This window comes from Phalangium opilio, unplaced genomic scaffold (assembly GCF_054372755.1).
Source record: "Phalangium opilio isolate 3A_F unplaced genomic scaffold, DU_Popi_V2 ptg000003l_1, whole genome shotgun sequence".
Taxonomy (NCBI): Eukaryota; Metazoa; Arthropoda; class Arachnida; order Opiliones; family Phalangiidae; genus Phalangium; species Phalangium opilio.
In genome coordinates, this window is record NW_028324145.1 from 3,874,529 (window position 1) to 4,102,325 (window position 227,797).

A 227,797-nucleotide genomic window follows, 5' to 3' on the forward strand; every position below is an offset into this window, starting at 1 on the left:
ACTCAATGTACTGTCAAAGATGAACTGTGAGTTCCGAAGGCTTTGAACTCAATGCACTGTCAAAGCTAAACTCTCTTGAACTCAGGTGTACACAGAGATCCAGAGCGTTTACCTCCTTGTACTTCAGTTATGTAACATGACTCTTCCCAGGTTTCACCTTTTTTGTTTGCTGTCCCGCTTATCAAACTTCAGATGCGCATCGCAACGTGGGGTGATTTCTATAACTGTTTGGTACTAAATCCCCAGCAATCAACCCACAAACCTTGATTGTCTTGACGTGAGACAAAAAATCCACAGGCGCATGCACCTTGGCAAATACTTAAACGCTAATAGAGTAATGGTGAGGGAACCATTTATTGCGTATGTGATTCGGTTTAGTAACCTTGCTCCAAATGTAAAATGATCTTGGGAAGAATCATCTTACAATTACAACGCTTGGTGTTACACTTCTCTCGAAGTGAAGTATTATATACTTCTGGTTATAGATTTTACGACAAAATAACACATTTTCAATTTTTAATTGAGTAAAGATTTTTTAGTCACAATTGACTACGTGCGTTAAGATTATTTGTTCAAACATGATTTAATTCAGCGTTTTTAGGCTTAACAGCGCTCGTCAATATCGTTCGTAATCTTATACCGTTTTCCATGGAGTAATTGCACTGGAGTGATAATTAAAATTTCCTTAAAAGTGCAGCTGTCTCCTTAAATATTGATTGCTCCATGGTGCTAGTTTGCTTGCAGTAAATGGAAAACGGCATTAGTTGTAAAATAATCTACGCTGTAGGCTGCATTTGCGTTAGGCCTTGAGAATCGGACGTTGTTCTTCGATTGGATATGGATGGCTCAGGGAACGGCAGGTCATTCAGACTCGTGTCGATTGTCGTTCCGGTTCTAGCCTTCTTGTTTCGTAAAACGCGAATAATTAATATTGGTAACGATGCCAACCAACAAACGAAATGGACCCAGTAAAAAACCTAATCAGGTAAGTTATAGATTTAAATCTTTCATATTCTTGACCACTTGACGCACGTGGCATTTGACAAGGCTTAGCTAGTATTTCGATAGACCCTTTTCATAAAGGCGAGCAGCAGTATCGTCTGCTTGGTATTGTGTTTACGTGGACCATTAGGTATGTGGATCACAAGACATCAGATAAGGCTTCAAAGTTATCAGTTCATTATAGTCTCTTAGTTTGAAGCCATTACTAACGTCATTGGAATCACGCATCGGATGTGGTGGTCAAACACAGTGTCTATTTTACCCCCCCCCCTCCCGACTTTTGAAAATGATCTATATACTGTTAGTTAAAATAATCACGATAAGCCTTGCCACCTGCATCATGAGGTTAAGATTAGTGACAACCTCGTGATTACTTTTTGGTTTCTTACTGACCTGCGATTGGTTTAAAAGTGTTTTAACTTCACTGCCATCGAATTTTAAATAGGCTTTCATGGCACCACTGCAAGTATATTTAGCGTCGTTATTGCCCTGTTTGTAGTCAGTCAGTTCGTTACACGTAGACAGTACTCCAACAGTCAAGATGCAAGCTCCGATGACGGTAAATACAGAGACCAAGGCGCCAATGAGCAAGAATGGCATTACCCACAAAGATCGTCTGCATACAGAGTGAGTAAAGTTAGTTGATATTGCGCTGTTTTTACTGGGCAGGGGAATTTCTTGGAGGAACCGTGTGTACAATCCGGCCATGACTTTCACTGAGGTACCAAAAGTCATTCGAGGGATAACACGGCAACCTGACCACCAGTATTCATATGTGTTATTGTTAGGCCCGCTTAGGTTTATTTAGGCTTAGAGTTCGGTTAGGCTCTATGGGGTCAAGTTGCCGTCTTTGAGCCCTCATTCCATATAGATCTCGACTTTAAATTGGATAATAATAATCTAGGCTTTGTCTACGAAGGGATTTCCACACTAAGCCTGTGGCTTGTTTACAGGTGGGTCCCTTTACATTGCATAGAGGGGTGGTGGCTAGCCCCTATGCCACAGCTAACCTACAGCGCCCTATATTAACTATTACCGCTAACCTCTGCAAGTTTTGATGGATAAACTAGGGACAAGTGTACACAACGATTCGTTGTATCTGAAACTAGGACTAGAAAGCGCGCTACAATACGAGTTATATACCCAACATGTTGTTCCGCGGTGGTAGCGACTTTGGCACCATATCCATAGTATACCAATAAAACCAGGGCGTATATGGAAGTAGCACACGGCAAAAATGACTCAAAATCGCAAATATGGTGCGGTCCATCATTAAATGGACTTGCAGGCCTAATTTCGTGGTTTAGTGTCATGTAAAGCAGGCATCTTTGATTCGCTTTACTCTGTGAATAAACCAGTTCAAATTAGTGATCCAAATTCTCTGGGAGGACAAGAACTTCGGCTGTTGATTTTTGACGCGGACATAAGCCTTAAAATCTCACTCCCATGAAAAATTTTAAAATTAACAAACCTTGGCAAAGAAAAGTGTTGACATAGATCCTAATCCCGTGATGAACGCTGCTAAATGAATGACAGCCGTTAGTAGTAATTGAACGTGAACATAAACTCCCATTTTACGTGTTTCTTCTCAGAGTTTTAAAGCCTAATTTGAGAGAAATTTCGAAACAATTAGAACGCCCCTTTGGAGTTCCTCATTTTGTTTCTCTTCTCTCGAATTTCGATACCGTTGCATTGTAATGTAGAATTTTCAAAAAAGTTCCTTAGTTATTGTGGTTTTTATCTGTATGTCGTCTTTATCTAGCAAAGTAAGTGTAAATAAAAGTATATAGTTATAAAAACGAAAAGTACACTTCGATGACAATGGCTGGTGCCCTCCTTTATCCCAGAATAATGTTGATCCCCCCTGCGTATGATTACCTTCCTGACCGTGGCACAGGGAACAAACCGTGAATAGTCTCATAAAGTAGCAGATGCTAGCTCTAATACCAAGAATTAACGTTTGAAAGCAGCGTGGGAAATAAGGCGGTGGCACAGGGAAAATGACCAGTTTAAAAATTGTCTGGTCCAGTTTAAAAATTAAATCGGAGGGGGTCAGTGGTTCACTGGACCCCTAAGAAAACTCAAGGGTCACCAAAGTCCAGACATAAAATCAAATACTTTAATTATCCACTTCTTTAGTTTAGCAGACGACGTGCCCTGGTCAATGGTCATGGACCAGTTTATCTATTCCAGGCTAGGGTGGTCGCTGGTCTAATGTCCAGTTTAAAAATTCCTTATTTCCCTCCCTGTTTGGAACGCCTGCATCATGTACTACTACTACTTTCTATGAACCTATGACGTCAAAAAGCTCTTCTTTGATTGGTTAGTTTGTTTAGGGGGTTGAGAAAAGGGTAGTTTGCTTCTCAGTTTACATGTCTTCTACGGCCAAAGCCGGGGCAATTGATAATGAAGTGTACTTTTTATTTTTATATCTATATATTTTTGGTGTAAGCAATCTCTTTCTTGATTAGTTAAGCACAATAAGGTCTGCTAATAATTTGGTTTTATCGTAATCTTATCTTACTTATGCATGGATTCTGCTTAAATATCTTTGTTTAAGGTTTGAAAGGTTCATTATATAAAATAATACATACTTATTGACATTATAAAATTGACAAGGGTTAATTAAGTAATCATTTCAATAGTAAACCAACCTTATTTGGTTTCTATGTCTGATAGACTTTTTCGATGTAAAAAAGGGGTAGACAACACTAAGTGTCGGGACATACAAGGGGGTTGATACATTGCCGTCTCTGCGCACTCTCATGAAACGAAGCTACTACAGCGCAGGCGCCAAAAAGCGAGATGGAAGGTTTAAGTTTTACCCCCGTGTCTTTCCCTCTCATTTACCTCGAAATGGTCCTTTTGATGCAAGTCCAAATATATGGTACCTTTGGATAGAGGAAAAGTTATCAATCACAACCTAAATCAACATTGTTTAAATTAGTCGAGTTATGGCATTTCAAACTTATATTTGAGGAACTTATTTTGTTTTCTTCGAATGTTTTGTTATTCATGCACAGTCACAATTTGTAAATTTCTGGAATTTACCAAACTGCATGCTTGATATCGGTAACATGAACATCATAAGAAAATATATTATCTTCTTATGGTAACACCATAACTTTATAAGATAATGTTCCATAAGTATGACACTTCGTAATGCTAGAGTCTTACTGAGAACTAGTTCCACTACACTCGGTTTTGGAGCCCATCTTCCCAATTAACCTTTGACCCCGCCTCACCAGGCTTCTCTTTACGAGAATCTATGACGTTTCATCAAGGTCCTTCATGACAAGCTCTAAATAACCAGTGGCAAATTTATGGAACATATTTTGTGAACTTATGGTAACACTAGGGGAAGATTTTTAGAAGTTCCGGGTTGAGTCCGCCAACCCCGAGCCATTCAGACTGATAAGAACGCCATATTCTGGGTACCTGTAAGTTTAACCCCTAATTAAGCACCCTTTTGAAAGTTTCAAAATAACTGGGTTTCCAAAAAAAAAAAAAAAATTCACCATGCAGTTATTTCAAACTGGTGGCCCCAAAGACTATTTTGTGTTTAGTGTCTACATAGACGGGAAACTATTACCCCCAGAAACGTAGGGTAGCTAAATTAGGTAGTATTGAGTAATATTTGCTGAGGGGGGTGAGACGTCATTGGTTTATCAGCCAATGAAATTAACAAGCCAACAGATGGAGTCACCTTCTGGTGGCTATAGAGCTCATGTTAAATTCTGCCGCCAAAATGGCGAATGGGCGGAGTTTAATGTCACCCTCCCCGTAACCGTTATAACTAAAATGATGCTAAAAATGATTAAAGACAAAAATGTTTACAACCATATCTCTTTAATTGTTTTTCCCGATTGGACAAAATAGATTACGCGCATTATATGACTATGACGTCATAGCCAATCAAAAAATGGTAACTATTTGGGGGCGGGGAAGAGAGCGCCATTTTGGTTTTTAGTTTATTAATCTCTTTAATACATAAACCATTCTTAATGGTTTCTTCTTTTTATGTAATGTTAGTTAGGGATGGCACAATATCACTTTTTTTAATCCATTTAGTTTTATTTCCTCTAAAAAAATTGCGGTTAACTTTTAATTAATCTTCCATTTTGTTTTTAAAAACACTAATCATAATTTATACCCAACTATATTTAATATATTATATATACTTTATTTTTTTTTTGTATTCAACAACACAGCCATGTTTATTTTTAAATGTTTATAGTTACTGGCACCGAATTAAAACGGGTATAGTATTGGTGTCTTTCAAACTAAATTTTAAATTCAGGTATTAAATTAAAGGCCGACTTCCATCGAAAAGAGTTCTAGCGAACTGACAACCGAGCATCGAGATGGCTAACAATGGAGCGACCGTGCCGATTTTCGAATCCCCGCTGGGGTAAAAGATGGAAGGGTTCTAGCTAACTGAAAGCCGTGCAATGTGGTTCTAGCGAACTGAAGATACACAATAGGAAATTTCCTTCAAGGGAAAGCAAAAATTCGAGAGGAAATAAAATGTAAAAGGGTTTCTATTGTTCATCTTCAGTTCGCACGGCTTTCAGTTAGCGAGAACCCTTCCAGCTTTTGACCCAGCGGGAATTCGAAAATCTGCACGGTCGCTTCATTGTTAGTCTCGATGCTCGGTTTTCAGTTCGCTAGAACCCTTTTCACTGCAAGTCGGCCTTTAAAATTAAACTTAAAATATAAAGCTCTTTGGTGGTGAAACTCCTTTTTTTATAAAGCCACACGCAAACCTTTGGCAAAAGCAACCCTATTGGTTGAAATGGAGAAATGTATATTTTTAGGAAGAATGTATAGTTATTTCGGAAGGCTATAGGAGTTGATTTGTTTTAGCTCTTTGAGCTAAAATCAATGTAGATCAAGTCAAGAAGACTGACTGTCTTCTGACCAAGGGGCCAATCACTCTTCGTAAACTTGTACCTTTCACTGTATTAGGACAGGGACTTAGCAATTACTAGTATCAACAGTTCATAGATAAAATCAAAAAGTATACTTCATTGAAGCTTGCCGTGTAATATGAGAAACGCCCCTTTTACCCTCAGGATAGTTGTCGACCCCCTTTACACTAAGAATAGTGTCAAATAGTATGATTACCTACACGGCCGTAGCGCAGGGAACATGCGTTAATAGGCTCCTAGTACCAAGATTAACGTTTGGATCGCCAACATGCGGTACTATTTTCTATAAACCCTTGCGTCGGGTTTGAGATAAGGGTCGTTTGTTCCTCATTTTACATGGCGTCTGGGAACTGTGAAAGGGGTACACTTTTTGTTGTTATCTATGAACTTTTGGTAGTATGAGCTTCAACTTATGGTAGGAAAGATACCAGGAAGGGTCGGAAGAGGGGCCAAAATAGCTTCCATTCTGTACAAACAAAAAAATACAGAATAGCAGAATTGCTACAGGGGGCGGCGCTACATCCGAATTACCAAGTCCCAATTATATAAATTACGTATAATCATCCAAAAATTTACCATTGACAGAGCTAAAATGATTTAGCATAATCAGTGTACATACAGTGTACGTACAGGGAATTTAAGAGTGGTTTGCCCCTCGCGCTTTCTAAATTTGAATTGTCTACAGAAATTATGTTGTTGAAAAGCAGAAGACTCGTTTTTTGATATCTCTGAGGGCGTGACCAAAGTAATCTCTAAGTCAATGAATGAAGTTTGAAGTACCCTTAAAATATTGGTTTTTAATTGGACTATTTATTGAAATCAATTAGTTGTAGAGGGTCGGGTTTCTACTGGAAAAATACACCAGTTTTCAATTCAAGTTTAAATCTTCTAAAACTAAGAAATATCCCAAATTAAGTCTAGAATTTAGTCGTAAGGGATTTGTAACAACTTATTTATGGTACAGTCGTCTTGACAAGATCAATAACAACTTTAAAATAGTTTAGAAATTAAATTTAGTGCAGTTTTCTATCTTTTCATTTTTGCGTGTGACTTTTATAAAAATTTTATTTAAAATCTCAATGTTTGGTTGAAGGGGAACTGGTATGATTACGTCACAGATAGGAAGATAAGGGGAAGGAGGGATGGTAGAGAAACAACATCGCGTCGCCTAGCGAGTCAATCACGAACTAGAACGATCGCGGTTTTTTTTTAAATATCTTCCTAGAACATTTTTGTATTGTTTGGTTTTTTTTTTACGAAAAGCATTTATATGTCCATTTTTGTAAAAATTTATTTCAGATTCTATGGAAGTAAATATCCATTATATTTTTTGTTTATCCTTAAATATTTATCTATCAGCTTTATTTATTTTGACAGTTGCACTTTAATTAATTATAATTAAATATTTCTTTTAAGATTGTTATACTGCAGCCTAATAAGTATAATTTAGAAGTCATTGCATTGTTTAAATTTAAATTTTCCTTTTATTTTGGTTTGTATTTTGATGGTTTCAGTTTTGTTTTTCTTTTATTTCACAAACGTTTTCGTTTCATAGTATCTTCAAGTAGTTCATAGAATTTTATAAGTCTTGTTTTCTTTTCAATGTTTAACACATGGGGATTTGTGACAATTTTGACACAGGGTCGTTTAACGCTCTCCGAGATCTATTTATAATTTTTTAATGACGTCACGGCGTTCAACATTAACCACTAGGGCGCAGCGCTTACGTATATGTTTTTTTTATTTCTTTTTAAATTTATAGATGTCTTCTGTTTTTATTTTATTTTTTTTTAATTTAGGATTGTCCAAAAATTTTCAGATCATTTCTGTCTCATTTTATAGTATTTTTTTTTGTTTACTTCCTCATAGGTCAAAGGGTTAACGCTACGATCCGGCCGTGCTGTTGCTTTTGGCCGGTTGTTGAGGGTCGGAGGATTCCTCGTAACCTTGCGCGATCGTTTCTAAAATGTACTTGATGGTCATTTCATATATCGTGGCCATGTTGTCCGTGTAACGATCACCTAACGTTTCTTGGACGGCCTGCAAAAACGGTTGCTCGATTCGCTGAAACGAAAACAAGCCATTAAAGAAAGTCATAAAATAATTGCGCAACAACAACCTCGAAGTACAAAGCACCCGCAATTTAGTAGGTAATTATAAAATAGAGTACATTTGAAGATATTGTAAGCTTTGTGAATTTTTGAAAAACCCAGCGATTCCAACATAATAAGCTTTGGACCTTAGCCATCTTGTTTAAACAAGTTGCAACCGTCATTCAGTCAGGGAGAAATTAGGTGAGATGGAGTGGTAATGATGGGCGGAATGCGGCACCGAAAGTCTCGCAACAAGCCCCAAATTGTTAAGTGCTGCCGCCTAGCCTCACTGTATTTGTATGAGAACTAGGGTACGTTCAGTAACGAAAATCTCAATGAAATCGCTGTTTTCTTGATGTTTTGGTTGATGGGCTCGAGACGTCACAGTGACGTAAAAGGTTGTTGAACGGAAAAGTTGAATTTTGAAGCTAGCGCTGTTTTCGAAAATGGAGTTGGGGAAACGTCTTACTGGACCTCAAAACGTTACGAAGCGCAAATGGCTCTTTTCAATTATTAACGAGCTCGCAAATAATGAAATTGTTTAAGAATATATATCCGTTTGAATGGTAGAAGTAGTTTTGTGATGAAAACTAATACAATTACTGTAAGAATAGCATTATTGGATTTTAATTTTTAAATCCCGCGCCAACTTTTCGTCTGTCAAGTGATCAACAGTAAAGTGCTACGTCACGCCATCAAAAAAACCATATCGATTATATGGTTTTTTTTATGGACAAGCGCTGAGCATGACGTCAAAATCGGAAACGCGAAAAGCGTACATTAGGCAAAATCTGTGATCGCTTAGTAAGCGCTGTCATCAAAGAGGGTCACTGAACGTACCCTTAGCTTCTATTTTTAAGACAGGGGGGGAGTATTTACGATTCCGTTCTGAACGACCCCACCTAAACCCTGAGGATGCTGGGGAACTTTGGTGCTGTTTGGGGGGGGGGGTTACAGAGGCAACGTTATAGTTAAGGGGGTTACCACTCCATCCCTCTCTCCTTCAAGATGGGTTTCTTTCCCTCTTAAGAAACGCCGCCCACGTGATCAGTCTGAGAACTAAAAAGGAGGAGGGGCTCGGGAGCAAAGGTCGTCTGTTTTGCGGCTTTTTGTTAGTCGCGAGACTGAATGCTTAGAAAAACGCACATGAATTTGATTAGAATGAAATTGAAATTGCGAGCTAATCTAATAAAATGTTCAAACGCTTCTTAATTCAAAGCCCCGAGGTATTAATAATTTGTTTGAATATTATTTTTATGTATCGTTTTTGATAAGCCTTGGCTCAAGCTTAAGAAGAGGAGTCAGTTTTTTTTTCCTGAAAGGAAGTTGCGTGGCGCGATCTCTAGGAACTATATCTATGGGTTAGGGTACACGCGTTTATTTCCTGTTCTTGGTAGTGATAATAATTGTGTTCTTATGTTGTTTTTCTCACCCAGAAATATTCTTTCTTGAAACCGGGAACCCTTCTGTGCATTTTGCCGACTTGTTTGAGGTAGTCGATGAAATAATCGACATTGTCCAAGGAGCTGATACTCTCGTCCAAAGTGTTCATGACTACGTTAGCGTGTTCTGCCAATTCCATGCTCTCCCTTTGCGCCTCTTGCGTCTTCAACTCTTGAAACTTTTCGAACAATCTCAACAGTTCGGCGTTTTCCCTAAATAACCTAGAAGAAACCGGAAGTAGGGGTAAGTACCACTTTCTTAATATTCAAGACTGCTAGGAAATGTCAGTCATCAAAGAGTAACGCGTTTGGGTGTGTTACGAAATTGTGATATCACTGAATTATTATCCAATACTACCAATCCATAAAGCCATAATTTCACCTGGTATGATATAATATTAGCAGACCATTAATGGAGTAATTTCGGTAGAGAGGGGGAATGAACTGTGTATCCTTAACGTTGGGGGCAACTTCGTCAGAGAGAATACTATTTGCCCCCGGAAGAGGTAATATCACTAAGGTAAGAGATAAAGGGTTATGACGTTGCCATGTATGGGAAAGAAATCTTTTTGGGGCTGTGGAGAAGGCATTGGTGGGTGGGTAAAAATTCTTTGAAATACGTCAAATCAAGTGACCGAGGAAAGCCTTAATTTGTTCAAAGAAACTTAGTTTGCGTTCGAAAACTACCGCTCCGGGGAATTGGCGCTGTAATCTCGTGAAAAACAAGGACTAAGTGTCCAGTCCCACACCATGTGGAGTCTTTGTATCTTGGCGTCACGTGGTGCCTGGCGACGTATTTCAAGTATTTTTACCCACCCACCGATGCCTACTTTACAGTTACTTTGAAATCACTACAAACTGGGAATAATTACTGTCTCAAAACTATCTGGACAAACCTGTTCTGAACCATTTCTAGTGTAAGTGTGAACATAGCTTAAGATTGGTGTTGGTTTTAGGTCAATAAACTCGACAAAATGTTGAATTACGAACGTATCAAATAATTCCCTGATAGTTCCGAAAGTTATTCCAAACTTGGAAGACTTGGATTAAAATATTCAATTGGAATTTCTCTCAGCTAAGCCTTATACCTTCTCTTGCTTGAACCCTTTATCGGGATTCCCAGCTCCGAAATCAACAGAGAAGGGGGGGAGGGGGAAAACGGTGGTTATCGGTTCTTAATTTGATGTAAGAGTACACTGTTTATTGATTGATTTTAACCCAGCGGGCAAGGCAAGCTTAATAGATAAATGCGAGCGTAGATGCATTGTCGGATGGTATAGTAAATAAGAGGACATGACAAGTACAATTTACCTGACAAACATATCAACTCCCGTGGGTTCCATAGCGCGGGCGATGCCCTTCCACGATTTAGTGATACTGAATTTTTGTCTGGCATTTAACGGTAGCCGAGGGTCCGTGGCAGCGGGTGCCGGCGGGTCGTTTAATGGCGCGCTGTTGGAAGCTCCGTTCTTCTTGTTTTTAGAATGACTTTTACCCATTTTGATGGTGTGTTGTACTAGCAGCAACTTGATAGCGAAACCCTGATGAACGAGAAAAACTCATTTTTAATTATATTTTTAATTCTTAGTATGGTTAACGAACACAATGCAATATAATACTTTATTATAGCGAAGGGTTTAGCAATTTCACGCTATTTCCGGTGGTTGACTATACATATCAACTTATAAGTAAATAATAACTCCGAATAAGTGTAAACATACTCATTGCGTAAGCAGCGGCTATATTCTTTCAAGTCGTCTCAAGTTTATATCTTCTGACTGACTGATAATCAACGCTTAGCCCGAACCATAAGTTCATAAAGTATGTTCCATAAGTTTGTCACTGGTTACTGAGAGCTTGTTATGAAGTGACGCGTGTCAATCGTCATAGATTATCTTAAAGCGACGCCTGGTGAGGCACTGTTAAAGGCTTAGTGTAGATATAGAATAAATATTAAGATGGACTGCAGTTTTTACCGAGTGTAGTCAATTCTCGCGTCCTTTTCGAACTGGCTCTCAGTAAGTCCCTAGCATTACGAAGTATAGGTAGTGTCATGCTTATGGAACATAAAATCATACAAACTTATGCCCGAAAAAATTTACCTATAGTTTGCAAGGACGTTACTTATAAGTAGAAGATACAACCTAAGAAATGTTTTTAAAATCAGTAGCCATCTTGAAAAATGGCGGCATCAAATGTAATAAAAAAGCCTTTATGCGCTAACACTTGCGCTATTCAACTGATTTCACTATAACATTTAGTACACGGATACTACATGCTCTATAGAAGGATTTTATGGCTTTTGGGGTTAAACATGCCGCAATATTTTAAAATTGCAACCCGAAGATTATCAAAAATATTCGACGGGCTGATGTCCCCCTTTGCTACTAGTTAATTAAACTCGGCTAACTTATTGGGTTTGATTATTCACTTATGTAAGGGAGCACGTGCTGTTGAAGTTTCCCTCAATTATTTTAAGTTTTAGATACGCGGTCGGGGAATGCGATTAACCGGATATTACCGTTTCTAGGCATTTTTAATTTCCTTTCGTTTCTAAACATGTAGCTCCCACGGGTCTTCTAAAGGAATTGTGGGTGTGAGTCAACTTACAATGTCTAGTTTCGCTTTTATTATCTCAAAGAAAAGTAATTTTGAAAGGGTGGGAAACATGATATGGTTAAACGATTGTGGTTTGTCTAGCGATAGCAGAATTCGGTATTATCTATTCATTAATTATGCAAAAATTATAGGATAATCGGATAAACATTGTTGTTGATAATCGATTAATCATGAACGTTGTTGTGGATTAGCGATTAAATATAAATGAAAAGATTTCCCAGTTGTATCAAGTGAAGTGAGAGATTGAGGGTGTGGCTTGCATTTATGTTTAAAACTTTAATTGGTGTTTAAGAGTTGGATGCTAGTTTGGCGCTAACCAAGAAGCGATATCTAGTTTATTAGGAAGAAGTGATAATTATCGCCACATTTCCAGCTTTATCTCCAGTCCAAAACGTAGTTCCGGAGTTAATCCCCGCCTCTAAATTACAACCAGCATCTCATTGGTTCTTGAACACGTATTTTCCCACTGAGGAGAGGCGAAATAGCCCGGACTCCTTTTATTTTGAAAGGGGGACTGGGACTATGGCGCGTGAATACATAGGCATCTTATACCTTCTCTCTAGTAAACTAGATATCGCTTCTTGGCTAACGTTGATCCTCCTTCATGTAGTTTTATAATATTAATTCGTAGTTCCTAATTAGACCGTGGTTAGGGTTTATTTTACTATCTTTTACATATACATTTTCTGCTTCCTATACCCTTCACTGCTAGAAATCCAACAAGTGCACTAGTCGTTATGGTATATTGGTCTTATGAGGTTTTACGTAAATCAGGTCGAGTAAAACTTAACTACGAGAAAAATAATTTACAAATACTACTCCTCGAAGTGTCATTTGGGGATAAGACGACAACTTGACCCACCTTTGTGTTTATGGTGTGATGGTTTAGGTTTAAGTTAGGGTTAGGCTTAGATTTGGTTCAATGTGGGTCAGGTTGCCGTTTTCTAGATTGTCATACTCATGGAGAATATCTGAAATTATTCAATTCCTCATTAAATATTAAATACTTATTTCGTTAAAGGGAGGGTGAAATGGAAAATAAAGTGATTTTTTTTTAATCGATTCTTCTACTAATTATAAGACCAATCTGCATAGTGAAACATCCAAGAAATAACACAGAAAGAATTTAAAATTAAAATTGGTTTGAGATTTCTCCGATAATTTTAAATAAGTACCTCAGACCAATCGCGTAAGACTCTGCCTTTTGGTTAACAAAATTCTCGTGGCTTCATGTCGAATGAAATTTATCGCGAGATTTGAAAAAATTTGAGCGCGATGTGACAATCGTGGCGCGAGACATGGAACGTGATACGAGAATTTTGTTAATAAAAAGGCAAGGAGTTACTTATTTAAAATTATCCATGCAGTGTCGAACTAATTTGGTTTTAAAATCATTCGGAGGTATTTTCATTAATGTTTCACTATGCAGATTTGTCTTAGAATTAGAAGAACATCGATAAAAAATCACTTGATTTTCCTTTTCACCCTCCCCTTTAACGCTTTCTTTAATTTCGTGTAACGTTCAAACTTTTGACTGAACGATTTAGAAATTACGAGTGCTAGGCCAAAAACGGTCTATTTTCTTTTTGATGAAGTTTCCCCTTTGCCTTGATTTGTCTCTTGTTAAAGTTTTCTAAGCTCAACAACAGAATAAATAATCCATACGACGATACAGCGTATATATATCAACAATGCATAAAATATTTGAAAGCTTGGCGCCAGTCGTATCGCTTTGTATCGAACCCCTTAACTTTCCAATCCCTTGTAAACGTAACAGTTACAAGATTAATATCAAGAGAAGTAGAAGTTCTATATTCTTCTTCATTACACCAGAAGTAAGATAAGGGACTAGAAGTATCGAGGTAACCAAATTCTTCACTTGGCGAAAGTGAATATTCTTGATAACAAATCAACAGTTGTCCCTCCGGTAGCGGTTTCTGAATTTTCCCTCCAGAACGTGAGACGCTCGCGGTGGTAGACGGCCGAACTAGATTCAAGGAGCCGCGTCCGTGTTCCGCGGCTTTAGGTTGAGGGGAACGGGGGAGGGAAATTTTTTTGGAACTCTACCAACTTTTCTCTCTCTAGTGTAGGCGCGACGGAAGCGGCATAAAATCCTCAAATTGGTTCACTATTGCCAGGATCTATTACCATGAATGTTAGGGATCTTTACTTCTAGTCCCTTATCTTACTTTTGATTACACTCATGCACCCACTGACGAAAGTCGCGTTGCGGTTTTCTCCTCCTCTTGATACGATACTCAATGGTAATTCTTCAATCTTTATGAAAGCACTAGGGCATATAGCAACAACAACATTGTGTTATGGGTAATACCAGTACCTTTTTTTAAACGTCAATATAATCGTTCTTTCTGGGCGATATATTGTCTTTATTTCGTGTCTTGTATCGATGGCGTCTTCTCGATTTTCTGTTCTTCCCTGGCGCTCGTTGGGCCGAACTGCAGTTGGGCCCGTCGACTCATCCCTAACCCTTTGTCTTGCCCGCCTTGCTCGACGGTCAGGTTGACTATAGCAGCTTTACTTCCGGGTTCGAATCTCTCGTCTTTTATTTATTTATCAAGCTTCCCCTTTCTAGCCGCACAAACACGACACGAACCGGCGTTGGACAATAATGTATCCTACGTCAACACCGTCCTCTGTACCCCGAGCCGTTTGTCTTCCGTAACTGCAACAAAACATGGGATAAAAATTGTTAAGCGAAAAATGATTCATGAATAATGGCCTGTACTTTGCTTGTGATATTCCCCGGGATTGCTAGATGGATTTTGGGTTCCAATGCATTTTTTTTAACGTTAGGGTTAGGACGGAGTTTGGGCCTCGGTCATAGATATGAGGAGGATATTTTCTATAGGTTAAATCATAAGTTAATGAGATATTCCATAAGTTTGCCACTGGTTACTGAGAGCTAGTCATGAAGTGACGTAGGTGAAACGTCATAGTTTCCTGTAAGCGACGCCTTGTACGGACTAAAAAAAGATGGATTGCAAAACAGAGTGTAGGCAATTCTGGCGTCGTTCTCGAACTACCTCTCAGTAATTCTCTAGCATTATGCAGTATAAGTAGTGTCATGTTTATGGAACATTTCTTATAAACTTATGATTGAATGGATAACAGTGGCAATGGATTTTTGGGGATTCACGATTTCATTCTGCGCCTGTTCTAGAGAGACTTTTTAGAAGTTAGAAATCCATAGGCACTTTTAGTCATAGAAGTTTCTACTAAACCGAGAAGCTTTTGGAAAATTGCTATTGTTTCTATCAGGATCAGTTCATTTTTTGAAATATACTTTGGGTAACTTTTCATAAACAAACGCCCCAGATGCCATAGGCACGGTTAATTTCTAATTTTGCAGTCCCTATTTTGTGTTTTATCAAAGCCGATCGACTCTTTTTTTTCACGTTAGGTTAAGTTTCTCAGATGGTTCAAGGGAGAGGTAAGGTGAAATAATAGTTTTTGCTCTTTAACAAATCAAGCGTATTTAGTGAGAATAAAATGATTAAAATCAATTTAGACAATGCTCTTAAGAACTGAGCTAATAGCGACAATTCTTCCTTAAGTTAACTGTTGCACGAACGAACGGTCCAGGGTTCGGAAAAATTTCTACTCCCGATTTTAGAACCTCTTAATTCAGGTTTACGCTTTACGAATCAATCACTTCAGTGCAACCAAGGCCCGTTCTTTTTGAACTTTTAACCGTTCATTTTTCCCTGCCAGTTTTCCCGGCTGTGATTAATGTTAATGCCCCGGTGAGGTTTTTAATAAGAAAAATGCCAAAAGTGGTTAAGAAAATCTTCGATCCTTAGAAGTTTCTCTCGTCTCTACAGGGCCAGTCCATTCCCCCTCTTTCCCCATGCAGCTCTAATCATAATTGGTTTTAACGGCTTTTCCACTTTGAAGGTCCGCTGTGAGATTTCAGGGTTCTAGACTTTCTTCTTCAAGGCCTTTCTCAATTCTTCAAAGACTCGTATGCGGTTCGCGCGGATGTTGCTTAGACCATAAGTTTATAAGATATGTTTAATAAGTATGACACTACCTATGCTTCATAATGCTAGAGACTTACAGCTCGAGCCAGTTCGAGAACGATAAGCGAGAATTGACTACACTCGGTTAATTTTGCAGGACTTCCATCTTCCTATTTAGTCTGTGTACAAAGTCTTTGACAGCATCTCACTAGGCGTCGCTTTACGTGAATCTATGGCGTTTCACCTACGCCACTTCATGACAAGCTCTCAGTAACCAGTGACAAACTTACGAAACATATCTTATGAACTTATGCTTAGACTTATAGTGGATGAGCGCAGCTTGCCGGAAAAGTTTAGCTCTGCGGCTTTCAACCATTTTTTTATTTGTATGAACCGTAACAAACCATTGATCCCAATAAGGGACTTGTAAGGTCTGCTTAAAGGGCCTGTAAAGCAGGCATCAATGGGTGGGTAAATATATTTGAAATACGTCAAAGGCAGGTGACCAAGGATAGGCGTGGTTCAAAGAAACTCCGTTCGTTTCATTTCGAAAACTATCAATTTGGAGAATTGGCTCTGCAATCTCTCGAAATGCTAGGAATAGGTATCCCACTCAGTGTGGGGTCTTTGGATCTTGTCGTCACGTGGTTTCTGTGACGTTATTTTAAATAATTTTTACCCACTCGCCAATACCTTTTTACAGTCCATTTAACGTCTTCGAAGACAAAAGGCTTAGGTGTGTTGCAATTTCGATTTTTATCGTTTAAATATTTTCCAGGACGCTTAACTAGAACCTTAAGTAATGCTAGAAGTTAATAACAAGAGAAGGAAGCCATATTGGTCCCGGACAGTAACGTGAGCTTGACCTGAGGATGAAACAACCTCATAAGTACCCTGAAAAGTCGCGCTACTACACAAAAATAGGCCCTAGACTACGCCACTTCAACTTTCCCCTCACTGTGTCTGGTACAATTTCATTTAAAGAAATGCAGAACTATTTTATTTTGCTCTCCACGCGCCACCTCACGACATTAAACATTTCAACGACGACAAAGACTCCTTAACCAATCAGGGAAGGGAAGGTAATTTGAGGTTGTTAAGAGTCTTGTTACAGCCGAAAAGCATTATGGGTATATGAAGTGCCATCCTGGTAATACGGTTTTAAAACTACCATTTACTATACGCTTCTGATTTTATATATTAAAAATCCCCTTTTTTTTGGCTAGTGGTCTATGGCTCCGTAAAGGGAATTTTATTTATTGATTTTCAAATTAATCGAATATTTGAGTACGGTCATTTTTCTTCTTTTTCTAAATCTTTTTAAAGAGATCAGTTTGGCTCCGACCGTTTTGTGCTTCGAGCACCAAATTTTTCAGATTCACTTTTTTTTCTCTCTCTTTCTCAAGGCTCAGTGAACTATTTTTTCTCTGATGGCTTAGTGATTATTCTGGACAAAGAACTCCTCAATTTTTTTTTCGGCCCGTTGGTTTTATGGAGGGGTTTTCTGTTAAGTTCGGGGTACATGATATCGGGGTTATGAAGGATATCAATAAACCACCAGGAGTCCAGGACATAATTTGACATTGATGGATTACGCGTTTGTTGTCAAAAAGAAAAGGGATGTGAAGGAGGTTTAGATGGTTGTTTAGGATATTTATCATTTATGAAATTGGAACTATAACTCTAAATAATTAATGATAATTAAAGCGCAGTCTGAATTAATTGGGGGAAGTTCTTCACCCCTCGTAATTATTTTTATAATATTATATATGTATTTGAGAAAATGGTTTGTTTGTATCTTTGTTATTCTTTATGCACAGTCACAATTGATTAATTTTTGAATTTGACCAAACTGTATGGTTGATATTAGTAACATATGATTAAGGGGAGTTTATATGAAGGGGTTTTTTTGAATTCGTCAAAGTTGGGAAGGCTGCGAGCTCTTGAGCCTGGTAACATTTTAGCTTTATGATTAAACCCTAATTAAGCATCCTTGTATTGAATTTCAAAGTTGTAAAAAAGCTTAATTTCATAAAAATCATTATCCTGCAGATATTTCTTACGGATGGGAACAAAGACTATAGTCTGCTACAACGAAATTTCTCGTGACGTCACACCCTCCTATCTCTCACCTCGGTTTTGACTACCATATTGGAAGTTTTCAGCTCAGGTCATACAATTTAGACTACCAATATTGACGTCATGTCCCCGTAGCTTCTCCTCTCTCAGTACCACTGTATTTATTGTTTAGTGTCTATATAGACAGGGAACTCTTCCAGGTTTCCAGTCCCTTAAAACACCCGGGCAACGCAGAGTAGCTTATCTAGTAGTACTCTTGCATACTTTATGCAGACAACCTGCGCATATGCATTCCGAAACTGAGCTTATAATACAAATAAGGTACTCATGGGAAAATGCTCAACAGGGAATACACCATTTCAATATAACAAATAGGGAAAGACGCGATGGTAAAACCCTGTCTTCTATCTAGAGCTTTGGCGCCTGCTCAATCGGTTTTTTTGGATCCTGAGAGTGCGCAGAGACGGCAATGGATCATCGCCCTTGTACGTTCCAATTCTGAACATTGCCTAGCCCCTTCTTTACGTGGGAAAGGTATAAATAGTTCTGAAACTAGGAGTATTGATACCATTTACACCAGGAAAACCGGCTATTTGATAATGCACTTCGTCCGCCATGTAGCATGACCTCCTGTTGTAAATGGTATCAATACTCCTAGTCTGAAAACTATGGCCTCATATACCTTATAATTTCCACTCCGTTTTTAAATCCTCCTTAACTTACAACCGTAACCGTACTCTACTTTGTTCCAAGTAGTCAAAAAGATGTAATTTTTGAATGAAAGATAAGGAGCGTTCTCTTTCTGGTATAGTCCGCGGGGCATTTAAATGTTAAATTGGGTGCCATTTCTTTTATGATATCGGTTTTAGAAATAGATATAAAAAATGTGATATTTTTTTCCTTGGCATTCCTTGGCATCCCAATCCGTTATGGAAGAAACTTTTTCCATCGTTCCTTTTTTTAAAACTCTTATACTTAGACCTAGTCTATACTTGGATGAAATCGTAGCCCTAGGATATCATTGGCTTTTTCCCATCAAAGTACTGGTAACTTGTTCCGAAATCAAACGAGATAAGCTCCGTCCTCTATAAGCTATCCCTGCAACTCTCATATAAGGGGATCTAGTACTGTAAGATGTACCTCTACATAACTGCACGCTTTCAAACATAGAGAATATATGGTTGAGGAGTCAAAGGAACAGTCATTTTCACGTCGACGCGTGTTAAAAATATGTATTTTCCATCGTAAAGTTTTCGAAGTTTCACCAAAAATAAATAGGGGAAAGTGTCGGACTGCCAAATTTTCCTGCCTTTACCTTAGCTTGACATGCATTTCGAGACGCTCGAGCGCGCGAAATGGTATCAACCAATCAGATTTGTAGTTGATGATGTCATTCTTCCCGAAAATAACGCTCGTACGCCACCAAACGGGAGAATTTGGCATAGGCGTATCTCAAGGAAGAGTCACAACCTGCGCGCTCTGTTCTATTTTCTTTAGTGATTTTTTCGCGTTTGAACGAGGTTAAAGTTTGTTTAAATCGCTAGCACGCCGAAATTAAATTAAAAATGCCCCAGATGTTCTTGAATCATCATTTAATTCAAAAATACTCATCGTTAAAATCCTTTAGAATTTCGTTTAAACTTGGGCCCTGGGTTGTCATTATAAGCTAAAACGTTTTTCTATTAGTAAATAACATCAATATTGTTACGTAGGAATTAGTACCGAGACGGAGTTTCTAACTTTAACTTTACAATTTTATTAACGATAAGCGGAAAATATACAATGACAATAGGCCGTAGGAAACTAAGCCTTGGACGGACGGAGATGTTCCACCCGTGAACGCGACGGTACGCGGAGAGCTCCCGTACGGAGGAGACTTCGCTAGGGGCTAGAGCATTTCGTTCTCGGTACCCTGGCTTAGTCTAAGGGATTAGGAGCTGGCTTTTTCAGCTGGCGATCCTACCCCGTATTGGTAAATAACATCTATATTAACAAACTAAATTAATACAATCATGTACATCATCAAATTAAATTGCGGCGATAAACTGCAGTGGCCACGGTTAGCCTATGTCAAAAGCAGCTAATGTGAAATAAAACCGCACTATTTCTTCACGCGCAATATCACAAATTGTCTTAGGTACGTGGTGAATGGGCGAGGGGGATGAAACAGATTTCGCGAGTATGCATTCACCCCTCCAAATGCATGTCACAGACGAAGGAGAGAGTCCGACACTTTCCCCTATTTATTTTTGGTTTCACCCATTACTTTTGTCTAGTGCTATAAGATGTATCTCTATATAACTACACGCTTTCAAACATAGAGAATATGTGGTTGAGGAGTCAAAGGTACAGTAATTTGCGAGAACTACATGATGACGCACGTTATAAAATGTTTTCTATAGCAAAGGTTTCCAAGTTTCGACAGTAATTTTGTCCGATTATGATCCATGTGATTACTATTGGATTTCAGATAATTATATTTTGAATAATTTCTAAATTCGACCCAAATGTTCGTGAAAATATGATATTATACCCCGCATTAAACAATGACGTCACGAGACCCGACTTTATAGAGACAGTGATATTATTTGTAGGCCAAATGACTTAAAATTACGCAGAAGCACGCATCTCTTCAGTAGTATATTATGTCAATTTTGTCTGTGAACCTTATTTACGTTTCTATCGAAATTTCAAAGTTTAACCGAAAATCTCACGACACAGAGTTGGAAAACACTATCTGTTTATCCCCTCTCTGGTGAAGTTTAGCGTATGCAATTTCACGGTCAATTTGTTAACTAGTTATCCTTGGTGTTGCTGATTCTACTAGCCGATAAAACGTTATGTGACTGTAGCCAGCTCGATAGGTTATCGATATGATCAGGCGGCAGAGTTTGGGCATCTTCTGACTGTTTACTCTATGGGGACCTGGCAGCACTACGTCATGTAACCTCACTCAAGCTTCCACTCATGCTTGATACCAAAAGGAAGTCTGAAAAGGGGCTGAAACAGCTTGAACTCTGCCAAAAACCGAAATACAAAAATGACGACAGGCGGTGGAGCTATGCCCGAATAGACCTTTTCGATGTAAAAATAGAGGCTAGGCAACTCTCAGTATCGGGACATACAAGGGGGCTAATACATTGTCGTTTTTGCGCACTCTCACGATACAAAATGACTACAGCGCAGGCGCCATAAAGCGAGATGGACGGTGGAGTTTTAGCCCCGTGTCTTTACCTCTTAGAAATGGTCTATCTCCAAGTCTCTAAACACCGTTCTTACAACTGAAAAACTTTAGCCAGGGACAAGGGAGCTCAGATGGATTGGAGATGATGATGGGCGACCTGCGGCACCGTAACTGTCCCAGTGTAACTCGCGCACGCCCCTACATTCGGTAGGCGATTGTTAAGTGCTGCCGCGTAGCGCCATTTTATTTGTATGAGAACTAGGCCAAAATTTGTTTCTTCTTTATAGTTCATGTCATAAGATATGTTGCATAAATTTGTCACTGGTTACTGAGAGCTTGTCATGAAGTGAATGAGGTAGGTCATAGATTCTTGTAAAGCGACGCCTGGTGAGGCGCTGTCAAAGGCTTAGTACAGACTAAATAGGAGAAGATAGAAGCCCTGCAAAACCAAGTGCAGTCAATTTTGGTGTCGTTCTCCTTCGAAGCCAGCTCTCAGTAAGTCCTACTAGTAGGCCTAGCTTCTACTTTTAAGATAGAGGGAGCGTCCTTTACAATTTCGTCCATTACGACCCTACCTAACCGCTGAGGATGATGGGAGGACTACGGTGCCGTAGGTGGGGGTACAGAGGCAACGTTATAGGTATTGGGTTTTCCACTCCATTCCTCTCTCCTTCAAGCTTTAGCTATCTGAAATCTATATCAAGACTCGAAGAAATCTTGTTTTTAAGGATAGTTTATATTTATTAAAGGAAAGATTGCGATATCCCAATAGTAGTAATAATGCAATGGCTACAACTTCAGCTCCTTTAAAATGTGTTCTCTCCGTTTGAAGAGATTGAAGCTCTAGAAAAATCGAATCTGGGTGGTTTCCTATACGTCTTTCTATAAGAAAACCCGAAGTTCCTTCCTAATGATGATACTTTTCTTCATATTTTTGAAGGAAAACTTGGATAGGCTTCAATTTGTGCAAACTCAGCGTATTTATTTTGTTATAAATATGTGCATTTTATATTTTTGACAAAAAAAAAAGCATCGAACAAATCGTTATACGCCGAGTATTTGCTGGAAAGATGGCAGGACCGCTCTCTCGCTCGCGTGTCTAGGCATTTTTAAAAGGAACGCAAATATATATTCCCTGTTTGTAATGGAATAAAGTCTTGTCGATAAACCATTCCATTAATAACTTGCAGCGAAACCAGCCCACAGAGGTTATTTACCTCACGCCAAGAGGCAACACTAGACGGAGCTCGCACTCACTACACGCTCCTGGAGGATAGCTGACTTGCACGGCCTCTTGCGGGTGTTCTTGGCGCGATGAAATAGCCTCTGATGGCGGCCCCGCCCCTGTGATGTGTGCTTCTCCTATGGCATTCATGGAATTGTCTATTTAGGCACTGAAATTCTTAGGAGATCATGGACGGTATGGATTTTATTATGGAATCTTTTTGAGTCCATGGACAAGCCCGAGGACATGAGTGTTTTATATTTATATTTGATTTAGAAGACCGTGGATAGGCATTTTAATTCGTGGGATATTTGAACAGTCGTCCTTATGCGTTATTCGTAAATTTTTAAATGTTAAATATATTTGAGAAAGTGGTTTGTTAGGTAGTATCAGAAGGGGATAATAGAAGAAGGATGACACTCTGTATCCTCTTAATATTTTAGTTATGTAACGTCATTCTTCCCAGGCTCACCCTTTTAGTTTGCTTTCCCGCTCATCAAACTTCAGATGGGCATCGCACCGTGGAGTAAATTCTATAGTTGTTTCGCACTAAATCCCTAGAAATCATCCCACAAAACTAACCTCGTCTTTGGGATGGGACAAAAATTCACAGGCGCGTCTTGCCAAATAGTTAAACGCTAATAGAGAAATGATGAGGGAACTATTTATCGCGTATGACGTGATTCGGTTTAGCAACCTTGTTCCAAATGTTCCGATGTTTTGAAGAATGACGTTACTTTTACCCCGCTTTGTGGTACACTTCTCTCGAAGAAAAGCATTACATACTTCTGGTAGTATGTTTCTTTCTTATGCACTGCACTGATAAGTTTCGAATTTGACGAAACACAATGCATTGTTGATATCAGTTACAATAAGGGAATGTTTTAGAAGTACTTTAGTTCAATTCTTATCAAGGTTGAGACGAGTCAACCCCAACTTGTAGACCCGTCACAATTTACCTTTATGAATAACCCCTAATTAAGCATCGTTTCATTGATATTAAATGTTGTAAGAAAGGTTAGTTTCTTAAAAAAAGAAAAAAAAACGTAAGACTCTTTTATGTTTATAGTGTAACTCTTCCCAGGTTACAGTTCTCATCAAAACATTTTGGACAATGCTTACAATTACATAATATTTGTTGTTTGTTAACATAATTCTCACCAGGGATAGATTTAATTTTAGAAGTAGGAATGGAGAACGGTTAGTATTTACTTCAGTCCGACTCAGGGGCGGACTGGCGGCGTTTTCGTGAGGTGGGCATTAAAGGGTCGCGGCCCCTAAAATTTCATATCTTAGCGGCCCCCAATTTCCCAAAAGGACCAGAACCGTTCTCCAGCCACGTTTTAATTTAACATTATTATTATTAATTTATTATATTATTTTACCAAAAAAACCCTGTAAAACGGCTAAAATATTTGTGACTAATTAAAAACTTAAATGTGACTAAATAACATTTAAATTGACAGCAATTAACAATTTAAATTGACAGTAAGTAATTAAAAAAACATTTCAGTAGTAGCAACTTTTTATTTTCACACTGTTTTGATCAAAACAGGAGCAGATGACAAAGGAGTCTCGGACGCTAGCTTCCACAATATAGAGGGAAATGGGGCCCGCGGCGTACGTCAGAGCTGTAGCGGTATCGTTTGCCATAGAGGCGCTATCAGACATTATAGCAGACGATGCTTTTGGTGGATTATATCTGGCACCAAAGTCTGCTGGGAATATTTTGTAATAACAAATTAAGTCCAAACTAGCAGAGAAACCCAGCTAAGCCAAGGCTTATTTAACAATTTGTGCCCACTGGAATGATTGGGCTCGGGTTTTCAAAAGATAAAAGCAAGGTTTTAAAAGATCCCGAAACACAATGATATATATGTGTTTTAGGGCCAAAATATTTCGTATTTCCAGAAGGGAATAAGAGAGAAGGGACACACTTTATATCTCGATAATGCTTTACACTCGTAACAACAGTCTTACTAACCTCAAATCAACTACCCTTCACTGATTGGCTATCTAACTTCTGCCTTAGCTGTGACGTCACATAAGAAGGTGACGTCTCGGTTGACGAATAAAAAGTAGTTTTGTTTACAACTTTACATTGAAGGAGATAAAAATGGCCGAATTTCATGTTGATAAACGAAATCCAGCTGTGCAATTAATTTAGATACACGGGAATTGAGAACATACCAAAATCAGATAATTTGAAGGTAATAAATAGATGAAAACTAATTATTCTGAATTAATATTAAAAAATACAAATTAGTTTCAATAAAATACATACTTGAGGTTATAATTACACAAGAACGGAACATCGACAGCCCTAAGACAAATAGGCCGCCTGATACCGCGGAGAACTTAAAGAACTATATTTGCAGTAAATTGGTTAAAAGCTGTGTACTTGCGCAAAGTTTTCGCGGTTTTCTTGAGGTTGGTCGGACTCTCGTTACCAAAGCAGGCTCTAATGTCTCCCTTCTCTCTTATTCCCTTCTGGTATTTCTTTTGAATTAATTGACTGCTACAAGAGGTTGGAAACGAAATCACTGTCTCTTACTTTTTGGGTTTTAAAAGATCGTGAGTGATTTCTTTTCCCAACCTCTTGTAGCTATCATTTAATTCAAGAAGAAATTTAGAAAAAATTGGCACTGAAACACATTTTAGTTTTTTAATTGTGTACATACGTTACTCGCTGGGTTTTCATTATCAATTTTAGTCTAAAAAAAGTTTAAAAAGCCGTTGAAATCCATTTTTTAACTCTATTACTCGTTAAGCCTAGGCTAATTATAAGCAGACGATACGTATTTTTAAAGAGAGGCTCCAGACGCGATTTCCCAGATCTCCTTTCGAGACTTTGCAGCAACGCTATTGGTTGGAAAATAAAGCTCAAATTTCCTACGAGGTGGCACTGGCGTAATTATTTTTGTTAATAACCGTTACGTTCGCGGATCCCATTGCCCTCTACATTATGGAAGCTAGTGTCCGAGACTCCTTTGTCATCTGCTCCTGTTATGTCTTTGAAAACGAAAACCGAAAGTAAAAATATTTTTGCTTCTCAACTCAGTGCTCATGTCACGTGCACTAACCACTTTCTTCCCCCTTCCCCATAAAGCCTTTCATAATTTTGAAACTTTTCTCTCTGTGGCTATATTGGCGTGGGCCGTGGGACGGTGGGAACCAATTTTTTACGATTGTAAATTTGTAAAGAGCGGTCGTAAAGCTTATCTTTCGTCTAGGCTGCTAATATCATATAGAAAAAAATAGTCCAATGGCTTGCATTGCCTTGCAAGTTCATAACCTTCTTCTTGAGGCTTCTTCTCCTAATTTCCTATCTTTTTGTTTTCAAACTGTTTTTGAATTGTTTCAAAATAAAAAATTACCAAACAATTAGTACTAAGACATTTAGATCAACGCCACGGCCAGTCGGCGTGGCCGACCGACCGGCCCCCAAACCCTTAATTTGCCTCCGGCCCCGTGGGATATTGCCCACCAGCCCCCGTGGCCAGTCCGCCCCTGGTCCGACTCATAGCCCAGTATAGAGCCTATCCCTCCCTCCAACACATAACGAAAATTTTAAATTATCTTATTGGCTCACTTAAACTACGTTTTGATGACGTTGCTGACAGGGACGGCGAAAAATACGTAATTCCTTTTTACCTCTGTCGCTCTGACCCGCCTGTTCTTTCATACCCCCCATCCCAGGGAAGGGGGTCCGGGACTTTGACTAACGCGCGCTCAGATTACCCTGTTCTCCATTCCTACTTTTAAAATTAAATCTATCCCTGTTCTCACATTAATAGCTAAACATATTGTTAAATATCGTAGAAATTATGATCAAATTTCTTATTGACTATAATAAGAAAATCGACTTCACACTGACTTAATAAGAAAACTTGTAGTAGTCTGCCCATTCCCCATGCGAAATACATTTTTTCAATTTTTACCCATTGTGTTAATTTTCAAAGGGACATGCACTGAATATTAATTCTTGGCGTAGATCCGTGATGTGTCTGTAAGGATTAAGATTGAACTGTACCAGACCCTGTAAATGTAAATGCGGTTCTACAAAAACTCTGACCTGTGTATTACGCTTCTAAACCGTATAGCAAAGAGTTTCAGCGAGCTAGTTTTCACTAGGTATGTGATAAGAAGCGAGACAAAGAGGGAACAAGCTAGACTTGGAACTATTAGTAATGATGGTGCACGGTACGCGAATAAAAAATGCAAGATGCAATCTCTGGAACATCTGTTTAATGGGCGAACGCGCGCGTTTACTCGCTGTTTATTATGTTGGATGCGGCGATGTGTTCTTCTTTTCTCACACTATACTCTTTCGGATTCATCTCTACGCGCCCCATTCTATACTCGTATCGCGCCCTTTTTCAACGCCCATTGGTCAGGCCCAATCTTCTGCCCCCTCGCTGCTGTCCATTCGCCCTTTCCCCTTCCATTACAGGCAACGATTTATTATATAACTCCTTTTCTCTGAGCGTTGAAGACCCGAAAAGATTGCCGGAAAAGAGTCAGAAACAGATTAAAGACGGTGGCAGTTTGCTCTTTTTTTTTGGCACAATGCTTCCTTCGAAACGAAACCAATACGCAGGGACCGCAGGGTTAAAGCATGAATTTCATTTTTCTGTATGAACGCTTTGCTTTTTATTCGAAAAGCGGTGGTTAAAATATTGATTGTAATTATTTGTTTATTATTGTAAGAGAGCCAGTTTCCTGTCTGTTAGTAGCGATCTGATATAGTTTACCTAGCAAAACATGATGAGTAACAATAATAACAACTTTGGTAATAGCAACGTCAAACTTCAACCTAACGAACAAAAAACTGACGTTCATTAGACCTTTTCGATGTAAAAACAAGATATGCCCCAAGGCATATTAATGCTTTTTGCAGTGTGATATTGTCTTTCAGGCCCGTAGCCAGAAAAGTTACGCAGAGGGGGCAGTATCTTTCTGTGAGGGGGCATGGCAAATGGAATTTTTTTTATAGAATAACATAAATATCAAAATGTCAGACAAATATTTAAGCAGGTATTTCATTATTGACACTCATTTAACATTTGAAAATCAAACTTTTTTTAAAAAGTTTAAAAATAAATAAATTGTTAATAAACAATTCTAAATCTAAATTTCTAGTCAGATCTTTTTCGTAGGCTAGGGAAGTTAAGTTTCACTTTCTTTCAAGTGACATAGCTCGCCTCGCAACTTCGCAAGTCGCTGTTGAGGCGTCAAATGTAAGTCTGTACCCCGAGGGGTCGGTCATTCATGAACTCCCGTACGCTACCCGTGAAATCCAACTTAAGAAATCCGAAATCAATGCTGATTTCGAAATCAAATAAAAAATCCGAAATCAGCAACGAAATCACAAAACATTAAAGAAATCATAAAATCAGAAAAAAAAAACAAAAAATCAACAAAGAAATCACGAAATCAACATAAAAATCACGAAATCAGAAGCGAAATCACAAAATCAGAAACAAAATCAGTAAAGAAATCGTGAAATCCATTACAAAATTCACGAAATCCAAAATCCAAAGAAATCGCAAATCCGTCGAAATCACGGGAAAAATCTCAAAATTCGATGAAATTCATTGGATTTTATCGAATTCTGAAATCAAACGAAATCCGACGGAATCCGAAGAAATCAAATTGGATTTCAAAATCCCGAACACTTTTTCCAAAACGTCCGACCCCTCACTGTACCCCGACATAATATTTTGGTCCTGGATGACAAAACCAGCGATATATATCAAGGATAACCACAAAAAGCTAAAAATTCCAGTGTATCAGGGATACATATCAAAAGTGAATTTAAAACATACAAATGAATCAGGGATATATCAAGTAAAAAAATCCAAGTGTATCAGGAATATACACAAGTAAAGACAATAAAGTCTAAAATATGTTGATATACATTCTAAATAGCTTGAATATTTGTGTATCAAAATGAAAATATTCATTACAGGGGCAAAGTTAGTTTGATAAGAGGCCATGGGAAAATTTTGAGGGGGCATTTAGGGGCAAACCGAAATCTTATTTGAGGGGGCAGGATATATTTTTGAGGGGGCATTGCCCCCTGGTGCCCCCCCGTGGCTACGGGCCTGTTGTCTTTAACGAAACCCGAAATTAGGGATATTCACACCGGCAACGTCAGTTCGAAGCAAAGGCGTGGAAAAGTATAGGAAAAGTATCGATAGCTTAACAACAATCCGTAGTGGCGCAGACGTAAAATATCCGCATCCCACACCGGCGACGTCAGTTCAGTTCCCGCTACCTCCGAGAGACCGCATTTTCTCGTCGAAAATATGATCAAATTTAGTATAGATGTCGCTAGTGCGGTGGAGAATCAAATTCCGGCGAGCTCTGCCGCGTAATTTAAATTTACGAAAATATACGCGAACGCGAAACAGCCAGCCAGCCAGCTAGCCAGCCGCCTAGCCTGCTAGCCAGCCAGCCAGCCTGCTTCCAGGGGTCTCCGTATAACGCTTTTGCTATGGGCAAAAAGCTTAAAAAGGAAGGTAGGCAACCTTCAGTATCGGGACATACAAGGGGGTTGATATATTGCCGTCTCCGTGCACTTTCATGATCAAAAGACTACGGCGCAGGCGCCAAAAAAGCGAGGTGGAAGGCAAAGTTTTGCCCTCATGTCTTTCCCTTTTTTGTTAAAGAGAAATGATGTTGTGTGTATGTTTGCTCTTTACACACAATCACATTTAATTACCGGATTCGACCAAACTGCATGTTGATATCAGTGAAACACTATAGGGGAAGGTTTATTAGAAGTGGTTTGGTTGTGTTGCTCAAGGTTGTCTTGCGGGCGAACCCCTAGCCTGTAAAGAACGTCCTATTCTAGACCCTTAACATTTTGGCTTTATGAATAACCTCCAATTAATAATCATTTTATTCAGTTTCAAAGTTGTAGCTTAGTTAGTGTGTTTTTAAAGCGTAAAATCAATGCTGATAAAACATGGAATAGAAATATGGTGTATAGATCCAGGAAGGTTCGTCATTATTATTGTAGATGGGCATATAGTTTCAATATTCATTATTTTATACTGTCTTTGTTAATGGAAAATACTGCTTGATAAATAGGCAGTATGTTAAAAGACGAATCTTCCTTCGCAGTACCAAGACCAGGAACAGAGACATCTTGCGAAAAAAAGTAACCACCGCAAAGTTCCATTAAATTCGCTTAATTATATGTCAATACCCCCAACCTCGTCGTTCAAATATATCTATTAAGTATATTGTTCAATTCGGGAGCGGTACGTATATACCCCCCATAAAAGAGTTCCGACGTCCGCAACGTGAGGTATCGGTCGCTTCCACCATTGTCGTTAACGTACTTTAGCCCATAAAAATCCAGGCTTTCTGCCTTACTCCCGAGAAACTAATCATTAAGTTATCGATTCGAAGAGGCCAAGGCTTAGCCTGCACTTGTCCATATCTTACGCAAGAACATAGAGGTCTGTATTTCCACCGTCTTTGGATATAACAAAAGAAATTGGCTTGGCAACCATGAAAGTAACTTCAAAGGGAGAGTGAATGATTCTTCTTGGTGCGCACGTACGGTGGTACCACTAAGGAAAGTTTTTATATCTCGTTCTTCGAGATATAGCGGCCATTACGGATACCAGATTACACGGTTAAAAGTTGTCACCAAAGCCACTTGGCCCCAAATCTGAAAAAGGGGATGGTAATAAATTCCCCTCGTGCAATATGATGGACCTTGCTTTCCAACCAGGGGCTGCTATGAGCTACCGCAAAGGCAAAACCACGTCACGTCACGTCAAAATTGGAGTATTGGGGGGGGGGGGCTCTAAATTGTATTTCCAAAGCTGACGACTACCAATAAGGTCACCATAACCTTTTTCAGAGATAGAATTTCTAGTAGCTCTCTCTGTCTCCAGGTGATGCACCCCTGATTTCAAATTAGTGAATTCCTCCATTATGAACCTTACGAATTCATGATTCTAATAAATTCTGAATTCCTACAGGAAATTGAAAGAATTCATCCTTTTTACAGTAATATGCGCGACTTTTTAAGAATTCACTTGTAATTCGTGTTAATTTTGGAAACGCACTTGAAATATTAGAAATATTCCTGAAAGCAATTAGATTAATTCACTAGATTTGCCGAAGATTTTATTGAGCTCTGGTAAGTCTTCTAAAAGTTCGTGAAACGTTTTGAGAATTCATTTGAATGTATGGCAATATGCTACAATTTATTTGAATTCACTTTAATTTTTGAGATTCATGATATTAATTTGCAAAGTTCAGATATTTTTTGAGCTAATTCGTAATGATTTCACCAAACTCACGAGTCAGAGGCTACTCGCCTTTAACGGGAATATCTTTGATCTAGTAACTTTACTTGCAAAATAAGATGAGTAAATTCGGTTTCACTAAATTAAGCATTCGCTTTAATACAATATTTCACTGACTCGATTATTGTAAATATATTTTTTAAATGAGGAAAGTTTACCCGAATATTTGAGAAAAGGTACTAAAGGCAATTCCGTTCTTTCTTTTTTCAATTGATTTGAAAGCGATATTATTCCATTTCTAAAGGTTAAACGGAACAGCGTATATTCAATTAAATTCCACATATTGTAATTTAATATCGTATTCATAACTGGATATATTGTTTGTGTATGTAAATTTTCCTGTGGCGTGGGAGGGGAGGGGGGGGGGAAGGGCAAGTTGAACTATCTGGTATTATTGATGACGCCAACATCAAGACGAGTTGGAGATCTTACGTAGATTCAACTCGGGGAATTATAGAAGGGAAGGTTTGATTAAATGGAGAAACATATTTTGATCATCCATGGCTGTTTAGAAATACCAGCATGCTTTTCACGGTTGCGCGGCCATGACGCCTCACGATGGAAATATTTTTGTAAGGAAAGCGCTTGTAAATAGAAGTTCTTGAAGGGTACTATGCATGGCTAAATGTTACGCCCACGCCTGGGAATAGCTAGTCGTTTTCAGAGCTGGGCATTTAGCGGAAATTGGGAAATTTTCTGGGTTTTACCAAGCTTAGCTGCACATATTTTTTCCCCCTTTTCCCTCAAATACCCACCTCAGGTCGTTTTAGAGCTAAATGCATAGTTGCTACTCCAGAATCAAACTTTCATCCTCCAATACAGGACCATTTTGTGGGCAGACTTGTAAATAGTGATAATTTCTTCTGGAGCCCTGTGGGCTCCCGACCCCCCAAAGCCCAATTTTCTTGGGTACCCGGGGCTCCCTAGTGGACAACTGAGCCTTGAACTCTTGATCCTAGAAACTGCGTCACACTCGCCTAGAGAAGGGAACAGAGGCTAAGGAGTAAGGGAGCAAGCCCAAAACAAAATGTGAGGGAGGGAAGGATGCATTCCGGCTACAAATTTGAGGGGAAATATTTGCCAATTTATTTTTCCCCTTTTTTGAGCGCTGTTTTGGTCTGAAGTTATGGGGGAGAGTTCTCATCGCACCGAAATTTTCAGGGTACCCGGGTGGTACCCGACCCTCCCCCTAAAATATTTTTTCAGGGTTGTAATGTTAAGAGGAACGGCGAGGTTTATTCAGTTATTGGTAACATCGTTTAATGATCTAATCAAAGTACAATTCGGGGCAGGTTGCCCGTTGTTTATATAGTAAGCTGTTATCAGCTTTAGGGTTGACCTTTGTTCTTATTTACATAAAACTATTATCGATTTATAAGTTAACTATTTACATAACTATTTACATAAGTCTATGTTGTCTATAAGTCTATGTCATATATAACATCTTCCTTTTTTCCATTTTAATTGTATCCGGCTTGATATCGCTGAGGCGGCTTAGTTTCTCTTCGGGGTCTTGCAGTTGTTTGGATGGCCGTTGTGTTCGGGAATGGTGGCGTCGCATTCGGGAATGGTGTCGGCGGTATGTGGTGTGTCGGTGATACGGTCGTTTGAGGTTGAGTTGTCGCGATTCCGGGGGTGTTGCGGTTTTGGTTGTCTCTCATTTCACTTCGGTATATAATTCGTCGCGTTGTTGTGGCTTGACTTGACCTTGCTCTGTCCCGTAATGTGATTTGCGGGATCCTGGGTTTCTTGGGTGACCTCTGGCTGTTTGAATTGGTTCTCGGCATTTGAGGCGTAGTGTGGGCGACTGGGCGAAGGTGATGCCTGGTGCGTCGTAGGACTTGGTTGTCTTCCGTGCGAATGATGTATGACTGTGGTTCCGGTGCTTTGGATTCCACCGTGGCTTTTCCCCAATTCCGCGGCCCTTTGTAATGGAATACTCTGGTCCCTTGAGTTAGGTTCGCAGGTTGTGGTTGACGTGCCACTCTCTGGGATTGAACCATTCTTTGTTGTCTTTCTTGCAAAGCTGACTGGATATTTTTTGTAGGGAAGCGGGGTCGTAAGGCTTCCGTTGTCGATGTTAGCGGGGTTCGGATTCGGCGGCCCATAAGCATTTCCGCCGGCGATGGAAGCAATCCTATCGGAGTCGCCCTGTACTCCATTAGCACCTGCTGGAGGTTTTTACCGTCGTGTTGGGCCTTGATCAGCATGTTCTTTAACGTCTGAACTGTTCGTTCCGCAAGACCATTGGATTGAGGGTGATGCGGGCTTGATGTGACGTGGCGTACGCCCCATTTTCGTAGGAAATCGCTGAATGCACTTGCGTTGTAGGGAGGGCCGTTATCCGATATTAGAGTCTGTGGTGCTCCGTGGCGTGCAAAGTGTGCCATCAGGAACTTGACGACTGCTTCTGTGTTGGTCGTGCTCATTTCTTGCGCCTCTACGAATTTGGAGAAGTAGTCAACTAAGATGATGATTTTAGTTCCGTCCACCTGGCATATATCCGTTGCTACTACTTCCCATGGTCGATGGGGTATGGGATGTGGAGTTAATGGTGACGGAATGTTGGCTCGTTCACGTCGTTGGCAAGTGTCGCACTGCTTTATGTGGTTTATTATGTCCTCTCTCATCTGGGGCCAGTATACGTGCAAGCGGGCTTTCGCTAGGCAGGCAGTTGTCCCTTGATGGACTGAGTGAATTTCTTGCAGGAACTGGTTTCGCTGGCTTGGCGGGATGTAGAGGCACTCGCCCCTGTAGATTAACCCTTGGCTCTCGTGTAGTTCTTCTTTTACAGACCAAAATGGTCGAAGGGCGGGTTGCAATTTGTTATACGCTTGTGGCCATCCCAGGCGGATATGATGGAGGAGTGTTTGCGAGGTTGTGTCCGCCGCGTTTGCCTCCTTGATGGTTCTGATCTTGTCGTCTGAGAGTGCCGTGGTTGTGGAGTGTAACATCACTTCTGGTCCCTCCAGGTAGGGGGTATTGATGTCCGTTTCGCGTCTCGGTGCCCGCGACAGGGCGTCTGCTGCATGTAGTTGGGATCCTGGCGTGTACCTTAGATGCAGGTTGTATCTTGACAGCTTCAAGACTAGGCGCTGGAGCCTTGGGGATAGCAAGTGCAGAGGTTTTTTGATGATGGCTAGTAACGGCCGGTGGTCCGTTTCTACCGTGAAGCTTGTTCCGACCACGTAGTAGTGATATCGCTCGCAGGCGTATACTATTCCCAGTAGTTCCCTTTCGATTGGTGCGTAGTTGCATTGGGTTGGCGTGAATGACGTTGATGCGTATTCGATGGGTTTATTCCTCTGCATTAAAACGGCTCCGACGCCAATCTTGCTGCTGTCCACCGAAATCAGGCTTGGTTCCTTTGGATTATAGAATGCTAGGACCGGGGCTGTCGTGATAAGTCGTTTCAAGTTGTTGAATGTGCCTTCCGCGTTTTCGTCCCATATGAAGGTGGTGTTTTTCTTTAATAATGCGCGTAGTGGTGCAGCCTCGGTTGAGTGTTGCGGTACGAATTTGGCCAAGAAATTTACCATTCCCAGGAATCGCTGGAGTTCGGTTCGATCTGATGGTGATGGTATGGCTTGAATGGCCTGCGTCTTGGTCGGCGCTATTTCTAGTCCTTGGGGCGATATTGTGAGTCCAAGGTATGTGATCTTCGTGACCGCCAGCTGCATTTTTGTTGAACTAAATGTAAGGCCGTTCTGTCGAGCTAAGTGGAGGATTCGTACTAAGGCCCTGTTGTGCTGATTTTTGGTTGTCGCTATGAGGAAATCGTCCGTAGAAATGTGCGTATTTGGATTCTGCGATGGTGGGTATATTGTGTGCATTATGCGCTGGAAGATTGATGAGGAGGTGCATATGCCTAGGGCAAGACGAACGAATCGGAATCTCCCAAATGGTGTCGCAAACGTGCACAAGTATGAACTCGCCTCGTCTAGCTCGACTTGCCAGAATGCACTTTGGGCATCGAGGACGGTGAAGACCTCGGCTCCATGGATGTATGCGAAGATTTCCTGGGCCGTTGGGGTTGGGTATGGTTCCTGCCGGATTGCTGGGTTTAACTTTCTTGGGTCGATGCAGATGCGTACTGGTATTGGTTTGTGGTCTTGCCTTATCACAACCATTGGGTGGACCCAGTCCGTGGGCTCCGTCACTGGTACAATGATGCCCAGTGTCTGGAGGCGTTGTAGTTCCTTTGCAACCGGCTGCTGGAGGGCATGCGGTATCTGGCGAGGAGCGCTGATTGACGGAATTGCGTTTGGTTTCAGCAGGATCTTATGCTTGCCTGGTAGTTTGCCGATTCTATCAAATACGTCGTTGTATCGGTGGACGATCTCGTCGGGGGTCATTTGGTCTATAACATGGGGCGGAGGGATTGGTCCTTGTATGCGTCCATGCGGGAGCTCGGGGTTCGTGGAGTGGACGGTGTCAATACTTGTGATGGTGCGCGACGGTGTTGGTGTGGGACTGGATGAATAGGGCGTCGCTGCTTGCTTTGGTGGCGGCGGTAGATTCGTTACTCGTGTAATCAGTCCGAGGTCGACTGTAGCGTCGGCGCCAAGGATGGGAACCGACGGATGTGGCGTGACGTAGAAACACTGTGTTGACGTTGTTGCGAAGGACGCACATTGTACGTATATTACGCCTATGATGTCGATGCAGTGGCCTGGGTATGCTTTTACGGCGTATGGTGGTTTATGCAATGTCGGTTTGATGGGAAAACGGTTATATATTCCGCGGTGGATGATATTCACTTGAGAGCCCGTGTCTAGTTTCATGCGTACTGGAAAATTCGCTAGGTAGATTGTATCGAACCACTCGTTGGCCTGGGCTGGGGCCGCACTCATGTCGTGGCAATGGAGGGTAAGGGCGTCGCAGTATGGTGAGAAGTTCGTGTCATGCTCGTAATGTATTGGAGACGAGGTGGCATCTTCTAGGTCGTGGGCACTGTAATCTTCTAGTGACTCGCCGTAATATGGTGTTCGGTGCGTATGGAGTGTGACTTCGTTGAGGCCTCTAGATCGGCAGGACGAGGCCCAATGCCCTATGCGTGAGCATTTGTGGCAACGTGCTTCTTGGGCTGGACAGCGGGCGCGGTGACTGTGAGGCGTGCCACAATTTCGACAGCGTGGAGTTTGTTGGGTCTGTGGTCCTGGGAGCTGGCGTGTGTGACGTCGCTGATTGTGTGCTGAGGGACCATCGCGTCGCGTTTGGTAAGTGTCCTGATTAAGCTGGTGCGAAGGAAGACGTTGAGGTACTGTGCTCCGGTGTCGATAGTTGCTGGCTCCGTGTGGTTGTTGGCGCTGTTGACGGTGATTCGCGCTGTAGATGGCGTTGATCGTATTAATCGCGGACTGGTCCCCATTCTGTGAAACCGTTATGGCTGTAGCGTGCTGTGCTGCTGCTTCGGTGGCCTGGCAGACAGCTATGGCTTGGTCGAGCGTGAGGTGTCTATTGGCTAAGAGTTCTTTCCGGAGATCTTCGTTACGTATCCCGATGACTATTTGGGTACAGATTAGTGATGATGTTAGGTCGCCGAATTCGCATGTAGCGGCTTTGGTCTTGATGTCCGTGATGTAGGATCCCAGAGTCTGGTGCTGACTTTGCTTGGTCGTAAAAAAGGTGTACCGGGCCGCTATGAGATTTTTGTAAGGTGCGTAATGGGCGTCAAATGCTGCATAGATCCGATCGAGGGTTATGGCCGGCGGATCTGGTATCTGGAGGGTGTTGTACACGCGTCGTCCGGCGGGACCAAGGATGTGCTGAAAGATCGCTATTTGGACGGCAGGCGCCTCGTCGCTCAATTTGGCTGCTAGGGCGTAGATCTTGAAAGCATCACGGTAGTCTGTCCAGTCCGTTGCGGGATTACTGGAACTTGGGTTAAATGGCTCCGGGCTTTTGAAAGATGTTGACGACATCTTACTTCTGACACCATGTAATGTTAAGAGGAACGGCGAGGTTTATTCAGTTATTGGTAACATCGTTTAATGATCTAATCAAAGTACAATTCGGGGCAGGTTGCCCGTTGTTTATATAGTAAGCTGTTATCAGCTTTAGGGTTGACCTTTGTTCTTATTTACATAAAACTATTATCGATTTATAAGTTAACTATTTACATAACTATTTACATAAGTCTATGTTGTCTATAAGTCTATGTCATATATAACAAGGGTGTCCTGTGAATTTTCTTGGGTGTCACAGGCTCCCTGGTACCCCCTATTTACAAGTCTGTTTGTGGGCTATAATCTTCCTTTAAGCTTACTACACACTCTCTTGAAGGAGAGACTGATGGAGTAGAAACCTTAATACCTATAACGTTGCAGTCTTTACCCCCATTTAGGCAACGAAGTCCTCCCAGCATGCTCAGCGTTTCAGTAGGGTCGTACGGTAAAGAAACGTAGCGGATACCCCCTGTGTCTTAGAAAAGAAATAAAGAAGCTAGCTCTCATTCAAATACGATGGCGCTGCGAGGCAGCACTTAACAATCGCCTACCGAAGGAAAGGGGCGTGCGCAAGGAACACTGGGAGACTTTCATTGCCACGGGTTGCTCATCGTCATTCCACTCCATCTAACCTTTTTCTCCCTGACATTAGCTCTGGACGCCGCTGGTTGAAGCATTGGGTAGGTTATGCATTCGCTCTCGTGAATCGCGTCGCCAGATGTCGCTATGGCTGTAACGCAAGCTCTGGCGCGAAGTTTTTTCAAACGCATACGCTACGCAACCCTTCAAAACGCGCTAGGTAATGTGTAGTGAACTTCAAAGTAATGTGGTAGCAACAGTAACCATGGTGGTACAATGCAGAATAAGCAAGCGGTATAACGCAATCCTTGAAAGCCTAGATGTAAATGTATAGTATACCTAACCTAAATAGATAAAATCATCCAAATATAAAATCAACACGGAAGGTGTGTACAGCCCTCTACAAACATTTACTCGCCTTTTTTACAAATTGGCCTTTAGTGGGGAAAGAGAGGAAAAGAGGAAGGGAGTGACTGACTACTCAGGAAGGAACCCGGGAGAAAGAGAAGGTGTATTTTTTTTACTCCATGTAGCTTTGAAAATCTTTTTAGGGTGGATATAGCGGGCGGGGGAGGGGGTACATCCTACGAGAGAAATTGATTCAAGCGTTGAAATCAACTGAACTACCCAGGCCTGCCGCGTTTTCGGGATCTGACTCGACAGTTTGGTTGTCATGGAAACGCCCAGCGACTTCTCTTCTAAGGATGCTTTTCCACTATTACTATGGAGTCAGTCTTACAAGGAATATGTCGTAACTCATTGAAATGAGAAACTAATGTGGGATAAACAATTGTTGTAGATTCACTGAGGGTGAATTATTACACCCAACTTAAATTACTAGGATATTTGATGCAATTGAATAATCTTATGTACATATTTCGAAGTGGTTTGTTTGCTTGTATGATTTTTCTTTAAGCGCACTAAAAATTCTTTAATTTACCAATTTGATTTGCCAAACTGCATGTTTGATATGAGTGCAATAAGGGGAGGGTTCATTTGAAGTGTTTTAGTTGCGTTGGGGCGGAGGTTTATCCTTACCCATGAACCCTTTTAGGAACGTCTACTCTTATTCTATGGACCAGTTAAAATTTAGTGTTATTATTAGTCCCTAATTAAACATATTGAGATTCAGACTTATAAAAAAGGTTCGTTTCTAAAAAACATCATGCAGATATATTTTATAGATGGGAACAAAGACTATTCAGTGTTTAGTGTATACGTAGACAAAAGGGACCCTCTCCAGTTTCCAGTCCCTTCAAACACCCGGCCAGCGTCACAGGGTATCTGAGTGATTGTACATATTCTATTTTGCCGTAAAAGACATCTTGAGTATTTCATATCTCCTTGTATTCCAGTATAAGAGAGAGTATTCAGTTCCTGCTCTATAACTGTACATATCCTGATAGGTCCATGTCCTCCCATTTCATCTTCTTCCAGCTCCAGAAGTGGACTCGAGGGGTTAGTTACTTGAATAATCAGGTGTACAAAACCGCAGAGATTGATTACTTGATTTTAGAATTCTTAGAAAAACATCAGTAATCAAAATCATTCTTGTGGGTAATCAAAGGTAATCAGAAAGCTCCGATAATCACTGGAAATCACGTGAAATATTGAGAAAATCAGGAATAATCACATGATTTACAAGTAATCTTTTGTAATCACCTCGATAATCACGCCTTTTGTGAAATAAGCACGCGTAATCAATCGAGGAATTAGAAAATCCGAAAGAAAAATCGGAACCAGTTCAAATAGAAATAGTCACTGCATTCATCGAAATTCACGAAGAATCCAGTGGAAATCACGGCATTCACCAAAAAAATCACCTGAATACCGGAATTCATTGGAATTCAAACAGGAATCTCAAGCAATCAGCGGCAATTACGGGAAATCAGCGGCAATAATCGTAATAACAGAAGTCAAGGAATTCATTCAGCAATCAACATAATTCACATAAAAATTTGGAAGTCAGTAATCAGGTGTACAAAATTTGGCGAATGACTAGCCCCTCGCCTCGAGTGAACTGGACTGACTATACACGAGCGATCTTCTTCCAGCAGCGGAAAATCGAGGTCACGAAATAATATCTTCATCAAGCCTGAGCACTCTTTCCTTTTCTGGCGATATCCTACTATCTTTACCATTTCTCCTTACGTCATCTCCCATTTCGCGCCTATTAACTGCTCATACTACCTGCCTGGGTCTATGGGAGTTGTTGCGAGATCAGATTTACATTTCGTACATGTATACTTGAGCTAGTTAAAATATAAAATCAAAACTGCACGGAGCGCCAATCAATTATGTAAAGCTTCGTAATCGGCAAAGCAGTATGCGCGATCTCGAAAAGAATGCGCTGTTTGCTTATATCTCAATCTCATATGTCTTTGAGTGACATGGTAATTGTCATACGCTTAAACTCTATGAAGTTACCAAAGTAGGAGGATCAAACGCTAAAACCACTGCCGTTCAAACTACTCCAGTATTTTTTTGTCACTGGTATTAACAGTTGAAAATAGAAGTAACCAACTATACAGTGTGATGTTGGGATTATGCTAATAGATATGGGTGCGGGCATAAGTTTACAAGGTTTGGTTCATAACTATGACACTCTTATTCGTCGTAATGTTAGAGACTTACTGAGAGCTAGTTCAAGAACGACAAGCGAGAGTTGACTAGACCATACTACACTCGGTTTTGCAGTCCATCTTCCTGTTTAGTCTGTACCAAGCCTTTATTCCTAACGATGGGAGTAGAAGCCAAAAATTGCTTTTTGCGAACACGTTTGCTCCGATTTGCTAACTGCGAACGCGGTGACAGACACACAGACACGTGCAGTGAAATTCCTCCCCGTGACGTCATCGTCACTCGGAGAGGTAAAAAGTTCTGTTCATCAGATTGTGTTCGTATCTTTGATTACAGACAGTATAAAGTCTTTAAATGTTGGGAAGATGACCTAATTACCACTTTTTACCACCATGTTTAACCATAACGTGAGTTTCCGCCCCAAATAGTCTTCTACTTCCATTTTTTAAAGGTATTTTATTTGCCTTCTTCATTGCACTAAAATACAGACAACAGATTATCCTTTTTGCTTCATTACACTGCATGAAGATGAGTCTATTAGGAGAATGTCCGGAATTCCGAGGTGCAGAGAGAAAGAGTGAGAGAGAGCTCTTGTTTTTCGCTCTGCATGCTTCTTTTCGATCCATGGGCTAAATGAAGGGAAGTCCTTCGTTTCCGGGTTATCTGGGGATGGGAAAGGAAGTATAGCTTAGATACCTCACGTTCCTCGTTCCGGTGTATATGTGACTGATGCGAGAGCCCTTAGAGGTTGTGTGTGTGTTTAGCTGATAGAAACCTCTGCTCATTGAACTAATCTACTATACTACTACAACCAAATAGGTACTTAATTTGACAATACGTGGTAATAGATCACGGACGGACTTTACCGAAAAGGATGTAGGGGAAAAATCGTGACTTAGACTGGACGGTGTTTCCCAACGCATCGTTTGCTCGATTTTAATTTTTGGGGAGGGTTTTTTGTATTGGGCTTTGCCCTAAACGGCCAAAACTTTTGGCGTTTAGACTAAGCTTGTAAGAATTTAGGCCTAGCATTGGGCCACCATATATTCCATGTTCATTTCTAATCGGGTTTTGTGGACCGAGCTTGAGTACTTATCCGTCGTGTGTCGTAATTCTAACGTCATGTTATTCACTTGGTAAAATCTTCATACGTTATGATTAGTCATAGCTCTTCCCTCAAAAATGGCAGAAACCAAATGAACTGGTAGCAACGTCTTCAGATTGAAAAGTGTAAGTTCCTAAACCATTACGTTGGTCATCGGACTTCATAACACTTAAATGATCGAAATACCGTCCGTCTATATTAATACATTGCCGACAGCAGTGACCAATGACTTGGGTTTAATTGTTTTCTTCAACTGACCACTCATTTAATTTTTCTATACTAGTGCCTACAAATCCCATACAAATTAGCCATACAAAACACCAATGCTAAACTGGTCGATGCAAATCAATATTTCCACTCTGTGTACCCAAAAATAGTACAATATTCTATAATTTAGCCAAATATCAACAATAATTTTAATAAGAAAAATAATTATTATTTTATGGGATTTTGAAGTATTCGTTCTCAGAAATTAACAAATACACCAAAGTATTGCGGGTAAACACTTCTACAGGCGCTCCCTGATTCAAAAGGGATTTTAGGTCAATAAAACATTCATTCATTCATTCATATAGGAAATACATTAGTAGTTTCATCCTACAAGGTAGCTTCCCCTAAGAAAATAACTAGTGAAGTTAAATCAATAAATATTTTACTAAAAACAAACAGTAAAAATTCGCCAAATAATTATTACTTAATTTAAGAAATTTTAAAGTATTCGAACACCCAAACAGTTTTACAGGCGCCTATAGCAAATACATTGGGTAGTTCTGGTAGTTTCAACCTGCAAGGGGCATAAGAATTCCTATTATCTTTATGTATTCCAAATATATTATAGTGGATAAAATAAAGCTTTCAACCGGAAGTGGGAAAAAAATACCTTCATCTTTTTCACACACACCTGCTTCTTATGGAGGTAAATATCTCTAGAAAGGAGAAGGGATCGGTCGGAGAAATGCAAATATATTTTTATCGTGTATAAAAAAGGGGGATACGAGAAATTCTTTTAAGAGTTGTCACTCTCAAGCGTATGCTATTCGAGAAATCTTAAAATTTTATGGAAATTTATTCCATGTAAACTAGGAGTATTTTCCTCCATTTTACCACCGAGTTTCTCTGGTTTTTTTGGGTCAAAAGCGCATTACGTGACGTAAACCGTAAATAGTCCCTCCATAAGCAACATAACTCTCTTTAAGTATGTCTCTTGAAGAAATTAACTGGACGAATAGTTTTCGTAATGAAACCGCTCAGATAAGAGTCGTAAGTTCATAAGATATGTTCCACAAGTTTGTCATTGGTTACTGAGAGCTTGTCATGAAGTGACGTAATTGAAACGTCATAGGTTCGAGGTAAAGCGACGCCTGGTGAGGCGCTGTGAAAGCCTTAGTACAGACTAAATAGGGAGATGGACTTCTTCAAAACCAAGTGTAGTCAATTCTCGCTTGTCGTTCTCGAACTATGTATTAGGAGTGTAATGACTTACTTTTAAAAATTGTTGATTTTTTTTTCTGACTGTAACCCTTTAAATGCAATTTTGCGGGTCTTCAATAACGTTTAACAGTACAAGTACTATAGTTACAGTAACTGCTAGAAGCAAGCCAACCGAGCCAAGGCTTACAGATGTTTATCCTCGATGATTGAGTTTGATGAATATTGAAATAGCACTTTAAAATAAAATGGTCTAGCTCACAAAATACTTCTTATATTTAAAACATCTTTACGTCTAAAATTAAAAATAATTAGAGTGAAATTACGAAGATGGCGGATGGCCAAACCGATCACCATTAAACGCCAGCGGAACAGTTAATCCATTAGATCTGTTATTTGCTATTTAAATAGTTAAAATGAAATTCCATATAAATCAACGGAAACTGGTATACTTATGGGGATCGTGTTGCTAGTGGTCTCTTTTGTGGAATCTTACTTTGCGTATCTATAAGCCATACAAAAGTGGCTCGCGTAATGATTGAGGATGTAATGGTTACCATGGAAACTTACTATCGTTATAAAATTTGTGCAAATTCTGCGGTCTTATCTTATCAAATATATCACAATAATAAAATAAAAAAAATTACGGTGTTCGAGGAAAAGCTTGGGTGTACAGTTTTTCCGACAAGCTAAGCTCTTTTCGAGAGGGTTCTTGATTAAAACGTTCCAGCTCTCCGGCGGCCTGATGTCCCTGCACTTACTCCCCCGTTTTACAAGAATGGTTCTTCTCAATTGATTTGTCGCCTCCCTCGAAACAGGTGAACTTACCCATGGGTGTCTTACGTTAAAGAATCTACGCTCCTTTCCCAAGATGAATCTTTTAATATTGAGTTTGTGACTCGAGAAAATGTTACTGTTGAGTCTGACATAAGTTAGAAGACTAATCTAATGTTTAAGTTTTGTCTACGAAGGGATGGCCACACTAAGCTTGTGGCTTGTTTACAGGTGGGTCCCTTTAGAATGCATAAGAGGTGGTGGCTAGCCCCTATCTTCTTAGGGTCAAAGTTAGTCGAAAATGTCAATGATCATGGGGTCTACAACATTTAGTTAGGGAGATATGAAGTCCCAAACATTGATTGGCTACTAAAACAACGAAATAGATAGTCGTATATTGACACCAATACCCATGTTTTTATAATCCTGAAAGTGCACTGTCTCAAATAAATTGCTAGAACAGTATTTAACAGCTGTATCTTTACAACCTTGTTTTTCCATCCGTTTTCGGGGGAGAGTTGGGGTGTTGGCGTTTTAGATTGAATCGATTTGGGAAATCTTAATAGGAACTCTGAGGAAGTCTTCTTCCACATTTTTCTTTCTTTTAATACCCAATCCCGCCTTTCTTATTTTTTTCCGTCTCGACTTACGGCAAGGGGAAACTCACTTCGAATTTAAGTTTCTTAAACTGCCCCCCCCCCCACCGTGACATATTCCAAACTTCACAAATTCTCTTAGCATTGATGATAATTGTGATATTTTACATTTCTATTGGTCATAGTTTTGTGTATTAAAACTTGGTCACGTTATTTGCCAAATAGCAAAGTGTTCATCCTGGTATAGCAAGCAGCAATTAACTGGTTTGTTTAGAATTAATTTATAGTTGGAAGTAAGACGAAATACAGGGTGTTTCTGAAAGGTCTAAGTAATGAAAGGGGTGGGTATTCTTTGTACGATTTTGAGTCGAAAATGCTCTATGACCTTTTACCCTAAGGGCCACCATTTTCAAGAGTTATGATTTGAATGACTCCTTAAATTTAGTTAAGAAACTGAAAGACAACACTTATAAAGCTACCTCAGTTGTGACGTCAGTGCCTAGGTAAAACGTCACAGGCTAAGCTTTGGCAGTGGCCGACCATGTTTGGTACCGCTTTGGTTCTATGGGCAAATAGCATGGGTGACGTCACACTAAGGCTTCTGAGAGATAGCTCGATTGTATTTAAGAGGTCATCCGTAAAACGCTCCAATCATAACTTGAAAACCGTGGAGGCAGTGACTATTGGGAACCGTTTGTTGAGATTTTAGTCGAGAAGCTAGAGTGACATACACCTTGGGTAAATTCGTAAGGCTTTTGCAAAAAGAGTCTGCCCAGGATGTACGGAAAATAAATCCGGTAACAAGTCTAATTGGAATTTTCAAATCTAGCTCCATTTGATGTGGAAAGATAGGGCTAGGCCATCTTAAGTCGCATGCATGCTTCTAGAACAAATTCCACCCCAAAAAACCAACCAAATAAGAGAAAAGAACTTCTTTGCAGATTTTTTTGTTTTATTTGATCTCGTGTGGTCGTGTTTCCGTGAAGTATTCATTGTTATAAACGAGCAAACTGTTGGAGTTTCTTTTTTTTTCTTTTTGTTTCAATTTAGATTCAGGGGCTTAGTTTTATGTGGATGGGGGATTAATTTGAACCAAAGGAAGCTCGGGATTTTTGTAAGTAAATCACTCCTTGAAGAAGCTAAAGTTAGGGTCACATTCTTTTTGAAAATTAAGGCTTAAAGAGATACGCCTGGCTAGATTTGTTTCTTCTTTTTAATTGAAACAGAGTTTAAAATAATGAGTAAATCAATTGGAACCGTGTTTCTATCTACAATATTAAAGAAGATGTGAACAATTAAGTTTCCCTAATGGCGCGTAATGGACACTACGCGTTAGGCCTAGTACCACCTGACGGATTCGTCCAATAGGGGTAGTCTCCAGTGCTTCGCGGAGAAGCCTAATGCGTAGTGTCCATTACGGAAACTTAATTGGTCGTATCATCTTTAATATTGTAGATAGAAACATGATATATTGATTCTTTTATACGCTCATTCGATTAAATAAGAAAAAATTCTACCCCGCACCAACCCTTTAACTCATCTTAGTATAAGAAACTTGTAAGCTAAATTTTACACCCCAGAAAACAATTTTTTTCAATAAAATTTTAAATTAAATTCTGGAATGAAAAGTAATTTTCTTCATGAAATATTTATGCCCTTTACATCTACAAATATTTAGATGCTCTATTCCACGCTATTTTTGAAAATTCTAGTCGAATTTGAACTTGGATTTTATAAAAGCTTTTACTAACAATATCGCTTAATTTTATAACTTTAATTCGAGTATGTCGTAGTTTGTAAACGAAACAAGTGGATTTAAAAGATTCGAGAGGCTTGGCAGTGAAAAGTTCCCAATAGAAAATCTTTCGTTTTTGATTTTTGGTGAATTCCAAGTCGCTCAAAGTCAATAAATGTAATTAAGCAGTAACTTTAATTTGAACTGCTTATTTCAGATTTTTCTCGTTATTCTCAAAAATGATATGCATTTTAATACGCCTAATTTGCTTCGTTATGAATACTTAATTTTATGAGTTAATTCGTATAAGCAAATAAGAAACATAAGACCAAAAAGTATGACACTCAATGAAATACTTTGATGGTATGTTTTCGAGGATGGTTTTTAATTTGCTTGTACCTAGTGTGACCTAAGGGTAGAAAGGCTTCAAATGAGCTTTTTTCTTGCGCTTAATATCCCTTCAATTATCAACCCATCTTAGGAACAATATCTTTCGTTATTAGCGGCAATGGTTTCGTCCATGTCTTCCCCGATAGAATATAATTACCCATTACCATATACAGGCCAAGGCTTAACAATCATCCATGTTAGGCTCTAGCATATACACTAGCATAAGCATATGATACGTTCCTTAAGTATGGGTCGAAAGGATACTGGCTATCAAAGGTTATGATGGGGTCTTGAGTCGGCGTATTTTCTCTTAAGGTCGTCTCATTATTTACCTGCTCTGAGGTTGCTCTCGATAAGCTCCACTGCATCAAAAAATCAGTCGGAGAGTGCCAAGACAAGAAGCGATATCTAGTTTACTAGGGAGAAGGTATAACATGCCTAAGTATTCGCGCGCCATAGTCCCAGTCCCCCTTTCAAAATACAAGGAGGGGGACGTAAAAGGAAGCAGGGAAATTTCGCCTCTCCTCAGTCGGAAAATACGTAATTTTCGTCATTCGCGTCGCGCTGACGTGAGTTTCCAAGAACCAATGAGATGCTGGGTGTAATTTAGAGGCGGGGATTAACTCCGTAACTAGGTTTGGACTGGAGATAAAGCTGGAAATATGGCGAATTTATATCTTCTCCGAGTCCCTAGTAACCTAGATATCGCTTCTTGGCCACGATCGTTCACGGATAATAACTTTACATTTTTTCCTACAAAACATCTCTACAAGCAAGCGATCCGGACTGATCTGTCTTTCAATACAGATCAGTTTCGAGCGGATCTTAGGTCAAATGGATAATGGAAATCCGAACGAAAGTTGGTCTAAATCTAGTCTACAAATGGAACAAGCGAATATTTTCTAAGCATCGCAGAGTTGTAAAATAGCTACAGGTTATTTAATTTTGTCTCGCACGAACAATACATTTACCATAGGCTCATACCTCTAACCGCATACTTTTGGGGAGTATTATAGGTTTATGATACTATAGAAATGCACAATTAGCAGTGAATGAATAAAGCGCCTTCATTTGCGTAGGTCGTTTACGGTTTTCCAGCAACTGGGGAAAGTGAAATTCCCGTTAAATGGTTTCCAAGGGAACATTATATATTAATGCGTTCCATCACTACACGGATCCCTTAATTAATTTTAACAGTCCCTCTATTAAATATATAGGAAGAACCTTTTATCTCTTTGCGCGATATTTTAACCTTGATTAAACCCATCAACAAGTACGTATGTTTTAATTGGAAATGTTATACCAAGAAATATCGAAGAAATTCATTGAAATATTCGTCAAATATTCCATGCCCAATCAATGTGTTTGTGAAAGGGATATTTCGGGCTAGAAAGTTTTCTTCTTTAATCGAAAGGGCGTATAAAATAATGGATGAATCAATTGGAACCATGTTTCTATCTTCAAAGATGATACGAGAGATTACGTCTTCGTAATGGCACGTGATGGACACTGCGAGTTAGACTTTTCCGCGACGCAATGGGGACTACTCTTATTGGACGACTAGTACCACCTGACGGATTTGTCCAATAGGGGAAGGCTATCCTTATCGGAAACTTAATTGCTTGTATCGGCTTTAATATTGAAGATAAAACATGGTTCCAATTGATATATTCATAATTTTATACGCGCTTTGATTAAAAATTAAATTCTAGTAAAGTAATTATTGGCTTATTTAGGAATTCGGCCATGTGACATTGTTTAACCTCAGATTAATAACCCCCTGGATATGAAAGGAAATAGGGAGGCATACATGAATAGGGCATCGGCATCTCTAGCGCCCCTATAGTCAAAACTTGGAAAAAAGTTACCCCAAACAGACTCAGTAAGCCCATAACCGCGTTTGCTACTCCATGCTCGGCTACTTTTTATCCGCGTTTCCCGCAAGGATGATAGGGGGTGGATACGAATTCTTAGAGAAATACGCGCCGTAACTTCGGACGCGATTGGGTCTGGTGGGACGCTAAAAATTACGGAGGAATACTCGGGACGAAAGGCAGGTGAGCTACCTCAGAACTAGACCCAAATTTAGCGCCATCGTGTTGGCCTAATTTTGAATGCATATTGCCAAAGTTATTTTAAACCTTTTTCTCATAAATAAAATTTGCAATTGAAACATTAAATTTTATATAGAGTTAATATTTAATAATTATTGTTTCGAAATTGTTGCTAAAATAATAGTGCACATAGATGACGTTGCAATAGGGAAACACCGGTAGGAATTTCTTTGACGGCGCTAAACGCGTCTGAGAGTTCTTTGTTCCGCTTTCAAGGGGGATTGAAAGGGTTATAAGATCAAATATTTCATTAAATAATATTTTTAACTTCTAACTATGGTGTAAAATGATCATTTTTATGCGCGAAAGAAGAAAAGGTTTAATAATCAATGTAAGTTTTTTCATACATAGTAAAATCATGTTTGGTTTCATCACTATGCGTTAGTAGTTAAATTCCATTTTTTTCATCAAATGACTAATCTTTTCAATCGTCCTTGAAATAGGAATTAACAAATCTAGGTGACGCCCAGCGCGTTCAAATAAATCCCTACCGGCGTTTCCATATTGCAGCGTCATCTACGTACACTATTATTTTTGGAACAATTTCGAAGCAATAATTATTAAATATTAAGTCTATATAAAATTTAGTGTATCAATTGCAAATTTTATTTATGAGGGAAAAGTTTAAAATAACTTTGGCATATGTATGCGAAATTAGGCCTACACGATGGCGCTAAATAGGGTCTAGTTCTGAGGTAGCCCACCTGCCTTTCGTCCCGAGTATTCCTCCCCCATTTTTAGCGTCCCACCAGACCCAATCGCGTCCGAAGTTACGGCGCGTATTTCTCTCAGAATTCGTATCCACCCCCTATCATCCTTGGTTCCCGTTTCTTTTTCTCTTCTCATCCCGGTACCTGGTCCGGAGGGACCGTTTTGGTCACTAAATTCGGTAGGTTTTTGGTTTTTTTATTTATGTAAAAATTAGATTAAACTATAAATTTGATAAATCAAATGACAGGAAAGCAATAATGGTCTTCGAAGACACAAAAAAACCGTTTACGTTTGCTAGGCCTTGCCAGAATAACCATACAATTCAAACTGCGTCGTCTGCATGGGGTGACAAAGTTCTACGTTTCGCCGTCTGAGGGCGCCACATGGCGATACTATTTGAAAACGCCCGGTTTTGCTTGCCTTTCATATCCAGGGGTTATTAATCTGAGGTTTAACACAGTCTATGAAATCATGTTTTCAGTGAACATTTTCGTAGTATTATTCAAAGCCAAATGTAGAAATAGACTATTCCATTCATTCCAGAAGAAAAGCAAACACCACAGGGGTGGGGTCGCCTTCTTGGGTTATTTCTCTCGCACTATTAAGCACCGCTAGAGGCAGTGCTTGTCTCCCGCTGCCAGTAATAATAAAAATCTGAAATCCGATTAAAAACATGAGCTACATTTTAAAATCGGTCAAAGATGTTTCGAAGCTTTGAAAACTTTGGCAAACACTACGGTTGTTTTTAACGAAAATGTTAATATTGTGTAAACATTCTCAGTTCTACTTTATCGACTAGGTTAGGCCTAATACGAAATTAGTACTCCTGAATATTCTATCCATTAGTCCCGTTTTTATCATGCATAGGCTCGCCATGTGTTTCTGCTTTCGCGAGGTTTTAAAGATCAATATTTTTGTTATTCATAAAAGGACCGTTTCGTTAAGCCTTTGCATTTGGAGAAATTATTACTTAGTCAATCATCTTTTAGTTAGAAGATCTAAGCTTCCAGAGTGGAGTTTCTAGGGCCACCTTTGGCAGATTATGATTTGACAATGTATCTCATCTTTTTCCTCACAAGTGAATTGAGATTCAGGGAGTCGCCCCCAAAATGGAATTTCTCGGGTATCTTTTTTTTCTTGTCGGTCATACAGGCTAGGCTAGGCGTTAGGCTTAGGGCGTGTGGAAAGAAATAGAACTTGCCTCCGCTCCGCTTAAAGGTCCCATAATCCAATATCTCTCGTATATAGGGTTAGTAATTATTAGGGGAAAGTCTGTCCAAGTAGGGAGTGATCCCCGAACTTATAGGCGAGACCCGAGAAATAGAACCTTGGGATAAAACTTTGAAGATATAGTCTCGTCCTTCTATTTTTTTTTTTTTTTTTTTGCTATAACTAAGCCTCGGACTTTGCCAAAAAAGGGGTTTTCCTCAAGACGAAAATATCAATTTTATTAAAGGGATTATTTTCAGGGTGTACTTTGGAAGAGCAGTTCCCAAGATAGCAAAGATAGCAAACGCTGCTCGGAAAAAAAGCTTCATAGTTCAAATCTGCTGTTTTAGGAAATAGCAGTGTTTGCCTTACCGATTAAGTACAAATAGATCATTATACCCTTAGCTTAACTCAACCTAATTTTTACTATTGTTACACTATTTAGGTCAAAAAACTAAACCAAACCTGACCTAATACTATTGGCGTCCACATAACCAAACATAACCTTCCCTGCCTTAAATCAATTGATCTTCAAATAACCAAACCTGACGTTACCTGACCTAATACTATTCGAGTTCAAATAACCCAATCTAACCTAACTTTAAGTGACCTAATACTTATTGGGGTTCAAACAGCCAAACGTAGCCTGACCTAACAGTATTGGCGTTCAAATAACTTAACTTAACCTTATACCTTACCTGACCTACGGTTCAGATAGGCAAAACTAACCTCGCCTATACTATTGAGGTTCAAATAACCAGACCTGCATCTAAAAATATTGGTGTTCAAATAAACAAACTTAACCTAATCTATCCTGACCTAATGCTATTGGTGTTCTTATAACCAAACTATATCATAAACGACCATCGTTTTTCCCATCCCGGTTGTACTTAGGGAACTGCTGTAACGGGTAAACTGTGTTTTCGGGAAACCGCTATTTAGGGAACAGTGGTTATGAGAACCGCTCTTATTTGGTCCGTTCATACGAGAACCGCGCATCCATTTTTCAATAGACTTGCGTCATCTTTTTTTGCAAAGTCCCCAGCCTAATGTTTAAATTTAAAATTTTTTATTTTCTGTAACAATATTATTTTATGCGTCAAGGGTAATGGAAAATTAGTTAATAGTAGAAATTACAATAGATAGCGTGCAGACAAGTGTTGCCAGTCATTTGTGAGTGCAATTCAACCGCTATATACAACAGACTGAAACGCTAATTTTAGTTCTGTTCGATTCGGTTCCAAACCTGAAACGCTCTTACAAATTACTGACAACGCTGAAGTGCAGATGAAGTTAACTATAACGAAAGCAAGTTTTTATAGCCATATGATCTATTATCAATTGTCACTAATCATAATTTACTGTCAGAGCGTTACTAACAGATAGAAAGATTACACTTTGTCTTTGCATAAGACATATGAAGTTTTGACCTATTTTATAGTCCGTGTAATACTAATTATAACATTAATTGGCACGTAGACATCGTGCCACACCTCTCAAAAATTCGAATCGAAATTAGACGTCGGGGATAGCCGCCTTTAAGGTTAGCGGTCAGTTAAAGAAAATGTAGCCTTTTCTCAAATATTTTAGAACACCTGAAAGGGAGCATGAAGGGTTGAAACAAGTTGATTTTTAGGCGTAATACTTCAAAATTTATTTAAAAAAAACCATTAGTAAAACTCACCAAAACATTACTGTTTACTTTGAATCTAGTTTACAAATTAAAAATATTTGACTAAAAGATCTAAATTTAATTCAACTATTTTTGCTAATATTTTCCGAACGGCGGTCTCATTGCGTTAAGTTCAGCCAAACAAAAAGGTCTCTTTTCAAAAGTCGGAGGTAAAATAGTCTGGTGTGTATCCAACTTGTTTTCTTAAGACGCAACACCCAGTATGTGGACAACAAAGACGTTCGAAATGGCTTTAAACAAACAAACTTTAGTGGACTGGTAGCTTTGAAGCCCTATCTAACGTCTATGGATCCACATACCGGATGTTCCTTCGCAAGCAAACGATACTGCGGCCACAATTTTGAAAAGAGTCTATTAAAATCCTTGCGCCCAAGGCGAATGAGACTAATTTGTTTTACCGCCTTCATGTTCCCTTGAAAGATTGTAATGCCATTATCACTAGGTTGGGGGACACCGAAATCTTGTAAGAAACAGATTAATATTCTTTAAAGGCCAATTTTCCATGACCTCTGGCGCACTACTTTCTTTCCTATGAGAAGTAACGTTAAGTATTCATACGCTTAGACTCTTTCTTTAGATCGGGGGTGTAGACTTTTCTTCGTAGCTATATTGGGATCGTTAAAGGGACCATATAGGCGTTCTCCGATACTAAATAACCTTGTCTGGGTCCCGAGGGGACTAATGGAGACTTAGTGCCCGAGAGAGAGAGAGAAAGGTTTCACGGACTTCCTCAATTTCAAGCACACCCTAATATCGAACGGATACCTCGATTTTTGTAACAGGTCCTATAGGCCTCGGCTCTCCCAAGTCCCCAACACTTATTTAAGTCAATTTCTTCGTGTATCCACCCTAAAGCCTTCCTGTCCTTTCGCGCTCCTCCCTGTCCCAATACGCTGCTGTTCAAAAGTGGCACATATAAGGTGACGGTCCTTGTCTAAAGTCATCTTGTACCTAGGAGGGTGGATGTTAAAATAAACTGGAGTGATATCTATATTAGTGTAAAAGTTCTGACTGACTGACTGGTAATCAACGCCCAGCCCAAATCGCTTTGCCTAGAAGGTATTCACACATTCTGGGATATATGTTCTTGGTTTCAGCAGGAATACATACACCTAATTGGAATCATTGCGCAACCCATTCATCCTATGTTAATCTCTATGTGAGTTTTGTGGGCCGGGCTTGAGAACTTACTATCCGGTTCGCGTCATAATTTTGGACGCCTTTTTAACTGAGATTTCATTGGTTGGTATAACAACGCGAGGTGACTGAGGTCAGTCGCAAGCAAGGTTCAACGTGTAGCGAGATAAATTATTCGTCAGATAAAATTCGTCATACCAAATGTGGATGAGAGGGAAAGTATGACAATGGCCATAGAGCCTGTGTTAAAAAACGCGGACATCAAAGTTTCGCCAATGACTATTTAGTTTACTAGTGACTGATGGATTTGCAAACTCGCAACTGAAAGTAGTTCAGACATTTATGCTCCTTGGTTTAACCATGGCCCACTCGATCACGCGCATCACGACGCAAGCTGCTCTCGCTATATCTAAATTACCGAGATTACACAATAGCAGACGACGGTAACCGCGTAACCGCGAATTAACACAAGATCTATTTTAAGGGAGTGAACAGTCCCAGTATAGCTACGCCAATAAAACGGTCAACTACGGCGAAACTCTGATGACTCGCGACTTTTGGCCATTTTCATACTTTTCCTCTCATCCACTTTTGGTCATACTTAAGTATTAGCTCTTCCCATAAAATCAATGCGCACCATATACATTGATTCCTAAGCTTGTAAGATATATTCCGTAAGTTTGCCACTGGTTACTGAGAGTCTGTCATATAGTGACGTAGATGAAACGTCATAGATTCTCGTAAAGCGACGCCTGCTGGTGAGGCTGTCAAAGGCTTAATTAGTACAGACTAAATAGGAAGACGGACTGCAAAACCGAGTGTAGTCAATTCTAGGTTGTCGTTCTCGGACTAGCTCTCAGTTAGTCTCTAGCATTACGAAGTGTGATACATATGGATCATATCTTATAAACTTATGACTGTGTATATTCCTGGTTTCAGGGAAAGGTTGTCATAAATTAATTTAAACAAACTTTTTACATCGACAGATATAAACAAACAGCCATTTCAAAAATACATCTCATACTTTTTAAAGGTCACGTCTTCTAAAGCCATAGATACCAAAATATCGCGACTCCAAGGGATAAATCCTCCTAGCTTCTTTTTTCTTTTTTAAAGAAAGAAATGTTACCTAGATCCCAGCTCGATCCAATTTAAAAAATAAGAAAAAAAGGGAATAAAGAAAAGTAAGAGAACGAATGTCTATTTTTAGTTGAGGAAAGAAAAAGCAACTTTACAGGTTTCGGAAAATGAGTTTCTCGTGTTAGGCGGTCGTATATCGGAGAAGAGAATTGATAGCCGATATCTTTTTCTCGGCCTTCTTTACCACCCCCCCTCTCTGTCCCCCGAATTGCATCCTTACTCGCGTCGTATATCAAGACATACTCCTCTATCGGAAAGACGAGCGGCTAGAGTCCACCTCGGAGGAGATAATGAAATCCAACGCTAAGTAGACTGTCCCCTTCTTTAAACTATATACTAGCTAAACTACTAGTACCAGAGTTGTCCCTGTGTTTTAAGAGGTACATCGTAAGTTCATAAGATATGTTCACCATAAGTTTGTCACTGGTTACAAACTGGAGCTTGTCATGAAGTGACGTAGGTAAAACGTCATAGATTCTCGTAGAGCGACGCCTGGTGAGGCACTGTCAAACGCTTAGTACAGATTAATTAGGAGACAATGAAATCCAACGCTAAGTAGACTGTCCCCTTCTTTAAACTATACACTAGCTAAACTACCAGTACCAGCGTTGTCCCTGTGTTTAAAGAGGTACATCGTAAGTTCATAAGATATGTTCACCATAAGTTTGTCGCTGGTTACAAACTGGAGCTTGTCATGAAGTGACGTAAGTCATAGATTCTCGTAAAGCGACGCCTGGTGAGGCGCTGTCAAAGGTTTAGTACAGGCTAAATAGGAAGATGGATTGGCTGCAATATTAACCGAGTGTAGTCAATTCTCGCTTGTCGTACTCGAACTAACTCTCAGTAAGTCTCTAGCGTTACGAAGTATACTTAGTGTCATACTCATGGAACTTATCTTATAAACTTATTGTTCATTTCTATGTAGATACTAAATACTGAATAGTGTTTGGTTTCACCAAAAATCTTCATGTTTTCTTTAAGAAACTATTTTCACACTAACTTTCACCATACGACACTTCTCCCATATAGGAGCTCCTGTCACTTATACGCGGGTGGTGACCTGACCCCAACAACTCTTCCGTCACCACCCAAGTAAACCTCATTTCCTTAGCTAACTAGTGACATTCAATTGCACACTGAAAAATTACATCCTGGCCGAGGTAAATGCGGCCTAACAAGATGGCTACTCTCTGCCACAACACGACAGGACAGGTTTGCGGACTCTGTCCCGGTATGACCTAAGAAATAAATATATTCTAGACTAATAACCCCTTCAGCTTCATGAATAACCCCTAATTAAGCATTGCTATATTAAATATGAAAGCTATAAAAATAGTTTTCTAAAAAACCACATCATGCAGATATTTCATGGTGGGTGAGAAGAATGAATATTAATTGTTTATTGTTTCCATTCTCGTTTTCTAGTCCCTTAAAACATCCCGGAAACACCGGGTAGGTCAGATTGTTTTGCTTCATTTTAATGAAGAAGAGATTTTAAACCATGAAAATGTTTTAAATAGAAAAACCCAAGGTTGATGGGTGTCTATTTTTCACCATTAGTGATTGATATCTCGTCTCATTGATGGAGTACATCTAAGAATCTTATATAATCTACTTCCAATGTTACCAAACTCACAATTTGATATATTTCGAGCAGACAATTTGACCAACTTAATTTACTTTTCAGCTTTTGTTCCAACTATCATTTGTCAGACAATATTTGTGTTGTGTAACAAATGGTCAAAACTTGTGTCCATTATAGCGAGTCATCATTAATTCTTTCCTATGAACTAAACCGTGTTCGTGCGGTGTTTCAAAAGATAAAATACAATTACAAATGTTTCTGAACAGTATATTATTCAATTGTTGTAAGGTCTGTTTTTTACGATCCTACTACAAGGATTCTTGGCTATTTATAGTTAGTTCGCTTCAACAGCACTAGAGAGACACTACTTTCTCTTATATGAGGCTTATTATTATGTATTAATACGCTTTAACTTCATCTTGCTCTTCGAGGTGAAAAAAAAAGAAGCGTATACTTTGGTCAGCTGTATGTCGGAGTGTTACTCGATTTTAACCTCGATATACAATGAAGTAGCTGTATATTTTTTCTTTAAATCGCTCAAACTAAAGCCATGTTCACACTTGCATCGAAAATTGGTTTGAGACGATTCAAAACGCTTCCAAAGTCAAGAGTTATTTCACCCGGGACGAGACTGGTTTTCAAGGTTATTTCACCCGGGACGAGACTGGTTTTCAAGGTTATTTCACCCGGGACGAGACTGGTTTTCAAGGTTATTTCACCCGGGACGAGACTGGTTTTCAAGGTTATTTCACCCGGGACGAGACTGGTTTTCAAGGTTATTTCACCCGGGACGAGACTGGTTTTCAAGGTTATTTCACCCGGGACGAGACTGGTTTTCAAGGTTATTTCACCCGGGACGAGACTGGTTTTCAAGGTTATTTCACCCGGGACGAGACTGGTTTTCAAGGTTATTTCACCCGGGACGAGACTGGTTTTCAAGGTTATTTCACCCGGAACGAGACTGGTTTTCAAGGTTATTTCACCCGGGACGAGACTGGTTTTCAAGGTTATTTCACCCGGGACGAGACTGGTTTTCAAGGTTATTTCACCCGGGACGAGACTGGTTTTCAAGGTTATTTCACATGGGACGAGACTGGTTTTCAAGGTTATTTCACATGGGACGAGACTGGTTTTCAAGGTTATTTCACATGGGACGAGACTGGTTTTCAAGGTTATTTCACATGGGACGAGACTGGTTTTCAAGGTTATTTCACATGGGACGAGACTGGTTTTCAAGGTTATTTCACCCGGGACGAGACTGGTTTTCAAGGTTATTTCACCCGGGACGAGACTGGTTTTCAAGGTTATTTCACCCGGGACGAGACTGGTTTTCAAGGTTATTTCACCCGGGACGAGACTGGTTTTCAAGGTTATTTCACCCGGGACGAGACTGGTTTTCAAGGTTATTTCACCCGGGACGAGACTGGTTTTCAAGGTTATTTCACCCGGGACGAGACTGGTTTTCAAGGTTATTTCACCCGGGACGAGACTGGTTTTCAAGGTTATTTCACCCGGGACGAGACTGGTTTTCAAGGTTATTTCACCCGGAACGAGACTGGTTTTCAAGGTTATTTCACCCGGGACGAGACTGGTTTTCAAGGTTATTTCACCCGGGACGAGACTGGTTTTCAAGGTTATTTCACCCGGGACGAGACTGGTTTTCAAGGTTATTTCACATGGGACGAGACTGGTTTTCAAGGTTATTTCACATGGGACGAGACTGGTTTTCAAGGTTATTTCACATGGGACGAGACTGGTTTTCAAGGTTATTTCACATGGGACGAGACTGGTTTTCAAGGTTATTTCACATGGGACGAGACTGGTTTTCAAGGTTATTTCACATGGGACGAGACTGGTTTTCAAGGTTATTTCACATAGGACGAGACTAGTTTTCAAGGTTATTTCACATGGGACGAGACTGGTTTTCAAGGTTATTTCACCTGGGACGAGACTAGTTTTTTTCAAGGTTATTTCACCTGGGACGAGATCAGATTTTTTCAAGGTTATTTCACCTGGGACGAGATCAGATTTTTTCAAGGTTATTTCACCTGGGACGAGATCAGATTTTTTCAAGGTTATTTCACCTGGGACGAGACTAGTTTTTTCAAGGTTATTTCACCTGGGACGAGACTAGTTTTTTTCAAGGTTATTTCACCTGGGACGAGACTAGTTTTTTTCAAGGTTATTTCACCTGGGACGAGACTAGTTTTTTTCAAGGTTATTTCACCTGGGACGAGACTAGTTTTTTTCAAGGTTATTTCACCTGGGACGAGACTAGTTTTTTTCAAGGTTATTTCACCTGGGACGAGACTAGTTTTTTTCAAGGTTATTTCACCTGGGACGAGACTAGTTTTTTTCAAGGTTATTTCACCTGGGACGAGACTAGTTTTTTTCAAGGTTATTTCACCTGGGACGAGACTAGTTTTTTTCAAGGTTATTTCACCTGGGACGAGACTAGTTTTTTTCAAGGTTATTTCACCTGGGACGAGACTAGTTTTTTTCAGGGTTATTTCACCTGGGACGAGACTAGTTTTTTTCAGGGTTATTTCACCTGGGACGAGACTAGTTTTTCTCAAGGTTATTTCACCTGGGACGAGACTAGTTTTTCTCAAGGTTATTTCACCTGGGACGAGACTAGTTTTTCTCAAGGTTATTTCACCTGGGACGAGACTAGTTTTTTTCAAGGTTATTTCAACGATGTTGTTTAAATCGCTTCGAATTGGAAATGAAGAGGGTTTCAAAACTATTTGGGCAAACCACTTCTCAACCAACTCCCCTACAAGTGTGAACATAGCTTAAGTAATTCGTAAATTGACGGAAACAAGTGTTGTGTAACTGATGATTCCATCCATTAGTTAGTATACGGCACGGTCGAAAGAAACAGCAGCTTGCTCCGCTATAATATTATTAAATTGCTTGAAATGATCGACTTGTCACTGAATCAAAGGAAGACCACAAACGTACAAAGGGGTTCTTCACAAATTACGTAACGCAAAAAAAAATGTTGGAGTTAATCCCCGCCTCTAAATTACAACCAGCATCTCATTAACTAGTTCTTGAAAACTCACGTCAGCACGACGCGAATGACGAAAATTATTTTCCGACTGAGGAGAGGCGAAATAGCCCGCTCTCCTTTTACGTCCCCCTTGTATTTTGAAAGGGGGACTGGGACTATGGCGCGCGAATACTTGGGCATCTTATACCGTCTCCCTAGTAAACTAGATATCGCTTCTTGGTTACGCTTTAATGATATACTGAAATATGATTTGTTACGAAAAATGTTCTTTATACACCCGTCTCTGTGTTATGTAATTTTGTGAACAGCCCCCTTAAACGTCCTCGATAGAAAGTTGTGCAAGATAGTTTATAGGAAATCTTCGGGAGATAAATAATTAGGCTTAAGGACATAGTTCAATTCGAAACTACAAGTTAGTTTCTTTGTTCTTTCAAACAGATGCGAATTGAAAATGTTTCGTATATTAAAACTTCTGTTTCTTTCGGGAGAAATTTGTGTGTGTCTGCATGATGTGAAATTATCAAGGTGCTCAAATAGGAGCGTCTAGACGTTTTCTCGAGAGTTTTAACAAATTTCTATACGTAAAACTACATGTTTTTTTTTTTCAAATAAGTACCGCAGTCAACCAAACTTTTTAGTCAAGGGAATTTAAAAGTGAAATAGACTTGGATAGATTTTTTATCTGCTCTGAGATCGCTCGCAATTTGCTCTATTACTTCATAAAATCCAACAGAGAGCAAAAACAAGATTGTTAATTACAGATTGCTTTGTAAATGAAAATACGCGTAATTTCCGAAGCCGCTTCAACATTAGTTTTTTTTATTCGATAAATCGTCTCTACAGATTTAGCGAGCGATATGTATTGATCTGTCTTTTTATACAGATCATATGAGAGTGAATATCTATAAATGGAAAACGGAAATCCGAGTAAGAGCTAAACTCCTACCCAATATTTTTCGGAGAACGCCCCAGAGTACGGCGGTCAACTAAACTCTTCCGTTTAGCGAATAGAAAGTTATATTTGGATAGCTTTTAAGGTATGACGTAACTCTGCTATGACGTCAGCAATCGAAGCTAAGATTTGAATAATATTTTACTCGCTTGCATTCGGCATTTAGAGAGTACCGACCAAGCATTGGCTTAATCTCTTCAAGGCCAGCGCACACCTTCGGTGCTCGCCTGTACCTGTATAGGTGTTCAATCATAAACTCGCGCGCTGATTTGTAAATCTCTTGAAAATACCTTATTATACAATGATAGATAAGCCTTATAAGTTTGAACTGTTTGATAGATACGCCTTACTGGATCTACCACCTGTTTCTACTCAATCCATACAGAGTGGAAATCTTCGCCGGAGACCTGACACGATACTTTCCCTTAACGCGTTGGTGTTACACAGTGAAAAATACAGGGTTGCTACGAAATTTTCAAATTCAAATTCCTAACTGGCTTTTCCGGGTTTCCCCTGACTTATATACGATTTTTGCTGAAATTTTTAGGCCTAATTGATATTGTTCTAAATATGAAGAAGGGTGACATAAGTAAACAATTTGTTTTAAATCGCGATGTAAGCTCCGCGATTTCAGTGTCTGTTCAAACGTGATCTCGCTAAAACGTCATCCAGCTTTAAACCGCAGATATATTAGCGAATTTTAATCAAATACGCTGACTTCTTACAAACATGGAAATTCTTAAAATTCCCTGAGTTTTACATGTTTTCCATGACCTGTGGCAATTACCATGGATAAAGAATGCGCGTGAGGAAATTTGTTTTCACGCTATAGGATCGGCAACTCCCTATCTCGAACGACAGCTTATTCTGTATATACTCTGTTACAACATCGGTTGTCAGCACGCGCAAACCTAGGTCTCTATGTAATCTAGCCTTGCGCGTGCTGACAAGAGACAAAAAACTTCAGGATATTTTAAACGATTTTAAATCCTGAAGATCCTGAAGTTTTTTGTCTCTTGTCAGCACGCGCAAGGCTAGATTACATAGAGACCTAGGTTTGCGCGTACTGACAACCGATGTTGTAACAGAGTATATACAGAATAAGCTGTCGTTCGAGATTGGGAGTTGCCGATCCTATAGCGTGAAAACAAATTTCCGCACGCGCATTCTTTATCCATGCAATTACCCTGGCATACGTGTAAACGGTATACAGGTGCTTGTAAAGTATAACGGTGTTTTCAGGCATAAAGCTAAAATGTTACTAGGCCTAGTCTGGAATAACACACCCGCTTCCACTCAAACCCTGAGAACTACTCAACCAAACCACTTCTAATGAACCTTTCCCCTAATGCTACTGAGTTAACCATGCCGTTTGGCAAATCAAATTGGGAAATTAACGAATTAACAAACAAAGGTTAAACAAACAAACAAACCACTTTCTCAAATATAATTTGAAACAAGCAGTCGCAAATATCTATACTTGACGAAAACAAATGCACCAATCATGTCCTTAATCACCGACCAGGGATAGATTTAATTTAAGAAGTTGGAATGGAGAACGGATAGTGTTTACTTCAGTCCGAGCCCCTATCTCCAACACGTAACGAAAAGTTTAAATTATCTTATTCGCTCACTTAAACTATACGTTTCGATGACGTTGCTGACGGAAACGGCGAAAAATTCGCAATTCCTTTTTACATGTGTCGCTATGACCCGCCTCTTCTTTCATACCCCTCCGTCTCGTGGAAGGGGGTCCGAGACTTTGACTCGCGCCCAGATTACTCTGTTCTCCATTCCTACTTCTAAAATTAAATCTATCCCTGCACCGACCTTACCAAGCATGTATTAGTAACGCGTTACATTATCTGTTTAGTATCTTAAATGTTCGATATTCCCTTGGTCAACCGTAATTAATTGTACGGTTGGATTTTAGCCATTTTTGACTAAATGATATCGCGTACGGTATTGTTACAACCTCCATTGTTCCTGGCGATATTGCATGTAACACAATTGAGTTTGACGCCGGCGAAGGTTTCCACCCTGTATATGGTTGCTTTGGAGACTGCAAAACAACAACTGAAACTATAGTTTCCTCATATTGTAGAATTTCAATGACGTCGCTAAATCAGTTAATCACATTCGTTCGACGCCTCATTTTACGTTTGTCATCGGCTATTGTAATGGTACGATGTAGGTGTAGATAGTTTGAAATGTCCCTGACCTCATTCTCTACTCCTTAACAAAATTAATTCGCTAATAGTGTGAGGGAATAATGAAAAATATGAAACATTTTTACGGTTTTAAATCAACGTTTCTCTTTTCTGCGCCGCGACGCGTCATTGTGTTGTGAGATTTTAAAACTGCAGTGTCACTAGATTTTTAGATCGACATTTAAATTTCGAGACAAAAATTGTTAGTAGGGTTTGTAGGTAAAAATTTACGTAATATTACTGGCCTACGAATAATTATACTCACTGTCTCTAGGTATCCATATTTTAGCATAAGTATATATACTTTTTTTTCGAGAGAAGTGTACCACAAAGCGGGGTAATTGTGTCATGATTTTTCCCAACATCAGAACATTTATAGCAAGGTTACTAAACCAATTCACATACGCGATAAATAGTTCCCGCATCAGTACTCTATTAGCGCTTAAGTATTTGCCAAGGTGCATGCGCCTGTGGATTTTTTGTCTCACGTCAAGACAATCAAGGTTTGTGGGTTGATTGCTGAGGATTTATGTAACACGATTCTTCCCAATATCAAAACATTTGGAGCAAGGGTACTGAACCGAATCACGTACGCGATAAATGGTTCCCTAATCATTACTCTATTTGTCAAGGCTCACGCGCTTGTGGATTTTTGTCCCACGTCAAGACGAGATTTGTGGGTTTATTGCAGAATATTTAGTACCAAACCGTTATATAATTCACCCCAAGGAGAGATGCCCATCTTAATCTTGATGAGCAGGAAGGCAAACAAATATGGTGAGCCTGGGAAGAATCATGTCACATAAGTGTTAAGAGGATACAGAGTGTCATCCTTCTATTATCCCTTTCTGATTCCACTGACCTTGTATATGACATAGGCTATAAAATCATATGTTGACCAAACACATTGGGAAAAACAATGTACAGAAATAGTTCCATATTTTGGAACTATTTCTGTATTTTGCTTTTTCAGTAAAATATATTTTATTTCATTGAAATCCTTAAAAAGATCACATGAAAAGACGTGCCAATATATTTATAATCTTAAAAATTTGTGTCGTAAGTTGGAAAAGTTTAGTTTATAAATGAAGGACAACAAAAGCTTTTATCTGAAATTCCATAAACCATAAATTCATAAAATATGATACATAAGTTTGTCACTGGTTACTGAGAGCTTGTCATGAAGTGACATAAGTGAAACTTCATTGATTCTCGTAAAGCTACGCCTGGAGAGGCACTGTCAAAGGTTAAGATGGACTGCAAAACCGAGTATAGTCGATTCTCGCGTCGTTCTCGAACTAGAGTTATACTTATGGAACATATCTTATAAACTTATGGTATACGTAATGAAACTCATAACGTTTAACAACTGTCCCTCTCTATTAAAGAACGGAGTGGCTCAACTACTTTTATATAACAACTTGCAGGTCGTTTGACACGAGGCCATTTTGAAAAACAAATTATACCAGCCAGCTCCCGGATACATTTACGGCGACAAAGATTGAATCGTGTCATTCTGTAATACAAAAAAGAAAAAAAAAAAAAAAAACACGTTGTCCCACCCTGTATACGAATACTGTTGGAAAGAAAAATGAATCCGAGAGGCAAGGGTCGTTTTATTTTGTCCGTTATTATTATTATTCTTCTTCTTTGCAGCATTGTTGTCGCGTTTAACGAGCCTTACAAATGGTTTCAACGCGTGCTCCGAGTGAATTTCTAGTCGGCGAGACCTTTAGCGCAACAAAGGCTAAGGTATAAGCCTTGGTCCAAAAGAGAAGCGCACGGGCAATACGAAGGAAATAGGGCGTTCTAAGTAGCCCAATTGGAATCCCGTTCTATGATAATCTAATTTAAGAGCTCCTATAGGGTGCCTTAATAGATAATTACCACCTAATAGATCCTAAACGGATTACCCATATACGAATTCACAAATTTTGGCCGCCATAAGGTAGATTGGGATGGTCTATAATTAAAGATGATGCTATAGGAACCGTACTGAGTTCAAGAGAGCTGCGCTTTTTAAAGGGAGCATGAAATAATTATTTATCATCTGTTTTGTTTTCTTGTTTGTTGTGGTTTTTTCTACTTACACGGAAATGTAAGGAGTGTTTTGAATTAGGATCATCTTTACTTTTATCACCAAAAGACTTGCAACGTCTAGAGAGCTTTAGGCGAAATTTTATTCTATATGAAGGTCGCTTCGATTCACCGGGCTAGAATTGTTTTCTTTTTTAATCGAAATAGCGTATAAAATAGTGAATATATCAATTGGAACCAAAGTTTCCGTAATGGACACTACGCGTTAGGCTTTCCCATGAAGCACTGGGAAGTATCCCTATTGGACTCCTAGTACCACCTGAAGGATTCGTTAAATGGAATCGAGGGAAAGCCTAACACGTAGTGTCCATTAAGCGCCATTATGGAAACTTAATTGGTGGTATATTCTTTAATATTGTTGTTAGAAACATGGTTCCAATTGATATAATCATTACTTTATACGCTCTTTTAATTAAATATTCTAGCCTGCGGTTAATCTTTAATGATTTTCACAAATTAGCGTGGTTTACAAGGTACAGTCTTAAATTAATATTAATTCCTAGACATTAAGTTATCCTTTCCAAACATTGAAACCTAACCTAACCTAACCTAACCTAACCAGTCAACTTATCAACTAATTGAATGTACTTAGATTTATTTGTGTGACAAAATGGAGATGTAAGGACGTGATTCGGGGGATCATAGCCTGAGCACTCTTCTTATTTCGAAACTGCAGGCAGCGGGGCTACGCAGTTTTGTAACGTTTGTCAGGTCTTCGCTGCGTGTGGTTGGCTATATACCCTTTTAAACATAGAAACGCAGTTTATATTCGAATAAAATTGGGCAATTTTGAAACAATGGCCCATAGGGGCTGCTCAATTTAGGATTACCGCGCTTATATAAGATCTCCGCTGCGTGTGAATGGGCATTTACCGTCTTATAGAAAATAGTCGATATTGGAATTAAATTAAAGGTAATTCTTACGCACTATAGTTTCAGGTTTCCTTTAATAACGAGGAGTATAGTATATTCGAATTTATAATTAAGACGTGTGTGTGGGGGGGAGGGATAAAGAGTCGGCGAGCTAAACGCTTTGTTAGTTTCTTCCCTTTTCAAGTCACTCTTAATGCTTGACATTAAACTCTTGTTAGGGAACGTTTATGGGTGGGTGGCCATCCTCCTATAGTATTCCTAATGAACTACACATTTCTCCTTCCTATGCTAAAACAAGAGTCAATAAACAAAGGACTATACGATATTCAATCGCCATCCTAGATCAAAAATACATATAGTTAAATAGGAATTATTCTGAAGCCATTAACTCAACGTATCTTGGCGAAAACTGCGGGAAGAGTTAGGCAAATCATTTTATGTATGACGAATTCTAACTCCACGACTAATTTATCTCACTGCCTGTTGCACCTTCCTCGCCATGCTACCAACCAATGAAAGCTCAGTTAGAAAAGACGTCAGAATTATGAGGCGTCACACAATGTATTCAAGCCCCGACTACGAAACCCGCATAGAAATTAACATGTGTTCTATGGGTACAAGGATTCTTATTAGCTATATACAGGATGTTTCTTATAAGTCTGGTTTAAGTTATATTTATATGTTCTTCGAGCGATTTTGAGTCTGAAAAGTTCTATGACATATTGCCGTCCGGGCCACTGTTTAAGAGTTATAATTTGAGTGTTTTAGGGATGACCCCTTAATTAAATTAGCATTATCTCTCAGTTTTTAAAATTAAATTTAAGGCGTCATCCGTAAAATACTCTAATCTTAACTTTGAGAACAACGGCCCGGGCGGCAAAAATTCATAGAACATTCGTGACTCAAAATCACCCAAAAAACATCCTTCTTAATTTATGGCAGCCTTATCAGAAACACCCAGATATGCCTGCTCAAACATAGTCAAACTGCCTGGCAGAAGAACTTTTATTCTTGTCAGATGCTGTCGCAATCTAAGGGGTCATCCGTAAAATACTCCAATCTTAACTTGAAAACAGTCGCCCGGGCGGCAAAAATGTCATAGAACATTTGTGATTCAAAATCGACCAAAGAACATGCCCTTTATTTATGGCACCCTTTTTAGAAACAGCCTGTATATGCCTGCTACAAACGATAGGCAAACCGCAGGGCAGAAAATCTTTTATTCTTGTCAGATGCTGTTCGTTTTATATATACTCCAGGGATTGATTTACTCTTGGCCTGGGCTTTAATAATGGAGTTAGTTCTCTTTTGTGAGCGGGTCAGCGGGTACGTCCATGACTTATTGCTCTGTTTCTCAGTTTTCTCCATTTTCCCCTTTAACCGAAACGTTTTAATGTTTGTTTTAGCGAACTTGGGCATATATTTCGGACAACCAACTAGCGGGGGGTTTCCTTTCCTTTTACGATTTGAGGAGCGGAATTAAAATTTAAAATCGTTCGCGATGTTTGACACTGTTCACGTATTCGTTTATAACCGGCACTAAAAGTTAATCAATAGAAGTAAGTCAAGGTTCTTTATCGATTACAAACCCAGACATAAAATAAATATGGGACAAAGTATCGAATTATTTCATGGGGGTCAGAAGGTTAGAACTCTGGGAATTAAAAGCAACCGTGAAATTATTTGAGTTTGTGAATGCAGGAATACATACAGCTACTAAGAATCATGGTGAACACATATATCCCATGTTAATTTCTATGCGGGTTTTGTGGTAGGTGTGTAGGAGGTCGGGTGCGAGAGCTGGTTCAACGCGCTGCGAGATAAATTGTTCGCGAGGTAAAATTCATCATACATAATGATTAGTCTAGCACCTCCCATAAAACCACCTAGATACGTTGGGAAAAATGACTATACAATGATTATAATTAGCTTTATATTCCTGGTTAATGTTATAAGTAAAATTCTCTAATGAACCTAGGCTAAAAGCAGAGAGAATTTGTAATAGGGAGTGGAAACTGAGGAATATTATGTAGCTCAAAAATCACGTGATCAACAAAACTGGCCAGGTCTCTTTCCGGTATTATTTTTTGTGGCCCCTCCCTCTAGGGTGGGTCTAGAATGTTGCGGGAGGGTCTAAGGGAGATGGACACTACCTTTTTAGGGAAAGGGAAACGTCTGACTTAAAATAACTCCAAATGGTGCTAGTTGCATGCATTCGAAATCGCCAACCCTTATTGGGTAATTGTACAACCAACAGTGATTGAGGACAAAATTTAAAATTAAAGGAGAGTCATGTGACCGGAAATTCACCTGACCAGTTTTAGCGTCGCAGCCTAATTGTTTGAGCTACATTGTATTTAGCACTGTCAAGGGCAAGAGCTTCCACTCCCTGTTATAAATTCTCTCTGCTAAAGGGCTTATACGCTCGAAATAATCAGTTAAAAAAAAAAGTCAAAGAAATCATTTTTTGACTCCATGGGTCACGGTAACTTACTCTGGGACGTCGTAGCTCTGTTAATTTAAACGCTAATGGAAAATGCCTTTAGGGTGTGACAGGTAAAACTGTTACCCATCCAACCAAATACTAATTAATGAACTCTTTATCGACTATAACTCGAATAAATAATGTTTTAATAAACAATTCATTTTGTTAATAGATAATATCAGGGATAAATATAATTTTAGAAGTAGGAATGGAGAACAGAGTAATGTGGGTGCGTCAAAGTTCCGGACCCCCTTTTCTGGGACGGGGGCTTGAAAGAAGAGGCGGATCATAGCAACAGAGGTAATAAGGAATAACGTATTTTTCGCCGTCTCCGTCAGCAACGTCATCATAACGTAGTTTAAGTGAGCCAAAAAGATAATTTGAAATTTTCGTTGCGTGTTGGAGGGAGGGGCTCAATACTGGGCTATGAGTCGGACTGAAGTAAATACTAACCGTTCTCCATTCCTACTTCTAAATTTAAATCTATCCATGTTAATATATTTCCAAAATATTTATAGTTTTCAAGTTGCACATTTATAAGTTTGTACGCTATACCAGAAGTGAGATGAGACCAGAAGTACTGAGCTAACCAAATTCTTCACTCGGCGAAAGTGAAAAATTCTTGATAACACAAGAACGGTTGGCCCTCTAGTAGCGGTTTCTGAATTTCCCCTCCAAAACGTGAGACGGCGGTGGTAGACGGCCGAACTAGATTCAAGGAGCCGCGTCCGTGTTCGGCCGCTTTAGGTTGAGGGGAAGGGGGTAGGAAATGTTTTTGGAACTCGACCAATTTTTTTCTCAGTAGTGTAGGCGCGTGGGAAGCGGCATAAAATCCTCAAATTTGTTCACTAGTGCCAGGATCTACTATCAATGCTAGAGCCTTTCACTTCTAGTCTCATCTCACTTATACTTATGATATACAGAAAGCTCTGGGGGGGGGGAAGATAAAAGGCATTAAATAATAGGGTTTTGAAAGATTAAACTTATGCAATCAAAGAGACACTCTAACTAAAAACAGTAGGTTATTCATTTATCTCAAAAATATTAAAGCGCTGCAGGCATTTGCTTTAAAACCCCAGATAGGTCTTTTAAATTTCTCTCTTTAAAGGGAGGGTAAAGTAGAAAAATCAAGTAATTTTTTTCTAGATTCTTCTACATATTATAAGACCAGTCTGCGTATGGTGAAACATCCAGAAAATATCTCCGAATGATTTTAAAATTCAAATTAAGTCGATATTTTATGGATAATTTTAAATAAGGACCTCTGACCAATCGCGTAACGCCCTGCCTTCTTGTTAACAAAATTCTCGTGGCACGCTCCATGCCAGGTGAAATATATCGCGAGATATGATAAAATTTGCGCGCGATGTGATAATCGTGGCGCAATCAAGATGTAGAGCGTGCAACTGGAATTTAGTTAACAGGATGGCAGGGCGTTACGCGATTGATCAGAGGTCCTTATTTCAAATTATCCTTCAAATCTGAACCTAATTTGAATTTTAAAATCATTCTGAATGTTTCATCAGGGATAGATTTAATTTTAGAAGTAGGAATGGAGAACGGTTAGTATTTACTTCAGTCCAACTCAAAGCCCAGTATAGAGCACCTCCCTCCAACACGTAACGAAAAGTTTAAATTATCTTATTGGCTCACTTAAACTACGTTTTGATGACGTTGCTGACGGGGACGGCGGAAAATACGTAATTCCTTTTTACCTCTGTCGCTATGACCCGCCTCTTCTTTCATACCCCTCTGTCCCGTTCCATTCCAACTTCTAAAATTAAATCTATCCCTGGTTTCAATATGCAGACTGGTCTTATAATTATTGGAAGAGTCGATTTTAAAATCACTTGATTTTCCACTTCACCCTCCCTTTTAACGGTAGAGAAGAAATTTTATTCATGGGTATATTAAATATCTTCACGCGATAACGGAGCGTAGTTTGTTTCTATAGCTAAACGTGAGGTAAAGTTTTATGTCATAGAAGAATACATGGTTAAAATGTAGAGCACGTTTTTAATAAAGGTCAAATGTTACGATACATTAATGTAGTACTGTCACGAAATTAAAGGCCCTAACACGGTCGCACGCACTAGAGCGATTTTTCCCGCTCGTTTTGTTATTGCCACTAATTTTGAAATAGTTAGCTTCTGAAACGCTAACTGTGTATCAATATTAATGTCATTGCAAGATCATCAAATGAAGTTTTAACTTGTGACAAGGTTACGAAGATTTTAACGTCAGTTACAACTTTAGAAGGTACTTATTTCTCCCTTGAAAATCGGTTATTTTATATGTAATCAGGTTCAAAGAAGTTACGGATAATTATATTCCATCAGTTTTTTAATTAGAATCCCAATTAAGGCAAGTAATTACCATGTTTGGGTAATTAATCCATAGTAATTAATGATGTAATTTAACGATATAGCTCAACTCTCCAGTTTCGTCTGAAATCACTTCAAACGCCAGAGTTTTAAATACTCAATAAATTAGGTATGCCCCATTAACGCTAAGCCTAAATCTTAACCCTGACTTTCCCGGAGCAGTAATTACATTAATTAACTTCCAATCCTCTAATTATAGTATCGAATCCGTATCCCAGTCCCTGAAAATGCCAGCAAATTCACGAATCTCAATACAATTTCCCGTTATTCGCTTTAATTCCAGCAGAAATATCCAAGTTAATATCCAATATTTTCTCACGTACATTGGTACCATTGGTGTCGGCCATTTTGGGATTGTTGGAGGCTGAATGGTGGAAGGAAAAGGAGATGTGAGCGGAGAAGGGGGAGTCGCCCCAACCGGAGAGCGGGGGCGTTGGAGATTGTAAAGAGAAAAGGCCCAAAAGGGGGCCAAAGATAGGGTATACGAAAGGAAAGGGCAGATATGGGGGAGAGGGGAGATGTTGACAATGACGTAAACCCCTTCTCAACCACCCTAGAGCCCAAGCCGATCTTGTACAACCAAGGCTTAGCAAGGCTATCTTATTTTCGGGGTCAAAGCTAATCCTTTCAGTTTGATTTTGAGAACGAGGTGATTATAGGAGTTGCTTCTCCTTAAATATACAAAACAAAATGAAGCTCCCTGTAGCCCGGAGGGGATGAAGGTATACAAATACTCCTATACCCTCACCAAGATTGCTTAAATACATTTCTCCTCAGCCCATACCTTACCCAAACAACAAACAAACGGCAAACCTTATTCACTCTCGCCGGCTACCAATATTTCAAGGGTTTGATTGATACAGAAAACTCCCGCCCAATGTAAAACACGGATAGGTACAAGGGGGATTTCAAAATAAACATTTAATTGAGGCATACATGACAAAATCGTATACACTCACCCTTTCGCGTGATATCCCAATCAATGACTTTGTCACCAAAAATCCACGCCACGATATAACTCGTCACTGATGACGAATAACGGGCAGTTTATGTATAATTTCCGTCTTCAGTCGGTCGCGGTTATAACACTAATCAATTTTGGGAAGTCGACATCGGAAAACCCAACCAATTTTTCGCGGCGCTCCAACTAGGAGAATCCGGGATGATTTAGCGGATAGACTTTGCAAGGGGAGTCCTTACGTTAGCACCGTCGCTGACGTTCGCGTTGTACTAACGTAGTTTCGGATCATCTCCGTTAGGGGAGCCGGCGCTCTTTCTCTTCGCGCCCTATCGGGAAGCTACGAGCTTCTTCCTACCATCGTGAGCTCTAGGCCAGGCTTTAGGCCTCTAGCTCTTGTCGTCTGCCCCACCTGGCGGCCCATGGCTTTGCCCACGGTTTCACTCCATTGGAGTAAAGTCTAAGAGCCGCGTTTCTCCTCTCTCTACTCTCTCCTAGAGGAAGGAGTTCTTCGTGAACCTTACGGGAACGAAGGGGAAATATTCAGAACGACGCTCCGCGGTGGTATACTATAGTATACCAAATACCACGGGTCGAAAGGCTCGTTGTTTTGTTCGTCTGTATACCCTATATCTGTGTGTCGATACTTTTTCGTACGAATCAATGCGTACGTTTCGACAGTGATAATTGAAGAAATAGTTATTAAACCTTTTTTCCTTGTATCGCGGATTAGAGATTTATTTCATGAGGGACATGCAGTTAAGTATCGACACTGATGTTTTTTTTAACAAACTTGCCTAAAACAATTAACGACTCTATCATGAGACCCACTAATCAGAGTGGTTTTCTAATGAGTCTAGAGACGTCGGTAATTTATTTTTCAATGCGTATATAGTCTATTAAACAACGGTAAATTGTAAGCACTTAATACCTAGTTTATGCGCTTTCAAGAGCACAATCTAATGAGAAATTGAAGAAAAACTGAATTCCGAAGTAAAATAGGCAAATTTTAATCGTCTCTGGCAGCCTATAGTACACTTAGTTTTACACAAAAAGGTTTTGACTCTGAGTGCCAAAATTTGGAATCTGTTTGGTAATTTACAAAGGTAAAGTACCATTGTAAAATTACGGTAATTTACGCCAGTTTTTGGGAAGTTACCGGTAAGTTACGGACTGTAATTACCGCCTCGCATCTCTATACTCATGACCAATTAGAGAAATCTAATTTTGGTACTATAGGAATATATTTCATAGAACCCAAGGAAATCAGTACATTATCAAAATTAGTAGAAAACTTGAAATGAATTTGGAAGGAAGTTGTAAACCATTTAAGTCGAGTAACTATGACAGGTCGCTTTCGTTGGTTGGATGGGTTGGTCGGAGCGGCTAAGGCTATGCCAGCCAGAAGGGCACGTCCGTGTTCCCTTTCTCTCTCATCTCTCCCCGTTATTTGGAGTCAATATTAATCTGTTCTAGCTTCGTAAGCTCCCTAGAAGTTTCAACAGTCATAGCCAGTAGTTTTTTCTTTCCTTCTTCTTTACTCTGACTTCATCGCGTAAGCCTTAAAGGGAAGATAACCCTTGAACCACTTAAAATTATAAATTATATAGTAAGTTAGGGTAATCCTTGAAATAAAGGAAAATGTACAAGGTGTTTCTGGTAAGTCTGCCATGCCATAAATTAATGGGGGGGGGGAGTTCTGTGGGAAATCGATTTTGAGTCGAAAATGTAACTTCTATGACATGTTGCTTTCCGGGTTGTGATTTAAGTGTTTTAGGGATGATCCCTAATTAAATTAGAAATCATTGTCTTTCAGTTTCTTAATTAAGTTTAAGGGGTCATCCGTACAATACTCCAAACATAACTTGATAACGGTGTCCCGAACGGCAAAATGGAGATAGAAGTAACATTTTCGACTCAAAATCGTGTGAAGAACATCCCCCTTAATTTATAGCAGACTTATCAGAAACACCCTGTATTTAAGGATCACTTATGATAATCCTCGGAAATATATTTCATTTTCATTTTCGAGGGAAAATTCCATGGACTTTCAGGAGATTTTCCAATTAAGCGGAATAACAACGTTTATTTCCGAGAAATTTCCAAATCAAAACACAAATTCTGGTTTAGTAAATTTCCTGGAAGCCGAGATCTCAATAATCTTTGCTTTGAACTCAAATTCTCAAAAGCAAAATAATATTATAATAATATACTTGAACGGATTTGGTTTCATCTCGGAGCATAAAGCGAATGAATCTCGGTTGGCGAGGGTCATTAACTATAGAAACGCGTGTTTCCATAAGCATGTTTTCATATTTTACTGAATTTCCAGCAATGAGGATTTTGAATAGACTTCCGAATATGTAATTTTTTTCTACAAAATCGAAAAACCAAGGGTTTGGTTTGAGATGCTCCTATTCCTTTTTAAATGTGGTGACCCTTTCGTGTTTAATCTCATATTTATTTGAGATAGGTCTTGTGGTTTGTTTGTTTCTATGTTTGCTCTTTATGCACAGTCACCAGGCATTAGTTAATTTTCGAATTTAATTTACCAAATTATGTGGTTGATATCAGTAACACCAAGGGATGGTTCATAAGAGTTTGGAGTTAAGCCTATAACGAAACTTCCTATTCTAGATCCGGGACATTTTAACTTTATGACTAACCCATAATGAAGCATCGTTTTATTGAATTTTAAAGTTGTAAAAAAGATAAACATAAACATGTAGATATTTCAAACGGATGAGAACAAAGATAATTTAGTAATCAGTATCTACATTGGCAGGAAGCTCTTCCCGGTTTCCAGGCCATTAATACACCCGGGAAACGCCGGGTTAGCGTTGTTAGTACATTATAAAGACGCTTGTTTAAATAAAAATAAATATAAAAAAAAACATTTTTAAACTTGCTCAATATACTTAATCCCCTGGAAATGAGCTTCTCCTTGAACACAACTGTGATGCGGGTGAAACATTTCTACAGGCGCTCGTTGAAAATACATGGGCTCTTCATCCCCTGCAGTTCGGCTTCCCTCTAGAACATTTTATGGTACCCTCTCAGTAAAATTTAAAGGGCAAGTCTCATTTAAACGGAAAAAGTTTAAACATGCCATGTCTATTGCTTAGTGCGCATAAAAAATAATTAGTTTTAAATAATTTCAAAATATTACCTTATTAAAACTTTAGATATACCAGGGATAGATTTAATTTTAGGAGTAGGAATGGAGAACGGTTAATATTTACTTCAGTCCGTCTCATAGCCCAGTATAGAGCCCCTCCCTCCATATAGTTTAACGAATAGTTTAAATTATCTTACTGGCTCACCTAAACTGCGTTTTGATAACGTTGCTGAGGGGAACGGCGAAAAATACATAATTCCTTTTTACCTCTGTCGTTATGCCACTCCTCTTCTTTCATACCCCACCGTCCCGCGGAGCGGTGTTCGGGACTTTGACGCGCGCCCAGATTACGCTGTTCTCCATTCCTACTTCTAAAATTAAATCTATCCCTGGTTATACCAAAAATAAATTTTGTCCTCTCAAAACAAAATCTTGCATGCTGGGAGAACTTTGTTGCCGTAAATGGAGGTACACACTGTAACATTATAGGTATGGATGTTTCGGCTCCATTCCTCTCTAATTCAAGCTGTAACAAGACTCTTACGAGCCTCTCTCTTTCCTAATTGGCTAACGAGCTTCTATCGTCACTGTGACGTGCAAATTAATAGTGCAGAGTGTAATCTACATTCTTTAAATGAAAATTGCTAAAATTAATGTAGTGAAAAGTAATCAAGCTTTTGACACTGAAGAAAACAGCTTGATTTGAAAGTTTAAGTGGGGACTATTTTCTATGTAGTTCCGCGAATTTTCGTGGTGTTGGTTGGGCTGACGTTACCATCCTGGACCCATATAGCTCCCTTCTCTCATTATTCCCTTCTGTTTCTAGCATCGATGGTCACTTGAAATCATATTTCTGTGATGACGTCACGGTGGAAGCCTTACAGAGACGGATTTTTAACCACTACGAATAGGGGAAAATATATCTTTTAACCTACAGTGAAACCTTATACATGACCTCAATGTTTTTCTAAGCCAATAAGATCGATAAACTGAAACTATATAGCTACAATCTCTGATGTAGAGGCTATACTGTCAACTTTTTCATTTAAATGCTAAAATCAGTACAGACTCAATCTTGTTTTTCTTTTTTTTATATATAAAAAAGCAGTAACTCTGACCAACTTTACAGAGCATTCAATGGCTTATCGAAAATGGTTGGTCAGATAGTTTCAAGATAGTTCCACTATCGCGGCTTCATCCAGAGTATAGAAAGAAATGTTTTAGTGAAACCGTATAACACTATGCACAGATGTGATTAGTCTATTCCTACTAATTACTATTTGGCTCGGGACTAATTAGTTACAATCAAGCCGAATGCAATTCTAGCAGCGTACTTAGGGCGTGTTCCATTAACCTACGTGCTCTGAGTTCATTCGCGATTTGCTCTTTTGCTTCATAAAGTCTGACAGAGAGGGCCAAAATAGTTCATTTCAGATTGTTTTGGAAATAAAATGACGCATCATTTCCATAGCTTCTTTAACGCTACTTTTTTCCCGCCAAAAAACGTCTCTAGAAATTTAGGAAGAAATCATTCGTACTCATCTGTCTATTTATACAGAACAGATCCGAAGCTGATCTCGTATCGAGTGCTTGGTAAATGAAAAACAGAAATAGACGATTTCGATGTAAAACAAATGAGGTTGGCAACCCTTAGCATCGGTACATACAAGGAGGTTGATCCCTTGCCGTCTCTGCTCACTCTCGTGATCTCCCAAGCCTACAGCGCAGGCGCTAAAAAGCGGCATGAAAGGTTACATTGAAGTATTCTATCGGGAGCGGTAAATGGAACACGCTATTAACTTTCCTAAAATGTCATGTTCTGGTGCTTGTCGTATAATTTTAAAGAGAGCATAAAGGAATTTTTAAAATATGCTCCAAACCGTTGATTTTTCAATTTCGGACCTAAATAATCCGAGACAATTTTTTAGCCTGTATCTCTATTTTCATTGCGAATTTCCCCGCCAAATCGAACCGGTTCCCTCATTAGCAAAATTTTCATCCCACCAATGAATGAAGCGCGAACTGAGGAAAATCATCATCTATGTTTTAGCCACGCTCCTTTCTTTGGTTGGTTTGTTTGTTTAACACTTTGGCCATTAATAGGATGGAACGACTACTTTGAAAATTGTTGTAAAATCAACACAAATATTTTGGTGGGTTTTATTACCGTTCGAGTTTATAATTCTACTAGTTAAGCTACCCGGTAGTTCTAATAGTGTGGAAACCTTGAAGAGTTTTCTAACTATGTACACACTAAATAGTCTTTGGGAACAGCCCTTGGCAAATAACATTTTTTTAAATCTTTAAAATTCAATAAAACGATGCCTAGGACTAGAGATCGCCGATACCAGTCTTAACCCGATACCGATCGATACCGGTGCAAACATGAACCGATACCGATCGATAACGATGATCCAAAATGCGATACTTCAACCGATACCGATATAGTACAGTGCCATTTACATATGTATAAAAAATACTAGGAAATAATTATAGAGTAATTTCATGAATTATACTACCAGGTACAATGTTTAGAGGTACTTTCAAAATAATATCACGGCTTATTAACATTCATAGAAATGTATTATCACTATCAATACATTACTGAGAGGCCTAAAAATGTCATGTAGCGGCATATAAAGCGTTTTAAACGAGTATCGGTTTAGTATCATCAGAAGTAGGATAAGGGACTAGAAGTATCGAGGTAACCAAATTCTTCACTTGGCGAAAGTGAATATTCTTGATAACACAATAACGGTTGGCCCTCTGGTAGCGGTTTCTGAATTTTCCCTCCAAACCGTGAGACGCTCGCGGCGGTAGACGGTCGAACTAGATTCAAGCACCCGCGTCCGTGTTTCGCCGCTTTAGGTTGAGGGGAAGGGGGTTTGAACTCGACCAATTTGTTTCTCTCTAGTGTAGGCGCGATGGAAGGGGCATAAAATCCTCAAATTTGTTCACTAGTGCCTGGATCTATTACCAATGCTAGAGCTCTTTACTTCTAGTCCCTTATCTTACTTCTGGTATCATATTAAGCCAACCGATCCGATGCTATCGGCAAACCCCGAGTATCGGTGCCGATGAAGCTAAAAATGTAAGGAATCTAGGACGTAGCAAACAGGAATTATGGCTAGGTGTTCGCCTCCATCCCAACTTTGAAGAACTCTTCGAAACCACTGCTGAAACTGTCCCCTGGGTTTTCCTGATATCAACGGGGCAGTTCAGTCAAATTCGGTATCGAGGAGAAAACCATAAAAAGAAAAAACCTATATAAGATTTAGTGAACTTGTTTGAACCCTTTATTATCCCATTAAACGATACTTACTTTACTTCTATTTACTCATGATATACTCTTAAAATTTGAAGTCCCATGTAATGTCTCGATTTAGATACACTGTTATTCTACTTTTTTTCATAGTCGTTTCAATTCAACAAGGTTTAGGTGCAATGGTTAGATTTCAATAACTGGGTAAATATTCGACTCCTCTTTCGTTGAATAGATAGAAAAGTTTTCAGTGGGAGTGCGATGAATCTAAAACGAGCACCCATTCCAAGAATTGCCGGGAAAGTATGGGAAAGCTAACAGCAAGGAGGATGTAGATAATGGTGTGGAATCGAATTAACTTTCTCGTCCTTCCAGACGTTATGATAAACAAATGAGAATATGTGGGCTATAAAAAGCCTTCGGAACTCACGGTTCAGCTTTGACAGTACATTGAGTTCAAAGCCCTTATAGCAAGAAGTTTGGTGTAAAACTTGATGGAAACATTTGCCGATTTCCAAGTAGTGGTAATGTGAACAAGACCATTCCCCTTCCACAATGTTTAGAACCGTTCTAAAAGGGGGACTGCATTATCGTCTGATTGAAATCTGGTTAAAAAGGAATATCTGGTATATGAATCCAAAGACGTTAGATATTGCTTCAGAGTTACCTGTCCACCAAACTCCTTTTATTCAGAGCCATATTATCTAGCGACTTTGTTGTCCACATGCCGCCGGATGTTTTGTCGTCTTAAGACAACAAGGTGGTCAAATACCAGACTCTATTTTACCCCCGACTTCTGAAAAGGGTCTCTTTGTGTCTGGTTGCGATAGAGGTTGATATAAGAACGACGAACGACAGCGTAATCTTTTGGCTTATTTCTACTCCTATAAGTACGTCCTCCTTGCTAGTAGCGCCGGAGAAAGCGGCTTCAGGGTGAGGAGAGTGAGAGTAGTGTGAGGGGAAGTTCGCTGTATTTATGTCGGATATTTCCGACGGTCTATGCTCTATCCGGTTGCTTGGCAACGCTCTTTCTGCCCAAGTTTAACCTTCCTACTATCCGCGACGGATCGGAGCGGTCCATTGGAAAAGGGTAAAAAGGCGTTGGACCGCCTATACCATACAGCATACGCGTGCTGTACATGGATCCTCGAAGAAATGGTTAAACACTGCTGCTGCAAAATAACCAAATTTTTTAATATTTATTTTAGTATTTGAAACGGTGAAAAGAAATAAATTCACAATGTTTTCGCATTTAACAAATTAAGAGTATTTATATAGGCTATAAAATAAACCAAGTAAATAAGGTATGGTAACTCTTGGTCCTATGAAACCCATCCAGTATCGTAAATTTATTTAACAATTTGGAAATTTTTTTGTCTGGTTTTTAAGGGGAATTTAAAAACAAACTAATCTTCACAAAATCATGGCAAAACCTGTGCAGATTAAATGCAATTCTACAGTTTATTTACTATTTATAGATACAGAGAAACCAACAGGTTATTTTCCTCGCGCCAAGAAGTACCGCTAGAAATTCTCAGTGAAAGTTGGCTAGCCTCCAGTGTGTAGTGAACTTGGGCGCCATCTGGCGTCGCTTTTAGGTGCTAGGGAGAAAACCCTTATGTCGGCCTTGTCATTGTGTGTTGGTTTATCTGCATATAATAAGCATAACGGTGTATTAAGAGCTTCTTAAACTTGGCTAAAAATAAGTAAAACCAAGAAGGGATATCTAGTTTATTGGGTAGAAGGTATAAGATTCCTAAGTATTCGCGCGCCATAGTCCCAGCCCCCCTTTCAAAATACAAGGGGGACGTAAAAGGAGGCTGGGCTATTTCGCCTCTCCTCAGTCGGAAAATACGTAATTTTCGTCATTCGCATCGCGCTGACGTGAGTTTTCAAGAACCAATGAGATGCTGGTTGTAATTTAGAGGCGGGGATTAACTCCGGACCTACGTTTGGACTGGAGATAAAACTAGAAATGTAGCGAATTTATATCTACTCCCTAGGAAACTAGATATCACTTCTTGGTGAAACATAAAATATTGTTATTTTTCTTATTAATTTTATTTGAGTTTGGAATCAAACCAAACCACCAAACATTATAACCAAATCAGCGTAGATAAAGTCGTTTACTCATTTTATTGAGATCTCCTAAAACTGGGCTAAAATAATATATGGAAAATATCCAGTCATTTCGGGTTTTCCAAAACGTTTTGTTTCTTCTTTTCCAGACTGGCTTCGCGCTCTTACTGATTAATTTGTCAATGGTATATACAGTCAGAGACTTACACGGCAGCACCGAAAAAGGGGATTTTGTAATCTCTTCACGGCCATTCATTGTTGTAAGGAAAAAGGGGAGGCGAGGCTTCTTTTTGCCGTTTTAGAAATTCTTCTTCCCACACATACTGTATCATCGAGGCCCTTTTCCATTCAAATTGAGAGCTAGGACCTACGAGTTCCGCAACGACCGAGCTCGTGTAAGGAAAAATTTCTTTAGTCGTTAGCTTAAGTAGAGTTTTTGGCGGAAAAAGAAAAAAAAAATGTAGGTGGGACCAAAGGAGGAGATCTCTTAATGCGCTTGAAGAGACCAGAGATAAATGACGCTTTTTCTTAGATGATTTTTCAATCTCCATCCTTCCCCCAACTTTATATTCCTTAAAGGACACGTGGAAGCTAAAATATTCATATTGTAGTGTCAATGTATATCATAGGCCTACTTTTCAACTACTGGTAAAGGTTTCCAGGCTGAAAATCTACTTTCAATACACGTCCACGGAGTCCACAGAACGTTTTCTTGGGGTAGGATAGCCTAATCGCTTTATTCAAGTGGTTTTACACAAGCTTCCAGAACAACGTGTACTTATGGGCTTGAAGAGTTCCCTATATTGACCAACTTTAACTAGAACTACGGCGCAGCTACGAGGGTAGTTTTACATTAAACTACAGACTAGACTAGACGTTTTTCTGTTTTATTCGAAAGAGCTTCGTATAGATCATTACATTAATTCCAAAAGAGAGGCCAACACCACAGGGGCCAGGCCGACTTCTTGGGTTTTTTCCCTCGCACCAAGAAGCGCCGCTAGAGGCAGTGCAAGTCGGCTTTCTTCCCGCCTGTAGTGAACTCGGGCTCCGTCTGGTGTTGCTTCTTGACGCCAGAGAAATAACGTAAGAGGGCGACCTCCCACCGCCATAAACCATGCATTAGATGGACATACGTTTACGATTTGAAAGATTCGTTAATTTATATTCCCTAATAAAAAAAGAAGAGAAAATTGCCTGGTTCTTACCTTTAACGAATATTTGAGGCCAGTTTCACCCTACAACTTTCACTGAGTAACACGAGTATACAGTTAACATAAACATCCTTAGCCACGACTGACCAGCTTCGAAGCATGGTCATTCAAACACCCCTTCCCCGTTCCCCCAATACTAAAAATCTTCGAACGATAGACTTATGGCTTTGCAAAAAATTCTGTTAACGTCTCCCCACAGAGTTTTCACTTGGTATTACCAAAGTTTTGGTAGCCATATTGGTGGCCATGTAATCGTAAATGTTAAAAATTTGTTCCATGGTTAAATATTCTATTAAAAACTTGTTTATAAAAAAATCCATGAAGTAGAGTTCTTTTTATAAATAAGTTTTTAATATGGACATGCAAATCTTCCCCCAATGTTTATAGCTTCTTCCCCAACTGAAAACTCTACAGTAACCTGCACCATTGATCATCCAACTTAGTTTTGTGTTTCATTTTGGTAAAAGCATCCATCTGAACTTTAATATTTTATTTTTTCTTGGGAGATCCAAAATTTTCTCGGTGTTTCCCCCATATGATTTTTAGTATAGCAATAATTCTATCGATTTTATCCTGTTTTTGTCGCCTTGGAAGCGCAACGCGTTCGTTGATAATTGCGGGGTCATTATTCGGAGATTTTTACTGGAGAGTAAATAACGTCTGCTCTTCGAGGGAGCTTATTTATTTCTTAGGGGCTTCGCTATTATTTGCCGCTTCATTTAATTTTAAGCTCCTTGGAGCGAGAGCAATAAAAACCAAGACTCACCCAGGTTTCTTACGCTTCTTGGTGCAGCACTACTTTCGTCTCTACGAGCCTTAACATTACGTATTTTATCGCCTTGGCTTTTACCATTTTGTCTAACTCGCTTGAACAAAGCTGTTCTTGAAGAATGATATGTTTAAGCCCACAGTACACGTAAACCAAAACCCAATTACCAAGAGTAAATAAACCCCGGGAGTATTCAGCTCTATATTAAGACGAAGCGCGGTGCAGTATCCTTAAGATGGTATTTTGTAACCAATGAAATTTTATTTGGTCCCGAACGCTGTGCAGTTTTCTCAGTAAACATTAGATTGATTCAAATGTAATTATGAAGATTATTAGAATTAATCATCATTCATGTCATGACGATGCAGGGATATGGCTCGCGTAAAGGTCATTAAACTAAAGGTCATTCAAAATTGCAACCCTAAGCGTGCCTATTGTCAACAAAAACATTCAAAACTGCCACTATAAGCGTACCAAGAGTAAATAAACCCCGGGAGTATTCAGCTCTATATTAAGCCGAAGCGCGGTGCAATATCCTTAAGATGGTATTTTGTAACCAATGAAATTTTATTTGGTCCCGAACGCTGTGCAGTTTTCTCAGTAAACATTAGATTGATTCAAATGTAATTATGAAGATAATTAGAATTAATCATCATTTATATCATGACGATGCCGGGATATGACTCGCGTAAAGGTAACTAAACTAAAGGTCATTCAAAAAAGCGAGCCTATTGTCAACAAAAACATTCAAAACTGCCATTATAAGCGTTCCAAACTGTCAACTAAACCTTTCAATATTGTCACTTTGTGTGCCAAATTTTCAACTATACTGTTCAATATTGCATCCCTGAGGAATACTTCTACCACACAAAGGTGTTCAACAATGCCCATAAAAGAGCTCAGCCTCGCACATTGTTCTAGTGTTCAAATTTGGTACCTGTATTTACTGTTCAAAATGACCATAAGGACTTCTTCATTTATAACTACTTGCGCTATAAATGCAAAATCTATAATTGCAATTCATCTAAATTTTACATGTTTTAATATTAGAAATACGTATATACCACTCGTAAATATTGCTTTTATATGCTAAGTCCGGCATATTTTACAGATTCAACTCTGTGAATTTCATAAACCTAATCTAAGCCGAGATCTAACCTAGCCTAACACAAACCTAACCCTAATCTACCAAACCTAACCTAACCTAACAGTACTTGAACGATCACGTCATAAATCCAATTGGGGTCAGGTTGCCATCTTATCCCACAAATAAGGGGGATTATTTCCTGCAAATTAAGGCTTCTTTCTGTATAATTTAGAGTTTTTAAAGTGCTTCCGAATTGTCATCTATATTTTTGTAAAACACTGGATTTCAGGTACTTAAAATATAAAGGCTACACTTGCTTTTCTCTCTCATTGTATACAGTAAAGGTTAGTGTCTCGAGATTGTCCTTTCATATGAACTGACCTCGCCAAGGTCAAATTCTCTCTCCCTCTCTCTGAACACAGTCAGGAACCCTTCAATTCTGCTGCAATCTTGTCTACAATCATCGCTGTAGTTATTTTGGCGCAAAACGATTTTTCCTTTGATTCGTCACTAAACGATTTTTGGTGACCTATAGAGAAACTTGCGTCTTGAGGAAATTCAGTCCAATTGTACTTATCGATTTACTCTTGCTATTTGTTATCTAAGAGTTCATCTTTGGAGGTTAAGGGTTGTTGTAGTTATATGGTCACTGTTTTTGTATTTTATGTCTGTCAAAATAGTTAAGCATTGGAAAAATTTTCGAAGTTGCGAGTGCAACAACCCGATTTTAAATGTATGTCTTATTTTCCACGTGAAATTTGATTGTAGTATTTCAGAAAACTTACTTTGAAGAATTTCTATACTTGGTTATGTATTTGCCCTTCCTAAATTGGTTGGTGAAAATATGATTTTATACCCCTATTTAACTATTTCATTAGACTCCTAGATACACCAAGAATAAATATTTGCATGACATCCAGTAATGACTTAAAACTACCACACGTTTTTTCTGTAACATCATGACAATTATGTCTATTATTGCTACTCGCGATTTTTTTACTCTAAATTTAAAAGATGATCTGAAAATTTCACAGTTTTTAAATCTCACAGTAACGGTGTTCGGGAACCAATGTAGGAATAATATAGACTAGTGGTGGTAGAGAGGTGTAGACTGTGTATCCCTCCCTCTGGGCGCGCTCTTGTATGATGGGATACTGTGCGATCCCAGTAGGGGGATGACACTGAGCTAAGAGATAGAAGGGTATGACATTTGCATACGTAGTACTGCCATTACTCTATATAAGAAAAAAATATAATTTGTCACGCCACCTACTAACAATAACGTGATCTGCAAGATAATTTCGGGTTTAAAATTCGCCGGAAATTTGAACTACGGGAAACTTTATTTATAATAAAATGCATCAGGTCACACAAAAAAATGGGGGGGGGGGGGAATGGAGTCCAGCCGTAAGGGTATGGAACAATACTTTTCCAGCTCTGAAGTGCGCAAAACGAAAAACATTATTGGTGTAAATCATTTTTATCCCCAAAGGAATAACAAAGTTTAATATATTGTTGTCCCATTAAAATAGACTAGTAAGTTTTACATTAATACTCATTATACGAAGTTTACACACAACATCATAATCTTACTCTATTTTTATTAATTAGGGGTGAAATATGTCGTATGGCAAGCGCGCTACGTTAATCCTTCATCTCATTCGTGCGTAAATCGATCGAGTATTGACGACCTATTTTAAAGTCATAATGACGTCAGTAAGAAGTGGGAGTTGGCGCCACACCCCGGGGTTGGGTATTAGACCACTTGACCAATTTGTTGAATTCGCTATCTAAGCTTAGCTCGGGCAAAAAAAGGGTCGCGTAGTGAAATCGAATCGAATGAGGTCGACCGAGCCACCGAGCTCCAATGATTCTATTAATACATCTCCCTGCCCGGAAATTTTTTTTCTTAGCCATAAATTTCTTTGCACGAATGCTTGAACGGAAAAACTTTGGCCTTTCAATTTACACGACTTCCGGTTAATTCCTTTGGTGTGACGCGAACCGCGGATGGAATTAATAGTAACTAGACTACTTTGCGCGCGTGGGTCAGCTGTTTTATAAACGGGAGTGTGTAAAAAAGCCGGTGATTGTTAGTATCTCTCGTAGTATAGCCATAGCACTGCCAATTTCGCAACTGCGAGGAAGCGTTTGAATGAAAAAGAATGGCAAGATGAGCGCAAATCCACTATAACCTAACCCAATGGTTGTTGGTTTTCAGTGATATCCCAGAATGGTTTTCAACTGTGCACTTAAAATAACGCAGATATCAAGTAATTTCAAAATTATCTCTCATTACAACACTGTTTTCAATGAAAGTCATTTTGGTAACGCCGTTTTAATCGGAAGTATGGCGTACTCCTGTAGGCCAAGTTTCTGGGCGACAAAGTTTGAGGGAATACGACATATGTCCGATATCGTTGATCCTATCCTGCCCAGTGTCCGTCGGAGGTAACTTGACCCCAACAACCCTTTCGTCACCTCGCAAGTAAACCTCATTTCGTTCCCTAATTAGTCACGTCATGAAATCTGTCTAATCGCATCCGCAGACCTTCTAAGGGACCCAATAGGGACTTGGCAATTCGAGCATAGCTCCACCCCTATCGCCATTATGGTGTTTTTTTTTTAAAGAGTAAAAGCTATTTAAGCCCCTCCTCCTGATATGTTTTTTACCACTAGTGGAAGCTAGCGTGACGTTGCATGACGTAGTATTACCAAGTCCCTATTGCATCGAAACCAAAAAATAGAAAGTAAGTTATCTAAAAAGCTCTATCGTATCTACTTCCCACTACACTCGCTAAAGAAATTTATGAGTAATAATTTTCACTAATGAAGGAGTTATACTATCTCACAGCTTAATATGCCTTAGCTAAAATAAACGGAGTTAGTTTTGTGCTAAAGTAAACAAAAATTTCGTCGATATTTTCACTTAGATCGGAGTGGGCGTAACACTGACACCGCATTCGGCGCATTGACCGCAAGGTATTTTTGGTGTCCCTTTCTTTGACCAAAGGATATCCCAACAAGCCAACCAGAACGATTACCCAACTACTTCGGAATTCGAAACTCAACTTTTAATTTCTCTGAGATGCGGTGGTCGTTCCCTGCCATCTTTCGTGCGGTTTTTTGAGCCTCCCCCTTTCAGTTTTTGGGGTGATGAGTGTCGCGCTTCTTTATTGCTCCTCGAGCGAAGCGGAGCAGAGAGAAGAATCGAGCCAGATCCACTCTGTCACCATCTCCTCATCATTTGATATCGCCTTCCTGTTTTGTGCGCCTAGCTGATTCCCTCAGTGACTCAGTCCCGCTTCTAGAGTCCTAGTTTTATATTTCTTTTTATATTGTGGTATTTTCGTATCATAAATGATGGTTGGGATGCCAAGGGTCGGACCTAAATACCTTTTTGATAGTTTTGGAATTTCATAAAATATAAAAAAGCAAAATAGGGAAGCGTTTCATAGATCAGGAATTCGTAACTTCCGTATTAAGGTATGTTTGAGCCTTCATTGAAGGAATTCATCGTTTTTCTGTAAGCATTTTTGAGAGGTGCTAAAAATGATGACTTGAAGCCACACCCTCGTATCTCTCACTTCGGTTTAGGCGACTATATTGGAAATCGTTAGCTTTGACAATTCCGTCTATGGCGTATTTCATTTACTTGCTCGTGATTTGGTCTATTAGGTCATAAAATCTGTCAGAGAGGGTCAAGATCGTTCACTGAGACTGCTCAGGAGCTCGAAGCAGCTCAGGATCGTGGCTACTGGCGAGAGAGCCGAATCGTAGCCAAGCCGAGCTGACAGAGATCGAGTCAGTATAGCTCGTGAGCTTACTTTGTGGTCTATCATATATCCAATCCGTTGCTAATCGAAATTCCGGAATAGGCTTACGACTTCTTCTTGAGACCTACACACGAGTGTTAATTTGTAATCCAAGCCAGCTCGGCTCGATTTTGTTTTCTGGGCCAAGCCTATCTCGAGTGCAGCCAATACCCAAGCTCCTACCATCTATCATAATTCCTCCGAATCTTTGACTACATCGCGGATATACAGTATACAGGAGTAGACACTTACCATTTACCAATGCATAAGGGGATATGGTATCGCCAAATCTTTACTATTAATTTCCGGTTTTTTTCCTAATGGCTGATTGTATTATAAACAAGACCATAAGTTTATAAGATATGTTTCATAAGTATGTCACTACCTATACTTCGTAATGCTAGAGGCTTAATGAGAGCTAGTTCAAGAACGACGCGAGAATTGACTACACTCGGTTTTGCAGTCCATCCTCCTATTTAGGCTATACTAAGCCTTTGACATCGCCTGACCAGGCGTCGCTTTACGAGAATCTATAACGTTTCGCTACGTCACTTCATGACAAGGTCTTATTAACGAGTTACACACTTATAGAACATATCTTATACACTTATGACAAGACATATCATTGTTGGTTGAAAAATGTCGTCTGCTTTACTTTATATCCTCTAAGGAGGTGGGGAGTTATTTTAGCAGGGAGAAATGATGTAAGATGGAGTGGGAATGATTATGCGACACTGAAACTCCCAGTGTACCTGTAACCTTGCGCACGCCCCTACCCTTCGGTGGCGATTGTTAAGTTCTGCCGGGTATCGCCATTGTATTTGTATGAGAACTAGCTTCTATTTTTAAGACAGAGGAGGCGTCCTTTACGAATACGTACCATACGACTGAGGATGCTGGGAGGACATCGGTGCCGTTTCGTAGGTGGGGGTACAGAGACAACGTTATAGGTATGTGGATTTCCCCCTCCGTTCCAAGCTAACCATGTGTGCCGGAAGTAGTTCCTTTATTATATATCCTCTATGGCTACACCGATGGAAAAGTGTGTTGATTATTTTCTGTCCTCCAAAGAGATGGGTTGCCTACTACGCAATTTCACACAAGTGGTCAGTGGATCGGTTTATTTCATCTCCAGAGATAAATCCTTCTTGACGTTACGGGTGAGCCTACCTTTACTTACGCACTCTGCAAAGCAAAGGGAATTAAGAACGCTTAAAAGGGTAAAGGCCAAATAAGCTATTCGTCAATAGAAGCCCCGGCGTAACATATAGAAGGGTTACTTTTACCCTTTATGAGCGACAAATGATTTATAGCACCATCTGTCGCTTGAGCGTGGAATTACTTTTTCTAACCCTTACTTTTTTTCTTTCAATCTCATTCCCGCTCTTGGCGACTGTATTTCCCGCGATACTATAGTAATAAACGCCCTAAGTCGTTCGATCACGTGCAATTAATGAAAGAAATACGGGGGTAGGGGAGATGAATAGATATCCAGAAGTCAATTAGGCAGACCATCGAAAGAGTACCGTCATTATATGATCCATAATGGTGGCCAATGGAAGAGCTACGTTTCTGTTCCGCTATTGGTTGCTTCATACCCTCATAAAATTCAGTTTGATGATGTCAATAAAGTGATTTAATAAAAGTTCCTACCATATCTCTTAGGATCATCATGACACAATGTGAATTTTCTATATTACCTCTAAATCGAATTTTAACTTGTAGAATAAAGTTTCAGGAAACATAACATTATACCTTAAAATAAGGGCCCTTTTTTATTCTAAAAATTAAGGGAAATATTAAAAAATAGATGATCTCTTATTTTAAAAGTAATTATCATTTAATTGGTCTTATAACGCTGACTAATACTGCCTCGCCATGTCGTCTGCTAGCCAGAACCCTTACCGAATTGGTTCAACCAATCCCGTAGGGGTAAGGAGTTCTGGTTAGCAGACGCCTCTAAACATAGCGTTTTTTAAACAAATTAAATGCTAATTATTTTGTAATAAGAGCTCATTTATTTATTATTTATTATTTATTATTTTCCCTTTTATATTTAAAAAATCCCTCTTTTAAGGTATAATGTGTAGAACCGGAATCTTTTCCGTTAAAAAAGTTAAACCTGGTTCTAAAGTTTTTAATTAACGTCCTTAGAAGTTGGGATCCGAAAAAATAGTAACACTTCTTTGAGGATGGTATTTAAGAAACTGCGAGGACGACAGAAACTTTAAACGGGGTATTTTTATCGGTCTATTGATCTACACGGTACAAGCCCGCGAGCTCTTCTCTATTAACGGAAGAAACGCGTATGTTACCGTCTTCTCTGACTTTATTAAGGGCGTGACGTCATTAGTTCTAAGCCTAAGCCTCGACTCCCGATCGAGAGTGACCCTTAAGTCTTTAGTCATAAAACTTGGTTATTGCCTATTTGCATGAGAAGCCCTGTTACATCATTATTTTTATCGAGTTGGTAACTCCTAAATAACATATGCGCGATCATTAGGCCTTTGGGGTTCAACAATTAAATTGCGGAATATCTAATCTGCTGTTAGCTTTGTTCCTAAAGTGAAGATGAAATAATTTTCAAAAACTATTCGTAATTACAAAAGGAGATGATCTAAAAGGACATAGCTTTCCAGCCTTTAGAAATGGATAAGAGGCTCTCAAAACAAACTCAGAGTATTTCCGTGCCAGAAAAATATAATTCCGTCGGCTTTCTTTAAAAACGTTTGCACTCCACACGATACACCGTTGCCATAAAAAACGCAAACACCGTGCACTTGGATGAACCCTCCATGCTTGAACTTACTCGGATAAAAAAATTAACCCCGCCTGTTTTACTTCACTCTCCACCGCTGTGGAGCGCTGATTCAAAAGCTCGTTCTCGATCGTGGCCGATATTTTAGAAATTTTATCTCTCCATTCACGCGAGCTCCATTGGGAACTTTAAAAAGCTTAACGTCAGAACTTTCAGACACAGAGGCTACGGCAAAAAATCTTACATAGGAACTTGATGTAACATTATTCTACTTGTGGTAATTACAAAAATGAAATACGCTTTTATAACCATATAATGCGTAAGTCTGGGTCTGCCGTAGGACTTTATTATGTGTGACAAAATTACTGTAAGACTGTTTTGGCATCCTTTTTTAAACGTTTCTACACGGATAAAGGATGTGCGTGGAAACTATTCGACCCTCTGTAGGATGCGCAACTCCCTATACTGAAAAGTAGGCTAGTCGATACTAGCGCCGCCTGGCTACGAGTGCTGGAAATCCTTGCGTGAAAAATAAGTACGGGACTTAAAAAAACCACAGCAGACGACGTGGAGGAAAAAAATCTAGGGTAGACCATGCTTAGGTACAGTACTTTTTATTTTTTTACGCAAGGCTTTCCAGAGCGGTGCTAGTATCCACTAGTAAAATTTTTAGGAAGGGGAGTTGCACATCCTATAGAGCGTCAAATACTCTTCACTAGCATCTTTTACTCCATGGTCTCTATTCCAAAACCGGAAGAAAACAGATTTACTTCCTGGGTTGAGTTGGGTTACGGGATCAGAATTTAGCAAACTGTTAATTTGTCCGGTAAATTCGTCACCAGTAGACTCTGCTTTTTAGGAAATTTACCCTAACGAGATGGCCATCTACCCATTGAGAAATGGATATATGCTCGTAGCAAATACGCTTTCGACCCATACTTATTTAGAGTATTATAGGCTTATAATGATATGTAGTTGTGCGTATAAAAATGTGACACTCAATTATTATTTTTAATTCATTTACCTGGATTTGTTCAAAGCGTAAGTGACTCTTCTACCTTTGCTTCCCCGGCCGTACATCATCAGAGAAACCCAACCCAATCCGATGTCAACTCCTCAAATAAATTTAACACTTTTTGTTACTGACTACCTGTACGCAATTCGTGTACCAAAGCCATTCACTCTTCTTCGAAATTGCTCTTTTTATAAAACGAGAAGTCCTCAAAAAGAAAAAAGTGTGCAAAAGCGACTGCAAAATGGTATCTGCTCTTACTTCAGACCACCTAACCACGGACAGGCAACTGAATAGGGAGCTAGGTTTGCTTAGAGGAACGCCTGACAGTAGCGCTGTGTCGCAAGTTTATCACCAAACCCTTTAGTAAAATAGTGGTAAACGAGTGAGGGCGCGTGCTACACATTGCCATTTGTTAACGCGGGTTTAACATTTCTTTGCTGGTCCATGGTTAGGTGGTCTTTGCTCTTAAAGACATTTACCATTTACCAACAATGGTGTCTGCACTAATAGACATTTACCAAATGTTGCAAAAACGGTTAAAATATTGGGTAGGGATTAATAATTTCCACGTCTCAATAAGCCTCGCCAAAAGCAACACCGTCACTTGTTAAATACACCGTTCTTGGCTATCATATAAATGTATAATTTCGCATTCTAGTAGATCTTCGTATCCATATCCACAAGCCACTAGAAGTGAAGGTTCACCTTGGGCACCCAAGTGGGAAAATAAGTCCGTTAGTGGAACACTCCACTATGATAGAAGTTTTATCTAACACGTTCACGTAAATGATAGATTCTGGTCAGTGGACTTTAAAGATACGTGTATAAACAACCGAGCTCGCTTCACTTGAAAATCGATATCTCTACATACAGTCGCGGAATTACGACTTCGAATAAAAATATATAATAGGTCCTCTATATTCTGGTCATGTTTCATCCTTCAGCCAAATATGCTTAATCTTCGAAGTTATTGCGTTCAATTGTAAGTAATATTTAGGCTTAAATACACTGGAAGTAACTTTATAGACCATTTCGAAAATTGCAGACTTAAGCCGCGTTTACACGAGACACTTTGGAACCGTTTGGAAAGGCCTAACCCTTTTGAAAAGTAATATTTGCATTTTCTCATGAAGATCTCTGCTGACAGCGTAATATCAAAAGTCCATAGAGCTTCGTAGAAAAAGTGGGTATCTTGTGTATTTAGGCCGCTCATGATATTTACAGTGCCCCAAAAATTCCCTCTCCAAACGCGGAGACAAAAGATACGGCAACACGCTCATCTTTTTCACAGGAACAAGAAAAAATTAATATTCTTGCACCTTCATAAAATAGTTCCCTGGATTTGGTGAAAGCCAATGATTTCTATGGACTTTTGGTAATATCAGAAGTATATAATACTTCTCTTCGAGAGAATTGTACAACAAAGCGGGGTAAGTGTAACGTCACTCTTCCCAACATCGGATCATTTAGAGAAAGGTTACTAAACCGTATTACATACACGATAAATAGTTCCCCCATCATAACTTTATCAGCGTTTAAATATTTGTGCATTTTTGTCCCATGTAAGGACGAGGTTTGTGGGATGATTGCTGGGGATTTAGTGCCAAACAACTATAGAATTCACCTTGCGGTGCGATGCCTATTTGTAGTTTGATGAGCGGGAAAGCAAACTAAAAGGGTGAGCCTCTGAAGAATGACGTTACAGACTAAAGCATTAAGAGGTTACAGAGTGTCATTCTTCTCCTATTATCCCCTTCTGGAAATATTCCTTTTTGTACTTTCCAAAACGGTTTCAGAGTGACTCGTGTAAACGTGGCTAGATAAACCAGGGTCATCGTTAGAGGCAGTGTGAGTTGGCTAGACACCCGCGTGTAGTGAACTCGGGCTCCGTCTGGCGTTGCATCTTGGTGCGAGGGAGTATACCCCAATGGCGTCCTTGGGTAATTTCGAAATGGTCTATTACGAGAAAGTTAGGTTGGACTGACTGACAATTCCTTCGAATTGTTATTTTGATTGAATCCAAGAGCTTATGCCGAAATTTGTAGGTAATAAACCAATGTCACCCTTGCTTGTGTTGGAGTTGGGCTTCTTTACAAGCCAGATAGATGGCGATGTGTTTCTATTTGGTATCTTTCGTTGCTGGAGAAAAGTTAATCGAACAGTTTCATCGACGTCTGGTAGAGTGGAAAGGAAAAGTAGCGATAGAGTACCGACATCTCTCTGCCTTTATGGATGGTTAACTCAGTCCAAACTGGCGGACGTTGCTAGGAGATTCTGTACGTTTTCTGTAAGCTCTCCAACGAAAACCCCAAATTTGTCCCAAAATATTGGAAATGCAAATTATTTCTTAGCGATCTAGCGTCACTACGCCAACGTTTTATGCCTGGTTAGTGGTAACATTCCAAGGTGAACTTGATTATAGTTTCACAATCAAATTATAGATGGAATTAGAACTCAGATTCGGTTCATTTTCGAATTAAACCTAAAAAATAAATTATTAATACTTCACGATCTGCAATTCCTCATAAATTAAGAAGAAATGATGAAATGCATATATTTTTTAACTAGGGGCATAATTACTTAACCGTAATCAAAATAATTTTAACACTATTAATGATAACATAGGATGATAAGATATATGTTCCATAAGTTTGTCACCGGTTGCTGAAAGCTTGAAATGAAGTGACGTAGGTGAAACGTCATAGATTCTCGTAAAGCAACGCTCAAAGGGTTATAGTACAGACTAAATAGGAATAGATGGACTGTAAAACCGAGTGTCGTTCTCGAACTATCTCTCAGTACGTCCCTAGCATTACGAAGTATATGAAGTGTCATACTTATGGAACATACTTATAAACTTATGATGATAATAAAATAATTAATACTTAAAAAGGGATAGATTTAATTTTAGAAGTAGGAATGGAAAACGGTTAGTATTTACTTCAGTCCGACTCATAGCCCGGCATAGAGCCCCTCCCTCCAACACGTAACGAAAAGTTTAAATTATCTCATTGGCTCACTTAAACTACGTTTTGATGACGTTGCTGACGGGACGGCGAAAAATACGTAATAGTACGTACTTGGCAGTACTACGTCATGCAACGTCAGGCTACCTTCCACTAGTGCTAAAAAAACATACCAGGAGGAGGGGCTTATGTAGCTTTCATTCTGTTAAAAAACATACCATAATGGCGCTGGGGGCGGAGATAAGCCAAAATTGCCAAGTCCCTATTCCTTTTTACCTCTGTCGCTCGCTATGACCCGCCTCTTCTTTCATACCCCTCCGTCCCGAGGAAGGGGGTCCGGGACTTTGACGAGCGCCCTCATCACTCTGTTCTCCATTCCTACTTCTCAAATTAAATCTATCCCTGCTTAAACCCAGACTATATACTTCGTGTGAATGACCTGCCATCAGTTTTAATCTCTTAAATTTGCATTTTGTTATGTCATGGGTTTAAAATTATACGCAATTTTCTTTGTGTAACAATATTAAAGATCTTAAGAAAGAGGGGCAGTGTTTTTCCCAAGAGAGCTTTAGGCTTTTTTTTTCTGTTTCAACTTGGTTAATTCATAGTCAATATTTTTCTTGTTCACTTTCTGAAAAAGACAAATTCGGTATACAATATAAGCCACTCAACTAATTAATACTGCAGGGCCAAAAATAATCCGAAAGTAAACAGAAACTTCTTATAAGAAGTTAAGCTGTTTACCATAAGGAAAAAGTATTGGCAAGGCTTAAGGCTTACACTCATGTAGCTGGTTGACCTCTCGGTAAAAGTATTTGCTAACCAAAGTTCTTTCACTCAGCGCCTTTCTGGTAACGGGATTAGCCTAACGGTACCCATCATGCACCGCGTGATTGTAGAACCGGTGGTTCTTCCCCCCCCTTATTTCTTCAGTGTTTTCTACCACCATAAGTAAAATAATTTCTCGAGTAAGTTTAAATATTGTTGCAGTTGTTTTGGTTTTTAGAGTCATATCAGAAATGCATAAAGTTAATTGGCATAATTGTGTAGCCATTTTGCCAACGTTTCTAGGCGAATTTTGTGGGTAGAGTTAGACTAATCACTATGTATGGCGAATTTTCCCTTGCGGTGAACTTCGCAACGAATGAAATTACAGTTAGAAAGACGTCAGAATTATGACGCGTGATGGATAGTACTCAAGCCCCGCCCATAAAACCCGCATAGAAATTAACGTTGGAGATAAGGGCCACAATTACCTGCGTGTATTCCTGGTCATATCAATCCGCCATTGTTAAAAAAATTCCCTGATTCCGTATACGAAACTGAAACAGCTAAAGCGTGGCGCCACAAGCTTACCTATCGCACTACGATATGTAAGCTTAGTAACTTTCTACGAGTATGATTTAACATATGTTCCTACTTCTAAGGGTTTTATAACATAGTCGTGGCCATGGGAAACCCATTGGGCAAACATTTTTCGTCAAGCCTATTCCTTAAAGAGTGCGATTAGGATAGGATTTTAGTCAGGGACTTAAGCTAACACGTGTCCGAAAGACCCTCTAAGACCTCCCAGCTAAGACAAACAAAAAAAGGTGGCAGCAGGAACGACGACTCAGAAAGGCCTTCCCGCAATAAAGCGCCTTAATCCGGTCACTCGTATATGGAGTTTCTCCAAGTTCTATTAGAAGTCCATGACGGTGAAGTTTCCATTTCCTTTTTCGTGTAAGTCTTTCGGTTGTTTTCAATTTGATGGTATACGTTTGTCCATAATTTTATAAAAAAAAAATGTTCATTAAGTATGACAATACCTTAACTTTGTGCTAGAGACTTAGTTCCAGAACTACGCAACAATCTTCCTATTATTCTAAGCCTTTGACAGGGCCTCACCAGGCGTCGCTTTACGAGAATCTATGACGTCAAACCTACGTCACTTCATGACAAGCTCTCCGTAACCAGTGACAAACTTATGGAACATATCTTATGAACTTATGCTTTGTCTCTTTGGTGTTCATATCCCCTTGACTTAAGCTTTGATGGAGTGAGTCATTAAAGCGCACCAAACCAAAACATGGGGGGGGGTTAACGGTAATAGTTAGTATAGAGCATAGGTTAGCTGTGGCATAGGGGTTAGTCACCACCCCTCTATGCATTGTAAAGGGGCTCACCTGTAAACAAGCCACAGGCTTAGTGTGGAACTCCCTTCATAGATTATTATTATTATAGTTCTCCAGTACCTCGCTAGTCTATTAATGAAGCGTGAAAGACATTAAGTATTCATTTTATCCAAGTAACAATGATATTATCGTAGTTTTCTCTTCGCGTTATGGGCTTCTTTCTAAACTTAAACTACTTGTACTTTCTTTTGCACGAGGATCGGACCTAGCCAAGGCCTTATCCTATTTTTTCAATCTTTACCAGGCGCTTTTATACTGTCTTCTTTCCGACGCTAAGCGACGGCGCTGTTTTCTCTCAAATCGAATTAGGAAACGCCACCCGCGTAGAAGCTAGAGCATAAGCCTAAGACTTGGATAAGGTTAAGCTCTATTGGATTTGTAGATCGAAGGTGTATCCACTGCAGCACACGCTGATAATTCTCTGCAAGTTCCCAACTTGGCCGGTACTGTCATCAATGACAATTATCTCTCGAGGAGTCAGAGCTAACTAGACTTTGGCAGACCACTTATTAGGAACTTAGAGATGTTTTATTAGCATACGAATGTGCATTTCCAAGACTTCTAGGCTATTTTGGGAGAGGGGCTAATCACTCTCTGATTATTTGTACACCAATTGGTTATGCGTAATCATTTTATCCGGGTCAAAGGTAAGGTAAGGCTTTAAAAGATTACATCTTAGGGGAGAAAGTTGGATGGAGCGGTAGTTTCTATCTATAACGTAACGTTGCCTTTGTAGCCCCCATCAAAGGTCCTCCCAGCATCCTTGACGTGGCGGTAGGGTCATACCATTCAATCGCCCCTGTGTCTTAAAAATATAAACTAATCCTCAGTTTCCAAATATAGCGTTACCTGCTGGCCCATACCGAGTCGCGAGGTACTCTGGAATAGGCTCAATGCCGCGCAACATTACTACTCCATCATGCTCTTTTCTCCAGGAATACATGTAACCCCATTAATAAAATTAAAGATACAGCGTGTTTACACTGAGTGACTACTCCCTCGTTCTTGGGTAATTTAGTCGGAAGGGAAGGAGTCTTAACAATGGATTAATTGTTTTCCATTGGTTTCCGAAAGTGAAAATAAATTAAGTAATAGGAGGTCAGAAGTCTGGCTTAGGACTTCAGGACTTACTAAAACGCCACAGAGTCTAGACATTACTCATCCTTTTCGGTTTCTTTTTACTAAAAAGAAAGTTCAGAATTTAATTAAACCTTGAGTTTGGAAGTTCTTGTTGAACACTTTCCTAATGATTTTTCTATCACTTTCTAAGCATCTAAATATCGTTTGAATACTATAAATAAGTATATTAATATAAATGTTTTTCTACAATTTTGTGCATAATGTTTATTAAAACCAATTTATATAATTATTTGAAAGGATTTTCTTTTGGTGAATTTAGTACAAGAAATTATTTTAGGGTCTACTGCGATGTTGGAATGTCATCAAAATATTATAATTGTTTTGCTTGGATTAATGTAGGGTTATCGTTGCGCAGAGGCATTGTCATAACCAATGAAGTTTGAACTGAGGTGTGACTATTGCTTTTTGAAAACTTAACCCAATAACCCGCTGAGACGACGTGAAATACCGTCGGCTATAGCAATTTTTGTCAGGCCTCAAGGCCTCATTATTAATTCAAAATCAAAAACACTATATCTCGTTAAGCTAGTAATATATATTTGAGATGAGTTTAAGCCTGCTCAGTGCTCAGTCACAATTCCTTACCGAGTTAGACCAAACTGAGTGGTTGCATTGTATATCCTCTATGATGGTTCATATAAGAAACACCAAAGAGGGGAAGTGTGTGACGTGTGGTTGGTGTGTTCGAGCTTTGAAAATTTTCCTCTAAGCTTCCGGTATACGCACGCTACTTTCTCTGCCCTCTCATTGGTTGCAATTCGGTTCAAACGGATAGTACGAGAAAAATCAAAATTAATGAAAATAAAAGCGAGATCTCCCAAAATGCCTTGCCAAAGCTGCAAGCTTCATCTCCCTGTCTGTAAACCCTTTTTGGTAAAGGTTTTAGAAGTAGTTGGGTTGAGTTTCACGTGGTTAGTTCAAAGAATCCCTAACCCTAGTACGCTCTAATCTAGACTCGTCACAGTTAGCTTTGTGAATAACCCCTTCGTTTTATTGCATGTAATTATGTCAATAATAAACACAGGTTTCAAATTTCACGACACTGCCATATGTCGTGACGCAGCGTTTGGAAAATACGGCACTAAGGGTTAAATATATTGCAATGACGACATGTCACTTCTGACAAAACAATTAAAGAGGTTTCCGTTATCGCAAGAACCGGAAAATTGATTGTCTATAAAAAGAAAATCCGATTGCTCAAAAATTATTAGGATTGTTAGACAATGTCGCGCTTATACAACGTTGGCCAACTGACCTCTAGAAGTGTAGAAAAAAAAGCACGCTCACCAAACCCACACGAGACAAAGAAGTTCCAAGAAACGTCTGGTAACAATTAGGAAACCGGATAGAAGAGTTATCGATTGTTAAATGCGCCAAGGTTTAGCTGTAAACAAGAGATACCTTCCATTTTTTGTCCAGACTTCGCACAAAATAAAAATCCTTTTTTCTTGGAAAGCATTTTCGGTATCGATGGATTGCTATGGGGAAAAGGAAATCTAAAAGGGTTTCCCCATAGAATTTAAAGTGATTGTGATTTACAAAGACTTGCTTTGTTGCGGAAGTGACTTAAAATCGAGATACAGCTCGTTTAAACCAGAGGGAATTAGTAAATAATAGAGGAATTGAGAGCTGAAGGAATTTGTCATTATATTTTTCTCCAATGGTACCCGTCTGATTGGGCATTCTAGAGTTTAACTAGTATGAAGTAATAATTCAGAGATATCCTCTCACAGAGACAAATATACACTTTTCAAAAGGTTGGGTGGCAAGGACAGTCAAAATCGTGCAGGGTGGGTGGTACCAGTATCGTCTGCGGAAGACAAAACATCCGGTATATGGATCCAAAGACCTTAGATAGGGTTTCAACGTTACCAGTTAAGCCTAAAACAAAGTGCTTTCGTTTGAAGTCATATCTTTAAACGTCCAAGGTGGTCAAACACCAGACACTATTTTACCCCAGATGTTTGAAAAGGATCTATTAAGTGAGAAAACATCTACTTTTCTACTTGTTAATTCTCTTTGCTTAAAGAAATTTCAATCCATATCCGGTTTCTTTTCTATCCCTCCGCACCAATTCTTTGAGGTCACTAGCACTGAAAATTGAACTTACTTCTAACCGTACGATTAGGGAAACTTCTTATAAATTCAATTTCATTTATTACAAGATATTTTAACAGATTGTTTAACACATATTTAATTATTTTTTCAGGAGGTACATTTAAAGTCCTTGATACCAAAAATTCCTTTCATCTTACCTTGAATTTGAACATTTCAAGCGCCATTACTTTAAAAAGGAGTTGAGCAATGCGTCTTTCTCCTTCCTTAACACCATGAGACATTCATAGGAACTTCTTATTTTGAATTTCTTTCTTCTTTCTTTTTTTTGAGACAGCACTGCACTAGTACATTTTTTGTAGTACTATATCCGTATTCATTTTATTGAGATACATTTTTTTGGATGAAAGGGAGAGGGCGGCTGGAAATTTAGAGGGATGCGTTTTCTATCTAGCATAGCGTCTTCGGAAAGTTTCTTTCAAACTTACATTCCTTCACATTTTCGTCATTTTTAGTTCCGGTTTCCATGTCTTCTGAGTAAACTGTCATTTAGGTTTAAGTAGTAAGAGACTAAGTCTAAATTGAAACAATTTCAAAAAGGCCCTTTTCAAAAGTGTAGGCGGTGCTTGTTATAAGGTCAAGATGGGTCATCCGGTATGTGGATCCAAAGACCTTAAATTGAGCTCGTTAGAGTTCACCAAAGTCCTTTTGCTTGAAGCCATGTCCAACGACTTTGTTGTCCACATACCCATCAATGTTCTGTTTTAACAAAACCAGGTGTTCAAACACCAGACTCTGTTTTAGCCCGTAAAGGGTCTATTATGTTTCTCATCTGACCACATGAGAAAAATAAATTCAAGACCAGCAGATCATTTTGGTTTCAACAGGTAGGAGAGAGGGACATATGGACGAATGATAACAGAACTGCCATAAAAGGGAAGGAACGTGCCAGGGTATTCAGTGTTGGTTCAGTGGGACTGACCACAAAATGAGTACAGAAATAACAGGATCACAGTAGGGTATTTACCGCGTTTTAAATAATAATTTTGTGTGTAGTAACAGGGATAGATTTAATTTTAGAAGTAGGAATGGAGAACAGAGTAATCTGGGTGCTTTCGTTACGTGTTGGAGGGAGGGGCTCTATACTGGGCTATGAGTCGGACTGAAGTAAATACTAACATTCTCCATTCCAACTTCTATCCCTGGTAGTAACTAGATGTTCAGTTTTTTAATTGTTTCAATATATATTGGTGATCCTTATAAGAGTCCTCGGCAAGGATGCGATTAATCAGGTGTCTGTTTGTGATGAATCTGGGAATGAAATGAGGTTTACTTTTACTTTTGAAGTAACGGAAGTGGTGGTGGGATCGAGTCAACCTCGGCGGACACGGGGCAGTTGGGACCTTTAGGATAAGATAATCCGTCAAACTTTGTCGCCCAAAAGCTTGACTTACAGGAGGGCGCTAGACTCCCGACAATTTGGTTATTTTAAGTGCATTACACTTAATCATGATCTCATTAAGAAATTACTCCGTGGTGGTTCACACAGCAGCCAATGAAAAACGGCGTGACTAATATCACGAGTTTATCACATGGTCGAGTTACTAATGCCATTTTCATGGGCACTTTCTATTGAGTAATTCACAAGATATGTAAAATAAGTCACAGGTTATTTAGATCTTGTATTGAAGTGACGTAGTTGAAACGTCATAGATTCTCGTAAAGCGACGCCTGGTGAGGCGCTGTCAAAGGCTTAGTACAGACTAAAGAATAAGATGGACTGCAAAACCGAGTGTAGTCAATCTCCGCGTCGTTCTCGAACTAACTCTCAGTAAGTCCCTAGCATTACGAAATATATGAAGTGTCATACTTATGGAACATATCTTATAAACTTATGTTTATACTGTGTTGGCGATGAACATTTTCCGAAAGGTCAGTTTTTTAGTACAAATGGGGTTGAAACTCTTTTCCTCCTTCTAAATTCGAGAGGTCATGAGATTAAAGAGGAGAACGTATTTTAAACGGTATTGATGCCACCATAACTGTAAATTCGATTTTAAAAAACAGTTGCTATATTCTGCCTAAAAATATTTTTTTTTTACCAGAATGATGTTTTTCCCCTCACCATTGCTCTCTCACTACCTCTTACAAAAATGACAACGCCCCTTTTAGCTAGTGGATCTTTCTTATTTTTTTAGCAGACAAGAAACTAAAATTCCGCATAAGCGCGCTGCGGTCGCGGCTACAGTAAAATTCATCGCCAACGCCGAGCTGGGAAAGACTATAGGGTTATATACTTTTGCTAATATGTGACCACATGGGGTAAATTAAATTTTTTACGTGAGAGAAACTTCAGTTTAACGTCTGGTATACCTTGAGATCGGCCGCACTGAAAATTAGTAGACCACCCAGCGTTATTATGGCATGCTTTTTGTTTTACTTGAATTATTTTCGTACGGTTTTTTGGTTATCGTTGAAACGACAAAAGTGATTTGTGTGCTATGTTAATTGTAATTCAATATGGACATATTTTTGCGGTATCGTGCACTTTTTAAAGTTACTGAAACTAAACGGCAACCATTAGATTCCTAATCATTTTCGTGGTAAGTAGTCAAATTACTTTTTCTTAAGCCTGATTTACCACGGTAGGGAATTAAACTGTGTCGCCATTAAATGCATTACTTCCAACTTGTTTTTCAAATGCGAAGTTACTAACTTCTACTTTGGAATGTCTCATTTTTTTCCTTTTTAAAAAAAATTTTGATTCCATAAAATCATAAGTTTATAAGGTATGTTACAGAAGTATGACACTTCTTATACTTCGTAATGCTAGAGACCTACTGTGAGCTAATTCGAGAACGACAAGCGAGAATTGACTACACTCGGTTTTGCAGTCCATCTTCCTAATGATTTTGTACTAAGCCTTTGACAGCGCCTCTCCAGGCGTCGCTTTACGAGAATCTATGGCGTTTCATCTACGTCATTTCATGACAAGCTCCAGTTTGTAACCAGTGACGAACTTATGGAACATATCTTATGAACTTATGAGAATCTATGACGTTTTACCCACGTCACTTCATGACAAGCTCCAGTTTTTAACCAGTGACAAACTTATGAAACATATCTTATGAACTTATGTTAAAATAAATAGGCCTACGAGTTTCGTAAAAATAAAAAGGTTTATCATCCAGCTTTCATTTTTTTCCGATATTTTTTCGATGAAGATATCCTTTTAAATTGGGGACTTGTTCCCATTTTTTACCCTTTCCGTTGCCATGGCAACGATAGAACTCTAGCCTAAATTATAAAAGATTATATACTAAGTTCAAAGAAAGATGTAGGCGCATTTCTTACTGTTAATTATATGTTTTATAGGTCAAAGATAAGTGAATTTTTCCTTACTTTTAACACTTCGGATCGATAGCTTTGTTGAAACTATTTAATTTATAATTAACGAAAGAATCCAATTAGCATTTTCTTTGTAGCTGTAATTCAACCCTTAGGATGTTTCCACTTCAGAAATTATCATTTAATCATGAAAAGAAACTTCGTTTACAATTTAAAAAGAAACGCCCTCATATTCTCTTTCATAAGTAAACATTTTCTCGTTATAAATTAGATACATTTAAATAATTTAATACCTTTGTTTTAGTGTAATGTAGCAGTAATACATACCCTTACTTGGAATGAATAATTATCAATATGTCTCGTGCTACATTGTTTGCGGTAAAAGTAGGAATACATACAGATAACCGGAATCATTGTGCAGCCACTTTCTCAACGTATACCCTAGGCGGATTTTGGGGGAAGTGCTACGTATGATTTATTTTACCTCGCTGCACGTTGAACCTAGCGCACTTGCAACCGACCTCGCGTTGCTACCAACCAATGAAATCACAGTTAGAAAGACGTCAGAGTTATGGTGCGTAAAGGATAGTACTGAAGCCCGGCCCACACAACCAGCATAGAAATTAACACGGTGCACAATGATTCCAATTAAGTACTGTATGTATTCTGGTTCTCTTGGCGGTGATGCATATTTTATAGTTATCTGGGTTTTAACAAATCTTAATGTCACTCCCAATATTACTGCGTTTCCTGTTGTTGCTATACCTACAGGTTTAGGTAATAACGAGTTAACAACAACGGTAACTCGAATAAAATGTATATGGCATACCTTCAACAGAAAGCTAATGAACGCTAAGCCTTGTCATTAACCGACCTTAAGATTATTTTTTATATAGAAAATTCCTCTTCCAAGCAAGTTATAACCTTAAATATTAGTTTTTAACGCTACTTCATTTAATTCCCTGTCATTAGCTCACCATAATAGGGACTTGGCAATTCAGGCTTAACTCCGCCCCCAGCGCCATTATGGTATGTTTTTTTAACAGAATGAAAGCTACATAAGCCCCTCCTCCTGGTATGTTTTTTAGCACTAGTGGAAGGTATAGCCTGACGTTGCATGACGTAGTACTGCCAAGTCCCTATTAAAAATTATTTCCTTCAGCAGTCGACACATCACGTGACAATTCCGACATTCGGCAAAAACATTACCCTCAGAAATGGAGCTCTTAAATTAAAATGTATTCTGCAACGTATTTGCCATGACTGACGCTTGTAGCCCTGCCCACTTTTAGCCTAAACAAAAAAGGAGAAAGTAAGTAAGGGCAGAAGGGAATAAGAGAGAAGGGAGACATTAGAGCCTGCTTTGGTAACGAGAGTCCGACCGACCTCAAGAAAACCGCGAAAACTTTGCGCAAGTACACAGCTTTTAACCAATTTACTGCAAATATAGTTCTTTAAGTTCTCCGCGGTATTAGGCGGCCTATTTGTCTTAGGGCTGTCGATGTTTCGTTCTTGTGTAATTATAACCTCCAGTATGTATTTTATTGAAACTAATTTTTATTTTTTAATATTAATTCAGAATAATTAGTTTCATCTATTTATTACCTTCAAATTATCTGATTTTGGTATGTTCTCAATTCCCGTGTATCTAAATTAATTGCACAGCTTCATTTCGTTTATCAACATGAAATTCGGCCATTTTTATCTCCTTCAATGTAAAGTTGTAAACAAAACTACTTTTTATTCGTCAAGCAAGACGTCACCTTCTTATGTGACGTCACAGCTAAGCCAGAAGTTAGATAGCCAATCAGTGAAGGGTAGTTGATTTGAGGTTAGTAAGACTGTTGTTACGAGTGTAAAGCATTATGGAGATATAAAGTGTGTCCCTTCTCTCTTATTCCCTTCTGGTAAGGGTATAAATTACTCAATTACATATAGCAGTGAGAACGTTTGAAAAGTTACTACGTATTGCATCGTATAATCTACAACAGCTAGATTAGGCCTAGCGTCCCTGTCGATTTTAGTAGCTATAAGCAAATTCTTTTTAAAATAGCTAATTCGTGGTAACAAAAGATTATCCTTTCCACCATTCTTTCTTTTTCCCAAGTTATTGGCTTGTTGGGAAACTTTACGCCCCTACTGCATTGCCAACTGCCGCGCCAAACCTCCTCCCTTTTTTCATCAGTCTGAAATAAAAAAAAACCGAGGCTTAGAACCTCGATCCCAGAAATAATACTAATTGAAGTATCGGACATTAATTAAACTGCCGACTTCTAAACTAGGTTAAATTAAGTTACATGACTACCTAGCTGCAATTCGAAACTTGGCAAAGTGTATCTACGCATGTAAGCAACTTCTGGTTTACAAGCGTTCAAAAACTACAATGGAAATTTCTGGTTCTATTATTAATTTAATGATGTTCGACCCCTCTGTTTTTTTGTTCTTTTTTGGGGGGGCATGTGGTTCCGGGCCGGTTATTGATTGTCACGATGGTCGCTAGACCCACTTATTAATTGAATGTTAATGACTTATATATAGGCACATTTTAGGGCACTTCATTAAAGGAAGAACGCAATTAGCTGTAGCAGCTCCTAAGGGATCAACTTCTTTCATTATGTTTTGAATGAGAAGGAAAAAAAATCAATAAAGTTCCCTTCGTTTCTGAATAGCAAATTTCTCCCAAAAGCGCGGCTTTCAAAGCATAACGTACCATATCCCCTTCTGCTTCTCCCTTTATCGTCATAGAAACCTAACCTAACCAGTCAATAATTGAATGCTTAACGATTTTGTTCAACACTAAGCTGAATAGCTGATCTGCAAGGGTTACCTATCCAATGATCTTCTTATAATTTTTTTGGTTCTTTATACACAGTCACAATTTGTTAATTTCCGAATTTGACCAAACTGCAGCCATGGTTGATATCAGTAACACTAGGGAAGGTTTATCATTAGAAGTGGCACAATTTGGAAGGCAGGTAACCCCTAACCATTAAGACTGTAAAGAACGTCCCATTAAGGACCCGTAACAGTTTACCTTTAAGAATATCCCCCAAGTTTAAAAAAAATTCTAAAATAACTATACATCATTCAGTTATTTCAAAGCCTATTTAAAGTTTAGTGCCTTAATGGTTTCCAGTTCCTTAAGGCATCCGGGAAACACCGGGTAGCTTAGCTAGTACCATATGTTCATAAGATATGTTACACAAGTATGACACTTGCTATACTTCGTAATGCTTGAAACTTACTGAGAACTAGTTCGAGAACGACAAGCGAGAATCGATTACACTCGGTTTTGCAGTTCATCTTCCTGTTTAGTCTGTATTAAGCCTTTGACAGCGAAGACTGTCGCTTTAGTAGAATCTATGACGTTTCACCTACGTCACTTCATGACTAGCTCTCAGTAAACAGTGACAAACATATGGAACATATCTTATGAGCTTTATGCTCGTACCAAGAAGCGATATCTCGTTTACTAGAGAGAGGGTATAAATTCGCCACATTTCCAGCTTTGTCTCCAGTCCAAACGTACTTCCGGAGTTAATCCCCGCCTCTAAATTACAACCAGCATCACATTGATGCTTGAAAACTCACGTCAACACGATGCGAATGACGAAAATTACGTATTTTCCGACTGAGGAGATTCGAAATAGCCCGGCCCCCTTGTGTTTTGAAAGGGGGGACTGGGACTACGGCGCGCGAATACTTAGGCATCTTATAAAATATTCCTAGTAAACTAGATATCGCTTCTTGCTAGTACTGAATACTTTGAAATAATTTTTTTTTGTAGTGTTTCTTTGGTATTTGGCAGAGAAACTATATTTTCAATTCCTTTTTAGTTCAGTTTGGTTGTCCTTCCGTATTAGAAGCATTTATTTTGGAATCGAGGAACGTTCTTGTCAGTGACAGATGAAGTTTAAATCTCGAAAGACTCTCCTTTGATTCGCCAGTCTTATAAATGAAACTAATAGTAAACATAGTTGGTTTTTATGTTAGAAACAGTTTGTTTGTCGTTACATAAAGTACCATTTCCAATATAATATTGAAGAGAACGGCAAACAACGTTACATTTGTGATGATGTTTTTGCGAATAGTGTGTGTGTGCTTGGAAATATAACTGCTTCTTTTTAGAGCTCTCTTTTTTTTCAAGGTTGTATTACGGGTGACGTCCAAACAAATGGTTTGGGTCTTTCCAGTTTATTTCTTTTTCCCATGCTCGGAACGAAAGGCAGTCTAATGATACGTGACAGCTTTTGACTGTAATTTATTTCTACTTTGTCTCGAAGTTGTAGTATGGGTGATGGACAATTCAGGGTGACTTCTTTATTTGTAGAAAATAAAGTGATCATTTATCAAGTAAATTAGGATTTGATAACCTATGAAAAGAGGGTATAAAGATGGGGAGTAGAAGACTTGACTGCAGAGTGTACTCGCTTTGAAACTTTTCATCTATACTTCCGGTGTGCGCGCGCATCTTTCTCTATCTCTTATTGGTTTAAATACGATGAATCTGGTATTTAGAGGAAAATATAAATAAATAAAAAAGAAAAGCTACAATTCCCAAAATGCCTTGCGAAAGCTGCTAACTTCAACTCCCACTCTTTACACCCTATGTTATCGTTACTTTTTTTACCTAACCAAGAAGCGATATCTAGTTTAATAGGTATAAATTCGCCACATTTCCAGCTTTATCTCCAGTCCAAACGTAGGTCCGGAGTTAATCCCCGCATCTAAATTACAGCCAGCATCTCATTGGTTCTTGAAAACTCACTTCAGCGCGACGCGAATGACGAAAATTACGTATTTTCCGACTGAGGAGACGGGGAAATAGCCCGGCTTTCTTTTACGTCCCCCCCCTTGTATTTTGAAAGGGGGACTGGGATTATGACGCGCGAATACTTAGGCATCTTAAAACTTCTCCCTAGTAAACTAGATATCGCTTCTTGACCTAACCTAACCGGTGATAATACGTAAATAAGGGGAAGGAGTCTATCTAAATTTCTCCTAAAAATGCCAGAATAGATAACTAATAAATTTATAATTATCGAATTTTCACGAGTAATTAAGTAATTAATAGCTTTTAATTAACAAACAGGGCGCATACATCATCCCTGCTGACCCAGTAATGCAAGAAAGTCTCTCTTGTACTGCAGTTTACTGGCAGCCCTGCTTGCCTAACCGGGAAGGTATCTTCCAGGGGTAATGTCTGCTCCCAGCTTTTTCTAATTAAAAGTTAATAATTCGCGAAAAGCCACTTATAATTTTCATATTAAGCTAGGAGACGAGTTTAACCAAACTCGGCAAACAAGAACTAGTACAATATTATTATTATTGTGTTATTTTTGATTATGTAAATGCAGTAATTATCGAAGTAAATATTATTAATACCTATTCACTATGTACAGCGGGTTCAGGAGTCCTTAGGGAAGTGACGTCGTTATATTAAAGACCAATATTATTAGGAGTTAGAAGTCAACTTGTCACGAGAGCTATATAGGAAAGTGGAAAGAAATTATGGGAAGGTTAGGGACAGGAAGAAAGCAGGGAGGAGTAGAAATGGAGCTAGATTGTGGGGTGAAATTGTTATCTTCATCGCGAGCCTGAACTCCCACAGTGGGAGAAGGGGGGTTTATTTGGTTTCTTATTGTCACGTAGGCTTGACTTACTGACTTACTATTTTGCTCCCTCTCTCCAACACAAAATGTATTCTTTTCCAAAATGTCTCGTACCTTAAAGGAGTGAAGGATGGAGTGGTCACCCCCATACCTATAACGTTACATATGTATACCCACCTACGGCACTGAAGTCCTCCCACCATCCTCAGTGTTTAGGTAGGGTCGTACAGTTTGGAATTGTAAAGGAAGCTAGTTCTCATGCAAATACAACATTGGCGCTACTCTGTACTAAACAATCGCCTACCGAAGGGTAGGGGCGTGTGAGAAGTACACTGGGAGGATTTCGGTGCCGCAGGACCTCCATCATCATTCCCAATGTATCTTGTCTCATTTATTCCTGCTCCTACTGATTACGCAACTACAGCCAATAGACGCTTTTCTCAAGATTCTCACCAGAGGGCAGATCGTAGTGCGAGTTTGCGGGAACTCCGATGCCTCTTGCGGCTTGCCACGTTGATAAGCGATAACCAAGTTTTCTTAAATCCCCCTTTCGTCCATTTTGGGAGTTAAAAAAAAAGCGCAGTTGTCAGTTTAAAAGGCATCTACAATTTTGCTCCCTTTGTACTCCTCTCTGGGAAAACGAAGGCAAAAAATGTCTCCGTCCATCGCTTTTAGGATGACCGGGTAAAAATGTGCCAAATATGGTGAAAAGTTAAGTGCTCCCAAACACAACTTTTACGTCCGCCAGAATGGCCAGACCTCCATCACTTTATTCGCCTCACGCCAAAACGTAATTCCTAACTTTTTCTTGCCAACATCATCTTAGAGAAGCGCCTATGTTTTTGGTTTTTATATCCCTGGGAAACTCGACGCTTTTGAGACTGATTCGAGTGATCTTCCTCTCGAACCATTCCTTGACCATTCCAATAATTATTTGCAGAGAAACCAACACACAGATGGGAGGTCCTCTCTGAGGTTGTTTCCATCGCGCCAGACGGAACCTGAATTCAATAAAAGCAGGAGGTTAACAGACTGGCACTGCCTCTAGCGGTGCTTCTTGGCGAGAGGGAAAGAAGGTGGTATTTGCTTCTCTTTCGGAATTATTGGAATGGTCTATTCTAGGGATGAACCGGTACCGATACCATATCGGTATCGGCACCGATACTCGGGGTTTCCCGATAGTATCGGATCGGTTTGTTCGATACCGATACTAAACCGATACTCGTTTAAAATGCGTTATATGACGCTACATGACATTTTTAGGTCTTTTAGTAACGTAATGATGGTGATAATGTCTCATTTCTATGAATTTCAATCGTGACGAGTTCTCATTTATATAAAAAGTACATGAATTTAGTTTATTTAACAACTAATAAGCGAAAATCTTTCTTAGTACGCGCCTACTACTCTAGGGATGAACCGATACCATATCGGTATCGGTTGAAGTATCGGGTTTTGGATCATAGTGAGTAAATATCGGTATCGATCGGTATCGGTTCATGTTTGTATCGGTATCGATCGGTATCGGTTCATGTTTGTATCGGTATCGGTTCATGTTTGTATCGGTATCGATCGGTATCGGTTCATGTTTGTATCGGTATCGATCGGTATCGGTTCATGTTTGTATCGGTATCGATCGGTATCGGTTCATGTTTGTATCGGTATCGATCGGTATCGGTTCATCTTTGTATCGGTATCGATCGGTATCGGTTCATCTTTGTATCGGTATCGATCGGTATCGGTTCATGTTTGTATCGGTATCGATCGGTATCGGTTCATGTTTGTATCGGTATCGATCGGTATCGGTTCATGTTTGTATCGGTATCGATCGGTATCGGTTCATGTTTGTATCGGTATCGATCGGTATCGGTTCATGTTTGTATCGGTATCGATCGGTATCGGTTCATGTTTGTATCGGTATCGATCGGTATCGGTTCATGTTTGTACCGGTATCGATCGGTATCGGTTCATGTTTGTACCGGTATCGATCGGTATCGGTTCATGTTTGTACCGGTATCGATCGGTATCGGTTCATGTTTGTACCGGTATCGATCGGTATCGGTTCATGTTTGTACCGGTATCGATCGGTATCGGTTCATGTTTGTACCGGTATCGATCGGTATCGGTTCATGTTTGTACCGGTATCGATCGGTATCGGTTCATGTTTGTACCGGTATCGATCGGTATCGGTTCATGTTTGTACCGGTATCGATCGGTATCGGTTCATGTTTGTACCGGTATCGATCGGTATCGGTTCATGTTTGTACCGGTATCGATCGGTATCGGTTCATGTTTGTACCGGTATCGATCGGTATCGGTTCATGTTTGTACCGGTATCGATCGGTATCGGTTCATGTTTGTACCGGTATCGATCGGTATCGGTTCATGTTTGTACCGGTATCGATCGGTATCGGTTCATGTTTGTACCGGTATCGATCGGTATCGGTTCATGTTTGTACCGGTATCGATCGGTATCGGTTCATGTTTGTACCGGTATCGATCGGTATCGGTTCATGTTTGTACCGGTATCGATCGGTATCGGTTCATGTTTGTACCGGTATCGATCGGTATCGGTTCATGTTTGTACCGGTATCGGCCATCTCTAGTCTATTCTAAGAAAATTCATTCCACGTTTATATTAGAAAACAAAAAGCACTCTTACACCATAGTGTTTTCTTTCAATTTCAGACTAAGTTCTTGGAAAGGAATGCGGGTTAACAATCTTAAATTCTCCAGCAGATCAAACAAAAGAATATTATTTACCGTATTACTGTTAGCATAAGTTAAGTTTATAACTTATGTTCCATAAGTATGACACTACCTATATTTCGTAATGCTAGAGACTTACTGAGAGATAGTTCGAAAACGACAAGTGAGAATTGACTGCACTCAGTTTTGTAGTCCATCTTCCTATTTAGTCTGCACTAAGCCTTTGACAGCGCCTCGATCACCTAGCGTCGCTTTACGAAAATCTATGACGTTTCGTCTACTTCGCTTCATGACAAGCTCTCAGTAACCAAAGACAAACTTATGGAACATATCTTATGAGCTGATGCTGTTAGGTATGGGTGTCTCAAACTCTTTGAGTGAAATATTACCTTTAAATTAAAAGAAAACTTCCAAGAAACTGGAACCGCGTGGATGAATGAATTCCCGAAGTAGTCTATTCTAAGTTACTTCAGTCAGGTAGGGGAGGGGGTATGGACTTCTGCTTCAGTTCATGTGAACTGTCTTCAAACTTTGACTTGGAATCATGACACCAAGAATAAATTAAAATTATTAACTGAATTAAGCGTACAAATGTAAATTTTTCCACTGAAACTTGAAATGATGCAAATCCAATTAATTTGATATATTTTTTAACTATTTTGATTAAGTTAAGAGCTTCAGCCTTTTATTTAACGTAGAAACCATGAATAAATATAGATGTTTTGTCCATAATTTTTACATTGTTTATGTTAGATGGAATACCATAATTACTTTTGGGATCTGCACCAAGGTTATTTTTTATATCTCGCTCTTTTACGTCACGATGTCTTCACAAAAGTACGAGGAATCAGACTAAGCACTAAGGCTATGCCCAACTCCCTTTCTAACAACATCGCGCCTGCTCTGTAGGGTATGCCCAACTCCCTTTCTTCATTTATCGCGCCCGCGCTGTAGGGTATGCCCAACTCCCTTTCTACCTTAATCGGGCCCGCGCTGTAGGGTATGCCCAACTCCCTTTCTACCTTAATCGCGCCCGCGCTGTAGGGTATGCGCAACTCCATTTCTACTTTAATCGCGCCCGCGCTGTAGGGTATGCGCAACTCCATTTCTACTTTAATCGCGCCTGCACTGTAGGATATGCGTAACTCAATACCTACTTTAATCACGCCTGCGCTGTAGGATATGCGCAACTCCGTATCTACTTTAATCACGCCTGCGCTGTAGGATATGCGCAACTCCGTATCTACTTTAATCACGCCTGCGCTGTAGGATATGCGCAACTCCATTTCTACCTTATTCATGGCTGCGCTATAGGGTATGCTGTCTCATGAGCAAGCGCGGATTCCCTCCCCAGTTTTCACCGTCAGTTTGGGCACTTCTCTATAGTGTGAAGTCACTGTTATAACATAGACTCCCACACGTTAAGTTGTTTTTTACTTCTTGGCCTCTGCGGACTGAATCATTTCGGATTCAATTACATAGCTTCTTTCTTTTTGTGTATAGTGGTAGGTTTATATCATGCTTTGTTCGAGGATAAAAAACACCGTAGCTAGAGTGTCATAAAACAGAAGCTGTTTTGTTTCACTTTCAAGATCTATACTAGGCTTAGCTCTTTTGTCCCCCGAAGTGGATAACCAACACGAATAAGGTTCTTCTTTTGCAATCCCGGCTGACGTTTTTATTCAAGATCCACACGCGGTATAAATGTGATTATAATATAACTATTAATATTGAAATAAAAACTACTTTCATTACCCAATAAATATTTTAAAACGTTTTTTATTTAAAAACGGAGACGACTAGTTTCGCTACTTTGTTACAAAGGCATCATCAGGTCTGATCTGTCGCTCGCTAAAATTCGATTTAGGAAACCGCATGATTCGGGTCACGTGTCGTCCGTTGCGGGAACTTTGTATTCACCCCTATGCCACAATTCAGCTAAAAAACTCGCGGGGCCGTTATCTCGATTTAGACATTTTTTAGTTTTCCTTTTTTTAAGGATATTCATAGATTCATGTAGGTTAAGTTTAAAATATTGGTCTAACATTATTAGGTTTTTTGCATTGTTAAACAGTATAGAATGGCCAGGGTTTAAGTCGATGTGTTCTGCCAGTGCTGACGAATCACATCTTTTGTTTTTTATATCATTTTTATGTTCATTGAACCTAAATTTAAAATTACGGATAGATTGGCCGATGTAAACTATTCCACATGAACATGGGATTTCATATACTCCAAATTTTTCTAACGTTTTGATTTTGTCCTTTAAGGGGGTGATTGTAGATTGGATTTTGTTTAGAGGTCGAAAGATGGGTTTTATCCCATTGGTACTAAAAAGATTACCTATGCTTTCACTTATACCTTTGATATACGGTAACACTACTATTGGTTTATCTTTAAATTCGTTAATTAATTTTGTATTATTCCTAATTTGGTGTCTGTTGACAATTTTATCAAAACCTCGTTTTAGTATATTGGGATGAAATCCCCTGTTCATGGCTATTGCTTTTATCATATTAATTTCGTTCTCTAAATCCGATTTTTCTGTACAGATATTCAGTGCTCTTGTGAGGAAGGCATAGAATGCCGACAATTTTTGGTTTAGAGGGTGCCGTGATTCTGCATGTGGGGGTAGAGATACTGAGAATGGTTTTCTATAAACAGTTGTGTTAATTACGTTATTATTATTTTTGACTAAGTAAATGTCTAGGAATGGTAATTTGTTTTGTTGTTCGATCTCTGCTGTAAATTGAATAAAGGGGTTAATTGAGTTTAAGAATTTTAAGAATGGTTGTACTTTTTCTTTTCCTAGTTTCCATACAGATAAGACGTCATCTACATATCTTTTCCAAAAATTGATAGGGAATAATGCATTCCTCAGAGCTACTGTTTCGATTTTGTTCATAAATATATCACTTAATAATGGTGAGAGTGGGCTACCCATTGCTAGGCCTATTTTTTGTTTATAGAATTTGTCATTAATTTTAAAAAACGGATCAACGATACACAGTTTCACTAGATTGATAAGGTCTATGATCTCTAAGTAATTAAAATTAGAGGTAGTTGCTAATCTATCGTGTAATACATTTAAAGCTTCCTCCACTGGTATACTAGTGAACATATTAACGACATCAAAAGAGATTAACAAATCGTTGGGGTCGAGTTGTATAATATAACTGTTATAGAAATTCAGAGGATCTTCCAGGGAGCATGAACAGCTCAAATAAAATAATTTCAAAAAGGTCAATAAAACCCATCAAAGCAATTGCGTTAATTTTTAACCCATTTTCAAAGTTGCCAATATTAGATTTAAAATATTCGAGAATTGTTTCTTGCATTTTACGAAATTTCCCTCAAAATTCAACCGGCAGTCTTATAGGCCAAAGTTTCAGCCTAACAAAAAATTAAACACGAAAAGTTGGGTGAAGGTTTGAAAGAACAGATGTGTTTTCTTGGTCCTTGGAAAAAATACCAAGAAATTTAGCTTTTCGTGTTCCTTAATACTTCAGTTTATAACTTGCTTTAAGTTTCATTGTACATGTATAAATGGCGATCTTAAGTTTTTCCGCTAGAGATCACGTCGCTGTCGTCTCCGTTTTTAGGCCTTCTGTAGGCGAAACCCAAGGTTCCTGTAAATATCGCTAGTGCTAATATGGGCTAAACCGTTATAAATATTCATACCCTGACATTTTCAGGTCTTTTTAAGACGTCATTGCCAAAAAAAGGCTCCATTTTGAATTTTTATTAATTGTATAGGAATGTTTTTGGAATTTATAAAACGGTTACAGGTAATATTCTTAGCAGGGGAATCAAAAAAGAATTAGTTAGTTTTTCTTTTCACCATCTCTTTAAAGAATAATTTTCCAGAAGAGCGACTTTTAATTCGTCTCCGCCAAGTTTTATACAAATTATTGAACAATTCCCCAAAGCATTTAAAAGCTCTTAAGCCTTGCCGAATACATTCTTGGTTTCCTTTTTAAGAAACGTAAGGCTGCGTGAAAATTTTCCCTTTTAAGACGAGTTGATATTTAAATCAAACCTACAACCCCGCTAAACTAAAGTATAGGGTTAGCTTTGAGGTAATCCATGACTAAGCCTTTGGAGATATAGTTCGTACACAAAGTGGGATAGAAATTTCTTATTTTTGGCATTTCCATTTGAAAAGTCAAATCTTGTTCAAATATTTAAATGGTAAACTGCTCTCGGCAGAATCCGAATTTATTTCAAACTTGTCACTGTTATTTTCCGATAAAAGCAAAGGTTTTATTTTCCGTGGTCTTACTTTGAGGTGTGGGCGTTACTTTTAGTTTTCCATTAAATCAAAACGGGAAACTTAATTACTCAATAAGGAACTTGTTACAATGATAAGAGGAAACTTTTAATTTCATAATAATTACCTTCACTTCTCTTTGTTTTAGAGCACTTTTTCTTTTAAGTCTCGGGTGTGATTTAGTTTAACCAAATGACGTGCTCGGTTTTGAAGTATTTAAAAATATTGAGTTGCCTTCGATCAAATACCTACAACCTGAAAAATTCTATTCTGATTTTTCTAGTGATGTCAAAAAGTCTTGACATATCTTCGGAATTTACTTGGAGAAATTGCCATAATATTACTCCGGGTCGTGACTTGTACGAAGGTTGAATCAGGGAGCACAAATAAAGGAGAGTCGCAGAGACCAAATTCAAAAACGTTATCAGTGCTGGCTCGCTAAGAGCGTGAAGCACATGCGCACTCGGAGCAACGGAGAGGGATAAAAATCAGAAGTTTGTTTACGTTTCGGCCAGTATTACGGCCGAGGTGTGAGCCTCTAACCGTATTTTTGGGGTTCACCCTTTTTGAATTTCCTTCTCAACGGATCACGTGACGTCTTACTCCTCGGCTGTGCGCCGAGGTAGGTGCGCGTGAGAGCCATGTTGGCTGGCCGTTACAATTACTTCCCCCTTCTCTCTTTGACTCTCCTTTCCATTTGTGCTCACTGGTTGAATATTGGGTTGGGATATTTTTTTATTCGAACCGCGTGCTAGAGGCATAGGACGGTGGACCATGCGGAGAGACGCAACCGCTCAGGCTATGAACTGACAATCTTGAGCTGTCACTCGGTCGCGTTCCGAAATGAAGCTAGGTCCGTCGGTCTGGTCCCAGGGTTATGAAAATGATGGAGTGGTGTAAGCATATTTTCCGTTCTTGCTAGGTTCTGTACCTTACTCTTCTACCTGAAATATCTTGTACATACGTGAGGCGCTGTCAAGTACTGTAAAAAAATTCCATCTTGTTTAAACAAATGTACAGTACCAAAATTCACAATGAAAAACACTAGTTTTTCCAAGCCTGAGTCATTCCATTACGTTTGAAAATCTACAGGGTGTTTCAGCTAAGTCTTTCATAAATTAAGGGGATGTTTTTTTAGAGATTTTGAGTCAAAAATGTAATTTCTATAACATTTTGCCCTACGAGCCATTGTTTTCGAGTTATGATTGGAGTGTTTTAGGGATGACCCCTTGAATTTAATTAAGAAACTGAAAGACATTGATTTCTAATTTAATTACGGGTTCATCCCTAAAACACTCAAATCATAACTCAAAAGCAGTGGCCCGGACGGCAAAATGTCACAGAACATTTTCGACTCCAAATCATCCAAAGAACATCCCCCCTAAATTATTACAGACTTATCGGAAACACCGTGTATAAGATTTTTCCAATTTACGATAATTATATAAAATGGTAGCCAGAAATGTAAATGCAATAACGTTTGTCCACTAGTTCTTTATATCCTATAGATGGGCTTAACGGTTTTCTGGGTTGAAATATGGCGGTCAGTAAATAACGAAACTGTCCTGGCAGGCTGACGAGCAAAGCCGTGCTTCTTCGCTAGTAGCGTACAATATTTTTAACAGCGGTCAATAGGGACTTGGCAATTCGGGCTTAACTCCGCCCCCAGCGCCATTATGGTATGTTTTTTTAACAGAATGAAAGCTATATAAGCCCCTCCTCCTGGTATATTTTTTAGCACTAGTGGAAGGTAGCCTGACGTTGCATGACGTAGTACTGCCAAGTCCCTATTACTCATAGCAGGCTCTAAAATCTTCTACTTGAAATATGTAATACCTTAGTGTCCGTCAGTCTTTGTTCCGTCACGGAATGGCCTCGATCGATAACACTACATCAAGTTATACATAATTCCTGATAATTCTATATACGCGTGCACAAGAGTGTTAGAACAGTATGGAAGTTCATTTAAGTTTAATTGATCCCACTGTTCTCTATTCTACAGGTTGGCATGGCTATTCGAGACCAATAGTTTCACGCAAATTGTTTTCTAACGAAAAAGGTCCAGCTTTAAATTAAAGTTTTATGATCATGTTTCTTGGTTATGGTATTGGGGATAAGACGGCAACCCAAGTCCCCCTCTCCTTTTGTTTATGGTGTGATAGTTAAACTAGTGATACTAGTGTTAGGCTTGGGTTGGGTTAGGGTTAGCAAAGGCTTGGGTTGGGTTAGGGTTAGCAAAGGCTTGGGTTGGGTTAGGGTTAGCAAAGGCTTGGGTTGGGTTAGGGTTAGCAAAGGCTTGGGTTGGGTTAGGGTTAGCAAAGGCTTGGGTTGGGTTAGGGTTAGCAAAGGCTTGGGTTGGGTTAGGGTTAGCAAAGGCTTGGGTTGGGTTAGGGTTAGCAAAGGCTTGGGTTGGGTTAGGGTTAGCAAAGGCTTGGGTTGGGTTAGGGTTAGCAAAGGCTTGGGTTGCGTTAGGGTTAGCAAAGGCTTGGGTTGCGTTAGGGTTAGCAAAGGCTTGGGTTGCGTTAGGGTTAGCAAAGGCTTGGGTTGGGTTAGGGTTAGCAAAGGCTTGGGTTGGGTTAGGGTTAGCAAAGGCTTGGGTTGGGTTAGGGTTAGCAAAGGCTTGGGTTGGGTTAGGATTAGCAAAGGCTTGGGTTGGGTTAGGATTAGCAAAGGCTTGGGTTGGGTTAGGATTAGCAAAGGCTTGGGTTGGGTTCGGCTTGAGTAGGGTTCAACTAGGGGTCAGGTTGCCGTCTTCTTGCCTTGTTAAACAACAATATGCAACGTAACTGCTTCTTTTGAAGATACATTCGTTGTAAAAATAAGTTTATAAGCTATGTTTGACAATAGTTACTGAGAGGTAGTTACGTAGTGACGTAGATAAAACGTCACAGATTCTGGTAAAATGACGCCTGCTGAAGTTTTGACAAAGGTTTTGTATCGACTAAACAGCGAAGTTGACAGCAGAACCGCGTGTAGTTAATTCTCACGACATTCTCGAACAGTAAAGTACATACCATTTCAAAGTGTCATACCTATGGAAACACTAATGATGGAAATTATATATCATGAATTCAGCCGAGTAGGGGGAAAACCACTGTAATATAGAAGGAGTAGCCTCGAATAGCTAAGATAGCTAATACCACAAGTAGAATAATCTTACACCAAGTTCCTATGTAAGATTTTTTGCCGTAGCCTCTGTGTCTGAAAGTTCTGACGTTAAGCTTTTTAAAGTTCCCAACGGAGCTCGCGTGAATGGAGAGATAAAATTTCTAAAATATCGGCCACGACCGAGAACGAGCTTTTGAAGCAGCGCTCCACAGCGGTGGAGAGTGAAGTTAAACAGGCGGGGTTAATTTTTTTATCCGAGTAAGTTCAAGCATGGAGGGTTCATCCAAGTGCACGGTGTTTGCGTTTTTTATAGCAACGGTGTATCGTGTTGGAGTGCAAACGTTTTTAAAGAGGGTGATTAATTCGACATAATTAGAAGCCGACGGAATTATATTTTTCTGGCACGGAAATACTCTGAGTTTGTTTTGAGAGCCCTTTATCCATTTCTAAATTAATACATTTAAACCTAACTAGCTCCGCCATAACGTAAACTCCGATCGCCTAAGATCTACGTCTCTATTGGCCGAAAAGCTTATCACACGTTTCGTAAAAATTCGTACCTTTTTTAAGGGGGGTGGAATTTTTTTAGTCAGACCCAGCTTTCCGCGGCTGATGTTAGTTGGCGCCGAGAAAAAATGTTAGTAGAGAAAAACTTTGGGTGTTCAACTACCATTTACTCTACAGTAAATACATTCGGCCTAGCCTTGGGATATCAGGTTTTTGGAACATTCGAGATGAGACGTTCGTTAGAGATAACCTGACACACATTACCCTCATTCCTAGGCTGGAAAGCTATGTCCTTTTAGATCATCTCCTTTTGCTAATACCTCCGTCTGCGAATGACGCACGCTTCGACCGTTAAAGGGATAGTATCTCCTGAAACACACCACGACAAAACCGATCCGAACATTTTCCTAAAAATTTGAGTTACGCTGATACCCAAAATTTATACTTATGTATTATGCTGGTTTGGTTGTCAATGTGCGATTTTGGTTGATTCCGAACTTACGACTTCATATAGGGACGTTTCCGTGTCACGGAGCTCTTTATTTCGCAAACTGGCGCGTGTTTAGATTGTCGTAGGCCTAAACTTCGATTGGTTGCCTATTTTCCCTCACATTGTCGTCCAAAACCTTAATGATAGGGAGTTTTGGTTTTTGGGTCACCTTTGCCTTTAAGGAGATTATTCGTGGCGATGAGCTAATTATAAAATTTATGGAGTGTCAGACGAAGGATGTCCTACGTAACTTTAAAGTATTTATTAGCTTTCCGAATAGTTTAGGGCTAATTTCTCAAGGTTTCCAATCGATTTCCGCTCGAGTTCTGATGTTGGGTACGTTGGGTACATTGTAAAAATGTGTTTTAAAGTTAACTAGCTCGATTAATGTACGCAAGGTAAACAATGGGTTTATCGAGAGAGCGCAGTTTCGAATTAGGGCCCCAAATTGCGTACTTTCATAAATTCATTAATTTAGGCTGTGAAAACAATAGACCATAGTTTGTCATGAAAGCGTAGCAAACCCCGCCCCCCGCGAATATATACAACCATAAATTCAACGAATCAATCAGTCACACGAAGAATAAAGTATATTCAATTAATCGAGGTACTGGGTCATAGCGAGGGGTTAGTCACTTGGATAATCAGGTGTACAAAACCGCAGAAATCGATTACTTGATTTCTAGAATTCTTAGAAAATCATCAGTAACCAAAATCATTCTTGTGGGTAATCAAAGGTAATCAAAAATCTCCGATAATCACTGGAAATTACGTGAAATCTTGAGAAAATCAGATATAATCACATGATTTAGTAATCTTTTGTAATCACCTCGGTAATTGCACCTTTCGTGAAATAATCACGCATAATCTGTCGAGGAATTGGAAAATCCAAAATAAAAATTATAATCAGTTGAAATAGAGATAATCACTGCATTCATCGAAATTCACGAAGAATCCAGTGGTAATCACGGCATTCACCAAAATATCACTGAAATTGATTGGAATTCAAACAGGAGATCACAAGTAATCAGCGGAAATAACGGGAAATCTGTGTAAATATTAAGGAAATCACCGAAAATAATCGTTGTAGCGATAGCTAAAAAACCAATGTTATCTAGCTCTCTAAAGAAAGACTCAAAAAGGGGTTAGTTAAAATAGATGATAAAAAACCTTTGGCCTAAAAATACGAGGTTTCTTAATAAACCAAAACTGTAATAAACGATCAGAGTTTTCTGTGACCGCGAGTAATAAACATTACCACAAGTAGAATAATCTTACACCAAGTTCCTATGTAAGATTTTTTGCCGTAGCCTCTGTGTCTGAAAGTTCTGACGTTAAGCTTTTTAAAGTTCCCAACGGAGCTCGCGTGAATGGAGAGATAAAATTTCTAAAATATCGGCCACGACCGAGAACGAGCTTTTGAAGCAGCGCTCCACAGCGGTGGAGCAGTGAGCACGAAAATAGAGGAGAGTCGGAGAGACCGAATTCTCCGTCAGCCCCCCTTTCAAAAACGTTACCAGTGCCAGTGGCTCTCTAGGAGCGTGGCGCACATGCGCAATCGGCGCAACCGAGAGAGAAAAAGTCAGAGAAGTTTGTATACATTATTACGGCCGAGGCTTGAGTTTTACGGTGTCGGGGTCTCGGCGATACTCCGATACTCGAGCCGCTTCGCGAATCGTGCGTGCCTACAGTGCTTCGGCGACGGTACTTATCAAATTTGTTTCTTGTTTTTAATCTACTGACCCTTTCCAGTGTTTTATTTATAACCTCTCAATATTCAAAGAAAAATAATAAATATGGTTATAATAAAGTATTGTTATTACCGTGGCTGTCGCAATAATTCGAGGCATTGGGACACTGCTCTACCGTACGAAATAATCCATCTTTTACATAGGTCAAATATGGTTTTATGTTTGGGGAATGCCGGAATGAAATGAATATAATATCGGGGCTACAGTTTTTCGTATTATTGTAACAGTTTTTGTAACAACATTTCTTATAGGAAACCATTATTAGGCTTACAAATTATTAAAAATTGTAAATTAACCGTAGACAAAGCTACAGTAACCACGCTGAATGCTGATCTCTAGTGTGTAATGTTAGCCTTACTCTAACCGTATTTTCGGGTTTACCCTTTTTGAATTTCCCTCTCAACGGATCACGTGACGTCTTACTCCTCGGCTGTGCGCCGAGGTAGATGCGCGTAAGAGCCAGGGTGCCCGGCCGTTATAAAGTACCTTCCCTCTTCTATCTCTGACTCTCCTTTGGATAATGTGCTCCCTGGGTGGAGAGTGAAGTTAAACAGGCGGGGTTAATTTTTTTATCCGAGTAAGTTCAAGCATGGAGGGTTCATCCAAGTGCACGGTGTTTGCGTTTTTTATAGCAACGGTGTATCGTGTTGGAGTGCAAACGTTTTTAAAGAGGGTGATTAATTCGACATAATTAGAAGCCGACGGAATTATATTTTTCTGGCACGGAAATACTCTGAGTTTGTTTTGAGAGCCCTTTATCCATTTCTAAATTAATACATTTAAACCTAACTAGCTCCGCCATAACGTAAACTCCGATCGCCTAAGATCTACGTCTCTATTGGCCGAAAAGCTTATCACACGTTTCGTAAAAATTCGTACCTTTTTTAAGGGGGGTGGAATTTTTTTAGTCAGACCCAGCTTTCCGCGGCTGATGTTATTTGGCGCCGAGAAAAAATGTTAGTAGAGAAAAACTTTGGGTGTTCAACTACCATTTACTCTACAGTAAATACATTCGGCCTAGCCTTGGGATATCAGGTTTTTGGAACATTCGAGATGAGACGTTCGTTAGAGATAACCTGACACACATTACCCTCATTCCTAGGCTGGAAAGCTATGTCCTTTTAGATCATCTCCTTTTGACATTACGTTTTAAACTAAAACCCGTCTCCGTTCTTGTTAGAACTAGAACAATACAATCGTAATCACAGAAATCAAGGAATTCGTTCCGTAATCACCGGAATTCACATAAAATTAGAAATCAATCAGTAATCAGGTGTACAAAATTTCGTCGAATGTATAACCCCTCCGGTCATAGGTTTCATTGCAACAAGAAAGGAACACTTAATATTGCTCTTTGAACTATTTGAATTGAAGAATTTTACGTATGACTCCTTAAATTTAATTGAGAAACTGAAAGGTAATGCTAACTTATTTAAGGGGTCGTCCGCAAAATACTCCAAACATAACTTGCAAACGGTGTCCCTTCTGGCAAAATGGCATAAAACAGTTTTGACTCAAAAACGCCCAAAGAATTTCCCCTTAGTTTCAGATATACCTTTCAGAAACACTCTGTATTGTTACAATACAAGAAAACCGAAAGTTTGTAAGTTGGCGTGTTAATGAAGGATCAATCAAACCTTCATTTTTATCGAGTTTTTCTGCAGATTGACAATAAGTCCGAACGTTTACTATTGATTTTTTTCTGCTTCTTACGGTCAATATATTGTGTTTTCACCTCGACCCTTTTTTCGCTCTCCGCTTGAGGCTCAAATGGCAAGGAAACTTCTGAGACTATAGAGTGGACTGAAACTATTCGTCCATACAAAAGCGTGACGAGAGTTTTATATATCCAGACTCAATGTCAGACTGTAAAGATGCCTTCACAAACGTGCGAAGCTTATGTTGGAAGACTAGCGGAGAAAGAAAATGGAAGAGTATATGAAACTCGAGTGGGCCCTGGGGAAGTAGTATCTCAACACATATCAAGATCGCGGTCATCGAATTTTAAATTTCTCTCTCCGAAACTTCGATGCAACCAGCACCTCCATCATAAGATATGTTCCATAAGTTTGTCACTGGTTACTGAGAGCTTGTAATGAAGTGATGTAGATGAAACATCATAGATTCTCGTAAAGCGACGCCTGGTGAGGCGCTGTCAAAGGTTTAATACAGACTAAATAGGTAGATGGACTGCATAACCGAGTGTAGTCAATACTCGCGTTGTTCTCGAACTAGCTCTCAGTAAGTCTCTAGTCTAGCATTTCGAAGTATAGGCAGTGTCATGCTTATGTAACAGATCTTTTAAACTTATTGTAGTATTGAGACGCCGTAACTTATCTTATAACGCATTCTGTTTACTGCCGAGGACCGTTCTGAAAATTTTGGATCTGCTCGATCTGATTCCACTGCTCTGTATAGATAGTTTACACACATGGAGGATTAATACCATTTACACAGGCTACCTGGAGGACAAAAGGTCGACGTGCTGTGGTGCTCCAGGTAGCCCGGCCTCCTGGTGTAAGTGGTATTAATCCTCCATGTGTGTAAACTATCTCTAATCGGATCAGTGCGGATCGCACTCTTATATGTAAAAAAAAAAGTTAATGCAGCGCCTGAAATGATGCGTACTTTATTTTCAGAGCAATCTGTGAAGGATCTTGTGAAGATATCTTGTCAGATATTATTATATAAATAGAGCAAACAAATCACGGGTGATCTCGGAGCAGGTAATGGAATACGCCCTGAGTTTCCCCTTTCATACGTATAACGGGTTCGATAGAATACTTGATTGTTTATTATGCACCTTCATGATCAAGAAGTGATGTCTAGTTTATTAGGGAGAAGGTATAAATTCGCCACATTTCCAGCTTTATCTTCAGTCCAAACGTAGGTCCGGAGTTAATCCCCGCCTCTAAATTACAACCAACATCACATCGGTTCTTGAAAACTCACGTTAGCGCGACGCGAATGACGAAAATTACGTAATTTCCGACTGAGGAGAGGCGAAATAGCCCGGCCTCCTTTTACGTCCCCCCCTTGTATTTTGAAAGGGGACTGGGACTAGGCGCGCGAATATTTAGGCATCTGACCCTTCTCCCTAATAAACTAGATATCACATCTTGCATGATAACTGGAGGTATTTGTGAAGGAACCATAAGAGAAAAGCACCGGATCTCTATCCGCGCACGTTTTCCGGAATCCGTGCAATATACAGGGTGTTTTCGAAAAGTCCATCAATAATGAAAGGGCGTATTTATTGGGCCATTTTGAGTCGAAAATGTTCTATGACATTTTGCCGTCCGACCCACGGTTTTCGAGTTATGATTTGAATATTTTAGGGATGACCCCTTCATTAAATTAGCGCTGTCTTTCAATTTCTTAATTAAATTTAAGGGGGTCATCCGTAAATTACTCCAATCATAACTTGAAAACAGTGGCCCGAACGGAAAAATGTCATAGAACATTTTCGACTCAAAATGACCCAATAAATACGCCCTTTCATTATTGATGGACCTTTCACAAACACCCTGTATACTTTTACAGACAAAGTTCTCCTTCTTTATACTACAAATATATATATTTTTTATACATATTTTTCTCCAAATAATATTACAGATATCTATATAAAAGAAGGTATATTTGCCAATCTGTTTTTCCTCTAAAACTCCATACCGAACTGGGGGAATTTTGCAACGAACAAATCGAAAATATAATCTGCTTAATGTTTTAAAGTATAACTATAGACAGTTTTAGGTTTATGACCTCCCTTCATAAGTTCATTAGATATATTCCATTATTGTCACTGGTTACTGAGAGCTTGTCATGAAGTGACGTATGTGAAACGTCATAGATTCTCGTAAAGCGACGCCTAGTGAGGCGTTGTCAAAGGCTTAGCACAGACTGAATACCAAGATGGACTGCAAAACCCGTGCAGTCAATTCTCGCGTCGTTCTCGAACAAACTATCTGTAAGTCTCTAGCATTACAAAGTATAGGTAGTGTTATACTTATAGAACATATCTTATAAACTTATGCCTCCTTGTGTGTGAACTGTTTTATAAATCTCCTTTTGGTAATGCGGGAAAACAGTTACATCACTTCAAAGCGAAAGTTTCACTTACTTTGGCTTAATATTTATTTATGAGTATATTCAACAATTCAATTTGGTATCATCATCAAAGAGAATCTGAAACTGGAGTTTTTTTGATTTAGAAGTTTTCGGACTTTCGTTTCGTATTTCGGTCTCGTATAATCGTTACAATCGCAATACGAAACCAGAAAGATAAATCAATGACTACTTTTATCCTTATGATTAGTGTATTATTCCGCCTTAGCTTCTTGTAATTTACAGATTTCGAACAAGAGGTTAGCTTCATCCATAGCCCACTTGATCACGCACGCTGGCTGCACGCGCTCTAGAAGCCCGTCCAAACGATTTTTTTTACATGTTAACTCGCGAATGCGGCGCGTCACATAGGTTCGGTCTAAACTTTCAAACCCGTCTGGTTTTAACATGGGCGTCTATGGGAGGGGACCAGTTTTATCAACGTTTTTGGCCCAAATAGTGCATCCACTGGTTCAAATCTCTTGAATTTTTAATGAGACGTGTATTGAAAAGTTTGATATTATCCTGTAAAATTTAAAGTCTTCAGCTATAATAGTTTTTTTTATAAAAAATAAAAATCATCACATAGTAGAGAAATTGAAGGTTCAATTTACAGGATAATATCAAACTTTTCAATACACGTCTCATTAAAAATTCAAGAGATTTGAACCAGTGGATGCACTATTTGGGCCAAAAAGGTTGATAAAACTGGTCCCCTTCCATGTTAAAACCAGACGGGTTTGAATTTTAGACCGAACCTATGTTATTCTCATTCTTAGGGTCGATTGAGCGGGCTTCTATAGCGCGTGCAGCCAGCGTGATCAAGTGGGCTATGCTTCATCGAGGGTATGACTTGTATGAAACGGGTATTTGGGCCTTGGCTACTTTTGAAGAAGCCAAGGCCCGAATTTGCCAAAAGACAAAATGTATCTTTTTCTTTACCGTTTTTTTCTAAAATGTTTTTTAAATCAATCGGACGATGAAACTCCCTCTGAGCATTCTCTAAAACTAATAAAGAAAATAATTTCAAGCTTTTTACTAATCCTCTAGAGTATCAGAAAAAAACTTGAAACTTCGAATGACTACTTTTATCCTTATGATTAGTGTATTATTCCGCTTTAGCTTCACGTAATTTACAGATCTCGAACAAGCGCGCGGCTAGCTTCATCGAGTATGACTGTATGAAATGCGTATTCGGGCCTTGGCTACTTTTGAAGAAGCCAAGGCCCGAATTCGCCAAAAAGAAAAAGTGTATCTGTTTCTCTACCCCTTTTTTCTAAATGGTTTTTTAAATCACAGGACGATGAAAGTCCCCCTGAGAATTCTCAAAAACTAATAAAGAAAAACATGATTTCAAGCTATTTACTAATCCTCTAGAGTATCAGAAAAAACTTAAATCTTGAAACAAAACTGTTATAATCGAGCTTGTAGCTCCCAAGTTTTGAGAGGGCCTTGGCGTATAAGCTTTATGAGAATCAATGATGACCGCGACCTTTACCCTAGCTCAATTTTGAATGAACAACACCCAAGAAGAAACGACTCTTATAGGCTACAATTTAGTTTTCCTTCTGAAGACTAAGCTCTTTTTTTAACGTTAGGCTTAGCCATCCAAGTTAAGTGACTGATGTGAAAGACTGGTAATCACTAATTAATGATGGCGCCCTAAACCGCACGCCGCGAAGAGTTAAGGGAAGCCTGGAGGAAAGGCGGGAAAACAGAATTAAGAGACATGAGGGGATGGAGGATTACGATTTATGGTCCGACATATGACTGCGCTAAGAACGACCTAATTTAGATTAGGGATAATAGGCCTAGTCTATATATTTTAATAAAACTTGCGAAAGATAAAAAGGATGTGATGCCTTTGCCAATAAGAGTATTTTGAATAATGGTACCCTGGAAGCGTAATTGACTTGTTCTAACTAGAGATATTGACTAATCGTGTAACAAAAGTTCGATAACCGAGCTTAATTTATCAATTAGGTAGAATAACCAATAAGTCATGGAATTTTCAACAAACATCTTCGATAGTTTTGACAAACCATACAGTTTTTTATGAATTTACTTGAAATTCTCATGAATTCCATCGAAATTCAAACGATGTATAATTTAAATGTGAATATTAGGAAAGTCAACTTTTAGGCGTTATGATGCCCATGCTTTTTCTACCAGCGCCTGTAGAAATGTTTCACTTACATTACACCAAAGTTTAATATGAAGTCAACCTTAAGGGGCAATGCTATTTTTTCCAAATCAATTCAATTAAAAAAATATTTCAAATTCACAAAGAGAAAAATGGATTTCAAAAATCCCGATGTTTTTGAGCAATGCTAATTAGAGAGCCACGTATTTAGTCTATTTCCAATAATAATTCTTTCACCATTATGAACAAAGCAGCCAAAGAACTCAAACTAACAGTCTAGAAATACATATACATGTATGAGCGGGCTTAAACTTGAGTTTTTGAAGCTTCATTTGTCTTGTTTATTTGTCCATTTTGAAAGAAGCAGTAGAGAAAAAGGCAGGGGATAAGGATAAAGATTGAGTACTTCCCTATTTTTCATTTATTGCATCATGGTAGAATCGCTGGAAGGCCTAAAAAGGATAAAATACTAAATTGGTCTTCCATATACCAGGAATTAAAGTATGTAGAGCTAAAACCACGTATATATTAGGCTTTTTTCTATAAGCAGATAATACATTTATGGTTTTAAAAAGGAGGGGTATAAGGGCTGGGTTATGGATGATATGATATTATTCGCGTTCCCTAAGATATGGAAACGTCACACACGTGAAAAGACGGGTCTTGTCAAGACATCTATTGATTTTTGACTCCTCTTTGATGGCGGATTCTGGCCGCGGCATATGATGCCAAGAAAGACTTGTAGATTTCGATCCAAATACTTAGTGTACAGGGTGTTTTTGAAAGGTCTAAGAGAAATTAAGGGGGTGTAATTCTTTAGGCGATTTTGAGTTGATAATGCTCTATGACACTTTTTCGTCCCTTCCACCGTTTTCAAGTTAATTAAGGCCTCTTAAATTTAATTAAGAAACTGAAAGGCAATGCTAATTTAAGTAAGCAGTCACCTGTAAAATACTTCTATCTCAACTTGTCCGTACAATATTCCAGCTGTAACTTGAAAACGGTGTCCCTTGAGACAAAATGTCATAAAACCTTCTGCTGGACTCCAAATTGCCCAAAGAACATCCCCTTAATTTCTGAAAAACCTTTCCGAAACACCCTGTATACTTGAGATGAGAGAGAGGGAAAGAGGGGGACAGGGTGTATGGTTTCGTAATATAACGACTGTTTAATTGATCAAGAAAGTACATTGAACGCGAGTATATGTAAATGAAGGCGATGTTTAGAGGACTTAGTGTTCGAAACTTTGTTATTCTATAAAATAGTTTGAATTTTTCGGTTATATTTGGATCGCTTTAAAATATTTGTGAATTTTATAAATTCTAAGAATTACTTTGCTGATGAATTTAAAATTGCTTAATAAAGCCAAAAAAATTATAAATTAGAATTTCGAATGAAATGAATGAATTCAAACGGTAATTTAAAAAAAGGATGTTCCACGCCGAGTCCCCCACTTCAGTGCTTTAGTTTTTATGGTAAAAACTACTGCCTTTAAGGCCAGCCATAGAATTTCATTATTTTTTTTATAAAAAATAAAAATGGGCATAAAAAATAATGAATATTTCAAAAAGGATCCATGTGAAGTAAAAGGTTTTGGGGTAAAAAAATTATATTGGACGACTTTAGTACCAGAAGGGAATAATAAGAGAAGGATGGCACTTGATATGTCCATAATTCTTTATGACTGTAACATGAATTTCATCAACCACAAATTGCCTTCCCTTCCCTGATTGGCTAAGAAGCGTTACGCTTTCCCGCAAATCACTGGGAGTACCCCTATTGGGTGAATCCGTCCAATAGGGGTACTTCCCAGTGCTTCACGGGAAAGCCTAACGCTTAGTGTCCATTACGGAAACTTAATTCCTCGTATCTTCTTTAATATTGTAGATAGAAACATGTTTCCAATTGATATACTCATTATTTTATACGCTTTTTCGAATAAAAAAGAAAATAATCTAGCCCAAAAGTATCCCTTTAAGTTAGCGTCGTGAAACGGATTCAAATTATTCACACAATTAGCGCAGCGGACAACACCTAGGGAAAGTTAAAGTGGCATAACCTATGGACCATTTTTTGTGAAAGTTGGTTTAACGCTGTGTAATTGTGGGAATTTCCAGGGTATTTTTGAGGTTGGTCAAACTCGTGTTGCAACCTGTACCCTTCTATTATTATTCTCCTCTGCTAATACCGACCAATATAATGCTATAGTCCAATGCTTCGCAGTGTGGCCTAACGTGTAGGCTACAGCGAGTAAACTAAATTTTAATACGTGCTTTTGTATAAATTTAAGAAAATTAACTATACTTTTTTAATTTTCTTTAAAAATTTTCTAAATCCGAAAGAAATGCTAGGCCTAGTTTTTAAGAGTTGTTATTAGCCTTTCCAAAGAGGGGAAGGTTAAGGTAGAATTAACAGTGCGAAACTCGCAACACATCTTCTATAGCTGAAAAAAGAAAAGCGTGGTTAAACTTTTTTAACAAGACCGAACCAATAAACTCTGATAGTTGCGTGATGTACAGGTAGCCAATTAAGCGCTCTTGCGCTCGAGGCATACATGTACTACTCTAAAGCAATTTAAGACGGTTTATAAATTGGTAGATGACTGTAAAAAGAGCTAGTGACTCCCGGACTGAAAGTTTGAAATCGAGGTTCTTAGAGTGAAGCGCTCGTTGCTTCCAAAGTTGTTTAAGATAGAGAAGGTAGTGGATGGTGATATTTTGCGGAGAGCGAATTGCATGCCATGCCTCGGCTAGGACGAGGTAACGCCCGGAGTCGTTTAACAGAGACTGTATTGTAGAGTGTTTCTTCGCGCAGAGCAAGTCGGATAGACTCTCACTAGCTCCTCGTTAGAATCCCTGAAAGTCGAAACCTTTCCTTCTTTTTTGTAAATGTGATACGCGAGTCCATTTGATGTGATCTGACAGATCAAAGACAATAACTAAGCGTCATCTGAAATTTGAGAGGAGAAATGACTTATTTATCACCAAGTTTTCGGCGGTTAAGGTGTGTTATTGCGTAATCTATTAGTTTCAAGAAATTATTGAAAAGTTAAACTACAATTCGGCATTCTCAAATTAACAATCGTTTATATGTTTTTGTCTTTCTTTTAAGACTGGTAGTTCGAAATACGTGCTGAAGAGATTCGTAACGTTTATCAGGTGCAGATATTGGTATGTATAAACATTTAATTTACTTATCGTAGATGAATGACTTGTAATTATTTTTGTTAAAATAGAGATATTATGGTGTTGCAACTTTTTACAGAGACAAATATCTAAATTTGACCCATGTATTTGATATTATAATATTATATTATATTACTGCGTGCTCATTACTATATTAAATAGTTTTTAAACGCAAGAAGCATTATTTATTTATTTTACGTCATTCAAACTTAGTTAAGGTTAATTATTAAGATTAAAAACACGAATAAAAAACGAACCAGCATTTTTTACAGATCAGAAACAGACCAATGGGGTGCGACTTAAGCCGGTCGAATAATCAAGCTTCGCGAGTTGATAAAGTGACGGACGTTAAACCCGTCGTGGATAAGAAGAAAAGCGTTCGAAAAGAAAGTGAACCGAAAGGAGTTAGCCAAACATCACTTCACGTTTCCGAAGCGTCCAATGGCAAGAGACGCGCATCCAAGAACAGTTTGGCTCCGGTTGAGGATAAGAAAGAGGTCCTTGAAGTTAAGCCTAATCTGGTAGCAGTCGATCCCGAGTGGACATCCGAATACGAATTGACCAACAAAGAAAAGGACCTGGTTGAATCTACTTGGAAGGTTTTAGTTGACAGTGTTGCCGAAGTTGGGGTCATCACTTTCATGAGGTAAGCATATCCACAAGTTTTTCTTAAGTATGATACTTCGTAAAATTTATGAGGTGAATAATTCCAAAGGTTTATTAATACTTAAATATCTTTAGCAAACCCGAAAAACATTTCCCACTCATGAATTAGGTTCTTTAGCATTTTGATTTTTAAAGCTCTTCAATTAAACTGTAAGATATCTGTTTCCGCAATATGAGGTATTTCGGTTTAACAATAGACTTAATTAAACAATGACGTTATGCTCGTGAATAATAAGACTTCCTTTCATTCGAGTGGAATTAGAGAAAAGATGAAAATTTACTTCCGACGAAATAGTATGACAAAATATTCTCTTAAAATTCCGCTAGCCTCTCTATTAACATTCACTCCAATATTCAATAACTCTCTTTACGACTTACATTCTCACGCGAAAATAATAAGACTTTATAACTTAGATCGAACCTAGACAAAGCCGCGATCATTTCTTGAAAACTTAGTGCAGAATTGTTTAAGGTATGACAAATACCATAAGTTTATAAGCAATGTTCCATAAGTATGACACAACCTCTACTTCGTAATGCTAGCGACTTACTGAGAGCTAGTTCGAGAACGACGCGAGAATTGACTACACTCGATTTTGCAGTCCATCTTCCAATTTAGTCTGTACTAAGCCTTTGACAGCGCCTCAACAGGTTGATAATCTATGACGTTTCACCTACGTCATATCATAAGCTCTCAGTAACCAGTGACAAACTTATGGAACATATCTTATGAACTTATGCAAATACTTCAAGACTAGGTGTAACCAGAAGCGACATAGAATTGTTATTTCTATGTCGCTTTTGGTGTAACTGAATTTGGGAAGTGGCTTAGACTGAAGAATACTTTTATCTGTCTATTATATTCGTCGGAATCGGCATATTTGAGGGACTTTTGAAGAGGAGCTTTTCTAATAACTGTCGGGCGTGGAATCTTGGGTCTTGGGAAGTTCCGAAGGTTGACAAAAGGAATTCTTTTGTTGGCGGTCGGAAGGTCTGCAAAATGAGATAGGGTTGATTTCTGAATCGGATTTTTCTCGCTGATTTAGCCCGTCACGAAACTTTTAAACGAAAACCGTACAGGAAACCGAAAGGAAATAGAATCCTAGATCCTTCACTATCGTATTTTCAAACATTGGGCTTGGGTGGCGGTAAGAGGACACTTTAATTCGAGAGCTCTGAGAAAATTTCAGTCTGCTCAGCTGCTGGGTGATATTTTTTCCCTTCTAAGTCCCAAACGTTTTCCTGTTAACAATGGCAATCATTGTGTGTTTAGATCTTGAGTCGTCAAAGTTTCTCGAGAAACGTTTTATATACAATTGTTTTTGAGAATAGAGGGTTAAAATTCCAATTGGTGACTGTGAAATTGCTTGGCCTAAAACGTGCACCGTGATTTTTTTCTCTAAATTAGGAAGAAAAAAACGTAACTTTTGTTATGGTTTAGATTGTTCGAGACCCATCCAGATGTTCAACAAGCATTTTTGCCTTTCAAAGAACTCTCCGCGGAGGAGTTGCATTTTAGTCGGGAGCTTCGAGCGCACGCTTTGAGGGTCATGGGCTTTGTCCAAAAGGTCGTTGCCCGCCTTCGCGAACCCAAGGAGAAAACGGAATGTCTTCTTAGAAGCCTAGGCGCCAATCACGTGACTTATGGGGCCAAAGAGCAGTACGTAGACGTAAGTTCATTTTGGAAGTGTTCAAATGTTTAGGATGTTCAACAGTTTGTGCAGTCACACCTTCAGTGTTCCAAAGTTAATCTTGTGACGTTAGTTAGGTCGCCCGTAAACTTTTCAAATATTATATTTTGACATAGGACTAAGTATTTACAAAAGTATACAGAAATAAAAAAAGTACACTTCATTAATAATTCCCTGCCTTTGGCTGTAGACGACATATAAACTGAGAAGCAAAGTACTCTCCGCTCAACCGCCTAAATAAACCTACCAATCAGGGAAGAGCTTTTTGACGTCATAAATTTATAGAAAGTAGAAAGTAGTACATGATGCTGGCGATCCAAACGTACATTTTTGGTACTAGAGCTATAGCATCTGCTACTTTATGAGTCCATTCACGGCTTGTTCCCTGTGCCACGGTCGGGAAGGTAATCATACTCAGAGGGTGGTCGACACTATTCTGTGATAAAGGAGAGCTTCTCATATCACATGGCATGACCAACTTTCAACGAAGCGTACTTTTTGTTTTATATATATATATATATATACTTTTGGTATTTATGATTGGTAGATAGGAGAAGTCAATTGGGTCTTGTATAACGAAGTATAAAAAGTGTCATACTTATGGAACATATCATATAAACTTATGCTTCTACTTAAATGATCCTTGATAAGCGCACCATTGTTTTTTTTTTTTTTTTCGAAATTTATTCATGCTACCAGAAGTGAGAGCTAACCAAATTTTTCACTTGGCGAAAGTGAATATTCTTGATAACACACGAACGGTTGGCCCTCTGGTAGCGGTTTTTTAATTTTCCCTCCAAAACGTGAGACGCTTGTGGTGGTAGACGGCCGAACTAGATTCCAGCACCCGCGTCTGTGTTCCGCGGCTTTAGGTTGAGGGGAAGGGGGTAGGAAATATTTTTGGAACTCGACCAATTTTTTTCTCTCTAGTTTTAGCGCGTGGGAAGCGGCATAAAATCCTCAAATTTGTTCACTAGTGCCAGGATCTACTATCAATGCTAGAGCCCTTCACTTCTAGTCTCATCTCACTTCTGATGCTACTGATTTATTAATTTTTGTTTCGGTCTATAATTTCGTTTCTCAATTTTCGTACATAGTTAATCGGGCCTCAATTTGTTTTTGCCATCAAACCTTCGCTCGAGGCACAATGGAACGCGGAGGTGGAGGACGCTTGGCTGCAACTATTCAGGTACATGAGTGACGTCATGAAGGACTCCATGACAAGATCTAGGAAGTTCTCTACCAAGACAGACCAAGATAGTGATGTTTCAAAAATTGTAACGTGACCGTTGATCAACTCGGTGCTTAAAACCCATTGCAAAAGTCCATAACTACTTGTTTCCTCTGTGACCTCCTATTTTTAACGTGACGATCTACTTTGATAATATCCCCAACTTCCTATTGTAGAGAAGACCGCGTCGAGCCCATATATTTCTAGACTTTCTAAAAGCTTTTGCTTTTTCTTGAACCCTTTTGATTTACTACAATTTCATGTTTCTAATTATGGTTACGGGTTTTGGTACTCTCGAATGTTTTCAAATTGTCAACCTTGAAGTTAAATTCGCGGTAATTTGTTTCAACTCTAAATTACATATCTCAGCAATTTTCAATTAATAAAACCAACTACGTTTTAAATTTTCTTGACCATTAAGCGTTATTTGGTACCATTGTATATATAGCTTCCGCTAAAGGTTTTTTCGTTCCCAAAGTGTTGCCAGGCCGTTGGTGAGTCGAGATATTGCAGGAAGGAAGACTAGCAGTTCACTTGACCAAAGTGACTCGCAGAGGGCATGACCATCTTGCCCTGAAGCTTAAAGCATGGATAAACGATACGTGTCACGTGTGAGGAAATTTGTTTTCACGCTTAAAGGATAGGCAACTCCCTATCTCCGACGGCAGCTTACTCGATATATACTCTGTTCCAGCTTTGGTTGTCAGCACGTGCAAACCTAGGTGTCTATGTTGGAGCGGCTTTGCGGTAATCTATAACGTAGCTTTGTGCGTGCTGACAACAGATGAGAGAAATAATGATTTTCAGGATTTAAAATCTCGAGATCATGAGGGCGGAGCTAAAACTAGGTTTTGGTAAGCTTAGAGGGTCAGTCAACTCTACCCCTCAATTATGTGAGCATCTATTGGAATTTTTAAACTAAACCACAGCCAAGAGTACTTGCTTTTAAGACACCTTCGGCGGACCCGGGGCAGTTGGCACCTATAGTTTAGGATCGCCGACATATGTCGCCCCGAAGCTTGGCTTATATCAGTGCGCCACATTCCCGACACTCTTGAAGAGTTCTGCGCGCGCCTCCGACCTCGCGTTGCTACCAATGAAATCACAGAAATATGAGACGTGACCGAGAACTCAAGGCCGGCCCATAAAACCTGCATAGAAAGTAACACGAGACATGTGTAGGCGCAATGATTCCTATTCGATGTATGTATTCCTGAATTACTCTAGCTCTGGTTCATGCACGACCTAGCATTTGGGACTGTTGTATAAAGGGTAAGTTCATCTATTACACCCTCTACGCCTTTGAAATAGAGGGTTTCTGAGAGGGGAGGAGCTACGGGGACGTGACGTCAATATTGGTAGTATAAATTATATGGCCTGATCTCACCACATCCAATAGAGTAGTGTCGTTAGAGAGGGGAGTAGACTGTTTATCCCTCCCTCTAGGCGCGCTTTTGTAAGAGGGGATACTGTACGCGCCTGGTAGGGGGGATGACACTGAGCTAAGAGATAGAATAGAGTAATGTCAGTTCTAGGTATGCAAACGTCATACCTTCTATCTCTTAGCTAAGTGTCATCTCCCCTACCAGGCGCGTACAGTATCCCCTCTTACAAAAGCGCGCCTAGAGGGAGGGATAAACAGTCTACTCCCCCCTCTACCGACACTACTCCATGGTATGACGTTTGCATAGGAGAACTGACATTACTCTATATTGTCACCAAAACCGAAGTAAGAGATAGGAGGGTGTGACGTGACTGACGTCACGATAAAGTTCGTGGTAGCAGACTATGGGCAAAAGTATATATATTTATGTTAGAACAAGAAGTCTGGATCAAGTAGGCGAAAGGAAATACACCCATATCCCGTATGTCCTACCCCCTTTTAAGCGGAGAGTTCAGGGACTTATGTACTTTTGTAATGAAGGAATGTCCGTATAATGTCAACATATAATTATGTCCAAAAATATAGGACTTTAAAGGACAAATTTTGAAATAAAATAAGAGAAAAAGTTAGGCAATTAGGAATTGGAATTTTACACAATGAAACAACTTTCAAAAGGTTTGAAATTCTTTATTTTATTTTCCAATATATTCAACAGCTCCAACACAAGATTCACCATCAAACAAAAAGAAATTCCTCAGAGGTTGATCTTTCCCTGATACAGACTAATGAGATAAAACAAAAAATTATCTATAAGAAGTAAAAGTAATTGGCAACTGACTAAAAAAAAAATTAAACCATTTTTCCAGAACACTAGTATTACAAAAGCGGCGCCATATGCCCACCAATTACGTAAAATATTTTTTACCTTAATAATATCTTGGGCGATTATTCCTCCAACAACCGCACAGACTGGACTTACTTCACCAAATAAATTTCTATGAAAAACCAATCATTAAATATGAAACAAAGATAGATAAACTATATAATTTCCAGAATTTAAATTTAGAACATTAGTTCTAATATTTTAGCAATAGCATTTAATTTAAAATGAATTTTGCGGGCGCGAATTCAAAACTTACTCCAGACATTCATTAGAAAGACGATCTGAATCAACACCCAACTCTTTCATCACCTCTTCTTTTAAATTAAGTAAATCTTTTAGGTCTTTTTCCGAAGCAACATCACCAGAAATGGGATGTCTCCGTTTCTGCTCCAAAAAACGCAACATGACTATCACAAAAATATAAAAATAAAGAAATTAGCACATAGTGATCAATAAATTATACATTTTTTAATATTCGGAACGTTAACGAACTGTGTGTAATGAATAAAACATGCGAAGTCTTCTTATCAATTCCAGATCCCATCTTTCCTGACCTTATCAATAATGCTTTTTCCAAAGAAGGGTAGTCAAAAGTCTGTGGAGAATAATTGCAAATGTTATTATTGGAAAAAGCGAACAAAACTAGACACCAGGGGTGTGCGAGTACTTGTTAAGTACGAGTACTCGGTTCGAGTATCGAGCCGAGTACTCGACTCGATACTCGATAACAACACATTGAGATACTCGAGACAGATTCGAGTAGCTTTTTAACATCTTAAATACTCGACAAATACTCGAGTCCGAGGCTTATAACTATAGCAGACGATGAGTTCATGATCATTTATTTTGAAAATCACCTGTTCAATGTTTAATTGATCACTAACAATCTTTTTGAACTAGTTAGATGTTAGATAATTGAAAATCTTCGTTATTTTCAAGAAATTTACAAAATTGCTACTCGACAAGTCAATATTTGAGACTCGATAATTACTCGAAAGAACCAAAATTTGACCCATCTAAATACTCGATACTCGAAAGTATTTTTGAGACTCGGCTCGATACTCGATAAGAAATTAGTTTTGATACTCGGACTCGGCTCGAAACTGAAAAAACGGGACTCGCACACCACTGATAGACACACCAACCTTTTGAACCATTTCAGTAACTTGGTCCTTCACATTTGTTTCATTTTCTTTTGACGTAGCCTTTGGCTTGGCTTCTCTGTTAAATTTTTAATTATTTTATTTAAAACCATCATTTAAAAAAAAAAGAAAGGAAAAACTTACTCAACGTAAGTATGATTTATTCCTAAATCAACAAAACCATATCCAAAAGAACCCCAAACATCGGTACTATAGAACTTAATGTTGTTGCTTCGACAGATTTGGTCTAATTTTAACAACATTGAAGTTCCTTCACCAGTCACGCAGATAGCGGTGAATGATTTAAAAAATGAATCTGGTTTAGAATTAAGGGGTTCAACATCCACTTTGACAGATACCATTGGATTAAGCGATTCGGCAGCGGCTTTGGATGCTTCCGCACGCTACATTAAAATGAGGTTAAAACGTAAATAGTATTAATGTTTCCACGCTAATGCTTTCAACAAAAAAGCTCACATTTTTCCCCAAATCAGTTTCCAAAAATAAAAACTGGGCAGTATCATTTTCAGTAACATTATGATGGTCTAATAATGTTACTTCTTTAACACCAGCCAAGACAAGGTTTTTTATAATTTCCGCACCCAAACCTCCAACACCAGCAATGAGGACGCTAGCGGCTCTCAACCTGCAGAAATATAACAAAAATAATTAAATAAATACTGCTAAATTAAAAACAATATGACATATTATTAGCCAATGCGACAAAGCATTGGTTTGACAGTACTACCTCTTTTGAGCGTCAAGGCCCCAAAGTCGTATTTGACGATCATAAAGAGCAGCTTCGTCTTCAGTTATATTCATTATTGATTAGTTATCCTTAAGGTTAACTATTAAAAGTTTAAAACTACTCTTTTAAAAGCGTGCACTAAATGAACGAACCGACGTCCTCAAGCAAAAGGCGGCGGGTATCCTTGTCAGACTCAGTGAGTGAGTGCAGACGAGACGACGGCTTTTTTGAACTTTAGGCGCGCTTTTTTCTATGGAATGGATTGATGCCAACCCGATACTAACTCATTTATCCCTGATACAGGTTATGTTTTTAATTATGCCGCACTAATTGTTTTAGCTAATTGAATATAACCAAGTAGTATTAATCAAAACATCCCTTTTACCATTCGAAGTATAATTAACTAAATTATTAATTATATTAGAAAATAGAAACAGTAAAATTGAAACGCACGCTCCCGCCATATTTTGAAGTCTGCCTAACTTCAGCAGCGCCATCTAGCGGTCCGTGTTTGCAGGCAATAAGCCTATTCATTTGGGACGTTTGCGGTGCAAACTTGCGGCAGCGTTTTTCTGCGCGATCTTTGCTGGTAAATATTTTGATTTTATTTATGTTTTAAGGGTTACTTTGCATTAAATACCAATGTTTTATCGCAACCGATCGGAAATTAAGCGTCGCAAGTGGAAAATTTATGCTTAACCGTGCCAAATACGTTTGTTAATTACGACCAAGGCTTAGGGGCCCACGTTCACGTTGCGGTTCGCAGTGCGGGTGTTACTACGACCAAGGCTTAGTATCCTATGTCTTTTGGGAAGTTGACTTGAAGCTGTTGCCCATTTCAATGGTGGCTACAGAGATCTTTCCAGGTAAATATTTTATTCATATATTAAGGGTTAATTTAGATTAAATACCAAAGTTTTATCGCAACCGAATGGAAATTAAGCGTTACCCCCATTCCGCTATCGATATTAAGTATCTAGACAATATCCAGGGTTGTCTCTCCACACCAAATCCCAACTAGACTCCGACACCTACAAAGGGAATTACAACTTTCTATTCTTGGTTGGTCCAATGGTTGGTCTTCCCTAACAACGCGTCGCAAATATTTTGACCTTTTAAGCTAGATCAAAATCTTAAACTCCCCTAATCAAACTTATTTTTCTGATGCCCCCTCTATCGCTCCGACAAGGGGTCATGGTAAATACTTATTATTCCACCGATATGCCCGTAAAGACCGAATGTAGGACATAATCCCCCCATTTAAGAAGAAAAGGACAAAATCCCCCGGACAATTTCCCCCCGAATGGATGCCGAAGACAAAATACCCCCAGCCTAAGGACAAATTCCCCCAGCCTAAGGACAAATTCCCCCCAGCCCCAGAACAAATTTCCCCCAGCCCCAGAACAAATTTCCCCCAAACTGTGTTTACGACAAAATACCCTAGAGAACGATTTCAATTTATACATCAATTCATGCGTTTAATAATTATATTCTTTAATATTGAAAGTAGATTTTCTTAAAGGGACTGCAAAGAAGGCATCGGCGGGTGGGTAAAAATTATTTGAAATACGTCACAGACATCACGTGATGCCAAGATACAAAGACTCCTCATGGAGTGGAACTGGACATCTAGTCCTTGTTTTTCGCGAGATTGCAGCGCCAATTCCATGAAGTGGTGGTTTTCGAAATAAAACGAACTAAGCTTCTTTGAACCACGCCTCTCCTTGGTCACGTGCTTCTGACGTATTTCAAATAATTTTACCCACCCGCCGATGCCTTCTTTACAGTCCCTTTAATTCCAAGCCAAATTATTTCCGATACAGTTCAAGAACTGTTGCATGTCAACCCAGCCCAACATAACCTAACCACATCTAACCAAACCTAACCTAACATAACCTAACATAACCTAACTGGGGATTATGACCCGGGAATTTTGTCTAGAGCGTAGGGGGATTTTGACTAGAGAGTGAGGGATTTTGTCTTGATAGTGGGGGGATTTTGTACTCTTAACTGGGATGGGGGCTTGGATGAAGAATAGTTACACTTGGATATATCAGTCGACAAATTTTATGACCACAAATGGCTTACGCGACCTTCGCGCCGCGTAGTGTGAAAATCTTGAAACTCCCGTAACAAACAAGAAACACGTGTTTAGTTTAGCCAAGGCCTAGGGCTATTTAAACATCAATTTTACTGGTTTCTTTTATTATAGAAGGTAATTATATTTAAAGTATAAAGTCACCTACTATAATAATTAGAAGAATAATAGTTCATCTTTAAAACTTCCATAATCATAAATCACCGCATAAACAAAAGCCACTGAAAACGATCTTAACCCTAACCGCCGTTTATTTTTCAAATTCAAACGGAATCAGAGCAGAAGACGTAACAAACGGAAACCGAATTTCGAACCCCTCTAATGCGCATCCGCGACCGCGGCCAGAAGCACACGTTATACTACGAGTGATATATCCAAGTGTAACTATTCTTCATCCAAGATGGGGGAAAATGACCGGGGGATTTTGTCTTGAGAGAGGGGGTATTTTGTACGATTTTAAAAATGGGAGGATTATGACCGGGGGTCTTTTGTCTTGGGGGTATTTAGTCCGTATACCGTAAAGACCAGCTTAAGCACTCCTTTTTTCGTAGATCGGTCCCCATTTGGAATTCACTTCCCTCTGAGATTGTATCATTAAAATCTATTGCCCAATTTAAGTCAGCACTGAAACAGTACCTCAAACTATACGTATGTGCCTTTATGTTCTTCGGAGCTGTAATTTTTTCTCATAAACCCTAGCTCGACATTCCCCCACAGGAGCAAAGAGAAAAGTTAACCATACAAAATAGGTTTGTTAATTACGACCTTTGTTTGTAGAAAACGTAGCTTTAGTTTATTTTGGGGAGTAGTGGTAAAATGGAATACAGTATTCGTGATTCACATTTGTGTTGGGGGCATATTGAGTTCCCCATCCAACCATACTAAAATCTTGGGGATCTAGCAAATAGGAGCTAAGTAATTGAGGAAAGTATTTATAAACATACCCCCCTCCATAGGAATAGCATTGCACCCATTTTTGGTGGCTCATAATTCTGGTTCTATCCTACTACAAATACGGGGATGTCCTTTGAGTATGTTATAGTCCTATTTGCCCCATCCAACCATACTAAAAACTTGCGGATCGGTTAAACAGGGCCCAAGTAATTGAGGACAGTATTTATAAACATACCCCTTCCATAGGAATATCATTGCACCCAACTTTAGTGGTTCATAACTCTGGTTCTACTAGAGATGCCCTTTGAGTATGTTTTAGTCAGGGCCGGATTAAAGGGGGGCGAGGGGGTAATGGCCCAGGGGTGCAACGCTTGTTGGGGGCACATTGCGTTAAACTATTCCCCCCTTAGCAACATTTGCTGTTCCTATTTTTTTCGACTTAAGGGGGCGGGCATTATCCCGGCCCTGAAAATACTTGGGCCATTTAAGTTGATTATAATTTTAATCTGTATTTGATTGTTTGAATTTTATTTTTTATAGCTACCATCTGTTTCCAAAGGAGAAATTTATGTTGGATTCTAGAATCAATAACTATTTTTTTGGCAAAAGGCACCCGAGATTAGTCAGGTCAATGAAACCATTACAATCCCCTTCTTAATTGAGGTCTACACTAAGTGTCACTTTGATTTTATCCGTTGAAAGGGAATCTCAGTCATTACCAAAACTATTAAGACAGCCTGTGAGACATTAAGGCAATTATTAGGGTATTTAGTTTATTATTTATTGTGTCCTTTAATTTTTAGGGATTTTTCTTTTCGCCAGGACATAAATAAAATCTTACTTATGGAATAGGTGAACACTGGTCCTAGCCCTCCCTTTTAAGAATAATGAACGCGTAATCAGATTTCAAGGGTGAGATTACCTTTGCGGTATTAAGGTATCTAGTTTATGGTTTTAATTATAAATATTTTTAGGGGAAAAGCGTTTGGCAACTCCTTGAGTGAGTTTTGTAGGATTTAAATAAATTTACGATTTATGTTTAAGGTAGAAGGTTGCTTATACGCTTTGTCCTTTAAAAGTAAACACGATTTTAAGCGGGGTTTAAGGCGAGGCTTAGCTTTTTACGGTATTCTTTCCCTATTACTGTTACGAGTGTGCCTTTTATGCCAAAAAAATAGTCATTTGTCTTATGCCTGAACATTTTGCGTTACGTCTAGCGAAAATACTCGAGTGGATTTTCGTATTAAGGTAATTAATTTCAAGTTATTCGTGTGCCTTTTTCCAAATAATAATTCGAATTTTTCTTGCGGTGGAAGGAGTGGACGACAGCGAGTGGACTCTCATTGGAAATCCCATGCTAAGGACGAAGTTTCCTGGTTTTGTGGGCTCCACAGCGGGCTTTAGTTTAAATTTAATAATTCCCGAGTCAAACAGGGACTTGTTAAATTTAAATTGGGCCCGCAAGCCTGACGTGGGGGGTGGTTGAGTAAGTATAGCTTAAAGTTTCGATACTAGACTCTTTTTAAAAAAATCAATCGATTTACTTATAACCATTTTTTGATCTATTTCTGCCTATTTTTTGATTTTTTTATAAATTTTTAGTAAAATAATATTTTTTTTAAAAATTTCTAATGTATAATTTTTTCACTTTTTAAGTAAAAAGCATAAAAAAGGGGTAAAAAAAAACTCCCTAAGTGTTGTCTTAAAAAAATTGAAACCAAGTCTAGTATCTAAAAAAGTAAAGAAAAAAAAGAACGAGGTTTAAGGCGAAATTTATTCAATAAGAAACAAAAAACCAAGTGTTTACAAAAATTTCGAACAAAAAAAATATTAAAGAGTTTTGTAAGTTAAAGTTTGATCGCAAAAAAATAAGTAGTTACAAATAAAATTTACAAGCAAAAAAATTAAGTTAAGTGGTTACATGAAAAAATTGCGAGTAAAAAAGATGTATTTTGTGTCTTCTAGCTTCGATGATTTTCTCCGTATCTTCGAGTTAATGTTGAGAGAGATAGCACGTCCGGAAGAAGACATCGAGTAGCGGAACCCAACAAAGAATTGTCATCAGGAATGATACGTAGCAAGTCCAGAACAGCGGAAATCATCGTGCATCGTCAATCCAACAAAGGATGTCATCAGGAATGATAAGTCATCTGGAATGATCCGTCTAGAAATGACCAGCGACAGAAAAATCCAAGAATATCAGCTGCATCTATAAATGAAAACCTATTAATAAACCATCTTAAACTATTGCCTACTTTTGGGCCCAAAAAAATGGATTTAAATAATGTAAGAAAAAAACCCCTAAACTAATTTAAGGAAAACCTTGATTATGAAAATAATTTAAAATATTCCCTAATTTAATTTAAGGAAAACAGGCCTTTCAAAACTATTCCCACAGATAGACCCCGTAAATAACTAGAATTAAATGGGACAAGGCTTAATTAGGCTTAGGGCAACGGTCCTCTTGTCCTAAAATGATCTCTGCGGGACTTGATTTTCGAAAATCTGTCGCTCTAGCTCTAAATTAATTAATAATAGCCCCTAAACTAATTTTAGGAAAACCTGCTATTTATTTTAAAACTATTCCCAAAGATAGACCCCGTAAATAACTAGAATTAAATGGAACAAGGCTTAATTAGGCTTAGGCAACGGTCCTCGTGTCTTAAAATGATCTCTGCGGGACTTGATTTTCGAAAATCGGTCGCTTTAGCTCTAAATTAATTAATAATAGCCCCTAAACTAATTTTAGGAAAACCTTCCGTTTATTTTAAAACTTCCCACAGACAGTATCCGTAAAATAACTAGAGTTTAATAAGACACGGCTCAATTTAGGCTTACGGTCCTCGTGTTTTAAAATTTTCTCTTGGAGGGACCTGATTTCCGAAAATCTGTCGCGTTATCTCCAAATTAATTACGTACCCCGTTTAATAGATTATAATAATAGCCCCTAAACTAATTATTTAGGGATTCTCTCTTGTAAAATATTATTTGTTTTACTTGATTTTTAATAAGTAAATAAATAAAATTCACTAACATTTAACACTACCTAATTAATTTAAATACTTGAAATAAAGTAAATAAGGTTTTTCCAAGCGACTTTCCTCGACCGCTTCCACGCAACGAATGAACCGGCTGACCGCTTAACTTCCAACTAAGTAAATTTGAAACGTAGGGGGGCGCTAAAAGCTCCTATGCGCGGTCTCTGGTGCGCCATATCCCAGGCGCGAGATCCAAATGGCCGAACACCGCTAGGCATAAATGAATGAACGCTGGGCCTGATCTGACGTCAAATCACGTGACTTATCACGTCAGTCGACGTGACCAATGACGTCAGCTGATACCCCCTGCCGTTACCCCCTGCTGTGATCCCCTGCTGTTTCAATACTATTACCCCCTGCTGTTTATATACTGTTACCCCCTGCTGTGACCCCCTGCTGTTTCCATACTATTACCCCCTGCTGGGACCCCCTGCTGTTTCCATACTATTACCCCCTGCTGGGACCCCTGCTGTTACCCCCTGCTGTTTCCATACTGTTACCCCCTGCTGTGACTCCCTGCTGGGACCCCCTGCTGTGACCCCCTGCTGTTACCCCCTGCTGCGACCCCCTGCTGCTTCCATACTATTACCCCCTGCTGGGACCCCCTGCTGTTTCCATACTATTACCCCCTGCTGTGGCCCCCTGCTGTTACCCCCTGCTGTTTCCATACTGTTACCCCCTGCTGGGACCCCCTGCTGTTTCCATACTATTACCCCCTGCTGTTACCCCCTGCTGTTTCCATACTGTTACCCCCTGCTGTTACCCCCTGCAGGGACCCCCTGCTGTGACCCCCTGCTGTTACCCCCTGCTGTTTCCATACTGTTAACCCATGCTGGGACCCCCTGCTGTGACTCCCTGCTGGGACCCCCTGCTGTGACCCCCTGCTGTTACCCCCTGCTGCGACCCCCTGCTGCTTCCATACTATTACCCCCTGCTGGGACCCCCTGCTGTTTCCATACTATTACCCCCTGCTGTGGCCCCCTGCTGTTACCCCCTGCTGTTTCCATACTGTTACCCCCTGCTGGGACCCCCTGCTGTTTCCATACTATTACCCCCTGCTGTTACCCCCTGCTGTTTCCATACTGTTACCCCCTGCTGTTACCCCCTGCAGGGACCCCCTGCTGTGACCCCCTGCTGTTACCCCCTGCTGTTTCCATACTGTTAACCCATGCTGGGACCCCCTGCTGTGACAGCAGGGGGTAACAGCAGGGGGTCCCAGCGGGGGGTAATAGTATGGAAACAGAAGGGGGTCACAGCAGGGGGTAACAGCAGGGGGTCCCAGCAGGGGGTAATAGTATGGAAACAGCAGGGGGTCCCAGCAGGGGGTCCCAGCAGGGAGTCACAGCAGGGAGTCACAGCAGGGGGTAACAGTATGGAAACAGCAGGGGGTAACAGCGGGGGTCCCAGCGGGGGGTCACAGCAGGGGGTCCCAGCAGGGGGTCACAGCAGGGGGTAACAGCAGGGAGTCACAGCAGGGGGTAACAGCAGGGGGTCACAGCAGGGGGTAATAGTATGGAAACAGCAGGGGGTCCCAGCAGGGGGTAACAGCAGGGGGCCACAGCAGGGGGTCACAGCAGGGGGTATTAGTATGGAAACAGCAGGGGGTCCCAGCAGGGGGTAATAGTATGGAAACAGCAGGGGGTCCCAGCAGGGGGTAACAGCAGGGGGTAACAGCAGAGGGTCCCAGCAGGGGATCACAGCAGGGGGTCGCAGCAGGGGGTCACAGCAGGGGGTAACAGCAAGGGGGTCACCGCAGGGGTTCGCAGCAGGGGGTCACAGCAGGGGGTCCCAGCAGGGGGTCACAGCAGGGGGTCACAGTATGGAAACAGCAGAGGGTCATAGCAGGGGGTAACAGCAGGGGGTCCCAGCAGGGGGTAACAGTATATAAACAGCAGGGGGTAACAGTATATAAACAGCAGGGGGTAACAGTATATAAACAGCAGGGGGTAATAGTATTGAAACAGCAGGGGATCACAGCAGGGGGTAACGGCAGGGGGTATCAGCTGACGTCATTGGTCACGTCGACTGACGTGATAAGTCACGTGATTTGACGTCAGATCAGGCCCAGCGTTCATTCATTTATGCCTAGCGGTGTTCGGCCATTTGGATCTCGCGCCTGGGATATATCGCACCAGAGACCGCGCATAGGGGCTTTTAGCGCCCCCCGACGTTGGAAATTTACTTAGTTGGAAGTTAAGCGGTCAGCCGGTTCATTCGTTGCGTGGAAGCGGTCGAGGAAAGTCGCTTGGAAAAACCTTATTTACTTTATTTCAAGTATTTAAATTAATTAGGTAGTGTTAAATGTTAGTGAATTTTATTTATTTATTTATTAAAAATCAAGTAAAACAAATAATATTTTACAACGAGATGTTGGACAAGAGAGAATCCCTAAATAATTAGTTTAGGGGCTATTATTATAATCTATTAAACGGGGTACGTAATTAATTTGGAGATAACGCGACAGATTTTCGGAAATCAGGTCCCTCCAAGAGAAAATTTTAAAACAAGAGGACCGTAAGCCTAAATTGAGCCGTGTATTTTTAAACTCTAGTTATTTTACGGATACTGTCTGTGGGAATAGTTTTAAAATAAATAGCAGGTTTTCCTAAAATTAGTTTAGGGGCTATTATTAATTAATTTAGAGCTAGAGCGACAGATTTTCGAAAATCAAGTCCCGCAGAGATCATTTTAGGACAAGAGGACCGTTGCCCTAAGCCTAATTAAGCCTTGTCCCATTTAATTCTAGTTATTTACGGGGTCTATCTGTGGGAATAGTTTTGAAAGGCCTGTTTTCCTTAAATTAAATTAGGGAATATTTTAAATTATTTTCATAATCAAGGTTTTCCTTAAATTAGTTTAGGAGTTTTTTTCTTACATTATTTAAATCCATTTTGTTGGGCCCAAAAGTAGGCAATAGTTTAAGATGGTTTATTAATAGGTTTTCAATTATAGATGCAGCTGATATTCTTGGATTTTTCTGTCGCTGGTCATTTCTAGACGGATCATTCCAGATGACTTATCATTCCTGATGACATCCTTTGTTGGATTGACGATGCACGATGATTTCCGCTGTTCTGGACTTGCTACGTATCATTCCTGATGACAATTCTTTGTTGGGTTCCGCTACTCGATGTCTTCTTCCGGACGTGCTATCTCTCTCAACATTAACTCGAAGATACGGAGAAAATCATCGAAGCTAGAAGACACAAAATACATCTTTTTTACTCGCAATTTTTTCATGTAACCACTTAACTTAATTTTTTTGCTTGTAAATTTTATTTGTAACTACTTATTTTTTTGCGTTCAAACTTTAACTTACAAAACTCTTTAATATTTTTTTTGTTCGAAATTTTTGTAAACACTTGGTTTTTTGTTTCTTATTGAATAAATTTCGCCTTAAACCTCGTTCTTTTTTCTTGACTTTTTTTAGATACTAGACTTGGTTTCAATTTTTTTAAGACAACACTTGGGGAGTTTTTTTGACCCCTTTTTTATGCTTTTTACTTAAAAAGTGAAAAAAATATACATTAGAAATTTTTAAAAAAAAAATTATTTTACTAAAAATTTATAAAAAAATCAAAAAATAGGCAGAAATAGATCAAAAAATGGTTATAAGTAAATCGATTGATTTTTTTAAAAAGAGTCTAGTATCGAAACTTTAAGCTATACTTACTCAACCCCCCCCCCACGTCAGGCTTGCGGGCCCAATTTAAATTTAACAAGTCCCTGTTTGACTCGGGAATTATTAAATTTAAACTAAAGCCCGCTGTGGAGCCCACAAAACCAGGAAACTTCGTCCTTAGCATGGGATTTCCAATGAGAGTCCACTCGCTGTCGTCCACTTCTTCCACCGCAAGAAAAATTCGAATTATTATTTGGAAAAAGGCACACGAATAACTTGAAATTAATTACCTTAATACGAAAATCCACTCGAGTATTTTCGCTAGACGTAACGCAAAATGTTCAGGCATAAGACAAATGACTATTTTTTTGGCATAAAAGGCACACTCGTAACAGTAATAGGGAAAGAATACCGTAAAAAGCTAAGCCTCGCCTTAAACCCCGCTTAAAATCGTGTTTACTTTTAAAGGAAAAAGCGTATAAGCAACCTTCTACCTTAAACATAAATCGTAAATTTATTTAAATCCTACAAAACTCACTCAAGGAGTTGCCAAACGCTTTTCCCCTAAAAATATTTATAATTAAAACCATAAACTAGATACCTTAATACCGCAAAGGTAATCTCACCCTTGAAATCCTGATTACGCGTTCATTATTCTTAAAAGGGAGGGCTAGGACCAGTGTTCACCTATTCCATAAGTAAGATTTTATTTATGTCCTGGCGAAAAGAAAAATCCCTAAAAATTAAAGGACACAATAAATAATAAACTAAATACCCTAATAATTGCCTAAATGTCTCACAGGCTGTCTTAATAGTTTTGGTAATGAGATTCCCTTTCAACGGATAAAATCAAAGTGACACTTAGTGTAGACCTCAATTAAGAAGGGGATTGTAATGGTTTCATTGACCTGACTAATCTTGGGTGCCTTTTGCCAAAAAAATAGTTATTGATTCTAGAATCCAACATGAATTTCTCCTTTGGAAACAGATGGTAGCTATAAAAAATAAAATTCAAACAATCAAATACAGATTAAAATTATAATCAACTTAAATGGCCCAAGTATTTTCAGGGCCGGGATAATGCCCGCCCCCTTAAGTCGAAAAAAATAGGAACAGCAAATGTTGCTAAGGGGGGAATAGTTTAACGCAATGTGCCCCCAACAAGCGTTGCACCCCTGGGCCATTACCCCCTCGCCCCCTTTAATCCGGCCCTGACTAAAACATACTCAAAGGGCATCTCTAGTAGAACCAGAGTTATGAACCACTAAAGTTGGGTGCAATGATATTCCTATGGAGGGGGGTATGTTTATAAATACTTTCCTCAATTACTTGGGCCCTGTTTAACCGATCCGCAAGTTTTTAGTATGGTTGGATGGGGCAAATAGGACTATAACATACTCAAAGGACATCCCCGTATTTGTAGTAGGATAGAACCAGAATTATGAGCCACCAAAAATGGGTGCAATGCTATTCCTTTGGAGGCGGGTACTTTTGTGAACGTTTCACATCGTTACTCGGCCCCTGTTTGTCTTAATCCCAAGTATGGTTGGATTGGGGGGGGGTCAAATAGGACTTCAACATACTCAAAGGACATTTCCGTATCTCTAGTAGAACCAGAGTTATGAGCCTCCAAAGTTGGGTGCAATGATATTCCTATGGAGGGGGGTATGTTTATAAATACTTTCCTCAATTACTTAGCTCCTATTTGCTAGATCCCCAAGATTTTAGTATGGTTGGATGGGGAACTCAATATGCCCCCAACACAAATGTGAATCACGAATACAGTATTCCATTTTACCACAACTCCCCAAAATAAACTAAAGCTACGTTTTCTACAAACAAAGGTCGTAATTAACAAACCTATTTTGTATGGTTAACTTTTCTCTTTGCTCCTGTGGGGGAATGTCGAGCTAGGGTTTATGAGTAAACATTACAGCTCCGAAGAACATAAAGGCACATACGTATAGTTTGAGGTACTGTTTCAGTGCTGACTTAAATTGGGCAATAGATTTTAATGATACAATCTCAGAGGGAAGTGAATTCCAAATGGGGACCGATCTACGAATAAAGGAGTGCTTAAGCTGGTCTTTACGGTATACAGACTAAATACCCCCAAGACAAAAGACCCCCGGTCATAATCCCCCCATTTTTAAAAACGTACAAAATACCCCCTCTCTCAAGACAAAATCCCCCGGTCATTTTCCCCCCATGCAAGTTAAGAGTACAAAATCCCCCCACTATCAAGACAAAATCCCCCCACTCTGTAGACAAAATCCCCCACTCTCTAGTCAAAATCCCCCTACGCTCTAAACAAAATTCCCCTACGCTCTAGACAAAATTCCCCGGTCATAATCCCCAGTTAGGTTATGTTAGGTTTGGTTAGATTAGGTTTGGTTAGGTTAGGTTGGGCTGGGTTGACATACAACAGTTCTGTATACAACTGCATCGGAAATAATTTGGCTTGGAATTAAGAAAATCTACTTTCAATATTAAAGAATATAATTATTAAACGCATGAATTGATGTATAAATTGAAATCGTTCTCTAGGGTATTTTGTCGTAAACACAGTTTGGGGGAAATTTGTTCTGGGGCTGGGGGAAATTTGTTCTGGGGCTGGGGGGAATTTGTCCTTAGGCTGGGTGTATTTTGTCTTCGGCATCCATTCGGGACGAAATTGTCCGGGGGATTTTGTCTCCTACCTAAGGGGATTATGTCCTTTTCTTCTTAAATGGGGGGATTATGTCCTACATTCGGTCTTTACGGGCATATCGGTGGAATAATAAGTTTTTACCATGACCCCTTGTGGGAGCGATAGAGGGGGCATCAGAAAAATAAGTTTGATTGGGGGAGTTTAAGATTTTGAACTAGCTTAAAAGGTCAAAATATTTGCGACGCGTTGTTAGGGAAGACCAACCATTGGACCAACCAAGAATGGAAAGTTGTAATTCCCTTGGTAGGTGTCGGAGTCTAGTTGGGATTTGGTGTGGAGAGACAACCCTGGATATTGTCTAGATACTTAATATCGATAGCGGAATGGGGGTAACGCTTCATTTCCATTTGGTTGCGATAAAACTTTGGTATTTAATCTAAATTAACCCTTAATATATAAATAAAATATTTACCTGGAAAGATCTCTGTAGCCACCATTGAAATGGGCAACAGCTTCAAGTCAACTTCCCAAAAGACATAGGATACTAAGCCTTGGTCGTAGTAACACCCGCACTGCGAACCGCAACGTGAACGTGGGCCCCTAAGCCTTGGTCGTAATTAACAAACGTATTTGGCACGGTTAAGCATAAATTTTCCACTTGCGACGCTTAATTTCCGATCGGTTGCGATAAAACATTGGTATTTAATGCAAAGTAACCCTTAAAACATAAATAAAATCAAAATATTTACCAGCAAAGATCGCGCAGAAAAACGCTGCCGCAAGTTTGCACCGCAAACGTCCCAAATGAATAGGCTTATTGCCTGCAAACACGGACCGCTAGATGGCGCTCCTGAAGTTAGGCAGACTTCAAAATATGGCGGGAGCGTGCGTTTCAATTTTACTGTTTCTATTTTCTAATATAATTAATAATTTAGTTAATTATAATTTAATAATGTCTTCTAAACAGCCCAAAACACTTTTCTCCACTTTTGAAAAGTGGTACTGGAGTTTATGGATTCCTAGGCTATAGCTGGAAAAACCACCCTATAAACATGTGTGTCTAATAAGTCGAAATCTGAAATCATAATTCCTATGAAAGTTAATTCATTTTACAGGGACCCAGTTTTACGTTGATCAAAAGTTCTGAAATGAAATGTGTAATATATTCCAAAATCTTTGTTTGTTTTTGGCCTAATTATTCCTGTTCTTAACATAGATATAGTAAAACTATAAAGGGTCTAGATCCACTTCGCTGGCTTAGGCTTAACGAAAAAAACGTGGAAGGGGCAACGAGCAGACAGCCGCTATTTTCTGGGGGTAGCCGTATAAAACGCCATCTATCGGGAACTTTCGAAACTAAATTAAGGGATGAGCTTAGAGTAGTGGCACTCTATGTTAACCCCCTATAGGGCATAATAAGTCAAACCCTCGGAGATGCCATTACTCCATTTTATACGAGCTAAGAGCAGAAAAACGTATTTTACAAATTTTACACCTGTAAAATCGTTTAAAAAACACTTGGAACTTGTATTTCTACTTACTTTCGAGGAAATACCACCGTTTTCTGAAGGTAAGAGTCTTTTTTTATACATTTATTAGTAATAAAAACATTTAAGGCGAGCTAAGCCTTGGTCATGGCCATAATGTAGATTTGATTTGCACATAGAGAAAAGAGGCTGTACTTTTGTGACTTGGAAAATTTATTTTTTAGGCTATTCGAACATTTCTATGGCAAAATGAGGTAGGCCTAGGAGACTAATGAAATATTTAGAGGATAATTTTGGAAGCAAGGTATCATTGATGAATTGGTTGTCTTTCACTATCATCAAGATTTTGATGTTATCGGGTGGCACAAATACTGCCCAAAAGCATACGGGTACGTTACACACGAAAAGCTGACCCTGAATCTGATGATAGACATTCCAGTTCATCCGTTTCTTCGTCAATGTAAAGGTAAAAGTTACCCGAAGCTGCTTTTCCTCTGATAGTTTCTTTATTCTTGAAAATAGTGTAAGGGCATTTGATCTCCACTAAGTACAGCTGGTCCTCAACCAGTATAAGGCAATCGGGGCTTGCCCCAAGGAAGCAAAATTGTGGATTAACAATCAGAGGTGTGACACTGGGTATTGATGTGTTGCCTGAATATTTGAAAAAGCAGCGGGTTCATGCTTCAATCCATGATCAAAGGACAACGCTCCCATTTCTTCTAATGCTTCAGATTGTTGCTCGAGAGTCAAATTACGGAGAGTCAGTTTAGGGATAATTTCATCGGTTACATTAATTTGATCTCCAAATTAGGATGGAATCGCGAACCGTACGGTTTGAGCGCTCTACGTAGTCTCTTTCCAGTGGTGGGAAAGAAATCTGATTTTGTAAAATGTTTTGAACAAATCCGTAAACTGGAGATATCAGTGGACAGAGGTCCTACAGCTAATGTTATAGAATTAATCCACTTCTTTCTAGTGGCAGTCTCTTTCGGAAAGTTGTGCTAAGAAAGAAAACGTTCTTTACACCTACAGTTTGAACGCAGCAAACATGAGTTGAAGCCATGATTGTTACATAAATAAGTAAATAAAAACGTTTATGTTATATTTTGTTTTATGCCTTTAAATATAGAGACACACACTTATCAAAGTTTGTTATGGTGGGCACCATTATCGACTCTTATTTTAAGAATGTGTAACAGTTTAATGTCCGGATATTTAAATATCAGTACCTTAAAACGTTGCTAACGTTTTTTTAACATGATAAAATAACGTTTTTCAACGCTGAAAACAACGCTTATCACTAATCTGCCGTGTTTTACAAGACCAAGGCTTAGCTCGCCTTAAATGTTTTTATTACTAATAAATGTATAAAAAAAGACTCTTACCGTCAGAAAACGGTGGTATTTCCTCGAAAGTAAGTAGAAATACAAGTTCCAAGTGTTTTTTAAACGATTTTACAGGTGTAAAATTTATAAAATACGTTTTTCTGCTCTTAGCTCGTATAAAATGGAGCAATGGCATCTCCGAGGGTTTGACTTATTATGCCCTATAGGGGGTTAACATAGAGTGCCACTACTCTAAGCTCATCCTTTAATTTAGTTTCGAAAGTTCCCGATAGATGGCGTTTTATACGGCTACCCCCAGAAAATAGCGGCTGTCTGCTCGTTGCCCCTTCCACGTCGACCTCCCATTGAATTGTGTATCTACCCTTTTAACATATCTATGGTTCTTAATAAGAAAATTGGTAAAATAAAAATAGTACGAAGAAAGAAGATACTATAGGTTTAGCCGCCCCTTAAATAGGGTGTCCTGTAAGAATAATCTGGTTGGAATACACGTCAAAACACTATCAGAAACTCCACATAAAATGGTGCAATCGCAAGAGATGCGAGTCTTCCATCCAGCAATGACAATGGTCAATAATACTTCTGATAATACTAAGGTTAGTTTCCCCGAGATGTGCGGTAGCTTCATACGTTACAGCAAAAGCGTTCCTTGGTTTCTTGAGGTAAAACTAATTAACCACTAACAAAATCCACCTTATTTCCAATCCTGACGGTAGCGCGTGTTTTTTTCTCATGTCCAGTATTTTTTATTTTTCCCACGAGGCTTTCCAACGCTGATAGCCAGGCGGCGCTAGTATCGACTTGTCTACTTTTTATTATAGGGAGTTGCACATCCTGTTGAGCGTCGAGTGTTTTTCACGCGCATCCTTCATCCATGTTTTAGTACTGCCAAAGGCAGTAGTAGTCTGACACTACGCCAACAACAACAACAGAGCAAGTCAAACTAATACCACCGTCATTAGATATACATCATACGATGTAGGTAAAAAAGCCTCATCACGTAGTTTGCTTTCGAAATTTTTTATTTAAGCTTACATTTTGTTTCTCGTTTCAAAGGAAGATTGAAATTTATTAAGAATAAGTTTTTTTAAACAGAGTTAAGGGGTTTCAAAGGCGAAAATTTTGTCCTAATGAAATGTCCTTGTTCAAGAAGCTTTTGAACAGACTTTTTTTCGAATATTGAATCGTCAAGAGGTTCCATTTGGTTACAGACATCGACAATATCTTGTACCGGAGCTCGAGGAAACAGCGCGGCTAGTCGACTAGCGTTGTTCAGAACCCTTTCGTTCCAATAATGCGGCGCTACGATAAATTTTTTGCGGGAATTCGCTACCACTCGTTCGAACCTAACAACTTTTTTCATAATCCGCCGTTCACGTATAAAATCTCGGATACAAGCGTAAATAAGATATATTGATAGAACAGCGAGAAGAATGTAAAACCAATAGTTTTTCCAAAAGCTCCGATAATCTCCTGTGCGAAGGAAGCCCGTACCTCGGTCGACAAACGGATTGTCAGAATGCATTTTACATTTTCCGCGTCTATAACAATTATAAAAAGAAAAAAAAACAGTTTAATCTGTGTGTTAGTAACGAACTAACAGCGTTTAGCTTGCGAAGCATGTTTGGTTACTTCACTAAAAGTATCTTTTAATATTAACTTAAACAGGGTTCAAACTTGATGTCTGTCGCGCTGCATAGAGTAATGGCAGTACTACGTATGCAAACGTCACATCCTTTTATCTCTTAGCTCAGTGCCATCCCCCTATTGGGCGCGTACAGTATCTCCTCTTACAACAGCGCGTCCAGAGGGAGGGATACACAGTCTACAGCCCTCTCTACCGCCACTAGTTTTATAGACCATGAAACAGTAGAAGCGACTAAAGGACACTTTATCATCCCGTTTCTACTATGAATGTATGATACTTCATAAAGTGGGCGGTTACACTAGTTGCGCAACGTTGGCGTCAATAAATAGATATTATACAAACTCACTCCCATATAGGGCTAGGCATTATAAATTCTTTATCCATAAATTACTGGATAATCGATTAATTTCTCGAAAATGTTATGGAATTTATAAAAATCAAAGATATGTCAAAAGTATATAGAATGAAACCAAAAAGTAGCCTACATTTCGTTGAAACTTGCTCGTGCCGTGTAATATGAGAAGCCCTAATATATCCCAGAATAGTGTCAACCCCCCTCTGCGTATGATTGCCTTTCCGACCGTGGCACAGGGAACAAGCTACGAATAGGTTCGTAAAGTAGCAGAAATTAACGTTTGGATCGCCAGCATCATGTACTACTTTCTATAAACCTATGACGTCACTAAGCTCTTCCCTGAATGTTTAGTTCCTGTAGGCCGTCAAGCGGAGGCTAGTTTGCATCCCAGTTTATATGGCGTCTACCGCCAAACGCAGGGAATTGTTAATGAAGCGTACTTTTTGTTTTTATATCTCTGTACTTTTGGTCATATGATATATTGTACCAGAAGAAAATGATTGTACTGAAAATTTAACTTACAAATCGCAAACACCAAAACCATTCAAGCACGAGCTTCCAGTTGCCCGGCGTAGCGGTGCGTTGGCGTGGTATAATGGACACGGCGGAAATTGCAGATTCAAATCCGAATGGCTTCTACACTTACCATCTTTAATACAGCAAACTCTGCATTGAAAGTGTAATGGTTCATTGCATTCGCAGTTCTGCGTATGAAATGGGAAGTTAGTTGCAGGAAACAACGCACACATTTACAGCTCGAAAAACTATTCTGCATGGTTTGTCTGGTATTATACGGGATTTACGAGAGGTTTTCTGTGGGCGCTGCCATAACCTGTCGGCGGCCTTTAGTTAGTGGCTGACATTGCCTGTCGTCGAACGCGCTCTGTAGCCTTGGCTGAACAACTCTCCGAAAAGGGGGCGGTAACCTCGTAAGTCCCGTATAGACGTAGGGGACAAGAAAGCGGAAGACGTACCTGCAGGTTATAATCTTGGCAAATGGTGCTATTGCAACTACCCTTGTCACACGTTCTTGAGGAGCCTTCGCAAGGATGACGATTCTTTGGTTCCCAGTCAACTGGAGGGCAGTAGTAGCGGCCATCACAGTGAGTAGTTGTTCGACATTCGTTCCATTTCTCACAAACCTGTCTGTCGTTCGGCGAGGCCATCTGAAAAGAAAATCATGATGAACCCATTTGGTGAAAGCATGGTGAAAGTGTTTATTGACTTAAGGATTACAAACCCGGCATAGGTCGTTACAGCAGTCATGTAGGAGGGGGGTACATTCATATCCTAATGCCGAATTAAGTCTGCATTCGTTTGGCACACAACATTTGTCAATATATTGACACGTCTCTTCCGTACCGCAGTCGCAATACTCTCCACGGTCAATAACACCATTTCCGCATTTGTTCGATGAATAAGCTAACTTGTTATATTCTTCGCTCATACAGTATCCTACATAAACGGAAACAAGAGTTTTCTTTGCAAAGTCTAAAATTTGCTTTCGCTAAATACGACGTTGGCCAAACAAGCTCAACGATAATTCCAACTAGAAATTTCTCAGCCACAAACCTTTTTTTCTAATAACCGCGTTCATTCGCATTAAGTCGCACTCTGTTATGTGCAAACCGTTCAAAGGGACGCTATAGACTTTTGATGGTTTTTCGCTTCCGCTACATCTTGGGTCATCGATCGAATCATGCCCAGACCCAAAACTCTGAGCAATGAGATGGAACAGAACTGATTGCAGACCTGGAAGACTTATATAGTCCTTGCCGAATCTGGAAATTTAAGAATATATCCACCTCATTATTATTATTGTTGTTGAGGAGGGTACGCGCCCTAGCACCGATGCCAAAGGCATATTGTGCATCCTCGTAATCAGGCCTTGAATAGGCCTGTAGCTGCAGCGTAGCGAAGAATTCGCTCCACCGTGAGAGAGGAGACCCTCGAGGGTTCCAGGGTGTGTGAATCAAAATATTCCAATCTAAGCGAGGCGAAGTAGTCGCACTCGCAAAGTACGTGAGCGGATGTTTCTTCCTTCTCCTGACACGACCTACAGAGAGGGTCGTCGGCAAAACCCATCAGATGGAGGTGCCTATTAAGCTGACAATGCCCGGTCAAAAGACCGGTGGCCAGCCTAATATCCCATCTGCCGAGCGAAATTAGGTCCCTAGCACGAGACCTGCAGGGACCATCGACAAACAGCTTTGTCTGTCTCTGGCACTCCACCTAATACCGGGGATAGGACGGCAAACCGAGCCCCCTAGAGTATCCACAGTGTGTTAAGCTTAGTTTAAGCAGAAGTATATAATACTTCTCTTCGAGAGAAGTGTACCACAAAGCGAGGTAAGTGTAACGTCACTCTTCCCAACATCGGAACATTTAGAGCAAGGTTACTAAACCGAATCACATACACGATAAATAGTTCCCTCATCATTACTCTATTAGCGCTTAAATATTTGGCAAGACGCGCTTGTGCATTTTGTCCCACGTCAAGACGAGGTTTGTGGGATGATTGCTTGGGATTTAGTGCCAAACAACTATAGAATTCACCTTGCGGTGCGATGCCCATTTGTAGTTTGATGAGCGGGAAAGCAAACTAAAAGGGTGAGCCTGGGAAGAATGACGTTACACAACTAAAGTATTAAGAGGATACAGAGTGTCATCCTTCTTCCATTATCCCCTTCTGGTTTAAGTTAGGTTTGCTTTGCTATGCTCAATGGGGGTCGGTCTTCTATCCCTACTTTCGCAAGCTTATCATGTTAAAAAATGCAGGTACATACCTGTTTGTAACAAAAATATTATTCAAACGCATTTGTCCTTTGCCTGGATAATATTGAAATTGAGAGCAGATGCCACCATCTGGTCCTTTTGGATTGGAACTGGCGGCGTAACCCATTCCTAAAGTGTTGTACTGGGAGAAATCTCGGGACATCAACGTGACGGTGAGACACGATTTCTCTTTTCCATAGTGGCTCAGTTTCTCTAGAACCTCGATCGGTGAGAGCAATTCGTCCTTCAGTGGATAATCCTCTGCTTCTTTGTTACGGAACACTTTATTCCCTCCTAAAGCTATTTGGTAGCCATCTTTCCGGTCATTACCATTAAGGTCCTGAGAAATATAATTGAAAAATATTATTACAAATTGAATAATTGAATTATTTGACGTCAGAAAAAATTTAATAGAAAAACTGGCATACCAATTCCCGAAACGACCGAGCAATAGGCGCGAAAATTAATCTTAGAATGTTTTCCAGTGTAAATCCCCGATTTTGATAGTAATTGTAAAATGTGTGGTCGACTATCACTTTTATATAGCACAATCGGTTTTGAGATGTTGGGTAAATAGCATCAACGAGGTGCGATATCGCTCCTTTATTTTTGGCTGTAAATTCACTTTTTGGTTCGTGTTCATTTCCAACTGTTCCATGTCGTAATTGGATTTGACTAACGACAAACTTCTTTTCATCAGATTCCGATGACTTCGTCAACGTGGACGAAAGATGGCATCCATTTTTGAAGTTTAACTTCGAGCATAGATTTTCAAGGTCTTTATCATTCTCGTTGGCTTCGACGGATGCAAAAAATACTTGAATAATAAGCAGAACAAGAAAACCTAACTTGTTAACTGCCATGTTTAGGGTCAACTATGAAAATTATTTTTGAAAAAGCGCGCGAAGAAATCTGGGTCCCACGTGAATGATAAAAGCTGGACATAAGCCAAATAGTTATCTCCAGACTCCAGTTCTCTCTACGAGCATAGCCCACTCGATCACGCACTCTATGCTACGAGTGTACGTATAGAGTCAACATATACCGAGTAAAGAAGAGTCTTTCCTTTGTTATCGTCTATCGGAATATTAAACTAAAAACTCAAGTAGTTTTGTATTTAATGTAATAAAAATTCAATATTGCATCCTCAACATAGGAAATAGATACCTTTTCGGGCCTTGATGAGCTTTATTCAGGTAATTGGACAATTTTGAGGTTTACGATCATGCCTCGGTTTACGTAGTCTCTGCCATAGACCCTTTATAGTTTAGAGAGCTTTCAGTTGGAGGAGGAGCTGAGTCTCGTGACATAATTTACGCCGCCATATTGGTAGGTTTAAAGCAGGAATGAACCTGAGACCACCCAATATGGCTACCAAAACAGCGGTAAGACTTGGGAGGGTGTGACGTACTACTATCCCATCTGAAAGCTCTCTATGGTCTCTGCTCGTCTCTCCCACTTTCCCGTGACCATATGCTGTTGCTGAACTTTCTGTCTTGCGACTCTTGCCGCGATTGTATACTTTAGTCTTCTTAATCACATTTTATAAATTATCAAGCCTGGAAGATATCTGTAGAAAGGAAAGAGTTTACCTTTTTAACACAAAATGGTTCTCCTCGAAAATGAGTCGGTGAGTTGATGATTAACAAGAGTATTCTACCAATTAAAAAATAGGAAATATAATTTTGGCCAAGGCTTAGGGGAAATGTTTGCATTTCTCAAAAAGGGTTAAAGCAACACTGCTCACTGCATTGATTAAAAATTTTAAGTGGTTAATAGAAACGACTAAATATTAAAATGATAATTATACTTTTATAATTTTCAGTTCCTTACTGAGTTGACACACATGTTCCAAAATGGTCGCCAGTCAGGATCAGTTTCATTGACAATGAAAAGATGTAAGCGAGGAAAATTAAATCCAAACTCAAAGTTTCTCCTTTGTTCGTAATTATTCATACTCGCGGCGCGTTCATTACGTTTTAGATGATGGGAAAACTAAACCAAAACCAAGACCTGAAAAGGCTCCTGAAGTTCCTCCCCCACCACCATCTGAATATAAATGTTTACTCAGGGCTAAATTAAGGAACAAAAAAATCGCTACTATCGTAAGATCAGAATTGTTAAAATATTATGAGCTAAACGCGACTGACACTTAACTTTTCAGGTTCACGCTAAGGATGTAAATAAGTTCCAACTTGTAAGAACCACGCATAATTAAAACTAAAACAAAATTATGCACATGGAGGATTTATACCAAGAGGCCAGGTTACCTGGAGGACAGAAACCAGTCTGTTTTTTGTCCTCCAGGTAGCCTGGTCTACTGATGTAAATGGTGTGAATCCTCCATGTGTGTAAACCATGGATGAAGGATGCGCGTGAGGAAATTTGTTTTCACGCTATAGGATCGGCAACTCCCTATCTCGAGCGACAGAATATTCTGTTACAACATCGGTTGTCAGCACGCGCAAAGCTATTTCTCTATGTAACGTAGCTTTGTACGTGCTGTCAAGAGACAAAAAACGTCAGGATCTTCAGGATTTAAAATATCCGCGAGTTTTTTAGCTCGAGTGCACGGACCTCTAGACCTTAGTTTCAAATGCGTGTAGTAGACTGTATGCAATTTCACACGTATTTGAAACTAAGGTCTAGAGGTCCGTGCACTCGAGCTAAAAAACTCGCGGATATTTTAAATCCTGAAGATCCTGAAGTTTTTTGTCTCTTGACAGCACGTACAAAGCTACGTTACATATACTCTGTATATACTCTGTTACAACCGACGTTGTAACAGAGTGTATACAGAATATTCTGTCGTCCGAGATAGGGAGTTGCCTATCCTGTAGAGTGAAAACAAATTTCCGCACGCGCATCCTTCATCCATGGTGTAAACTATCTATTACAATTAAAACTTGTCCATTTCAGGCTTATTCCAACCTTTTAAAAGGAAACATTGACGGATTAAAGAAGAAAGATAAAAAGAAAGTTCCTTCATCCAAGTCCAAAGCAACCCAATAAAAACAATTATTGTCTTACAGACTTTTCATTGTCTATTGTTGAATAAAAAATAAAACATCGCTATGTAAAACTCGCTCTTATTTTGTACATGAATAAAAATGTTATGTAAAACATCAAACTCATTTTTTTAATAATTAAATCTTCTAATCTTCCATAAATTGAAAACTCTGCACCTCTTAAACAAATATATTCCAGATATCAAAACAATCTATCATATTGGAATTTTACTTTTTCTAAATCTTTTTCCAGCCTCTAATTTTAATTTAATTAGAAATAATAATAATTAATAATTTAATACTTAAGAGGAATAATTAAATGCTCAGAAAACCTTTATATTATAAGCATTGATGAAGGATGCGCGTGAAAAACTTTCGACGCTCTACAGGATGTGCAACTCCCTATAATAAAAAGTAGACAAGTCGATACTAGCGCCGCCTGGCTATCAGCGCTGGAAACCTTCGCGTGAAAAATAAAAAATACTGAATATAAGAAAAAAAACCACTGTTTTACTTCTAGCAGACGACGCAAAGGAAAAAAAATAGATGGTAGCGCTGTGTTTTTTTCTTATGTCCAGTATTTTTTATTCCCCCCCCCCCCCCGAGGGTTTCCAGAACTGGTAGCCAGGCGGCGCTAGTATCGACTTGTCTACTTTTTAGTATAGGGAGTTGCACATCCTGTAGAGCGTCGAATGTTTTGCACGCGCATCCTTCATCCATGTTACAAATTTTAATAGGAATAAATTTTAATTTAAATATAATGAACGGCAATATTGAATAAGGAATTATATTAAAATTACAATTAACAATAATGATGCTGCTTTTCGGAATCTAATGATTGATAAAAGTCATCTGAGCATTCAATTAAATGAACTCCCCGATGTAAACTCATTTTGGGGTTTGAGGAGCGAAAATATTCAGAAAAAAGAGCCAAAAAGATCACCATGACGACGTCATCTTACTTCTTAGAAGTTAAAAGATCATAAAGATGTCACCATATAAACAAGAAGTGATATCTAGTTTATTAGGGAGAAGGTATAAGATGCCTAAGTATTCGCGCGCCATAGTCCCAGTCCCCCTTTCAAAATACAAGGGGGGGGGGCGTAAAAGGAGGCCGGGATATTTCGCAGCCTCTCCTCAGTCGGAAAATATGATTGTAATTTTCGTCATTCGCGTCGTGCTGACGTGAGTTTTCACGAACCAATGAGATGCACGTTACAATTTAGAGGCGGCGGGGATTAACTCCGGACCTACTATACTTTTGGACTGAAGATAAAGCTAGAAATATGGCGAATTTATACCTTCTCCCTAATAAACTAGATATCGCTTCTTGATATAAATAAAATCAAAAGATGGTCGACTCTTTTACAAATATTTCCTTTCTCTTTTCGGCCACGAACCCATTGCATTCATCCTTTATTTTATTTTATTTTTTTTAAGACTTAAATTTAATTAAAAATATTAGAGAATTATATTAATTAATTTACTATTCTTAAAAGAAAGACTGATAAATTGCGTAGAAAGTACAAATCTTAGTATGGCGTTAAGAGTTTAGCGTAACTCTTTGAGAGACAGGCAATATATTCAACACTCACAATGGGGGGGAAAGAAAAATTACAAAGAAAAAACATAACATAACGAGAGATGGCTCGACACCTACTTTGTTTCAAAGGTATAACATAAATATATATATACTTTTTTTTTTTAAATTTTAGGTTCCTTTTTTAAAATATTACGTGTATATCCGGTAATAAGTGTAAAGTGAATATATTTACCACTATATTTCTGTGTTTGAACATTCACCTTGTGTAGTAAACGCGATAGTACAAAGTTTTTGAACGCCAAAGAGAATAAGAGTTATCAAATTTTAACAAGTAGACTCCTTGACCAGGATAAGCGTGGCTACCGGCGTAAACTTCTTCGTGGCAATCGCGCCTATAGACTGGAATAATGACACTGATTGGCGGTTTCTTAAGTAAGTGGTCCGCGCTGCTATCTGGCGGAAGGTCGCCGTTATTCCGTCTTGCAGCGCCTCTTTCAACATCTGCTGAAAAAGAATAATACAGAATCGTTTGGTTGTTAGTTGCGACAGAGCCTTCCGTAGCTTGGCTCTTAATTGGCACATGGCGTCGTGATTTGTGAATGGGAGTTGCCAAAATAAATAAACGATGGCAGAAATTGTCTATTTAGTGTTACAAGTATTCTAGTACAAGGAAATGATACTTAACACATGTCCTTGTATTCTAATGCAAGGAAATGACGCGTGTCCTCGCATTCTTGCGCAATGAAATGACAAGTCCCTGCATTCTAATGCAAGGACACGACGCGTTCCTGCATTCTAATGCAAGGACACGACGCGTCCCTGCATTCTAATGCAAGGAAACGAACCGTGTCCCTATATTCTGATGCAAGGAAACGAACAGTGTCCCTGCATTCTGATGCAAGGAAACGACGCGTGTCCCTGCATTCTGATGCAAGGAAACGACGCGTGTCCCTGCATTCTGATGCAAGGAAACGACGCGTGTCCCTGCATTCTGATGCAAGGAAACGAACAGTGTCCCTGCATTCTGATGCAAGGAAATGACGCGTGTCCCTGCATTCTAGTGCAAGGAAATGACGCGTGTCCTCGCATTATTTCGCAAGGAAATGACGCGTGTCCTCGAATTATTGCGCAAGGAAATGACGCGTGTTCTCGCATTGCCGCGCAAGAAAATGACGCGTGTTCTCGCATTGCCGCGCAAGGAAAAGACGTGTGTCCTCGCATTACCGCGCAAGAAAATGACGCGTGTTCTCGCATTACTGCCCAAGAAAATGACGCGTGTCCTCGCATTACTGCGCAAGGAAATGACGCGGGTCCCTGCATTCTGATGCAAGGAAATGACGCGTGTCCCTGCATTCTGATGCAAGGAAATGACGCGTGTCCCCGAATTCTGATGCAAGGAAATGACGCGGGTCCCTGCATTCTGATGCAAGGAAATGACGCGTGTTCTCGCATTACTGCCCAAGAAAATGACGCGTGTCCTCGCATTACTGCGCAAGGAAATGACGCGGGTCCCTGCATTCTGATGCAAGGAAATGACGCGTGTCCCTGCATTCTGATGCAAGGAAATGACGCGTGTCCCTGCATTCTGATGCAAGGAAATGACGCGTGTCCCCGAATTCTGATGCAAGGAAACGACGCATGTCCTTGCATTCTAATGCAAGGAAATGACACTTCTCCAACAGAAAGGGAACGACGTCACAAAAATTTACCATTCAACTACCCCAGTGGCAATTGGTTGTATGTTCAATAAATACCTTGGTCATGTTCAGTATTCTCTTCATTTGTATCCTCGTCATCAGTGTCCTCACTCTCGGAAATGTGTACTGACACTTGGGTCCCCGGATTTTTGGTCCATTCGAAGTAGACGCCGAAACCAATGTCGTAGGAATCAGTTGCAAACTCCCAAAATAAACACGAACCATCAGAATGGGTAGGAACGCGAACCGTAACAGTCTCTCCGTGGCCAACTCTTATTACACTATCCCCGCCCCCTTCTTGTCTTATAGAGTCCTTAAATTCCACAATCTCCTTTCTGGTCCACATTGACGCTGAAGCTATAGGTGGTGTGCCATCATCCACTGCGATAAAAAGTATACCAATGAATTGCAATTGTAACATTTTGACAAAATTAAGATCTTACATTCTTCCTCGCTGGTATCTGGTTCCGAGCTTCCATCAACGTCCAATTTATCATTGACGTCATCTTCCAAATCTTCGCTCTGTCCCTTATGAAGACTTTTGACGTTTAAATTGTTATTGTTACTATTCCTAACATATTTGCCCGGTTTGGAAGCTAACGAAGTCGCGCTGAAGGAAGACAAAGGATTGGTCACGGAAGATCCATTTACTTGTTGGGCCTGTTGTTGCTGTTGATGCAAAAACTGACGTTCCAGTACTTGCTGCATGTACTGCTGATAGTGCTGCGTTTGTAGCTGCCGAATTAAGCTCGCTTGCTGCATGGAGAAAAAATGTATATACATTAAAAAGTAAAAAAACCATAAATTCACAGTACAGGGTTCGTACAAAATTTTTGGAATGAAATTCCCTGACTTTTCCATTCCAGGTTTTCCCTGACTAAATTCCACACATTTCCCTGACCATTTGCAATAACGTACATGGCGAACGTATATGAAAACCAATCTATATTCACTCAAATAATTTTTGCACGAGTTATTGTTATAAAAATTAGCCAATTAATTCGTTTAAATTTAATTTAAAGTAAATCATAAATAACCTGAGCGAGCGAAGCGAGCTCCGCGAATTTGGGGCTTTGCTCAAATCTCAGACAAAAAATTTTCTGGTCACCCTTATACTTTAAATTTCCCTCCAATATATTTTTCCCTGACATTTCCCTGACTTTTTAGGTCCATTTTAAATTTCCCTGACTTTTTAGGCCCACTTTCAATTTCCCTGACTTTTCCAGGTTTTCCAGGTCGTGTACGAACCCTGCAGTATGTGATCCTCAAGTCTAAAACCATTTTGGTCTACACAAATTCTTTCAATTCAAACAAAATCATTGATCTTGGATTTTTTTTGTGGCAATTTTATACAAAACTCTATTGCATTTCCTAAACTTAAAGGAAAGTAGGAAAAGTTCAGGTAACATAACACAAGCGTAACATTATACCTTAAAAGAACGGCCATTTTCTAAATATTAAAGGAAAAATATTAAAATAAATGATCTCGTTTACAAAATAATTAGCATTTAATTAAGTCTTAAAAACGAGGAATACCGCGCCACCCGCCATTGGTTTAGTGGCGTCTGCTAAATCGAACCACTTACCCCTACAGGATTGGTTGAATTCTAATAGGCTGAGAGAGCCTAGGGGTAGCAGACGCCACTAAACCAATGGCGGATGGCAGTCTGGGAAATAGCAGCACACTTCCTCTGGTCCAAAACTAGTTTATTAATTGCTTGGACTAGTTTTTTAATTCAAGAAGTGGGGTTACTGGTCCCCGGGACCAGTTTATTAATTGCGAATCTATAGAAAAAAAAGGCTGGTACCAGTTCGGAGACCAGTTTATTATTTCGGACACTAGGGGGGTCACTGGTCCCGAGGACTAGTTTAAAAAATATCCTTATTTCCCAGACTGGATGGCACAGTAGTCCACGTTTTTAAGACTAATTAAATGCTAAAAAAAGTCCGTTCTTTTAAGGTATAATGTTATGATAGCTGAACTTTTCCTTTAAATCTTCACCCGCACATTACACTTACAAGTAGTTTTTGTGTTCACTTTCACATGATCACAATTGGAAGCAACACTAAAAATATCCTTAAGAAAATAATATCACTAACCTGTTCAGGATTTCCAGGATGTTGTTGTTCAGCGTACGCTTTGAACTGGTGATAGGTTTGCTGATTTAGGGCATCCTGAATCAATCTCCTTAAATTATCAAGAATACATATAAAAGTGGGTTAACTTATTCAATATTTATTTTTGCAGAAATCAAGGACCACAATGTTTGCACGAGAGAGAGAGGGGGAATTATTGATTTTAACCTTAACCTAGTTGGACAACCAATAATTATAGGAAATGGGGTCTCTAAGAGAGAAGAAGGCCAAGGGAGGGGTGAAAACAAAAATCAATATATTGATCAAGTACATGGATTACAGGATACATGGCTTATTATAATAGGGGAATTTAATTACAACTACATTGCCCTAGTTTCATAATTAATTAAGAATTCGGGTCCCAATATTAATTAAAATAACAACTAATTTATTAAAAAAGTTAAAAAAATAATTCATTATTAACTGATTTCCAATATTGATTTGGATTTTGGATTTAAAGTATTTCAAATTTGACAACTGTTAATATGAAAATCTATTGTATTTATAATTAACAACTCACTTTTGTTGAATTTGTACTTGGCGATCTGCTTCCTCTTTCCTTCGAGCTTCTTCCTCAAGTCTGAGACGTTCCGCTTCTTCTTCTTCAAGCCGTTTCATTTCCTCAGCTTCTTTCCTAAGTAATGTAAACACAACAACTTTAGGAAAACAAATTTCCCTGAGATTTCCAGGTTTTTCCCGTATATGGCGTATCCTATGGAGCAAATGTTAACGAAGGAGGGGGAAGGGGCAAATAGGACTATTACATAATCAAAGGACACCCCTATATCTCTAGTAGAACCAGAGTTATGAGCCTCCAAAGTATAGAGTAATGTTAATCCTATGGAGGGTATGTTTATGAACATTTTGCTTAATTACTCGGCCCCTGTTTGACGTAGCCCTATGTTTTTAGTATGGTTGGATGGGGGACAAATTGGACTATAACATACTCAAAGGACACCCCTATATCTCTAATATAACCAGAGTTATGAGCCCCCAAAGTATAGTGTAATGTTAATCCTACGGAGGGTATGTTTACGAACATTTTGCTTAATTACTCGGCCCCTGTTTGACACAAATTTCCCTGATTTCCCTGAATTTTACTAAAAATTATAAATTTCCCTGAGTTTTCCATGAGGTTTTTGTCAACTATTTATTTCCCTGATTATTCCAGGTTTTCCCTGTTTTCCAGGTTTGTATGAACATTTTATACCAAATTTAGAGAGAGTTAGTTACCTTTTCTTCTCTTTCTCGTCAAGATCTAGTTTATGAGCTTTAACAAATGGACGAAATAATGGACAAACACTGTCTAAAAGCTTTATAAATTTTTCCATAGCTTCGCTAGGCTCCAAACCTCCTAATGAAGCCCATGCTTGCCTGTATATAACAGCGGAAATATTATTGAAAATCCGTGGATTATCTTATATTATTGATAAATAAAAGTTAATATACCGTCTGTCCCTGCCAATCACGTCAAGATAACCAACGGGTGGTGAGGTTTCTACGGAATATTTACCATGGGTTACTTGTTGCGTGTATGCTATAAGCTGAAGTTTGTCTTTATACGATGCGTGGAATGCCTTTCCTTCATGGTCTACAATATTCCACGAAAAAACAATTAAATTAATAACATAAACATAACAATTTACGCAACAACAGTCAACAGCTATAGAAGTATGGAATATAATTTCAAGTGAGAGCCAAGGCTTAACATACCTTTCAAAAATGTTGTTGCTATTTTATACAGTTCCTTTAAATTAAAGCCCCAAGAGTTTTCGTAATCATCATTTTCAACGTTCAAACACTTTTTATCTTCCATAGTTTTCTTAATTTCGTTTAAATTTGGCGTAATATTTAAATTTTGTATCTCATGCACACACTTATCCGCGTCTCCCTCCATCTTGAAAGTTAATTCCATAAGTTGAAACCCTACTGGTTGAAATTTCCTAACCACGATGGAGTATGGACCAATCGTCATTACGAACGCGTGTCAACTGTTCACGTCATCACAATGCGTACGCCAGTGAATGAGAAATGGCGCCAATTTTTAAAGGCAATAAGCATGGATAAAGAATTTGTTTTCACGCTATAGGATAGGCAACTCCCTATCTCGAGCGACAGCTTATTCTGTATATACTGTTACGACATTGGTTGTCAGCACGCGCAAACCTAGGTCTCTATAGCCATGTTCACACTTGCACAGGGTAAACCGGTTCGAAGTGATTCAAACCGCTTTCAAATCGTATTGTGCCGTTCACATGTCACTTTTAGCGTTTTTCTTTGTGGTCGCCCGAGAGCGCTCTGAGATCGCTCCATATTTTCGTGTAACGTCATCGCTCTAGCTCGGAGGACCAAATGTAGTTGCTCCCAATGAAAGACAAGTGTTATCAGAGCGGTTTTGTGACGTCATCAGGCGCTCCATTTTGGTCGCTCCGTCTCTAGAGTCGGAGCGGTTGGGATCAATTCGGGAGCAAAACGGGAGGGAGCGACTGGGTCAATGTAAGACACGCCTCCGTCTCGGAGCAGCTCGTTTTTTTCCAATGAAAGACGACTTTTTTTTCGGAGCGCTCTGTGTAAGTGTGAACATGGCTTATGCAACCAGGGAGTAAGGAACGTTAGAGGGAGTATTAAAGTGAATAGGCGCGTTCGTTAGATTCGTGGCTAAAATCGTCTCTCTCTGGCGCTGACTCGGGGACTCAACGCGGTGTCCGCGCGCATGCGTCAAATTTAAAAACCGTCGTGCATCTGTTTTTTAACGAGGCATTTTTCTGTTCTCGCCGTTACGGCAAGCCCGGCCGCCGGCGGCTCGAGATGCGCCGCTCGGCCTCAGCCGATGATATCTAACCAAGGCTTAGTGTAGTTTTCGTGTCTAATTTTATTCTCAGAGAGATAATTTTTAAATTCTCTCTGCTGGCGGTAGTAAACGACGTCACTCGCGCCTGCGCGTTAGCAAAAATTGAGGAACGGAGATAAAAATTCCTACCCCCACTTTCTTTACCATTTGCCACTGTATGACGGTTTTTTTAGCATTAGATCAAAACTCCCTCTAACGTTCCTTAGCTTTGTGCGTGCTGACAAGAGACGAAAAACTTGAGGATCTTCAGGATTTAAAATGTCCGCGAGTTTTTTAGCTCGAGTGAACGGACCTCTAGACCTTAGTTTCAAATACGTGTAGTAGGCGCCGCTGTAGGCAATTTAACACGTATTTGAAACTAAGGCGGCAGGCCTAGAGGTCCGTGCACTCGAGCTAAAAAAACTCGCGGATATTTTAAATCCTGAAGATCCTGAAGTTTTTGGTCTCTTGACAGCACGTACAAAGCTACGTTACCAAAAACGGATTTATGGGATAAGAACGTCGGATCGTACCTTTAGCCTCTAGTACCATCCTCGCATACTTTTATTGAGAAACTTCGTCTGCTTATATTTTGACTCCACCCACAAATTCGATCTCTAGAAGTAGCTATATACAGAATTTGTGGGTGGAGTCAAAATATAAGCAGACGAATTTTCTCAATAAAGTATGCGAGGATGGGGAGTGAATTCGCTAACTCCGACGTTCTTATCCCATAAATCCGTTTTTGACGTTACATAGAGACCTAGCTTTGCACGTGCTGACAACTGATGTTCTAACAGAGTATATACAGAATAAACTGTCGTCCGAGATAGGGAGTTGCCAATCCTGTAGAGTGAAAACAAATTTCCTCACGCGCATCCTTCATCCATGTCATCACTATGCGTACGCGGCGCCAGTGAATGAGAAATGGCGCCAGTGAATGAGAAAATGGCGCCAGTGAATGAGAAATGGCGCCAGTGAATGAGAAAATGGCGCCAGTGAATGAGAAAATGGCGCCAGTGAATGAGAAATGGCGCCAATTTTTAAAGGCGATAAGTATGAAGAAAATAGACAAAGATTCGAAATATTTTAAGCGACGTGCCTTTTATTAAATATAATATAAAAATGTGCGCGTGTTTAAACACAGTATATAAAAATAGTTTTCTTTTCCATGAATTCTTTTTCAAGGAAAACAATAAAAAAATGCTGATAAACCAACTCTTAATTCTAAAAAACTACATACCTAGGCCTAATTGCGATATAAAAACAAACCCCTACTGAATATTTCAAAATCATTCTAAATGCTAATATCCAACTGCAGACTAGAAACGTGTCAAAATAAAATAAAAAAACCCACTGGTTTGGTGGTATAGAGTGCAAATAAAAAAAATCAAGGTTTGATATAACATTTAAGAGTCTTTTAGTGAGGCTTTAATAAGGTCAATTTTAGATTTGTTTTGTATCGATGGACGGATATATAATTATATTTTTTTTCACACTTTGCATAACATAAACTAAACCTGAACACCTATATTAATACCCGCTATTTTCTTACGTAAGACGTTCACAAGGCGTTCCAACCTGTGAAATTAAATCAATAAAAATGTTTAATTGGAGAAAAATTATTTAATTAATATTTAGTCTTTAAAGGGAGGGTGAAGTAGAAAATCAAGTGATTTTTTATCAATTCTTCTACTAATTACAAGACCAGTCTGCATAGTGTAACATTCAGGAAATACTTCTGAATGATTTTAAAATTAAAATTAGGTTCAGATTTTATGGGTAATTTTAAAGAAGGACTTCCGACCAATCGCGTAACGCCCTGCCTTTTTATTAACAAAATTCTCGTGGCACGCGCCATGCCTAAAGAAATTTATCACGAGATTTGATAAAATTTTCGCGCGACGTGACAACCGTGGCGCGAGACATGGAACGTGCCACGAGAATTTTGTTAACAAAAAGGCAGGGCGTTACGCGATTGGTCGGAGGACCTTATTTAAAATTATCCTTAAAATATGAACCTAATTTGAATTTTAAAATCATTCGGAATCTGTATTTCCTGAATGTTTCACTATGCAGACTGGTCTTATAATTAGTAGATGAATCTATATAAAATCACTTGATTTTCTACTTCACCCTCCCTTTAAAGCGAAGACTATTGCGCAAAAATTGGTTTATAGTCGTCTGCTAGCCCGAACCTCTTACCCCTACAGGATTGGTTGAATTTTTAGAGGCTGGGGGGGAGGGGAGGGGTAGTAGGTTCAGTTTAGCAGACGTCACTAAACTAATGGCTGAGGGCACAGTAGTCTTCAATTTTATTAAGACTAATTAAAGGCAAATTATTTTGTAATAAAAGATTTGAATATTTTTCCTTTTATATTTAGAAAAAGGCTGTTCTTTTAAGGTAAATGACTTATGTAATGTTACCTGAACTTTCCCTATAAAAAATAAATGACTCACTTTTTGCAATTATCTTCAGCCTCGTGTCTGGCTTTAATTTCCTTCTGTAGTTTCACTCTCAATTCTTCATCAATGTTCGAATTGACACTGTCAATATGAAAAACTCCAATTTCTTCTTCCTCATCGTCATCGTCATCGTCGTCCGAATGTAATTTTGGCAGTTGTTCTTGGCTTTTACTACTGTCATGTCCATTTAAAGAACCATTAGTGTTCTGAAGAGAGTATAACCTCAAGGAACTCAAATCATCCTCCATTTCTGTCATTTTATGCATAGCTGCCATGGCTTTACTACGTTCCTCGGAAACCTGCATTGAGAAAAGAAGTATATATAAAATTTACCGAAAACAATATGACGCTTTCGGCTTTATTGAACCTTTTGGCAAACAAAACCATCGCAGTTCCATATTTCACGGGGGTTATTCAGTTCATCCATTAGAGATTGAGGTTGCGAAGAACCTCTTCTAGAGTTTAAACTTGAAAGTTGGCTCTTACGGCCACGACTAGCTCGATTAACTTTGGCTAGTATTTGATCCTTATGAAATTCGAGTTTTGTTGGACTGTAAGTTTCGTCCAAGCCTTTTAGTAGTTGGTCCAATCCCTATAAAGATTAAAGATGTTACTCAACTGCAATAAACAGTCCGAGAAGGCTTAACTTATTAAACTTACAACTGTGTCACAGTCACTTTCTTCTTCCGTGCATTCATTTCTCCATATGTTTTGCCTAAAAAGAAAAAAGGTACGTAACACCAGAAGTATATAATACTTCTCTTCGAGAGAAGTGTACCACAAAGCAGGGTAAGTGTAACGTCATTCTTCCCAACATCGGAACATTTAGAGCAAGGTTACTAAACCGAATCACTTACGCAATAAATAGTTCCCTCATCATTACTCTATTAGCGTTTAAATATTTGGCAAGACGCGCTTGTGCATTTTGTCCCACATCAAGACGAGGTTTGTGGGATGATTGCTGAGGTTTTAGTGCCAAACAATTATAGAATTCACCTTACGGTGCGATGCCCATTTGTAGTTTGATGAGCGGGAAAGCAAACTAAAAGGGTGAGCCTGGGAAGAATGACGTTACATAACTAAAGCATTAAGAGGATACAGAGTGTCATCCTTCTTCTATTATCCCCTTCTGATAACACCTTGTTAGCTTTCTTAACATCTTACAAACTAGATTCTATTTAGTAACTATTTACCTAAATATTATTTGTTTTAAACTTTCAACTTCAGCCATTAGTTTGTTCCTTTGTTCGATAACCATTTCAAGACGTTCCTGAGAAGCTTTATCTCGTTCCTTTTGAGCATAATATATTTCTGCTAACAATTCGGAAAAATTTCCTGCAGTGTTATTTGGCGTTTTCGTTCCACCAGACCATTCTGGTTGCGATTGGCTTTGACTTTGATGTTTTTTCCAGATCTAAAATTTTAACATGATTAGTTACATCTTAGTAAGTGTCTCAAGGCACTTACCCGATGACAAATGTCTTCCAGCGAATCTCCACAACTGTCTATTTTACTCTTTCTCCAAGAATCCAAGCAACAAAGGGAAGGTTGTGGGAAAACTAAAACGTGAGGAGGAGCATCGTTTACTTCCGTTTCATGATGATGGTGATGATGATGATGATGTTGATTGCAAACGAATGATTGACTTCGTTTCTTTCTTCTACTTGATTCATCTCCGCAAGTAGTTCGTTTACCACGAGATAAGAGAGAGCTCTTCCCATTACTTTTACTTCTCCGAGAAGGACGACGTTCTAATGAAATTTGAGGGTCACTGTTATGGCGCCTTTCAATGCCGCAACATATAGGTTTAATTGGAAGATCTAGAAAGAATTACGTAATAGATATTTTTGAGATTCAGGGGAGACACTATTTTGACTATAAGTAAAGGATTTAGGTGGAATTCATAAACGTCGGACGCAACGCAATTTAGTACAGGCAAAGGCAGGGCGTCGTACACAAACTTCCGCCTTTTGCACACGACGCCATGCCTTTGCCTGTACTAAATTGCGTTGAGTCCGACGTTTATGAATTCTACCTTAAGTCTACATTAGGTTGGGTTGCTGTTAGGTAAAGGGCATTCAAATAACAGAAACTTTTACCGAAGGTCTTCAAAGGGAAGTATATACTAACCACAAACAATGCTTTCATTTGAGAAGCTGTTTTCATCATTTGGGTATTTTCGGGAACAAGGCGTATTACAAGGCGGTGTATAATATACAGAATTGTTCTTAGTATTAGGAGTAAAATGAGGTGTCAAACTAAGTCCTCCGTGTCCTAGAGGTAACTTTATCGGTGTACTAGATGAACAACAATGACGGTCACGTCTTGTGGCAGAGACCTCTGAAGCAAAGTTATTGAAAAGGGCCTTTTGGGGAGTCCTCAGCCTGGATTTTGACGGAGTTATGGGCCACTGAGTTAAGTAATCAGCATTGCCATCAGATGAAGGCAAATTAAGTTGATCCCCTTGAAAGCTTCCATAGTCAGAACCAACATCGGTAAATGGGCTACCACCACTTTCTTTACTAGCTGAACTAGCTGAGCTACTTGATTTCGACAGATTTTGATTTCTGGAGGCAAGTTCGGTTTTTAAGTCTTCTGGCACTTTACGAATTCCATCAACGTTGGGCTTTTTAGTTTCATTGATTTTATCAGTTTCAGACAAAGGATGTATCAACGTTAAGGATGAATCTGACTGGACGGAGTTTCCTTTGCCACTCTCGCTAGAGTAGGATAATTTCCTTCTAGGTGGTTTAGCGGGCGGGCACTTTGACTTGGGTAGGGTGTTCATTTTTACACTCTTAAATATTCCATGATTTCCTTTTCAATTTGAAATAACCGAATCCTAAAGTATTTTTTTACGTTGTTATGAGCCAAGGCTTAAGTTAAATGTCAATCATGACGTTAGTGACGGTTAGTCTTAGTAAGTCGCGACAGTACTCTGTGAACCAATTAAATAAGGATTGAAATTAATAAAACTTTTATTACTTACTTGCTCGCATTATAAAACGTTTGAAACAACAACAATTCATACATAGAGAGCATCTTTACGCCATTCCTTTAATAAAATTATAACAATACCCTGTCCTAAAATGCTACACGGCGACTTTTCAACATTGACCGAAAAATTTGAATGAATGAAAAGTGTATACGATACGATACGATTATGTTTTTATAAAGTGATGTTAAGCCAAGGAGAACTATAACTGGAGTGGCAAAACAATTTTATATGATGTGTTTATCTTTTGTTTGTATTTTTGTTTTAATCCAATTTTCACCTTAAAAACCGAGTTATATCAACTTTAATTTCATTTCGGAAAAGTCAGAATTTTCAGATAATTGTTCAATTTGTCAAATCAGTTCCAGGCGAATCTGGTTTCTAAGTCCACTCTAGGGTTTATCCTCTTTGTACAGTAAACCGAAGCAGTGAAGCTACGGGAAAAGAATGGGGATGAAAATCCACATGGTACTTTTAGCCCAATCGGGGCCCGGCCATTCATTCCCTACGCTAGTACATTTCCTTTCTGTCTGCTACATTAATTTTAGTCGGTTTAACTTTGTTCACAGCTGGGTGCCTGCCGCCGGACACTAGTTTGTTTATTATTGAAGATAGACGTTTTTGAGCACGGATTTTATTTAACGATTTCACGCTCTCTTTAATTCTAAAAAATGGGCAAAATGTATTGCGCCGCGCCTTTCTGTTTCAGCACCAAAGGTCAAGGAGGAGGCCTACCCGAAAAGATGTTCTATTCTTTTCCTTTAAAAGATCCAGAAAGGTAAGTAAATGGTGAAAGGGGATGATGCACTCGTGTCATGTGCACTATTTTTCATGTGGGATGGTGCACTATTTTTCATGTGGGATGGTGCACTATTTTTCATGTAGTATGATGCACTATTTTTCATGTGGTATGGTGCACTATGTTATGATAATGGGATGGGATGGGAAGGTGCACTGTGTCATGCTAATGGGATGCGATGATGCACTGTATCAAGCTAATGTGATGGTGCACTGTGTCATGCTAATGGGATGGGATGATGCACTGTGTCATGCTAATGGGATGGGATGATGCACTGTGTCATGTTAATGGGGTGGGATGATGCACTGTCATGAAAATTGTATGGGATGATGCACTGTCATGCAAATTGGATGTGATGATGCACTGTCATGCAAATGGGATGTGATGACGCACTGTGTCATGCTAATGGGATGTGATGACGCACTGTGTCATGCTAATGGGATGTGATGACGCACTGTGTCATGCTAATGGGATGGGATGACGCACTGTGTCATGCTAATGGGATGGGATGACGCACTGTGTCATGCTAATGGGATGGGATGACGCACTGTGTCATGCTAATGGGGTGGGATGATGCACTGTGTCATGCTAATGGGATGGGATGATGCACTGTGTCATGCTAATGGGATGGGATGATGCACTGTGTCATGCTAATGGGATGGGATGATGCACTGTGTCATGCTAATGGGATGTGATGATGCACTATGTCATGTTAAAGGGTAGGGGTGAAGCACTATCATGTTCATGAGATGGTACAATGCACTCGTGATTTTATGGGTCATATCATGTGATGTTGTGGGTCATGTAATGTTATGCTATGGGGATGGGATATATTCATGTGAGGATGAGAATGCGCTCATGTGATGTTATGGGTCATGCCATGCAATGTTATGCTATGGGAGACACTCATGCGAGTATGAGACCATGTCATAGGATGATGCACTACGTCATGTTAATGGGATAGTATGATGGACTATACCAAGCTAATGGGATGGGATGATGTACTATGTCGAGTTAATGTAATGGTATGAAGCACTGTCATGTTAATGAGATGGTATAATGCACTCATGGGATGTTAAGGGTCAGATGGGATGGGATAGGATGTCATGTTATGCCATACTATTATGCACTTGGGTCAAGTTTAAGTTATAGGTCAGTGTACCTATTGAGAGCTTTTAGTTGGCTGAGTAGTACGCCAAACCCTCATGTCTTACCATAGTTGTGATGCCCATAACATGGATGAAGCCAACCTTCCTGGCTCCCTCCATGTGGGTTTCAGCTTTCCTCCTGCACTGAACCCACCAATATGGCCGTGTAAAATTTAAATTAGATTATTTTGACTCTCACCTACCAGATTACAAGTCTGGGTTAACAACGTTGGACGACACGAACTAATTGAAAAAGCGGAAGAAAACCCGCAAAAAATGAAAAACTACCATTTGTGCGTGGATCACTTTGATCCTCTACAATTAATGAATGCCAGGGACCCAAAATCAAAATTAATTAAAACAGCCATTCCAACAATTTTCTATGACAAAAATCAAAAACGCATATTATCAGGCATTTTAGGTTTAGAGCATGTTGCCAAGTTCCACGAAAACAAAAGCCCCGCAATAACAACAATAAACCACAGACATAACGTGTTTCAAATGACTCCCACCAGCATCAATCACCTCGCTCGAATTGACCTTACAGAAACGCAAGCCATGGTTTTGGACCAACTAAAAAAGCAAAATATCAAAGTCATAAAACTAATGGATGAGGAGACAACATTGGAAAGCACCCAATCAGTATTACCGGAGAGTAATACACCTAGAGTCATGTTACTAACGAACGACAGAACCCAATTAATCGAAGTTAAAGGTGAATCGATAGTAGCCATTGTTACGGATAAAGTTATTAAAAATAAGTTACAAAAAGTAAAGCGTCAAGCTTGGCGTCTACAAAATCAAAATGTCAAGCTTCGCGTCCAAGTAAAAGAGCTCAAACGTGGAATAACCATCGATAAAATCATCGAAAAATCCACTGAATACTTAGACGATGGAATCTTGAAAGACTTGCTGATATTTAACTTAAGAAATGCCGGTAAAAAGGCGGCGGGAAAACGATTCTCTAATAATATAAAGTCATGGGCTTTGAAATTTTATAAGAAATATCCGAGAGCCTACAGGGATTACCACAAAGATTTGGGGTTACCGGATCGAAGAACTCTGAATTTATACGCCCGTGGATCTGATGAACCCATTCCGGAAGAACTTATTACGGAAATTCTACCCGATGTCAAGGATAGCGACGACGAAGATCTTCTAAGCGAATTTACTGAAGAAGAAATAAAGCAAGCGCTCCAAGATGACGCGGAATTGAGTGATTTACACGACGATGACTTAAGTGATATGGATGTAAATGAGGATGAAAGTGTTTCGCAAAATGCTTCGCAAACCATAAATGAAGAACAGGAGATTCTAAATAATTCCCCCGCAACATTCACCATTGAAGTGATACAAAATCAACCTTCGCCTTCTACCGCTGTGCCTATATCTGAATTGCAGAGCGAACATAATCAGCTAATTCCAAATAATACCGCTTCAACTCCTGGTACCTCGGAAACTATCCTTGAACCAATTGCAATTAATTTAAACTCGCCGTTATTGAACGTACAAACTGTGCTAAGTGTTAACACATCGCTTCCAGAAATTGCAGATAATATTGCCGAAGAAAATGCAATAACGTAAAAAAAAATTGTTCTATAACCCTGTAATATATTGTTTTGCCGTACTTTTGTAACAATGTAATAAATTAACCCAAATCCGAAGGAAGGGGCTGACGTTCTTTTGGAAGTCAAAATTTCCAACGACAAACTGCGTTGCTTGTTGCTTGTATAATTTTTTCACCAATTTTTTTAGGAAACATTGAACTTAGTCTAAAATGAGAAGGCATAACTTTCTGAAATATTTCTGGCAACGCTTGCCAACTCTCAACTATAATGTTTAGAGCAAACGTATCGATGGAATGTTTCCCTTGAGATTTTCAAAGCACATTGTACTTGATTGTACCTCTTTTGTCTCCCCAAAACTAGTACCGCACCAAACTGACGCTATTTCTCTTCACTTTTTAAAATAATGCCCAATCAGCCACAATAGCCCACGCTTTAGCGCGCGCACCCTTATCCAAGACGAGGAAATATATATATACATTCTAAAAATATACTTCTCCACTTGAGAGACCGAGAGAAAGTGAGTTTTCTCTTCCTTGCATGTCAGGAAGATGAAAGGTTTATCCATAATGGTTCGTCAGCGACAATTTCTCTGTTGCACGAAAACAGTCGAGTGCCACGTGTAAAAACAATGTGGCCAAGATAAATTGGTCAGAACTAACAATGCTAGTAAGCAACAGCAAAGTTCATAGATAAAAACCAAAGGTATGCTTCGTTCACATTTGCCAGCCATTGGCCGTAGACACCATGTAAAATTAGAAGCGAACGACTCGATCTCCTCTCAACCTCTACACGAACTAACCGATAGAAGTGGTTTTTGGGGGGTCAAAGGTTAATAGAAAAGAGTACCTATGGTGGCGATACAAACATTTATTTTTGGTACTATAATTAGCCTCTGCTACTTAGGAGCCTATTCACGCATGTTCCCTGTGCTACGGTCGTGAGAGGGGTTCGACACTATTCTGAGAGGTAAAGGGGTGTTTCTTTTATTACACGGCGCGAGAAAGTTTCAACGAAGTATACTTTTGGTTTTTATCTATGAACTTTTGATGTCATGTTCAGCAATTCGACCCTCGCGAGTTTGAAGATTTCCCCTAACATTTTCTCCACGCAATAGACCTTTTCGACTTAAGAAAGGGGTAGGCAACCCTCAGAATCGGGACATACGAGGGGGTTGATACATTACCGTTTCTGTGCACTCTCATGATACAAAATTACTACAGCACAGGCGCCAAAAAGCGAGAGGGAAGGCGTGTCTTTCCCTCTTAGTTACATCGAAATGGTCTATTACTGGTCGCGGATGCTGATTCCTACCCCGTGTAGTATCCGAGCGATGGGCTGGTCACTCAGTGTAATCGGTGTACACGACAGTACCTTTGACTGTACTAAAGTGATTACGCGCAATCTTTAAAAGTCCTGCCCTTGACAGTGTTGAAATGATTACACGTAATCTTTAATCGGTGTACAAGGAATCTAACAGTGATTAGCCCCTCGTATCAGAGTACCTACCATACTCCTGGTTGATTTACTATTGGATCGACTTAAAGCTGTTAAACCATTATACATAAACCTTGATCGAAGCAACGCTACCATATATACTTTTTACCACCCTTACTTTCTCTTCTGTCCCTGGAAACATTTTGGCACCGGAACTAGCTCCCAAAAACATTTTAGCAGTCAGCGCAGCACCACTTTTCTCTTCCTCTCACATCTTCGAAGTACGCTTCCGTCCCGAACGTCTTTCGCTTCCACTTTTTTCACGAACTCGGGCGTCGGTGGTTGTTCTTCGAAGAAACAGGTGGTTAAACTAATATTTTCTTCGATTGTCGTGTCCATGAAAAAAATGCCATTTTTTTTAAACGACGTGATTTTTCTTCAGGAATATAGATTGTAGTTGAAATTGTAACTACAGCGAGACGAAAATGGTTTACTGCGATTTGATATCCCGCGAAAGCACTTGGATGTGGACACCACCCAGTATCTTGGAAAGATACTACCAAACTCATCCACTTTTGGTACAAGTCGATTTTGAAGTGTTCGGAGGAGTTCATGGTAAATTTTTAAAATTTTTCTCATCGACGATTTTTAGTGTAAATTTTAACCTAGTTAATTCTAAAGAGATGAAATTGAATAAATTTAGCGATGAATCCGATTTATAATTTTTTATTCGTGAATCATCTGCCAAAATAAATTCAAAATTCTTTTTTTTTTTTTCATATGAATAGAATCTAATTTTGAAAAGGGCTTCCGTTACTAAGAGATAGAAGTTAAGACGCGAAAGGGTGGGTTAGTAAACGAGGGGTAATTCACTCTTGATATCAAGGAGGTGTTTTTCGAATTCCTAAATTTCTGGTTGATGGATGGAACACGGCTTTTAGTTATGACGTCACGTCAGAATCAAGGCGAACGTCACTTGACGCATATGTGGTGTTTTCTTCATTGAAAAACATCGGGGTGATATGGGGTTGATGTCGCACTATGTTGTTCACACAATTTTTACACTGAACATCAAATTAATAGAGCTATCTCAGTTGTGACGTTAGTACATAGGTAAAACGTCACGGGCTTAGCTTTGGCAGTGCTCGGTCATGTTTGGTATGGTACCGCTTTGGTTCTATGGGCAAATAGCATGGGTGACGTCACACTAAGGCTTCAATTGGGAATTTTACAGAGCTTCTCGGGAATTTAAAAACACTTTTACAACAGGGGTGGTTTTTCCGTTGACTTCATTATTAACTGAAGTCAAACGACAGGTGTAAGAAAATTTTAGATTACGAGTGACTTATCCCTTGATAGCGAGACGAAAGAGTTATTTTTAGAATCGCCAATTACCGAATTTTATTTTACAAGTAGGCCTTGTTAAGTTACTCCTTTTCAATTGGTATATTTATATACCCACTAAATTAGAATACTAAAAGGAATGCAAAGTTAGAACACGCTACTAAGCGATTCCAAATACCCGGAAGGTACAAATACAAAAGATGTTAACTAAAGAAATAAATACTTTAGATAGAGGAACTTAGTTCCGAACTTCCGACCCATTTCCTCTGCGCGATAGAGAAGAAAGTCTTTTTAAGTAATGTTACCACAAGAGACAATACAGAAGAATATCAGCGCGCATACCAAAAACACTCGAGGTTATCCCTACGAAAAAAAAAATATCTGGTACCTTGCCAACTAAGAATGTTAGTAGGGTACTTCGTATCTTATGTAGACCTAAATAAGTGTTTTCCGAAAAAATGGGGTTAAGTTTGAACACGGGACTTTTTTCGTTGAAAGATTTTAAACACTTGTTTCTTTACTTTCCCTTCCAGGTGTTTATTTTACTAAGGTACGTTGAGTTTTAAATCACTCTTCGTAGTAAGTACAAAGAGATTTAGGCTCATTTCTCTAATTCTAAAGTATGCCCGTGACATGACGAACGTTTTGGGTATCAGAGGTTGGATTCGTTTGACGAGATGGGGTACCGTTTTTGGTCAAATTCAAGGTGAAAAGGACAAAGTCGATGAAATGTAAGTTTCTCTGTGTGTGACCTTGAAAAGGTATGGGTAAAACGGGGATCATAATTTGTACATGGGCAGGGAGCCCAGCCAAAAATTTTGAATTCCTTATAGGAAAAATAGCATTTTTTCCCCGGAATTATAGGATTTTATAGGAGAAAAAATGTGTTTTTCATAGGAAAATATAGGACTAAAAATGCTCAAATATAATAGTATTTTGGCTTAAACTATGTCGAAAAATAACAAATATTGGATTTTACTTTGAAAAGAGGAACCGAGGGGCTAATCACTGTACACCGATTAAGGATTACGTGTAATCATTTTACCACTGTCAAGGGCATGGTTTAATGATTACGAGTAATCACTTTAGTACAGTCAAGGGTAAAGCAGTGTAAACCGATTACACTGAGTGACCAGCCCCTCGAGAGGTACTTCATTAAAATTACGAAAACTTGGACTAAGTTAGAATATTACAGGACGGGTTCAAAAATATAGAATTTTATAAGAATTATAGGATTGCTGGGCATTGGTTCAAAAGTCATGGGGGGGGAAGTCGGGGGAATAAAATTTCTCTGCAAATCATAACCAGAAAAACTTGAAAAAGCTAATGTATCAAAATATGGGCGCCATTTTGTAAGAAATGCGCGTAAGAACTCGGATTTTTTTCGGGCTGGAGGTATGATTGGTACAGAGGTGAAAAATCGCGGAACTTGAAGGAAAATGCCAGAGTATGGCATAAACCAGGAAAACTATCGTACTAAATGTGGGCGCCGCCATTATGTAAGAAATGCGAGTAACAACTGATTTTGGGGGCTACATTGTGATTGGAGGACCTTGCCTTATAATGGCGGCTAGCATCTTATACAAGCTATTTCAAGATCTATCGTAAGGAATCTCCGTGGAAAGGTTTCTTCACCTCTTGGGATTAGGGTTGAAGATGCAATCGCTGAGTAAAGGGTTTAATTCACGGAGAGAGTTGGCGGAAATGGGTAACATCTAATTATAAAAGAGCAGCGTCAGGGATCTTGTAAATGTTATATTTTACGAAACAACTCGAGTCAGCTTAAGCTTGTTTATTTTTTCTAAGATAGCAAATTAGGGAAGGAAGGAATTGCGCTTGGAATGGAAAGATCCTTTCTTTAAATGATACTTCCTATAAACGTTTACTTGTTCGAGAGAACGCTCTGTTTGCATTTTATTAATGTTTTGCTAAGGTTCATATCTCTCGAACTTTACTTGGCGCAATATAGAACTTTCCAATATTTTGAACAGATGTTCTACTTAAATATTATCGTTTCCATAAGCGATAAGCTACAGGGGTGGAAACTAAAAATACTTTATAGAAAAGGAACCAAAACGAAGTTCTTAGCAAGTTAGCAAAGCCTCTAACAGACTGTCGGCCAATTTTAAATTTAGGTTCAATAGACATCGGCATTTTTAACATTAAAGGATGGAAACGTTTGCTCGCGACCAGTTTATATATATATAAACCTCTTAATTTACTGGCACTTGCAGGGAAATAAGTTCAATTGATAAGTTGAAATAGCTCTAAACGATACGGAACACTTATTTAATTTTCTATCAAAGATCGCAACCCAAAGGTTTAAATGTAGCTTTTAGAGATGGGCCGATACCGATACCATATCGGTATCGGTACCGATATTTGGCTTTAACCGATATATCGGTATCGGTTAAAAATGAACCGATATTTCTACCCGATATTTTTTGAAGAAAATAAATACTTATGTTGAGAGTAGATGGCGCCATAAGACCTAAACTCTGAGACAGCACAGATTTTCATCTATTTTTGGATAACGTAACTAGTGTCTAAAATGGGTTTTTCGTATGAAAAGCCAGTTTTATAGTTTCAAGTACCGAAATTGGATCGAGAATCATCTATAGAGATGGGCCGATACCGATACCATATCGGTATCGGTTTGATATCGGTTTAATCGAAGGATCGGGTAAAATATCGGTATCGGTACGGATCGGTTTCCCAAGTATCGGATCATATCGGTATCGGTTTAAACTGGTATCGGCCCATCTCTAGTAGCTTTAGGGTGCTGTCAATATGACAATGTACGACATTTTGCGGGATTTTTTTTGGGGGGGGGGGGTCCTTTATCACCTTCTTTTGAAGTCGTACCATGGATAAAGAATGCGCGCGAAAAAATTTGTTTTCACGTTATAGGATAGGCAACTCCCTATCTCCGACCGCGGCTTCTTATATTATTCGATATATATATTGTTCCAGTTTCGGTTGAAAGCACGTAACGTAGGTTTGTGCGTGCTGACAAGAGACGAAAGCAATACTGATTTACAGTACCTAAAACCTCAAGATTTAAATTATTTCTTTCGTCGGTTGTCAGCACGCACAAACCTACGTTACATAGAGAATTAGGTTTGCGCGTGCTGACAACCGAAGCTAGAACAGAGTATATATCGAATAAGCTGCCATTGGAGATATGGAGCTGCCTATCCTGTAGCGTGAAAACAAATTTCCTCACGCTCATTCTTTATCCTTGCTATTAGTGATTCAAAATCAAGGCTATAGAGTAATTTCATTTCCATATATGGCAACGTCATAATCCTCTATCTCTTACCTTTGTGATATCCCCAATGTTGGGGATCCCCCTCTCTACCGAAATTACTCTATTGACAGCACTCTTGAGACCAATGTTTTTAGTTCATTTGGTTTCCTCGATCAAATTTATCGCGACTATGCATTTAATTTCTCTACAAAACCCAGGTAAAACAATACACATTTTCCCTTCACAACACAAACAAGTTGGGTGCAGTTCAACAAAATAATATAGGCCTAGTGATATATTTTATGGTGACATTAAATAGGCGATGTCCACCAGGGGCGCGGACATCGACATGGGAGGGAGACATGCCTTACACGTCTGCTTCCCTCCCTCCGTCCCACTTTAACAAGTTGAGCAAGAAAACGGACTTTATAATATCACCAATATCGCCTATTAAACAGCAGATTGAGTAATGACTAATAACAATAGTTCATAATATATGTTGCATAAATTTGTCACTGGTTACAAACTGGAGCTTGTCATGAAGTGACGTAGGTCATAGATTCTCGCAAAGCGACACCTGGTGAGGCGCTGCATGTCAAAGGCTTAGTACAGACTAAACAGGGTGTTTCCGCGAGAGTAAAAAGGGAGAAGAAATAGGGGGCGAAAACCGGTTTTCAGGGGATGTCAACATGGCGTCCTAACGTGGCCAGAGCGGGCAGCCGGCAAGGGGAGAGGAAAGGGGGTAGGTAACTTGACGTCACGCGCAAAGACCCTATAGGAAGATGAACTGCAAAACCGCGTGTAGTCGTTCTCGAACTATCACTCAGTAATTAGTCTCTATCATTACAAAGTTAGTCTCTATCATTACAAAGTATAGGAAGTATCAATTACTTATGGAACATATCTTATAAACTTACGCTAATAAGATAAGGGAGTAAACATGGTCAACTGTCATCACATAATTGAGGTCCAAAATCTACCTGAAAACTTACACTCCGGTTTTTACCTTTTCAGGGCTCTTTGGTTGAGACTTCAAGGCAGCCCTGGTGCCAGAATTGAAAGGACTGAATTTAAAAACTGGCAAATTGTTGACGGTTACACTTACAGAAACTTCACTGTTCGATTTTAAATTAATTAAAACTGGGGAAATAAAATCAACACCCTGAAAAAACAAACCGAAATCCATAATACTGCCTTCATTTTTGCAAAATCCTATATTTCCCCCCAAGGTGGTTCATATATCAAAGGCTTACTGAACCTCTAAGCTAATTAAGTTAATTCCAAAATATCCAATCTGATAGTTTCTAAATCGCATGTAAACTTAAATTAATAAAACCAAAGAGAATGTAGTCATGTACCTTTCAAAAAAGTGCCAAATATTAGCAAATTCATATTTATTACCGTAAATTTCATCACTTTTAACGACTTGCGGCCATAATAGCCGCTACACCTATAATAAAAGGAGGGGAAAAGAAAAATTGACAAAATTAAAATTTCAAAACCAAAATCCTAGATTTTGTAATTATCATTTTTGTTTGTTTGTAAAAGAATAACGAAGAAAAATTACAAAAAAGAAGCCTAAATAAAAATTATTTTTACGTATAAAATTATACGATGGAGATCAAAGTATAATTTGCCATGGAAACAAAACATTTAGATTCCAAATGAAAGTAACATCCCAAACTATGCAGAGAGAATTTAATTTTTAAAGGTAAGTGTTTGTTTCAGTGGTGTGCGAGTCCCGTTTTTTCGGTTTCGAGCCGAGTCCGAGTATCGAAACTAATTTCTTATCGAGTATCGAGCCGAGTCTCAAAAATACTTTCGAGTATCGAGTATTTAGATAGGTCAAATTTTGGTTCTTTCGAGTAATTATCGAGTCTCAAATATTGACTTGTCGAGTAGCAATTTTGTAAATTTCTTGAAAATAACGAAGATGTTCAATTATCTAACATCTAACTAGTTCAAAAAGATTGTTAGTGATCAATTAAACATTGAACAATTGATTTTTAAAATAAATGCTCATGAACTCATCGTCTGCTATAGTTGTAAGCCTCGGACTCGAGTATTTGTCCGAGTATTTAAGATGTTAAAAAGCTACTCGAATCTGTCTCGAGTATCTCAATGTGTTGTTATCGAGTATCGAGTCGAGTACTCGGCTTGATACTCGAACCGAGTACTCGAACTTAACGAGTACTCGCACACCCCTGGTTTCTTTACCGTAAAATTAACGGCAAAGCTAAAGCTTACCTTTATAAATTAGGAAAGAAAAAGCATAAAGAAATGAAAACTTACGAAATGAAAAAAGTGTTTACTTTAATTATAAATTAAGAAGATGGAAATTTGAAAACCAAAACCAAAGCAAACGCAACGCAACAGAGAATGAGATAAAGCAACATAAATAAATAAATTTAACGAGAAGCTTAGCGATAGAATAGCGCACTTCATCTATAGTCTAATTACTAATTAGGTTTAGTGGGTGATCCATGATTTACTAATTGAACAACGGATAACGTACTATCAAAATCAATCTTTTCAGTGATATTCTTAGTTTTCACATTCTCTTCTTGATTGGCGATAAAAATCAATCCATTTGGTAGTTGTTTCCATCCGTATTTGTGCATCCATTGAAGTAATTCCGCTTCCTGCAAGCCTCCGAGTAAACTGGACAAAACTGGCTTCTCAATGTGTTGGTAGGTTATGTTCACCACATGACAGATAACTAAAAAAAAAGGTGGAAGTCAGAAGTCAGGTAAAGATAAGAATTCCTGATTTCTTTATCTCAGGGTTCATACAACTTTTGGGGAAACAAATTTCCCTGAGATTTCCAGGTTTTTTCCCCATATACTTCCCTGAGTTTTCCAGGTTTTTCCCGTATATGGAGTATCATATGGAGCAAATTTTAACGAAGGAGGGGGGGGGCAAATATGACTATAACATACTCAAAGAACATCCCCGTATCTCTAACTGAACCAGAGTTATGAGCCTCCAAAGTATAGTGTAATGTTAATCCTAAGGAGGGTATGTTCATGAACATTTTGCTTAATTACTCGGCCCCTGTTTGTCGTAGCCCTATGTTTTTAGTATGGTTGGATGGGGGACAAATTGGACTATTACATACTCAAAGGACACCCTTATATCTCTAATATAACCAGAGTTATGAGCCTCCAAAGTATAGTGTAATGTTAATCCACGAACATTTTGCTTAATTACTCGAAAATTTCCCTGAATTTTACAAAAAATTCGAAATTTCCCTGAGGTTTTTGTCAACTATTTATTTCCCTGAGGTTTTTGTCAACTAGGCCTATTTATTTCCCTGATTTCCAGGTTTGTATGAACTCTGTTATAATCATACATTTCCTGATAGAGTCATCAAAGCCAATATTGTTGGAAATCAATTTGTAGCTCTTCTTTAGATCAACCTAAAATGTATCATTAGTTTAATGTACTTTCACAAATTTTAAAATCATTAAATCATTACCCAGAAGTTTGAAAATTGGCATGTTTCTAACAGATTATGAAGACCTATTATCGCTTTAATATCTTCATGTGCCTGATAAATAACAGGGATTAAGTATTTTTCTTTAAACATATAATAATGAACATATTACCGTTGCTTGAGACTCAAGTAAGCATTTACAAAGGACAAAATCAGTATGGGGTAAATTCGTTAGTGCTTTAAGCAAAATACGAACAACCACATCTGCTTTGTATTCAGTGGGGTTGAATTGATAGCTTTAAAAGAGATATTATTAGAACTTGAAACAATAAGGAGATCAAATGTATTCATAGTTTCATACAGTTTCAAAATGGCCAAGTTGGCTTCAAGATCGTAGGTATTTTCCCTTCCCTGCATCTCAACATAGTGTTCTAACGTTGGAATATTAGCTGGGTTGTACCTGAAAGGTTTTTGATTGAGATATTTTGAAATCGAAACATTGAAAACCACTACAGTAATAATGTCACTGTGAACTGTACACATGGCATGATTTAATTTAAGAAGCATGGACTGACCAAGGCTTAACACATTATAAGTGTAATCACTAGGTTAACAGCTTTTTTACGCGGAAATTACTACATTAATCGCTTCTATAAACACATACCCATTTAAAATCATTACTTTTAATTAAAAAAATTGTACATTACCTATCAATTCCCTTCAACATAGAAGCAACAGTCGCTCTCATCTGCGCCGCCATTTTTTTTGATCGACAATTAGGTAATTTGGTTTTTAAAGGTTTTGAAATTTGAACTTTGACATGAGTATAGGGGAGGAGTAGAAGCTCCCCCGCTCCACAAGGCTAAATTACAATGTTGCCCCTAAATTATACTAGTGGTACGAGGGAGTTTCCGGCTCAGTCGCGCCACCTACGATACCATTTAATGTCTCAAACGGAAAGATGCGCGGTAGAAAAGAGCAACAAGATTTTCCCCTCTTTCCACTCCTCCCCTATACTCTCTTTGTGAGCACGTGACTAATGTCGTCTCCGACGGAATTATTTTCAAATAAACTTAGTTTTTAATTAAACGATAATATAAATCGATAAAACTTTCAAATTTAACTACCTATATTTAGCTATTGTAAAATATTGTCTAATATAAAATTATAAATACTGTGAAATTTATTATAAAAATGATATTGTAACCATATACTGCTACTTTTGACTTATCTTTAGTATTGGGGTATATATACCAGGGCTAGAACAGTAAGGGATGTAGTTGCTTCGGCACTACATATACTAAAATTGGAACGATACAGAGAAGATTAGCATGGCCCCTGCGCAAGGATGACACGCAAAATCGTGAAGCGTTCCAAATTTTTTGGAGTTTCTATATTAAATCATTGAAATAACGCAATAAAAGAAATATGAACGGTATCAACAAGGTGGTAAAAATTTTGCCAAGTTTAGCACAAACCCCTCTGCCATGTAATCATATCAGCTATCGCTATGCACATGCTACAGCTCAAAACCCAAAGTATGCGTAGTAATTTTGCTCATTAGTCGCATCGCATTATTTTAATTAAATTGAAATTTTTTTAAGCGAATATGACGTTGTAATAGTTGGAGGTGGAATTGTTGGAGCTGCCACAGCTTGCGAACTGGCAACGCGTCATCGTCGATTGAAATTTTGCCTCTTGGAAAAGGAAGAGAAATTAGCAGCGCATCAAAGTGGTCATAATAGCGGTGTCTTGCATACGGGAATTTATTACGTACCGGGCTCACTTAAGGCTCAACTATGCACGCAAGGGATTAAGTTGGCTTACGAATACTGTGATAAGCATAATATACCTTACAAAAAATGTGGAAAGGTGACAAACCCAAAGAAATTATTATTTTCACCGTTATAATCATATTTCTCAACCTATAGCTGATTGTCGCTGTTGAACCGCACGAAATCCCACTATTAGACAATCTCTACAAGCGAGGGATTCAAAATGGTGTACAAAACTTAGAGATAATTAATGGGAATCAGATTAAAAATATAGAACCAAATTGTAAGGTAAAAATTCAAGATGTTAGGAGCTTAAGTCGCCCTTAAACTAACGGTAAACACCATCTTGCGTTTTCCATAGGGATTGAAAGCTATATGGTCACCAGAAACTGGGATCGTTGATTGGGCTCTCGTTAACCAATCATATGGAAATGAGTTTGAAAAAAAAGGGGGGCATATAAGATTGAACTTCAAAGTTAGAAAATTTCTATTAGACAATGAAGAAGAAAAATATCCTTTAAAAATTAGTGATGGAGAGGTAGATATTAATTAAAAATCAATAATAAGATATTGGCTATTTTGAATAACAATATTTTATTCACAGTCCACCATATCATGCAAATTTGCAATTACCTGTGGAGGTTTATACTCGGACACTCTTGCCGAGCTAACAGGTTGCAGTGAAGTGCCAAAAATAGTTCCTTTTCGTGGAGAATATCTTTTGTTGAAACTCGAAAAGTCCGATTTAGTTAGAGGAAATATTTATCCCGTAATTAATAATTATCCTTAAACTCATTTTTGTCGCGCATCTTACCAAAATATTCCATAATAGGTTCCTAATCCAAAACTGCCCTTCTTGGGTGTTCATTTTACACCAAGAATGAATGGTGAAGTATGGCTTGGACCGAATGCGGTGTTGGCGTTTAAACGCGAAGGGTACAAAGCGTACGAAATAAACTTGTTGGAATTATATGATATTTTAAAGTTTAGGTTAGTAGAAAGGAAAGAATAGCCTCTTTAGATCTCGCTGCTGTACTATTGAAAGCAACAAAAGTGGATAATAGAAGAAGGATGACACTCTGTATCCTCTTAATATTTCAGTTATGAAACATGATTCTTCCCAGGCGAAGGATCCCTTTTTGTTTGCTCATCAAACATTAGATGGGCATCACACGTACGGCACCGTGCTAGGGTGAACTCCTTAACTATTTCATACTAAATCCTCAGCAATCAACCCACAAACCTCATCTTGACGTGGAACAAAAATCCACACGCGCGCCTTTGCAAATAGTTAAGCGCTAATAGAGTAATTATCAGTGGTGTGCGAGTCCCGTTTTTTCGGTTTCGAGCCGAGTCCGAGTATCGAAAGTAATTTCTTATCGAGTATCGAGCCGAGTCTCAAAAATACTTTCGAGTATCGAGTATTGAGATAGGTCAAATTTTGGTTCTTTCGAGTAATTATCGAGTCTCAAATATTGACTTGTCGAGTAGCAATTTTGTAAATTTCTTGAAAATAACGAAGATGTACAATTATCTAATATCCAACTAGTTCAAAAAGATTGTTAGTGATCAATTAAACATTGAACAGGTGGTTTTCAAAATAAATGATCATGAACTCATCCTCTGCTATAGTTTTAAGCCTCGGATTCGAGTATTTGTCGAGTATTTAAGATGTTAAAAAGCTACTCGAATCTGTCTCGAGTATCTCAATGTGTTGTTATCGAGTATCTAGTCGAGTACTCGGCTCGATACTTGAACCGAGTACTCGAACTTAACGAGTACTCGCACACCCCTGGTAATTATGAGGGAACTATTTATCGCGATGTTGGGAAGAATCATGTTACAACTACGCCGTTTTGTGGTGGTACACTTCTCTCGAAAAGTATAATATACTTCTGGCGATATCTATAGAGTTTGCAATGAAAGTATATAACTATGCAGTTCCTAAACTGAAAAGTTGTTTAATAATTCCAATATTAGGGGATTCCGACGACTCGCGTTTAAACACTGGAAATATGGTCTAGGAGAGCTATATCGTGGAATTAACATTGCAGCCCAAGTTAGGCAATTACAACGTTACGTGCCAAGTTTAAAACTGAAAGATGTTACAAGGTACATCATGGAAAAATAGCGAAAGAAAGTGCTGCAAAGTTTTTAATTTAAATGTTAAATCATTTAAGGGGTCCCTCTGGAGTTCGAGCTCAAGCCATGGATGAAGAAGGCAACTTAGTTGATGATTTTGTCTTCGATAGTGGTGAAGGCGCCCTAAGCCAAAGAGTTATCCATTTAAGAAACGCTCCATCACCTGGAGCCACTTCCTCCTTAGCTATTGCCAAAGTCGTTGCCGATAAGTTCAAAAATAGTTTTGAAATAAGATGTTAAACATCAATCAAGTTTTCACGAGTTTAATATAAAATCATAAGCATAATGACAAAGGTTTTGACAATATTAGTGCACTGTTACAATTATAATACGCTAAAGTAGAAATTGTTTAGCGTAGATGTTATCTACAAGGTTGCGTTCCATTTAAACTGCAAATAAATAAAATAAGAAACAATTATGCACAATTTTTAATCAATTATTGAATCTAGTTAGGTTACTTTTAACTGTATTACTCAGAATAGCGTATAATAATTAAAAATCATTCCTTGTTAAAATTTAGTCATTTTAAAGGTTAGTTTTCTCCTCATTGTGTTACAAATTGTTAATTGTGTTAATTAGGAATAAGAGCAACAATAACGTTACAAGGATTAAATTCCTCTGCATAATTTTGCGTAGCCAATCATAGCTAATTTTACTGTTGTTGTTATGTTTGCTCGTTACTAATATTATCACAAAGTTGTTAAAAGTTATATTTACCATTTTTATGATGATGATAACGCAGTATTGGTGTGTTGTAATTTATTTAGATCAAATCAGCAACTGCAAAAAAATAAAATAAATGAAGTTTAAAGCACCGCATCTTACTTTGGTTTATTTTCATAGCGAAAAACTTAAGTTTGCGTTAGATTAACTCAGAATAGCGTATAATTCAATTTCATTGACAAAAATGGATCTCAATTAGAAAGATTCTCCTCATTGTTAATTAAACTTGCAAATTGCAATCAATCAAACAGTTTAAGTTATAATTTTTCAGTGATCACATTTCCAGGGGGGGGGGACTTCATGCTACCGTACTTTCTATCATCTTTTGATGCTACTGTCGTAACAGCAGTTGCATCTTTAATTGCAGATGTATTCGCCAAAACTTGAGCATGCTCAAATCATGCGTAAATTGCAAAAGTACTAAACTAGTTTTAAATTCGCATGTTGTTTTTAGACTTTTTCTTAAAATAATTCATTTGTAAAAATTCACTCGCATATTTTTCAATATTTCAAGTATTTTAGTTTAAATATGTGCCGTAATAAGTTAGATGTCTTCGCTAAAGATCGATAAGGCAATATCAATTCAACACCTCAAATCTTTGATCATGCGTAAATTGCAAAAGTAGTTTTTAAATCACGTGGTTTTTTAGACTTTTTCTTAAAAATAATTCATTGGTAACAATTCACTCGTTAGTTTTTCATATTTTTCGATATTTCAAGTATTTTAGTTTAATATTCGCCGTAATACTCGACAAGTTACTTCAGAAGTGGTATGATACTAGAAGTATTGAGCTAACCAAATTCTTCACTTGGCGAAAGTGAATATTCTTGATAACACACCAACGGTTGGCCCTCTGGTGGCGGTTTCAGAATTTCCACTCCAAAACGTGCGACGCTCGCGGTGGTAGACAGCCGAACTAGATTCAAAGAGCGCGTCCGTGTTCGGCCGCTTTAGGTTGAGGGGAAGGGGATAGGAAATGTTTTTGGAACTCGACCAATTTTTTTCTCCCTAGTGTAGGCGCGATGGAAGCGGCGAATAAAATCCTCAAATTTGTTCACTAGTGCCAGGATCTATTACCAATGCTAGAGCTCTTCACTTCTAGTCTCATACCACTTCTGGTTACTTATATATTAACATATTTTGTTGTTAAGCAAAGTTACTGAACTTCTTATTTAAAATAAATCAATGTTAAACTCTCAAAAGACAAACCTGGTGTGATCACTGCAACGTTGTACATTCTCATGCACAACCAAACTGATAAAAAAGCGAGCGTAATGACTTACCATTCATGGGCATTTCATCAATTTGCGTACTGTAGTACTGTTCAATATCCCTCAAGATACGAATATCATCGTTCTTTACAAAGTTGATGGCGACACCCTTACGTCCAAAACGACCCGATCGACCAATCCTAAGAGTAAAATGAATGAAATCAAAAATATCGTTAGTGACAAAGAATTTCTTTTAACTTTCTATTACAATTTTGAATTTAAATGTTAGTTCACTCAGAATAGCGTATACTTTGATTAACCATGTTATCATTTCTTAGTGTTAAAGTTTTCCTCATTGACAAACAGTTACATTATTATGTTAAATAGGGTGTTTGTGGGTGACATTTTTATCATGCCTTTCCACATGCAGTATGCGTTTTGCTTTCAATTTGAGCAAAGTTGCAAAACATCCTATTACACGTGAATAGTCAAGGAAATGGTCATCTTACCTGTGAATGTACAATTCACGATTGTTGGGAAGATCGTAGTTAATGACAAGTGATACTTGTTGGACGTCAATTCCTCTAGCCCAGATGTCTGTCGTGATTAAAACCCGACTATAATGGATGAAAGAAAACAAAAAAGGCAGTGTGTTATTTGACTTGTACACATAATGGAGCCCCGATTTGCAATGAGAAGCGCATAATGGAGCCCCGATTTGCAATGAGAAGCGCATAATGGAGCCCCGATTTGCAATGAGAAGCGCATAATGGAGCCCCGATTTGCAATGAGAAGCGCATAATGGAGCAACGATTTGCAATGAGAAGCGCATAATGGAGCAACGATTTGCAATGAGAAGCGCATAATGGAGCAACGATTTGCAATGAGACACACATAATGGAGCAACGATTTGGAATGAGACACACATAATGGAGCAACGATTTGGAATGAGACGACGCACATAATGGAGCAACGATTTGGAATGAGACGACGCACATAATGGAGCAACGATTTGCAATGAGACACACATAATGGAGCAACGATTTGGAATGAGACACACATAATGGAGCAACGATTTGGAATGAGACGACGCACATAATGGAGCAACGATTTGGAATGAGACGACGCACATAATGGAGCAACGATTTGGAATGAGACACACATAATGGAGCACGATTTGGAATGAGACACACATAATGGAGTAACGATTTGGAATGAGACACACATAATGGAGCAACGATTTGGAATGAGACACATAATGGAGGAACGATTTGGAATGAGACACACATAATGGAGCACGATTTGGAATGAGACACACATAATGGAGCACGATTTGGAATGAGACACACATAATGGAGGAACGATTTGGAATGAGACACACATAATGGAGGAACGATTTGGAATGAGACACACATAATGGAGGAACGATTTGGAATGAGACACACATAATGGAGGAACGATTTGAATGAGACACACATAATGGAGCAACGATTTGGAATGAGACACATAATGGAGCAACGATTTGGAATGAGACACACATAATGGAACACGATTTGGAATGAGACACACATAATGGAGTAACGATTTGGAATGAGACACACATAATGGAGCAACGATTTGGAATGAGACACATAATGGAGGAACGATTTGGAATGAGACACACATAATGGAGCACGATTTGGAATGAGACACACATAATGGAGGAACGATTTGGAATGAAACACACATAATGGAGCAACGATTTGGAATGAGACACACATAATGGAGCAACGATTTGGAATGAGACACACATAATGGAGCAACGATTTGGAATGAGACACACATAATGGAGCAACGATTTGGAATGAGACACACATAATGGAGCAACGATTTGGAATGAGACACACATAATGGAGCAACGATTTGGAATGAGACACACATAATGGAGGAACGATTTGGAATGAGACACACATAATGGAGGAACGATTTGGAATGAGACACATAATGGAGCAACGATTTGGAATGAGACACATAATGGAGCAACGATTTGGAATGAGACACACATAATGGAGCAACGATTTGGAATGAGACACACATAATGGAGCACGATTTGGAATGAGACACACATAATGGAGTAACGATTTGGAATGAGACACACATAATCGATCAACAGCTTTGAATGAGCCACAATTGAACAGTTTGGAATGAGGAACCACAATTGAACAGCAGTTTGGTATGAGACACACATAATGGAGCAACGATTTGGAATGAGACACACATAATCGATCAACAGCTTTGAATGAGCCACAATTGAACAGTTTGGAACGAGGAGCCACAATTGAACAGCAGTTTGGAACAAGGAGCCACAATTGAACAGCAGTTTTGAATAAGGAGCCATAACTGATCAAAAGTTTTGAATAAGGAGCCATAACTGATCAACAGTTTTGAATAAGGAGCCATAACTGATCAACAGTTTTGAATAAGGAGCCATAACTGATCAACAGTTTTGAATAAGGAGCCATAACTGATCAACAGTTTTGAATAAGGAGCCATAACTGATCAACAGTTTTGAATAAGGAGCCATAACTGATCAACAGTTTTGAATAAGGAGCCATAACTGATCAACAGTTTTGAATAAGGAGCCATAACTGATCAACAGTTTTGAATAAGGAGCCATAACTGATCAACAGTTTTGAATAAGGAGCCATAACTGATCAGCAGTTTTGAATAAGGAGCCACAAATGATCAACCCTTTGGAATTAGCACCACCCACAACTGCCCATAAACCATACATAACAAAATAATTCTTACGTTTGTCCTGCTCTGAATTCTTTCATAATGGTGTCTCTTTCTTTCTGTGGCATGTCTCCATGCATGGAAGAGACCGTGAAGTTAGCTTCCCTCATCTTTTCCGTTAACCAGTCCACCTTTCGCTTTGTGTTACAGAAGATAACTGCTTGAGTGATGGTCAATGTATCATACAAGTCACATAAAGTGTCAAATTTCCATTCCTCTCGTTCAACAGCAACAAAAAACTGCTTGATTCCTTCCAGTGTCAACTCATCACTAAAATGAGAGAGAAAGGGGTCAAGTTACCAAAAAACCTATTTCTGAATCTCCCAGAATTCCTAGTCGCATAGCATTATGATTCATACATACCGTTTGACTAAAATCCTCACTGGGTCTGTCATAAATTTGCTGGTCATTTCCAAAATTTCGTGGGGTAATGTGGCAGAAATGAGGACCACTTGGGTGCAAGGTGGCAGATATCTATAGACATCGTAGATCTGTTCTTTAAATCCTTTGTTTAACATTTCATCAGCTTCATCCAATACCAACATCTTGATGGCTCGTGTTCTGAGATGTCTTCGTCTAATCATGTCTATAACCATAACAAGATTAAACCATCATAAACTTGAAAAAAGACTTCTCTAAACTTACCGAAGACGCGTCCTGGTGTTCCAGAGACAATGTGTTGTCCGTAATCTAATTTTCGGATATCTTCACCCAAATTGGTTCCTCCGATGCAAGCGTGGCATTGAACGCTCATGTAATCGCCCAAAGCTAACATAACTTTCTGAATTTGTACAGCCAATTCTCTTGTTGGTGAGAGAATCAAGACTTGTGTTTCCCTGACTTGAGTGTCAATTATTTGAAGTACTCCAATGGAGAATGTAGCAGTTTTACCGGTTCCAGACTGTGCTCTTTAAGTGAAACATTAACCATTATAAATATAAAATCCTAAATAGATTTGAGCCAAGGCCTACTTACTGCGCAATAACATCGCGTCCTTTTACAACTGGTAGAATAGATCTTTGCTGAATAGCAGATGGCTTTTCAAACCCTTTAAAATTAAAATTAAATTTAATGCAAGAACAAAGGGGCTCCGGTCCGGGGTCCCCGGACTCCTGGAGTGGGCCATTATATAAAGCAAAGGCTTACCATAACCATAAATGCCCCTTAGCAAATCCTCCCTCAGATTCATAGCGTCGAAGGTTGGGATTACTTCGACATCTTCACTGGTTTCAAATTCAACGTTGGATAAATCATCCGATTGAACAATCCTTCGATTAGGTTTATCCCTCGACATTTTTATGGATAAATGTTCCATTGCCATCCTGATTTTAGTTTTGGTAACCAATTAATCGCGGGAATAAAATTAGCGTTACCGCTCCGGTCCAAAATTTCGACGAAAACAAAATGGCGATTTGGCACACGAGGAACCTTACAGTCAATGCTGGCAAAGTATAGAAAACACACCCTAGTTAGCTGCTGACAAAAAAGTTCTAAAATTACGAGCAAAAACAGCTTGCAATGAATCTATTAGAGATAATTTTAACTGTAACGCACATTTCGAGAAAGCTAAGTCCTTACTGAAGTTGCTGTGATGGTCTTTGAGTTCGATTTGATCGTCTTCTTGACTTTGTTTATATTGACTTTGATGTTATTGCTTACGTCACCGCCCGGTCGGGTCTGTTCATGAAAAATTCCTAGCGTGCAGGGTTGCCATATTGGGTGGCTTTCTGTACTTAAAATACCGCCAATAGGGGAAGATCATTAGAATGCCCAAAAAACTGACAAATGGTGCTGTCAAACCTTTTGAGCGGCTTATAAATCATGATTAAATAAAATGATTTCATTTTGTTTTGCGTTTTAAAAATGGGGTCAGTATAGAATTTGCATAAAAATTTCTAAAAAAAAATAATTTCAAATTTTCACGATAAATTTTTGGCTTGTTTTTGGGCTGGATAGTTTAGATCTAAAGGCCCGTTCAGACGACACTCTTTTTCTCGCTACGCTCGCTGTGCTGAGCTCATCAGATTTTCTGGCTTCACCAGCCTCTAGAAAATGCACTGTTCACACGGCCAAAATTTTCTCATTCTTGATTTCGGCAAAGCGAGAAAAAAAGTTGAAAATATTCAACTTTTTTTCTCTCTTTGCTCGGCACAGCCAATAGAATGTTTCCGAAATGACGTCATTCTTTGTTGTGTAGTCTGCTACTCTGTAGAAATGTGTTTTCTTCGGTTTCATTAGTCCGAATCTCTTGAAATTTTACTGATAAGTATATTGAATGATTTTAAATTATCGTGCAAAGTTTTAAAACGATTAGTTGTTTTCCAAAAAATTCATTAAAGTTTTATTTATGCATAATTAAAACCTTTTTTTTTAAGAAAAGAACTATTCGTTTTAAAACTTTGCACGATAATTTATAACCCTTCGATATATATCTCATTAAAATTTCATGGGATTTGAACCAGCGAAACCGAAGAAAACACCTTTCCACATAGAAGCAGACTACACAACAAAGAATGACGTCATTTCGGAAGCATTCTATTGGCTGTGCCGAGCAAAGAGAGAAAAAAAGTTGAATTTTTTCAACTTTTTTTCTCGCTTTGCCGAGATCAAGAATGAGAAATTTTTGGCCGTGTGAACAGTGCATTTTCTAGAGGCCGGTGAAGCCAGAAAATCTGATGAGCTCAGCACAGCGAGCGTAGCGAGAAAAAGAGTGTCGTCTGAACGGGCCTTTAGGCAGTTTTTGGGCTTCTTTTCGAAACACCGATTGGCGGTTTTTTGGGCTTGTTTCCAATTTGATTTTGGCGGGTTGAAGGTTTTCAATCTGGCATCCCTGCTAGCGTGTTGGGCAGGCTGGGAAATAAGGATATTTTTTAAACTAGTCCTTTGGACCAGTGACCCCCTAGTGTCTGATGTTGGGTACGTTCAGTAACGAAAATCTCAAGGAAATCGCTGTTTTCTTGATGTGTGGTTGATGGGCTCGAGACGTCACAGTGACGTAAAAGGCTTTTGAACGGAAAAGTGGCATTTTGAAGTTAGCGCTGTTTTAGAAATAGGAGTTGGGGAAACGTCTTGCTGGCCCTCAAAACGTTACGAAGCGCAAATGGCTCTTTTTAATTATAAACGAGCTCGCAAATAATGAAATTGTTTAAGAAAATTATGCCTATTTTAATGGTAGAAGTAGTTTTGTAAAGAAAACTAAATTACTAATACAATTACTGTAGGAATAACATTGTTGGAATTTAATTTTTAAATCCCGCGCCAACTTTTCGTCTGCCAAGTGTTCAACAGTCAAGCGCTACGTCACGCCATCAAAAAAACCATATCGATTAGATGGTTTTTTTGATGGGCAAGCGCTGAGCATCATGACGTCAAAACCGGAAACGCGAAAAACCGTACAGTTGGAAAAATCTCACATCGCTTAGTAAGCGCTGCCATCAAAGAGGGTTACTGAACGTACCCATTATTTACTGGTCTCCGGACTGGTCCCAGCCTTTGCTCTCCAATAGATTTGCAATTAATAAACTGGTCCCGAGGACCAGTAACCCCCACTTCTTGAATTAAAAAACTAGTCCAAGCAATTAATAAACTGGTTTTGGACCAGAGGAAGTGTGCTATTTCCCAGCCTGGTGTTGGGTGATGGTGCTTGTCTGCTAGTATCTTCAATAAATTTTTAGAAAATCTAATTATCTGTTTATTAAAAATGCCTATTGCTGAAGAGGAAATTGTTAAGGAAGATGGACCCGGATTTGTGGGCATCAAATTTTGTCAAGAATGGTTTGTTTAGTTTCACAAAACATTAAAATTGGTTAAGCCTAACGCCAGTTTTTCCTACCATCTCATATCGAAAGTTCCATACTACCAAACCAAAACATTAGTTCATTCCCGTTTTCATTTTTAAATATGCCCTGCTTTAGCTGTATGGAATTTTCCCAATGGCTAAGTCATCAATAATATTTACAGCAACAACATGTTGTATCCGAAAGAAGACAAAGAAAACAAAGTTTTGCTTTACGCTGTAAGTGTTGATGATTTAATAATTTCTAGTGATAAAAAAATAGCAAATACAATTTAATATGATTTATTTTGAATACTTTTAGTGTAGAAATTGTGATTACCAACAAATTGCCGATAATAATTGCATCTACGTAAATAAAATCACTCACGAAGTAGAGTAAGTCATCTACATTACGTAATTCCATGAATCTATATAACTATATAACAGTTATATAGATTCATGGTAATTCCATGGATAAAGAATGCGCGTGAGGAAATTTGTTTTCACTCTACAGGATAGGCAACTCCCCATCTCGAACGACAGCTTATTCTGTATATACTGTTACAACATCGGTTGTCAGCACGCGCCAAGCTAGGTCTCTATGTAATCTAGCTTTGCGCGTGCTGACAAGAGACAAAAAACTTCAGGATATTTTAAACGATTTTAAATCCTGAAGATCCTGAAGTTTTTTGTCTCTTGTCAGCACGCGCAAGGCGAGATTACATTGAGACCTAGGTTTGCGCGTGCTGACAACCGATGCTGTAACAGAGTATATACAGAATAAGCTGTCGTTCGAGATAGGGAGTTGCCAATCCTATAGCGTGAAAACTAATTTCCGCACGCGCATTCTTTATCCATGGTAATTCACATGGAAAATGGCTAATCCACTTCTTTCAAACAGCGAACTCACTCAAATTGTATCTGACGTAATCCATGACCCAACACTACCTAGAACGGAAGAACATCCTTGTCCAAAATGTACAAATCGTGAAGCTGTATTCTTTCAGGCTCAAAGCAGACGTGCGGAAGATGAAATGAAACTTTATTATGTCTGTACTAATGCAAACTGTACTCACAGATGGACTGAATAAAATGAAATATTTTTATTAAAATTAAATTGTAATTTATTTTAAGTTGAAATAAAAACAAACCACAATTTTTTACCTTCTAATATCTTTTATTTATTTTTTTTTTTTCATATTTTTTTTTTTTTTTTTGCTTAACAAAAAGTACACACAGTTTGGAAATAAGTACATGTACTTTTTTCTAAACAACCCCGAGTAAAAAAATGTTTTTTAAACCCCTTATTAATTAATTTGTCTTAAATAATAATAATTATAATTAAAAAAAAACGAAAAAAAAAAAAACAAAATGGTTAGACTACGTCTAAAAGATGAATAATAATTAGTTACTGGAACTTGGACATTGTTGCTTTCAATTTAGTAATTAAAAAAAAATTGAAAATGCCAGCAATAAGAAATATTTTTCTTTTAAATAGCTTATTATATATTAGTATAATTTCTGTTTGTTTGTTTGTTTTTTGTAAATAATTTTGTCAGTTTTATTTATTTATTTTTTGGTTGAGGTTTTCCCCCGAATAAAAAGCTATAGAAGTGAGAATAAAATGGACGTACAATAATTTTATTTACACATAAGTTTATAAGATAAGTACCATAAGTATATACTTTGTAATGCTAGTTCGAGAACGACGCGAGAGTTGACTACACGCGGTTTTGCAGTTCATCTTCCTATTTAGTCTGTACTAAGCCTTTGACACCGCCTCACCAGGCGTCGCTTTACGAGAATCTATGGCGTTTCACCTACGTCACTTCATGACAAGTTCTCAGTAACCAGTGACAAACTTATGGAACATATCTTATGAACTTATGGTTTAGATTGATAAATGTATCAAAATCAATAATTAAATTGGATAAATTCATCAAGAGTCTTAAATTAATTTTAAAGATGCTATACATAATATATAAAGAATGCGTGTGAGGAAATTTGTTTTCACGCTATACGATAGGCAACTCCCTATCTCCGACATCAGCTTATTCTGTATATACTCTGTTCCAGCTTCAGTTGTCAGGACGCTCAAAGCTAGGGGTACGTTCAGTAACCTCTTTACTAAGCGATGTCAGATTTTAACTACTGTAGGCTTCTTCGTGTTTCCGATTTTGACGTCATGATGCTCAGCGCTTGCTCATCATAAAAACCATCTAATCAATATGGTTTTTTTGATGGCGTGACGTAGACACGTAGCGCTTGACTGTTCAACACTTGACAAGACAGAGGCAAAGTTGGCGCGGCATTTATAAATTAAATTCCAATAATGCTATTCTGACATTAATTGTATTAGTTTTCTTTACAAAACTACTTCTACCATTCAAATGGACATAATTTTCTTAAACAATTTCATTATTTGCGAGCTCGTTAATAATTGAAAAGAGCCATTTTGCGCTTCGTAACGTCACTGCGACGTCTCGAGCCCATCAAGATCAAGAAAACAGCGATTTCTTTGAAGTTACTGAACCATGGAAGAAGAAGGGTGTATGGAAGGGTCCTATAGTGTTAAAGAGAGCGCGTTGAAAAATCGTAACTTCCCCCTTTTCATCCCCTCCTTCCCGAGTTTATCACCAACGTTGAAAGCTTCTGCGCAGTAGTAGAGGCGGTAGAGAGCGGATCTAAACAGTGTATCCCTCTCAGTACGCGCGGTATTATGGAGGTGGCTTGCGCGCCAATATTGCCCAGAGCAGTAATCGAGTTACAGCTAGTGCCGAGAGGAGAGGAGAGGAGAGTTTTACCACGTGACCCTACATTTCGCGTAGCTGTCCGCCTATTCACCTCACCATTCCATTACAACCTTCTTGTTCCATGACTGAACGTACCCTAGTCCCTAGGTCTCTATGTAACGTAGGTTTATACACGCTGACAAGTGACCAAAGAAATACTAATTTTCAGGATTTAAATATAGAGATTTTAAATCCTGAAAATGAGTATATTTTTAACACGAGTTGTTTCAAACTAACTTAGGAATTTAATTATTTGATTTTGATTTTATTTTATCAATCCAAATAATAAAAATAAATTATTGTCGGGCCAATTTCGCAGTCTTCCATAAAACAAATTGGTTAATATTAATTTCATTCTAAATTTTGATATAAATTTTCATCCACGATCATTAAAAAGCAAAAAAAAAAAATTTAACTTCCTACTAATAGCAAATTTGTTTCTACCAAATTTAAATTTTCAAATAAAGGTCTCACTTGTTTTCTTCGTATAACATTTTTCGTTTCAAACAGTTCTTTTTTTTTTTTTCTTGAGAAAAACAATTAAACATGAAAATTTAAGGGCAATTTGATATACAAAGAGACAGGAGGCGCGCGGGGGGTGGGAGGGGTCATTAGGTTATCAAAGAAGCGAACTGGATTAATTATTATTTATCTTTTTCTGGACCAAATGGTTAATTCTCTTTTTTTAAATAACCATCAAATGCGGAGCGGTTGTGAAATCTTTTTGTTGTTGTTTTTGTTGTTGAAGTGGTGTGGAAATAAAATTACGTAAAGTGGTTGTAAACTTGTTGGTTTTAATATTTTTTATTTAAGTTTTAGAGTTAAAGGTCCGTCTTGACTATTTTTTACCTGAAGCACCCTAAAAATTGATTAAAACATTTGATTAAGTATCATTAATTATAATTTGTAACACGTCAGCGGAGCCATCATGATTGCAGATGGAACTTGGAAGCTTTGCCTAAAAGTGTGTGTTCAACAATATACAACCATCTGACAAGTCTCAGCTAGGTCTTTCTTTCACAATTTTGTAGCCCTTTATAAAGGGTGCTCCATAAAGGCTGGTAGGAATCGAACCGAAGTACAGTGGGTTCTATGGGCTATTTTGAGTCAAAAATGTTCTTTGACATTTTAACTTAAAGGGGCTGACCGACCCCCTCACCTTTTTTACCCACCCGCTATGTTAAGCTCTATGAGGAAGATCGTCGTTTGTCCCACGGTCCGAAGTTCCGAACAGCCCCTTTAAGGGCCAACATATACGATCGGAAGTATATAATAATTCTCTTCGAGAGTAGTGTACTACAAATTCTTCAACATCGGAACTTTTGGAGCATGGTTACTAAACCGAATCACATACGCGATAAAATAGTTCCTCATTACTCTATCAGCGTTTAACTATTTGGCAAGACGCGCGACAGATTGTCATCCTTCTTCTATAGGGAGCTAACAACTGGCTAGGGGGAAGAGATAGTCTGACGTCACGCAGCCCCTCTCTGGTTGGAATTTTTGCGCGTAGAATACTGTTTCCAACCGTTAGGGGGATTGAAACTCCAGTAAGAGATAGAAGGGTGTGACGTTTCAGGGTCAGAACTGTTAGCTCCCTATTATCCCCTTCTGATACAATTAAGTTACGATCGGAGTGTTTTACGGATCACCCCTCAATTATATTAGAATTGTCTTTCAGTTTCTCAGTTAAATTTATGCGGTTATGCGTAAAATACTCCAATTGTAACTCATTTACAATGGCCTCTAGGCTTAATATCATAGAACACTTTCGACTCAATATCATAGAACACTTTCGACTCAATATCATAGAAAACTTTCGACTCAATATCATAGAACACTTTCGACTCAATATCATAGAACACTTTCGACTCAATATCATAGAACACTTTCGACTCAATATCATAGAACACTTTCGACTCAATATCATAGAACACTTTCGACTCAATATCATAGAACACTTTCGACTCAATATCATAGAACACTATCGACTCAATATCATAGAACACTATCGACTCAATATCATAGAACACTATCGACTCAATATCATAGAACACTTTCGACTCAATATCACCCATACTACGGTCCTAGATTCCTACCACCCTATTTTGTACACACTGTAGAAACTAAAATACTCTTTAAATTTTAACAGGTTGTTGAACACACAATGGCGGTCGTTTCTGAAGCTTACACTTCAACTTTTAAAAACCATGCTCGAAACTTTAAATGCACTAGACATGCTGCTACGAAGCGCGAATTTTTACCATATTCTAGTGCAATTCAATAACAAACACACTTTGAACACTAAATAAAACTTGGCAGCAAGGCGTGTCGGCACTACGTAAGCGTATAAACCTTCAAACCATTCTGATCGCGAATATGTATGTGGAATAGCGTTTGATCATGGATGTTTTTAAGCTAACAAAACAGACCCCAGCAAAAAAAAAATTAAAAATAAACGTTTTATGTATAAAAATTAAATAATAATAATAATGGGGGGGGGGAAGAAAGCCAGGTTTTGAGATAATGATTAAAAGGAAGTGTGTTAAAGTGATACCAGTATTAAGAGCGGAGAAATTCGTGAACCTTTTTAAAAAGAGACTTAGCGGCTTTTCACCAACCAAAATTAAATTGGGAGAAAAATGAAAAAAACAGTGATTGCGCGGAGGCCTCAATCACGTACCTGTTGTTTTTGGCCTGCTCTGTTCGTTTGGAAAAAGAGTTTGAAAATGGTTTTTTGTTTTTCAGAATTCAGAGGGAAGTAACAGAAGGAAAATTATAGCGTCAAGATCAACAGCCACGTAATTTTTTGGTAAATTTTGTTTTAGAGTTTTTTTTAACATTTGAGTTAAAGAGAAAAAAGAAAAAAAGACAAAAACAGAATCAGGTTACGATCGTTTTTTTTGGGGGGTATTTTTGTTTTTTTTAGTAGGGTTAGCTGGTAAATTGATTCCTACAACCAAAAAAGTGTGTATGTGTGTGTCGGTGTGTGAAAAAAGGATTTAGGTCTAATAGGTTTCGGAGGTTATCTATAGTTTGTTTCGCTAGTTTTAAAGTTTGGGCTCCCCCCTATTAAATTATGGAATAATCTATAACGTAACTAACAGTTTAAATTAATTTCGTTTAAGATATCGTTAGAGTTTTGACCAAGTTTCTGTAATTTAAATGCAGCATTTCGTCACAGATATTACTCCTTAAGAAGACGAGAAATTTATCAAATTATACGCGTCGTGTCTTTGAGCACCAAATACTGGTCACTTATTTCCTATTCGTTAACACTATTTAATATCCATTAAATTAAGTTAAATGGCTTTAAAAAAACCCCCAATGTATTAATGTTATCGCAGAACAGACAACATTAATTCATAAGCTCATAAGATATGTTCCATAAGTTTGTCACTGGTTAATGACTATGAGAGCTTGTCAGGTAGTGAGTGAGGTAGGTCATAGATTCGAGGTAAAGCGACGCCTGCTGAGGCGCTGTCGTAGGCTTAGTACAGACTAAAGAGGAAGATGGACTGCAAAACCGCGTGTAGTCGATTCTCGCGTCGTTCTCAAACTAGCTCTCAGTAAGTCTCTTGCATAAGTTGCATTACGAAGTATGGGTAGTGTCAAGAACGGATTCATGCTGATAAGAACATAGGGCAATAGCTTTATCCTCTGGTACCATCCTCGCATACTTGGTTGAGAAGATTCGTCTGCTAATATTTATGTCACGTGTCTAAAAGCATACATTTCTATAATCTATATAGTTGCTGCAGACCGTCATAGATGGCGGAATGAAGTGACGCGAACCTACACCAAGTATGCTATGACGGGGACAGAATATCTCGTGCCCTATGTTCTTATGAGCATGAATCCGTTCTTGGTAGTGTAATACTTATGGAACATATCTTATAAACTCATGGTGAAATTAAAACTAATCAAGGTAAATTTCTCATCTTCTTAAGTATAATATTACATCCGAAAGAGTGCTTAAAAGCCACTCGAAAACTAGCTCGCAAAAAAAATAAATAAATAAATAAATAAAAAACAAAGTAAAATAAAAAGTTAAGCTCGGAAACGCGAAAAAGAAATATTTAATTTATTAATAATTCATCAAATCAGGCAAAAAAAAACAAAGCCACCATTTCAAATTAATTATTTTTTTTTTATAAGTCATACACGAAAAATTAATAAAATAAATTTTAAAGTCCGGCCAAACCATTCCACCCAAAAAACAACGATTATCATCATCATTCAAAATGCAATGTTTAAATTATAAAAACCATGCGAAGTTTGTTGAGAAAATGACACTAGAGATAAAACGAATTTTCATCTATTTCTTATTAATAACATAGACCTCAGTAAAAACGATTTGAAACAATTACTATCAATTAAAATATAACTAGAACAGCGAGACAATTAATTGAACGTACTTTCTATACAATAAATTGTAACGAAAAGTGTTTCAAATCATTTTACCGAAGAGTACGTACCAAGCTACGTATAAAACCACGTAGCTTCATCGCAACTGTGTTGATTAGGTCATATTTTAACAATAAGTAAACAATGACAAATATCATTCTATCTCTAACGTCATTCTCTCTTCAAATAAAAGTGACTAAGAGAGAAAAATGTTTTTAACCAAACCAAAACTATCGTAAACACTAAACGGGTGCGATAAGGTGCTCTCTAAATTTGATTTGAAAAATATGTGTGGTTTTAAAATTAAGACGAAAGGCAGATCTTACCCGTTTTTTATGTTTTGACGATTTTTCTGATTTAACAGGGTTAGAAGAAGAGATAGGAGAAGTACTAGAAGTAGTAGAAGCGGAACTAGGGGCTGCTGAAGATACGCAGCTAGACTGATATCAAAGAGCGTGGAACGATAACGATAACGATAACGATAGTGTTAGGCTTTTACAAGAATTTCATTTTTTAATTAATTAATATATAGGCTAAACCCAGCAGCTTTTTTTGTACCTTTTTTTAAGGTTAGTAAATTTTGTTATACACATCTAATAATAAATAGTTATATATATTCAACGAAATATTCTATACTTTATGATATAAAACTATAAATAAACGATAACTATAACGGGTTTTATACCTAGAAACTGATAAATTCATTAAAACTAGTTACGATCTTCGTTAAATATGAATTTTTTTACTTAAAGTATGACGTGAAAACGCGTGAATCACTCTAGGCCTAGTTTAAATGTATTTATAATTTCTAGGTATGATGTCCCCTAATTAACATAGTACTTCTAGTGCGTTTTAAGTATTATACTAATTAAAAAAAAAACATTAACAGCGAAATAAGCTTAATGCGTAAAATGAATAACATTAACGAATTCAATAATATATATATATATACCAGTCAGTAACCACAATATTGAACTTCGGGATAAGCTTTTTTTAAATTAAAATATATCAACACTTACGTCTGCTTCATTGACACTATTATTTAATAATTGTTGACCATTTCTGGGTTTTGGACTCTCTGGAACGTCAGGAATCTGAACGCGCAATTAAAAAATATTTAGTTTCAAAATATTTTGTAACGTATTGTTCTAAATATAACCAGGGTTCATACAAATTTTGGAAAACAAATTTCCCTGAGATTTCCAGGTTTTTCCCGTATATGGAGTATTCCATGGAGCAAATGTTAACGAAGGAGGAGGGGCAAATATGACTATTACATAATCAAAGGACATCCCCGTATAACCATAGTTATGAGCCTCCAAAGTATAGTGTAATGTTAATCCTACGGAGGGTATGTTTATGAACATTTTGCTTAATTACTCGGCTCCGTTTGTCGTAGCCCTACGTTTTTAGTATGGTTGGATGGGGGACAAATTGGACTATAACATAATCAAAGGACACCCCTATATCTCTAATAAAACCAGAGTTATGAGCCTCCAAAGTATAGTGCAATGTTAATCCTATGGAGGGAATATTCATGAACATTTTGCTTAATTACTCGGTCCCTGTTTGACGCAAATTTCCCTGAAATTTACTAAAAATTGGAAGTTTCCCTGAATTTTCCCTGAGGTTTTTGTCAACTATTTATTTCCCTGATTTTTCCAGGTTTTCCAGGTTTGTATGAACCCTGATAACTGTCAAACGCGATCTTGCTACAACGTCGTTTAAAACGACACCTAGCTAGATGCTTCAACCATAAATATTTTACCCACTTTAACCAAATTCCCCGATTTTTCCCTGAAGTTTTTAGCCCATTTTGAAATTCCCTGACTATTCCAGGTTTTCCCTGACCTGCGGCAACCCTGAACAATGTAATAATTTTCAATACATACCATCGTGCTTGTTCCATTGCCATTAGTTTTTTGTTGGTCAATCTGGGCTTGCAATTCTTTAACGAGCGCTTGCTCAGCCCTGAGAGCATCTTGACCAATTTTAACCAAAGAATTTAACTTGACAGTCTGCGAACCTAATTCTTTCGAATTTTTTCGTTCCTGTTCTAGTTGCAAACGGAGATTATCCAATTCCTGTACAATAAAATGGTTAAGAGTTTGATCCGAGCATATAATTTTTCTACAATAAAATCAATAAGTATTGAATTTGACGATCGTACTTTTTTCAGTTCTTCTAAGGCTTGTCGTTCTTTCGCGAGTGTTTCGAGTTCCTTCGTTTTTTCGTCAAGCTGTTTACTAACCTGTTTAGGGGGATTTAACGAGTAAATGAAATGAAATTGTTTAAACCAAATTAGATTTAAACAAAGACATTTAATAAAAGGACTGCTAGTAACTCTCAGCAAAAGAGTCAATATAAATTTATAGCAAGGAGAAAAATTAACGTTAAATGATGAATGGATGGATGGATAAAGAATGATCAAATGGTTCAAACCATGCTTTTAAAATTGCATTAAAGAGACAGTAGCTGGAGCGGCGGTAGATAAGAACAAAATTTGGATTTTTGAAAAATGTCATCCCAAAGGTTATTAGCGACAAACTCCCACAGTGTCAATAGTAGGTGACACAGGGTTCATACAACTTTTGGAAAACAAATTTCCCTGAGATTTCCAGGTTTTTTCCCCATATATTTCCCTGAATTTTCCAGGTTTTTCCCCTATATGGAGTATCCTATGGAGCAAATGTTAACGAAGGAGGGGGGGGGGGAATTGGACTATTACATAATCAAAGGACATCCCCGTATCTCTAGTAGAACCAGAGTTATGAGCCTCCGAAGTATAGTGTAATGTTAATCCTATGGAGGAGGTGTGTTTATGAACATTTTGCTTAATTACTCGGCCCCTGTTTGTCGTAGCCCTATGTTTTTAGTATGGTTGGATGGGGGACAAATTGGACTATAACATACTCAATGGACACCCCTATATCTCTAATATAACCAGAGTTATGAGCCTCCAAAGTATAGTGTAATGTTAATCCTATGGAGGGTATGTTTATGAACATTTTGCTTAATTACTCGGCCCCTGTTTGTCGTAGCCCTACGTTTTTAGTATGGTTGGATGGGGGACAAATAGGACCATAACATACTCAAAGGACACCCCTATATCTCTAATATAACCAGAGTTATGAGCCTCCAAAGTATAGTGTAATGTTAATCCTATGGAGGGTATGTTTACGAACATTTTGCTTAATTACTCGGCCCCTGTTTGTCGTAGCCCTATGTTTTTAGTATGGTTGGATGGGGGACAAATTGGACTATAACATACTCAATGGACACCCCTATATCTCTAATATAACCAGAGTTATGAGCCTCCAAAGTATAGTGTAATGTTAATCCTAAGGAGGGTATGTTTTTGCTTAATTACTCGGCCCCTGTTTGACGCAAATTTCCCTGATTTCCCTGAATTTTACTAAAAATTCTAAATTTCCCTGAGATTTTTGTCAACTATTTTTTTCCCTGATTTTTCCAGGTTTTCCCGGTTTTCCAGGTTTGTATGAACCCTGGTGACATTTTTCAAGTTATTATTCCGCAACTCCATTTACTATCAATTTAAGTGTGAATATGACTTTTACCTCTTCGATGCTTCCAAACCTGCTGGCCTGCGACCCAATCAAACCATTTGGCAAAAAATAATATTAATAATCGTAAGCGTCCAATTAAAATTTAAACAATCAATGTTAAAAACGTAAAGATTAATATAATAGCCCAAAGCGGTTTTTAAATAAAATTAACGGCGTAAAGAGTGACGTCACGTTCCCAAATAAGACAATGATTTTAATTACCTCGTCAGCTTTGAGTTCGAGAATCTTCTTTTCATTCTCTTCTTCTTGCAATTTAGACTGAAGTTCTTTTAGTTTACTTTGCATCTAAAATTTTAGGGGGTTAGAAAAAGGTTAAGGTTATTTTTTAAGTTTATTAAGGGGGGTTAAGGCTTAGCGCAACAATCCCATCACCTCGGCCGTTGCCTATAAAATAAAAGAAATCAAAACCGATCACCGTCTAAAACACCGGGTTAATAAATGCGCGCGTTAAAGAAATATTAATTTAGTAAGAAATTTAATTCTATACCTCTTCCACACCGTGAAGTTCTTCTAGGTTCTTTTCTAACTTGGCTTTTTCTTCCAAGGCCTGTTTCAATTAAGATCAAATAAAATTCAGTGTCAATTAAGCTATAAACATGGTTAATGCCTTATGTACCGAACAAAAACGTACCGCCTTATATACCGGACAAAAACGTATTGCCTTATTTGCCGAACAAAAACGTACCGCCTTATTTGCCGAACAAAAACGTACCGCCTTATTTGCCGAACAAAAACGTACCGCCTTATTTGCCGAACAAAAACGTACTAGCTTATATGCCGAACAAAAACGTACTAGCTTATATGCCGAACAAAAACGTACTAGCTTATATGCCGAACAAAAACGTACCGCCTTATTTGCCGAACAAAAACGTACCGCCTTATTTGCCGAACAAAAACGTACCGCCTTATTTGCCGAACAAAAACGTACCGCCTTATTTGCCGAACAAAAACGTACCGCCTTATTTGCCGAACAAAAACGTACTAGCTTATATGCCGAACAAAAACGTACTAGCTTATATGCCGAACAAAAACGTACTAGCTTATATGCCGAACAAAAACGTACTAGCTTATATGCCGAACAAAAACGTACTAGCTTATATGCCGAACAAAAACGTACTAGCTTATATGCCGAACAAAAACGTACTAGCTTATATACCGAACAAAAACGTACTAGCTTATATGCCGAACAAAAACGTACCGCCTTATTTGCCGAACAAAAACGTACCGCCTTATTTGCCGAACAAAAACGTACCGCCTTATTTGCCGAACAAAAACGTACCGCCTTATTTGCCGAACAAAAACGTACCGCCTTATTTGCCGAACAAAAACGTACCGCCTTATTTGCCGAACAAAAACGTACCGCCTTATTTGCCGAACAAAAACGTACTAGCTTATATGCCGAACAAAAACGTACTAGCTTATATGCCGAACAAAAACGTACTAGCTTATATGCCGAACAAAAACGTACTAGCTTATATGCCGAACAAAAACGTACTAGCTTATATGCCGAACAAAAACGTACTAGCTTATATGCCGAACAAAAACGTACCGCCTTATTTGCCGAACAAAAACGTACCGCCTTATTTGCCGAACAAAAACGTACCGCCTTATTTGCCGAACAAAAACGTACCGCCTTATTTGCCGAACAAAAACGTACTAGCTTATATGCCGAACAAAAACGTACTAGCTTATATGCCGAACAAAAACGTACTAGCTTATATGCCGAACAAAAACGTACTAGCTTATATGCCGAACAAAAACGTACTAGCTTATATGCCGAACAAAAACGTACTAGCTTATATGCCGAACAAAAACGTACTAGCTTATATGCCGAACAAAAACGTACTAGCTTATATGCCGAACAAAAACGTACTAGTTTATATACCGAACAAAAACGTACTAGCTTATATGCCGAACAAAAACGTACTAGCTTATATACCGAACAAAAACGTACTAGCTTATATGCCGAACAAAAACGTACTAGCTTATATGCCGAACAAAAACGTACTAGCTTATATACCGAACAAAAACGTACTAGCTTATATACCGAACAAAAACGTACTAGCTTATATACCGAACAAAAACGTACTAGCTTATATACCGAACAAAAACGTACTAGCTTATATGCCGAACAAAAACGTACTAGCTTATATGCCGAACAAAAACGTACTAGCTTATATGCCGAACAAAAACGTACTAGCTTATATACCGAACAAAAACGTACTAGCTTATATACCGAACAAAAACGTACTAGCTTATATACCGAACAAAAACGTACTAGCTTATATACCGAACAAAAACGTACTAGCTTATATGCCGAACAAAAACGTACTAGCTTATATGCCGAACAAAAACGTACTAGCTTATATGCCGAACAAAAACGTACTAGTTTATATACCGAACAAAAACGTACTAGCTTATATATCGAACAAAAACGTACTAGCTTATATACCGAACAAAAACGTACTAGCTTATATGCCGAACAAAAACGTACTAGCTTATATGCCGAACAAAAACGTACTAGCTTATATGCCGAACAAAAACGTACTAGCTTATATGCCGAACAAAAACGTACTAGCTTATATGCCGAACAAAAACGTACTAGCTTATATACCGAACAAAAACGTACTAGCTTATATGCCGAACAAAAACGTACTAGCTTATATGCCGAACAAAAACGTACTAGCTTATATGCCGAACAAAAACGTACTAGCTTATATACCGAACAAAAACGTACTAGCTTATATACCGAACAAAAACGTACTAGCTTATATGCCGAACAAAAACGTACTAGCTTATATGCCGAACAAAAACGTACTAGCTTATATGCCGAACAAAAACGTACTAGCTTATATACCGAACAAAAACGTACTAGCTTATATACCGAACAAAAACGTACTAGCTTATATACCGAACAAAAACGTACTAGCTTATATACCGAACAAAAACGTACTAGCTTATATGCCGAACAAAAACGTACTAGCTTATATGCCGAACAAAAACGTACTAGCTTATATGCCGAACAAAAACGTACTAGTTTATATACCGAACAAAAACGTACTAGCTTATATACCGAACAAAAACGTACTAGCTTATATACCGAACAAAAACGTACTAGCTTATATGCCGAACAAAAACGTACTAGCTTATATGCCGAACAAAAACGTACTAGCTTATATGCCGAACAAAAACGTACTAGCTTATATGCCGAACAAAAACGTACTAGCTTATATGCCGAACAAAAACGTACTAGCTTATATACCGAACAAAAACGTACTAGCTTATATACCGAACAAAAACGTACTGGCTTATATACCGAACAAAATCGTACTGGCTTATATACCGAACAAAATCGCACTACCTTATATACCGAACAAAATCGCACTACCTTATATACCGAACAAAATCGCACTACCTTATATACCGAACAAAAACGTACTGCCTTATATACCGAACAAAATCGTACTACCTTCTATACCGAACCGTTCATCATACATCAAACCTTTTATACCGAACCGATCATCATACATCAAACCTTTTATACCGAACCGATCATCATACATCAAACCTTTTATACTGAACCGATCAAGAAAACATTATGTCTTACATATGGTACTAAGAAACAAAACACTATGGTTCATAATTATATACCAAACTAATGAACAAATCATTTCGGCTTATACACTGAATGCATCAACAAAACACAGGTAGAATATTTCTTACTTTAGTTAATTGCCTTTCTTTCTCATTAACTTTCTCTCTCCATTTGGCTTCTTCAGCTTCGACACCCGACTGCAGCTTCTTTAAAATATCTTCCGTTTCGGCGAGGACAGTCTTGTAATGGTTGATTTGCGCTTGCAGAGAACTATTTTCGGCTCTAAGATGAATTAAATTAGGATCAACGCCGCCTGATTCTCCGTTAATAACTTTTTCAGTCGCATCACTAGGTGTTTCGGGAGGGGAAAGAGGAAGCGTAGGACCAGCTGCGCTAATCTTTCGACTGACTTCGTTGACAAAATTTTCGACCCATATTGAGTGATCCTTAGATAAAAAAAGTTCACAATGTCGTAAGATCAATTAATCAACAAAGAGCTCTTTAATGCATGAAGAGCAGTGGTGTGCGAGTCCCGTTTTTTCGGTTTCGAGCCGAGTCCGAGTATCGAAAGTAATTTCTTATCGAGTATCGAGCCGAGTCTCAAAAATACTTTCGAGTATCGAGTATTTAGATAGGTCAAATTTTGGTTCTTTCGAGTAATTATCGAGTCTCAAATATTGACTGGTCGAGTAGCAATTTTGTAAATTTCTTGAAAATAACGAAGATTTTCAATTATCTAATATCTAACTAGTTCAAAAAGATTGTTAGTGATCAATTAAACATTGAACAGGTGATTTTCAAAATAAATGCTCATGAACTCATCGTCTGCTATAGTTGTAAGCCTCGGACTCGAGTATTTGTCGAGTATTTAAGATGTTAAAAAGCTACTCGAATCTGTCTCGAGTATCTCAATGTGTTGTTATCGAGTATCGAGTCGAGTACTCGGCTCGATACTCGAACCGAGTACTCGAACTTAACGAGTACTCGCACACCCCTGATGAAGAGAGCACTGAGAGCCACACATACCATTTTATTATCAACTTTAGCATCAGGAAGAAGCCTTTGAAGAATTTCTCTGTCCCTCAGTTGCTCACTTTTAACCTTTTGGAAGAGATCATCTCTATTCTTCTGCGCTTCCCTCAATTTACCCTGGGCGTCATCGAGCCTCCTTTCTAAGTCTTGAAGAACTTGCGTTTTGGACAAGGCAGCCGATTTGGCTTTTTCAGCTTCATTCAAGGCCTCCATGGCCTTCCAATTTTTCTCCCTCAACTCGTTGTTCTTTTTCTTTTGTTCTTCCAACTCGACCTGCAAGGCGTCGATGTTGGTCAACTTTTGACGCAACTCCTCCCCTATTTTATTAAGCTCGCTTTCTTTCTCTTCCAAAGCTTTGCTTAAATCGGGAACTTGTTTGTCGGAAGATTGAAGCTCTCCATTTTGCTTGCTAGAATTTGATTCTTGCCCTTCGGCCGCCGTTCTGACGCTAATTTGCGCTAACTGCGCCTTCAATTGCTCATTTTCGTCTCTGAGAGAGACGGAGATCTTGTTAGCTTCGGATTGTTGCACGGCAGCGGACATGGCTTGAGATTGTGAGTGTTCCAACCTCAATCTAACTTCGTGAGAGGCGGATTTTTCGTTGTCCAAGGCTTTCTTCAGCATGGCTATTTCGTCTTCAAATTGTCGAGCGGCAGCTTCGGCTTGTTCCAATCGAGAAGCGATGTTAAGCCTATCAGACTCCGTGGCACTAGCTATGGCTTTGGCATGTTGGAGTTCCTTGTTTACCGCGTTGAGGTGATTTTCGGCATCAGCCACTTTCTGGCTCATTTCATTCATCGTTTGAGCGAATTTGTATTCGTCTTCTTGCTTGCTCGTTTGCAATTGTTTCAAATGGTTTTCGTAACTTTCAATTTTCTGTTGGTGAGTGACTTGGGCAGCTTCGTAATGTTCGCAAGCGCTTTGCAATTGTTTCATTTGAAGTTGGAGTTGTTTTTCGGAGTTGCTCTGGCTTTGACGTCTGAAAGAAAATAAGGCGTTCTTTCTTAATAAGAATGCCACCATAATTAATTTTCAATAAAAGTAACTTACTCAGCTTCTAATCGCGAAAGTTTCTGTTGAAGTTTTCCATTTTCTTCCGAAAGATGTTGAAGAGCAACCGACTGTTCGTCATTAACTTTAGCTTGAAGTTGTTGGTATTTTTGTTGCAATGATCCAGTTTCGGCCAAATGTTGTTCGTGAGCGTGTTGAAGACGCGCGTGCAAGGCCTGCGTCTCTTGTATCTGCTGAGCCAATTTCTCCTTCAAGACGCGTTCAGAGGTAGCGCTTCTGGTTTTCTCTTGTCCCAATTCCAAACGGACCTCTCTCAATTTAGCATTGACAGCCTGATATTGGCGTTGTTCGTTTTCAAGAGCTTGTTCCCGTTCTTGCAACTGTTTCTTCAAGGCGGCGACTGGATCATTCTTTTTGGTCCATTCAGTCGAACCCTCGTGTTGCTGTTTGTTCAAGAGTACCTCAATCATCAAGTGAATCTCGTCATCTTGAAGCGGAGAGACTTTGACCAACTGAAGCAGTTTCTTGCCAGAAATTTCATTTTCATTGCTTGGAGCTGTTATAAAAAAAGTTAATGGAACATCTTTAAAACGGAAAAAAATCTTTTCATTGATTCCAAAACAGGATAAGGACCCTGTTGGCTTCAGTTCTGGTATTCTAAACAGCAGGGACCATTGGACAAAATCTTGAAAAACTGTCTTACCACTGTCTTCAGATTTTCCTTTTTTGGTTTTCTTAGTTGGTGACGAGTTAATGACGGGTTCCTCCTTAACAACTTTTGGAGTTTGCTGCTGAGCAGTCGATCGACTAGGAGAGTTTTCATGTTCCTTTTTCTGCTCCTCTTTCTTTTTGGGTTCAGCCTTTTTAGGAGAGGCTTCGGCTGGCGGTGGGGCACTCCCCACTAAGGGAACATTCTTCTTAGCAGAGACAATATCCATAGAATGACGTCTTTCAACCTCATCCTTTGGAACAAACGCGGGAACTGGCAAATCACCAGTGGATAAATCCTCAACTTCATCTTCCTCCACCGAACTTGGAGAAAGTTTAGCATTGGCATTCACTGGTGTTGCCTCCTGTTTGTTGATCAAAATCGATTTTGGGGCCAATGGAGCCTTAGCCTTCTTCTTGCTGGCTTTAACTGCAATTATGATTATCCAATTGAATTTTTTTTTTTTGGAAGCATCAATATATATGCAATCAACATTTTTCTTTGAGAAAAGTGCTCTAGGGGATGTTGGTACAACCTGGTTTTACGTTCGGTCCGCACTATTGGTTGTCCAACTTTCATTTCAAAAGATTAAATAATCAAAATAAAAATTGCCAATATGTCGCCTCGCCAAGAAGTCATGAATGTAGTTGAACAGGGCTGTCGAGAGGGTGGGCAATTCGGTCAGTTTCCCTGGGGCCCGAACGCGTGTAGGGCTCTCTTGAGGGGGGACCGCGTCCGCGTCGCGATTTGCTCAATTTTCAAGGGGCCCACAAACTCTCTCGATGGCCCTGTAGTTGACGACAGTTTACTGATACAATTATCTTAATTGACTCTTTTGTTTGTTTTTACCCAACAATATCTAGCCAAATGTAAATAAGAAGGAATCTGGGAACTTCTCTTAAAGTGAAATGTAAGCCTCTAAAAATAATACTGTACCCGTTTTAGATGCGGTCACTTCAACAGGGGCAACTTCAAGAGGTATAATTTCAGCCTCTGGTTTAAAATCAACTCTATCTCCATGATGGTCAATTGGTTTTTCAGTTTTAGGAGTAGCGGGTGAATTTTCATTTGTTCCTTTATTTCCTTCAGAATCTTCAGAATGCGAATTTTTCCCAGAGCTGGCTTCTTTGTTGGCACTCTTCTTGCTAGCACCTGCACCGGCTTTCTTGTATTTCTTCTCTTTCTTCGGTTTATCACTCTTTCCGCTACCACTCAAGAGAGCGTCTTGGTTGCGTTTTCTTTGTTCCTCGATAGCTTCCTCGTAGGTCTTTTCTTTCATTCCAAAGACTGATATGAGGTAAACCACCACAGCGGATAGGACGCACAGGCCTACAGAGACCAGCGCTACCTGCATATCCATCTTCGCAAACTCCTCGCTCAAGGACTTAAGTAGAGACGACACAATGGCGACGATGAAAGGTAGACAAATACGCGACAATTAACTAAATTTAAGTAAAAGGAAAGAGAAAGAACCACATACATCAATTTTAGTCTCTAGACAAGAAAGACAAGAAAGAGAATAAAAAGATGACACGTGGCTCAAATCTGACTAGGCTTTTTCAATTAGAGATAATTTTAGCCTTATATCGCAATTTTTTGAATGAACTTTGTTAGAGAATCAATGCATCGTTGCTTATAAGAATTTTATACTGATGTAGAGTGGAGATTGTAACTTGAGTATTTTAGATTTTTTTTCCCTTCTGCACCAAATTTAAATGTACTCAAGTCACTGAAATTCTCTAAAAACGTTTTTATCTCTATCGAGCCGAATGTGATAAGATAAACACCACCGTGAGACCGAAGACAGATCACTCAATATTACAAACGCTAGAAATTTCAACACATACTGCACTTTACATAGGGTTTACACATCAACCTTTATCTCAATGTTAGAGTCGGTTAAAACGCCCGAATTAATTTAGAGCAAACAACACCGGTACAATAAAAATATGGAGTAAGGTCTCGATACTGTTTTGATAAAACTATCCATACATATTTTCGGTACCTACGCGATTTCATTTATTACGTGATAGGTCTCAAAACGTAATTATAGGATAATAAATTAGACCAGTAGTCGCAAAACTAACATTCCGAATGAAAGAGGCCTATAAAATCCCCGCGTCAAGCTTAAAGCAGCGTCATTGACATTTTTGGCCATCTAAAAATGAAAAAGAGGCCCCTCTCCCATCTCTAAATCTAATTCTCCAAAGCCCAAAATGATCATCCAGACCTTTAAATTTTAAGCCTTGGTCAACTAACGTACTCACAGTTAAGGCGCGGTTCTCGGGCCAATTACGCGTGTAAAATTATTAATTACGAAATGAAATCAACTTACCGATTTCACTAAATTCACTTAAATAATTCAGTTCGGCAATTAATTGTAAACCGGCTAGACATCAAACCCCGAAGCAGGTTGAAGTTGAACCGGAGTCACGTCACCAACTTAACGCGTTTCGAGGGAAAGATCTCATAGGGGGAAGGAAATAATCGTGTCATTCGCGAGAAGAGCCGAGCTGCCGAGGTCACCCCGCCTTTAATTACGCTACAAGGAAAGTGTGTCGCAAAAGCAAAATTTTAGGTAAAAATGCTCGAAAAAAAACCCCTCTATAAATCCATTTTGTTTGTTACGTATTATAGTTTTTACTGTGCAGCTATATAAGAAAAATATATTTTTATATGCGACCGTTATTCATTCTAGTTCTAATTTCAAGATAGACCGTAACAGATTAAGATCGTTAAAAGGATTTATACCCTAGTTGAGAATGGCTATCCTTCAACTTCCGAGCGTTGACTTCATGACGTCACGCAATATCCGGCGGAAAATCATACTGCGGTAGCCGCGCCTATTCAAAATCGATTTTTTTACAAGATTTCGTTGACCTTTTAAATGACATCTTAAGTGTGATTGTGATGTTAAACAAAATCTTGCAAACTTTTTTACAAAACGTGGCTTATAACTGGATGTTGTTAGGTCTTTCAAGCTTAACAAAATCACGTTAAAATCCCAAATTAACAATTTATAAAAATAATCAATCGATAAGTAAGACGAGAATAGAGAGTTTAAGCATCCCCTATACGCGTACGTGTAGCCACCTTTGACAATGCATTGGTCTAATGCACTGTGGAAGGTAGCTACACGTACGCGTTTAGGGGATGCTTAAACTCTCTAATATGGCCCGCGTCAAAAACGGATTTATGGGATAAATCCGTTTTTGCCCGCGTCTACTGATTCTACTCCACACCGCTCTACCAAGGCCAAGAGACAAAGTTAGTAAAGTAAAAATTCCATAGACATTTAAAAAAATTATCTATACTCCATGCATGTCAAGACACATTGTAGTAGTGCGGATTAAATACGACTACGTATTTAATTTGGGGGGGGGGGGGCGTTAAAGGGAGAGTAAAATGAACATTCAAGCATTTCATAATCGTTTCGAATGAAAAATATCATTAAAATCATTCAAAATTTCAAACATTTACACGTTAAAACCATAGATATATTAAACATCGTGGAAACTAATTGGTTAGAATTCCTTATGGCAGTTTTTATAAAAAATATACTGTTTGTTTATCAAAAATGTGAGTTGAAAACTTATATAAAACTAACGGAAAATTTGTTAAGGCTTTGATTTTCTTTTATCATACAAATCGATTAAAAACGGTTGTATATATTAAAGACAAAATTACTTTTCTTGAAATTTTTTTATTATTATTATTGAAAGTATTCTTTTATTCGAAGTGTTTTCATTTCAAGTAGCTGAACACGCCTGCTGTTTCGCTCTAGTTATGACGAAGAAAAACGCGCCGAAAACAAATTTAGGTCTTTTCAAATTGTTGGGGAAAAAAACATTTATCTACAAACGCGTCAGAACCTCCCATCCCCCAAACTTCGTGCCTGAATACTTAATCACGTTAAATTCCAAAATCGAGACCCCTCTATCTAAGTGTATGCGTGGCGTATACGTACCCATAGAATAGGCATTTATAAAGGTCGGTGTAGCCTCCAGAAAGTTAGAGTGAGCCCCATCACTACGCGAAAAAGATGCCAGTCAGGCAGTAGCGTGTCTAAAAGGTTCCGATAGGGTAATTTGGAGATAGGGGGGATATTCTTACACGCCAAACTCAATTAAATTCCCGGGTTCCTCTTGCTTTCTCTCTCTCTCTCTCTCTCAGTTCCCGTTCTAGTCAGTCCCTGGGTCCCTCATATAGAATTTAAAACTTTTATTCTAAAAGGGTCCAGGGAAAACCGGAGGTGAAAGTAGAGACCACGTGCATCGGTCTGCGACTGCAGTATGTCCCCTTGATATTCAAAGTCAATATAGACGAAGTCGAGAAGACGGCTCTTTCGCCAATGCCACCACAACTTTTCCAACGAAATTTTTATACAATAGTTTCCACCATAAGTTCATAAGATATGTTCCATACGTTTGTCACAGGTTACTGAGAGCTTGTCATGAAGTGACGTAGGTGAAACGTCATAGATTCGGTGAGGCGTTGCCAAAGGCTTAGTACAGACTAAAGAGGAAGATGAACTGCCGATCCGAGTGTAGTCCATTCTCGCTTGTCGTTCTCAAACTAGTTCGAGCTGTAAGTCTCTACCATTACGAAGTATAGGAAGTGTCATACTTATGGAACACATCTTATAAACTTATGTTTCCACTAAAAGGGGTTTTCATCGTTGCCAGGCCGTTGATGAGTCAAAAGATTGCAGAGAGAAAGGCCAGCAGTTCAGTTTGAATCAGTACTCGACCAATTTGATTCATAGAGAACCTGATAACACTGCACCACTGCACTAAGATAGGGGGAGGTATTTTCTAGAGCCCATTTAGTGAAAACTATCCATACTTTCCAAACCTCTCGAAGAGTGTAAAGGTTTTCTTGAAGAAAATTTCTTCTATAGTGAGGTACCGCGAGGGAGAGTAACCACGTGACGTGACGTCAATATTGGTGGTCTTACTTCCATTGTATTCCCAAACCTGAGACTTCAAATATGGTCGCCTGAACAGAAGAAGGGGGAAAGGGATAAAACTCTCATAGACAAGGAAAGCTTGAGTCACATAAACCAAGAAATCAAGTCTTCTTGACTTGGATTCTATTAGCTCCGATAATTTTCAGCCTGGACCAACACCACACCACACGGCACGGTCCCCGTGATCCTAATTTGTGTCTGGTCCATCTCGTCGGCGTTAAAACATTTGAGTCAGCTCTAACACCCTCGTATTCTAACATATAAACGCGGGGAGAAGGACGGCTGACTCACAAAACCCAGAACCCTCGGTACACGGGGTCCTGGAAAAAGAAGAGACGAATCTAGGGGACACAAAGCCAGATAGAGAACCACTGATTCACGGCGCGTGTCAGATCGCCAGCATTGTGGTGGCTTCGAAAACGAAAAACGGAGGAAGCCAAGCGTTTCTCCAGCCAGAACTTCGACCAGAAGATCCCGGGAAAAAAATCTCTCCCATCTTTTTTCCCGCTCCTCCCTCGTGGTCGCGACCAACTGAAGCTTTTTACCTCATCAGATTTCTAGTCGACTTTTTTCCCCTTTCTGTGTGGGTGAGGAACACGAGGGTGGGCGGGAAAGTGGGGCGAATCTAGCTGGAGTAACAAGCTCTTATTTACGGGCTTCCGGTTTTTTTCCTTCTTCCTATAATCCAGGATACGGTAAGCTCCGTGCTCGCATCACTCGCTCTTTTGCGTTTGTTAAACTTGTTCTAACTAAAAGACGCTCTCGGTTCCACGCCACTGAGAATTTTTGGTGTTGGTAGGTTTAGAAATAGATTAACTCATGAAATTATCTTTCTTTTGCAAGCTTGGAAGATGGAAAGTTATACTGGAGTTGCATTTTATACCGCTAACACTATATAGGGCCCTTCCCATGCATGGCCGTAAAATGTACCAATAGTACCCCGGTTTTATGTGGTCACCTGGACCTGGTTATAGCAACAAGAACTACTATTTACAAGTGACTAAGATATTAAACAATTTCCAACCTAGAGGTGGCTGCACTCAATGATGGCAACCTTGAAAAGCATGCTGGGATTTTTAAACGGGTGGCCCCCAACTACGCCACTCCAGTATCAAACTTCCCTCTCCCTCCAATGTATAGGAACATGTTGGCTCGTTCTCCGAGTATTATAGACTATTGCGGAATTTCATACAGAGAAACCAACACGCAGGGGCGAGACCACCATTTGGAGTATTCTCCCTCGCGCCAAGACGTAACGCCAGATGGAGCCCGAGTTCACGACACGTGGGAGCCTAGCCTCTTGATGATAAGGACCATATCCCAATGGCGGCCACTCCCCTGCTGTGAGTTGGTTTCTCTGTATGGATATTCCGCAATGGTCTATACCGGAATCGAATGGGTTACATTTTCCCATTGATAAAAGTGATCCTTCAATGGACTGTTCTTTATCACAACTTTATTAAAACATTTACTTCTGGCGTGTTGGTTGGGATATAATAGAAATGCTGAGCTGGAACGAACAAAAAAATTAAAATAACAAACCTAATATTTCCTTTTCAGTTTTCGAATTGGGGTATTATTAGAAAATAGAAAAAGGAAGTGAGAATATTGTTGTCGTTAGAAATTAATTAATACTTGTTTGACTGCCTAATTACGACCTTTATTGGTCGATGATAATTAAAACCCATACGCTATTCTATCATAAGATGCATTTTACTATGCTATAAACCTTTTCAATTTGATAAGTTTGGCGAAAAATGACGTCACCTTGCACGGAGCCGATAATCCCGGTGGTGCATGTACGAGTGTTGGCATGAAACAGCTTCGAATTTTCCCTGATGAAAGTAACTACGAAACAATTTATCGCGTTTCCCGTAGAATTTCTTTCATATATCCGAAATACCCCTATAGTTATTCGTCTCTACGGGAATATAAGGCGGGAGAAATCCATATTCGTTTATGCCCTGGGAGCTGAGACCATATAGAACTTGGGAACCATTTCGTCGCGCGTGATACTATAGGCTAATGCATAAGTATACTAACTCGTTACTAAATTTAAATTGTGTATAAGTTTCGAGTCGTGTACCATTCGGAGTTGCTCTAGAAATGGACTCGTATTAGACTGGGACCATTTCTTATGAACTTATTGAAAAATTATTTTACTTATGGTTGACTATTGGGCCCCCACAAACGCAAAATGCCTCTTTTGATACTTAGGGAAAAGAATATCAATCTTTCTTGTCACCCGTTGAGTCACCTTTCTTGACTCACCGACGTTAATGCCAAACAACCCAAAACAAAAACCGTAAAGCGTGGTTTAGCTATTTGAGGAGACCAATCGGTTAATATATTATTATGTAATCGTTTCCTATAATCAAAAGTGTATAGATGTAAAAACAAAAAGTACACTTCATTAACAATTCCCTAGCTGCCTTTGGCTGTAGACGACATGTAAACTGAAAACCAAAGTACCCTCCGCTCAACCGCCTACTGGAACTAATTAATCAGGGAGGAGCTTCTTGACGTCATAGGTTTATAGAAAGTAGTACATGATGCAGGCGATCCAAACGGTAATTTTTGCTATTAGGGCTGGCATCTGCTACTTTATGATCCTATTCACGGTTGTTCCCTGTGCCACGGCCGGGAAGGTATGCATACGCAGAGAGGGGGTCAACGATATTCTGGGGTAAAGGAGGGCTTCTCATATTACACGGCGCGAGCAAGTTTAAACGAAGTGTACTTTTTGCTTTAATAACTCTATACTTTTGCTATAATACATAGTTTTCACTAAAGGCTTTCTGCCGTTCCCCCCAAGTGCTGCCAGGACACTGATGAGTCAAGACTTTAGAAGAGAGACAGGATAGCAGTTCAGTGCTTGATTAATTAACTTAATTGGATAACAGATGACAGGACAACACTGCATTGAAGTTCAAGCTGAGAGAGAGGGTAGGAGTAGCCTTAATGTTTGAATATCTAAACCACTCAGTATACCACAGGGAAAGGTATAGGTTTATGCATGTAGATTGCAAAAACTGAATGACTCTATCATAAATCCCAGTTAGGTTTAGCGGTAGCCTCGATCTTGTTTTCTCTGAGGCGGTCTCCAACACTGATAACTTCATTTCAAATTCGCACCCTACCCTGAAGTGTCGCTCTGCCTTTTCCCAGCGTAATTTTCATCATTAGTAAGGCGATATCCCTAAAGGTATACCTCCTCCCCGTTAGAAAAAGGTTTAATATTACTTTTCATTCTCATTCTTCTCCGCTCCGAATCCATCTCTTCAAATTTGCACCCCCTCAACGACGGCGTGTCATCATGCGAGGGCTCGGACATCGTCTTTAGTTGTTCTGATTGACTGACTGATAATCAACGCCCAGTCATAGGAAGCTGAAATTTTCCTTGCACGTTATTCTTCAGTTCAGTTGTTGGTACTCGCTATTAAGAATTTTTTCCAATCCATAACCATCTTAAAAAATGGTGCTCAGAAATGTAAAAAATGCTACACGTCCCGACACGTATTTATTGGCTTCTTGTCGTTGAATTTTCAGGAAACTGTGTATGACGTCAGTGCAAAAAATGGGTTCCTTTCTGTTTAAATTTTTGTTACGCTACTCTATTGCAATTTTTTAGCAATATAATCAAATTCAAATCTCATGAATTTCATCAAAGAAAGATGTTGAAGCTGGAAGAAAAGCAAAATTTACCGAAATTCAGTTGCAATATTTTAAATTTAAGGTGCAATGTCCGACTCCTCGTCAGAGACCCAGACTGCAGTTACTGAAATGACGTCACGCGAATTTACAAAAATGACTTTACTTTACAGAATCACTAAAATTTAATTTTTGCAACATTAATCTTATAAAACTAAAATTAATACTCCATCCCAAAAACCCCAGAAAACAATTCCTGCTCCGAGACTAATGGAAAAAGATATCGTATCTTTTCATGGAACCAGAATTTAAGACGTATTTTTGTATAACTTACTATTCTAGCTTCGCTTATTTTCTAAGCGCTGTCGCTGCATGGTTTGGTTTGGGGTCTTTTGGTGTTGGTGGCGAAAAAAAAAAACGAAAAAAAACGAAAAAAAAAAAAAGATCAGTCTGGTACGTCTCGAAGCCTCGCGTTTTGGGAACTATGAAAACAGCCGGCGGCAGCGTTTGAACCGAAGGGGCCCACCATGGCAGACTCCACTCTTTCGGTCGCCCTGCTTAAAGACGTTGACAGTTATTAACTTTGGGTTGGTTGAAGGAGGCAAGGCTGCTGTGACTGTACAGGGGGATCAAAAAATGGGTAATCTTACATGGATATGTGAAATATAAAGAGTTAATCAACAAAGAGCTTTAATACAATTACTGATATGACAGTAATGAGTTCAGGTTGAGCGTACTGAAGATACTTTATTACTAAGCCGTGCTAGTCACATACTGAGGCCTTGCGTCTCATTGTCAGTGTTAGCTTATCTTATCTGGCCTATTATTGATCTATGATGTCCATTCTGGTCTATTATTGCTCCATGAGGTTCATTATGGTCTATTATTGATCTATGAGGTCCATTCTGGTCTATTATTGATATATGAGGCTCATTCTGGTCTATTATTGCTCCATGAGGTTCATTCTGGTCTATTATTAATATATGAGGTTCATTCTGGCCTACTTTGATCTATAAGGTTCATTTTGACCTATTATTGATCTATGAGGTTCATTTCGGTGTATTATTGATCTGCGAGGTTAGTTCTGACCTATTATTGATCTGCGAGGTCTATTCTGGCCTATTATCGATCTATAACAAATCAATTATTTAATCCAAAAATTGTTGAAAAGGGTAACTCATGATTGGAATTAATTTACTCTTGAAATAACATCAATTTGTGATAGCTATGGGAATGGAGTACAGAATTGAAGAAATACGAAAAGAGATGGAACTCCGAATAAGATTTTGAGGAAAAGGCAGGGATCGACTTCCCCCTAATTAATAAACACCCCTGAAGTTGTAGAGGCTCACGAAGACGGGGTCGGATTTCTCTCCGAATTTCGGATGAAAAAGTGATGGAAGGAAGGGTTTTAGGGGGAAGTAAATGCGCCATCACGACTATCTCTTCATCCCAAGAGGAAAATCAAGAGTTCCAGGAAGGAAGAGTGCCAAAAAAGAAGATAAAGAGGGAAGTCTAGTGAAGAATTGGCTCCTTTCGAACAGATAATTTGCTATTTTTTTCTTAGAGCCCGAGTAAGATCTGAGTTGCTATTTTTGCTTTCTTGAAGTTGTTATAATGACAAACTTAGACAAAGATAAACTGACAATTAATTTTAATCAGTTAAAATAATGCTACCTTAAACAAACCTGCTTTAATGGTAGACCCACTAACAGAGACAACATCACAACGTACAATTATAGTGGGTTCTTATCTTACTTACGTGTGCAAAATTTCAAGTACATTTGTAGCTCAAAATTAGCCTACACTCTAACCCAAGTAACAAGTGAAGTTAAAAACTTGTTACCTATACTTCACTCTCTTTTTTTGGGGTTTTCAAAACCGATACTACAGTATACCAAAAGAGTGTTAACCCTACCGGAGACTGGTGCTCAAGGAGAAGTGCCCATCGCTTTATAGAGGAGGAGAGCTTACTGTTCATCTTCACTCTTATCTGATTGCAAATCTCTCCGATAAACAGGACGGGGATCTACGATCTAGGGAAACAATAAATGGATTTTTTTTTCTTCTTTCTCGAGTTATTTGAAGAATGAAGAGACGATGAAAGACAGTCTTACAGCCAGGAGATATTGAATGGAAAACGTAAGCTTTCGTGGCTCAAAAGGTGGAGATGGCGGTCAGGAACCCTCGGTTAAAGGATTTCGACGAAAAGTATTTGGGTTATAATTGAATTGAAGGAACCATTGTACGGTTTGTTAAAGTTCTCTTTTTAGCCACATCGTATTTTGTCGGTATGGCTATTAGTTTAAACAGAGCCGTTTCTAGCAATAGTGTTCGCTTTCTTTATTTGTCTTCGACTAACGGCGTGAACTCCCCAGTTTTGGAGGTCTTTAAACTACTTGGGTTATAATTGAATTTAAAATTCCTTTTCTAGCCACGTGGTATATTGACGATAGAGCTAATGGTTTGGCTCCGAGACGTGCGTAGTAGTACTAGTAGAAGTGTTGATGGTAGTTTTAGGTTTCGTTGTTAAGACTTCATCCCGCGGTTGAAACTCATAAGCTTTTAGGTCTTTAAAAACTCAAATTTTGAGTGACCCCTGTCACTGGATCATTTGAAGTAATGTTACTTTTCACCAGAAGTAAACAAACTGAAGTAAAAAGAGTTTTTGACCAAACGCGAATCAATTGCTCTCAATTGGTTAGAAATATGTGGCTTAGTAGTAATATCATATCACGTTTCCTCCCTTACCTTATTAGCATAAGTTTTTAAGATATGTTCCATAAGTATGACACTACCTATACTTCGTAATGCTAGAGACTTACTGAGAGCTCGTTCGAGAACGACGAGCGAGAATTGACTGCACTCGGTTTTGCAGTCCATCTTCCTATTCAATCTGTACGAAGCCTTTGACAGCAGCGCCTCACCAGGCGTCGCTTTACGAGAATCTATGAAGTTTCACCGACATCACTTCATAACAAGCTATCAGTAACCAGTGACAAACTTATGGAACATATCTTATGAACTTATGGTAGTATTGATGGTAGTTTTAGATTTCGTTGTTATA

General features: G+C 38.8%; 16 protein-coding genes, 5 long non-coding RNA genes and 2 other non-coding genes across 37 annotated transcripts; 10 read left to right on the top strand and 13 right to left on the bottom strand.

Annotated features, from left to right (window-relative positions):
• Positions 1 to 504: 504 nt before the first annotated feature.
• Positions 505 to 2,684, bottom strand: LOC149717170 (uncharacterized). The gene is made up of 4 exons (XM_089835879.1): positions 2,474 to 2,684; positions 2,146 to 2,345; positions 1,396 to 1,618; positions 505 to 977 (listed from the first exon to the last, which is right to left on the bottom strand). Exons 1-4 carry the CDS (start codon positions 2,573 to 2,575, stop codon positions 777 to 779), a joined length of 726 nt encoding a protein of 241 aa, XP_089692005.1. The 5' UTR covers positions 2,576 to 2,684; the 3' UTR covers positions 505 to 776.
• A 2,150-nt stretch (positions 2,685 to 4,834) lies between these two features.
• LOC149717171 (neuroglobin-like) lies at positions 4,835 to 70,951 on the bottom strand. 3 transcript variants are annotated; one of them, XM_089836232.1, is made up of 5 exons: positions 70,589 to 70,951; positions 14,426 to 14,770; positions 10,780 to 11,009; positions 9,459 to 9,690; positions 4,835 to 7,997 (listed from the first exon to the last, which is right to left on the bottom strand). In XM_089836232.1, exons 3-5 carry the CDS (start codon positions 10,965 to 10,967, stop codon positions 7,818 to 7,820), a joined length of 600 nt encoding a protein of 199 aa, XP_089692358.1. In that variant the 5' UTR covers positions 10,968 to 11,009; positions 14,426 to 14,770; positions 70,589 to 70,951; the 3' UTR covers positions 4,835 to 7,817. The 3 variants fall into 3 exon arrangements, with proteins under 3 accessions (XP_089692358.1, XP_089692366.1, XP_089692374.1); XM_089836240.1 differs by lacking the exon at positions 70,589 to 70,951 and adding an exon at positions 53,525 to 53,969; XM_089836248.1 differs by lacking the exons at positions 14,426 to 14,770; positions 70,589 to 70,951 and adding exons at positions 12,950 to 13,058; positions 13,642 to 13,911.
• LOC149717172 (uncharacterized) lies at positions 9,595 to 133,259 on the top strand. 2 transcript variants are annotated; one of them, XM_089836209.1, is made up of 5 exons: positions 9,595 to 9,712; positions 129,190 to 129,248; positions 129,536 to 129,909; positions 131,371 to 131,599; positions 132,718 to 133,259. In XM_089836209.1, exons 3-5 carry the CDS (start codon positions 129,551 to 129,553, stop codon positions 132,904 to 132,906), a joined length of 777 nt encoding a protein of 258 aa, XP_089692335.1. In that variant the 5' UTR covers positions 9,595 to 9,712; positions 129,190 to 129,248; positions 129,536 to 129,550; the 3' UTR covers positions 132,907 to 133,259. The 2 variants fall into 2 exon arrangements, with proteins under 2 accessions (XP_089692335.1, XP_089692327.1); XM_089836201.1 differs by lacking the exon at positions 9,595 to 9,712 and adding an exon at positions 128,754 to 129,081.
• LOC149717173 (uncharacterized) lies at positions 24,063 to 26,062 on the bottom strand. Its single transcript, XR_016365984.1, has 2 exons — positions 24,840 to 26,062; positions 24,063 to 24,705 (listed from the first exon to the last, which is right to left on the bottom strand). It is a non-coding gene; the product is annotated as an uncharacterized LOC149717173 (long non-coding RNA).
• On the bottom strand, positions 32,349 to 36,812 carry LOC149717174 (uncharacterized). The gene has a single exon (XM_089834677.1). It carries the CDS (start codon positions 36,810 to 36,812, stop codon positions 32,349 to 32,351), a length of 4,464 nt encoding a protein of 1,487 aa, XP_089690803.1.
• On the bottom strand, positions 85,067 to 90,069 carry LOC149717175 (uncharacterized). 2 transcript variants are annotated; one of them, XR_016365985.1, is made up of 3 exons: positions 85,941 to 90,069; positions 85,510 to 85,784; positions 85,067 to 85,428 (listed from the first exon to the last, which is right to left on the bottom strand). It is a non-coding gene; the product is annotated as an uncharacterized LOC149717175 (long non-coding RNA). The 2 variants fall into 2 exon arrangements; XR_016365986.1 differs by having other exon boundaries at positions 85,067 to 85,442.
• On the top strand, positions 96,325 to 96,464 carry LOC149717176 (U4 spliceosomal RNA). The gene has a single exon (XR_016368487.1). It is a non-coding gene; the product is annotated as a U4 spliceosomal RNA (small nuclear RNA).
• A 1,642-nt stretch (positions 133,260 to 134,901) lies between the features above and the next one.
• Positions 134,902 to 137,197, bottom strand: Aos1 (SUMO1 activating enzyme subunit 1). The gene is made up of 8 exons (XM_089835912.1): positions 137,009 to 137,197; positions 136,738 to 136,906; positions 136,405 to 136,664; positions 136,264 to 136,339; positions 135,611 to 135,713; positions 135,375 to 135,525; positions 135,161 to 135,230; positions 134,902 to 135,017 (listed from the first exon to the last, which is right to left on the bottom strand). The coding sequence occupies exons 1-8, from the start codon at positions 137,080 to 137,082 to the stop codon at positions 134,928 to 134,930; spliced, it is 993 nt and encodes a 330-aa protein (XP_089692038.1). The 5' UTR covers positions 137,083 to 137,197; the 3' UTR covers positions 134,902 to 134,927.
• An 84-nt stretch (positions 137,198 to 137,281) lies between these two features.
• LOC149717178 (uncharacterized) lies at positions 137,282 to 142,106 on the top strand. 2 transcript variants are annotated; one of them, XR_016365987.1, is made up of 5 exons: positions 137,282 to 137,597; positions 137,681 to 137,874; positions 140,541 to 141,248; positions 141,317 to 141,486; positions 141,966 to 142,106. It is a non-coding gene; the product is annotated as an uncharacterized LOC149717178 (long non-coding RNA). The 2 variants fall into 2 exon arrangements; XR_016365988.1 differs by having other exon boundaries at positions 137,283 to 137,597; positions 141,320 to 141,486.
• A 4,474-nt stretch (positions 142,107 to 146,580) lies between these two features.
• LOC149717179 (uncharacterized) lies at positions 146,581 to 150,990 on the bottom strand. Of its 2 annotated transcripts, none has more exons than XR_016365989.1 (5): positions 150,060 to 150,522; positions 149,783 to 149,976; positions 147,436 to 147,655; positions 146,951 to 147,377; positions 146,581 to 146,882 (listed from the first exon to the last, which is right to left on the bottom strand). It is a non-coding gene; the product is annotated as an uncharacterized LOC149717179 (long non-coding RNA). The 2 variants fall into 2 exon arrangements; XR_016365990.1 differs by adding an exon at positions 150,852 to 150,990 and having other exon boundaries at positions 146,582 to 146,882; positions 146,951 to 147,655; positions 150,060 to 150,769.
• Positions 150,991 to 153,144: 2,154 nt separating this feature from the next.
• On the bottom strand, positions 153,145 to 158,211 carry LOC149717180 (disintegrin and metalloproteinase domain-containing protein 10-like). 2 transcript variants are annotated; one of them, XM_089835938.1, is made up of 8 exons: positions 158,089 to 158,211; positions 157,350 to 158,014; positions 156,933 to 157,261; positions 155,719 to 155,927; positions 155,387 to 155,601; positions 155,121 to 155,312; positions 154,669 to 154,850; positions 153,145 to 153,684 (listed from the first exon to the last, which is right to left on the bottom strand). In XM_089835938.1, the coding sequence occupies exons 2-8, from the start codon at positions 157,782 to 157,784 to the stop codon at positions 153,231 to 153,233; spliced, it is 2,016 nt and encodes a 671-aa protein (XP_089692064.1). In that variant the 5' UTR covers positions 157,785 to 158,014; positions 158,089 to 158,211; the 3' UTR covers positions 153,145 to 153,230. The 2 variants fall into 2 exon arrangements, with proteins under 2 accessions (XP_089692064.1, XP_089692058.1); XM_089835932.1 differs by lacking the exon at positions 158,089 to 158,211 and having other exon boundaries at positions 157,350 to 158,066.
• Positions 158,212 to 158,410: 199 nt separating this feature from the next.
• Srp14 (signal recognition particle 14) lies at positions 158,411 to 160,051 on the top strand. Its single transcript, XM_089835962.1, has 5 exons — positions 158,411 to 158,551; positions 158,747 to 158,819; positions 158,905 to 159,026; positions 159,086 to 159,118; positions 159,841 to 160,051. Exons 1-5 carry the CDS (start codon positions 158,528 to 158,530, stop codon positions 159,931 to 159,933), a joined length of 345 nt encoding a protein of 114 aa, XP_089692088.1. The 5' UTR covers positions 158,411 to 158,527; the 3' UTR covers positions 159,934 to 160,051.
• Positions 159,995 to 167,235, bottom strand: LOC149717182 (Golgi resident protein GCP60). 2 transcript variants are annotated; one of them, XM_089835954.1, is made up of 8 exons: positions 167,019 to 167,235; positions 166,755 to 166,896; positions 166,539 to 166,679; positions 165,826 to 165,939; positions 165,270 to 165,357; positions 163,613 to 163,925; positions 163,227 to 163,550; positions 159,995 to 161,973 (listed from the first exon to the last, which is right to left on the bottom strand). In XM_089835954.1, the coding sequence occupies exons 1-8, from the start codon at positions 167,218 to 167,220 to the stop codon at positions 161,729 to 161,731; spliced, it is 1,569 nt and encodes a 522-aa protein (XP_089692080.1). In that variant the 5' UTR covers positions 167,221 to 167,235; the 3' UTR covers positions 159,995 to 161,728. The 2 variants fall into 2 exon arrangements, with proteins under 2 accessions (XP_089692080.1, XP_089692074.1); XM_089835948.1 differs by having other exon boundaries at positions 159,995 to 161,976; positions 167,019 to 167,234.
• Positions 167,236 to 167,905: 670 nt separating this feature from the next.
• On the top strand, positions 167,906 to 169,543 carry LOC149717183 (uncharacterized). The gene is made up of 2 exons (XR_016366058.1): positions 167,906 to 168,311; positions 168,895 to 169,543. It is a non-coding gene; the product is annotated as an uncharacterized LOC149717183 (long non-coding RNA).
• On the bottom strand, positions 169,214 to 173,762 carry LOC149717184 (uncharacterized). Of its 2 annotated transcripts, none has more exons than XM_089836026.1 (8): positions 173,633 to 173,762; positions 172,732 to 173,539; positions 172,069 to 172,421; positions 171,795 to 172,015; positions 171,262 to 171,316; positions 170,969 to 171,193; positions 170,596 to 170,900; positions 169,214 to 169,716 (listed from the first exon to the last, which is right to left on the bottom strand). In XM_089836026.1, the coding sequence occupies exons 2-8, from the start codon at positions 173,387 to 173,389 to the stop codon at positions 169,650 to 169,652; spliced, it is 1,884 nt and encodes a 627-aa protein (XP_089692152.1). In that variant the 5' UTR covers positions 173,390 to 173,539; positions 173,633 to 173,762; the 3' UTR covers positions 169,214 to 169,649. The 2 variants fall into 2 exon arrangements, with proteins under 2 accessions (XP_089692152.1, XP_089692144.1); XM_089836018.1 differs by having other exon boundaries at positions 172,732 to 173,443; positions 173,591 to 173,753.
• A 331-nt stretch (positions 173,763 to 174,093) lies between these two features.
• LOC149717185 (uncharacterized) lies at positions 174,094 to 177,207 on the top strand. 2 transcript variants are annotated; one of them, XM_089836137.1, is made up of 2 exons: positions 174,094 to 174,374; positions 175,726 to 177,207. In XM_089836137.1, exon 2 carries the CDS (start codon positions 175,820 to 175,822, stop codon positions 177,125 to 177,127), a length of 1,308 nt encoding a protein of 435 aa, XP_089692263.1. In that variant the 5' UTR covers positions 174,094 to 174,374; positions 175,726 to 175,819; the 3' UTR covers positions 177,128 to 177,207. The 2 variants fall into 2 exon arrangements, with proteins under 2 accessions (XP_089692263.1, XP_089692257.1); XM_089836131.1 differs by having other exon boundaries at positions 175,750 to 177,207.
• Positions 177,208 to 178,409: 1,202 nt separating this feature from the next.
• On the top strand, positions 178,410 to 184,602 carry LOC149717186 (acylphosphatase-2-like). Its single transcript, XM_089836283.1, has 5 exons — positions 178,410 to 178,906; positions 178,988 to 179,160; positions 180,423 to 180,439; positions 180,511 to 180,620; positions 184,154 to 184,602. Exons 2-5 carry the CDS (start codon positions 179,031 to 179,033, stop codon positions 184,266 to 184,268), a joined length of 372 nt encoding a protein of 123 aa, XP_089692409.1. The 5' UTR covers positions 178,410 to 178,906; positions 178,988 to 179,030; the 3' UTR covers positions 184,269 to 184,602.
• eIF3k (eukaryotic translation initiation factor 3 subunit k) lies at positions 184,495 to 187,418 on the bottom strand. The gene is made up of 7 exons (XM_089836222.1): positions 187,283 to 187,418; positions 186,937 to 187,035; positions 186,748 to 186,871; positions 186,618 to 186,689; positions 186,492 to 186,558; positions 185,655 to 185,858; positions 184,495 to 184,589 (listed from the first exon to the last, which is right to left on the bottom strand). Exons 1-7 carry the CDS (start codon positions 187,333 to 187,335, stop codon positions 184,558 to 184,560), a joined length of 651 nt encoding a protein of 216 aa, XP_089692348.1. The 5' UTR covers positions 187,336 to 187,418; the 3' UTR covers positions 184,495 to 184,557.
• Positions 187,419 to 187,694: 276 nt separating this feature from the next.
• L2HGDH (L-2-hydroxyglutarate dehydrogenase) lies at positions 187,695 to 191,311 on the top strand. The gene is made up of 8 exons (XM_089836148.1): positions 187,695 to 188,113; positions 188,180 to 188,447; positions 188,507 to 188,638; positions 188,712 to 188,888; positions 188,955 to 189,119; positions 189,183 to 189,340; positions 190,331 to 190,462; positions 190,531 to 191,311. The coding sequence occupies exons 1-8, from the start codon at positions 188,004 to 188,006 to the stop codon at positions 190,730 to 190,732; spliced, it is 1,344 nt and encodes a 447-aa protein (XP_089692274.1). The 5' UTR covers positions 187,695 to 188,003; the 3' UTR covers positions 190,733 to 191,311.
• Positions 187,852 to 187,958, top strand: LOC149717189 (U6 spliceosomal RNA). The gene has a single exon (XR_016368640.1). It is a non-coding gene; the product is annotated as a U6 spliceosomal RNA (small nuclear RNA).
• LOC149717190 (eukaryotic initiation factor 4A-III) lies at positions 190,739 to 196,627 on the bottom strand. The gene is made up of 9 exons (XM_089836159.1): positions 196,349 to 196,627; positions 196,178 to 196,250; positions 195,848 to 196,110; positions 195,566 to 195,788; positions 195,218 to 195,472; positions 192,937 to 193,044; positions 192,500 to 192,627; positions 191,210 to 191,272; positions 190,739 to 190,881 (listed from the first exon to the last, which is right to left on the bottom strand). The coding sequence occupies exons 1-8, from the start codon at positions 196,521 to 196,523 to the stop codon at positions 191,256 to 191,258; spliced, it is 1,242 nt and encodes a 413-aa protein (XP_089692285.1). The 5' UTR covers positions 196,524 to 196,627; the 3' UTR covers positions 190,739 to 190,881; positions 191,210 to 191,255.
• Positions 196,628 to 198,697: 2,070 nt separating this feature from the next.
• Polr2I (RNA polymerase II subunit RpII15) lies at positions 198,698 to 200,094 on the top strand. Its single transcript, XM_089836270.1, has 4 exons — positions 198,698 to 198,976; positions 199,163 to 199,217; positions 199,300 to 199,373; positions 199,879 to 200,094. The coding sequence occupies exons 1-4, from the start codon at positions 198,903 to 198,905 to the stop codon at positions 200,066 to 200,068; spliced, it is 393 nt and encodes a 130-aa protein (XP_089692396.1). The 5' UTR covers positions 198,698 to 198,902; the 3' UTR covers positions 200,069 to 200,094.
• A 38-nt stretch (positions 200,095 to 200,132) lies between these two features.
• Positions 200,133 to 218,585, bottom strand: LOC149717192 (uncharacterized). Of its 5 annotated transcripts, XM_089835978.1 has the most exons (15): positions 218,446 to 218,585; positions 217,047 to 217,552; positions 216,105 to 216,539; positions 215,441 to 215,957; positions 214,385 to 215,369; positions 213,487 to 213,804; positions 210,251 to 210,310; positions 210,136 to 210,147; positions 209,965 to 210,048; positions 209,755 to 209,781; positions 208,347 to 208,427; positions 208,069 to 208,260; positions 207,196 to 207,270; positions 206,503 to 206,616; positions 200,133 to 202,628 (listed from the first exon to the last, which is right to left on the bottom strand). In XM_089835978.1, the coding sequence occupies exons 2-15, from the start codon at positions 217,468 to 217,470 to the stop codon at positions 202,608 to 202,610; spliced, it is 3,345 nt and encodes a 1,114-aa protein (XP_089692104.1). In that variant the 5' UTR covers positions 217,471 to 217,552; positions 218,446 to 218,585; the 3' UTR covers positions 200,133 to 202,607. The 5 variants fall into 5 exon arrangements, with proteins under 5 accessions (XP_089692104.1, XP_089692109.1, XP_089692114.1 ...); XM_089835983.1 differs by lacking the exon at positions 210,136 to 210,147; XM_089835988.1 differs by lacking the exon at positions 209,755 to 209,781.
• Positions 218,586 to 227,797: the final 9,212 nt, after the last annotated feature.

Excerpts from the sequence above, each read along its gene's own strand:
- LOC149717172 (XM_089836209.1), top strand. The coding sequence starts at position 129,551 with ATGGGGTGCGACTTAAGCCGGTCGAATAATCAAGCTTCGCGAGTTGAT. Across the intron at positions 129,910-131,370 it reads GGGGTCATCACTTTCATGAG|ATTGTTCGAGACCCATCCAG; the intron begins GTAAGCATATCC and ends GTTATGGTTTAG. Across the intron at positions 131,600-132,717 it reads CCAAAGAGCAGTACGTAGAC|TTAATCGGGCCTCAATTTGT; the intron begins GTAAGTTCATTT and ends TTTCGTACATAG.
- LOC149717185 (XM_089836131.1), top strand. The coding sequence starts at position 174,268 with ATGGGCAAAATGTATTGCGCCGCGCCTTTCTGTTTCAGCACCAAAGGT. Across the intron at positions 174,375-175,749 it reads CCTTTAAAAGATCCAGAAAG|ATTACAAGTCTGGGTTAACA; the intron begins GTAAGTAAATGG and ends CTCACCTACCAG.
- Polr2I (XM_089836270.1), top strand. The coding sequence starts at position 198,903 with ATGCCTATTGCTGAAGAGGAAATTGTTAAGGAAGATGGACCCGGATTT. Across the intron at positions 199,218-199,299 it reads ACAAAGTTTTGCTTTACGCT|TGTAGAAATTGTGATTACCA; the intron begins GTAAGTGTTGAT and ends GAATACTTTTAG. Across the intron at positions 199,374-199,878 it reads AAAATCACTCACGAAGTAGA|CGAACTCACTCAAATTGTAT; the intron begins GTAAGTCATCTA and ends TCTTTCAAACAG.
- LOC149717186 (XM_089836283.1), top strand. The coding sequence starts at position 179,031 with ATGGTTTACTGCGATTTGATATCCCGCGAAAGCACTTGGATGTGGACA. Across the intron at positions 180,621-184,153 it reads AAGGACAAAGTCGATGAAAT|GGCTCTTTGGTTGAGACTTC; the intron begins GTAAGTTTCTCT and ends TTACCTTTTCAG.
- LOC149717190 (XM_089836159.1), bottom strand. The coding sequence starts at position 196,523 with ATGGCAATGGAACATTTATCCATAAAAATGTCGAGGGATAAACCTAAT. Across the intron at positions 195,473-195,565 it reads GTGAGGATTTTAGTCAAACG|TGATGAGTTGACACTGGAAG; the intron begins GTATGTATGAAT and ends CTCTCATTTTAG. Across the intron at positions 192,628-192,936 it reads CGTGAATTGTACATTCACAG|GATTGGTCGATCGGGTCGTT; the intron begins GTAAGATGACCA and ends TTTTACTCTTAG.
- eIF3k (XM_089836222.1), bottom strand. The coding sequence starts at position 187,335 with ATGGCGGCGCAGATGAGAGCGACTGTTGCTTCTATGTTGAAGGGAATT. Across the intron at positions 186,872-186,936 it reads AACTTGGCCATTTTGAAACT|CTATCAATTCAACCCCACTG; the intron begins GTATGAAACTAT and ends TCTCTTTTAAAG. Across the intron at positions 186,559-186,617 it reads GCCAATTTTCAAACTTCTGG|GTTGATCTAAAGAAGAGCTA; the intron begins GTAATGATTTAA and ends GATACATTTTAG.
- LOC149717180 (XM_089835938.1), bottom strand. The coding sequence starts at position 157,784 with ATGGCAGTTAACAAGTTAGGTTTTCTTGTTCTGCTTATTATTCAAGTA. Across the intron at positions 155,928-156,932 it reads AATATTTTTGTTACAAACAG|ATTCGGCAAGGACTATATAA; the intron begins GTATGTACCTGC and ends TTAAATTTCCAG. Across the intron at positions 155,602-155,718 it reads CGCGGTTATTAGAAAAAAAG|GATACTGTATGAGCGAAGAA; the intron begins GTTTGTGGCTGA and ends CCGTTTATGTAG.
- LOC149717171 (XM_089836232.1), bottom strand. The coding sequence starts at position 10,967 with ATGGGTAAAAGTCATTCTAAAAACAAGAAGAACGGAGCTTCCAACAGC. Across the intron at positions 9,691-10,779 it reads GGAGTTGATATGTTTGTCAG|GTTATTTAGGGAAAACGCCG; the intron begins GTAAATTGTACT and ends GGTTTCTTCTAG. Across the intron at positions 7,998-9,458 it reads TCAAGAAAGAATATTTCTGG|CGAATCGAGCAACCGTTTTT; the intron begins GTGAGAAAAACA and ends TTTTCGTTTCAG.
- L2HGDH (XM_089836148.1), top strand. The coding sequence starts at position 188,004 with ATGAACGGTATCAACAAGGTGGTAAAAATTTTGCCAAGTTTAGCACAA. Across the intron at positions 188,114-188,179 it reads GCTACAGCTCAAAACCCAAA|CGAATATGACGTTGTAATAG; the intron begins GTATGCGTAGTA and ends AATTTTTTTAAG. Across the intron at positions 190,463-190,530 it reads AAACTGAAAGATGTTACAAG|GGGTCCCTCTGGAGTTCGAG; the intron begins GTACATCATGGA and ends AAATCATTTAAG.
- Aos1 (XM_089835912.1), bottom strand. The coding sequence starts at position 137,082 with ATGAATATAACTGAAGACGAAGCTGCTCTTTATGATCGTCAAATACGA. Across the intron at positions 135,526-135,610 it reads TGTTTTATTCATTACACACA|TCATGTTGCGTTTTTTGGAG; the intron begins GTTCGTTAACGT and ends TTTTTGTGATAG. Across the intron at positions 135,231-135,374 it reads CTTTCTAATGAATGTCTGGA|AAATTTATTTGGTGAAGTAA; the intron begins GTAAGTTTTGAA and ends GGTTTTTCATAG.
- LOC149717184 (XM_089836026.1), bottom strand. The coding sequence starts at position 173,389 with ATGAACACCCTACCCAAGTCAAAGTGCCCGCCCGCTAAACCACCTAGA. Across the intron at positions 172,422-172,731 it reads AAATGAAAGCATTGTTTGTG|ATCTTCCAATTAAACCTATA; the intron begins GTTAGTATATAC and ends AATTCTTTCTAG. Across the intron at positions 170,901-170,968 it reads ATGGTTTTGTTTGCCAAAAG|GTTTCCGAGGAACGTAGTAA; the intron begins GTTCAATAAAGC and ends TTCTCAATGCAG.
- Srp14 (XM_089835962.1), top strand. The coding sequence starts at position 158,528 with ATGGTTCTCCTCGAAAATGAGTCG. Across the intron at positions 158,552-158,746 it reads TTCTCCTCGAAAATGAGTCG|TTCCTTACTGAGTTGACACA; the intron begins GTGAGTTGATGA and ends TATAATTTTCAG. Across the intron at positions 159,119-159,840 it reads ATGTAAATAAGTTCCAACTT|GCTTATTCCAACCTTTTAAA; the intron begins GTAAGAACCACG and ends TGTCCATTTCAG.
- LOC149717170 (XM_089835879.1), bottom strand. The coding sequence starts at position 2,575 with ATGGGAGTTTATGTTCACGTTCAATTACTACTAACGGCTGTCATTCAT. Across the intron at positions 1,619-2,145 it reads ACCGCGGAACAACATGTTGG|ACGATCTTTGTGGGTAATGC; the intron begins GTATATAACTCG and ends CTCTGTATGCAG. Across the intron at positions 978-1,395 it reads CACTTTTAAACCAATCGCAG|GTTTTTTACTGGGTCCATTT; the intron begins GTCAGTAAGAAA and ends TTACCTGATTAG.
- LOC149717192 (XM_089835978.1), bottom strand. The coding sequence starts at position 217,470 with ATGGATATGCAGGTAGCGCTGGTCTCTGTAGGCCTGTGCGTCCTATCC. Across the intron at positions 216,540-217,046 it reads AGTGACCGCATCTAAAACGG|TTAAAGCCAGCAAGAAGAAG; the intron begins GTACAGTATTAT and ends TCATAATTGCAG. Across the intron at positions 209,782-209,964 it reads TCGAACTCAAAGCTGACGAG|GCCAGCAGGTTTGGAAGCAT; the intron begins GTAATTAAAATC and ends ATTGGGTCGCAG.
- LOC149717174 (XM_089834677.1), bottom strand. The coding sequence starts at position 36,812 with ATGTCGTCAACATCTTTCAAAAGCCCGGAGCCATTTAACCCAAGTTCC.
- LOC149717182 (XM_089835948.1), bottom strand. The coding sequence starts at position 167,220 with ATGGAATTAACTTTCAAGATGGAGGGAGACGCGGATAAGTGTGTGCAT. Across the intron at positions 166,680-166,754 it reads GTGATTGGCAGGGACAGACG|GCAAGCATGGGCTTCATTAG; the intron begins GTATATTAACTT and ends TGTTATATACAG. Across the intron at positions 163,551-163,612 it reads AGATACCAGCGAGGAAGAAT|TGGATGATGGCACACCACCT; the intron begins GTAAGATCTTAA and ends TTTTTATCGCAG.